At 43.1% G+C, this 288,358-nt stretch overlaps 2 protein-coding genes and 2 long non-coding RNA genes across 11 annotated transcripts; 2 read left to right on the top strand and 2 right to left on the bottom strand.

The window, feature by feature from the left end:
• Positions 1 to 30,299: 30,299 nt before the first annotated feature.
• Positions 30,300 to 184,211, top strand: CLNK (cytokine dependent hematopoietic cell linker). Of its 6 annotated transcripts, XM_070506223.1 has the most exons (20): positions 30,300 to 30,566; positions 35,950 to 36,110; positions 43,846 to 43,898; positions 102,174 to 102,245; positions 111,647 to 111,675; positions 120,675 to 120,712; positions 124,637 to 124,778; positions 126,015 to 126,121; positions 131,347 to 131,392; positions 146,054 to 146,079; positions 146,305 to 146,324; positions 147,409 to 147,519; positions 154,275 to 154,302; positions 158,005 to 158,023; positions 159,917 to 159,998; positions 161,781 to 161,821; positions 167,523 to 167,656; positions 168,676 to 168,753; positions 173,177 to 173,332; positions 179,608 to 184,211. In XM_070506223.1, the coding sequence occupies exons 3-20, from the start codon at positions 43,888 to 43,890 to the stop codon at positions 179,752 to 179,754; spliced, it is 1,287 nt and encodes a 428-aa protein (XP_070362324.1). In that variant the 5' UTR covers positions 30,300 to 30,566; positions 35,950 to 36,110; positions 43,846 to 43,887; the 3' UTR covers positions 179,755 to 184,211. The 6 variants fall into 6 exon arrangements, with proteins under 6 accessions (XP_070362324.1, XP_070362327.1, XP_070362326.1 ...); XM_070506226.1 differs by lacking the exon at positions 111,647 to 111,675; XM_070506222.1 differs by lacking the exon at positions 35,950 to 36,110 and having other exon boundaries at positions 30,301 to 30,566.
• LOC123284798 (uncharacterized) lies at positions 182,292 to 208,528 on the bottom strand. Its single transcript, XR_006526168.2, has 2 exons — positions 208,393 to 208,528; positions 182,292 to 208,188 (listed from the first exon to the last, which is right to left on the bottom strand). It is a non-coding gene; the product is annotated as an uncharacterized lncRNA (long non-coding RNA).
• ZNF518B (zinc finger protein 518B) lies at positions 208,182 to 225,777 on the top strand. Of its 3 annotated transcripts, XM_070506221.1 has the most exons (4): positions 208,680 to 208,783; positions 209,096 to 209,281; positions 210,450 to 211,437; positions 219,185 to 225,777. In XM_070506221.1, exon 4 carries the CDS (start codon positions 219,383 to 219,385, stop codon positions 222,626 to 222,628), a length of 3,246 nt encoding a protein of 1,081 aa, XP_070362322.1. In that variant the 5' UTR covers positions 208,680 to 208,783; positions 209,096 to 209,281; positions 210,450 to 211,437; positions 219,185 to 219,382; the 3' UTR covers positions 222,629 to 225,777. The 3 variants fall into 3 exon arrangements, with proteins under 3 accessions (XP_044623756.1, XP_070362322.1, XP_044623754.1); XM_044767819.2 differs by lacking the exon at positions 210,450 to 211,437; XM_044767821.2 differs by lacking the exons at positions 209,096 to 209,281; positions 210,450 to 211,437 and having other exon boundaries at positions 208,182 to 208,783.
• Positions 225,778 to 252,504: 26,727 nt separating this feature from the next.
• Positions 252,505 to 269,252, bottom strand: LOC123284799 (uncharacterized). Its single transcript, XR_011502357.1, has 3 exons — positions 269,114 to 269,252; positions 267,254 to 267,324; positions 252,505 to 253,015 (listed from the first exon to the last, which is right to left on the bottom strand). It is a non-coding gene; the product is annotated as an uncharacterized lncRNA (long non-coding RNA).
• Between the last annotated feature and the right edge of the window lie 19,106 nt (positions 269,253 to 288,358).

Below are 288,358 nucleotides of genomic sequence, written 5' to 3' on the forward strand. Positions count from 1 at the left end.
TGTATTGCCATTTTCATTCAATTCAATGTATTTTTTAAATTTCCCTTGAGATGTCTCCATGGATTATTCAGAAATGTGTTGTATAGTTTTCAAGGATTTGGAGATTTTCCTGTTATCTTTGTTAGTGATTTCCAGTTGACCCACATTGGTCCCAAAACATACACTATGTGATTTAAAATCTTTTAAATTTGTTGAGGTTTGTTTCATGGCCCAGGATGTGCTCCATCTTGATATATGTTGCACAGGCACTTGAAATGAATGTGATTCTGCTACTGTTGGGTGAGGTGTTCTATGAATATTGATTAGATCCTTTTAATCAATGGTGTTGTCAAGTTCTTTTATATCCTTGATGATTTTCTGTCTGGTTGTCCTATTAATTGCTGAGAGAGGGGTGTTGAAGTTTCCAACTATTATTGTGGATTTGCCTATTTCTCCTTTCAGTTCTATCAATTTTTGGTTCACATATTTTGAAGTTCTGTTTTTTGGTACACAGACACACACACATTCAGGATTTCTATATCTTCCTGATGAGTTGGCCCTTTTATCATACAATGTTCCTTTCTGTCTGGTAATTTCCTTTTCTCTGAAGTCTTCTTTATCTGATATTAATATTGTCCTTTGATTACTATTTGCAAATTAATTAAAATTACAAGACTAATATATTTTTCCATCCCTTTGCTTTCAATCTGCCTATAGCATTGTATTTGAAGTAAGTTTCTTGTAGACAGCATACAATGGAGCCATGTTTTTTAATCCACTCTGCCAATATCTGTCCAGATTAAACATAAATCCAATCATTTACATTTAGTGTAATTCTTTATAGATTAGGGCTTTAAAGTACCATTTTATTTTTTTGTTTTCTATTCGTTCTCTCTCTTTGCGCTTCTATCTTTTTTTTCCTAGCTTCTTGTGAGTTAAGCAATTTTTTAGAATTACATTTTGATTTCTCTGTACTGTATTTGAGTATTATCTTTTTGAATAGCTTTTCCAGTGGTGTGAACATTATATATACAAAACTTACCCTAGTCTACTGGTGTTATTTCACCAATTCAAGTAAAGCGTAAAAGCCTTACCCTCCTTTACATCTGTCAACACTCCCTCCTTTATAGTTGTCTTAAATATTTCTTCCACGTAATACCCTCAAGGTCCATCCGTATTGTCACAAATGGCAAGATTTCAACTCTTCTTATGGCTGATTAGTATTCTATTGTATGTATATACATCTACCTATCTCACATATTCTTTGTCCATTCATCTAGTGGTGGGCACTTAGATTGTTTCCAAGTCTTGTCTTGTTAATTACTGCCGTTCTGACGGACGTGAGGTGATATCTCATTGCACTTTTGATTTGTATTTCCCTAATAATTAGCAATGTTGAACATCTTTTTATGTGCCTGTTGGCCATCTGTATATCTTCTTTGGATAAATGTCTTTTCAGATTCTTTGCCCATTTTTTAATTGGCTTGGTTTTTTTGTTGTGAGTTACACATAAAATAAGTCAGATAGAAAAAGCCAAATACCATATGATTTCACTCTTAAGTAGAAGGTAAAAATAACAACAACAAACAAACAGATAGATATAGAGATTAGATTGGTGGTTACCAGAGGGTAGGTGGGAAGTGGGGAGGGTGAAAGGAATAAAAGGACACACATGCGGTGACAGAGACTAATGTCCCTGGGTGGTGAACATGATGTAGTCTACACAGAACTGAAATATAATGAGGTACCCTGAAATTTATAAAATGTTATAAACCAATGTTACTCCAATAAAAAATAAATAAGGAAATGGAAAAAATAATAAACTTTAAAATTTAAAAAGAAATTTCCTCTATATACCTTTAGAACCACAGTGCTGTGATTTTTACCTCAACCATCAAACATAATGCAGAAGGCTCAAAAGGAGGAGGAAAGTCTACTTTGTTTCTTCCTATTTTAGGATACTGTGTTCTTTTCTCCTTCCTTGTATTTCAAGTTTTCTTCTTTTAACATTTCCTTTCTGTTTAGAGAATTTCTTTTAGCCATTTGTTAGAGTATGAAAGCTAGCGACAAATTCTCTCTGCTTTTCTTCATCACAGGATGTCTTGATTTCCCCTTCATTCCTGAAGGTTATTTTTACTACATATGCATAGCATTCTGGCTTCATAATTCTTTTCATTTTTTTTTTCAGTACTTAAAAAATGCTGTGCCACTTCCTTCTGGTCTCCATGATTTCTCATGAGAAATCCACTGCTATTTAGACTGTTTTTCCCCTATAAGTAAGGTAATAAGTAATTTCTCCCTTGCTACTTTCAAGATATTTTCTTTGTCTTTAGTTTTCAAAAGATTGACTATGATGTGTCTTGATATGCATTTCTTTGGGTTTATCCTGTTTGGAATTCACTCATCTTCTTGTATATATAGATTTATGTTTCTTACAAAATTAGGAAGTTGTTAGTAATTATTTCTTTGAGTATTTTTTGAACCCCACCTTCTTACTCCTCTCTTTCTGGGACTCCCATGACACAAAGGTTAGATCTTTTATTATCATCCCACAGGTCTCTGGGTATCCCTTTGTATGCTTGTTTCAGCCTATTTTCTCTTTGTTGTTCAGACTGGGTGATTTCTAATGCTCTACCTCCAGTTCATCAATTCTTTCCTCTTCTCCTTCCATTCTGCTATTGAGCCCATCCATTCAGTTTTTTATTATGGTTATTATATTTTCACTCCTAAAATTTCCCTTTAGTTCTTCCTTATATCTTCCATTTCTTTGCTGAGACTTTGCGTTTCTTTGTTAAGATTCTTATTTTTTCATTTGTTTCAAGCATGTTCTTAATCGCTCATTGAAGCATCTTTGTGATGGCTCTTTAAAATCTTTGTCAGATAATGCTAATATCTCTGTCATCGCTGTTGACATCTATTGGTTGTCTTTTTCTCATCCACCGGAACTTTCTGGTTCTTCGTCTGATGAGTGATTTTCAATTGAAACTTTACATTCTGCATATTATAAGACTCTGGATCTTACTAAAACCTGATGTTTTAACTGACTTCCTCTGACACCACTCTGACAAGGGAAAGAGAGATGCTACCTCATTACTCCCAGGGGTAATATGCGTGTAGAAGTCTAGATTCTCCATGTAACCTCCACGATACCAAATGGGAGATGCTCTTTGTTATCGCCAGATTGGAGTGGGAATTCTCCTCCCCACCATGCCTTACTCATACCTCCCTGTTTGAGAGAGGTAGCAGTACCTCATTACTACTCCCACTGGGCCTCCTCTGACACCCCCCAGTGTGGGAAAGAGACGTCTCATTACTGCCCAGCGAGGTTGGAAGTCCAGGCACCCCACATGGTCTCCACAGGTACTGTGATGGGGAGAGGGCTCATAACTGCCTGGCAGGGATGAAAGTTGTAGCTTGCTACTTGGCCTCCTCTGACACCACTCCCACAGGGGGCTGGGGCCTCTTGTTACACATGGGAGGGTAGAAGTCTAGGCTCCCCACTCAGCCTTTGCTGGTATGCGTGGGTCAGTTCTCCTTTGGTGTTTGGCTACAGTAAAGAGGCTATTTTCTAGAAGTTTTCTGTCCTGCTAGCCTGTCCCTTCCTTGTTTATCTGGGTAGAGAGAGTAGGCTTTTGTTGAGTCTTATTTTGTCTGTGCCTGTCAGCATTTCTGGGTTTCTGGCTTCTTCAGCGAGACACATGAAACAGAAAGAAAACTCAAGGAACTCAACACTTTATTGTTCTTTGGGTCTAGAGGTCCCTAGCCAGTCTGATATCTTCTCTCCACATTGCAGAATCTCTTTATGCTTTACTTACTATCATTTCTAGGGTTTTTACTGGACTTAGTGGAAAGAATAGGTCAAAATACATCTCAATCTACCCAGAAGTCTCGAGGTGTCCCTCATGGTTCTCCTTTAGAAATATTAAATTGCTCACATACTTGGCCTTAACTAGACATTTATATATTTCTTATTAACCTATTTACTTGACTTTACCAGAATTCTAAACCTCAAAACCAACAAAAAGTGAAAAAAAGGGGGAAAAACAAAGTCCTAGAAATTTTCCTGAGCCAGGAGAGTGTTAATGTTGCCACTTATAAAGAAAAAACCTCTTGAGAATTAATTCAGATAGAAACTGCTTATTTTTTATTTAATATTGCTGAAACCTCAATTCTACAGCATTCACTCAGAAATCCCAATTTTAAAAATAATCTTGCCTGCTCAACTTTTGGTTAGATATCGTTAAAAACTTCCCTACCTTTTCAAACAGTTGAGACACAGGAAAAGTATTCACCTCTTCTTGATGACTCAGATCCTACTTCTAAGCTGCTGGAGCAGCTTTGCTTTCTCTCCACCAGGCAACTGCCAGCTCTTAAAGCACTTCTTGGCAGCTGCCATTCCTGCATCCCTAGCCTGCTCATAACGTTCTGGGGGATGTGGAGATGAGATAACCATTTCTGACAGAGTTGTGAGTAGAGTAAGAGTCAAATGCTCGAGCTGAGGACACAAGTTCTATCATGCAACAAGTGAGGAATTTGACTCACAGGGGTTTCGATAATAATTTTAGTGCCACTAAAGTAACGGAAACAATTCAGCATTTTTAGCTATACTCTGGGTGGCTGAAGTTGCCAAACAAGTAGAAGCTAAAATTAAAAAAAAAAAAGGAAAGAAAAGGAGGAAGAAAGAAGAGAAAAAGAAAGAAAGAAAGAAAGTGTTATTTTGACAACCGTGGGTATACTGTTATCTTGCTGAAAATAAATTTCTGGAGTGTTGTTATGAACCAGATAGTACACTGAGTCCATTACAAATACTATTATTTTGAATATGTCCTACTTTGCAGAGTCATGGTAAAGAATATTATCCACATTTTTAAAATGAGAGCATTGGGGCTGGGAAGTTAAGTGAATTGCCTGAGGTCACACACATTGCAAGCAAAGTAGATGGATTAAACCCAGTTCTGCTCTTATCGTTTCCACTATGATGGTGTGGGGGTAGGGGGACACACAAAATCTAGTTAAGCACACAGCCAGTAAATCCCATGCTAAATGTAACATGGCTATGGAAAAGAGCTTCTCAGACTCTAATGGGCATACAGATTCCAGTTCAGTTGGTCTCAGAGAGGGGCTTATGGTTTCGTATTTCTAGTAAGGTCCCAGATTTTTCTGATATTGCTGGTCCACCTACTACATTTTAAATAGTAAGGCTCCAAAAGATCCACTACAATAATACGTAAAGGGCAAAAATATGGATTTGGTCTTTATTTGAAGGTATTTCAGGCAATTCATTGGTTTTTTTTCCCCTGGAAGAAATGCAACGTAGTCTTAAAAATTGCATGGCTGCTTCATTACTGATACTGAAACCAAATGGTAATGTTGACTTAAGGCAAAGAAAAATATCTCAGGGCACCTAAATGAATTAAAAAGACAATGTCTGAATATAAAAAGGAAAACTAATCCCTTACCTATTACCAGTAGTTTTCAATATTCTTTAGCTGCATTGACCGTAATTCCTAAATCAAAAGTCAGAATATACGATTTGACGGTTTAACAAGAGATTAAAAAGTGAAATTAGGATTTTGTTAATTAGAGTGACTTTTCCATTGAGATCTGGAATATCTCACTGTTAAATTCATGGAATAAACATGAAAATAAAACAAATATACACACACACAACACACACAACCATGAACACGTTATCTAAAATACTTTAGATTAAAAGAGATCTAAGGACCCAAGGATGCTTATATGCGAGCTGCTGTCCTGCTTTTTGAAGCTGCGATTTATATAAATCAAACAGTAACCCTCTGCATATCCATCTAAAAGAAAATATTGAGCCATTTGAACAACATATACCTAAATATGTTCCAAATAATTCTATTTTCCATGGTCCTGCCTCTAGTCTCTCCTAAGTAACACAAAATATTCCAGTCAGTTTGTCACAAGCACAATCTTGCTTTACTATTTAAAAAGTACATTTCCATTTCAAAAGCAAAATTTCAACCTTGACTTAAAGTCTCACCTCCTTCTCCCTTCCCCTCCACCCTTGTGGGGGAGCCTACAGTCAAGGAAGGGGGCTCTAGTTGGCTTTTGCTCCTTCCCCTCCCTAGCACTTTCTCCTGCCACACTCCCCAGGTTTGGAGCACATAGAGGATTCTAAAAGGAGAGGATGACAGGAGAGTTCTTTCTCAGCCAATTATGTCGTGAGCTGGTGATCTGGATTAGGCAGTTGTAAGAAGAGCCGTAAAATATCCAAAAGAGTGTCAACCTCAGAGACCCCTCTCACCTCTGCCCGTATTGTTAGTGGTCTCTCCCTGCAGCTCTCTAATGTGAAAGATGCCTTCATTTTCCTCCAGTCCTTCTACCTCCTCTACCTTCTCTTGGCAGAGACCTTTCAACCCTGCAGGCGCCATCTTGGTTAGGAGCTAAGATGACTCCCCACCAGCTCTCTCTTCTCATGATACTCATTTTGTCAGTGGAAAAAACTCACTCACAGAGAAACTCTGGGGAACAGGATATCCAGCACAGCCAACACCCCCTCCTACCTCATCCCCAGTTGATCCATGTGCAGCTGATTGGCTCATCTCTTACTCTTTAGATTTGTCAGAGAAGACTCAGATTCCAGAACGCTGTGACCAGCCCCCCCCAGGCTTGAGGTGAGGAGCAGGCATCTCCTCTCTTCCCTCTTTGTGAGGGGTACGGGTCTCACAATGCAGCACTGCATTTTCCAAAAACAGATATTCAAAAAATTATCTTTACTGTCCATTATGCTACCCTTTTGATACCCTGGATGTGGTGAAACATCTAACCAGCTCTTGATGTCTACTTTGAACTTCCTGTATACGACCTAGCACCTCCTTTGAAACTCGACATCCATTGTCTCCTGGTGCCTCGGCCAACATTCTGTTAACTATGCTAATGGGCCTCCAGAATCCTCAGGAGTACTTCTGAAATTTCTCCCAACTTCAAATCTTCTTCTCATGAGACAGATCACAGGACTAGTGTGGAACACTTCTTGTAAATACTTCAGTAGAAAACAAAAAGACTTGGTGAAGAAAATAGGAGCAGTATATATTTCCAAGTCTCTCTTTTCTAGTATTCCGTGAGACATTTTGCTTTATGCATTAATATATACTTTTTATATTTCAAAATGATTTGACAGCTATTCTCTACGAGAGAATGTCCTGTGACACAGCACTATTAGGCTAGAAAGCCTTCTGAAAGAATAAAATCTCTGAGTCTGAGAGCACTTGTATTTGTGAAGAGGAACTGATGGTTCTCACACTTGTGGGGGATGCCAGGTCCTGCACTGCGTTAAAGCAGCAGAGTGATGCCCTCGCTGGCCCTAAAACTCAAACGTCAGTGCCCCGAAGCAGTTAAGAGCAAGAATCCGTCATGTTCCGGACATAGGTTTAGTCACCAGTTCATACCTTTAGCGAGAGAAAAGAACATTGCCCACAAGTTGCTAATCTGTTAGATTGATCTACAGACTTTCCTCTTTGCTGAGGCACTATTACCTTCACACCTTGAGTGGGAAACCACCCCGAGACCAAGTCAGACCTGTGGGCAATAAATATCACTCCTCTTAGACTAAGAGTCAAAGACCTCGAGCCCAGGAGGAAACATTCTTAGAGCATCTGGTTTCACATTCAAAACGAGTAGGATCTCCTACCCGTCTGTTCTATGATGCTCTCTCGTCAAATCATTCATTTGGCTTTTATAGAGCAGGTTACATGTGAAGAAGATCACACACAAAATTAACAAGACAGGCCCCAAGCTTGAGGAGGTGACAGTGTAACAAGAGACACAGACATAGCCAAAGGTAGCAGCACACTGCTGCAGCCGACTTTGAGGTGGAACATATCGCAGCTCCATTTCTAAAGATGCAGTGACTTCCTCAGTTAAGATCCTTCGCCGCCAGAGCAACAGTGTCCTTGACCGTAAAACGGGGACAAGGAGTCATGAGAATGAAATGAGTTAATACTTTCAAATTAGCTAGGACAGTGTCCAGCATGCAATCAGTGCCTGACAAACATTAGCTCTTATTATTAGAAAGACTATGATAGGGAACACATGCCAAAAAACACTCTGGAAAGGCTGGTGTCCTTCCATTTCTTCATGAGTCTTTCTTTAGCCCACTTTCTTTCCCTCTACACTTTAGTTATGACCAGCTTCACTTTTGCCCTCCTCCTAGGAAGCTGGATGGCCACCCCAGCTCTGGCCATTCTCTCTGACTCCTATCCCTCCCGTCACTCACCACACTCAGACCAATGAGCACAGAGAACCAACCACTCTCAACACCTCACTCCTCTGCTCAGAAATCCAAGGGGCGTGTTACTGCCCAGAGACTAGATCTGTACAATTCCCAGAGAGAGGGAATCTGGGCAGCTCCCTTTTGCTTGTTACCTTGGTATACTATTAATAGAGCCTCTTTCCCCTTTTAGAAGTGTTCCAGTCTGGATAATAAATCAAGTGGTTGTCATATCAGTTATCAATAATGCTGCATAATAGACAAACCCCAAATCCAGTGCCTTAATAAGTTTTTATTGAGCTCGTGACTTTGAGGGCTGGTTGGGCACTTCTTCAAGTCTGGTCTAGACTCAACTAATCTGAGCTGGGTTCCTGCCCACATCTGTGACGTCAGCAGGAGTGTCGGCTGATGACTGGCTAATCTAGGATGGCCTCACATGTCTGCAGTTGTCAGCTGAGATGATGGGGCTACTGGTCCCTGTGTCTCTCATCTTCCACATTCTAGGCTGGTATTGTTTACTTAGTGGATTTTATGGACTAATTGTGTTCCCCCAAAATTCCTATGTTGAATCCTTACCCCCCGTTGTGATAGTTTTAGGAGGTGGAGCTTTGGGGAGGTTCTTAGGTTTAGACAAGGTCATGAGGATGGGGCCCCTATGATGGGATGTCCTTATAAGAAGAACAGAAGGCCAGAGTGCTGTCTCTCTCCCCACCATGTGAGGACATGTACCCCATCTGCAAGCCAGGAAGAGAGCCCTTGCTAGGAACTAAATCAGGCAGCAGCTTGATCTTGCACTTCCTAGCCTCCACAACTTGGAGGAATAAATGCCTGTTGCTTAAGCCACTTTGTCTTTGGTACAGACAATAGGTTACTTGGCAGAGTTCCAAGAAAGTTAAGAAAACTATGAATGGTTTCTTGAGGCCTGAGCTGGAAATCGGCATAGCATCACTTCCATCACATTCTATCAGCCAGAACAAGTTACGAGGCAGTGCAGAATCAAGGGGTGGGGAAATAGATTTCATCCCTTGATGGGAAGAGCTGGGAAATCATACTCCTCCCTACAGGGAGGAAGGAGAATTATGGCCATTTTTTCTGTCAATCTAGCAATGTCACCAAACTCAAAGAACCAGAAATAGGAGTTTTAGAGTCAGAAAGATCCAAGTTTGAAATTAGCTGTGAGGTCTCAGGAAAATGACTTAATCTCCCTAAGACTCTATTTCTTTACCCATAAAAAAGGGCTAGTAATTACACCAACATCTCATGGCATTCTAATGATTAAACAAGAAAATTCCCATAAGTATGGAGCCTGGATCTATTTAGCTGTTGGGTATTACAGTAGGTACTCAGTAAACTTCAGCTTTATAGATATTCTATGTAAAGTGCCTTCCAATGAAAAAATGTTTTAGTCTTTCAAGTGCTATATTTTATAAACAGGGATACCGAGTCAGTATAAGAGCAAGCCTCCAAGTCCTGGGTCCTGTCTGATACCATGCCACTATCCACGATTAATGGAATCTTACTAATATGAAGCTTACTTACTAAAACCATTGAGTAAGTATCCTTGCTTAAGTAGAGTACTTTAATGCTGCTTTGTCTGTTCATCCAAATTAATCTGTTAAGCCAGGCTTTCAATAGACCTGTCCATTTTATAGAAAAACCCTGGAAAGACAGCTTTACAACATAATCATAGAAGTGTCTCTATGGGATTTTGCAGTCCCAAGTAAAACCTTGGTCTCTCTTCTTTAACAGCCTGTCCTCCTTCTGTGACGCTGTAAAGAGTATGAACGGATGCTCTTGAATCTCTTTTAACAAACTTAAAATGTCCTCCAATATCCTGCATAAACCACATGCTGCCTTACCTACTCCTGGCCTTCCTGCACATAGCCACCAACATGATCATCCCAAATCAAAAATCTGACCATGTCAGGCCCAACCTTCCTGGGCTCTCAACGGCCTATGGCATAAAAAACAAGCATAGTCCTTCATGATCTGGCCTCTGCCCACCTCTATGCTCAGCAATGCCCCCACTGCCCCACCACGTGCTTATTTTAAGTTTGTTCTCTGTATACGCTATCTACACACACTGGTTAAGAGCATGGCTGCATGTGAATTCCAGCTCTGCCGCTAACTAGAATGTGACCTTGGACAAGTTACTTATTTTTCTGCATTTAGGTTCCTCACCTATAGAGTAGGAAAAATAGTAGTGTCTAAAATAAAGAGTTGAGAAAATTAAATAATTAGTAGGTATAACACACTTAGAATAGCGTCTGGAAATAAATATTATTTTAGCTATTCCTACTATTATCCAATATAATCATCATGAAATGATGCAGAATCATATTTCTACTTTTGGATGCAAAAACCTGGTGCACAGAAAGATTAAATAACAACATTAGCTAACAGAGATGGGATCTGAGCCCTGATGTCTCTGAAATCGGCATGGAATGCTGTCCACTCTGCCAGGCCTCCTCCTGCCCCCTCATCAGAGGGAACTGCCTACTCTGTTGTGAAAGAGCCAAGGCATCTCTCACCTCTGTTCCATTGCCTGGAAACCCTGCATCCCACCTCGGTCCAGCGAAGGCCTACTCTGCCTTCAGCATTCAGCACAAGTATCATTTCATCCCTGGGAGACTTCCAACCCTCTCCAAGTGGCTCAGGTGACTGCCTTGGTCTAAGCATGCCCTGCACTTTCCGCTGTCACAATCCATGCTGCGCTTTATCGCCGTTGCTTCTCTACCTCTATGCCGTGACATGCTTGAGGGTGGCAACCAGGACTTATTTACTCCCCTATCCCCTAAACAAATGAGTGCATAAGTGAACCTTAGTCGTGTCCTGTGGAAGCCTATGATCCCTGGCACTAGAAGGAGTAGCTGAGAGAACTCACGTAGGAAAAGGAGACACATGGTGCCTTGGCCTGGTCAATGGCCAAATGGGTAACCTCCAGTTTCTTTACCCACACAAAAGTGATAATAAAACACCACTTGTATGCATTTAAGGATTTGAAGGGGAGATCAAATGAGGAAAATGAATGGGACAGCCCATGACATCCATGGGAGATATTCACAAATGACATATGTTCTCTTCTCCCCCTCATGTCCTTACAGCTAATACCAGACTCAATATTTTCAGATATGCCCCAAGAGGACTTGAAATTAAGTCTGTCCCTTGTCCAGTAAAACCCTAGTGTTTGTGTTGGCATCTCTGTGCATACTCCAGGGAGCCCTGGCATGTGGTCATTGACTGGGAACTTCTGTGTGGAATCACCTCAACACAGAAACAAATATTGGGACTGTTTCTAAGTTTCCTCCAATGGACCCCCTTAGCCTTGAATTTACAGTAACAGAAGCACAGCCCGTGGGAGGACCCTGAAGGTCCAAGAGTCCAGACTCTACATGACTCCGTCTGTAGAGGATCCAACTGAGAAGCAGAAGTGGGGTGACTTGGGGCTGGCCCCGTGGCAGAGTGGTTAAGTTCACGCGCTCTGCTGCCAGTGGCCCACTGTTTCATTGGTTCGGATCTGGAGCGCGGACATGGCACTGCTCATCAAGCCACGCTGAGGCAGCGTCCCACATGCCACAACTAGAAGGACCCACAATGAAGAATATACAACTATGTACTTGGGGAGCTTTTGAGAGAAAAAGGAAAAAATAAAATCTTTAAAAAAAAAAAAAAGAAAGAAAAAAAGGAGTGGGGTGACTTGCCCAAAGACACACTTGGCCTGGAATGCTGAGATTCTAAGACATGTGGGGTTTCCATTATACATGTCTCCCACTTTCTTTCCTTTTAGAGGGTAATGTCTGGAATATCTTTGTAAATATTCAAGTGTGTTACCCCAGCTAGAGAATAGAGCAAGACATTAACACAGACCCACACTGTACTTGCTTCCTCTCCTTCCCACAATCATTCTGTCTCCAGACAAAGCTGCTGATTCACAGCTAAAGAAACAGGGAACCATCAAATGACCTGTCAGAATCACACAGCTCGTGAACAGTGATGCTGAAACCGGAGCCCATGGCTTCTGAACTAGTCCAGTGCCTTGTACTTTTCATGTGCCCCTCACTCAATGTAAACAGCACATTGGATTTTGTGCAACAGTGCCTATGGAAAGCTGAAAAATAGCCCCTGACAAGATGTTCATGTCCTAATTCCCAGAGCCCATCAACATGTTATGTCACATGGCAGGGGGAACTAAGGTTGCACATGAAAGTAAAGTTGCTGATCAATGGACCTTAAAATTAGGAGATTACCCTGGATTATCGGGATGTGCCCAATGAATGACAAGAGTCCTTAAATGTGGAAGAGGGAGACAAGAGAGAGGCTCAGAGTGATGCGACCTGAGAAAGACTTGAACCCACACTGCTGCATTTGAAGATGCAGGAGGTGGCCACAAGCCATGGAACGTGGGCAGCCTCTGGAAGCCAAAAAGGCAAGGAAATGGATTCTCCCACAGAGCCTCTGGAAGGGCCATAGCCCTGCCCACACCTGAATTTTTGCCCACTGAGACCCATTTTGGACTTCTGACCTCCAGAACTATCAGATAAAAAAATTGCATTAAGTTTTTGGCAATTTGTTACAACAGCAAATAGAAAAGTAGTACAGTGTGTAAGTGCAACTAGCATTTCCCAAGGTCACTCCAACGGGAAGGACAAATGGGTACCATCAGTATGAACGTGTGTTTTGTTCATTCTTTCTCTCCACTTGCTGGAGAAGGAACTTCAGCCTCCGGACTCCATTCCTTCTACCTTGTTGCTCCTGGTAGTTCCCCAGGAGTGTTTTACATAAGCATATATGTAAATGATCATCACGAGGCCCAAATTCTTCTTGTTCTCCTCTAGCCCTTTACTGATGCCTACTCCGAAGGCTACCCATGGCTTCTCTGCCCTATGAAGTCACTTCCCTTGCACCCACTCCCTGTACTTGGGCCACACCACCCTGGCCTCTCTGCACTTAGATGTCACACTGACCACATTGGTCCCACCAAGACATTGGAGCCCCTGATGCACCCAAGGGAAATTTGTTCCCTCGAGTCTTCCATCCACTAGAGTCCAGCCCCTCCTCCCTAAGCCTCTCATCCAACTCCCCATGGGCTCATGTCCAAGAACAAATCTGCACAGCAAATACCATCTGATTTAAGATGCCCTGCTTTCTGACTCCAGCAACATTTGCGTAGATCAAGCGTCTATGCCAGGCTCCACTCCATCTGGCTGCGTTTACTGGGAGTTCCCTCCATTCTCATGGGACTAAGAGGTCTCAAATCCAGATGGACATGTTTAGGGCTGAATTTACGAAAAGTAAGAAAATCAGCGGGGACCGAGTCTGCTTTGGTTTATATGTCCCGCAAACCTACTCTGTGCTTGGCATTTTACCAGACACTTTATAAAATTGTGTCATTTATTTTTCCCAGTTCAGGGAGCTGAGCTTCAGAGAGTTAACTCTCCCCCAACCCCACAACCAGGAAGCATCGTGCCTAGAATGTCGAGCACAGGGAGCCTCGACCCTATGGATACAGAGGCTCCGCCTGTACCAGCTGCCCTGGGCAGAGATGTCATATCCTGGAACAAGGGGCGGGTATGCTGTCCTAACAGCTGCACCCTGCCCAGCCTGGGGGGGGCAGACACAGATCCCCTCCAGCATATGGTGGATCAAGGTGCAGGGAGGGAGGGGACTGAAGGCAGTGGCACCCCCAGCGGCTCAGGGTAGGCAGCTGACATCAGCCGGTAATAAAAGAATTTATTTTTAAAACTGCATGAAGAAAAATTAAACTTGCAGTTCATCATTTTGTATAAAAACAAATCAGGAGTGAAAATGTACATGGTTCCAAGTTATTTTATTCTGAATTTATTTTAAATGCCAATGACAACAGAATAGCTCTTTTAGGTGAGTCATTTTACAAAACAGAAAACATGATTTCCTGAAATGGCATTTTACAGAAGCTTAAAGGAAACCACTATCTGACATGAGAAAGATGGATGCAGCTAATTCTGTCCACTTGGGGGTCTCTCTCTCTTCTCTAGCTAACTCCGCGTTCCTCCTGCAAATCTCATTGAAGCTGTGACTTCCTCAGAGAGGTCTTCTCTGGCCACTCCTCATTTTAAATGGATCCCCCCATTATAGGTGCTCAGAGAACACTGCACTAGCTCTTCATGGCACTTCCTGAAATTGTACTAGTTATTCTGTAGGTTTCATGCGCCAGGCGCTTAGAACACATTGAAGTGCAGACCCAGACGTGACCCTGCTCAGTTGGAGCTTTCAGTCTAATAGGGGGAGTGAGAGAGCTTCTGTGTCTCTCTCAATCAATTATACTAAGAAATGCAGAATTCCTGAAAACAATGCCCTTGAGGCAAGAGCTATGAGAGGACTTAGCAGGGGCTATGGGCAAATCATTCTTAGACATTAAACAAACACCTGAGTGTAAGTCTCTCCTACAAGTCTGTTTTGTTCACTCTGTGTATGGCCCCCATCCGTTGACCCCGTGTTGGGCACATATTAGGTGCTCAATAAATGATTATTGAAACACTTAATGAAGTGGAAAGCAGCCCACTTCTGACATATGGGCTAGTGGAGTAGCTAATGCCGGTGGCTGTGGATTCAAAGCTGAACCCAACAGGTCTAAAAGATAAACCTTTGGACTATTATCACTAACAATCTCGCAAAGCACGTGGCAACTCTCATCCTTGAGGTGATTCCAAATCTGATGGATCATTTTCAGGCTTCAACTTAATTGCTCTCTGGGATGGGTTGGGTCCTGTTGACATGACCTCCTTGAAGAAACGCACCTGACGTGACATGCGCTTCTGCTGGTGTTCTTCATCTCTGGGCAGTCCTTCTTACAGTCTCTTTTGGCCTGTTTCTAAGATGCTGGTTCTCCTCAGGCTCCTCTCTCTATTCTGCTCAAGACCCACAGGTATCAAGTGAGAAGAAAACGCTCAGCTGCTCGTCTAGATGAGGGTTCAATTTATTATTTTGCTTAACAAGCACATGTACAGCAATGACTAAGTTCTAGGTGCTATTCTAGGTGTTTTATAAATAATAATTCATTGAGGGCTAATAACTTCCACAACTTAGGAGTGAGGTCTGGCTAGAAGCAGAATTCCACTCTCATATCTAAGAAATGGTGGTGCCAGGAAGTGGTGTTGAGAGGACTTTGGCCACCCACAAGCTCCTCCAAACCTCCTTCCTTGAAAAATAGTCAATTGTCCCTATCACTATTCTATAAACACAGCTGTAAGAAGACCCTAGTCACCACTTCCATCCAGATTGGTGCCTCTCAGCCCCTCTCTCCAGATGCCGATCCCCACTGTAGTCATCCACCACGTGCACATATCATCCCAGGCCCATCTCCCAAGTGCCTCCAGCACCAAACATCCAAAATAGGACTATCTTCCTCCTCCCTGCTGCCTCTTCTGTGCTCCTGTGGAGCCATCTAACCTGGCCTCCGTTCTTGGCATCTCCCGCTTCTTCACCTGCATGGCCCATCAATTCTAAATCTACTTCTTGTAGGTTTCCCAGGCCATCTTGGTCTCTCTGCTCTTCCTGCCTGCACCATCATTCTGTCCTCACAATCTGGACAATTGTGAAAGTCTCCCCACTTGTCTCTTTGCTTTGGGGGCCACTCTCTCTTCTCTAACTACAGATCTTCTTCCTCATACCTCCTCAAAATGGCCGCATGGAAATGGAAATGGAAATGGGGTCACACCACTCCACTATGTAAAATTCTTCAATGGATTTTTGCTGTCTTCAGAATAAAGCAGGGAAGTCTTTACCTGGAAAGGACAAGATAAATACATTGACATGTCTAGCCTCACCTCTTGGCACTTGTGTCTTCACACCTGTGTGCCACAGGCATCCCAAGCTGCAGGTCTCCGTCCCTGCCTTGCCTTCTGGGTCCTCTTTGCCTCTGAATAGGCAGCTCTCTCTGCATGGAATGTTCTTCCCACTTCCTCTGACTGGTTAACCACTTCTTCTCCCACTAGCTGGATGGTGTTGGATAGCAGCTAAGTGTATGGACTATGAAGCCAGTCTGCCTGGATTCAAATTTCAGCTCACATACCTACAGGGTGACCTCATGTTACTCCCCTTTCCATGCCTTAGTTCTCCCATTTACAGAACGGGGATGATAGTAACCTACTTCACAGAGTTATTGTAAGGACCAAACGAGCTAATGTAGGTAAAGCCCTTATTACAGTGACCCATGGCAAGTACAGTGTGAGTTTGTATTTTGATCAACTCCTGCTTATTACCAGGTTCACTCCCAGACCCCTTATACACATCTCTCTTTTTTCATTCACCAAACAACCTCTCTGTTTATGTTTAGTTTCTCACCTCACAGTGAGTTCCTTGAGAGGAGGGACTAGGTTTCCTTCACCCTTCCCACGTCGAGCACAGAACACAGCAAGGATCAGGACTTCAGCGAAGATTTGCACTGGCAGCAAATAATGCTGGTTTTCAGCTGTGTTCGAACACTCACAACTGGGTACAGAGGGATGAGGACACGCACATTTAATATAGAACTTTCAACCACACTGAATAGGAGAGAGGCAAGGGAGGGAAGATTTTCAAGGAGAGGATTTTGGTTTACGTCCAGAGGCAATAGATTCAACCAAGCCTGAAATAGACAATGTCTGCTTAGAAAATCTGTAGCAGGATTTTAAGCATTTCCTTGTCAAAGTATTGACAAAGAAATGAAAGAAATGTATCTTCCTCAAGGCCAGAAATGTTGGATGGTGATAGCCCCCTGGACATCTTTATAGAAGAAATGGAAGAATTAATTGAGGGCTTAGAGAAATTTTGAGTCGACAATGTTTGAGAGCTGGTAAAACATTTTAGAGGCACAGAAGGTGATCATCAAGTTAAAATCATCACAATTTGCTGAAGTTTTTTAAGCAGTAAAAGAGTTGGAGGATTTAATTTCTAAACACAAAGCCTCTGTGTAATCGTATATATATCATTGTATATATGTGTCATAATGGTTTTTGCATATTCCTATTTGCCATTGTTTGCATAAAACCACGTTTCTTATGACGGACATAGAGAGATTTGTGTGTAGTTTTCCCCACCCATGCTGTTGGCTTCCCAACTCATGTAAGAACCTAAGTTCTTTTAAGAGCCAACTGTCCTGAATGAGGGATGGAACACATGGCTTGGAGTCAGAAGGTCTGACCTCCAACACCACCACTGCATTCAAGCTGCATGATCAACAACTCACCTCGTTTCTCCAAGTCTCAAGGTTCCTTACCTGTAAAATTAAAAATAGGACCTACTCGCAAGCTGAGTTCTGATGTTTGAATGAGGTAATGAGTGTTAAGTTTTCGGAGACTGTGAAGCACTGTGAATGTATAATAGGAACCCATCTGAGTGTCTCATGCAAAATACTGGATAATTCCAGGGTCTCTGTAAAGTCACCACAGACATTTATTTAGCTTTGGAGTTAAATAGGCTTGGGTTCCTTTTCAGGCTGCACCTACTAGCTATTTTTTTTAACCACATGACATTCAGTTTCCTGCAGAATAATCATAACAATGTCCTAGCACTTACTGAATATTTATGATGTTGCATGCATTGAGTGGACTATCTCATTTAATCGTCATTGCAATATTCACTTTCTTTCTAGTCCGCACCTTTGCCCCATCTCATGCTTTAAATTCCATAAGTAGACATTCTTCCCTTTGCCAAACTGGTTTCTTCTCTAATCCCTATTGAAATGTAAATACTTTATACATGAGTGTATTAGTCAGGATTCTCCAGAGAAACATGTACATATTTAGAGGGGGGAAGAGAGAGATTGAGACCCCAAAGGATTGGCTCCAGTGATCACAGAAGCTGTCAGCAAGAGGGAGAGCCCCGGGAGAGTGAATGTGTAGCTGCAGTCTGAGCTCAAAGGCCTGAGAACCGGGCGAGCAGATGGTGTGAGCTCCAGTTTAAAAGCTAGCAGGCTTGAGACCCAAGAAGAGCCAATGTTTCAGTCCTAGTCCAAAGTTCCGGAAAAGACCAATGTCCCAGCTGCAACAGTCAGGCAGGCAGAGTTCCCTCTTCCTCAGCCTTCTTGTTCTAGTCAGGACTTCAAATTAGATAAGGCCTACCCATCTTCGGGAGGGCAATCTGCTTTACCCACCACCTGAGCTAACATTCCACTGTCGTTCAGCTCTGGTAAGGGTTTTAATTCTGAGTAAAAATCTACCTCCTTCAGCTTCTGCCTCCACAGCCCTTCTTATACCACAGAAATCAACACAAAACAATCAACCCTTCCATAGATGTATGTCCTGTTCCTGTCTTCTGGGTCCAGTTTGATGATCATGATGGTAAAAATGATGATGATACTTAATTATAACTTTTTTAAATTCCTATTACATGCCATGACCCTTTTATAATTAGCCTTATTTTATTCGCACAACCCACAAAAGCTGAAACAAAGTCTCCATTTTCCAAACGTGTAGACCAAAATTTAGACATGGTGAACAGTTTGCTCAATGTTCCCAAGATACTGAAACCAAGTTGGGTTTTGAAACCATTTCTGTGTGATCCTCTAAGTCCATTCTCCACCTACCACATCAGGTAGCTTTGCCAAAAAGGAGCCAGCAGAGAGAAAATTAACTGCAAATTTATCCTGTACACACCCAGTGGCCGTGCTAACTACGTGAAGAATGCGCTTGAGAATGAGAAGCCATTCTTGTTAGACCCTTGAAGTTGCAGAGTTAATTATTTTGGGGAAAGGAGGCAATAATTATTTTCTCCTTCACAAGTTCATTCATTGCTGTAACTTTGTTTTCACTGCACTTGTACTTGCGTATACCACCAGTAGCTTCTTTTGCTCACCAAGAGAGATGATGAACTGAAATTTCTCAGCTACTCCAACACTAACTCTGCAGGGACCTTCCTAATCAAGTCAACTGTGCAGACTTTTATAAAACTGTCTTAGCTGTCAAGGAGTCTCTACCTGCTCAGGCATCCATGTCCCCAGACTTCAGGTGTTAAGTGAACCATGCTAAAGCTCAGCAATTCCTCATGGGGGACTTTGGGTGGGAGCAGGCGTGGGGCCAATGTCAGTGAGATTACTGCCCTGAATTTCTGTGGTGGCTTCTAGTGATTCCAGGTACATAACTGACTTTTCTTGAATGGGCTTTAAGATTTCTTTTGCAATCATATGTGTCTGGAATAAACCACCTGTGGCAGGAAATATGTCATAGGTTGAGGGATGATAGGTGGGTTTGCAAGTCATAGGTAGAGATTTCTCAGTTGTTCCAGGCAAATAGGATGGCAAGTGTTGATCACACACCCTGCCCTGCTTCCTCAGTTCACCCTAGACTAGAGCACTGGTTCTCAGACTGCAATGTGCATGAGAATCACCAGGAGAGCTTGTTTAGAATGTACAGCCCTACATCTGAAACCCAGAGATTCTAATCATAGGTCTGGCATTGAAAATCTGCATTTTCAACAAGTGTCCCAGTGATCCAGAGAAAACACTGTACTCCAATTATAGAGGAAACTTGTCTGAACCTGGTTCCCCAGAAAACAGAGCTTAAGGCATTAATGGTCAACTACTTTACTAGAAAATTTGTCCCTAGGGAAGCTGGAATGAAGGCAAATGGTAATGTGGCAGGTTAGGAGGAAGTGTCAATATGAAGAGATGACGCTGAGCTGGTTGAGCATTTTGTATCGTCCCCAAGTCATTGTTCCATCTCACAGTCTCATGGTGCTCTCATCCTAAGATCTTCTCAAGCCACTGTGTCCTGGACAGTCCCTTTGGTGTGATGGAAGGGAAGAGTTTATCTGCCAGCTTATATTTCCCACTGTACTTCCAGTTGTTTTCTGCATGGGCCCAAGTGAGTCTTGCAGCATCTCATGCTTCAGCAGCGACTGGAGCGCTCAGGGTTGGAGACAAGAGACTCAAGGTGTGGATATCAGCCTGGGTGCTGGCAGAGTGTGAAGTAGATGTGGAGTAGACGCAGCAAGGGGCTGACAAAGCTCATGTAGACTGTGACTCTAGCCGAGCTGGGTCCTGACGGATGGCCAAGAGGACCTGTGGCGACACAAAAACCATCCGATATTGACTTCTTTTTTACTCCATCTACTTGGAGAAGAAACTTTGCGGACAAGAACAAAATGGAGTCCTCAAAGACAAATCATAGGGACTGAACTCCCTGTGGGCTGATGAATGAAACTCGGAGCTGGAAACTCCTGTCTTCTCTCTTCCCCACATTCGCCTGTTTTGGAAGATGGACTGGAGAACGACACGCCTGGAAAACTGACCTGGACCAGACCGGGAAGGAGAAGGAAGCAAGCCTTAAGGATGTGACCTGGGGGAGAGGGCTTTATTCCACCTTCTTGTCACTCACCTCTGTCATGATAAGATCCTGACAGCCCTGCAGGGCCAGCATGGGCATAAAGAGAAGCAGGCACAGAGCAGGCAATGGAGTTTAGTCTAGGAGGAAAAGGGGAGTGCTGAAGGGCTTCCGCGTTAGTCAGGCATGAGTTAGGTCAAGTCCAGACTCAGCTACTTTCTGGTTTTGTGACATTTAAACTCTCAGACTTCAATCTCCTTCCTTTTAAATGGAGATAATGCCCACCCTGAGAAATAGTGGCAGTGCTGACACGAGATACTACATGCACAGTACCTGGGACTCAGCCAGTGTGAGTGCCCTCCTTCCTTACCCACTGGCCTAAGGTGTAGTCTAAAGGTGTCGATACAAGCCGAAGACCTACACTTGGTCCAACCTGGTAGGATAAAAATTAAATAGAACTTAGAAATCTTGTATGAGTCAGCAAAAAAGTGGAGTGCATTTGACTGTGCTTATGCCGTTGGTGCTTATGCTGCTCAAAAGGCTGACATGGCAATTGAAGGGTCCTGGGGGATGATTCAGGTATGGGTCCTAGGAATGGTTCCCCCACCTCTACCACAACCAATAGCAAAAGTTGAGGAAGCTGGGGCACCATGTCCAGAAGACAGGGCAGACTTTGTGTTGAAAGGCCTACAATATTTGAATTCATTATCTCAAGTGCTATTTAAACAGAAATCACAGCTGCTATTCATAGGATCTCTGACCATCAGTGCTTCAAGATGGTTGAAAGCTATGGTCTCCCCCTGGCTATCATATTTGCATTCCTAAAAAAACTCAGATGATTTATTTAAAAATTACATTATAAAAACATTGTTTCAATGAGGATAAAAGGGTGTTTGGAACTAGAGATTTGTGGACATTCATACTCACACTGTGGAAATTGTTTTTCTACAGGACTTTCCAAAATAAGTGTGTTTCCAAGTTATAAATGTATGGCTCCTTTCCTAAGGCTTCACTAACAAGTACCACAAACTAGGTAGCTTACAAGAGACATGTATTCTCTCACAGTTCTGGGGGCCAGAAGTCCTAATCAAGAAGTCAGCAGTCCATACTCCCTCCAAAGCTTCTAGAGAAGGGTCCTTCCTTGACTCGTCCAGCTTCTGGTAGCCCGGGCGTTCCTTGGCTGTGGCAGCAGAGTGCTAACCTCTGCCTCCATCTTCATGTGGCCCCCTTCTCCCTGTGCATCTCTGTGTCTTCACATGGTGTTCTCCCTTCTGGTGTCTCTCTTCTTCTTTTGAGAACACCATTCATATCGGACTGGTCACCACCCTAATGACCTCATCTTAACTTGATTATGTCTGCAAAGACCCTGTTTCCAAATGAGCTCGCATTCTGCTGTTCTGGCGGCTAAGACCTCATCATATCTTTTTGGAGGACGTAGTTCCACCCATAACAGACTCTAAAACCAAAACATCACTGAACAAATCCAGTCTTTAATTACACCTAACTTTTGCCCCTGAGTCTTTTCTCCCATCAACACCATCAGAATCACGTTGCTTTTTACACATGCTCATCTCATTTACACCCATTGTTAAGATACACCAGGTTCCAGGAGAGCCAAATAAAGCAGCAGTCTCACAAGCCCAACAGCTTCCCCGACAGCCCAGAATTGGGGCTGCTTCCCATCTGAAATTCTGCTAGATACCCAACAGGCCTGTATTGAAAATCCCGTCCTCTAATTAATCGATTAGAATACCCTCAATCCATAATGGGCAATCTCTCAGTACAGGAGGTCATGCCTTCATCTGAGACCTAATATTAAAAATATTTAATTTTAATATTCCAATTATTTGGCATAAACTGAGAAATCTATTTAACCCTTTAATTTCTCTTTTCCGTCTGCAAATCTATAAAGCTGAGCAAGTGCTGTTCCAGGTACTGGGAACAGAGCATAAACAAGATAGATAAGTCCAAGCCTCATGGAGGTTGTATCATTCTATTAATATTCATTAAGTTCGTACTATGTGCCCCTGCGTGTTCTACATGGCAGACTTCAAGAGGGACAACTCCCCCCCTCCCAGTGGAGTGTGTGTTTCAAGAATTTTTCCTTCTTCTCTCCTTAAAATGCTTTAGAATTCTTTCCTCCACATTTTGCATTTTTATAACCTTCTTCTTAGGATCCTAGTTGTTATGGACTGAATGTTTGTGTCTTCTCAAAATTTATATGTTGAAATCCTACCCCAAACTGTGATAGTATTTATGGGTGGGGCTTTGGGGAGGCAATTAGCATTTCATGAGGTCATGAACCGTCCCAAGTGGATTAACGCCCTTATAAGAACTCACGAGGGAGCTTGTTTCCTCTCTCTGTTCTCCACCCTGCAAGGACACGACGGGAAGTTGTCAGTCTGCAACCTGGAAGAGGGCCCTCACCAGAACCTAGCCTGATCTCAGACTTCCAGCCTCCGGGACTGTGGGAAACATCTCTGCTTTGATCGGCCTCCCAGTCTGTGGTGCTTTGTTAGAGCAGCCTGAGCTGACGCGGACACTAGTCTTCTCAGGGCTGTGGTAAAATCTCTTTTATACAATAAAAGGTATCTTTATCTTTTATACAATAAAAGATTTTCAATGTGTGATCATTAAGGAGCCATGATCCTACCACCTCAGAAAACCCCAGAGTCACAGAAGGTTCCCATTACGGGGACAGCAGCATGGACCGTGTGAAGAACTCCAGCCTTACGATCCGAGTCACAGGACCGCCAACTTTACTACTTCTGTGAACTCAGTCCTGACTTTAAGCTTCACTGTGCCTCCGTTTCCTCTTTTGAAAGATGGAAAAACTACTGGCTAGGACAAGGGGCCTGAAGGTTAGAGATCCAACTTTGTCGTTGCTCAATGGTTACCAGCTATGGAATCCAGACAAGACTTGTAATTTAACTTCTTTGAGTCTCAAAAATCATGCTGAGCGGCAGGCACTTTATAGACGACAATCCAAATGAGGAAAGGCAAAGTTCAGGCAGAGTCTGAACATTGTGTTTATTCTCCTTATACCAGCTATTATTATTCATATCTGCCGTAAAGGGAAGAGAGTAATTTTGGTTTTCTTCTCCTTCCTCCTAGGAAAGAAAATATTAAAAAGAGGAAAAGAGAATGAAAGAGAGAGATCACAAACCCAGTCCCTACTAAAAAGCCAAAGGTCCAGCTCCATTTCAGGTGTTAAGCTTGGCTTCCTTCCTCTCATCCTCTGAGTCCTGCCTAGCCACTCTCTGCCCCACACGTTGTTAATCACCTGTGCTAAAGGAGGCCTATGGGTCCCTCAACGGTGTTCGTGCTGCTTTCTTTTTTCTTAATCCTATTCTCACTTCAACACCTGAATTCAACCAATGTGATGACAGATGGTGTGGGGCCCTTTGCCCTGCCAATTTAGCGACCCTGGCGATGGTTCAGCCTCTGAGTGGCAAGGGAGTGATTTTGCTCACTTGGTTTAAAAATACCACAGTGTTTTTAACCTCCGAGAAAAGTGTTTGGCAAACTACCCATAGCAGATTTTTCTGTGTATATAGATGATGTCACATCTCCAGCCAGTTTTGTCTAAATAAGGCTTTGCTCAAAATGAATGGCTAGCTATGGCTGCCATTTAAATGTAGAATTGGGAGCCATAGCTGTGCTGGTCTGGAAAGAGATTTGGGTAAAAGGCTAAAACTTGGGCCGCTGTCTTGGTTCTTTCCCCAACTTACCATGGTAGTTGGTCACTTCTCCTCGGAAGGACTCTACTTCCTCATTTGAAAATGACAGGTTTAGTCTACAGTCAATTCAGTTCAACTATTGGCTGGATGATACAGGATGGGTTCTTGGTCTTGCAATGGATTCCAAGATGAGAAACAACTACAGCCACCCGCAAGGAATTTATAATTTATTAAGACATAAATACCCCCAAAGTTCATCTCTACCTCAGGAAACTCTCCTGGGGTTCCTTCTACTTAGAAATCTCTTCTCTCCAGAGTTACACCTGACTGGGTCCTTTTCATCACTCAGGCCCCAGCTCTGAATAAATACCACCCCTGCTGATTTTCAACCCAAGACCACCTGATATAAAGAAAGCCCACCCCACACGTCCCAGGCACTCTCTGTCCTATTATCCTGTATCATCCCTTCATTACACAGTACTTTCTCTTACGTATTTCTCTATCACTGGGATTTTACTACGTACGGTAGCCTCTGCCACTTCCTGTTCCCATGGCCTTGGTAGGACAAAGGCCACTAATGTTCTGGAGTCTGCAGGGTGCCACAGCTGGGAGGAGACATATGGAGATGGTGGGGACGAATGCATCTATCACCAGTGTGGTGAGAACTTGGTGACTGAGACTCTGCTTTTTCAAATGGGTAATAGCAATAATGATACCAACATGGGAGCATCATTGCAATGATTAAATTATGCGTTTAAGCAAAGTGCCTAGAACCACGCCTAGCATATATGGAGGTCTTAATTAATGTTTGCCCAACGAGGCCTTTCTGGGGAAAGCAGGGTGAACTGAGCAAGGAATTGGTATTTAATGGATATTCGCTAATTGATAAACCACCTATCGTTTCTGTGAATAAAGAATTAGAGAAGTCCAGGGAATATGAGCAGAGATTTTAAGGAAAATTTCTGCATTTGCTTATCACACTCACCACTGTGATTTCCAAAGAACTTAAATGGCTACAACAAAACTCAGCTAGGAAATAAATCCAAAGGTTGGGAAGCTTGTTATGCTCAGAATGGCTCTTCGCCTCTGACCTGTGAGCTCTTACGCTGAGCCCTGGATCTACCTATCTTAGGGTCTGCCTTCTTGTAGGATGTGTTAAGGTGCTTGGACAAGGAAGTGGGGGATACCCGAAGACCCCTTATGGAAAGAATGGAATTCTATGGGAACAACCCCATCTGCTATAGTTCCCCAGACGTGACCGGATGGGTTTGAATGTCAACTCTGTGTATTTATGGAGATTTTCCCCAAGAGCTCCTTCTTAGAAGTCATGAAAATTTTCCAAATGGTAGGGTAGACCCAGGTGATATTGAGCACATCTGAAATCTGGCTGAGGACATGACAAGCTCATGCCTGGATTCCCCTTTCAAAAGTGCTAGTGTGATGAGAAAGAGGGACCACAGCTAATCGGAGGAGGCTCATAACGTGTTTCCTGAAGGAGAGAGGATATGAGCTGAGAAGGGAAAAGCAATTAGCGTGAGGTGAGCCCCTCTCAGGGGCCTGGAGTCAAATTGCCTGAAGCACTGATAAAAACAGGTGCTAAACTATAATAAATCAGAAAGGCTGGTGTTAATTAACCCAGGCCTCCACACAGGAGCTCTCATATAATTTGTAAAAAATACATGGATTTTGATCCACTGCAGGAGACAGTACCCTCAACTAGGAACTGAGGAAAGAAACCATACACCTACCGTGATGGTGTTGAACACTTGTATTTGGGAAGTGAATGTGTGTGTAAACTGAATGGCGTAACCCCAGGGCTTGACAGCATCCTGAGACCAGCAATGTGACAGGAACCTGAACTTGGAAGTCACCACGGCCTGAAAGGATGAAACAAAATACTACACAGTATTGAAATACTGGCCCAGGATCAGTGATTATTTTTATCACCTAAATTATTTTTTTGCGAAAAAATTGAAAAAGAAAACTGAGGAGAGAGCAAGAACATTAGGAAAGTGACAAGGCTAGGTCAGGCTTTGCTAGGTCAGGCTTTGCCGTCTTTTTATTTTTCCTCCAACACATGGCCTTGGCTTTAGTGAGAAGTTAATCAGGAATCAAATTGGTTTCTGCATAGAATGTTTATTCATCAGAAATCAGTTTCTCTGGGGAAAACTGGGTGATGGGTCCTCCACAGGATCTCTCTATACTGTTTTAGCAATTTCTTGTGAGTCTTTAATTATTCTAAAACTAAAAGTTTAAAAATAATAAAATATTTTTTAAAGTATAGGTAAAAATTCGGTTTCTCCTCACATGCACTCAATTCAGAGAAGGTGAAAAAATATTTGAACATCTGTCGGAATGGGTTCCAAGCTGTTGACATGTAGTTATGCCTGTATCTTCTTATCGACCTGTATATGCAAGATAATTTTATCATTTCACACACTGAAAAATGCTATGAGGTTAGTAGTGTCACACTCCTCTTTAAAGGTGAGAAACGAGAGAATCAGTTCAGTTAGATAACTTGCTGAAATGCATTCAGTACGTGGGGCGAGGAGGCATGTGAACTAAGCCAGTGTAATTCCGACAACCTTGCACTCCTACCCCCCAGCAGGGCCTACAAGAGCCAATAAAAATCTGCCCTCCCTTCATCCCGGGAACCGTGATCTTACCTGAACATAATTGAGCCTTAAAATCCTGTTTTTTGTTTTTTTCCTGTAATTCTTCCACATGATCTGCCCAACGGCTTCACGCCCAAGTAGACTAGCCGCAAGTGAAAACTCGGCAAACTCACTATGTCAAGTGTTGACGCGGAGATGTCCTGTTCAGACCCACAAGCAACACAGCATACATCTCACATCCTTTATTCGCAGATGTGGTAGGCCAATTATCCAGCAGTTAGTGTTTCTGGTGGTCCCATATTATGTTTTAATGTCACTGTGAGAGGGCGCCACGGAAAACCAAGGGAGCCGATGTTAATTAGATGCCAGACACAGGACTAGACACTTTGTAGAAGGTAAGTAATTTAATCCTCACAGTCACTCCTTAAAGTTACGATTCTCATCCCCATTTTACATATAAGACTCAGAATGGGCAAGTCCTTTGCCTAAAGCCAGGTGGCCTTTCAGTAATACATCTGGATAATTTTGACCCGGCTTTCGAAACCCAAACTCCTTTGAATTTTCCCAATACCCTCTAGTATGACTCAGGGTCCACGGACCTAATAAAGTATACAGGTGGGGGATGGAGTGTGGTAGGCAAGAGATAAGAACTCAGGAAGCAATTGACACAAAATGAATTGTCACCCAAATAGAAAATTAACATGAGGGATTCCTCAGACTGTGGAATGTGGGACAGGCAGCAAGAAAGAGGGAGACATGGGTGGAATGTGTGGGTGGCTGGGGTCAGATTGAGAAAGAATACAGCCCATCTCTCTGGCTGCTTCTGTGTCAGGCTTTCCCCTGTTCTCTCCACATTTCTGTCACCTATCACTTTTTTGGGTTCCTGCAGTGAGTGATACTGGCTCTTCCGCCCAGGCAGTTAGACATGCTGCCTTTACTCTCTTCTCCCTTCTCAACTTACTTACATTCTTCCTTCCTCCCTTCCTCTCCCTCTTCCTTTTCTCTTCTTTTGGTCTAGCAAATTCCAATTCATCATAAAAGTCTCAGCTTTCATAAGACCCCCGCTCCCAAAGGATGTTTTCCCTGAGTAAAATATGCTTGCCTCTCGTCTACTTGTGGGTCCCCTTTGTTTCCGTCTCAGAGTATACAACATCCTGGTTATTATCTCCTATTCAATGTCTCTCTACTCCATTCGATTCTAACCTCCATGAGGATAAGGATAACATTTTTCTTGTCCACCTCTGTATTCCCACATCTAGGCCAGTGCCTGGCAAATAGCATGTAGGGGAGGTCAATAACTGTTTGATAAATGAATGAATGTCTGATCAGGTCCTGTTCATTGCATTTATCACAAATTGTAGTTTTGTAGGTGTCTGTGAAGTCCATTCATTTATTTTCTCCTCCTCTAGACTGTAAGCTCCATGGGGACAAGGAATAGGTAAGTCTTTCACCTACTCGAATCTTTAGCACCTAATAGAGTGTTTGGTACATTACAAACATTCAATAGATAATGAATGAATGAATGATGTTCCAGGAAAAAAAGCTATAAACATCACCTATATTATTAACCACATTCTCACCACACCAAAATATTTTCAATTCTTCTTTGGTAAAAAGCAGGGATTTTCATAACATCAGACTTGGGTTCCCATTGCAGTCCAGTCACTAACTAGATGCCAGCATGGTATTAAATTATTTGCCAATGAAGGCCACAATAATTCTCTTTGCTGTATCCATCCCTTGAATGATCTTCTCTCATATTCACTCTGGACTTAGCCTTGTGATTTGCTCTGGCTAATGGGACCATAGCAAACAGGATTCAAACAGAGACTTAGAAAAGGCTTGCCCAGTGGGGCTTCCCTCTCTTGCTGCACTTACAGCCCTGAGCCCATCACGTGTATGAGGCCTCACCAGCCAGCTGGATGATGAGAATCCAAGTGGAGGTGAACTGAGGCAACTGGCTGACTTCCTGCCAACAAATGGACACATGAATGTGACAGTGCTAGATCATCCAGCTGCCTGCCAAACCACCAGCAGAGACCAGATGATGAGTTCCTGTCGTGGGCTGAATTGTGCCCCACCCTCACTGCCCAAATTCACATGTTCAAGTCCTAACGTCCGGTGCCTCAGAATGTGACCTTATCTGAAGATAGGGTCTTTAAAGAGGGAATTAAGGTGAAGTGAGGTCATTAGGGTGGGCCCTAATCTTATGTGAACTGGTGACCTCATAAGAAGGGGAAATGTGGACACAGACACAGGGAGAATGTTGTGCAAAGATGACAACGTCCATCTACAAGCCAACGAGAGAGACCTGGAACAGACCCTTCCCTCACAGCCCTCAGAAGGAACCAACCCTGCCAACACCTTGGTTCAGACTTCTAACCTCCAAAACTGTGAGAAAATAAATTTCCATTGTTTTAGCCACACACTTCGTGGAACTTGGTTCTGGCAGTCCAGGAAGCTAACACTGATCCAGCTGGAAAGAACCAGCCAAGCGACCCACACAACAGCAAGCTAAACAAACTGGTTATTGTTTTAAGCCCATGATGCAACAAAAGCTAATTGATAAAGTGGGTAAATTACTTGAATTTCTCTAGGCTTTAGTTTTCGCAATTTCAAAATGAGTTTAAACGTATTTTCATCACACGGTTATCTGAAAGATTTCATAGGAGTTTTCACAATTTCAAAGTGGGTTTAAACATATTTTCATCACTTGATTATCTGCAAGATTTCGTAGGACAATGCCTGCAAATTGCTCAGCACAGTACCTGGCACATAACCAACATTTAAGGAGCACTTCTTTTAGTGTTACCTTTGGAGGGTATGTCAAGTCAAACCTGAGGTATTTACCCAAGCAAATATAAACTTCTACCTTTGAGTGTATTTCAAGTGATGTTGAGGTTTATCATGGAATTCAACATCAATTTTCATAAAACTAGGAGTGTCAAGTGGCGAGTGCCTGAAGAGGACAGCAGACACTTGCGAGGACTTGCTGCCAGCTTAAATGAACCAGGATTGAGGCGGAGAGAAATTAAAATGTACTGAGCCCCTAATGCGTGCCCCAAACCTTGCTACACGTCTTTATTTACATTCTTTTTTCACTCTTTGGAATATCTCTATAAATGTTATTACCCCTCAATAATAGACATGGAAACTAGTTGAGAAATAAACTACAATTTGCCCAAGATCGCATGACTAATCATTAATATAGCAAGAATAAGATCCAGGTGTTTCTCATCCCAGATCCCATGTTCTCTCCATAACACCTGAGGGATTTGGTCCATGTGTCTCGGGTGGTCTCAGGAAACCACTGACAACATCAAGTCACAAGTGCTTGGTGTGCATGTGAAACAAGACTAGCAAAAGCCATAGGCTCAAATGTTGCTCAGCAATCTGTTTTAGTGTGTTCTCGTAGTTGCGAAGTGTGGCATAAGGACACTGTGTGACTTTAAGGACACTCCCTTTGGGTTCGGAGCCCTCAGCCTCTTACAGCTTCGTTTATTGCATGCATTTCAACTCACGAAGAGGAAGTCCCGCCAGCACAAGGTCATACCACCTTAGGTCTGTGGCTGCATTTCACAGGAAACCAAACCTAAAACAGACCTAGGAGGAGCTTTCTGCTAAAAGACACTGCTCAGCATTGAGAATAATTCGACCCGCTACCTTACGGATTACCAGCTCCTGGCGCTCCCCGCGATGCCGACACAGCCCCCCATGCAGGAGACCGACATCTCAGCACAGGGCCTTTTGAGGTCCCCACGCTGTTCAGGTAAACTAAGTAGGCCAGCTCCATCTGAGTGGTCATCTCACTGTCCTAAATGATCAGTAGGAAAGAGCTGATACCAAGCAAAAAAGGTTTTTCTAACGTGGACTATTGGGCCTTCTGTAAAGCGTCAAACAGCGTAAAGAAAGTCAGCTCCCTTAACTCAGTTTTTAAAGATCCCTTCATTCTGCTGGAGGAAAGAATCAAGATACCTACCCATAAAAAATTAAAAGACTAAATGTTTTCAATCTTCTCTTCCTGAAGCTGGGACTCCCTGACTGTTTGCTACTGAAATCCAAAGGCCAGGCCAGGCCAGGCCAGTTGCTGGCTTCTTTGGCTGACCTTCATAAGGACAGCTCCGTAGAAAGGCAGCCTCAATTCAAAGTAGGCCGTTGAATGTAGAAGTTAAATCCTGCAGCCCCTGTGGATATATATTTTTTAAATTTTCTAATTTCAAATGGTTTTCTTTCTGCTTTGGTGTGACTTTGGAATCTTGCAGAACGTCCTTCCACTCACAGGATGAGGAGCCTGAGAGTGAGTAAAGTTGGCATAAAATGATTACCCTCTAAGGGCACCAGGAGGCATCTCTGCAGGTTTTTCTTGGAAAGAACAAACAGAAAATAAATTGGAGTGAGACAGATGAGAGTATAAGTGTGATCAAAGTCTCTATACTTTGAAAGATACTGATGTGGCTGAACTTTACCAATACTGATTTTACTACTTTGTGCCGATGTTACTTACCTGATTAGCCTCTTTGTCTATGTAGTGGAATGGCCTCTCAATGATGCTGTTCCTTTGGATTCCCAGGGGCCACTCAAACCACAGGAAATGGTTATTTCAAAAATCAGGGGGGCTGGCCCTGTGGCCCAGTGGTTAAGTTTACGCGCTCTGTTTCGGCGGACCAGGCTTTCGCTGGTTCGGATCCTGGATGTGGACGTGGTGCCACTCATCAAGCTATGCTGAGGCAGCGTCCCACATAGCAGAACTAGAAGGACCTACAACTAAAATATACAACTAAGTACTAAGTAAGCCTTTGGGGAGGAGAAGGAAAAGAAAAGGATTGGCAATAGATGTTAGCTCAGGGCCAATCTTTAAAAAAAGAAAAAAAATCAGGAAGACAATGGTAGGTCAGGCTAATTGGAGGTCTACCAGAGCAAAGAGAAAGCTTCAGAAATCCTCTGAGAAACTTAAGATAAAATTTGCCCTGGATAGGCAGGAGGGGCAACTGGCATCCATTTAACTCCCATCTCTTGCTGGGCAGTCTATATGCATTAACTCACTTAATCCTTATATCCAACTTTGAGAGTTAGGCATTACTTTCCTCTGTTTACAGATGAAGAGCTTGAGTGGTCCAAGTAAATGTTCAAGGTTGTCCAGTCACTAAAGTCAGTAACTCAAAACTACACTGATTTGCCCCTGAGCTAACTGGTAGGAATGGTGGCCAGCGTTCCTTGTCGGCTTCATAGAGTTCGTCTTGAATCCATTCCTGGAGTAGTCTTTGACACCAGCTATCTTAAGAGTGATATGCCTCTTTCTTCTCTCCAAAGGGCCCTCTCAGATGACTCCAGGAACAAGACCATTTTAAAACCGAAGGTCATAGTGCTGGCCTTAACACCAGGGGACTCTGTTTCTAGCTCACTTTGCCATGAGTCAAGTGCTGTCTTGGAAAAGCTATAGGATTTAACATCTGACCAAGTTGGTCAGGATCAAAACTCTGCTGCTTGGACCAGGCGTGTTACTTTATCCCCACTGGTCCTCAATTCCTGCATCTTTACAATGGAGCAAGATCACATAACACTTGTATTGACAACTATTTAGCCTCAGTAATATGATATTTATATTAAATGAAATATGGTACATACTTAACGCTTAGTATGTACTCAATAAATGTGGCTCTTTCTCCATTACTCTCCTTTCCTCACCCCAGATCAGCTCTGGCCTTATCCCTAAAAGATGTCCACAATCATCATGGAATTTATTAATAGAGATAAATTTATGAATATCTTATTTTAATAATCTCATTGGAGAATAGTAATATACCCCAGTTGCATAGCTTTGTACAATCTGCAGAGCTTTCAGACACATTTTCTCATTTAATGATCTTAATAACTTAATGAAGTAGGCAGGGCAATATTAGGCCATTTAACAGATGTTGAAAGTGAGGCTCAGAGAAGTTGATGAGGATGGAAAGCATAGTGAGACAGAAAGACAGGAGGCTTTGAGATCAGTCAAAACTGAACATAAACGTAGCGTGTAACTTAATTATGTGTCTTTGGGTAAGTAGCTTAACCTCTCTGAGCTTTGGCTAGCTATTGGCATTTTGTAACTTGAAACTGGGTAGAATAAATACATTTTGTGGGTTGCTATGAGGATGAGAGCGAATATACATACAGAGTCTGACACAGAAGAGACATTCAGGAAATGGATAAAGGGCAGCCGTGCAGTGTTGTTACCAAAGTCACATGGAGAGTGGCAGAGCTAAATCTAGAAGTATCCTTTGGTGAATACCACTACATAAAGCAATTATATCCACCCTCAGAAGCAATTGCTAAGATCTACCAAGACCTGAGTTCTAGAGAGTTCCTCCAGGCTATTGACGACATGTCCTAGCATGAGAAAGATAGAATGTTTGAAGGGATTAAATTATTAAACAGAAATAAGTACTGAGTCTAAATTAGACTTAAGATTTTTAACAGACTGAGCCAAAATTTCTAGTGATTTTGCAAAGTAGGTTATCAATAAGACTGAGAAACGTCACGTTAAATAGGTCAGTTATCAGTAAGCTAACAAAGAAAAATAACCTTGAAAAACAGAGTTGTGGAAAAAAGCATTATGGGATTTTTTGTGGTTTTTGTTTATTTTTGTTACCCTTGTGGACCAAATACTTTGGGATATCGTCATGATTGTTCAGCTTACTTTTAATCATGTCCTCTAAATAGTAATGACTTATAGATTGCCATTTGAGTGCCTGCTATATGTGGACAATAAATACTGATTGCTTCTCTTTCTTTTTTAGTAAGTATACCTATTCTTACTCTATAGAAGAGGATACCGAGGTTCAGAGAGACTCCATACCTTCTCCATTTCATATAGTGGATAAGAAAGAAAGTCAGAAATGGGACCCAGGTCTACCTGAATCCCAGGCTCCTTCTCTCTGCCTTGTGCTCCATCGGTGCCCTGCTGGATATGTTCAGGGTCATGATCACAGCATTGCTTTCTTTCAAGCTAACCAACACCATCTTAGGACCTCCTAGATATACTACGAGCCATAGAAAAACATGTGTGTGAATTTTTATTATGATTATTCCATTGGTGTTGCTAACTGCAACACAATTTCCCAAACACCTAAGATGAGCCAAAAGGTCCAGACACAGCATGGGAATTCAATATCCACGTGCTTTAGGGCACAGCCTTTCATTGCAGTGGGTTCCCTATTGGATTTAGTGTGAGATAAAGATGAGGAGTGGCTAATAGCCCAGGCCCAAACTCTGAGAGGGTTGAAGCTTTGTGGAGGCCCTAAGGACCTGCATTTGGTCATCAGCTTTGCAGAGGCAGAAGGCTAATTTCATCCAAGGCCCTCAGAGTTGCTAGGGCTTAAGGGGTTATCTCACTCTGGCATTCTGGCCCATACATCCATCTTCTGTGACTTTGTTCGATTATTAAGAATGTACTCAAGTTGTAAGTTCCCTCACAGGAGGCAATCTGCACAGGAAAACAAGTTACTGTCAGAAGGTAGGTTGGTGAGCACAAAGTCAGAGTTCTTGCAATGCTGGATTCACCAAGCTATTGATGGTCCAACGTCTTGATAGGCACCTGAGAGCCAGTCTGCCTCATGAGTACCTATGAATATTCATAAGTCAGGTCACCCTGGGCAAGTCTAGGCATCTCCTGACCAGCTCCATCTCTCGGAGCATTCTCCACACTCTCCTTACCCAAACTCCAACTCTGAAGCTCTTTCTACTACACTGCTCCATCCACTCTTTGAGAAATAGATAATCTGGGTTGAATTCAGACTAATAGTTCCCAGCAGTATGATTTTAGGCAAGTTATTTAGCCTCTCAGAGCTCAGGTTATCCTTTATAAAATGGAATTGCAATACCTACCTTCTGGATTTGTGGCAAGACATGAAATACAATGTGTATAAATTACATATTGTAGTGCCTAGCAATTATTAAGTGCAAAGTAAATGATAGTGGCAATATAATCATTTGTAGCATAATTATCATGAGTTTATTTTATGTTCAGACAAACTGTCATTAAATTCCTTGGCCTTTTCTCCATTTTTAAGAATTTTGATCTAAATAAGTCCTATTTTAAGATGATTTCCACAGAAAGCTAATTTCTTCATTTTCCTATTTGTTTTAATCATTCATCTATCAAAGCCTTGGTAGTATCTTACAACTTCCCAAGTGTACTGATCCTCTGAAAACATTAAGATTTAATGAAAAAATGATAAAAATTCCTTTAGAACTCTTCCCTTGGCAATTTCAAATCCTCAGGGTCCTTCATGGTATTGATACACAGAAATTGCTCAATAATTACCTGTTGAGCTATCTCGCATAACAGTTCGTAGTTTACAAAATTCTTTCACTTCCACGATCCCATTTGGTCTTTAAAACCATCCTCTGAGCAAAGGAGGATGAGTGTGTGTGTATCCCCATTTTTTAGAATAGTGATACTGAGTCTCAAGTTATAAAATTCGCTGTACAGTTCAGCATACCTGGCCTTAGAGACCTGCCTCACCTCTTGCTGGGTGACTGATCCCAGATGAAAAAGAGGGACAAAGCAAGAATCAATGGTGTGGAAGAAGTTCAATTCAGGAATTAAGTTCTAAATGCACTTGTAGTTACAAACGAGGAGATGATCTCATCTGAGTCCATACTGTGCATTTGTTCGGTAGACAGATTTGGCTCGAGAGGACTCTCACTGAACAAATGACAGAATTGTTCAATATTGAAAAATCTGGGTCATTTGGATTGTTGCCGTACAATGGAATCTAAATTAAACAAGATGTCCTACATAGGGTTCTGGCATTCAGTTAATGGTATCATTATTATCGTTATGATTATTATAAATTACATTACTTTTAGCCCAGTCTTGATTAGATTATTTTAGTGCTCCTTCTTTGGATTTTAAGTTTCTCTCAAACTTCTTTAAGGCCCTTCTTATCAATAACAGCTCCTCAGAAAATCATCAGCATACAGCAAGTGCTTACTAAATGACTGTTTTAAGAACAACAGTGCTTTCACACTGGTCTTAAGATGTCCATGGGGGAGGTAGGGCTGGCCAGACCTGTCTTCACACCAGGGTCAGCCTGTAAGTTGTAAGATATGTATATATAGCAATCCCTGAATCTTGGTTTATTTTCTTATATCTTTTTTTTCCCTAGAATTTCCCTTCGGTACTGCCCCAATGCATTAATCCTTCAATGGAAAGTCCATCACAGTTGGGGATGTTCTGATTCATCTGGGCCTGGCAGGACCTGACCCTAACCAGTCTGATCCTGCCATCATTTATGAGAGCTAAAGGGAAACAGGGCAAGGAGAACAGGTAAACCTTCCAAAAAAATAAGGAAACATCTAATTAGGCTCTTGATAATCTACTTTTTTTTGCTACAGTTTCATTTTATCTGCATAGTAAAATAAGTTTAATGATAAGAGAGCAGAAAGAGGGAAGATTAGAGACAGGAGGAAGAGGAGGTGAAGGAAGGAAAGAGGACAGAAGGAGGGAAGGAATATGAGAAAAGAAAGAGTGAATGAGAAAAAGAGAAGATCAAGAAAGATGCTCTTTACCACAAAATGGAAAAAAAGGGGAGAGAAAAAACCTTACCACTGAAGGAAGGAGTCCTTTCTGCAGAAGAGAAAAGGAGTTGGCTTCTGAATACAAAAAGCAGGAGGATTAATAAATTCCAAAACTACCCATTGCATCAGTTCATTAAGGGTGTTTTCAAGAACATTTAAATAAAAAATGGATGCACATGCACGTTGCCTTGAGACACTTCAGGGAAGTTACTTGTTACCAAGACAGTTGCAAAATCTTTTTTAAAAATATGCCCATACTTAACAGCAGAAAAACTAGGAGAGCAGACTCCCTTATTCCTCAAAAAAAAATCTATAATAACAATCTATTTGACTTCAAATGCCCCTATTCATTGGAAATCCAATAAAATTAAATGTTACATTTAATTAAATTTAGCTGATTGCCCTGACCAGGGTATAGAATTACAAATCAAATCAGCATACATCTTCCTCTAAGTAGGAGCATCTCTAAATTGTAGCTTTCTCATTTTTGATAGGAAAACAGAGAAAAATTGCATATAATTGTGCATCTGAGAAATTTTGGTTTTAACATGTTTACTCAAAGTTCATGCGTGTGCTTGCACACGTACACACAGACACACACACACACACACACCCCAGCCCCCGCTTCCCCAAATGTACACACACCACTTCCTTCCTCATCTGCTAATAGCATTCCTCATTTTGGATGTGTGGGACGTGACTGTGGAGAGAATCAGATGTATGTTGTACGCATCGTATATTCGGTCCTTTTCTGGTGTTCCTGTTTTAATGAGAAAAAGCAGCAAGCCTTAATTTAGACCCGCTCTGCCAGCCCTGACCCAGTTTTAGCAATGCAGCTACATCTCACCTTCCTGACTGGTCCTAATATTTTCTGCCGGAATTCCTAGTTGCCTTCTGGTCCTTTCCTAGATCTTTTCAGGTACATTGTCATTATTAGAATGACGTTTCTTAAATTTTAAAATAAACAGAGGCTAGTATTTTTATAAGCTTTATCTTCGAGGACTAAGTGTGAAAGGTTTGAGAGCAAAAACACTTCTTTACTGTAAAAGCATTGTTTTCCCTTCATGAAATATTAATTTTGCATCAGGTGAAATGTAGCAGAAATATTTATGATAAAATGTCTCTTCACAAGCTCGGTTTGGTAGCACTGGTGAATTCCCTGCGGAGAACAAGAGTTCTCCAGGATAACAAGGAAATGTGATGTGTTGCTTTACATATTTCCAGTTGTTTAAACTGCTTATGATACCATAAGGGTATTAATTATTTTCGGATTAAGATCCACACCAAAATCCAATCTATTTATAAAACAAGCCTTTCCTCCCTAACACAGTCCCTGACACCCCAGGGGGGTTCCACGCTCAGAAGCAGCCATTCTGGTTTGAATGTCCAAATCTGAGTATGTTGTTTGGAAATCTTAAGCATGCGCTCATCTATAAAGCCTTGTTTTCTTTTGTTTGGTTTTCTGAAATAGTCCTGTGTTTGAAACATCAAGTCCAGTATCTTGACACAGAGCTTTTCAACCCACAAAGTAGTTAGAGACCTAATCAAATATAATCACTGGGACCATCACTTCCAAAACTGTAGGATTATTTGGCCAAAATGGATGGTTGGAGCAGCAACCTCTTTATTCTCAGGACCCCAGCAATGCTGTGCGCCCCTCTGGCACAGCCCTCTTTATATCGTGAGGGGAGGGAAATGAGCCTTACAGGGAGGCAACATAAGATAGAGCAGTGTTTCTCAAACTGGGGTTCATTTTGGACCCCCAAGGAACTCTAGCCTCTTAGGGGGGGGTCTGTAAATCCCATGAGAACTCTACTACTGAAAGGAAAGCATAGATTTCTAAGCCAAAATAAATTAATTACAAGCGTATTCTGGCTCTTTTGCCTATGCTTTAGAGCCTAGCATACAGTCAGATAATTTTAGTGCCCAGGTTGGCATTTATGGTTCTATTTGCATTGGCGTCTAATGTTTACCACAGTCGGCATTTTCCCTTGTTGGAGAAATAAACAGGCATCATGAAAAGAGCTGGCCTCTCCCTGTGGCCTCCCCGAGGACCCAGGGTCTCCTCCTGCCTGGTCTCCCGCTGACCGTAGGCCCTGCGAACAGAGCTCAGTCTCCTCTTGGGACCCCGGAGTGCTCCTGCCAGCATCCCCACGGCAGCGCCAACTCTGGACAGATTAGTGCCGTTTGCACCAGGTGCCCTGCTGTGACTGACAGATGGCGCCTGAGCGTCACTTCCCTTTGACAGCAAAAGCGGTGCTCAGGCTTTATTTCTGTGGCTAACTAAGAAGAGAAGCTGAAAGAAATGCCCCGGTTCCTATAGAAAGTGAGTGTACAAAACACGATGAGATTTTCCCTATGGCTGGGTTGCTGCAGCCCCTCGAGGTCCCTGAGTCAAAGCCAGAGGAGCACTGGTATTTATAGCCACATTTTAATCTCACTCCATCACGATCGTTTACAGCACCCCGGAGAACACAGATTCGCGCTCTGAGAGCAGGGCCTTGCTGGGTGGCCTCTAATTCCTCTCTCTGGATGGTGCCCAGCACATAGTAGGCCTTCATTAAATGTTTGCAGGATATGTGAACCAATTCCACCTCATACGACAGTCGTGTGAGCCTGGACTTTACTTACTCGTTTTCTGTAGGCAAGATCCAACAGAGAAATCACTGCTCGCTGAGATTCGAAGCCTCTCTCACTCTCATCTATGTCATAAACGTTTGGATGTGGTGGATTTTTCCTAAATGTTTCACTGCAAATTAACTCAGAAATAACTAAACATATGGAGGATTCTTTATGAGCAGCGGCAGTTCCTGTATTTCCGTTTAGGGCAAATTTGGGACAGCAGGGTGAACGAAAGTGTGATTGTTTGATCCTTTCTCAGAGAACGAGAAGATGTCAGTGAGTGGAGCTGGGCAGACAGAGATGAGCGTGGACTGGTGCTCTCAGGTCCCCTTCCTCCTGTCTCACAGCCCATCAGAGTACATGCAGCGTTGAAAAACTATCAAGACCTGGGCTCCACCCAGAAACAACTGAACCAAGCCTTCTGGGGTGTCAGTCCTTTTTAAAGCTCTCCAGGTAATTCTAAAGGGCAGACAGGTGTGAGAATCCACGCCTGCCCCACTGCTGGTCACTCACCGCAGATAAGTGCTTCTCATTTCTGGAGACTAAAACCTAACAGTGATAAAGGGCGTTTAATTAAAGTTCAAGTTAATGTTCATCACTATTTCTCCATGTCTTAGATACCCTATGTTCTCATCTAATCCACAGCAGAGCCTTGCAGAAAGCTGCTGTGTTACCCTCATTTTACAGATAAGCAAACTGAGGCTCAGGACAGGTAGACAGCTGTCCCAACACTAACTAAAAAGTGTCAAGGCCAATGGTTTGCAATATCAGATTATTATAGATGGGATGGAGAGCAGGTTACTAAATGTCTGCAAATGTCCATTTGGTTGTGTATAAAATCAGAATGAGGGGCTGGCCCAGTGGCGCAGTGGTTAAGTTCACGTGCTCTGCTTTGGCAGCCCAGAATTCTCTGGTTCAGATCCCAGGCATGGACCTACCCACCAATTATCAAGCCATGCTGTGGCAGCGTCCCACATATAAAGTAGAGGAAGATGGGCACAGATGTTAGCTCAGGGCCAATCTTCTTCGGCAAAAAGAGGAGGGTTGGTGGCAGATGTTAGCTCAGGGCTAATCTTCCTCAAAAAAAAATAAAATAGTGGGGCCGGCTCCGTGGCTGAGTGGTTAAGTTCGCGTGCTCCACTGCGGCGGCCCAGGGTTCGGATCCTGGGCACGGACATGGCACCGCTCATCAGGCCACGTTGAGGCAGCGTCCCATATCCCACAACTAGAAGGACCTGCAACTAAGATATACAACTGTGTACAGGGGTGGGTTTGGGGAGATAAAGCAGAAAAAAATATATATATAAAAAAATGAAAAAATAAAGTAAAAGCAGAATGAAATATGGATCATATTCAGTTACTGTGGCAGCGACAGGGGAGACATGGCAGGTGTTTGATGTCCATTCTATTCTTTTTGAAAATACACGTCAGGAAGGGAGGGGCCCTGTCTTTCTCTAGCACATTGGCTTCATAACCCTATGGATGTGAAATTCTTCCTGTCTGACTCACCATGGCTCGTGCTCGCCACATCCTTTACAAAATGACTAAGATCAGATAAGACTGTGGCGCTCTCACAAGGGTCATCAACATTCTGAGTAGGGCAAAGCGATGCTGGCCTTGTAGAGTGCCATCCATTCTGTCATGCTGATGACACCACTTGGCTGATTCAGACGCCAAGGTGGGTCACTAAGCCCCCAAATTTTGCTTTTTAAATTCCAGAAAAGTTTGGGCTGTCTTCATGACATTTTAAAATTCCTTTCGTACAATAGATTGCTCACGTCTCTCCAAAGCCAATAGTAAAATATCTTTGTGAACTTTTATTAAGATTTTAATATACAAACCTAATAAGTGTTGATGTTACAAATCAAATAACTTACAAAGGTTTACATATAAGGCAAAAGTTAAGGATTCCTCGCAGGCCCCTCCCGCCCCTCCCTGTTGTCCTCTGTGTTAGCGCTATGGAGGGAGTTCTATTAGGGAAGACAATAAAGTGTAAGAAACATAATAACAGATTTCTCAACTTTTTGAAACCACTTTTTGTCATCAAATATGGATGAATTGTAGTTTTTTAAATAGTACTTTTTAATGAAATCTTTGAGCTGGAAGAGATGTATTGGGCCCAACCTGCTCGTTTTTCAGGCGAAAAAATTGAAGCCCAGAATGTCCCAGTGTTCTGTTCAATGCTGCACAGTCTACCATGGGAGCAGGCCTGAAAGGCAGCTTCCCTGACCACCTCCCCAGGCCTCGGATCCAAGGCTTACTGCCTTGGAGGGGACAGCCCTGCACCTTGTGAGCCCTTCACCCCGTCTGTAAGAGCTAGCCGCGGGCCAGGAGCATATGGAGCCCTCCATAACGATCAACTTATTTTATCCCCTGTCAGCGCTCCTTCAGCACTGCCGGTTAATGCACTCAGAGGAATGAAGCGATTGTATAAGCAAGATATTTAAGTGGTAGATGCTCTCAAAGTGGGGAAGGGCAATACAAATTTGTCCTGCATGACCATAATCAAGTAATTTAATTCCTTTAAATATTGATATAATCTAAAACTCAGTGTCGATAACCCTAGATACCCAAACATAACATGACTGATGTTAAAGCAACTTGCAAACCTTACACTGTTATGCAAGTAATTGTATATTCATATTTCCATAACATTTTATAGTTTGCAAGACATTTTCAGATGCATCAGCTTATTTCACACTTAAAACAATACAGTAAAAGAAAGATAAGGACATCATTATTTATAAATGAGGAGAGATGAAGTGCTCCCACAATGTCACACAGCTAGTTAATGACAGCACTGGAACTGAACGGAGTCCCTCAATTTCCAGTCCAAGAATCTCCCAGCATTTGATGTGCATTGTTTGTATTATATTGACGAATATATTTGAGTTCTCTTCCCCACCACTATGGAAGAGACAACTTCCAAAGAGGCCATGAACTAGACACTTCACACAGCATCCAGAGAGGACTATCGGTGAACGAGAGCCTAATAGCCACCTCCCCTTTCCCTGCTGTCATTCACTGACCTAGAAGCATCAGATGGAGGATGTGGCTGTGGGGTAATACACGTGGCGTCTGAGGACCTGGAGTCAGTCCTAGTTCTTTAGTCACTTTCCTGCAGTTACTGGTCCAAGAGCACACAGCTCAAGTCCAAATCTCTTCTTTTCTCATGCGTGATACTTGATAGTCTTGAAAACTTAAAAAATTCATTTTCACATATGACCAACATCAAGCTGCTGACCTCTGTGGTCCCACCAGGCTGTACAAAGCCTCTCGGGCACACTATGCAATCTAACATCTTCACACCTTTGCACCTAGCACTCCACCTGCCCAGAACACCTTTCCTAATTCTAAGCCCAGAAGACACAGACTTATTCTGCAAGACCCAGCTCAAGTATTCTCTCCTTTATGAAGATTCCCCTGGCTCTCCAAGGCAGAACTTGGATTTGTTTTGTTTTGTTTCTTATGCATCTGTTTTTACAAAGCCCTTTGATAACAGCCGTCATAGTGGGATGCAGAATCTGTATCATACTGAGCTTTAGGAGTGCCTTGAGGGCAGGGGCTGTGTCTTATTGGCCACAATAGTTGTACCAAGTAAGTTTTCAGTAAATGGCAGTTGGATAGATGGGTGGATGAATGGATGGACAGATGGATGGCAGAATGATCTAGAAGTGCCTAAAGCTCAGTGGGGTGCAGTTTAGTGACTGGCTAGGAAATGGAATTTTTGAGTCCTGTGGATCTGGGCTCTTATTGCAGATAAGGGATCTTGGGCACATGATTTAACCTTCCTGAGCCTAGTTCTCTCTAACAGTGAAATCCGCTCTCTAACCTGTTACACTCAACCGGGAGCCCCAGGAGGCCGATGGATGGAAACCATGTCAGTGGCTCCTCAGCCTTGGCTCCTTGTTGAGTTTGTCCAGTAGGAGAAAGCAGCAGGAGATTCAGGGCAGGAGGAACGTGAGATGGGGATTTTCACCACCCACCCCCCGCCACCACAGCTCCCTCCCTGCAGGTCCCTCAACTGGGAGCCACAGTTCTCTCTCCATTGGCCCTGTCTCTGGGTCCCAGTGACCTCTGGCCTCCCTGACCCCTCCAGGCCCAGGCACGGTCACAGCACCCCCAGGTCCTCCACTGTTCTTTGTGAATTCCCTCCACTCTGTCCACGCCTTTTAAGTGGTCTCTTTATTAAACTCAAATTACCCAATTTGAGGGGACCCCTGTTTCTTGCTGGAACCCCAAGTGATACTGTGAGTAATATGCTTTATCCCTCCCAGGGCCTTTGTGTAGATTAAATGCAATCGTTGATGGAAAGCCCCTATTAAATGCTCCCAGGGTCTCCACTGCTAATTTGTGTGGTAAATTGGGCTAATGATCTCTCCTACGTGGGTGAATACAAGCCACAAATAAAATGCTGTGTCCTATGTGAAGCGGTATATAAATGTAACTCCCAATAAATATTTCATGGCAAAGTCACACTTTGAAAGGAGAAGCATGCCTTCTCCTGCGCATGCGTGAACGCCCCTGAGCAGAGCCAGCAAGCCTGGGCTAACGTGCCCCGGGTGCCCAGGGGAAGCGCACAATTGCACACCAGGGAAAACCGGGCTCAGGATATGTTTGCTGAGCTCCTCAGGGCAGATGGGATGAATGCTGACAGAAAGAGGACAGCATATCAGGGGAAAGTCCCCTCCCCCACTCTGCTCCAGAAATAAACCAATTATTGACCTGGATTGATTCTCTTTCCGTCATTTCCTCTGAGCCGGCACCGGTATCCTATTTTAACAAGAAACGACAGTAGCATGTTCACCAGAATTAAAACATGATGTGAAGGCCCAGTAACGAGTTTGCTTTTGTTTCCACAGGCTGAGTTGAAGATCCCTCTTATTTGCCGGGAGCCAAGAACTATGAACAGGCAGTAAGTACCTCAACGCCCCTGTGAGCTCAAATCTCCCATCTGCTAGTGGGAACAGGAGTCAGATCCTGGCATATGAACTAAGGAATGATGCCAATGTGCCCCCCAACGGGGAGGGCATGTCCAGTTTCAAGGCCGAGCCTGAGAGGCCGGGGTTGAGGGTATGCGCGTCAGTGTTCAGAGAATGCCTTTTCCAGTAACAGTGGGTTTTTGTGGACAGGCCACTTGTTCTCGCCCAGGATGGGTGTGTGGTTGGGGCAGGGGCGAGATACCCCAGCACCAGAATGCCAGACGGGCACCCGGAAATACCATCCATCCCTCCACACCCTGGTGTGTGAAGGCAGATCTAAAAGAGCAATGGTTCACACACTTGTTCCCACACCGAGAACCTGGAACTCAACTTTCTCTTTGTGGAGCACCTAGCATGGGTCGTGTGGTCCCTTTAGGATATCCACATGTGTATCTGGTTCAGCAAAAAATCTATCCCGCTCCTGATGTCTATTAACACAGTAAAATGATAGCAGGCCTCCAAGTGTAAGAAATATTTATAGTGAAAAAAGAGACCTTTAAATTGAGAAAATTTGGTGTACTAATTTTAAAATCAATCTACTCGTCTATTTATTTGCTTTGTTTTGCCAATTGGCAAGATAGCACTGTTATTCTCCTCTGTGGGAAATGAGAAGCAGGGGGATGGTGGGAGAAAGAACATGGGTTTCTGAGTCAGGCAGACTGTGTGGAGATCCCTTGCTCCATCAGTTTACAGCTGTATAATATTTTGGAAGTTGCCTAACCCTCTGGATATTTGAGAAGTACTTCACCCTCCCTCTAGAAAGCAGGATCTCGCTTGGGGCCTGCCTGGTTTCTGGGTGGATCTCTGGTCCTGGAGAGAACCTGGAGGACAGCACAGGGTAACCGGGTTACACTTGCATCTCACAGGTGGGCCCTGGGTACAGGGCTGCTGTCCAGAGTGACATGGAGGCAGCAGCCCCAGCATCACGGCTACCCACAGATGCCCACGGGTGTCAAGGTGGGCCGACCTGACACAGAGCCAGGCCCACGGGATGGGGAAGCTGGAGCTGGTGCTTTTCCTCTTGCCACGAGAAGTGGAGCCAAAGCTCCCTGGTGCACTGTTCACAGATGGGCTGCTCTCCTGACCCGGAACCTAACTTAGGGAGCATGTCCTCCATGCGAGGTGCTCAGACACGCTTCTCTTTGATCCTACAGTGGGGTTGGACGGCAGGCACCATGAACTTCTCTGAGCATCAACTTCCTTGTCTAAGTGACTTGTCTGAGGTAGCACAGAGAGTGATGACAGAGCTGAGGCTGGAATGCAAGTCTGTCTGACTCCAAATCCAGTGCTCCTTCTGTTTATCCCACCACTGCAGGAAACTGGGGAAGGCACAAGCTGGGGAGGTAAGGCAAGTGTAGTTTAGAGAGCTGGCTGATCTGGGGTCACACAACAAGAGGGTGAATTCTCAGACCCACAGTTATGATCGGCGATGAATGTGGCAGACAGCCGCCTCATTATAAGATAATCAAATAAGTGGTGTGTGGTGTTTGAATCAACAGCAGGGCAGGTGCATTTGTCTCCAAGGGCTGCCAGAATAATGACCACAACTGCGTGGTCCAGACAACCAATAATGTATTCTGTCACAGTTCTGGGGGTTAGAAGTCCCAAATCAAGTGTGGGTTGGTCTGTGCCCTCTTCTAAGGCTCCAGGGGAGAATCCTTCCTTACCTCCTCCAGCTGCTGGTGGCTCCAGGAGTCCCCAGGCTCATGGCTGCGTCCCTCCATCTCTGCCTCCATCTTCACATGGCCTTCTGCTCTGTGCCTGTGCCTTCTCTTCTTCTGCCTGTCTCAAATCTCCCTTGTCTTTTTCTTTTTTTTTTTTGAGGAAGATTAGCCCTGAGCTAACTACTGCCAGTCCTCCTCCTTTTGCTGAGGAAGCCTGGCCCTGAGCTAACATTCGTGCCCATCTTCCTCTACTTTATATGTGGGACGCCTGCTACAGCATGGTGTGCCAAGCGGTACCATCTCCGCACCCGGGATCTGAACCGGCGAACCCCAGGCCGCCGAAAAGCGGAACATGCGCACTTAACCACTGCACCACGGGGCTGGCCCCTCACTTGCCTTTTTCTTATGAGGACATTTGTCATTGGATTTAGGACCCACATGCATAATCCAGGATGATTTCATCTCAAGATCCTTAACTTAATTACATGTGCAAAGACTCTTTTTCCGAATAGAGTCACATTCACCACTGCCAGGGATTTGGATGGGGACATATTTTAGGGCCACCATTCAACCCCCTATGGCAGGCTTTATTTTCAGACCCCCATCCCTCTTTGGGGGCAATGCAGGGTTACTTTGACAATCCCAGCGATATTTGCTGTGAGCTTCCATCTGGCTTTGTGGTTGACAGTCCTGACCTTCATCCCTGCTTTAATTTCTGTCTGTGATCCCACCCTGTGCCAAAGGTCCCCCCTATAAAGAGGAGGATATGTCCCTTCTGGGGACTTCACTACCTTTGGTTTTCACCAGACAGTTGGCAATTGCTTCTCATCAAGTTTTCCAAAGGATAGCTTTGTGATTTCAGCCTTAGAGTCATGTCAGATAAGAAGCTGCCAATACATAGCCTAGAGAACAGACCAAATCATCATAACTTCATAAACGTTGGTTTCCTCCTCTCAGGATGCTGCATCAGAATCTGTACTTTCACAAGATCCCCCGTTGATCTAGCCACATTAAAGTTTGAGAAGCACTGGACTAGAACAGTGGTTCTCAGCACTGGCTCCTTTCTGGAATATTCAAGAAGTATCTACAATATTCGCCAAGATATGACTGGGAGAAGGCAGCCACATGTCAGACATTGCGTGAGTGTAGTTTGGAAATTTATGACCCTCCTTCACACACACACACGCTCAAACACACACACACAGAGGGTTTTGTTCTGCTATGCCTTCAGGGGAGCACTCCTTCCTTTGTGAAAATCATTAACCCAGTTAATTCAAACCAGTAGATTTTAAACCTGACTGAGCATTAGAATCATCAAGGAGGCTCTCAACAAAAAGCCATTTCAGTGTCCTTCCCCAGACCAGAGAAATCAGAACACCTGGACAATGGAACTTTCTTTTAACACACAACTGAGTCTAGTCTGCAGCTGGGGCTGCAAAATGCTGATTTGAGGTGTCTTACAATTCTATAACCTGGCATTCCTTACAGTTTTATAACCTGGAATTCTAAATGGCCTTTGTAATGACAGCTAATTTCTTACTATCTCCCATCGGGCACCTTTACAATGAATGAATGAATAAACACAAATGAACGATCAGAGATAGATTATACATACACACATATGTGCACATATATGTATACATATCTACATATATGCATATATGTGTATACACGCAATATAAGTATACGCACAAGTATTGCCTATAAATGCATCAGTTCAGTCAAAAGCATGTACTGAGTATACACTGCTGGGCACTGGACTAGGTGCCTCCCTCATAAAGATGAATAAGATTCAGTCCCTGCCCTCAAAGAACGTTAGCCATAAGTTAAGCAAATCATTTTAGTATTGTGTAGAAAGTGATGGGAGAGTTCCACAAATGCGAAGGAGTCCGGATGTCATGATTCTAAATTGCTCTGAAGTGAGCAGGCTATTTCACATTCACTTTTTTTGCAACAAATCTTTCAGCTTTCCTATCAATAAAAATAGTACCTAAGGGTTGCTTCCTCAGAGCCCATTGGTGCTGTCAGAGAGATGTGAGCAGACCTGCCCGCTGCCCCATTACGCCATCAGGGCGGGATAAAGGGGTCTTAGGGTTGGTTTCCAGTATCTCTTCATCATTCTGCAAAGAACTGAAAAGAACTTTGTGCTGCGGTTCTGAGTGCTTGGGAAGAGACAGAGGCCACTAGAGTGACTGCTTTGAGCCCCTTTCCAGCAAGCAGACGCCCTGCACCCGGCCAGGCCGCTTTGGGAACTCGAGAGGAAGATGCTCTTGAACATCCCGGATTGGGCACTGTCGGGAGAGCAAGCGCCCCCAAAGTATCCACTTTGTAACAACAATGATATTACATATTATTCAGTACAAGCACAATATTCCTGTTCTAAAACCCAAAATATTCTGAATTCCTAGCCCTAAGGAATTTGGATAAAGAATGGTGGACCTATATTTTATCCAGTGGTTTATTTTATCTTGACCTTGGTGTTGAACATTTCCATTGTTACTGTAAAGTTTTATGAGGCAGTTTTATGGCCAAGATTAAACTTGATACTTTATGCTCTCGGAGTATTAGAGTAGGCTGTGTCACCATGGTCCCCAGCATGCAGTACTGTGTGTCCTGTCACATGTAACACAATTATACTGTGATGGTGTCTTATTACAGAGGCACCCAGGGTCAATCAAATTATCTGACAATAACCTGGTATTGCTTCTCTTGCATCAGGGAACTTGGCTTTCATGTTTGTTTATTTGGGGAAGAATTTTAATGATAAACAAAATAGATTTTAATGATAAATAGAGTTTTAGAGCTAGAGAAAATCTTAGAGGTTGGAATTCAAGCTTCCACACATGGTTGTAAACCCCATAGCAATAGCCTTGTGAGATCAAATCGAGACTCTTCTTGAATACTCTTAGGATAAAGAGCTCACCACCTTCTGAGACAGGGAGTTTAGAAAGTGTCAGAAAGTTCCTCTGTGTATTGACATCAACAAGGCCAGCTTCAAGTCAATGTTAATCGTTGACCTCATTGCTTAGCAAAATAACCACACTCTCCTGCAATACTTTTCTCACTTGAATTCACTGTCTAGTTAGAGAATGAAAGGGTAAAGTGAGTAAAAAATTGTTGACCGTCTCCTATAGGACAGTCACTGTGCTAGTCATTTTTGCATGTTGATCTGTGTTTGGCTGTCTGGCTACTGAGCACTAAAACACCCTTCCCATGTTGTCACATGAGACCCACCCCCCAGCTTGGGATAAAAGTTTTCCCAAATTCAGGGTCCAGAGTTAAAGCCACATCTCTCTGACTCCAAAATCCATGATCTTTGTGCCATATTGAACTGCTTCACAATGATTAAGAACATCATCTTGCGTATTTCTCATCAGGGACACATCACGCAACTGAATGAGTGTTTTGCTTATTAGAGGAATATTATCTCTTTGAAAGCTTGTATGCTAAAGTCCACTCAGTCACTAGCTGGGGGTGGATATCAGCTCTTCTCAAAAGGGCCCAGCTCAATGGCTGATACACGGGAGATGCCCAATAAACGATGTTTCCCCTTATATGTACGCATGATAAAACTCACTGTAACTTCAGGTCATTATTTTCCTTCATGATATATGTGAACAAGCCCTGCCTTCAGTCTCAGGGAGCAACTTCATTTTGATTTGCAGGAATTGATAAGTGTAAATTCCACCGAATCTTGGGTAAACGAGAAGCAGCAATTTTGGCGTCCTGAGATCAGAGTCTTGCACCCAGCAGAGTAGCCAGCATGGGCTGCCTTCCTAGTTACCCAGAAGTAATTACGAACCAACATTTGGGCCAACCAGACCTGTCCACTAGTGCTATCAGTCACATAGCTAGGATTCCTCTTCGTGGTTGGCTGGTAATTAAAAAGCTGCAAGCTGTGAGAGAGCATGGCTGAGATACAGGGTGAGAGTTTGCCAGAGGTTGTAGACATGGCCAGCGAGAACTTTGCAGGAGCAGCAGGTGTGGTTGGCCTGAGATTCATGAAGATGGGTGGTGATGGAAGAACAGGGGATTTTCAGGTAGCCTTCCTTCTCTCTTAATGGCAACATTGCCAGCTGGTGATGGAGCTAGCTGACTTCACTTGCTTTCAGCCACGTGGGAAACATTCAGCTGAACAAACTTAGTCTCCTGCCAACTATCCACAAGGTTGAACTTCTCATGATTATGGTCTTTAAAAATGTCACAAAGAATAAGGGAAACTGTGACTTACTTTAATATTTGAGTTTATTCCTATCACACAAATAATGTAAACTTATTGTAGAAAATTTGAAAATACAAAAAATATATATGTAAAGAAATACTGCCACTAATCAAACCACTGAAAAGTGGTCAAAATTATTGAATATTTTTCCTTTTAGTCTTTCTTATACAATTAGGCATCCTATTTTGTCTTTTAACATTAATATATCATAAGTATTTTCCAATGTTATTAAAGTCATTTTTATAGCAATGCAATGTCCCATCAACTTAGGCATCTCATATTTTATATTCTTCCACTGCTAGAAAACGACACAACTCATGAACTAATTTGACAAGCTCTATTAATATATCCCTGTCCAAATGTTAAGATTTTGTGTTTTATTACCTGTTAATAAGCAAAACCAGCCACTCCAGGGAGTCTTATGAGCCAGACCAATGTTTGGAGACCCTGACCCACAATAGCAGTCTATAATGATCACATAGCATTGCTTACATAAATGTGCAGAGAAAGCGGAAGTGAGGCCCAGCATGTGTGGTTGGATACTCTGTGAAGGCCAAACCACCAGTCACTTGCATATTCTATCTAACATATACCCAACATTTCCCCACAGATAAGATAAAGGAAGAGAAGAAAGTTGACTGCATAAAAACCTTTGGTCATATCCAAATGCACATGAACCCCAAAAGGTGAAAAGATTTCCAAAAGTTTTGGATGGATATGATTTGGGGCCAATATTAGGAAGTCCTGGGAAATGTGCCCATTGGAAAGAGAAAAAAGGATTTCCTGGAGGCCTGGCTCCCTAGAATTTCAAAATTCCTGGTGAAGAAAGACAAAGTCATAAGCAAGAGCAAGGGAGTTTTGATCACAGGCTAAATATCAAGTAGAAAATTATGAGTGTCTCCTGCTTGGTTCTCCATTCTTTCCTTCCATTCTTCTCTATTACTTGGGGATGGGGAGGAGATTAAAATATATATTTTAAGAGCTTAAAAATAATTCTGTTGAGTTAATCCAAAAAAGGAGATATTAAAGTCAAACATTTATTTAGCTCCCATGGTGAGGAGACCAAATACTTCAGTGATGCAGAGGGTGGGCTCTGATGTGATCTGATGGGAATATCAGCTCTGCCACTCACCAGCTGTGACATTTTAGGCAATTATTTAGCCTCTCTGAGCCTCATTTTCTTTATGTATTAGATGGAAATAGTAACTATTTCGAAGGATTGCTGAGAAGATTAAGTGACAATGTATGCAGTGGGTTTAGCAAACTATCTGGCACCCAGGGAACATTCCATAGATGTTGTAGCACACTGTATTTTCCAAAGATGGCCAGAATATCTCCCATCCCACACGCCTTAGTGCAGTGTGACCGGGACCCTCCCCATTCAGAGGAGTATTTGCTTCTCTACCTCCTTTAACTTGCCTGCGCCTCTGACAGTATTGACCAAGAGACTGTGACAGAAAGATCACTGTGCCGAGTCTGGGCACAGGATTTAACAGCCAGACAACTCTGCTTCCTGCCTTTGGAATCCAGCTATGATGGCCATGCTGTGAGAAGCCCAGGCCATGTGGAGACGCCCGGGGGCGACAGCCTCATGGAGAGACAGGGAGGCTGAGGCATGTCAGGCATCTGACAGGAGAGTTAAGAAGCCGTCTTGGGGGGCTGGCCCCGTGGCCGAGCGGTTAAGTTCGCGCGCTCCGCTGCAGGCGGCCCAGTGTTTCGTTGGTTCGAATCCTGGGCGCGGACATGACACTGCTCATCAAACCACGCTGAGGCAGCGTCCCACATGCCACAACTAGAAGGACCCACAACAAAGAATATACAACTATGTACAGGGGGGCTTTGGGGAGAAAAAGGAAAGAATAAAATCTTTAAAAAAAAAAAAAGAAAAAAGAAGCCGTCTTGGGCACTCAGCCCAGTCCAGCCTTGAGATAACCAGCTGAATGCAACAGCTTGACAGACCCGAAGAGGAACCCATCCGGCTGAGAAGCAGAAGAGATAAAAATAAGTCATTGTTTCAAAGCCACGGCTTTGGACTGGCGTGTTATGCAGCAAGAGATGACTAGACAGATATTGTCTGCTATTTTTATCATCATCGCAATTATTACTTCATGCAGGACCCTTTGCTGTTAGATGTTCAGGATACAATTTAGAGATTTGTGTGGCTTGATATCTCACTTTGAAGAATATTCATTCTGGATGAGAATGGCGGTAAACAACTAATTGTGGGTGAGTGGGGGGCTAGTAAGGTGTCCTTTGTTCCAAGTGTGTGCAAAGTGCTGAGGGGACACAGAGGAGTGAGGGGTTATTCTGTTTGGGAGCAAATCTTGGGGCGAGGTGTGGTGGTACTAGAAGAGACATCTTTACAGACGAGGTGACAGCGAGCTGAGCTGGGGGAACGATGGGATGTTACTGGGCAGCAAATGGAGGAGAGAGCAGAGAGAGACTTTCTTAAGAAGTCACAGCAGCTGGGAAAGCTCGACTAGGATTTAACATAAAGGGTAACATTAAATTGACTGAGAAACTGAATTATGTTGCTTAAAAACTGATTCTAAGTAATTGGACAGAGAATTTCTTGACTGCATATGATGGATAGTAGAATTCTATTTCCCATATGTCTTTATCGGTGGGGAAAAGAAATCGTGATCTGTAATCAGAAGGAGGATCAAGGCCTGAATTTGAGTTGCAATGTTGAAAATCCCATTTGGGCAGGATGGGTTTTGCTCCCCTGCCATGTTGCCTTTTGGATAGGCTGCAATTAGAGGAGTTTGCGCTGCCATTTGTTGCCATTGTCGTTTGAACAAAAATTCTTTGAATAATAGAATTCTACATCCAGGTCAGCTTCTGTGGACTTTTCTAAGGATTCTATCAGCAGAGATCCAGGAAATTTTATGAGGAAGGAACATGAAATCTTTCTCTGCCATCTTCAGCAAGGTTTCATTCTCTTCCTTTATTTTCTTCAGTTGCTTTGAATATTGATTAGAAACAAAAGAATAGCCATAAGCTATGCATAAGCTATAAAGAACAATAAAACAGTTCAGATATGTGCACTCATTCCCCATTTTTAAACCATATCATTATTTTTGAAGTTTCATTCACCCTTCTCTGATCACAGCTCCTCACCCCCCACAGGGAACAACTGCCCTGAATTTTGTGTTAATCATTCACTTTATTTTTAATTTTATCATGTATGTTTGTATCATTAAAAATAATTTGTTTAATTTGCTTGTTTTTGAACTTTAAGCCAAAAGAATCATACTACAGGGGATATTTTGTGCCCAGAATACCTGGTTTTTAACAACTGGTTCTACCAGACATGAGCTGTGAGATCTTTAGCAAGTTAGTAAACTTCCCTGGAAAACGGAAACACTAATAGTGCTGACTTCATAGCTTTCTTCTGAAGACTAAATAAGCTTATTTGTATAACTCATTTAAAACAGTGCCTGGAATATAGGGTGGGCTATATACGTGTGAGCTATTATTGTTCTACAGTCTGTTTTATGACTGCCCCAATTTACATTCCAAAGATGCTCCATGTAGTGGAGGGCCATGATCCCTTCAATTTCATGGCTATATAATATTTCCTTATGTGCATACACTACTATTTATTTATCCATTGTCCAGTCAATAGACCTGTGGGTTGTTTTCCAGATTTTGCTCATACCACTGCTACTAAGAACTTAGTCGCACTAATCTCTATCCAAAACCTAACAGGCTCACTAAACTTCCTGCTAATTCAATACTGAAACCAATCCAGTTTGTGTCTTGGAGCATATATTCAAGAGTCTCTTTATACAGAGGTATATTCTCAGGACTGAAGTCTCTGGGGCACAGAGCATGCGTACCTCCAACTTCACTAGACAAAATGTCACAGTTTCCAAAGTCACCAGGCCATTTTACACTCCCACGAGTGTGTGTAAGTGACCCAGTTGCTTCATGACCTCATCAACCCTCCATCAGGCAGTTTTAATTTTTACCACACTGGCAGGTGGTTTTAATTTACCCTTGTTGACCTCACATGTGGTTAAGCATCTTTTCAGACACTTACTAGCCATTATCTCCCTCTCATCTGCACACAGTGCTTGTTCAAATCTTCTTTTCATTTTTCTGTCTGGCTTTTTGTCTTTTGCATATTGATTTGTATGAGCTTTTATTTATTCTGTACTCTTTTCCCAGTTTTTGACTTGAGTTTTCCTTCTCTTTTGATGTTTTCTTTTGGTGACCATAATTTTGAGGCAGTTGAGCATAGCAAACTTTTCTTTCTGATTTGTTGATTTTGTGTATTGTTTAAAGAAACTTTCCTTACCCTGAGATCATTAAGATAGCTTCCTATATTGAAGTCCAACATCATAAAATTTGCCTCTCACTTTTAGGCCCTTAATCTTCCTTGAGTTGATTAATTTGTGTATGGTGTGAAGTATGGGGGATCATTGTTTTATTCATACAGATAAACAATTTACTCAGCAGCATATATTAAAAAGTCTCTCCCTTCTGCACTGATCTGCAACGCCAGCTCAGTCATACACCAAGTTTCCTTATGCGGGTGGATCTTTTTCTGGGCTTTCTCTTCTGTGCCATGATTAAAGTATCTACCCCATGTTAATTACACAAGTCCTAATTATTATAACTTTATAGTAATTCATGGTATCGGGGAATTTACATCATCCAGCTTGTACTTCATCAATGAATTGGCTTTTGAATGTTTACTCTTTAATGTAAACATGAGGATCACTTTGTCAATACACACACACACACACACACACACAACCTTTTGGGATTTTGATTGGAACTACTTTGAATCTATAGATAACTTTGAAAAGAAATGGTATCTTTATGATACTGAGTTTTCTAGTTCATGAACATGTTATATATCTTCAGGAAGAGAGAAAAAACTTCAACATAATTCTATAATGTTTTATAATTTTCTTCCTGAAGGACTGAAACCTAATATCTTTTGAGAGAATTGTTTCTAGGCACTTTACATATTTTAATGATAGTGTAAATGTTAAGATATCAAAACTTCATAGTTTTGTGTTTGTTGGTGCATATGCTTTTATAAATGTTGTATACAGTACGCTTGCTAAATGTTTCATCAATTCTAATCTTTGTCCATTTATTCTTTCGGGTTTGCCTTGTGGATGATATCATCTGTAAATAACTGAATTTTATTTCTTCTTTTCCATTTTTTATGCTTTTTTTTCTTGTCTGGCAGCACTGCTTAGGGCCTCCAAAACAATGATAAATTAACATGGTGACAGTGAGCATCCTTGCTCTTAAAGGGAATGCTTTCGATGCTTCAGCACAAATCATGAGGTTTCTTTCACATTTTGGTAGGCTTCCAATAATCAAGTTAAAGACTAGGCTACCAAGAGTCTTTTTTTTTTTTTAATTACAAGTAAGTATTAACTTTAATCAATTTTTTTTATTTATTGAGATGACTATATATTTTTCCTTCCCCTTCTGTTAATGTAATGATTTATGTTAATGAAGTTTCTAATGTTAAACAAAACTTGAACTTCTAGGTTAAATACAACTTGGTCATAACATATTAATTTTTGGTGCAGTGGTATATTGGTGCAATGAGTCATTAGTGAGTTTCAGTGAGATGCTCTATCATTTTCCTTCCTCCTGCTCTCCTTGCTGGACATTGGCTTCAGGTTTGTGCTAAACTCATCAAATGAGTTAGAGTGTATTTCCCAGTTTTCTGTTCTCAACAAGAGATTGTGTAATGGGGAATCATCTTCTTCTTTACTGAAAAACTGTCTTGAATTGGTATTTCCTTGGAAGAAGATTTTCAATTATTGATTCAATATCATTGTTGATTATAAAAAGATATTTAGTTTTACTATTCCTTCAAGAGTAATTTTTGCTGTTATATTTTTTCTAAGTATTTGTTTATTCACTAATATTCTCTTGTCATTTTAACCTCTGTTGTGCCTATAGTTATGTCTCCTTTTACATTTCTAATTTTGTCCTGTGGTGTCTTCCCTTTTATTCTTGATCAAGCTTACCGAAGATTATCAATTTCATTAGTCTTCTCAATTGTGAATTCATTTCATGTTTAGCGACTTCTGCTCTTATCTTCATTATTTCTGTCTATGTTCTTGGCCTTTTGCTTTTGTTGTGTCTCTGATCTACCAAGTTAGTGCTTTAATAATTAAATTTTAGCTTTTCTCCCTTTTTAATAAAAATATTTCAGTTATGTATTTCTACATTATTATTCAAATTTAAATACTTTTATTCCCATTATCATTTCTTCTTTGATTCACGAGTTGATGATTTCCAGATAAATTTGAATTTTTTAATAATCTTTTTGTCAGTGATTTCTAACCTAATTGCATGGTATTCACAGAAAATCATCTATATGACATTATTTTGTGAAATTTTTTGAGAAGTTGTTATGTGTTCAAATATAGGGCAGTTTTTTGCAATGTTCCCTGTGTGCTTAAAAAAAAGGTATATACTACCATGATTGAATGAAGTGTTTTAGAAATATCCAAAAGAATGATTTTGTTAATTATGTTGTTTAAATCTTCTTTTTCTAATGGATCTTTTGTCTTTTTATCTTATCAGTTATGAAGACTAAGTGTTAAAAATATTTCATATGATTGTGAATTTGTCTTTTTCCTAATAATTATTGTAAATACATATGTTATTAGGAACACAGAATTTTCAAATTATACTTCTTCGTGAACTAATTCTTTCATTGTTATGTAATGACCCTCTTAGGAAAAACACTTTTTCAAAGAAATTTATTCTGTCTGGTATTAATATAACCAGGCCAGATTTCTTTTAGTTAGTATTTTAATAGTATATCTTTTACATTATTTTATATTCAAATTTTCCTATCCTTAAGTTTTAGATGTGTCTCTTATAAAAAGTATATAGCTGGATTGTGAAATTTTTAATCCAGTAAAATAAAATTGTCTTTTAACTAAAGAATTTACTCCATTTACAATTATTGTAATTACTGAAATATTTAAATTTATCTCTACAGTTTATTTTGTATTTCCTATTTTACCCTCCTTTTTTATTTCCTTTTTTTTGTTTTTTTCTTTTGGTATCCTGTTTTCCTTCTTTCGGTTCGATGTGTGTGTGCATGCACAGGCACATGTGTGTATGTGCGTGTGTGTACGTATTTTTTTCTAACTCCCTTTTACCTCTTCTAGTTTGTTAGTTATACCTTCTTTTTTTTTTATTTTCGGGATATCCCTTTTTTTTTTGAGGAAGATTAGCGCTGAGCTAACATCTGCTGCCAATCCTACTCTTTTTGCTGAGGAAGGCTGGCTCTGAGCTAACATTCACGCCCATCTTCCTGTACTTTATATGTGGGACGCCTGCCACAGCATGGCTTGCCAAGCAGTGCGTAGGTCTGCACCCGGGATCCGAACCAGCGAACCCAAAACCGCTGAAGCGGAATGTGCGAACTTAACTGCTGCACCACCTGGCCGGCCCCAGAATTTCCCAAATTTTTAATATCTAATTAAATTATCAATCTCTAAGGTTATTTACCTACTTTTAGAACAATACATGGACCTTTCAGTACATTATTTCTGATGACTCATTCACAATTTATATACTACCACTGTGACGTATTTTAATTTTGTGTCATTTGTTAACCCCTTAATACTTTATTATTTTAAACAGTCAATGTTTTTGAATATTTACTCAAATATTTAAAATAATCTTTGGTCATCTTTTCTTTTACTATCTCAAACTCTACACTGAAGATCACTTTCTTTCAGTATGAAGAAAACATTTTGAAATTTTCTTTAGTGCAGAGGTCTTTTGTAGGAAAATACATTTTAGTGCCAAAAAAAGTCTTTATTTTGCCCTCATTTTAAAAATGACATCTTCATTGGACATACTATTTCAGGTTAACAGTCATTTTCTCTCCAAACCATAAAGTTATTTTTACCCTTTTGCCAAACACTGCTGTTATTGAAAAGTCGATTATCAATATAATTGCCATTTTTTAAGGTAATAGTTATTTTCCTTCTGCATGCACTTTGCTTTTGGTTTTCTGCAGTTTCACTATAATATGTCTAGGTGTGAATTTTTTAATTTATCCTGCTTTGGATCCATTGCAAATGCTGATTCTCTATTATGATGCTTTTCACCATTTTTGAACACCCTAAATCATTATCTCTCAGATAATTTTTTTGTGCTGCTCTCTTTCTCCTATCTTTCTGGAATTCTTATTAAACCTATATGAGACCTTCACCTTCCATCTGTCATATCTCAGGCTCTCTTTATAGTTTCCTTTTCTTTATTCTATCCTGAATTCTGAATGATATATTTTAAAGATCTATCCTTCAGTTGATGAATTAATTAATTCTCTTTAGCTATGTCTAAATTGTATTAAATCCATAAAGTAATTATTTTCCCAAATCCACCTGATCATTTTTATAATATTTCTCTTTTACTTTCTCATACTAACCCCCTTCCTTATTTAAACATAATGTACACACTTAGTTTATATACTTCGCCTGATAACTTTAACATCTAAGGACTGAGCAGCTGATCTTGATGTTATTGTTTCTTCCATTTCTTAATTTCCTGCTTTGTTATCTCAAGGGTTTTCTAATTTTGTCTGTGTGCTCATTTTTCTTAGACATTAATCTGCAGGAATTCTTTGAGGTCTGAGTTGAACGTGGGCTCCTACAAAGAGGATTTGGGTTTGCTTTTGTCAGATGCCTAAAGGAACTACAAAAACAGGACTTATTTACACTAAATTCTCAGGTTGAAAGTTTTTAGACAATCTGGGCTGAAAACCCATGGGTATTTATGGATTCTCCGAGTAAAAAATTCACTCTGCACCAATGTTTGAGAATGTGGAAGGTAGGCTTATATCCAGTTCACTCTTACACTGAGACTGTGGCCATTTAGAGTCCAGATATATATGGGGATGGGGTCTCCTACTATACTCTCCACAGTGGAATATCTGAGCTATAGTTCAAGCCCACCGTGCTCTGTGAGGCCATGAAAATCACAGACCATTTTCCCCTGTTTTAGCAATACCACCAAAGAGAAAGCCAGCTTCAGTGCTCTGCTTCCCTCTCTGGGTTCTCACCTTTATTTGAATTTTGGGCTTTCTCTGAGCAGTCCTTATTTTTGCCAGCAGTTGATGGCATAATAAATTACTTTATTTTTTGAACTGTTTTCCATGAAATCTTCAGTTAAGGTGTCTAATTCATTATGCTGGAAGAAATAAAAGACATTTTTTCCCTATGGAATTCAATTTTTTAAAATTATATTTCAATAAAATTGCAGTTAAAAATAGAAGAAAAGAGGATTTCATGTTTTTTATTTAATCAGTGATGCTCTTATTTTTATATAAAGAAAAAATTATGCATCCCTGGGATTGGTGTGTTCTTTACTCAATATGATTCACCGAAGTTTTGCAAATGCCTATTCAATGAATGTGAACTAAGCTCTTCCTACATGCCAGACTTTGTGCTATTCATCTTTGTATACATTACCTCATTAGATTTAATCTTCAGAGATAAATGATTTGAGGGCTACCCTATACATTAAAAGGGGGAAACAGTATCAGGCAGCAGCCTGGGTTAAGCTATTGTTTGTTATGTGCCTAGCAGTATTAATAGGTCTATATATGTACTACCAATTAATCTTTATATCCATGAATGAGCAAACAAATAAAAAACACATCAATAAATCTAAAATAGATGAACAGCCATATATGCTGCTATGGAATGACTGTGGGGTCTGGGCTCTAACATGTGACCATGCCAGTTATTAAAACTAGAAGACTGGATTAGTAATGTCGTCTCTCTGTGCCACAGTTTCCTGGATCAGTACAAGATAATAATCCTCCACTTCAGGAATGAAAAAAGGGATTAAATGAGTAATGCACATAAGAAAACACCAGTGTTAGATTTCTCCTCCCTCTTAAACAATCAAGTTGTCTTTGATAACTTATCAGCTGTGTGACCTTGAACAGGTTGCTGGACCTATGTGTGCCTCAGTTTCTTCATCCATACGATGTAGATAATAATAATGCTGATCTCATTAAATCGTGCTGACTACTAAATGACTGAATATATGTAGAATGCTTAGAACATTATCTTGAACATAGTAATCCTTCATAGATTTTAGCAATTCTCAGTTATTATCTCAATTTAAGAGAGATTGTAAAAGGTACTAGCCTTTTTAATACAAGAAATAAGACTTTTGTAAAAAACTTTTCCTTGATTGTAAAATAGGAACATATTCATGTAAAATACAAAAATAAATCAGAAAGGTACAGAAAAAAAGTGAAAGCATTCCAAAATGACACACGTGTTAAAGATCACTGTATCACTTTTGGTACAGAAAATTCTAGAAGGGTATACACTAAAATGTTAGCAGTGATTTCTTCATGTGGGACCAGAGTGATTTTTAACTTTACGTGGGTACGTAATGTTGATACAGATAAATATAGACATAAATATAGGCATATTCAAACTATGCATCTGTAGACATATCTAATTGTCTCTTTATAATGCAGTTATTGAAATAGGCAACATTAGCAGTGTATAAATTAAGACTTTAGTTGATTCAAACCTTTATTCTCTTCTTCATTCATCCATATGTTAATTCAATCTGACATCTATTCGTTTGTGCATCCACTCATCTATTTATTTCCTATATGCGAGGCCTTGTGCTGGCTGCTAGGGACGACTAGATGGAGACTTATCAGCCCCAAACTTAATCCAGTGGAGCAATGGACCAGCAAACAAGGAGTTTCTAAGCAAGGAGATTTACTAAGTGCCAATAGAAAGTGAAGGTAATGCAGGAGCACAGAAGTAAGGGTGCCTACATCTACCCAGGTAGGAGGGGCAGGTGGAGACTTATGTGAGAATCACAATGTTGAAGACAAGTAGGACTTTGCCAGGAATACATGGAAGGAAAATTCCTTCCTAGCATGAGAATTCTTCGTGACATCTGGAAAACATGCTTCCTTCTATGACAGTGAAGGCCGCTGGTTCTGTCCTCCCAGGAAAACCAGACCTCCCTTGTTTGAGTGATGAAAGTAAGGACTTTAGCTGGGTTGTTAAATGGGTTGTTAGTAGATTAAACCAAGCTGCTTTGTTTTCTCAAGCTTTGGGCCCAAGGTCTAGGAGACTAGAACAAGGGCCAGCCCTTGACTCAGAGCCAGAAAGCCTGAGCCTCATCTTCTCTCTGCCACTCACAAGCTTTTTAAACCCAGTGTCGACACGAATAATCCGTAACCAGTCTATAAATCCAGATTGAGGTGAGTTTATTATGAGCCAGATCTGAGGATCAGATAGCCTGGGAGAGTCATTTCACAAAGGAATGGAGCACTCCAAAGAAATGGTGGCGTACAGAGTGGTTATATCCATCAAAGAGCATGTATCATATATGATTGGAATGTCCCTTTTACAACAGTCATGAGATTGCCTAGCTCACACAGTGATTCACACAGCAATTGATGAACGTGGCAGCTAGCAGGTCTGTGGTCTCCAGCTGGGAGGTCACAGCAGGTCAACAATCAATCCCCAGCCTAGGGAGAGATGTGTATCCTTAGGAAATGCCAATGTGGGGGAAGTTACATCTTTCTTTACCTTAAAGGGCATTGTTCTTGTCTTTGGGACATAGTAAATACTTAAAGGAGATATACAATGCATGCTCAACAGCCACGTCAGGCACTTTTAGAAAAACAAGGTCAGGCTGAATTAGTTTTACACCAAATGGCTTCCTCATATACTCCAATATATCCTATTGCTTGCCATTTATTTATCACCAGGCAGCACCTTCCTTATGAATCTTGGACTCCCTTGTCTAAAAAAAGGAAGATAATAGCACCCATTTTCTCCACCATGTTTCATACGCCAGATGCTTGAAAGGGCAGCATGTTTGGTCATGAAGATAGATGACTGTGGCTGCTGTGAAAAGAGATTAAACCTTGAAATCAACCAAACCACAGTCCCAATCTTTCCTCCATCACTTGTTAGATTAGGGTTACATGATATAATGTGTATAAAATACACGGGAGATGCCTAGCATCAAGTGCCTCTTAATTGTTACTTCTTTGAACTTGGAGTCATAAGATAGTAACAGCTCCAGCATTTAGTGACATTTGAGACTCAGACAAATGGCCCAGTTTCCTCATCTATAAAGCAGAGATGTCTCATAAGATTACACGCCTATGATGTCACTCGAGGTAATATGTGGGAAAGTCTTAATCAGTTCAGCAGGACCAAATAGATGGGATGTCTCATTACAAAGTAATTTTCACGATGAGATGTATTGCTGAGAACATCAGTATCAAGGTGAAGAGCTGTCCTGTAACACCAGGATGCAAGTGAGATACCAAACACGATGAGGTCCAGAGAGCAGTCACAGCAGAACAAGTGGATTCAGCACATTGGATGTAGTGGAATGAATACTGAGTTAGAATCTGGAAGCCCAGTTTCAGTCCAAAATCTGACCTACACTGGCCTTTTGAGGATCAGAGGAGGAGTGTCTCTGGGCTTTCGGGCAGCTAACATGTCTGTTTTCATCATTTTTGCATCACTGTCACCTAGAATAGTGTCTCTTATGGGTCAGCTGAATGCATAACTGAAGCATTTTTTTGTAGTTTACTTCTCCCTCTGGGAAGTTGTAAGTATAAGACCTATCTCTCAGAATTACTGAGTTGGACAAGAAAGGCCTCACCTAGCACATAGTAGGTGCCGGACATAAAGTACTTCTCTCCAGCACTGCCCATGAGAGGCTTACCTCTGCATTGCAGGTGGATTTAATATGGCCTTTTCCATCAGTCCCACCAGAGAGCTCAGTCATATGTCTATAACTAAGTGCCCTTCCCACTGCTAATAACACTCAAGATCCAAAGGGGACAGATGTCGGGCTATTTTCAGCCCTAAAAAATTTCAAATTCGTAATCCACCAGCTCAGATGCCTCATATACTAATCAGATGGGAGAAAAAAGCAGAGGACTTGGAAGTTTCCCCAACAAGCCTGAGATTGTAACTGCAGTTTCTAAGTCCTCACTTTTCACCAAAGAGTCACAGAAGGAAATGGTTGAGGAAAGAAATGATCTCTTAATGGACAGCAAATTTTTGATGGTAACTTCTGGGCCAGCCTAGGATAAGCTGTGTCTACTATGCATCCCCAGAGCCTGAATCCACCCAGTAAGTGCTGATGAAGTAAGACCTAGACCCTACCCCAAGGAGCTCACTGTCTATGGGAAGCCTGGGAGGTACACAAATGACAGTACTGCCTAGGGACCAGTGGGATCCAGTATATACAATGTTCAGTGATGGCAACAAAAAGAGTGTGGAAAAATCTGCCTAAGGAAGGGAAGGTCCAGGAAGGCTGCCTAGAGAATATTTTCTTCGGTGTAGTCTTGACAAGAATCTTAGTTCAGCAATTTCTTCATATTGCCAATTCCACAGCCTTGGAAATAATGCTGGGATCAACTAGTTCCCGTAGAAACATCTGCATAAGTCAATCCTCATGGGCAATAAACAGTTAGAAATAATAGTTTGAATGCTGGCTGCTTGAGGTATTGTGAGTCATACAGTTTCATTTGCCCATGAAAATGCTCAAAGTTTCACATACAAGAAAAAGGAAGAAGCAGGTAAGAGGAGGCCACCTGCCTCCATCACACTAGCATGGCTCGGGGGAGTTAGGCCTTCTCAACCTTGATCACAGTAGTGTGGCTGGATAGTCATGCTCCCTGCCAAGAAGCACACAGCTTGGTGGCCGACTTCTGTCTCCTCCACTTCTGTCTTCCATAAGCCAGATTCATCAACAGTGAGGAATTTCTGCCTGACAAAATAGATTTGCTTGGACACATCTGCTCCAAAGCTGATAACATGTCCTGGAAACCCATCATTGGACCATTTCACTTTGCACTTCAAGTCTTGGGTCTATTTTCTGAGCTGACACATAAGTGACATAAACTGTCTTTTCTAAAGCTCTCTAAGTTTAAAGATAAACCTTAACCTTGCAAAGTTAAGCCTCTAATTCACTTTCAGTTGTGTTTTGTTTAAAAGAAGCCTTAAAGTTGTCAGAAATGCAATTAGAATTTGAAAATTTCGAAATGAATATCCATACATGCAACGATCATGTGTGTGTGTGCATGTGTGTACACGTGTGCTATTTTTTAAGCGCCCAATATGTCCCTGCTACATACATCGTGTCATCAGATCACCCTAAGGACTAAATGTATTATTGTCTCCAAAGTTGGACGGTTAAGTATGCAAATTCAAGTCTGGCTGACTTAGGCACTTGTGTCACTTCTGTTTAATTGTGCTGATTTATAAGGTTCTTGCCCTCAGAAAGGAGAGGAACTGATACTTGAAGAGGCATGTGGAATCTTAGAACAATAGAGTTAAAACTTCCCTTAAAGCACATTTATTCACTTTGCAAGCATCTAGTGAACTCTCTATTATAGGCGGGGCACTAACTAGACACTGGGGACAGTGACAGGAACACATTGTCAATCATCGCTGCAGTTGTGTCTCAAACCACATCATTAGCTGTTAGAGGCAACAAATGCTGTGAGAGAAGACAGCACAGGATGCTTGGTATCATGGAGAAGGCCACCTCCCTCTGGCTGCAGCAGGAGCCCAGAGAGGAGCGGGATCAGGGAAGGTCCTTTGGAGGAAGTTTCTTGTTTCACTATTCATCCCACTCCCTTTCGTGGCCCAAGGTCTTGCAGCACTAGTCACAATAGCCAAGACGTGGAAACAACCTAAACGTCCATTGATGGGTAAATGGATAAAGAAAATGTGGTCTGTACATACAGGAGAATATTACTCAGCCTTGAAGAAGAAGGAAATTTTGCACTTTACAACAACATGAACAAAACTTGAGGACCTTATGCTAAGTGAGATAGGCCAGTCACAGAAAGGCTGCGTGATTCCACTTCTAGGAAGTGTCTAAAGTAGTCAAATTCCTAGAATCAGAGTCGAATGCTGGTTGCCAGGGGCTGGGGGGAGAGGGAAATGGGGAGTCACTAATCAATGCACATAAAGTTTCAGTTGAGCAAGACAAGTAAGTTCTAGACATGTGCTGTCCAGCATTGCACCTATGGTCAACTATACTGTGTTATGCACTTAAAAGTTTAAGAACCTAGACCTCATGTTCTTACCACAATCAAATGGTTTTTAAAAAAAGATTTAATTCAGGCATCGCAGGCAGAGGAAACAGTATGTACAAACGCAGGGAGGGAGGGCAGCTACTTAGGCATCAGCTGGCGTCTTCTAACCCTGGAGAGCCAGCAGGGCTTGGCATGAGCACCTTTTTCATGCTTTGTAGAAGCTTAAAGCCCTATCTAAGAATTTTACAAATCCCAGCATAAGTCTTTTCTCAGAGCTCTCTCTGGTTCAGAGTGGAGAACAAGAAATAAGAAGCAGCAGGAAAATCTAACTCCATTTAGCATTGTGCTGAGCCACTTTGGAGCCAGTGGGAAAAGGAAAATTAGAAATACTGATTCTGTCTTTATTTTGAAATTTGATGCTTAATTTTGAGTTTTTTTAAATATTGCATTAAAACTATATTCACTTTGATTACTGAGTTTTTTTGGTGCCCCCTTAAATTTTGTTCCCGATGTGAATGCCGCACCTGCCTCACCCTGGTCTCCATTCTGAGTCTCCACTACATTCTGGGCTGCAGAGTAGACCGCCGGAGCTCAAACCTGGGCTCTGCCTCCTGCTAGCAGGGAGACCTTAGACAAATGGTTAAATCTCATTGTGCCTCAGTTTCCTCATCTGTAAAATGAAGACAATAACAACCTCCTGTCATTGAGCTGTGAGGTTTAACTGAGTTAATGCATGGAACGCGGGAGAAGCTGACACCTGGAAAGCACAGTGTTGAGTTAATATGAGGGGCACATAAACAAATGTGAGCGATTTTCATCCTGAGACTCTCAGCTCCTCTTTCGTTCCCACTTCTCATCATAGCCATGACCAAGACGAGCCTGGCGTGTGAAGAAAAGCTCGCGCCTGAAGATTTATGAGTAAAAGAGAATGCAAACATCATACTCTACACCACACACAACTTAGCGCTCATAATAGACATCCATTCTTGGGGCCACTTTTTCCGGGGTGCCCACCTCTCATGTTGCTCAGCTTCCTCGCATCATCCTGGCTCCTCCCTCTGCCCTCCCCTGGGTAGCCTTCTCACTCTCTTGCTCCTATGTTGCCCAAATTCATCTCTACATTATGTAGAACACTTTGACCATCTCAAGTCCCCTTTCCCAACTGCTTTGGAAAACCTGGAGCTGATTTGTCAAGTTAGGAATACGCAGATCATGACTGCTGAATGAGAAGACACAAGCCACCCACATGGGGTCAGCTGGTAGCTCCCTTGGCATCCGAGCTTCTACTTTGAGGAAGTGAAAACCCTGGGGGTCCATGTGATTGAAGGCACAGTTTCACTACACTCACATAAAGGAAGTAAAATGACAAGGTTTATTAGGTACAGATCCCAGAAGGGGAGTGCAATGAGCCAGGGGAAGGGTAGTCCTCCATCCCAGGTCAGGAGCAAGCAGGAGATAGAGAGCAGGGTAGCAAGCATCTATTACTTATAAGGTGGTTGGGACAGAAATCAGTAATTTTTCATGGGCTCGACTCTAAGTGGCTATTTTAAAAGGAGCCCCTAGAAAAGCAGGGCGGGAACTTGTGGAGGGCATCCCATGCTCAGGTCCTTACCTAAACATCCAGGCCTTGTATGTGAGTGGGTTGTCACACTGTAAAATGCCTCAAAGTGGCTTGTCTCTCATCACTCAAACCCAGTTTCAGGCCTGCTATACGTAGCCAAGCTCATTGAGGCCGACAACAGAAAAAAAGGATTGTCATGTACCATAATCTAGGGAACTATGGTTATAAATGACACAAGAGTATCAGAGACCTGAGGACTACAAGATATTTGGTGCATTGATGCCCAGAGATGTCATCATGGAATTTCCCCCTGGGATATTTGGACAGTGCTTTGTCACACAGAGAGTTTACAATTGTATTGTTACTGTGAATGTTATGACCTGATTTTGAACTCTGGTTGGGGGCGCATTAGAAAGTAGAGGACTTTTGAGGTTGTAGGAATACTTTGAGGTGTGTAGCCCCTACACCTCCGCCCTATGACTACCCTCTATTATTAGGTGCCTGCGTGTGGCAGTGTGTCCTTTCCTAGTGTGTTCTCTTTTGTCACTTCAGCAGCTGTCCTCATGGCAGCAGGAAAATCTGAGATGGCAGGAATAGGTAAAAGAAAGAAAATCAGTCACTACAGGCCACCACAGGAGGGGCTCTTTCTAACTTCTGCATGGTAGGCACCATGAGGGCAAGGACTCCATCTCTCTGGGTCACTGCCGTACCCTCAGTATACAGCACCGACCCTGGCACAGAGGAGGCATTCAGTGGCATTTGGTGATGGGGTTATTGCGAGAGCAATTGATTCAAGACGAAGGGAACCCAAAGATGGAATCTCATGACTGTGAAGTCATTTGAGCTCCTCCCTCGGCAGCCATCCCAGGCAGGAGAAAATGTGAAGAGGCATTTGCCTCTTTCAGGAGGAGCCATTCTTCTCCAGGTGACATGAGTTAGAAATACAATTGGCAAAGAAGACCATGAGGCAAGGGTCACATAATCGCCAAGATCCAGAAAATTTACTTCTTAAATGGACCAGCCAATTTTAAGCATTATGTCTGTCTGTCTGCCTGCCTGCCTACGTGTGTGTGTGTGCACGCATATAGCCTGTTTTGTGATAGATAGGTCATCAGTCATCCAACAATACAGATCTAGCATATACATACTAAAATAAAATTTTTTAAATCATGACTTATAGCTTTGCAGCACTGAACATTTTAAATGTCCTTCAGTGTCCCCTGTTTTACTTAGCCTACCCAGGAGCTCTGTGTGAATATCAGGGCAAACATAATTATTCTCATTTTAGAGTTGAGGCAACTGAGGTTAAAGAAATTAGGCGACCTTCCCAGAGCCACCCAGATATTAACTGACGGTGCAGCCCAGTGAGATAGGTTGGGTCTTGGTTTTTGCTTTATTTTATCTACTTTTCCCTTTCTGCTAAATAGATGGGAAATTGAAGCTCAAAGATTCCATGATGTACCCAAGTTCATACAGGTCCCACTGGTGGCAGTACCAGGACTCAGGCTAGCAAAGTCAAATGACCTGGTACTCCTTTCCAATATCCATGCTGTCTGTCTTCCCCCTTTTCATTCTTGCCTCCCTGCCTCTGTCCTGGTAGCCCGTTCTCCCTGGAATGACCTCCCCTTCCCAACTGGTTCACCTTTAGGATGTAAACCAAATGGCTCTCCAACAAAAATGTGTCCCTTATTCTTTCAGGCCTCACTGAACATCCTCTCTGTACCTGTTCAGCCTCACTTTGCATTTGCTCATTTTGCCTCTGCATCTCAATCAGAAGCTCCCTGGGGGCAAGTGCAATGTCTTGGCCATCTCTACATGTTGCAGAGCAACTCTGGGACGTATGCCAGGTACACGGCAGGAGGCACTGGACATGAGGTCAGAATGCATATGGCCATGCCAGCTGAAAATGGTAAAGGGCTGTACCCATGCCAGATTTGTTTATTTATTTTTACTCTTATTTACCTTGCCTTTTTTTTTCCAAAATTGTTTCGTATGCATTGGTTACTATAGTTGTATTCTTGAGAATGCCAAATTAATGGATGATGTATTTGAAGGATGCACTTCTGTCATTCATTCCTTCGTTCGTTTATTCATTCATTCGGACGAAGAGGTCTGACAGTTGTCTACAAGCAGCACGCCCAGCAGCTGTACAGCACAGCATCAACTGAGGAGAGTCTTGGCATAGTCTGGACTCTATCCCCAGGGCAATGCAGGAATCCACTGGAGTGAGGACGGACTTGCAGTTTACCTTCCACTCCATGTAGATTCTAGTTTCCTGCTGAAGTCATGCTGAACCCTTAGCGCAGACCCAGACTGAATCCATGACCCAGAATTTTGGAACCACCTGGCTCTCTCTTCCTCCCCTGAATCTTCTGCTCCAACCAGCCTAACTTCGGTAATACCACTGCAATTACCATGCCTCCATGCCAGTCCCCCCCACCCAGGGGCCTGTTAAACCCCGCTCAGTGAGCCCGCCCCTCCCCCACAACAGCAAAGCTCCCAGAATCCCACCCTTGCTGTCCTTCAGGAGGCCAATTCCTCTCTATTTAGACGTCTAAGTCAGACTTGAAAGTGCAATCTTATTCCTCTACAGCTTTAAGACACCCAAGGCAAAAATCATCCGTTCTGATCTAATACTTGATTTTTTTTTACGTGAAAAATGGCCCTGACATGCTCAGAGATTGGAGGGGTAGGCAAGCTTCCAGAGGCAGCTGCCTTGAGCCCCTCTTGGCTGTGGCTTCACTTCCAGCTGTAGCAAAGGTCTGCCTCTGAAGCTTGAAGCACAGGCTGCTGGGCGAGCACTTCCCGCTGGCTTCAAGCATCTGCTTTTCATCTGCCTATAAGTAGGTTTCACGTTGCTGTTTATAGTTCTTGCTACAAGGACAGTTCTTGGGCGGGGACGGAGAAGCCCTCAGTGCTTGGGAGAAGGCAGAAGCGCGATGATGGAAGAGTAAGAACAATAGTAACAGCTCATACTGCACAGCCCTGCATAGTCGGCTTCTTAAGTCTCCTGATATGAACTAAGAGCCCAGCAATGGGATCCCTATTCTACTCAGGGAGTGGAAACAAAGAATGTTCATGCAGCTTGTTTAAGGTTGCACAGCGGTTAGCAAGAGAGGAAAAATTATGATACACGAGGGGTGTGCTTGCATGCGTGTGCGGGTATAGCAGAGAGAGACAGAGACAAAGAAACAGAGAGAGACCTTTAAGACTTCAAAAATTTTAGTCCAGCCCCTTGCCCAATGCAACAATGCCCTTGAAAAACCTCCTTGGCAGAGCTTCCAGAAGCCAAAAGCTTACTCATTGCCTTTCAAGTTAGACTACACTGTTGTTGGCTCTAGTGACTGAGGAAAAATAATCCATTAAGCTGAAAATAGGAGGTAGTGTATGTACTGAAACAGATCCCAGACTTCAGACATTGGGCAATTCTGGAGTTGAGTCTCAGTTATTCCACTTTATATGTGACATGGGAGAAGAATTTAACATTGCTGCTCCTCAAATGCTTCGCTTGTGGAGTCATAACAATGTCCTTCGTGAGGGGAGATGTGTAAGGCAGCTAGAATGCTGCCATCCGATCGGACTTTCCGCAGTACTGGAAATGATCTACATCTGGACCAGCCAATATGGTAGCATCTGCCACGTGTGGTAGCATCTGCCACATGGGGATGTTGAGAATTTAAAATGCGACTGACGAACTGAATTTTTATTTTTTTATTTTTAATTAATTTTAATTTAAATTTAAGTGGCCACATGAGCATGTGGCTGCTGTTTTGGACGGTGCAGATATAGAAGCTACAAATTCACGGTCTCATGTGTTCTCTGTGACAACTTTGTGAATTGTACGATGCAGAAAGCCTTTTCTCATTTTGTTGATGAAGAAACTGAGTCTCAGAGGAGATCCTGCTAAGATCTCATAGGGGTATCTCACACCATGAGCTGGCTCCTAAACTAGGGACCTACAGGGGGCTATAGGCAGCCCACACGCCCCCAGCCCAGCAGGGCACATGCAAGCCCTAAGGCGAGTCAGGCACTGCCTGAGCAGAGAAAGTGCTTGCACAAGGAGGCGAAGCCACTGACAAAGTGTTATTCATTGTGTCCGTGCTAAGCCATTCTGTCCAAACCATTTCCCATCTCCAACAGAAGAGGGCTGGCTTGGTAAAAGGTTCAGAGGCAATCAGTCAGTTTCACACAGCCTCACTCAGCAAGGCAAGAAAGCCTCTGCGCTTTGCCTTGGCCAGAAATGTCTCTAACTCACCAGATCAAGAGTATTCTTGAAATTCCTTCAATACAATGGGTTTTGGCCTTGACATATACCAGCATTTCTGGGGGTGGGGAAAGGCACCTATGACGGGCTGAATTATGTCCCTCTTCCAAATTCATATGTTGAAGCCTAACCTCCAGCACCTCAGAATGTCACTGCATTTGGAGATAAGATCTTTAAAGAGGTAATTAAGGTAAAATGAGGTCATTAGTGGACCCTAATCCAATATGACTGGTGTTCTTATAAAAACGGGAAATTTGGACACACAGGTACAGAGGGAAGACCATGCAAAGACACAGGGAGAGGAAGACAGCCGTGTACAAGCCCAGGAAAGAGACCTCAGAAGAAAGAACCCTGTCAACACTTTGATCTCAGACTTCTGGCCTGCAAACCGTGAGGAAATAAATTTCTACTGTCTAAGCCACTCAGTCTGTGGTTCTCTGTTAGAGCAGTCCAAGCCAACGAATACAGCACTTATCTGATAAATCTGCCCGCGTGATTCTAGCAAGTAGCACAGGCAGACAGCCCCAGCTTTAATTCACCAAGGAATGGCAGTCATTAACACCACCAATGTCAACAGCAAGAATGATAAAAATAAGTTAAAGCATTATAGCTTTGTACAATGAATATGCCACTTTCACCAAGTCATTGTGTGGATTAATCCTTCTTCCCAATTTACGGATGAGCAACTGGAACCTCGGGCAGGAGTTTGTTCAAGTTCCCAGAGTCTGTAGTTAGTAAAGCCAGATCACACCCGCTAGCTCCTGGACTCCTCAGTCCTGAAGTCCATTTCATCATATTACCCGCTTTTCATCAAAACCACCTCTGAGCAAGGTGACCACATGACCCAACGTGCCCAAAACAGTCGCAGTTGGCACTGTTTTCCCAGAGTAATTATGAATAGCGCCCCCTTTCACTCTCCAAAACACCTGGATTTATACAATTCATTACAATGTCACCCTACAGATAAGCCACACTTAGTAGTAAAAGGTTGGCCGGGTGGTTATAAATCCTCCGGAGAATGAAGCCGCTATCAGTATGGCCGGGGAACATCATTATGCAAGCAGTGGTCTCACATTTTGGGGTGCAAACAGGCTGGATGACGAGCGGCAGTGCAGAGAACAAGGTGCCCTCGACCCCTCAGCTCAGGAGGCCGGTGCCTTGATGCGACTCTGCCAGTGGCCTGCCATGGGAGCTGAGGTAAAAAGAGGGAATTGATCCCTGAGCTCATGCCAGCTTTAATTCTCTGGTTAATTTGATAAGTGCTTAGGACATTTAAGGGCCTGTGGATGGGAGTGGGCAGTAAAAGCAGAATGATTGACGTGTTTCAGGGTCTTTTGGAAAGGTAGGACATATGTGTAATTCTGATGTTTTGCCCCCAAATGTCTGAGATATGTATTTGCTAGTTTGTCACAGTAACAAATAAACCCCAGAAAGATCAGTTGCTACCACATCGAGGTTTGGAACTTTGTTCACAGAAAGCTTGTGCGTCCAGTGGTTCTCTGAGGCGGATCCCCTCCATGCAGTGGTTCAGGGATTCAGCCTCACACCCTGTAGGTTCAGCATCTGGAGCAGGTAGCTGAGACTAGGTGCTGATGGTCTATTTTCCTTTTATTCGCACCCCGCTGTCCAGAACAGTTGCATGGTCCCACCTAACAGCAAAGTTACCTGATAAACCCCTCTCTTCAAAATTCAGTCCCAATCTAACAGTTCGTGGCCTGCAGTCTCCTGCTTGTACGCTCAAGCTCCAGATACACCCCCCAACTCACGCTAGGGAAGCTGTCGCCATGCCTTGGTATGCTGTTTTCCCCTTCTGCCTACCCTCCTCCACTCCTCTCTACCCAACACCTCTCAGGGCCCATGGTCCATTGAGGTGGCATACGCTCATATCAGTGTCCTAGTCCTGCTGTAACAAATTACCACAAATTTGGATGGCTTAAAGCAGCAGAAATTTATTCCCTCACAGTTCTAGAGGCCAGACATCTGAAATCAAGGTTGTTGGAAGGGACATGCTCTGTCTCCTAGCTTCTAGTCGTTGCTGGAAATTCTTGGCATTTCTTGACTTGTACCCACATCCCTCCCATCTCTGCCTCCATCATTACACGGCCGTCCTCCCTCTATGTGTCTGTGTCTTCACATAGTGTTCTCCTCTCTGTGTGTCTGTCTCTGTGTCTCTTCTCTTCTTATAAGGACACCAGGTGTATTGCCTTAAGGGCTCACCCAACTCCAGTATTAACTCAGCTTACATCTTAATTTATATTTGCAAAGAGTCTATTTCCAAATAAGGTCACATTCAGGGGCACTAGGGGTTGGGACTTCAACATATCTTTTTGGAGGACACAATTTAACCCCCATCGCTGCTTGAGAAGTCTCCCCAGATGCCCTTGAGCAGAATCCATCCCTCTGACCTCTGTGTTCTCATGGATCACATGTCATACACCATAAATATGGCATTTGTTCCAGTGTGGAAGTGTTTGCACACCTCTCGTTCCCACTTTGTACACAGGGGCAATGTCTTACGTACCTCTTGCATCTCTCTAGTAGCATCTTACAATGTCTGAGGCCGTCCAGAGCAGCCTAGTCCAGAAGAAAGAGCATGGGATCTGGAGACAAGTCGTCCTTTGAACACCAATCCTGCCACCTCCTAGTCATGTGATTTGGGCAAGGTATTGAACCCATAAGATTTTCAGTTTCTTCATTTTTAAGAGGGGAATAATAACCCAGCCGAACGAGCTTAAGCCTCAAAAGGAATTTATTCTTCCCTGAAGACCACCCAATTCGACTGTACCTTTTACCAGAGTTCCTTCCAGCAATGAGGTTCTCGGATCCTCCCTCATCTCTACTGGCTTTCACTACTCTGAATGAACCTGAAGGGAAAAGTCAAATTGTTCTCCCGAGCTCTGCACAGGAAGCAAGCAAAAAAGCTTCAGAACGCTGAGCAGTGACAGGTATTTCAAAATACCAAAGCTTGACTGAGAAGCTGAAACACAGAGGTGCCGCCAAGGAGCAGTGGGCAACTGAAAGTACTTAAAGTAATTAGCGCTGAAAAAGCACAGTCTTTCGGTGAGCCACGTAAGCCCAGTAGGCAGAATTGGGGCTGCAGCGTGATTCTCTCTTCCTTTAGATCAAATGTGGAGAGGTAGAAAGCGTGAAGCTGGAGTTGCAGGAGAGATGACAGGCAAACGCAGTAAATAGAGCTAATTAACTTCAGCTTCATTCCCCAGGTTACAAAGGGCTGAGCAAGCTGCCCGGGAGACAGCGGGGTCTCTGGGTCTGCCTGCTGACCTGGGATAACTTGTACGACAGCTCCCAAAGCAACCGCCCGGCTGTTTCCTTTTATATCTGAGGCATCCTGTGGGCCACTTTTTCAGGACAAATATTCAGTCTTCCTCCCTCAGTCTCTCGTCAGTGTCCCCTCTTTTCTCAGAGGGCTCCCCTGAAGGCCCCTGTGGCTTCCATCCTCCTTCTCTGGCACCTTCAAGAAGCAAGTGCTGGTTACGGAGAGGGAGTGCCATCCCATGATGAAGGGCAGGGCTCAGGGCGAGACCTCAGCCTGGACCCAACTCTACTTGTGTGACCTTGGAAGGTGGCTTAACCGCTCTAGGTCTCATTTTCCTCGTCTGTAAAATGGGAGTTCTAATCCTAACCTCACTTGTTGTCCTGAGTATCAATGGGAAGATGTAAGCCCAACTGATAGCTACCATGTTTGTGTGTCAGAGCACCCAACATCATTTAATCTCTCCCATTACAACCACCCTCGAAGGGCTGACACAGGGAGCAAATGAAGTACTGTATGTGAGGGCGCATAACAATGGCTAGCACTTCATACATTGTGATGGCTCATCCTATTGCCATTACATGGAATGGATTCTGTCTGCTTCTTGTATGTGCATATTGTTGTCCACTTACATTCCTGCTATTCAGTATAGTGTATAACAGTTATAAAAGCACAGAGTAGAAAAATGACAGAATTCTTGGTCTTTGGAGAACTTGCAGATATCCAAGAAGGCAGCATGGTCCAGAAGAAAGAGCATTAGTTTTAGGGTCAGATATTCCTGGGTTAGGCATGCCATCTCCATCAAATTGCTTATCTCATTTCCCTCAAGTGCAAACCGTGATCACAATCGAACATCCCATAGAGAGAATGAGAATCGGATAAGAGGATGTGGATGGAGTGTTAACACATCACCTGGCAGTCAGTGAGTGCTCTGTGAACACGAGCATTCATCAGATCCTCTGAGAAAGGCACAGCCCACTAACACATATGATGAGGATGGAACCATAATTAACAGCCCAAAGATAACACTCTCGATCTGAGAGAACGTGTGTGCCTCAACTTAAGAACTTTTGAGGGCCAGGCCAATGGCCAAGTGGTTAGGTTCACACATTCCACTTTGGTGGCCTGGGGTTCACATGTTTGGATCCTGGGCATGGACCTACACACTGCTCATCAAGCCACACTGTGGCGGCACCCCATGTAGAAGAACTAGAATGACCTACAATTAGGATATACAACTGTGTACTGGGGCTTTGGGGAGGAAAAAAGAAAGAAAGAAAGAAAAAGAGGAAGATTGGCAACAGATGTTAGCACAGGGCCAATCTTCCTCACCAAAAATCATAAAAAAAAGAATTTTTGACTTAGCTCTAATTCTGTAAATGAACAGAAGTTCCAGGTTAAAAACGCTTCTCTTGTCAGTGGCCTAGCCATATTTGCTTATTTGGGCCTAAGTTTGAGGTATTTTAAAAATATTAACTAGTTCATGATAGGTGATGCAAAAGTAATGATAGTGCTGAAAGTGGTGGAAATAAAAATGGAGAATTTTTATGTGAAAAGTGAATAAAAATGATGAACGTCGCATGGCTTATGTGGCATGACTCCTTCAAAAGTAGGAGCGTTCTAGAAGACAAACAGTGAATCTGTTGTTTTTGAAAAGTGCAGCCAATGTGCACCGACAGATTTATCAAGAGAAGAGGAAGGTGACTGTCAGACCCTGAGCTAGACTCAGAGACACCGGATGCACAAGGAGAGCAGCTCCCTGCCCTTGTGGGGCTACAATAAGGTGGAAGAAACAAATATTCCATAAATAGCCACATGAAAGTCAGCTGTGCTAAGTGGAAGCTGTCTGTTGCGATATGTATGAAATGCTATGCACATCGCCAGGGCAAAATTAGAAGTCTCCATCTTCTTTTATGTTCCTTTGCACTGAGCCCTGATAAGGGCTAAGGCTATTGTCTGCCCACTTCGTGGACTCGATGGACCGGGAGACCAGCAAAGATGAAGGTGGGCATGGTGGAGGTCAGATGGAGAGAAGGGAACAGATCCAAGAAGCAGTTAGGAGGGAAAATCTCCATGATTGGTGATGGCTTGGGCTAGGGATGTTGGATGGTCAAGGATGACTCCTGGATTCCTCTGTTGCACAAATGGATGGAAGAAGGTGCCATTTGCAGAACAAAGGGAGCCTGAGGAGATGGCGAGTCAAAAGATAAGAGTTACATTTTGGATATTTTCATTTTTTGATTCTTGTCAGGCATCCAGTTGGAGACATCAGGTGGCCACCCTATACAAAGGCTGTCCATGCCTTCAGCCACCATTCAATATTGCAACTCAATTTGTGAATCAGGTGACATTACTGAGCCCTCTATTCAGAAAAAGAGGCTAGGGTTTCAAATAAAAAGACCTCAGAAGCAGACACATTTGAATCCTAACTCTATTGTCCACCAGCTATGTGAGGCCTGAAGGACAACTGGGAAAACCCTTTTGCTGTTTGAGCTTCACTAAAAAGTAGAAATAATTCCTCTGTCACAGTGTGGCTTTGAGAATGAAAGGAGATAGAAAACTTTCCAATTGCCAGACACCCTACTGGCACTATTTCCCCTTCCGCTTTCCCATTTCCCTTCCTCTCCTCTAACGCTCTGTTCTTTGGTGACAGGGCTGGAGTGAATTCATATTAGACATGTAATTAAAGATCACAGAAACTGTCATGTAGTGTCAACAAATCTTTGTTTTACCCCAAGGATTTGACTATTTCAGAGAGATAAATCTGTATCTGGCTAGATCTACCTGGATAGAAATACAGATGATATAGACATAGATACATAGATATAGATACACACACCTAGAAATGTAGATATTCCTCTGTAAGTGTGCTCATCTTATTTTCAGACAACACAATGATCTGAAAAATTTCTGGTTCCCTGTAATTGTGATCTTTCCTCTCCAGCCATTTCATTTCCTTTTTCTTCATCTGAGCATCTGAGGGAGAGGCAGTAGCTATCTCCTCCCCCACCTGTCGCTGGTGTCCAGCCTTCCGCTTCACCCACTGCTGCCCATCCTAAAAGAGAACACAATTAAACGACTTCCTACAGAAGGCAGCCGGAGTGTTCGGCTCTTATGAGAGGAGACGCGTACCTTAGGCAGCTTGGAAATGCTTTTCAATCAATATGCTCCGGCCAGGGGTCACGCAGATGGTACTTAGCTCCTGTAGAGTTCTTCAGAAGCTGACCTCATCATGTTGACCCAAAGACAACTAGACACCAGGAGGAGCAGGAGGGAGGCGGAGGCCGGGAAGAGAAGGCTTTCATGATGCTATGTTGGGAAATGAGAGTGGATCAGGAAACGCTGATTCGCTAAAGTGGCTCTGGCATTTGGCACCATAGATGCCGTGTGGTAGATGGTAGAAAGCATCTTCTTTTGTGTGCTCCTCTATACTTTCTATAAATATCTTCATTACAGACAGCCTTTATTCACTTGTCTATCCATTTATTCATTCGTTCGTTCAGCAAATGTTCATGAAGATAAATGTGCGTGGAGATAAACATCGCCCTCAATTCTGCTTTCCTATTTTAAGGGGCTGCCTACGATGGCATACACAGAACAATAGTGCCTGCCTGGCTTGTGGGAGATACCCCATAAATAATAATTTTTTGGTGTAATTACTAAAGAAGTATATGGATTTATGAATGAATAAAAGGATGAATAAATAAATGAATGAATGAATGAGAAGGTGGGGTGCTCAGCCCAGCCTATGAGAATGTGTGGGTAGGGAATAGGAACGAGGTGTAGTGGGGGAAAGGAAGATAAACCTTCCCACTCCTGCTGTGTTGCTAGAATTAATTTTTACTCCTTCCTTCCTTCCTAGAGTTCACAGTCTATTTGGAGAGAGTGTCTCCGTAATTTCTGAATCCACAACACAGAGCACAGGCCCAGAGTGAGAAGGGAGGGACATACTTGGTTAAGCAGATGTGGGTTGGAATCCCAGCTCTGCCACGTGCCATCTGTGAGAGCTTGAACCGGTCCCTGGAGCTCCAGCGTCTCCATTTTCCCCTCCGTACAACGAGGGTCATGAGATCCTCTCTCTGCTTATCTCACAGAATGGTCACAGAGTCCAAATGGGGACAAATATGTGTCACAGTAAGTCGTCAACCACCCAGCACTATATAAAGGCAAACTCATCTGAAAGGCATCAGCGGGCCCAGGAGCAAAATGAACGGGAAACAAACCCAATTCAGCTCAGATGTACAACATTTAATCAGTTTCCTCAAGGCTGAGGAGTTTTCATAGAAAAGATCCCCATGGGGCCGGCCCGGTGGCGCAGCAGTTAACTGCACACATTCCGCTTTGGCGGCCCGGGGTTCGCCGGTTCAGATCCCAGGTGTGGACATGGCACTGCTTGGCAAGCTGTGCTGTGGTAGGCGTCCCACATATACAGTAGAGGAAGATGAGCATGAATGTTAGCTCAGGACCAGCCTTCCTCAGCAAAAAGAGGAGGATTGGCAGCAGTTAGCTCAGGGCTAATCTTCCTCAAACCAAAAAAAAAAAGAAAAGAACCCCATCCTGGAGTGGCAGCGAAGTGAGGCTGTTCTCTGGAGCATTCCTTCATTATTGTCAGTCTTTCAGCATTGCTGCCTCCCCAGCACTCAGAGGTCTTGTGGTGCAGTGGTTCCCAAACACCATGCATGGACTGGGCTTGGCTGGCAGCATCAGAAGCACCGAGATTTTCTACTTGCAATGTTTTTCTGAACTATTTCTGAAACGTTGAAAAACATAGGTTCCTGGCCCTCCCTCATGGAGGCTCTAATTCTGAAAGCCTTGAGAGAGGCTGAGACTGTCTGGTTATAAGAGGCCTTCCCCATGTGCAGCCGGGGTGGGAGCCACTGCCCCCTCACCACCACGCTGCCTGACCCCCACGAGCTCTGCCGTTGGGAAGATGTGGGGCCTGTGAGAAACTGGCCTAGAGACAGGGGCTGGGGGTATTCTCACGGGTAAAGGTGAAAACTCCCTGAGCTTGGCTGAGACTCTAAATCCTGAGTTGAGGTTTCCTGGGTCTGGGCATCCCCTCTCCCAGCCCTGAGAGATATTAGGGCCTCCTCACCCCTGCTGGGTCTATGTCCGCTTCCGTTTCCTGGGACAGATGAAACGTCAGGGGGCCCCCCAAGTGAACACTCCATTGCCTGGCATCTCAGATCGCTGATGTGTTTGGGGAAGGTGAGCCCGCCTCTTCCTTAAAGCCCAGGCCAGGTTAGCAGTGGTTAGTAATAACCGCCAGTTAATTGAGCACGGCCCCTCGCACAAGCCTGTGAGGGAGGCAGCCACGATTGTCTTCACTCAAGGATGAGGAGACAGGGCCAAGACCACACAGTTTGTCCCAGGGAGTGAGGAGTTGAGCCCACCTCCACCCGCCTCCAAAGTCCCCCTGCCCCTCAAGGTTGCATCCACTGCTCCATTCTGCAATGTCCCGGGCATCTTCCTGGGGGCTGTCCTATCCTGGCAAGCAACGGCGAACAGACCCTGCCTCTTAGGAGATTCGTATTAATTCAGAGAGAAAAAAAGGTAAATAATTTCATAATTAAATATTTTCAAAGCACTGTAAGTCCAGGGGTGACTTACGAGAGCGGGCATAGATGTCGTCTGCGTTGGGGTGTAGCCTTGAGTTCAAATCTGAAGGACAGTTGGAAAACTAAGCAAAGAGTGGAAAAAAATAAACTTCCCCTCTGAGGGAACTGCATGGAGAAAGACCTTGAATGGTTGAAGGGTTAAGGCCTTTCTAAGGAAACGAAAGGTCAGTGTGGCCCGAGTTCCAGAGCAAGATTGGGCTAAACCTAGGAAGGCCATCAACGACCATGTAGGTCCGTGTACTCTTTCTCTGAGAGCAAGAGGAAGACACCGAAAGTTTTCACCCATGGGATTAACATAAACAAATATAGGCTTGAAAAGTTTCTGTGGGCTTCCTTCTGGAAACAGATTGGAGGGGGACAAGAAAGAGGGGGTGTGGGAACGCCAGCCAAGAGGCTGTTATCCAAGTGAGAGACAGCGGGCTGCTTAAATCCATCTCATTGTCTGGAAAACCTTATGCCGCACGTCAGTTTCTCTAGAAGCAGGGCCTGAGATGGGGGTTCTTGTGTGAGCGACTCAGGACGGGAGTGCTGGTGGGGGCGCCCTGCAGGGGAGGGAGGAAACCGGGAGGGGAAGGAGAGTTCTGGGGCAGCCTGGCCTGACAGCACAGGAGCTGTGGAGCATGAGTTGTGTCACAGAGGTCGTTCAGCCTAGAGGCAAGGGACCGGGTCAGTTAGTGGCTCAGGATGCTCGTGGGGGTGGGAGTGGGGAACCCAACGTTTCAGGCTTCACCAGCCCAGGTGGCTCCTGTAGTCAAAGGCAGTCCTCGCAAAAAGGGTGCTGATGTGCGCTGTTAGCAGTCACCCTCCAGAGGCAAGAGGAGGGATGTGCTGGCCCAGCAAAGAGGATCCAGTGGAGGAACAACAGCATCTGCTGTAACTCCTACCTGGACCCAAGTGGTAATGTTGTGTGAATAAATGAATCAATATAATACTAAACGTTACTAAATGTCAAACTATGTAGGTATTATTAAATAGGTAACTATGCAGAAAGTTTACCTCGTTAACGACTTTTCCTCCAAAAGCCAGGGCACAGGGAGGAAGGGCCAGGTGAGAAGAGACGGGTTTTCGGGCTGGCCCAGTGGCTGAGTGGTTGAGTTTGCGTGCTCCGCTTTGGTGGCCCAGGGTTTGCATCCTGGGCGCGGACATGGCACCGCTCGTTAAGCCATGTTGAGGCAGCGTCCCACATGCCACAACTAGAAGGACCCATGACTAAAATATACAGCTATGTACTGGGGGGATTGGGGAAAAAAAAAAAAAGAGAAGGATTCTCATCCCGGAACACCAGGTGCTCGCAGGGCCTCGGCGGCAAGGCTGGGCTTAGAGGCGGCTGTGACAAGCTTCCTGTGCTCCTTCAAGGAGGGGACTGTGCTCCGGTGCCTTGGGCCCCTCCCAGCTCGACAGTCCTGTCGCTGCTCCCGGCCCCTACCGTAGAAGTCAGTTCCCACTGATAAAACAAACCCATTCTCCATGGATATCAACCTTCCCGCCAACAACTTTGAGGGTAAAAAACAGTTTAAGCCCTTGAAGAGGAAGGAAAAGCTGTCCTGGACACATCTCTGACACCTCCGCTTATGTGGTAGCAGGTTGGGTGACGTTTGCCCAGCAGGAGTAGATGAGAATTCGTGAGAATTGGGTTCGAGTGCTCGTTCTACGGGAGAAATGTGGCTCAAAGCTCTCCCAGTGGTGCAGGTGAGGAAACTGAGGCACAGATAGGCCAAGCACCCTGCTCAAAAAATACATGGGTAGGAGTGGCAGAACCAGGACTGGAGCCAGCTGTGTCGTGAAAGCACACGCCTGGAACCATGAATTTGGGAAATTGTTAAAATACGGTATAAGAGCCATAGTCTGCAGTGTTATGCATGCATCAAAATGGTTGTACGGAGGCATATTTAATTAAGCACATATTTATTCATTTAAAAAATTATCATTTATTTGTGTGTGCTATAAACCAGAATACGTCGATTTGTATGGCATGATTTTTATTGTCTTGTTTTTCCTCGTATTCACTTTCTACAACGTCCATGTAATTACAATGACATATAAATATAAATTTGAAAACCAAATTTTAAAAAAGGAAAGGGGAGGGAGTATAGGGAGGGACTGACTCGCCATGTGTCGAGGAGGAACAAGAGGCCTCTGTGTGAATAAAATAAAGACCATTCAAGAGAATGGGAGGAAGTGAAGATGGGCTTTCCAGGTCAGTGAAGCAAAAAGAGTGAGAAGGAGAGAATGAACGAGAGGCAGGAAATTTATATCCCAAACCTACGCCCCTTGGAGATAAAAAAACACACACACACACACACACACACACAAATTAACCAGACCATTGCCCTGAGAGGAATGCTCATTTTATAGACATAGAAATTAAGAGCTGGGGCTCGAGGCAACTTCCTCAAGACTCTGCAGGGAAGGAGGCGGAGCTGGCCTGAGAGGACCCAAGACTGCCCGTGCCAAAGGTGTGAGCTCCGGGGCTGAAAGCCCTGCGTGTGAAGCCAGCACCGCTACTCACCAGCCAGAAGGAACGGACGAGTCCAGGACGTCCCCCCAAATTCAGTCGCTACAGTTGGAAAACAAGAATCATCATTCCTGTGCCCAAATACTTTCAGGAAGTTTAATAAATGAGCAGCTGAAATGAATGTGCCTGGTACAGAGTAGGTCACAGATGTCGGCTTCCCTCCCTGAGTTAGATGGTCCCTTCCGCCCCCAGACTGGAAGCATCTCCCCTACACCATGTTAGCCCTCAGCTATGTCATGGGAGTTTAAACGGTGACAGACCTGGTCCAGGGTCAACAAAAGGAGAAGGCTTGGTTTGGCTGCCTCTCTGTCTCTGTCTGTCCCTCTGTCTGTCTCTCTCCCCCTGATGCACAAGCACAAGTGCACACGCACAGACACACACACACCCTTAGTACAACGAATGCCCGATGCTATTCATTTCCAAAGTGCATAAGTGATCTCACTGGGTCTCAAGGGAACAGCCAATTGGAAGAAGAGAGATGAGCCCAGCAGAGCCAAGCTCTGTGTAGAAGCAGCGAGAAAAGCAAACACAAACTGTTACAATAACCTCAGAGTGGTGTGAGCCTGTCAGATTCGCCTCCACGCCCTCCCTTTATACGCAGAACACCTCCCTCCAGTGGAGGACAGCTCTGCTTTCAATTATGCTGGTCAGTGTTTCCCAGTAATAGCAATCCTCAGATCCTGTCAGGCACCCCAGGGCCTGGGGGATCGCTCTGTGAAAAGTCTTGGGTGGTTTTACGGCTCCACAGGCGGGAGATCTTCATGTCAAAGGCATCTTGGAGCGTGATGCCGCTGTGTACTTGGTGAGCCTGAGGCTTTGGGGATGAAAGACTCGTACACATGCACAATATTATGATGGTTATTATTCTACTGCCCAGTAAAACTTCTGCAACTCATTCTTCTTGGAAACTACCGAGAAAGACATCGCAGACTATTCGCCCTGTAATCACTGAGGTGGAAACAAGGCAGACTTGAGTCTTGGCCTGGGCTTGCCCCCAGCTGGGTTGGAGATGTTGGGTTGGTCACTTCCCCTCCATAGGGGGGTTTCCTCAACCCTAACACAAGAAGTTTGGATGGAGTCCCCACTTCCCATGTGTGTTCTTCCAAAGGCTAGTCACCATGATTCTGGAGAAGAATAATATAAACTGTTTCATCACCAAATAATACGGGGAGCAGGACAAACTCTTTTGAGTCCCATGATGCTTATTAATATAGTAAAGGTACTGAGAAGTCCTGCAGAAATTATGCCTGCTGTGACTCATGTCCACTGGGTGAAAAAAAACCACTTGACCTAGGTTGCTTCTCTTCATGGAACATCTATTTTGGAATATGTCTTGAGATTAGGGTCCGGAGTAGTGCTTACCTGTTCCAGCATTTACTGATGTCCCTCCGGCTCTGGTGCTCTGGATCGTTTAAATGATAAAAACCTAAACCACTCAGGCAGTTTACTCTTCCTCCTAGGGGTAAAAAGAGAAAGCGCTCCAGAGCGCTGGGTGGCTGCAATCACCGGGACGTTCACGGGTTCACAGGAATTCGTGTCTTAGGCACGTTTCAACATTCCAAGTTAAACACACACCGCGCCAAGCGTAACATTTCACACGTTTCCTCCCTCTTCACTGTCCACCTTCTCACCCTTTAAGTCTAGCCATTGCCGTCCTGACTTGGGGTTCCACGGTTTTTCAAGGTTTGAGTTCCCCTTCGGCAGCAGCTGGAGTTCCACACCACAGCGTTTCACACGGAATTGGAAGTGCCTGTTCATTTGCCTGTTTCCTCCTCTAACCTGAGAGTCCTTAGAGGTCAGGGCACAATTTTCCTAAGTACGTTATCACTGTGTGCCTGACATTAAAAATAAGAGCATCTAAAATCCGTTGAGTGCTTGTAATGTGTCAGGCCCCGTCTCATTTAGTCCTCTCAAGTATCTGATGAAGTAGACACCCGTGCTACACCTGACTTATAGACGAGGAACCCAAGGCTTAGAAATATGTGCTGACCTTCCTAAGTCCACACAGCTACAAGGTTAGGGGCCGACATTTGAACCCAGGCAATCAGACCCCAGAACTCTTCCTCTGACCACTGTTATAGTGCCCAGAGGCACTGACAAGATGCTGAACAACTATCTATTGAAAGAAGAAATGAGCGAAGCTTTACTGAAGGAACCTGCCTTGAGGCAGCTGCTTCTCTGATTTTGCACTCAATCTTGTAGCTATGTCCAAGTACTAATGTGCTCCGTTAACCCTCTCCAACCCAGATATCTATCTCTAAAACCCCACAGAGGGATTTGTTAAGTCAGGAGCTCATTAAACCAATCAATGAGTTAACTGAGTTACGAAGGATCCATTCTCTAGAGGGAGAACAGTATAGGGTATAGATTTTTTAAACAATATTTTAGCAACCGTATTCAGGTATATGTAATAAAAATCATTGAGTTGTACACTTAAAGTAGGTGAATTTCATAGGATAGATGTTTTTTAATGCATGTGTGCTATAGTTCCCTCCACCAAACCATGGCAAGGGGTTTTGATACCAGATTCATGCTCTTTCTCAATAAAGAACAGGTGGAAACCTCCAGCTGGGGTGGTGGAGACAACTTTGCCATGGTGGGAAAGCCCCCTTCTGCCCCCACCAAGTCAACCAAGGGCTGGGCAGAGACCCTCTTTCACCGGGTCAGCGCCCTCGTGCCTGCATTAGTTAGCAGGGAGCTGTTGCAGCCGGCCACATCTCCTCATGAATTGTAAGCTCTCAGGAGAGGTCAAGATGAACCCAAGAATAAACAAAGTAATATAAATGTCTGGAGAGGACATGGGACCTGAAATCAGGTGACCCAAATCTGCTTTCCACCATCACCCCCTTTTAAGCTGGGTGATCACAAGTCTCAATTTCCTCAACGGTAAAATGGGAATAATACCTATTATAAGCATGGATTCCCGCCTGCTCTGCCCCAACCATGTAGACAGCATTTACCAAAGAAAGGGGTGGAGCTCAAAGATATTTACATATTTCCCACTCCTTGAAATCTTCCAATGCCTAGAATTTAAGGACTCAAATTTCCAAGGTAAAACCTTTTTCTTCTAGTCTCTAAGCAGCTATTGTTCCCAAACCACTTGCTTTTATGACCTAGACTGCAAATACCAAGTCCTATTTTGCCCAGACGAAAGACTGATTTGAGAACCATTTAACGGTGTATATTTTCTTAGCATCGCAATCACAGAAATACCTGGGCTAAATGGCTCAGTGCCAATCCACTGTGAAAAGTTGTGGAGTGTTCAATTACCCTTAGAATTGTTCATCTCTTACCTGCAGAGCCCCAGCGTCTAATCATGGGACAATAGGCTGCAGCTGGGAAATTTCTCACCACACACAAAGGAAGTTCACCGAGAAGCCGTGGGCCCCAAGCCCCACATGGAAAGTGAGCTGTCCTTTGTTTTTCAATACTCAAATCATCTTTTTCTTGGCATTTTGCTCTTAACATCTTCCTGGAGAGGACAGAATAGTAACAAGGAATCTGGCATTGGTTAAGGGAATCTAAGGATAGAACGAATTCAAGAGCTAGAGATTCCAGTGGCTGACGTTTATGAGTCTTAACCGGATATGGCTCACTTCAGACACGTGCCACATTTCTGGCAGCAACTCTATCTAGCAAAGCTTATGCCCTTGACTCAAAGGACCCCAAAATGGAAAGGCTCCAATGACAGCGTTTTCGTATTGAGTTATAGACTCATTCATCCATTCTTTATTCCATAAACATTTAATAAACCTCAATTATCCACTGGTAACCACGTTTGGGGCTAGGATTAGAAGCCAAACGAGATACAGTCCTCACCCTCAAGATTCTCCCTGTCTCAAGAGGTACTGCGACTGTCCTGCCCTCTCCAGGAAGGTGTTTCTTCTTTCTTTCAAGGGACAGATAGGCAAGTAAGCCAGTAGTTACAGTCCGATGTGGCAAATATTATGAGAGAAGTAAGCGCAGAGACCATGAGGTCCAGGAGGCAGGACACCTGGGGCGGGCTGGCAAGATGCAGTGAAGGAGGCAGAGCTGGATGTTGGTTTAAAAGATGAGTAAAAATGAACTGTCTGACGACGTGTGGGGAGCCTTACAGCGCAGGCAGGAGAAACTCTGTGGGTATGAGATGCTCCATACCATGCTGAAGTGCATGGCACCTGCATGGGAAAGTGAAAGGGGACGAACATCGACGTTAGAGAGAGCCCCACTGAGCAGCGCCAGATATGATCAAGGACGATTCTGACAGTTCAGTCAGTGCCTGAGTGAGGAGACTAGGATAGGTGGGTTTCTGGCATCAACGTTAACATATACTCTGGGTACAAAACCCCACTGAAAACAGTAAAGCAATTGGTTCCCCTCATGAAGGCACAGACTCCTAGTAAAATGGTGCCTCTCAGGGGTAGGGGTAGCTCTGGCTACTGCCCAGTTGCCTGGCTTGGGTATGCAGCTTTCCACATCTGGACGTCAAGGCTCTCGTTTCCACAAGGAGGGGTTGTGAGCTCTAAGGTTCTGAGGGAAGAGGGGCGGATGTAAGATGGGATGCACGCCCAGTGCTCTTCCCTTTATCTCGACACGGAATTTCCCACTTGGCCGTGAAGACCAAGAGGGAAGAAGGAGTGTCTAGGCTACAGATGGCTCATGTTCTCGTGTGAAAATAAAGCCAGGGCAGGTTATTCAGGCTTCCTCTTTTCATACCACTTAGAATATTAGTGAATATTCTAGTGAATATTAAGACGGGACTTTGTGGAAAGAATCCTGGGCTTTGAAGCAAACGGGAACAAGTTTGGCTTGCAGCTGCCGCTTGTAGCTATGGGGCAGGGTGCTTCACCCCCTCGAGCCTCAGTGTCTTCATCTGCAATGCGGGGATAAGAACATCAGCCACCCGAGAGCATCACCTGAGACTCTGTATGTAAAGCACACAGCACACTGCCACATTGAACACATTTTTCTTTCTCTGTGTTTTGATTTTGGGGTTTTTTTGTTTGTTTGTTTTTTGAGGATCATAGAGATCTATTCCAAACCAATCATAGAGCTGAACGTCCTCTTTGTTTCATTTTATTTCCTTTCCTTTTCTTTTTTTTTCTTTTCTGGCTACACCACCACCACACCCCAGCCCCCTGCCACCCTCTATGCCTGTGTTTCCTGCAGAAATGAAGCTACTTCTAATAACCAGTTAGTGAGGTCATTGTCACATGGAGAGCGGCTAAGTTGCTCTGAGACGGATGGTAGCTCACAACATTTCATTTTATTTCCAGCAAGGTATTGACCACATCGTTATTACCCACACACAGTCCAAAGACTCCATCTGTCCCCCGTTGATGTCTATTCTGCTTGCTGGCAGCAGCTCAGGAGTCTGACCGGTTTAAAGCACAAAGCTCCTAAAACCAGAGCAAGTAGATTTTCCTAACAGTGATTACTATGCTTCACTCTAATTTAGTGTGAAAAGGCTCTGGCGATTGCTTTCAGAGATAGCTGGGCGTTGTTAGAATGACTTATAGCACTTGGTCCATGGGTGTTCACTTACTGCCAGGTCCAGCGACAGAAGGACTGATGCTTTGCAGAGTTTCAGCTGAGGAGAGAGATGCTGTAGAGCACGGAGCTGCTCACGGCTTTCCTGTGGGCAGGCATAGGGCCCAGGATGTTCCCCAATCATGGAGCAAAGCCAAAGGAGCCTGGCAATATGCAATTCTCTCCTGAACTTTTTTTAAAATATCAATCTATTTAGGCAAACTTTACATGTCATGTAATTCGCCCATTTTAAGTATACAGTTCAAGGATTTTTTTTAGTAAATTTACCAAGTTGTGCAATTATCACCATAAATCAGTTTTCGAACATTGACATCATCCCAATGAGATTTCTCATACCCGTTGACTGTTAATCGCAGTGCCCCGATCCCCACCCTCTGCCTCAGGCAACCACTATCCTACTTTCTGTCTCACTAGATTTGCCTTTTCTGGACCTTTCATGTAAATGGAATCATATAATATGGAGTCACTTGTGCCCGGCTTCTTTCACTTCACACGTTCTTGAGGTTTGTCCAAGTTGTAGCATATGTAATTGTTCATTCTTTTTTATTGCTAAATAGCATTTCATTGTGCGAATATGCCCTATTTTGTCTATCCTGTCACCAAGTGGTGGACATTTAGGTTATTTTCTATTTTGGGCTCTTATGAGTAATAATGCTAAGAACATTCTAGTGCAAGTCTTTGTGTGGTTATAGGTCGTTATTTCTCCTGGTTAGACTCCTAAGTGTGGAATTGCTGAGTCATATGGTGAATTTGTTTTTAAATTTTTAAGAAACTGTCTCTCCAGAATCTTGATTCTTTTGTATAAGCTCATTGACCCTTTCCTTCATGACTAAAATACTAGCGATTCTAACACGAGGAACACACCCTGCTCACCCTTTCTGCCTGTTTGGACCCCTCCTTGCAGCCCAGGATTAAAAACAAAAACCGAAGCTGCTCTTTCTCTCCTGGTAGCACACAGAGCGGAAGAGATGTGAAGGGTTCCAGCCACAAGTGAGCCTGCTGGAAAAGGAATCGAGTCCAGCTTCTCTCTCCCTTTCTCTCTCCTCTGGCAGTATGGATGCAGGGAAAGCAAAACACCTGGGACACATCAGGGCTTCCTGGGAAGTCAAACCTTACTCTTCAAAAGGTTGCCTTGGCTCATGAATGACCAGTCTTTATTTTTAATGCTCTGAGCAAACATTAGCTACTATCTAGTTAGAATTTAATTTACTGGAGAGTTCGGGTACCTACTAAGTGCCTAGTACAGAACGAAAAGACGAAAGTAGAAAAGTAATTTCAAATGAGCAGCCACTCCCTTCAGCAGGTTGCAGTCCCGTCGACGAGAAGCCCCTAACATAATGAATGACTCATCACGTCGTAGTTCATGAGGGTATTTTGGATGTTTTCTCCTCTTTTGCTCACACCAATCCTGTTGGCAAAGATTTTTTTCCTTTGGGGGAAAAGAGAAAAGGATATCTGAACTTGGGTCTGCCCTGGGTTTACGGCTTCTCCAGCTATAAATAGATGCTGGGGAGCTGATCTTGGAGAAGAGTGAAACAAGTGTTGAAGTCAACAGCATGTTAGGGAAAGGATAAAGAGGTCCACTGATTTACAAATACTCAGGGACAGGGATGGGAGGAAGGCAGCATAATTCTATGGGATTTTCTTTCTTTTGTGTTCCTATACTTGAAAGAAGAATAGAATTAACTTTTGCTGGGCGCCCAGCTTCACACCAAATTTGCTAGGGCATTATTATTCTTCCCACTTTGGAGATGAGAAACATGTGGCTCAGAGCAGTAAATCCATGCCCCGGGCCAGAAACCCAGAGTCTAATCAGAGATGTGCCATCCACCAGCTATTTCTGGCGCCTGAGCTGAGCTCCTTCTGCCTTAGGACGCTGTGCGTGGCAATGGTTTAGGGTGAGTGAGCCAGTGATGTTTTCGTAAATTTTAGTAAATGTTTAACAGCTCTCTAGAAAAAAAAATGTATGCATATACATGTACACAAGTTTGTTATACATTTTACTAATATAAAGATATATGGTGTACACTTTACAAATAATAATGAAACATATAGTACTCTTTGTTGATTCTCACAGAATGATTTCGTTAATTTTTGCTGAATTCTCATATTCCCAGGCAACCTACGGTTGCAGTTGATGATGAGTATAGTTCTGACATCCATATTGATTGATATTTTTCCCTTACATTAATGAGTAAAACAGAAGTGAACCAACAAACAAGTAGGCCCGAACTTCACCTGTTCATCAGTGATGTGAGCAATGTCTTTGCTAAATCAAACAACAGTTTTGAATACTGGAAAAATATCTCCTCCATTTTTGTGTTATTCACCATGTTACAGCTACAGACATGAAACGCTCTTAAATTAAATCTGCTTTATAAATGTCCCCTCCATCATTTTCTTAAGTTAGTCTGTCAACAAAGCAATAAATCAAACCCTGACCTGTAGCGTGTGCCAATTTCTGTGTCATAAACACTCCCAACATGGCCACAGTCAATACCAACAAGAGGTCACGAAACACAGAGGTGCGAAGAACGCACAGTAACACATTTCCGCCATACAGATACAGTAGACGTTAATAGCATCTTGGCTGTAGATAATGGCAAAGTGTAGTAAAATAATTAGAAAGTGATGCGTTTTGAGTATTTACGGCCTTTGTTTTTAACATAATTTTTTCAATTATAATTTTATATAATTTAATTTTTAACAACAACCGCATTTAACAACTGGTCTCAAAACTCCGGATATTTTAAAGATCAGCCCTGCTGTGCAGTATGAGCCGGCTCCAGCACAGCACTGATGACCCAGGGCGGCCCCTGCTCACCTTCTCCCACCTCATGCGGGTCTGATGTTGGTCTCCTTTTACTGACTTTCTGTTAAAAGACCTGGGGCTTAGACAGAGAAAGACGAACTCTATATGACTCCACTCATAGGTGGAAGTTAACATATAGACAAGGAGAACTGATCTGTGGTTACCAGGGAAGCGGGGGGGGGGGGGGGGATGGGGGGAGGGCACAAAGGGTGAAGTGGTGTACCCACAACATGACTAACAATAATGTACAGCTGAAATCTCACAAGGTTGTAATCTATCATAATCTTAATAAAAAAAAGAAACAAAACTCCCAAAGTGAGAGATAAAACAAAGTAATGCCCAAGTATTTTCTTTAAAAGACACTGCCAAAAAAAAAAAAAAAAAAGGAAAAGACCTGGGGCTTTCCCTGAACATTAGTTGACCTTGGCAAAGTTATTTGACCCCTATATGTGCTGGGGCAGGTGCACAGAGAACTGCACCGGCCCCCATTCACCCTTCCGATTACTGTCATTACTGCACCCAGAACTAACAGTGACTAGGCGACTTCTCTGATTAGGAGAGTGGGTACTCCTAAGAAGCAATAGGAAGTAACAAGGCTTCGCATGTATTAACCCATTTGATCCTCATGACAGTTCTGAGGAAGTGTTCTTAATGGCTTCATTTTGCGGATGGGGAGAATGAAGCCCGGAGGGATCCAGTCACTTAGCCAAAGTTACAGTGCACGCAGATCCCCTTGTCTCTTGTTACAATGCAGATTCCAGTTCTGTAGGCCCGGGCGGTGCCCGGGATTCTGCATTTCAAAGCAGCTCGCAGGTGGTGCTGCTGGTCCAGGCACCACACTTTGACCAGTGAGGAACCAGACCGCCTCAGCCGACAACCGAACGCTGCCCCTCAGCTGATTCCAAAGCTCAAGCTCTTGACTCCCATGACGGTCAGCCTTCCAGAAAATGAGATCTGTGCCAAACAGGAGTCTCCTGAGGGGGCTCCGGGGGACACAGGGGCATCAGAAATGTCTGCAGAACAGGGGAAGACAATGCAGCTCTGAGACCCTTCGTGGATGAACCTCACACACCCAGGGCACCTGGCTTCTCTGTAACAATAGCGTTTTTCATTATTTGAGCCACTCATCAACGTGCTACATACCATGCATCCAAGACATCTAATAGTCTACAAAACTTTCCTGCCATCACACTGGCCTCTGCAGCCATCTCACCAAGGCATCTGCCAGGGAGAAAACTGAATCACTGAATCCACTGAAGTTTGGGCCGGAAGAACCTCAGCGCTCAACTAATCTGAATTCTCACTTTACAGCTGGAAAAATGAAGGTCTGGGGATGGCAGGCACACCGTGAGGCAGGAGCTGAGTGAAGACCACTAGCCTTGCCCTGTCATTCTCCAGCCAGTGTGGCAATAGCTGCTGATGGCGGTCTGGGCATTCAAGGCACTTGGTCAGCCCCCTGGCTCTCTGCTTCCTCTGGAATCCTAAGCACAACGTGCTCTATGCTCCAGGTGGGACAGAATATCTCCAGCTGGCCAACACAGACAAAGCCAAGTAGTTAGATAAGCAATGAAGACGCAACAGAGGAAAACGTGAAATGTTGGGAAACCTGCCTTTTTAATGGTTTCCAGGGGAACCGGGTATTAAGGAGAGATTATTTCTGTGGGCACAGTTGGGAGAGGTGATGAAGGAGACGGCCACAGTCTCAACCACGGTTACTAGGATTAATCACTCCTCCCCTGGAGCCCCACCACCTGCCGTCCCTGCAGTGCCAGGTCCCAGCTAGCATCAGTTCCTGTCTGGGTTACTGCAATAGCTTCCCCAGAGCTCTCCCTGCTCCTACCTTATTCCCCAGTAATGTGTCTATTCTCCACCCAGCAGTCAGAGAGATCCTACAGAAACAGAATTGATAGCATTGTGTTCCTCTGTCAGAAACCCTGCCATGGCTTCATATTTATTTGGAGCCCAAGTCTAAGGCCTCTCAGTGACTGCCGGCCTCACCCCATCTGCCCTCACTCCCTCTCTCTTGGATCGTCTTCCCAGTCCATCCCCACACTTACTCCTGATCAGCCATGCTGGCCTCGGAGCTCACCTTGACCCAACAGCTTAGCCAAGTTCCTGGCCTCGGGCTTTCTCCCCAGCTGTCCCTGGGCCTGGAGGCACTTCCTGCAGATACCCCACAGCTGATACTGCAGTGCCTTCTCCCTGCTCTGACCCTCTCAGTGAGGCCCACCTTGCCCACCCCGTGCGACAGTCACATCGGCCAGCGCATCTTTCCATTTATTGTGATTGTCAGCCTTCCCCTTCCCAGGGACAGGGATCCTTTTCCATTTTGTCCCATGGGAGGTAGGGATCTCCGTTTGCTCCTTGATGTATCCCAAGCACCGAGAACAATCCCTGGCCCATAGTGTTCACTAAGAGAAAAAATGTATTACTGAATTAACTTTGAGAATGATTTCCAGCCCAAAGATTTATTGAGGATGTATTATATTTTAAGCACTATTCTAAGCATTTTGCCTGCATTATCTCATTTAATTCTCACAATGATCTCAAAATATAGGAAAATCTAAACACCTCCAGTGCCAAATGATACTGTTAAAGAGAAGAGACGATGTGTTATAATGATGAGAGCCAGCCCTGGCTTTCCAGGTTTGATTATCTTTTGATAAGTGCTCTGAAAACCAATGGCGCCAGACGATATGTTAAGATAGTTGTGCTGCAGCTCAGAGCTCATCGAGGTGGGAAAGCAACTGGGTACAAAGGACAACATATAAGCCCTGGGGTAAATCTGGGATCCTGGCCCTCTCCATTTCCATGAAACCCAGCATGATGCACTCAAAAGAAATGGTCTTGGAGTCACACAGCCCTGATATTGAATGCCAGCTTGGGCACTTACAGCTGTGTGGCCACAGGCAATGTACGTGGCCTCTCTGGGCTTCTTTTTCCCCATCTGTAAAGTGTAATGCTGTCAACAGGAATAACTGAGAAAAGTGGTTGACCCATGGTAGTGTCTTAGGTCGATTTGTCCTTTACTCTTAGATTTAGGGACTGATTTCAGACTCACGCTTCTTCCTCAGAACTGTGATGTTGGACAGATTGGTGGGAAAGCTCAGCTCTATCACATCAAACCTACCTTGCTGCGGGTGGGGCCATGTACTCAGGGTTGGGAATGTGGAAATACAGTAAATGTTATTTCTTCACCAAGATGTAGGCAGGTTACTTGAGCTCTCCCAACACTCACTTGCTGAGAGGATAAAATGAGTTGTGTCTGGAACAAGAAAGCTTGCATGAGGTGTTAATCTGAGGACCTTTTCATTGTAGAAATGTTGGGACATTGGGAGAATGTTATTATGCTGCTTTCTCTGCTCACAGACAGACATTGGCGGGACCAGGCCTGTTCAAGGACAGATTAGTTGCTCATGATGGCTGCCACTAGGGTGCAAAGTGGGGGCCATAGAGAAGGAAGTGTGGAGAGCGTCAGGGACCAGACAATGGAGACTGTGTGCCACGTGCAGGACATGGACTATGACCATAGGCAGTGGAAACACCAGATTTTAGAGTGAGGGCCTCGGCTGCAACATGCCGGATGGACTGGGGAAAGTGAGAAATGATGCGCCTGGAGGTGGACAGATTGCTGCAGAGTGGCTCCAGCTTCCCAGAGCAGAGAAGGGGGAACTGAGCCCAGTTGCTGGCACGTTAAGAACCGTCCCCTTTCCCTTCTCGTTTCCCTTCCCTGCCTTGATTTCCCGTCCTTTCTTTGGACCTTCTGGAGCCCGAAAGTGTTGGATCAGGAGATGGAGTAAAGGATATTGTCTTGGGGGCCTCGGTCTCTGGAAGCCCATCCTGCGCTCTAAGCCTGAGGCCCCTCCCCAGTGTTCCTGCAGACACAGAAGAGGGTCGGTCATGTCCCTTTCATTCTTGGGTTTTTATTGGGTGTGTACTAACCAGACGCAAATCAAGTTTTTGTTTTGAGGGTTTGTTAAAAAATACTCATATTGTTTTTTTCATGTTGTTTTCCATCATGCATCCAGAATCTTTCAGGCATGACCATCTATAAATTAAATTCCACTATGAACACATCTATGGACCTATGAAAAGGGTAATTTGCTGTTGTTATTGTATTTGCTTATTACATACATTGATGGCCTATTAGAAACCATGTCCCCAGACAGTGAAAACAAAGAAAAGAAAGGAAAAAGCGTTTGAAAATAGGAGATCTAAGGTTTCTATTTTTCTTGGTTCATTTGTTTCCTTTTGCTGAACCAAAATTTAAACAAAGAAGAAAAGAGGAAAGAGGTTATATAGGGTTTCTTGGAACCTGGACATAAAGGATTCAGGATTTCTTCCTTGTTTTCTAAATTAGATTATCTTTCTTTTGTCCTTCTCTCCTCAAGAAGATTAAAAGGGAAAAGAGGAGAATTTATGCAGAAGGCACAGAAAGAGGCTTAATTAGAAGACAAACATTGGGAACACGGTGGCCAAATGAAAGGGACCTTGAACCCCATACATGGCGCCAGGGCCTGTGCTGGAACCTTCTCTGTCAGCGTCTGGTTAGCGTGGGCAGGTCATCCCACTTCTCTAGGCCCACGTCTTCTCATTTGTAAAATTAACAGTTTCAAGCAAATGATGTCTAACTTTCCATCAGGCCCCACACTCTGAGAATCTTTGAGGCTAAAATTTTGGAAGAAGAAAAAGCTAAATTCAGACACCATCCTCCATTCTGCACCTGCAACCTATAGGCAGAGCTAGTCTATTCCAAAATATCCCAGGTCCATCTTCTGCCTTAATAAACAGGAATTAGTAATCCCCTCAGGAGACTCCTGCCTCCATCTATGGATCTTCTCATGCACCAGTATTTCCTCTGCTGCTATTCCGTGTGAGGGGAATGACAGGAACTCAGAGCTGCCGTGGGAGATGTACACACAAGTGACGACCATTCAGGTGGCAATCCTTGAAAATTGAAGCCTGATCCATTTCAACAGAGAACCCAGAGGCTCTCTCTGAGTCAGGAGAAGCTGGAGGAGTGAGTGCAGCCCGAGTGGCTCCCAGGGGCCTGAAGGAGGTCCAGAGAGGAGCTGCTGCCTGGCCAGGTATAAATCCAATAGGCAGCTAGCAGAGCTAGGTCCAAAGGGAAAAGCAGGTCAGAGCCAGACGGACTGTCCCGAAATCAGATAGGCATTCAAATCAGGAATAAACAAAGGGAGGACGCCATGGAAAAAAGAAAGGCAGAGAGGATGAGCTCCTTGATCACTGGCTTGGTTCCCACTTACGTGGCTGCCAGCTTCATGAGGGTAGGACATTTTGTGTCTTGTCCACTTGTGTCCCCAGTCCTAAGACAATACCCAGCACATAGTAGCTACTCACTAGATAATTGGCTTGAGGATGGCACCAGGGTCTGCTTCCCAATTTCAACTCAGTTCAGTAAAGGACTTGAATGTGAGAGGTCTTTGTCCCCATGACCTTGAGACAGAGCCTTTCTGGAGCAGTCAGAGGATGCAGGAGGCGAGGGGTAGAGTCCAGGATGGGGGTGGGGGCTTAGGAAACATGGCCATCATCTACCAAGGTAGAGAGCAAACTTCATTCTAGCTGAGAGAGGGACATGGGTCATCTACCTAAACACATTTGGGAAAGATGACTGGAAAAGATGGCATCTGTGCTGGGCCCAGAAGAACAAGGAGAATTTGAAGACGTGGAGATGTGGAAAGAGAAGAGGAAGAGAGAAACGAATCATGGGCAGAAGAGACTGCATGAGCAATGAGTATTTCAAAGAGCTCTGTTTCAGCCCAGCAAGAAATTCGGTTTGCCTGGAATGTAGATTTGTAAAACAAAACTGAAGGGTTGAAATGATGGCTGAGACAAAATTATAGGGGATCTTTGAATAGAAAGGGATTGATGTTAAGGAGATCAATTAAGGAGCTCTTGCAGGATTCCAAGTGAAAGATCAATGGGGCTTCCTCAGGAGCCCTATGTGCGGCAGTTCCTGAGGAGATGGAGCATGAGCTGAACATAAGATGAAGAATTCCACCAGGGCTGGGAATGACTAGCACCTGCCTCATAATGCTTGTTGTGAGGATTCGATGGATTAATATGTGGGAAATGCCAAATAATGACCAGTAAGTTGTAAATCTTATGTAAGTTTCAAGCCATTATTATTATCATAATTATAGTGTTATACTCGATTATTATTCATGATCTTGGAGTCAACAATCCAGCTGCATAAATCCTTGAAAGAGAATTATGGCTTAAGAACAATTTGTGTGATTTCTCAGGAGCCTACAAGCTCACTGCGAGTGTATAGAGTGAGAGGCCTCTGGAAAAGGCACAGCTTAATCTGAGAGTTCATTAAGAGAAGCGTAGTTTCACAACAGAAGAAAGGGTGGTGCTCTTTCTGTCAGGTCAGACTGCACCTGCCATATTGGGCATACCTGGGAGTACAGGAAAAGGTAAGAAATTCAAGGGGGAGGACCAGGATGGATGGGAACAGGCATCTCTAACTCTGGAAATATATTGCCCCACCTTACCCTCCACCTCAGAAGTCACCGTGTCATGTCTGGCAGACACCCATTCGTCCTCATTCACCCCTTGGTGGAAGCCTCCCTTAAGTACCCCCTCACTTAAACATGTGGCCCATTTCCTCCTCCTTTTTCCTTCTAGATCATATGTATTTTTTTTTAATCATTGATTGCACCTATTACGTTGCTCTGTTTTGGATTTGGGTCTGATTCATTTTCTGTCCCTTGGGACAAGTTGGAAGTTCTGAGTGTTAGTTTCCGAGGGCTGCCATCACAAATTACCATAAACCGTGTGGTTTACAACAACAGAAACGTATTCTCTCTCAGTTCTGGAGCCCAGGAGTCCGATACCAAAGTGTCAGCGGGACTGTGCTCCCTCCAAAGGCTCTAGGGGACAATCCTTCCTCACCTCCTCCAGCTTTTGGTGGCTCCTGACATTCCTTGGCTTGTGGCAGCATCACTCCATCTCTGCCTCCAGCTTCACATGGGGCTACACACGGCCCTCTCTTCTGTGTTTTGTCCTCTTCTCTTCTCTTTTCTTACGGGAACAGCTGTCATTGGATTTAGGGTCCACGTTAATCCAGGATGATCTCATCTCAAGAGCCTTAGCTTAATTACATTTTCAAAGAAATTGTTTCCAAATAAGGTCACATTCACAGGTTCCACGGAGACATATGTCTTGTAGACACTGTTCCACCCGCTATATATTGATTCAACTACACAGAACTGGCTGAAAAGTAACGAGGACCTGGAAAGGGAAGATTCAGAGGGGATGTAAGAAAGGGAGGGAGCAAGAAAACATGTGAAGGAGGACTAGATATGTTTCGTTAACTGACCACGCAGAAGGTAGTTGCACGGGCTGGCCCCGTGGCCAAGTGGTTAAGTTCGCGCGCTCCACTGCAGGCAGCCCAGTGTTTCGTTGGTTCGAATCCTGGATGCGGACATGGTACTGCTCATCAAACCATGCTGAGGCAGCATCCCACATGCCACAACTAGAAGGACCCACAATGAAGAATATGCAACTGTGTACCAGGGGGCTTTGAGGGAGAAAAAGGAAAAAAATAAAATCTTTAAAAAAAAAAAGAAAAGCGTAGTTGCAGAGGAGAGGAAGGAAATCAAAGATGGCCGAAAGGCGTGGAACCTGAAGTGCGGGGAGGGCAGTCAAGAAGAGAAGCTGGAGTGTGTGGAGTGATGTACTCATTTTCAGCAGAATGTGAGATGATTGCAAGAACAACTAATTGGCTCACTCACTGACACTCTGTGCCTCAGTATCCCCACAAGCCCATGGCATTTCCCACTTTCCTGGGATGTGCTGAGTTCTCTGTATAATAAATTAGCCTGTGTTGCTTCCCTGGTGGGCATTTGACCAGGGTCAATGACATGTAACAGAGCAGGAGTTTAAAAATGTTCATCTGATTTATTTTACTACATGAGTAGGATGGGGCGAGTGGCCCATAGGAAGGACAGCTGGTCCCAAATGTTTGAGGCCTTGTAAAATGATGCGTATCCACTCACACTACCGTAGGCAACAGGACTGTCATCCCCAGGCTCACAGATGCAATGGCCAACTCAGGATTGTTGAGCATCTCCTTCCGAGGTCAGATCTCAATTTAATGCAAAACAACCAATTCTGACCTATCATGATTGACATTCTTTAATAATATTGTCTAGACTGAAACTTTATGATTCTTTCAACATTGTACATTAAAGAAGTGTCTCTCTAAAAAGTGAACCCTCAGGAATGGTTTAAGGCGGAGAGATCTGGTGGGGAGGAAAACTTTGGGGTGGGACGTTTAGGTCTTCCTTGTGATTAGCAAACAAAACTCAAACCAAATAACTGGGGAGGGGGTAGGGAGGAAAGCTCTTCTGCTTCTAACCCTTCTGCTGCACTCTGCTCTTTTTATGCATTTTAAAAACAAGAAGAGTTTAACTACTTACTGTCCAGGTAGACGGCTGTTTATTTGCCAGCTTGTTAATATTTTCCTTAAATAATCCATTCTGGAAGGAAGAGCTCCTCCTCCTCATTCTCCATTCTCCCCCCGCCCATTCTCTTGTGGGTCTTTTAGTTGCTCTCAGAGGAGCCTGGCCCTGAGCATCGGGATGTCACACGCTCTGGCTCTCTGTGCAGCACATTTAACAAGCACATAGCAGGAGATTGGAGACCTGGTATGGCATGCTAGCTGAGCCATCCAACAGCCTGGTCACCTTGAACCAAATCCCCTCCACTCTCTGGGTCCCTGTTTCCTCATCTGTAGCTTGGAGCTGGAAAGGACACCTGCCCATTTACTACTGAGAGTTGTTGCTGTAAAGATGAAAGAGAGCTTGAGTTCAACTCTTCTTAAAGTTAAAAAGGCAAAAGCAGATTTTCTGGAAAGGTCAGAAGTAGCTCCCAGGCTGTTGGGTTCTTGAGGCACCTAGGAAGAGGTTGAGGAAATTCCCAGAATCCTTCCCATCCTCCTAAAATTGGACTGGTTAAAGCCATTTAGGCAATGTTACATGGGCATCAGAGCACAGAAATGCTGCCATAACCCAGAAATGTGCTGAAGCTGAGGGCCTCTTTCTCCGTGCAGAGACAGGTCAGAATTTCCCTGGAATCAGAGATCCAAAGAACTTTTCACAATTGTGTGCTCGGTTCGCTATTGTGTATGAGCCCAGATGGGGAGGCCACTTGTCTATTCACTGTCGATGCATCTACTTATATCCTCCACACATTCCTGAGGTCATGCCCGGGGTCAGTTAGCCAGTGAGCTGGGAGAGAGAACGATGCCTGGACATGCTGCCACTCTCAAGAAGCCCCTACTCCAGGAGAAGGTGACACATGCACAGGCACATACATGGCAGTCTGATAAAACAAGATTGTTTATTTACTCTTGGTAGCCTTTCTCCTCAAAGATGATAAAAGATTCATGAAGCAGACTTCATCTGTCTTCTTTAATGATGTATCCCATTGCCTAACATACAGCCTGGCACAGAATAGGTCCGACATCTATTTGTTGACTAAGTGAATGAATGGATTCATAAACAAATGAATGAATTATAAAACAGAGATATTCCAAAAATACCAAAGGGGTTCAAAGAGGAAGCAGCACAGAAGAACTCATGGGAAACTAATATTCGAACTAGACCTTAAAGAATGGAAAGTATCTTGCCAGATCCAGAGGAGGCAAAAAGAAGAATCTGATCAATGATCTGGGAGCATACAAAAGTATGGACCACGCAGGGGACCATGGATGAGGGAGACAGTGGCAGGAAATGGGGAGACAAACAACAGAAATTGTATTCAAGGCCCCCAGGGCAGGGATCTTGGCTATCAGGGTAAAGAGTTTGAACTGTGTCCTGCAGAAATGGAGAAGTGGTGAGGATTTTCAAGCAGGGAGGTGACTGACAATATTCTGCTAATTAGAAAGGTTGTTCTTGCTGTAGTTTGGTGGCTGGGTTAAGCCCAGGAGGCTGAGAGGCTGATGCTAAAGCCAGGCTGGAGAGAAGGAAAGCAGAACGAAGCACAGCTTATGGGAGTGAAGAGGGAGGCACAGAATGAGAGATATTTGGGGATCAATCGTGAGGATCTGGTCACAAATTAGCAAGATGCCCAGGATGGAGGAGGAGAAAGAAAAGATTCAAAGTGAGTGCCCGGGTTGCTGGTTTGGAAACTCAGAAAGCAATGGAGCCGCTCACTAGCAAAATGGCCTGGATCTGCTGGAGGATAACCAATGAGGAAAGCCCAGAAAATAGTTCAGTGTCCACGTCTAGAACTTAGAAGAGAAGTCAGAGAGCAGATATAGATTTATGAATCAAGTTTTACCCAGATAAAAAAACAAGGTAATAATGAAACGCTTTTGAAATTATGAAATAATGCCATCATCTTTCTAGATGGTCATTTTACAAGTGACAAACTATATCCAAACAACTCATTAAACTCTTTATCCATCGCGTTGCTCTCCATGGGCTAGATGGAGAGAGAGTCTGAAGTCCCCAGGAGGCATTTCTTGGAGCCTTTCATTGGTGTGTACACTCATGTACTCCACTGAAGCCCACTGGGGGCCAGGCACCGCCCAAGGCTCTGGGAACCAAAGCCCCACAACCTCTGCCCTCAGGAGATGGTGGTTTAGCGGGCCTATCAGGTGTGAATACAAGCGCAAACAAAAGACGATGACATTTCAGACAAGCGCTGTGAAGGACCCATCTCAGAGGTTAGAAGGTTTCTCTGAGGAAGTGACACCTGAGCTGAACTCAGAGTGTGTGTTAGTGTGAAGGAGGAGAATTACAGGCATTTGAGAAAAGGGAACAGTACCTGAAAGAGCTCTGGGGAGAGTAGAGAGCGTCCACCGACCAAGAGGAAGCAGGTTTGATCCATGTGGGGAGGACGGAGGGCGGGGAGGTGGGAGGAGCTAACCACGGACCTTGTGGAGGAAAGTATCGTCAGTAAATGTCTGATAGCACTCACGAAATGCCTGCAGAAGAAAAGAAAGCATATTAAACTCGGCTAATTAGATGAACTAGGGATGCATAATAGTGATGGTTTACGATAGTGAATGCCTTTCTGAATTTGAACAAATTAACTCAATTTAAAATAATTGAATCTCTTCATAGAAAATGCCATAGCAAATTGCCTAGATTATATAGGAGTTCAATAAATATTATTTGAATAAGAGTTGCTGTTGCTATGTAACATGCCTTCCTACACCGGATGATGTCTGCTAGTTTGGGGTCAAATTTGACTAACACAGGAAAGGATTAGAACATTCCTTGGCCCATGGACACTGTCCTTGTTGACAGTCTCCCATCAACCATGTGGGGAAGGTATGGTGCTCCTCCTTTTACAGACCAATGTCATGGAGACTCATAGAGCTTAAGGAGGGTCCCGCAGTGACCCTCCTGAGGTGGGAGAGCGGCCCACGTCCTCATCCTGACTGGGGCCTTCTTCCACCCCACGCTAGCATCCCTCGTTACGAAAGCTCTTACATTAAAAAATACTTTAAAGTAATTAGATTACTTTAAACACAGATTTTTCTTAACCCCAATGGAAATGCTAAGAGAGATTTGGAATTGTGAGACCTTAATTACTTAAATCTGACCAGGTAGTTGTTTCTACGAATGAATGCACTTAATTAATTTTTTTCCCCCAGCTTCTTACTATTTCCTGACTATAATCTATTTTCTTTCATCCCAGGGGCAATCGAAGGACAACAAATGAAGGATCCAGTGATCTGAAGTTCCAGAACGTCCCTCTGCCAAAAAATAGGTCAGAATATTTATTTGTTTATTAATAGAGGAGTGAAATTTTTGATTCTGTGGCAAATAAGCTGAGCATCTCTCTCACACACACACACACACACACACACACACAACGTTAGTGGCATAGAATTATACTGCTGTCAGTGATCTTACACTGACATGGTTACATGGAGACCAATGTCCGGAAGGAGAAGGGACCTGATGTGAGTGAACTGCCAGCACGTGCTTGATGAAGCTATAGACTGAGAAACCCCCAGGAGTCCACAGCATTTCAGGCCAGAGCTATTTCCACCACCCAGCCAAGTCTCTAAAGAGCCCAAGAGATAGCCACTGAGAGGGAAGCTTCCATTCCTCAGTGGTGAATGATTTAAAGGATGGATCATGGATGGATCAGGGCGTGAGTCCATGGCCAGGGCTCACAAGCAAGGAGACTAGAGGGTGCCATGTGCCTATATGGTTTCTTATCTTTGTCCTTCAGTTGAGCAAAACATTTGCTGAGCAATTATGGCATTAGGACTTGCACAGGCTACTGAAAATACAGAGATGAAGACAAAGTCCTATCTTTGAGGGGCTCACAGCCAAGTCTGACAGCTCAGAGTGGGGGTAACTGGATGAAATGACTGACCAGAGGCCAAGCCTGAAGTGGAATGCAGCCCTGCCTTTGACCAGCAGTCTGATCCTGGGCTGCACTCTGATGCTCAGGGGGCTCGCGGGTCTCTGGGCGTCCAGCCAGAACCCCCTCGCCACGCCCCGCCCGAGCCGTCTCAGTGCCTCCAGGAAACCAAAGATCCCCACGTGCTAGACCAAGCCTTCATTCCCATGTACTTCAAGTCAAGTCGGTCACCACACATCCATTCCGTTCCTACTGTGTGCCACACACAAGAAGCATTCTTGGAATCCTAAGATTTGCTTGAAGAAATATTTTCCCTAGGCAGAATGCATGAATGCTGTGAAATAGACGACCTGAAATATTTTCAAGACCACGTTAAGCAAAGGAAAATTTGCGGCTGTTCTCAGACTTCTTCACTGTTTACATTAAATACACTTGAATAATGCATTTTAAGTCGGTTTTTCTTATTTCTTGACAATAGCAGGGATGGGAGATGGAAGGGTTAGAAGCCATCCTTCAAATGGAGATGGGCGCAGCAATTACATACATCAAAGTAATATTTGTGGTTACATTTGGAAAAAAAAGAGAGAAGTTATTTTTTCTGAAGTGAATTATTTCAGGATGTGTCATAGCATGCTCAAGATATATTAAAAAGAGCAACAGATGATGTTTCTGCAACCTGTTCCAAACAATTTATAAACCTAAATTAAAAAAAAAATTCCCATATACCTACGAATCTCTGTACCACTGCATATTTTATAAGGAAAGTATTGTATGAATATAAATTAGTATTTGAGATATATAAACCAAATCAAAACGTTTGAAAACTACATGTTTGGGTCTACTATCTTACTTTAATAACATTAAAGCTATGTATTCCTTCTTCACACAAACTACGATTATGAGTGTTTGATGACGGTGACGGTGAGAGGGTGCTGGAGATGAGCAGTGCTGCCAACAGAGGGGGTCTGTTGGGACTGGATTTAAATCGCAGCTGACCTGCTGAGTAGCCGAGTGACCTCCCTCAGACAAGCCCATTTCTGTTTCAGACTTCATGTATTTTAGAAATGGTATTTGAAAAATAATGAGTAGGCTGTCTTGTCCAGTGCTGATCCCTGTACCTAATGCAGTTCCTGTGTTTGGGGACTAAATGCATGACCTCGGTAGGGCCTGGAACATATAGGTTCTCAACAGATAACAAAGACTGACTATCACTGAGTGTTCACCATGTGCTGGGTGCTCTTCTAAGGGCTTAAAGGTAGCATCTCACTGGATTCTAACAACCACACTATTAGCCTCCCTTACTATAGGAGAGGAGGATGCAGGCCGAGGAGATTACTAACCTCCTCAAGGCTGAATAGCCAGTTGTGGTATAGAAACAGTATACATTAATATTATTGCTAATACCCAACAACCCTGGCACTCCATCCACTGCCCTCGCTCCTGCCAGCCCTTAGTAGGGTGGAGGAGTCGGCTCTCCCCACAGGCACAGAGGGCTGGCTCCCCCTACCCACCCCAATTCAAACACACAAGGAGCTTTCAGTGACTTACAGAGTAAAATGCAAAGCTGTGCTGGGGCCCCACCCAGATGATCTTGCCCAGGGGACCATCCACGAGACACTCAGGATCACATCCGCCTCCATTACCCACGACCTGTCTACACCATTGATATGAACGTGTCCTAGAACTTCCCATGGAATTCATCAGGCTAAATGCCAAGTGCCCACGTCTATTCTGTAGCTATTCCCCACGGGGGTAGAAACAGAAACACGTGACTGATGTTTTCCAATTGAGTCCAAGTTCAAAGCAATAGTTGAACACCAAACATGTACCAGACACCACGAAAGGAATTTAATGGCATTTAATCTCATGATAATGCTCTGAGGTTGGTATTATTATTCCCATTTTACAGATGAAGAAAGAGAGCCTGAGAGAGGTTACGTTTCGGTCACAGTCACAGAGCTAGTAACTGGTAATGCTGGATTTAGATTCAGAGTCTAACTTAAATCGAGTGCCATTGCCGGGTTCTAAGTTATCACAACTTTCTTCTGTATCAGTACGTACATGTGAATTTCGTCTTCTGTTCCTATGAGTCTCCAATTTGCTTGTGGAAAGACTGTCCACTGTGAAGAAGGAGCGTGTGCGTCACACTCCTGAAAAGAACGTCCACATCCACAATAACGAAGCCTCATAGTGGTGGTTCTCCAAGTGCGGCCCCTGGACCAGCAGCATCAGCATCACCTGGAAGCTTCTTAGAAATGCCAATTCTCAAGCCCCACCTTAGACCTGCTGAATCAGGAGCTCAAGCATTGGAGCCCAGACACCTTTGTTTAAACAAGCGCACCTGGTGGTGCCCATTCAAGTCTGAGCATCATTACCAGGCGTGCTGATGTAAGAGGCCTCTGTCTCAGAGCTCACTCTGCCCCCGCCCACTCAGTCACGGTAAACAGGGTGGAGGGAAGAAGATATAAGGTAGGGACCAGGTGAGAGAGGGTAGGAGGGAGCTGGGAGAGAATGTTCTCCTCACCTGGGAAAGCTCACTGCACTGGGGACTGGGAAAACCAGAGATGAAGACACAGCCCCTGCCATCCAGATGCTCAGTCTATGGCAGGGGGAAGCAGAAAAAGAATCTATAACAGATAAGACACTTGCCCCAAGCGGTGAGAGAAGCAGACCCAGGCCCCATGGGAGCACTAAGAGAGACTATGGGAGACCCAGAGCTTGCCCAAGTCCACATTCTAGCGAGTCACAGAGCCAGGGTTCTAAGCCAAGTCTTCACACTCCAAGGGCAAGTCTCTTTTTCTTCCCCGTCTTGACAGCGCTGTTATTAACAGTCACTCACACTTCCCACATTCAGAGCCTTCCCAAGTCATTGCCTTACGCACTATCAACTTTTTCCCTTCTGCCACTAGCACCTGCAGCAACAGTTAATTCCAGGGGGACAAGGTGCAGGTGGCTGCAATTTCTCAGGGCCCATGTGGCCAGTCCCCATCCTTCAGGAGGCTGCCGCCCTGTTCTATTCTGTGCACTAGGGGGCCCCCTGCTGGACGTTCCCGGCCAGGCGTGCCTGCGGTCCCAGGAGAGGAGATGGGCAGGCACTACTGCTTGTCTGCTCTTGACCTCTCTGGTTTTGCCCAACCTGTTCTCCCTGGGAATCTGGGGCAGTGAGACATCCACAAGAATCACTCCTGCTCCCTCTGGCCCCCTTACCGTGCAGAAAGTGGAGTGTCCTCCTGAAAAATCTCACAAGCTGAGAGCTTTATGAAGTGACCAAAGTGCTTTCACAGACAATGCATGGGATACAGTGGGGCGTCCCGCCAGCTTTCCTGTGGTTGTCCACAAGGAGCTCCTACATAGTAGATGCTCAATAAACATTACTGAAGGGAGGGGAGGGGAAGGGCAGAAAGGAGAAAGAATAAAGTCAGGACCCGCTCAGATACACTAGGATGCTCTTGTCTTGTGCTATTCGCAGTGCTTGGCACATACTAGAAACTCAAATAGGTGATAAGAGGAACTTTTAACAGAGGAACAAGGATGGAGGAAAGAAGAGACAGAAGACAGAATGCATGGAGGAGAGTCAGAGGGTGGAGGAGATCACAGACTCAGGAGTTGCTCTGTCCACTGGAGCTAAGAGGCGTGGAAACTGTCCTGCTCTGCTGTTCTCAGGCATCTGCCCTACAACTCGTCAAAATGCCAGTGACGTTTGTTCTCATCTTTTAATATTTGTCAGGGGCACAGATAGTTTATATGAAAGGAATTGTAGCTTACAAAACATGCTTTCTGTCCTCAAAGAACTTAAAACCTAGTTGAGGAAAGAAAATTTAAAAACACAAGGAAGGTTTTAGATCTCACAATATGAGATTTAAATAAGAAATTAATAATTACATGCTGTCTTTTAATTATATTAAGTATGTTATTAGAGCAGGAAGGGCCATAGGAGCTCAGAGGAAGGATGGGGGCAGGGCAGGATCCTGAGGAGGTGGAAGCGGGGCCTCCCCGGGTCAAGATGGTCTTGGCAGGGATGAGCTTTTCACAGTTCTGAATGATACCAAACACTTGCAGCATTTTCTCCAGGACCCCTTCAGAGACTTGCATACCCCCAAATATTTTCTTCTGTAAATTAAAAAAAGGAGGGTTCTTGAAACTCATCAAGGATTCCTTTAACAAAGAATGAACACATTTATTCACTTAAGTATGAGCCTTGACCTGATTCCACCTTGGTGTGAATTTCAACTGCTTCAAAATCCTGTGGGATTGGGAGATGTTCCCCAGTCTCAGATCTGTAATGAAAATGTAGATCCTATTGCTGTGGGGATTTACGTGGGACGTGTGCACACATGAGGACAGGTTCCTGCTATGCGCTGCATGCTCTACTGGGCCTTGCTGGGATAGGACAGGCCCGTGAATAGACCCAGACTTGGTCTGCAAGGTGCCTCTAGGCTGTCCTACTCTGAGAATGCCCCTCCCAGCTACGCCTCCCTGTGCGTGTGTGCATGGCATCCATTCACTCATCCATTCGCTCATTCGTGCTCATTCTACAACACTTTTTGTGTACGGGCCATGTTCCAGGCGCCGTATTAGATACCTGGTCTCCCCCTTAGGAGTGGGGGCCTAGTGTAGGAAGTTTGAGAAATCGAGCTGTACTCTGTTCTGTTTATATGAGTGTGCGTTCCACTGGATAGGTGCCAGATGATCAGAGGGGGGCTTTGGTGGACACGTGGGAAGCGAGGAAAACACTCACTGTCAAGGCCCTCACTACCTCTTACTTAGACTCTTATCCCAATCCTTCCCTCTGCAGTCCATCTTATATGCTCCCACAGTACCCTTCTGAGATACAGCTCTGAGCATCCTTTATCCACTGCCTTGCAAAGCTCCACACTGTCTGGAGGTCGACACAGTCCCTCACACTTATCCCTTCAGGTTCCTGCTCCCTAAGTACACTGTACATTTCCAAACCTTAGCTCCCATAGCTCCCTGATGCAAACCCTCCGCCTCGCTGCCAGTGGTGAAGGGGCAGCAGGACGGGCCCTGCCATCAGACAAGTGGGCCGTGAAACATGTCACCAGTGACTCCCCCAAGGGGCTAACCTGGGCTTCAGTCAATCCATCTGCAAAATGAAAGGGCTAGTTCACGGCCCCATTGGGTGCTAACATTCCATAGTAGCCCTAAAATTGAGATAGAGAAACTGTCCACCAAGAATTGCTAGGAAGTTTGGGTGAAATGACTTATGTAAAGTGCACAGTTACCGACATAGTACAGACATTCAAGCCGAGGGAAGAAGAGAATGAATTTAGAACTTTAGATCCTTCTTCATTTCTCTCTAGAGTACATTAAAAATGAATTTAGTAATGCTTAAAAATATCAATTTGTCTTCCAAAAATTAGAGAATTTTATTCTAAAGTAATCTTTTAATTTCAGGGGCAGAATTTAAAATGAGTTGTGGAGCTGAGCCAGTTCATCTTGGAGGTTTGAGAGAGGGAGAGGGCTGGTAGGGTGAAATCACCCCGACTACTACCCAGGGGTTTGGCTGCCATGTGCTAGACCAGCAGCGGGTGCCTGGGGAGATCCAGAGGGGATCCAGAGATCCAGAGAGATCCACTTGAGGGGGCGATGAGAATTAGTCTCCATGCCAGGAGCTTGACCCTGGAGACAGGACCAAGTCCCGTCTCTATGGGACCGGAAGAACACACCATCCAAACTCTGTTCCCGTGGATAAGCAGAATGCAAGTTCTCCCTGCCTGCTTCATCAGGCCTGGTCCTCCCAGGCAGGAAGGGGAGAGGATGAGTTTAATTTAATACCCTTTAAAAATTAAAAATTATTTAATTATTAAGAAGTATTAAAAATTAAAAATAATTGAGAAATCAAAAATCTTTATTTACAATGAGTCTTAAATATTGGGAACCACAGACCTCTGGAGAGCAGCCTTGTTCATTTCGTATTCCGTGAACCCCGCCCCCAGCACAATGCGGACACCTGCCTATACATCCAGAAGTACAGAGGAAGACCCTCTGCCTGCAGGCCCACATGTGGAAGGGAGCAGGGGGTGGGAAGAGCAGAGGGATGGCTGCCAAGCCCTAACACCCTCCAGCTGTGGCCCGTTGGCACGTGGCCATGTTATTGATGCTGTTGCACGAAAGGAAGCCGGGTGCATCCTTGTAATTCCCTGGCGAGAGGCAGCTTGCTAACACATGGGCCTTGCTTGAGCACAGAGAGAACACATCAAATCTCCACGAAGTTTGCTAGCAGCATCTTTCATTAATCACTCCAGCCTGTCAAGCTGCAAAGAGTGTTAACACAGGAGCCTTTTCAGATAGCTCGTCAGCTGCTGGTGTCGAGGCAATATCGGCACTCCAGCCAGATACAACCGTGGAGTGCAGGACGCCTCCCCAGGCCCCGTCCTTCCCAGGCCCTCGGTGTCAGCTTCCAGCCTTCCTCTTCTCCCTCCCGGCTTTGCGGGCTCAGCTGGAATAACAGCACCGTTCCCTGCTTTGCTGACGCTTCCTCTGCTAATTCATTTGGCTTGCATTGACGCACAGAACACCCTGGGGTGCATAATCCCAGAGGATGTGACATATGAATGAGCACCATCGCTTTGGGGCCCGAGGAGAGGCAGAGTGGATCAGATAGGCCACTTTCAGACAGCCTTGACAATTGGGAGGAAGCTCCCAGATGCAGAGAGCAATGAGCTTTAAGTTGCTGCTATGGGCTGGTAAATAATAAGGGATTTAGAGTCAGACAAATCCCGGCTCTGCTAATTGCTTGCTGTGGCACTTCAGGCAAGTCACTTAACTCTTCGAAGCTTTATCTGCACGGCGGGAAAAGCCACCCAACCAGAGTGGAGCCTCCCTCAGGGCCCGAACAGACCCTTGTCCGTTCAGCCCCACTCTTTTTGGATGTCCAAGACCCCAATTCTGCCTCTACAAGTCTGACACTTGGAACAATGAATTGGACATTATTGCCAATGCGCTTTCTAGTGTTAAAGCCTTTGAGTCTAAAAGCCAGGTGAGGACAAGGTCAGGACAGAAGCCTAATCTAAAACCCAAAGCTCTTTCTAGGATCCCGGGGAGAGTGGACCTCCTATTCTGAACCCCAGGGCTCAGGCAGGCCTCCTGCCCACCCTGGCTGTGCTGCCTCCCGCCGCTGGCCTGGCTTGCCACACTCACGTCAAGCTCACTGTACACAGTAACAAAAACATATCATTTCCATTTCGTGTGTCGTGAGTTGCAAGTCTGGGGAGCCTTTCGAGGCCTTAATCAAAGGCCAACATGTCAGGGAAGAGGCCGTGTGTTGAAAGCGTCATCTCAGGCCCCAGATGAACGACCTGCTCCTTCCCGCCTGATTGACTGTTAATTTCTGCAGAATCTCGGGCAACTTGAAAGGGCACCAAGACCAACCACAAGGGTTCCGAGATGCAGCTGCACGATGCTTGCAGAACAGGACTCACTGCTGGCTAGGGGCAAAGGCTGGTGGGGCAGACGGCGAGGAATTGGGGGTCTGACAGGCTGGTCTCAAATCCCTCACGCTCTGTGGGAATGGGCATGTGGTGGGCCCTCCGAATCCCCCATTTCCTCATCTGTAACCTTGGGACAATAATAGCTACCCCACGAGTCATTTTGAGCATGAAAAAGGGCAGAGGGCCAGAGGGTGAGAGGGAAGCTGGACTCCGTGGGCTGCGGTCTCCAGGTTACTATCATCTCCCGGCTCTGCGCCCAGTGTCCCTGCCACCAATGAAGCCTCATAAATATTTACACCCGGCTGTGTTGCGATGCTCAATTAATTGCTCCTGTGACGCACTTTGAGAGCCTCGGAGGAAAGGTGCCGTCCAAGGACCGGGGATTATCAACAGCACAAACAAGTCAGCTGGCAGAAACAGCGTCCTTCAGAGCTTTTCCTCGCCCCAGGGCTTTTCAGATCATTGCCCAAAATCTGGGGGAAAGTGCTTCCAGAAGCACACTGTCCAAGGGCAAACATCGTGGCTCTGCAAAGACCTTGCTGGAAAATGGACAAATACGTGTGCAGATAAAACAGAAAAAATGCAAATGGTCCAAAACCACTTGGAAAAAAAAAATCACTCTGACTAGTCATCAAGGAAGTGAAACAGTTAGAATAAAGAATCGAATCCCAGGGAGGCAAAGTTGTTTGAAAGTATGGATTTAACAGTGGCGACGTACCGCGAGATGGTCACTTCTCACTCTGTGGATTAGAATGTAAATTGACACAACCCATCCGGAAGGCCACTGAGGGATGTGCCGTGGGGGGTTAGAAGACCCACTTTACCTGACCCCTTCACTGCATGTGGTGGAGTCTCTCCGTGGGAATATTCAGCGATTAGATTAAAAACACAAGCATAGATGTGCATCGCAACACTGCTTGCAGTAGTAAAATCCAACAAGAGCCTAAATGCCCCCTCCGAAAATCATACAGCCAATCAATATTGTGGTTTTGAATATTAAAGACATACCAGTGTATTTTTAACACCAGGATCCCGTACATTCTTTTGTCATTTTTGTGCATCTCTATATTTAAATGTAAACATACGTCCTCAAACACACGTGCACATATGTACAGGAGATTCGCCAAAATATTACCTGTGGTGTTATTTTCTTCTACACGCATTTTTCTATTCTCTATATTCTCTCTAATGGGGTGTTACTTTAGGTCTAGAACAATACAAACACTAAAAAGATCCTTCCAGAGGTTGATCTGTGAAACAGCCTTTGAGGACTGCCCACTCCTTGGGGGAGGTCTCTGAGCTGCCTGCAGCTGCCATTCACCTCGATCCTCTTTCCTGCCCTAGGTCACGGCCTCGAGTCAACAGTCCCACAGGTGAGTCAGGGGACCTCAGCCACCCAAGCAGTGGGAATGTCAGTGTGGGTCCGTTAGACTCTTCTTTCCATTCTTTTGCGTTTTTTCTTTGATAAAACTATTGGCCTGTTCAAAATGGCATTCGCTACCTACGGCCTTTCCCTCTGGTTGGTCCCAGTGTGCAGCCTGGTCTGTGACTTCTATAAGCTCCAGAAGCTGGCAGACTGGGTAGGAATCCTGACTCTCCACTTATTAGCTGTGCAGCCTGGGAAGGAGAGCAGATCCCTTTGGGCCTGAGATCCTTCACCTGTAAAATGGGTACAAGTCTGCCTAAGTGCCAGTGTTGTGGCCACTCACTAGTGTTTGTTCAACTAAACTCTATGTAATGGGTTCCCCCCAAAATACGTGTTGAATGGATGAATGGATCAGAAACCACATTTCATGCTCCTCTTGCATCTCTTTTCAGAGACTAGTGTCTGGTACTAGGCACTCAATAGGAGCCCATTAAAGTTTGACTAAAAGTATGTACTATTCATCTTGGAGCATCATTATTTCAAGGAAAGTCCCACAGAATTTCCTAGAAAGCTAGTAGCTAGAAATGATGACTAGAATGAGACAGAAAGAAAGAGGAGAGGAAGTGTGCAAAGAAGTGATAGAATCGTGGAGAGTGAGGTAATCAACAAACGAATTCAAGAGGTTCATGATGGCACGTGTTGTAGTACAGGCCTGCCCTCGGCACGTTCCACACAGCAGTGAGGAGAAGTGGGAGAAAGTAAGATCAAAATCACCAAATGTGAACTTAAATCAGAAACGAGCACCCAGCTCTAATCCCTCTTACACAACATGTTTTTATGAAGCTTCCCTGTCGGGTCCTAACAAGGGTTGCATTCTCTCAAAGCAGATGCTTCCAAATTATGCTGGAGTCTTTGGTCTCAAATATACCCCCCTCCATACGCTTGCCGCCTCTCAGCCCTTCCTACCACCCGCTTAGAGTCCTGGGGGGACTGTAGAAAATTCTAAAGGGGATGTGCCTGAAAATGAAGTTGCCAGTCTGAGGCGGTGGTTGATGAATTATAAACCTGTTCTCCTCTCCCTTCCATCTTGCTCTCCACCTACGTTAAGGCAGAGAAAAAACTGACAGGTGGGCATTCCATTTCATTAGCAACATTTTAGAGACAGAAGCAGGGAAAAGAAAACAAATCAAACCCCTAAAAAAGTCATTTGAGATTCAGTGGCCAAAGCCTGCCCATACACACGCGAATCTCTACCCTGCCAAAAATACCTAGCAGCAAACCACAGCACCCAGCCTGTGGGTGCTTATGAACCACTGCAAGAGTCTATTAAAATAGAACAGGACTGACATAATTAAGGGTGTGCACAACCGTTTACATAAGAGACTGCTCATCACAGTGATATTTATAACAGTCCCAGATACTTTTAAGTGTTTGCAATTTTTTCACCATGGAATTAGTTGAAAGTATGGTGAGGAATCCATATAAGAGAATACTACGTAGTCATTAAAAATGATGATGTTAAAGTATATTTAGTGATACGGATATGTTATAGTATGCTATTTTATGAAAGAACAGGCAAGAAAGCAGTGTGCACACAGTGTGATCATGTATACATGGACCACATCGTGTGTGTGTGTGTCATTTGGCTATAATCAAATATTTATAGTGGTTGTCTTTGTATGGGGACATTATAGTGATTTTTATTCTCTTCTGTTTTGCTTATCGGTGTCTTATAATTTTTCTACAGTAGCATGTATTTTTGTTCACTAAAAGCAATTTACCAAAAAAAAAAAAAAAAGATACTCCAGACCTGGAGAAAACAGACTCACATTCAAACTTGGACAATCTGTCAATACCAACACCTCCTCTGAGGCTGATACATGGAAACCAGTGCCATGTTTTTCCATTGAATAAATATTACTTCCACTGAATAAAGAGTGAAATTGGAGAAGATAGCCCTATTTAGAGACTACTTCTTCTGTCTAAGGTCACCATACACAATAAAAACCCTAATTAAGATATATGTTGGCTGTTTTCAATTAAACAGACGAGAAATTTCATGTTGTCCAGGAACACTTGTTTTGTTTTGATTTTGTTTTTTGGCTTGCTAAGGAAAGTGGTCTTGAAGGTTGCTCTTTCCCACTTTTTAAAGCAAAATTAATACATATTTTAGGACCAGAGGGAGGAAGTGCAGGTATGGAATGTACGAACATCCAATGCCCCCTGCTGGCCATTTCTAGATATTGCAATACCTGCTTTTAGTTTAGCAGAGGCTGGTTGTCCCCAAGACGTTGGGAAATTGGTGGACAGAAACAAACTGAAAAGTTGACAGTGGAATTGCTGGGAAAAGGAGTTCACCCAGTTCTCATAAGCACGAGCCAGGATTTGCCTTTAACAAGGTAATTGCATTCAGGTATTTCTAGGATGGTCTTCAGAGAATCACTGGCTAAAGCAAAAAGAGAAGAAAAAAGGAAACTATCAAGATTGTCCCCACCGAGAAGCTGCTGTCAATTCTCTGAGCAACAACTGTCTCCGAATATTTGAATATTTTAATTTCTGGAGGTCATCCAGAAAATGGGATGGGAGGCAGCTGCCTTAACTATTACCATTCATTCATTCATCCTTCATTCATTCAACCAGTTTGTGGTAGTTCTTAGTGTAACAGATAGTATAACCAGCTTTGAAAACAGATTTTTAAAAAAATGAAAATGAAAGGTCCTGGAGACTGAGCTAGTCTGCGATTCTAACGCCAGCCTTTACAGATGAAGAAATTGAGAACTAGAGAAGAGAAAGGAATTTCCGAGCACCAGCCAGTGAGCACAGTAAGCCTGTTCTCCAGACTCCCCATAAGTGTTTCCCATGTAGCTGCTTCTGTGAGTTCGGACTGTTTGTGACTTGGAATTTCAGCTCATAATCTTTAGGTCAGCAGACCGCGGTTCAGAGAAAAAAACTGACATGGCCAAAACAGTGAGATGAAAGAGCTGATAGATGATAGATAGACTGATACATACACAGATATGTGTGTGTATAGATATAGTCTATATCTGTCTCTATTTCTATCTGTCTCTTTCTCTCTTTCCCTTCCTACTTTCTTCCTTTCCTCCCTCTTCCTTCTCTTCTTTTCAAGTATAAGTGATATAGTCAAGGCTTATTGGGTATCATAATCCTCTACTCAGATAGTGAAAAGGAATGTAAGGAAGTTCATGCCTGCCTTTCCCTACGTTGGATTGACACCATGGATTGACGCCAGACTGAAGATTACTAAAGTTTGGAACCTGACAGGGGAAAGGGTGTGGACTATCCTATTTCTCATCATATTGAGATGAAGGTTAGATTGATGCCCTCTGTCCCCAAAGACCTTCTAGTTCCTAAATGATGAAAATTGAGAAAGGCCACCCAGCATAGATGAAAGAACCCAGGGCTGTAGCTGTGGAGCCCAGAATTTGAATACTGGTTTTCTTATGACTCCGGTGAGACCTAGGAGTGAGAATGAAAGAAAATGGAAAGAAAGCAGCTCGTTTGTGCCAGGCATTCTATAAACTTGTCTAATTTAGCTGTAGGGTACTTATTTTATTACACTCAATGTGTAGATTAGGTAATGAAGCCCAAGAGAAGTCAGTTAATTTGGAAAGAAATCAGTGGACTAGAACTCACGTCCATCACAGTACTTTTGGCCTCAGTGTTTTCATCTTTAAAATTAGGGGTTCAACGTGATGATGGTGGTCACTGAATCCCTGAGCCTCATGGCTGGAAGGGCCCTCAGCTTGAAGAAGCCTTGGGAAGAATCGGCAGGTGCGTGGCAACAGAGTTGAATGTTGAAAAAGGCACATGCTTCGTTTCAAGATGAGTGCTAAATAATGAGCAAGTTCCTAATAGAGATCAGAAAGCAGAGAGTACTAAAGATCTTGACTGAGTGAAAAAGATTTGGTCATAAAGTTGAACTTGAAAAGACATGAAACACAGGACACAGCAATTTGTTAGTGGGCACTGAGCCAGGAAGTTTTTTTTTTTTTTAACTTCCAACAGCTATTTGGGATCGACACTATTATTCCCATTCCGCAAGTTACCGTTAGTTAACCAAGGCTCATACGTGATGGAGCTTGCCTGAGGTCACGAGGCCGGAAAGTGACACGGCTAGGATTTGAACCTAGACATTCTCATTCAGCTGCCATGAAATACACGTTCGCGCCTTTGATTAGAGGCTGTCCTACCTTATTGGAGAACTCCAACGCAGACCTCAAAAAGGAGGAGCTAAAACATTAAAGATTGAAAGACCCTTAGAAAAAGAAATCATGGGGGCTTCAACATGACAGAGGTTTATTTTCTTCTTATGTAAGTCAAGTCCAGAGGTAAGCGGTCCAAGGCTGTTTGGCAGCTCTGCTCCTCCAAGTCCTCAGAGACACTGCTCCTCCTGTCTCGCTCCCTCTCTTGTATTGGCCTCAATCCCATTGCCTAAAATAGCCATATCTGTGCTCCAGGCAGTGTGAGAGAGGAAGGGAAGAAAAAGAAGGAAGAAACGGTGCACAGTTTCTCTTCAGAAAGTTTCCTGGAAATTGTTAGTTGATTTTCCACCTCTTCCTTCTACCAGACTTGGACTCATGGCCACGTGCAGCTGCAAGGAATATTAGGATGTGTTGGAAGTGCTTGCTCAAGGAGGTCATGCCCCCAGCTAACCATCGAGGGTTGTAGCACTGAGAAGAAAGGGAACCTGGATATGGGGAGACACACAGCTGCCTCTGCCTCACAGTACTTAGTGCTCAGTAGTGAGAATCCACTGGCCTCTCGCTTTTGGCCACATATTGATGAGTAAGTCCAGCTGGTAGCCTCCGGAGTTGGAGCCAACCCTAACACTCACCATACCGCTCTCTTCCTCCCCAATCCCTCCAAAACCTTGAGACTGAAATGAAAACAGAAGCTGGTTTTGCTTGGGGAACCTGTCTGGCTTGGGAATGTAATCCTGTGAAAGGCCAGCTAACTGACTTCACTTCCTAGAGAAATAGAAAGTTCTAAAACCCTGCAGCCTTCATGCTTCAACTTCTCTTCTCACACCAGATAAGCATATTCTCTTCTGGGACCCGCTGGGAGTTGTTTCAGCCCATGATTTCCTTTAAATGTGACTACCCCAGGGCAACAGAATTTGGCGGCTTGGCAGCTACACTGTCCCTGTAAAGGTACTGAAAGTGGTGTAGATAAGACACCAGCCTTGAGCCTCCAGGGGCTTAGTTCATAGAAGTGTTTACAAGTAAAGATAGTCTGCGAGTCTCTCTGTCTTACTTTATTTAGCTTACATGGCCCATCTCCCATTGGAAGGGAGCTGGCGCTCCTAAGTCAGTGGTCCTCAGACTTCAGTGTGAACAGATAGCACCATAGGAGCTTGGGTAGAAAGTAATTTGCTTGTGCTGGGGCCCAGGATTTGTTTTTCTGTTTTTTTAGGCACCCAAGATGCAAATGGTCAGGAGATCTTAACTGGATGGCATTGGGCACACGCCTTTGTCATACCTCTGTCGGCATGAGGTGTACAAGTTGATGGCCAAAGACTGGAGTAATTGCTTTCTGCCAGTCAGGAAACCCCCGAGCTTCATATGACACATATTCATCTTCACTTCCATCTTAAAAATAACTTGCAAGGGAATGTTGTCTTTTGTAAAAAGATGCTTCCTTGAGGGGCACGTAGAAGCCAGTTGTTCCCTGGAGCTGTCTGCTGTTAGTGGGTGATGAAGGACCCTCCACAGACACACGTGGGCATGACTTCCAGGATGGTGGTATGAAAATCTACTGTGCAACGACCTTCATCTTTCTAGAAAATGGCTCTCTCTGAGAAGCCAACCTATCCTTCAGGTCCAGAGAGACTCAGAGACCTGGAAGAGTTTGGGGGTGCCACTTTGGTGGGAATCAGGGGCCCAGAAAGAAGGTGTGTCAAGCTCAAGTTCACTCAGCAAGGAAAGAGATCAGATTCTACTTGAAGTTCTATTGCTGGTTCCCATTTCTGGGGTGTTTCCACCACACCCCTCACTATATTTCACAGCTGACTGTTCATTTATTGTGCACTTACCACGCACTGGGTTACAGGAGTGAAAAAGAGCCTGAAATCTCACCCTTGCCTTGGGGGAGGCAGGCACCACAGCCTGTAACTACATAATATATTTATTGGCTTGCTTTGTTCCTACACGCTGCGGAGAAACTAAAAAGGGTGTATTAATCAGGAAAGCTAACATCGATAACGCATAAACTACAAATGTTGGTAGTTTAATGAAATAAAGGTTTATTTCTTGCCCACATCACAATCCAACGAGGACTGAAGGAGGTCTTTTTCCAAACACTCATTCAGGATTCACTCTCCTTTACCCAGAGGCTTCCATTATCCCTCAGGGTCTTGGGGTCCTCTGTCTCTGGCCAGCCACTGAGGCAAAAATGAGAGCATGGAGGGTCAAGTGAGCCAGCTTGGAGTGGAGACTATCACCCCTGCCTGGTCCCAGCAACCATAGTGCCATGCCATGGCTGCCCAGTGCAAGGGATGCTGGGAAATGTATACCAGTCAAGTGCCCGCAGGAAGAGGAAATGGGGTTTCCTGAACACACAGCATTCTCACTGCCATGCCAGGTGCTTGAGGTAGTGAGGACAAGGGCCAGAGAGGCGCTCCTTAAGTTTTACCTGAAATTGATGGTCAGGGATTTTCTCCTGGGGGAAATGACATTTAAGATAGGATTTGATGGAAGAAATGACCCAGGCATGGGCAGAACTGAGGAAAGAACATTCTGGACTGAGGGACAGTGCATGCAAAGTTTCTGAGGTAGAAGGAGAGTCTTGAAAAGATGCTGATGCGGCCAGAGTTCAGAGGTGAGGAGGAAGCTGTAAAGAGATGAGAGCAGAGAGCAGGCAGGAGCCAGGCTGTTCTGGGCTCTGGGGACCACAGAAGGGAATCTGGACTGTACTTTGGGGGCCATGAGTGACATGCACTGATTTACAGTTGTAAAACTAGGCTTTTAAATTACATTTCCAAAACTCTGCATTGTTAATAACACAGATAGGCACTGTGGGAGACAGAGATAAAAGACAATTCTTTCCCTGAAGACGGGCAGTGTACGTACACAACAAAGAAGTAATCAGATGCTGCCTATTTTTATTTCAGTGTTGCCGGGAGCGTGACAGAAAATGAGCGCTCTGACACCTCAGTGATGTTAAAGCAGCCTGGAGTGGTCAGAGGTGGATGCCCCAGGACAGTCTCAAAGGACACTGAGCATTTTGGAAAGCAAAATGGGAGTAGGGGCGGGGGGAAGAGGTGGGGACTCCCGGTGGAGTCAACATAAAGCCCCAGAAGTGGCATGAGGCATATTTGGGGAATCCAGCAGAGTCTCAGGCTGAGATGCTGGCCTTCGGAGAAAGAGGAGGCCTCATGGCTCCTCGTGGGGATGTCAGGATAACGCCCACATTCAATGAGGCCAATCTCCTAAAATGCAATTCTACTGAACCCTGCATTAGACAGTGGAGCTCCTTTCAGAGGGCATGAGAGCCAGAGCAGACCCCAATAATTCTGTGATCATTTGCTCCTTCCAGGCCAGCTGGTCCTTAATGGGTGACCTTATTAATTTAACTCAATTCATGGCAGAGGACAAATTGCTGTTCTGAAAGGAAAGGAAACCTGTGGGTTTCTCTGCTAGGGATCTCAGAAGGGGTGTGGTTGTGCTTGGACATGAAGGTGCCATTAGTGTCAGGGTAGTGTTAGCTATCAGGATGGGCTGGGACTGGTGGCAGGTGCAGACAGGATTCTGCTCCTCCTGGCTTATCATCTCAAAGAGTCAATGCCTCCCCACACAGCGGTCCTGGGAAAACTCCAGCAAGGTGTGTTTCCACTGAGCCAAACTTGCAGAAATTTACACATTACCCTCTACCAAAGACTTAGGCATGCTCACACAAATTCACAGGTATTTATTTCATATTTTGGTATTGTAGGAGAATTCAGGGTGAAAGGACAAAAGTTTAAGAACATGATGAGACTGGACCAAGATGTAGAAGCATCATACCGTGGTCCTCTGCACTACCTGGAGTCAGGCCAGAAATTTGCCCTGAGGTTCTTAGCAGCCAAAGGAGGAGGGAAATATGATCTCTCATAGGACTGGTGTTTTCCATTAAATCAAAACAAACCAATTGCAAAAAAGCATGCAGCTTCTGGTCCTGAGACCTGCTAGAAACTTCTCACATATGTGCTAATAAAGAGACTGCAGTAAGAACATTTTCTACTTATAATGTTCCTCAATGCAAACCAACAGCATGAAGCTATAAGGCAATTTAGGAAAATTAAGTCTCCGAAGAAGCAAAACCCCTGCAGATGACATGAGCAGTTCTTTGGTGGTTTTGCGTGATGTGAGGGCAAAATTTAAAACATCGAACACTGAGCGCACTAGATGACCTCCAGGCAGTCTTTCATAAAACAAGCTCAAATGAGGGAGCTGAGTGTTGAGAACCCGCAACTGAACAATATTCATTCAGCCAACACCTGTCAAATACTCATATGGTCAATATTGGGCCCTGTGCCTGGAGCTAGGGATAAATGAATGAACAGATATGTCGCTTGCTCTCAAAATATTTACAGTCTGTTCGAGGAGACAGATGTATGGACAGACGATTGCAAGTGCAACGTGTGCCAGAAGGGGGACAGGGGAGAGGAAAATAAACCTCTTCATTGGCTGAGATGTCGCTAAGTCATGACTCAGGGCACAATTGATGTGGGGTGGGGTCTTCTAACATTGTTTTTCTCTCGGTGAGAATATTAACCTGCTGTAGAAAGAGCAAGCCTTCTTAGTTGAATTTAATTTTCTTTCCTCTTTTTCTATTGCCCTGTTTTGCAAGAGCAGCAGATAGAATGAGAAGTATGGAAATACGCACTTCATTTTGAACAATTACAGCCAAGAAAAATTAATTGAAATGAGCGCAAGATTTCTGGGGAAAAACAAGGGTTTAGTCTTTTTAATGTTTTGCAGTAACATTTGGGTCTGTTTCTGTTGGCAGGCCAATACCGGACTATTCACGAGCCTCTTCTCCATTGCGTAAGTCTGCCTTACTTGTTTGTCACTCTTGATATTTACAAAGTCAGTGGCTTTTTTCAAGGTACTTGGTGAACTAAAAACAAAATAAAACAGAACAAAACCTTTTCCAAATGGCGTAATTTCCTGGCAGAGAAAAACCACATTTCAATTCTTGGGTATAAAACTGTATTCCAATTCCTCAGCTATACAATGGAGATAAAAATTAACTCACATGGCCATTGTGTGGATTGAATAAGGTGAAAACACCAACACAGGGTGCTGGCAAGTGTGTGATGAGCAAAGCACTTCCTAACACTCATGGTGAAATTTCAAATTGGAACAAACTTTCTGGAAACCAATCTCAAAATATTAACTAGGCAATATAAAAATGTCCATTTTCTTTGGCTCAATAACACTGTAGTCGGGAATTTAAACTAAGGAAGTAACCTAGAATTTGGATTACACACTCATATATATTTTATAATAATATATTTTAAATGGCAACACACTGGGATCATGCGAAATAGAAAAATAGTTGAATATATTATGATATACTCATATCTGAAGCCATTAATAATATTTACAAAGAATTTTAATGACTAAAGAAAATTTAAAATTTATAACATGAACTAAAATGTCTAATATTATAAATAATTTTATTGTTAAATTGCGTCTGTATATAATTTAAAGCTTTAACTAACATATCCATAGATGATCGATAGATACATACATACATACATAGAATCTGCCTGTAAAATCATTAGTTCTTTACTGTTTGAAAGACTTCTTTAAGAATTGAATTAAAGCTATGGATCCTCATCCCAGAACACAACACACACACACACACACACTCACACAATCACGAAATATTTTATAAATTAGGACATTTACAGGTAGAGAATACTGGGCTTTTAGTTACGAACCTCTGAGATTGACAGTAACTAGATAATAGATAGGCTAATAGATAAACAGATGTAACTCATTATATTTAAAGCAAAACTCTGTTTCTTTCTGGAAAGAAATAAACCAAATATTTGTATTCGGTCCTGGGAGCAAGATTCTCAGGGTCTAGAGTAGATTCTCTTCAGACCTGGGGTGGCGGTGCTCTTCTGCCTGTGCTCCCTCTGTGCCCTGCCCCAAGGAAGTCTAGCAAGGCAACTGGATGAAAGATGGGCTCCATCTCCCGTCCCCAGTTATTCCAGCAGGCCCAGGACTTTCCCAGAGAGGCTGCGCTGTGGGGAGTCTTGGAGGTTGCCATAACAGTATATAAATAGGGCCCTTGCAATAAATGTTCGTCTGTCAAATCCCCAAGGAGTCCCAAGCCCCTGCTCCAGCTCAGAACTCACTTCTGTGTGCAGTTCTGGAGAACAGCTCCATCACCTTCCCCCACTTTGCCAGGTCAACTGTGAAACGCCCTGGAGTTCACCTCCCAGCAGCTTTGCTTTGCCCTGGGTACTTGGTTCTGCTGATACTCAGCATCGTCAGCTAGAGGGAGGGGATCTAACATGTCCTGAGCTCCTGTCATGGCAGATGCCTAAGTAGAACCTGTACATACATTTTGCTCAATTAATCTCCGACTACAACCAAACAAGGTAGGTTTAGCCATCTCCAATTTACAGATGGAGCACCTGAGTCAGAGAGGTTAAGTAACCTCCCTAAGGTCATAAAGTGGACCCACAGTTTAGATCTAGGATGAGTGACTCCATCCAGGATCCACGCTGCCCCCAAGCAGGCCAGTCTCACCTGATTTCCCATCGAGGAACCCCCAGTCCAAGCCCTGCTTACCTCCTGAGCCAGATCAAGGGGGAGGGGCTTCACGGCTCTGATGCCCGGTTGCTGGGGACACAGCATCAATGCAACCGTGCAAATGGTCCTACTCCAACTTTGTGTTCAGGGACTTAACCCTTCTCCTTTGGGTCCCCAAGCTCTCACCTTCTACTCTGTTCCTGCTCCTGGGTCACTGTGTTGGTGCTTGGTGCCTTGCACCTGAGCTCCCTGAATTTGATAAACTTACCCTTCATAACTTACTGATCCCTCAGTTCATGTAAGACTCAAGCCTGGCTTTCCCGAGGGAGCTCTTGGGCGGGAATCAAGGGATAGCACATTGAAAGTCAAAATTACTGTCTTCAGGGGGCCCCCTCTCCTTCTTTATGCTGTCCCATGGAGAACACAGACTTAGTGAATAACATTCTGCATCCTGGCTTCAAATGAGCAGAGTTGCTTTGAGCCAAAGTGGAGCACAAAAGGCCTTCCAGATAGGGGATGGCGAGTCCCCCTGTGCTATAGTTTTGCCTGGGAACTGGACTTGTTGGGTGGCTAGTCTTCACCTTTACCAAACTGCTTTGATGGAGTGATGATAGAAAAAGTCACACACTTACAGGCTTGGGGCTGGTAAGTAACTTGCCCAAATACATCAGAAGCTAGAATGCTGCAGAGCTAGAGTTTAAACGCAAGCCTGTCTAATTCCAGGTCCCTCCACTACAGTAAAATCACCTCGTAGATTTTTCTGCTCGTGCAATGAAATAAAGTACAAAAAGCACCCAGCACATATACATATGTAATAAATGCTCGAGGGGCTTTAAGAGCAGGATAGGAAACCATGATGAGTGGCCTTCCCATATCTCCGACTTTCTTTAACAGTAGTTATTATTACAATAATAGTCAATTGTGAAATGTACATGAAAATCTCTTGTAACTGAACCTGTTTTTCATAGCCATAGCCATCTGCAATCTAGCAGAAACTTTAAGACGTTAAAGATTTTCCGAAAATGTATGTTCCACAGTCTTTTCCAGTTGTCAGCCCCTCACAGCCCAACAGTGGAACCGTGAAGCCACCCACATGGCATGGTTGGTGTTCAAAAGAGACAGTACAAAACACAGAGAAGATGTCTCTATCTCCTTCTTTTGAGCTCTTGACACTCCGCTTAGATCCTTCAAAATGCCAGCACTTATTAAACTAAATTACATGGTGGCACTTGGATCCTCTCTCAATCCCAAATGAAGACAAAAACTATTTCTATAAACCAGGGAAGAGGGGAGCATTTTGAGACCCAGGAAGGAAAAAGAATCCCTTGGTGGCTTTGTATGATAGACGAGGGATCTTTCTGTATAGAGATCATCAAGAGTAAGGTCCCTGCTTAAACATAGCACGATGAATGGGTGCAGATTCCAGAATTTCTGTGATGACAATTACATGTATTGTAGGCTAGTACCCAACCCTGCCATTCCCAGTGTTCTGACTCAAAGCTCGTTACTGATATATAGATATACAACTTAAATTCTTATATTGATCATGTGTCCTGACACCTTGCTGAATCGTTCATTAGTTCTAACAATTTTTTAGTGGTTCCTTGGGACTTTCTACATACAAGATCATGTCATCTGCAAATAGATCCTTTTTCTGCTTTTAAGGGCTCATGTGATTGCACTGGGTCCACCCAGGTAATCCAGGATAATCTCCCTATTTTAAAGATAGCTAATTAGTGGTGTTAATTACATCTGCAATATCCCTTCACAGCAGCACTTAGATTATTATTTAATTAAATAACCAAGGATGGGAATATTTGGGGATATCTTTAGAATTCTTTTTTTTTCTGCTTTTTTCTCCCCAAATCCCCCAAGTACACAGCTGTATATTTTAGTTGTGGGTCCTTCTAGTTGTGGCATGTGGGACACCACCTCCGTGTGGCCCCCACAAGCAGTGCCCTGTCTGTGCCCAGGATCAGAACCAGTGAAACCCTGGACTGCTGAACCAGAGCATGTGAACTTAACCACTCAGCCCCTAGAGTTCTACCACATGAATTTAACTGTCCCAGATGCCAGACTCTTAAATCTTTAACCCTCAGCTAAGAGAATCCAGATCACCCCCTAGCTAGCACTGTAGTCTGTAATCTTTATCACCATTATACTTTCCTTTGACTCACTCAAATGCTCCCTTTTGCTTAGGAAAAGAACTTTGCTGCAGTCCTGGATGGAACAAAAGGCCATGATGATGATGACTATGAAGACCCTGAATGTCATGTGGTAGAGGCGTGGCAATCGATGAAAATTTTACCAGCAAGGCCTATAAAGGAATCTGAATATGCAGGTAACATTTTGGACCTAAAATCTGAAAATGCATGCCCATGCTACAATATTGCATAGTAATTAAAGCTGCAGATTCTGAATTAAATAACTCTAGGTTAAAATCCTGCCTCCATGACTTACTAGCTGTATGACCTTGAGCAAGTCTCTAAAAATCACTTTCTCTATCTGAAAATAGGGTTCATAATAACAGAACTAACCCCAGAGAGTTCTTTTGAAGATTACACATACGATGCACGTTGAGTTCTCACCAGAGCGCTTGGTGCAGAGTCAGAGCTCTAGAACTGTTGGCTGTTGTTATCACGATGTTCTTCCTGAGTCCTGAGGATGACTGAGGAGCATGGCAGAGGGTGGACAGGCAGGGAGGTGGTCAACACGGGAAATGTTCAGATGGACTTCTCGTTGTGAGGAGTAGAGTGAAAGGAAGACTTTCTAACTTGGTTGATTCGTTTTGCAAGTGGCCAGCATATGAGTAGCACTAGGAATGCCAGCAAAGCCAAACTTTTTAAGAGTAAGGAAGACCTACTTTCCTGGCCACCTTTGTTTCTTTCTAACTGGGGGGCATGGGGCAGCTTCAGCAATTCTCTGAACCTTAGATGTAGCACACTGCTGTAAGGGAGAACAGGAAGCCTTTGTGATTTCTGAGGGCCTGGCCCACTGAAATGAATCTATAGAAGTTCCTCTGAGGGAATCACTTTGGAAATAACAACGGTATTCCTTTGTTCATTCACTCAACAAGCATTTTCTGAGTATCTACTCTGTGTCAGTTCCGTGTTAGGATTGATCAAGTGACAGAAAGATGAACAAAGCATAATCTGTGTTCTCAGGAGGGTCACAATCTAGAGGAGGAAACAGACAGATTAACAGATAAACGTGATAGACTAGGGTAAGTGTATAAAGCAGAAAGGAGAGCCAGGGGTGGGGTGCAGGTGGGTGGGATATGGGACGATTTTCAAAGGATGTGACAAGGCCCAAGCCTTGAGGATGAGTGGAATTTCCCAGGTGACTGAGGAAATGATGGATGCTCAAGTCCAGACCTTGGCATTTATGTGGATGGACCAAGATGGGTAATTTCTCCTGCTTGAGACTCAGTTTCCTCATCTGCTGAGTGGAAGTAGAACTGCTTGTCTCATACCTACGTTGTGATGAATCAATGAGTTTGTAGATGTGCAAATATTTGGTAAATTGTAAGATGCTGAGTCCACATAAGGTATGACTTTAAATTTTTCTCTTTTCACAGACACACGCTATTTCAAGGGGGTGATGGACACTGCCCTTTCCTCAGAGGCCAAGACCTCTATCCCCACGGAGGGGCAAACCTGGAACATGCGGATGAGGCCAGAAGAAGTGAGTAAAGGCTTGATCCTGCAAACCAAGTATGTGTAAGGTACTTCCAAACAGCCAGGAGCTTCCCCATCTCTCATTCCCGAGGCATCTCATGCCTGATGGGATCATAGTCCTGTGGAATAAGCACCTAGAAGGGAGGACAACTAACACTTGTTGAAGATTTTCTGTGAGCCATGCAACAGGCTAAGGATTTTTACATGCATCTCATCTGATGCTCATCCCGTTCTCCGGAAGCAGAATTTGAACTCAAATCTTTTCGATAATAGTATATCATTTTGCCCAGATTCTAGGTCCAACATTGCCAACTGCTAACTAGGTGGTAATAAGTAAGTCACACAGCCTTCTGAGCTTCTTTGTAACCTCAGCTACAAAACAGGAATAAAAATCCACACCATGCTGACTTCAAAAGGCTGTTTGGAGACTACAAAAGATAATCTTACGAAAATATCTTGTAAATGCAAACGCTCTAACCACACATATAGAATTTTATTTTTAATAACACTTTGCTAATGTTTCATTTTCTTAATTCATAAATGCCTAAAATACAAGTTAATCACCCCTGGGGTTGCAGGGTTCTCAGTCATAATGTTTTGGTGCATTTCATGTCAATATTTTCTATGCAGACATATTTCATGCAAAGGAGTCCCTATCGTATAGTATATGCCTGGCCTTCTTTTCTTCTCATTTTAAGTTCTGGCTATAAAACAATTTCCCATGTGATAGTCAAGCATAGTCTTTACAGGCATATCATACCCTATTATGAGATTTTTAATTATTTTACTTAGCCATTAAGTTGGTAAATATTATGAAATGTCTTTCCTGAAAGATCATTTCAATTTACCCTCTATGGGAATTCAAACCCTCTATCGGAATGTCCACCTCATAGAACTTTCACCAAAACTGGCTATTACTTTATTAATCATATTTTTTAAAGGGATTTCACTGTTTTTTTTAATTTGTACCACATTTATTAGTGAATGTGAATATGCTTTTGAATACTTATAGCACGTCCTTCCTCTTGCATTATCTGTTCACATTGTTTATCTATTTAACTTGATCTTCTGTTAATATTGACAAGAAAGGGAAACTACGAGTTTTACCAAGCAATGTCGTTCACACAGAACATATCCAATAGACACCGGGAGAGCAAGATGAGGATGAAATATTGAACACTTCCTCTTTACACAGGCACCAACTTGAACACTTCAATCTTTCACTCAACAAATTCATTCAAGAAATATGTGTTGAGTGCCTGCCATGGACCAGACGCAATTATGGGCTCTGGCATGCATCGGCAGACAACCAAGGCCCTGTTCTCATGAAACTTGCATACCAGTGGGAGGAGATCAGTAATAAATAGATAATAGATATCTGCTTTGAAAAAATAATCATTAAAGTACAGTAAGGACAGTCGAGGAAAGTTTTTCTGAATAAAGATGAGAATGAATGAATGACATTTAATCCTTAAAATAACATCGCAAGATGAGCATTATAATCCCCATTTTAATAGCTCCAACTTTGTGATCTCTGCCCCTTTGGGCCAGTTACTTACCCTCTCTGAGCCTTTATTGTCTTAGCTACAAAATCTCATGGCTCTTATGATAATACATACAGAGCAACGTGCCTGGCGCAAAGCAATCAGTCAATCGATGACATCTCCTGGAGAACAGGGACCATTTTAGCCCCAGCACAGAGCACAGTGCCTTTATGGAAGAGGTTCTAAGCAGATGTTAGTTAAATAGATGAAAATGACCAAACAAACTCCCAGTCATTTGAGCCGAATCTTGAAATATGAATAGCTGTTTAATAGGAAAAGAGGCCCAGTCTTTCCCCAGTTCAACTTCTGTTCACATGGAACTCTTACAGTCTATCCTTCAAAGTTCTCATGTGAGTATTTGCTACTGTCACCAAGATCCATGACTGGGGCCACCCCACAGGGTCTGTTTGACAGAGGAGAGAACATTTGAGGACTCTCATCACTGTGGCATAGAGCCTATGCAGGGAACAGTAGGAACTTTAGCATGACTGGGCCAGTGGCTGAAGACACAAGTTCTGGTCTGGTTATAAAGGAGCGGAGAATGCTGTCCTGAAAAGTGAGGCTTTCCTTTCCTAGAAATCTCTGACAATCCCTCTTTACATGGAAGTCAGCCTTCATGAGAAGAATTATTTTAAGAAAGATAATTCTCATTTGCTTTTGTAAAACAACTCCGACAGAATTTAAGCTTCCATTCTTGTTCCTTCATATTCTCTTCATATTATTTTTGTAGCTCTCTGTTACAAGCAAATTCCTTCCTTTACCTAGACCACTTTGCAAGTAGGACTATAGTCTCAACATATGAAGTGGAGTGATATGACAGGAGAATAAGGATGTAGGAGGCAGGACACAATTTTGGCCAGGAGGGAAGTTGTCTGAAGAGTTAAATAAGGACTTGGCCTCAATTCAGATTCAGAGGAAGTTTTGCTTTTATAATCAATGTTTGAATAACCAAGTTTTTACAGTAAATAGATTACATTTTTCATTATGACCTCATTCTCAGGAATTAATTCTTATTAGTTATTATTTATGCTGAGATTAAACTATCTGTGAAATGGAGCTTCAATAATCCTTACAGAGGCCAGTTCTTATCTGGACTCTTTAAGTTGGTTACAGCTATCTTAAACCACTAAACCACCACCCGTCTTTCCACTTATTGAGCACTTACTGTATATCAAGCACTGTGCTCAACAACGGGGATAAAAACAAGCCAGTGCCCACAGTGTAACAGAGGAGGCAGTGGCCCAAAAGGCAGTTGGATGTAACAGGAAGTGCTGGGACAGAGGTGAGCCCAGGGTGCACAGAGCATTGGGCTGCATCACTTGGCCCAGCCGGAGGCTTCCAAGAAGCCTTCTGGAGGAAGCCATGTGAAGCAGTCTGACACCTGTAACACATTGTGCTGCAATCAGTGGTTCTCTAGGGGACATTTGGCAATGTCTGGAGACATTTTTGGTTGTCAGGACTGGAGGACTGCTGCTGACATCTAGTGGGAGGAGGACAGGGATGCTGCCAAGCATCCTGCCACATACAGGGCAGCCCCTCACAGCAAGGAATTATCTGGCCCTAGCTCTCAATGGCGCTGAGGTTGAGAAACCTGTGTTATAATTAAGCCTGTGTCATAGTGTGTTATAATATGTTGTAAACTCAGACCCGCATGCATGTCCAAGTCATCCTTTAGAATCCAAGCTCTTACTCCTCTTTGTTCATAAACTAGCATTGATACAGGAATATAATAGATGCTAATAAATATTTGATAGAAAATGGGAGTAGCTCCAGGACAGGGGCAGGAAATATTCCTGGGCCCAGGATTCTGTGCTAATACTATCAGAGGGCACCTATGCTGGGGGAGATGCAATGCAAAGAAATGCTCTCCTGCAAAAGAGCCAACTGAATCCAAATGGATCCAATGTAACTTGGCCACCAAAGGGAAAAAGAACAGGAATACTGAGGAAGCCCCTTCCCTAAGACCCTAAGCATGCAGGCCCACTTAAGACAGAGACAACAGAGAACCTCTCCTGCCCCCATGACCAGGCTAGCAATGGGAGGTGGGCAAGAGCATTAGGAGACACTCCCTCTGTGGGGAAGACACACAGGGAAGGCTGAAAGCTGAGGGTGCACCAAGAGCTTTGAAAACCTTCCAGCACCGCAGCCTCCCCAGGGTAACTCTGGAGGAATTGGAAGCTGATGGTGCAATGAAGGAAGCCATGGCAACAACAAATCCAAACCACACTCAATCCTTAACTAGATTGACCAGCAGAAGAGCCATGCCCTTTCCAGACATAAATACCATAGTTCAATGTTCTGAGGAGGAAAAGAAGTGGACATTGAACATCAGAAAGTAAGAGGTGACAGGAGGCTCAACGACCCTCGCCCACATCCACCTTGGCCACCTCAACTTGGTGCCAATAACGAGTAACACTAAGGCCCTGTATTAGTCAGGGTTCTCTAGAAACATCGGAGATGGTGGATAGATAGAGACATACAGACATAGACACACAAATAAAATAGTGATTTTGGAGGCTCAGTCCCATGATCTGCCATCTGGAAGCTGGAGAGCCAGGAAAGCCAGTGGTGTAAGTTCCAGTCTGAGTCCAAAGGCATGAGAACCAAGAAAGCCAATGATGAAAATCTCGGCTGAGGGCAGAAGACCAACGTCCCAGCTCAGTCAGGCAGAGAGACCGAATTCTTCTTTCCTCTGCCTTTTTATTCTCTTCAGGGCCCCAGGGGATTGGATGATGCCCACCCACATTGGGGAGGGCCATCTGCCTTACTCAGTCTACTGATTCAAATGCTAATCTCATCCAGAAACACCTTCACAGACACACCCAGAAATAATATTTAACCAAACATCTGGGCACCCTGCGACCCTGTCAAGTTGAAACATAAAATTACCCATCACAGACTACACTCCGTGTTGATCTAGGCTTAAAGGCTTTCAAAGGCGAGGGGCATCTTTATGATGTCTCCACTATCTTCTTCACCCTCATGTCTAGCATTGTATAGCCCTACATAGTTCGCAGATGCCCTTAATAATATTAATAATGACAGCTAATAATTATTCAAATTGATTGGTGCCACTCCCTGTTCTAGGCACGTTGCATGGTGTGACTCATGTAATCCTCCCACCTTCATGAGGTACCTTTTCTTACTCCCATTTCACAGATGAGGAAACTGAGGCTCAGAAGGTTAAGTGACTTGCCATGTTCTCTTACAGCATGGGATGGAGGTGAAATCCCAAAGCAGGCATCCACACGAGGCCACACTCTGATCTGCCTGCTTGATAGCTTTCATGTACTTGATCATGTATATTGATTGTCATAATAACTCAATGACATGAATTGACTAAGTATTTTTCCTATTAAAATGATGAAAAATCTAAGACGTAATATGGCAAATCTCTTTCCAAAATTTCACAGCAATAAGCGGTAGGATTGGATCTCAAACCCAAGTATTTTATGCCAAATACCACCTGAGGCCACTACACTTGTCACTGGCACAGCACGACATGTATTTACACATATTTACACATATTGACTAACTGCCAACCATGCACATATGGTGACCTCTGAGAATGATGAGTCCAGGGACTTATGCCTTTATCCTTAGGAATCTAACCATACCAAGTGGCAGGACATTATATGGTATCATAGTGACAATTGAAGAGATAACGGTGCCACATTGTCTTCTACAGGTGGACAGACCCATTTCCAAGGACACCAGAAACCAACACGTTAAAGGTAAAGTCAAGTCAAAAGTTTGAAACATAAGTATATTTCTTTGCTTCGAAGATCCTCTTGCATTTTTCCTTGTGGTCATGGATTTTCTTAAAAAGGTGATCTGTTGAATTATCCTTCACGAAATAACGAATTTTGGAAATACTCTCACGCATCTTATGCCTTTTTATCACCTTACCTTATTGATGAAGGAATTGATTGTGAAAACTCATATTGCATGCTGTGCAATTTCAGAAAAGAATTGTTTTGAAACATATGTATTGCATTAAATCTATTATTAAGTTATTTCTCTAAGCACACCCCCAGTAAAAATCACGAGATAGAAATCTAATTTTAAAACATTGATTAATTAATATGAAAACATATTCTAACGCTTTAGGCAAAGCAACTCAATTTGGAGGTGAAAATACAGGTAGGAAGCTGAAAGGAAATAATCAATTTCAGTAGTGCTGGAAGCACAAATGGCAGACAGCCAAAGAAATTTAATTGGATCGTATACGTTATAGCTTCTCTCATCATTTCCCCCTGCGCCCCGATCTTCTCTTACAATGTCCAATTGGAAAAGATGACAATCCCATGATTTACATTCCCCAATAACTGAAACATATCAAATTCATCTTTTATGAGTCTAATGTCTATAACATAATACCAATATCACATTTTCTTTAATGAGAAAATGTAATAGTTAGGGTCTTAACAGGAACAGATGGAACACCCAAATTAGGAAAATTTAAGGAAGTTTATTTACAAAGGAACTATTCACTAGGTGTGTGGGGTGTAGTGGAAGAACAAGTGATGGTGCGGGAACTGGGACGAACAGCAGTGGCACTGTCACCACCCCTAGGCCCGAGTGGATGAAGGGATAGTTACAGAAAATTAGAAGGAGCACATCACCTTGAGAGAAGAAACGACCACTGGTCAAGCGTCACCACCACCCCAAGTGGATCTCACAGCAGGGGAGCCACGGGAATACATGCTCAGCCTCCCTCTCATCTCCTGCTAGGACTTCCCAATGGCTGAACCCAACCAGAAACAAGAGGGCAGGGCAGCCCATATTGGTCACTGCTGCTTGGTCCCCCAGGATGGAGAGTAGAGTGAAGCAGGGTGGAGAAGGTGGAGGATGGACCTGGAGGGGCAAAGAGAAGATACTCATAACAGGCAGCATGGTGGAAGGAGCAATGAGAGTAGCAAAAACCCTGGCTCTTCCACTCCCTGGCTGTGTGACCTTAGGTAAGACACCAAACTTTTCTGAGTCTTACTTTCCTCCTCTTTAAAATGCAGAATGGGCGGGGCTTTTATGACTATTCAATTCAGTTGCATTAGCAGAGTCAGGAAACAGCAGCCATTTCCTAGTCCACCTGTCCTCTCCATCCTGCACAGCCTGACAGATCCCTCTCTATCTTCCTTCTATACCGCTCCTAAACCACCCCAAAATAGGGGAGATTTCATATAGTGCCTCTTCAGTCCTTAAAAATGGCAATACCTTTGATGTACACAGCACTTGATTCAAAGCTCTCCTCCGTTAACTGACGTATTCAGTCCTTAGAAACACCAGGTGAATTATGTAGAGGAAGTATTTTCATGCGTCTTGACAGAGGGATCCCAGATCGTACCGTAATCATTTGATACACAGTCGCATGCTACATAACAACATTTTGGTCTACAATGGACTGCATACATGACAGTGGTCCCATAAGGCTAGTACCCTGTAGCCTAGGGGTATAGTTGGCTATGCTATCCAGGTTTCTGTAAGTACACTCTATGATGTTCACACAATGACAAAATTGCCTAAAGACCCATTTCTCAGAATGCATCCCCATCATTAAGTGACACATGACTGTATAAATCTTCTAGGTCATAATAGAAATTTCATAGGCATTCATTGAAAAATGAGTCCTGGGGAGAAAGCAATTTTTCCTTGATAGTTCAGTGCAGACTCCACCTTCACTTCTTTGATTGACTATTATTCTGTACATCATTATGCCTTTTTGCCTATAAAGATGGTTCTAATCCCAATTCCCACACTGCCAAGCATTTCTCAGACACCAGTTGGGTGTCCTACAATTCAACCCAATTCTGACACTATCTACCTAGAGATAGCACCAGATTCCACAAGTTAAGGGCTCTCAGTCCTACAAGACTGCCTCCCACCACCACTTCAGAGGCCAGTCACAAGCCCAGGTTGTCACCTGTGCTTCTGACCAACCGGCCATAGAAGAGGTTCCAACGACCTTTTCCCTAGGTACAGTTAATTTGCTAGAGCAGCTTACAGAACTCAAGAACATTTTATTTATTAGATTACCAGTTTATTATAAAAGGATACAACCCAGGAACAGCCAGATGGAAGAGAAGCATGGCGCAAGGTGTGGGGAAAGGGCACAGAGCTTCGGTGCTTCCTTAATCTTCCGGTGTTCACCAGCCCGGAAGCTCTCTGACCCCTGTCCCTCTAGATCTCTGTGGAGGCTTCATTACACAGGCGTGGTTGATTAAACCATTAGCCAAGGGGGACTGAACTCACTCTCAATACTCTCACCTCTCCCTGGGTGGGGCATGGGGGGACGGGGAGGGGAGGGAAGGATGGAGGACTGAAATTTCCCACCCTCTCATCACAGGGTTGGCTCCACCAGAACCAGCCCCATCCTCAGGAGTGGACCAAAAGTCACCTGCTTAACATAACAAAAGATACTTTTATAGCTCTCATCACTTAGGAAATTCCAAGGGATTTAGGAGCTCTGGGTCAGAAATAGGGACAAAGACCAAATATATATTTCTTATTATAAATCACAATGTCACAAGTATCTACCCACATATTTATCTATACTTGGCCACAGCTCACAAAGATATTGGAGTAGTTAACAAAGTTTTGCATAATAAAATAGAAGAAAATAAAATCATTGGGAAAATCTAGATAGACATATGACTAAAATAAAGATAAAATTCAGGAATCTTAGGCACACATCACTACATTCTATTAAAATTAAACAACTGGTTTGCCTCTGAGCTTCCTGGTAGTCTAAGCAAAGAGGAGATCCTGCTTCTTTATGTGATATTAATTGCCCATAACAAAAAAAGCAAACCAGTTCCTCAAGGAGCACAACAAGGACATATCTTTCAGAGTTAAGTTAGTGCTGTCAATTTTATAGGGGAAACATCCCCTATATATGGGTACCTGAGAGATGGTGTACCACAGCTGCAAAAATATGACTTTTTAAAAGTAGACCCCAGTGTAGACCGAGGCCATATACGAAGAGGACCTCAGGGAAAGCAAGGCTTGCAGAAGTTGGAGCTTGTAGGGAATGAGGAAGGTTGTGGGGAAAACTTCTTCAATAAGAGCTATTTTCTTTACATCTTCTCTTCCCACACTTCCATAATTGATGGTTCTCCATTGCCACCCAGAGCTCTGAGTTACTGTGCAGAGAAGGGAGCTGAAAGGGGGGAAATTAGTATGACTACCCCCATTTTTAGGATCAGGCATCTTTCTGGAAAACACTTGAATGATTTATGTGTTTATTACAAAATTCTGTATTTTTGATGCAAACGCATTTTCAGATAATTTATTCATTCTCACAAAATGTCATAGAAAAAACATATCGGTTGGTTCAGTAACGGCAGAATTTTATGGTGATATTTTTCATCAAGTTGAGCAGTTATAGATTTATGTTAATGTATATTTCATGTCATTTTTCTTGTGATCATATTCTGACATTATCTGGAAACTGTCGAATTTCAAGAACCTGTCTTCCCTGAAGCTTGACTTTTTTTTTATTCCTAAAAATGAATAAAAGTTTTATTTGGGGGCAAAGTATATATATAGAATAAATTGTTTGCAATGAATCATTAGCATCAACCACAGATCCAGAGGAAATTATCTTCTTTTCAGATGAGCATACCCATAATATTCAAATACGGTGTGGCTTAGCTTCTTAATGCTGAGAATAAAGGAGGCTAAAATGAATTTCTCTTTGCCTTAGATATGAACCAAGCACAAACTCTAAACCAATTACCTGTGAGGTGACAAGCATACCATATACAAGAATGAATTTATAACGAAATATAATAAACTATCCAAGAAAAGAAAGAGGGAATTATGCATAGGTGACTGAATGTGTATATCCAGAAACACGAGCTTGGTTGAAAAGAAACAAAATAGAATTCCACATAATGCCATCCAAAGACCTTTCTGCTAGTTTGCTTGTAGATGAATTGAGATGCCAAAGAAATTGGAATCAGAGGTGATTTTAGAGTTAATCTGGTTGAACTCCCTCTTTATATGCAAGGAGGCTTAGCAAGAGAAGTGGTGTGCTCAAGGTCACAGAGCCAGCAGACAGCCTAGACCAGCGCCCAGCGTTCTGTCAACTATGGCAATGTTTCCAGGGTTTTACTCTGTTTGCCAGTATCAAAGATTCATCCTGCAAACTCCCTCTTCTGTTCCTTGATAGCCACTCACCAGAACTGTGCAAAGTTTAGCGCCAAAGAAATGAAATGATGGATGACACTGTCCCCTAGTGGCGGAACACAGCAACACAAAACATTGCAAAAATGATGGAATTTGGCATCCTATAGATCATATCCTTAACAAAAATAACATGCTTTATTTAGGCCACAGAGGTGATCAGAAATAAATTTGATTGTTCTCTTACCATTTTAGATGTAAATTTGTTTCAGACACAACCAGTGGCTCAAAGGCAACAGAGGCATTGATGTAATACTCAGTTTGAAGTTAATGTTATGAGTTTTGTAAAATGACTCATTCACGGGATTACAAGATGGTATTTTGTCTCACCACCACTCAGAGAAAGTAATAAGGCTCAGAGAAAAGGAAAGCTGTCTGAGAACTGCTGGATGTAGCAAATGTGTTTTCTGATAGAGAAATATAAAGTAGCCCCAAACAGAGCAGTTAAAAACAGGGGAGTTACAAGGTCATATGACAACTGCTGGGGTAGAAGCTTACTTTGTTTGAAATTAATTTGTGCCAGGGCACTGAGTCACATAAGACATTAGACCACGAGGACCCCTCAGTCTGGCCAGGTCTGTAATAAAGTTGTGGGAACTCAAAAAAGTGCATTCTTAATTCTACCCCGGGAGAGAACTGTGTCTCCCAGGAAGGTTTCCCAGAGAAAGGGGCATTGGACTGAGGTGTGAGACGATGGCCTCAGGGGAACTTAAACACTATTTTTGGTACTCAGAAGCAGCTGAAATATGGTTGTATGAATGTTGGACTGGCGGGCAAGGAGCCGTGTGTTCAAGTGCCGGCATTACTGCTTTCCGACTATGAAATCTGCAATGAGGAACTTAACCTCTCCAACTTCAAGTTTCCATATCTATAAAGTGGAGGAAATAGCACCTACATCATGAGATATTTGTCTGTTTTAAAGGTGATAACGTACACAAAACCTATAGCACAGTTACTGACACATGGTGGACCACGCACAAAGGGATTGAACTGCACAAATGATCCCCAAAATTCTTTCCTCCCTCTTTACCCTCTGTCTCTCTCCCAGCACTGGAATGTCTTCCTGACTTTCTCTGTAGGCTAAAACCATCTCATGCTCTATCTACTTCAGTGTTTAGTGTACAAAATAAATGTTATAGATGGATATAAAAATAACCTAGACTCCTCAATCACAAAGACCAGAGTTTTTGAAACATTGTTTTCCCAAAGCAAACACATAGCACCGTGCTGGGCACGTAGTGAGTGCATAGAAAATATTTATTAAATTAACTCTGAAATTTAGCTTATTTGAATAGTGTCTTAGGTAAGCATTGCTGGGCGTCATAGGTCCACCTAGAGACAAGCCTGTGACCCTCGATCATGCATGCCCATTATGTGGGGGCCTGTGGAGGGACAAGTCAAGAAGCCTAGGTTGCTTCTGGCCCCATCTTTGTCTCTGCTTCTAAATTTAGGCAAATGATATTCCCACGCTGGGCGTTAGTATCCCATCTGTAGAAACATAATAGAACACAGTGGGCTCTAGCATTTTGCGAATCCATGGATATGGTTCATTCATATAAGTCCACCCACCGCTCTGCCCGTGTCATCCCCCCCGAAGTCTTGGTCTTTCACTTCACCCTGCCTGCCCGCCTTTCCTCCATTCCCTAAGACACCCAGGTCAGCAGAAAAGATGTCTCCCCAGGCTTGTTTTGGAAAGATGCTTCTATCCCACACCCATTACTAACCTCAACATGCAGCTGTTCAAGCACATGTTCAAGTAGACGTTGAAGTACATGTCCTAAGAAATCATATTTTCTGACCTCATTTGAGGAGCTGTTAAAGCAGGTAGGTCCTTCCCACATCGCTGGCTTTGCCTAACTTAATCCCACCTCGCTCAACCCAAAGAATGGTTTCAGCAATTTATTGCTGGAATTAATTTCTGAAAGTTTGAACAGACTTGGAGAGGTTTCTTAAACAGGGCTTGTCAAATATACATTAACCACTTGGATCATAATTTGCTTCTTTGGACTCTTCCATAATTAATCATTAGTATATGAAATCCTAATGGTTCACTGTCATACATCATAAAACTCTGAGACATAATAGATACTATGATTGAGGCCAAGTATTATCCAAGTTTTTACAAAGCCTATTTCTCTAACTACGGAACGTTACACTGATGGTCTATTTCTGACAGTATTGATTTCATAGATAAAGGATATTGTATATATTGAACACAAATTGAATGGTAGCTAAGTAAGAAACAAGTGTTATTTTATTTAATCCTAACCGTCCAAAGAACTACATTTCATTATCTACATTTTACAGTCATGGAAACTGAAGCCCAGAACATTTAACTAACTTGCCCAACGTTACACAGTAAGTGATAGAGATGGGATTAGAACCCAACTTGAATGACTTCGAAGGTCCCATTTGTGTTCACGCTCTTATGTCATTGTGCCTTCTACCAAGAAACAAATTCTTGGATCCTACGTATCTTCTTTTTCAACAACGTAAATCACAGATGAAGATAGCAAAGCTCAGAGAAGCCAAACAATTTGTATTAAGTCACTCAGCTTATTAGTAGAAATGCCAAAACCGGATCACTGGTAAAGAGGTAAATGTTTAACAACCAGATCTCTGAAAAAAATATGGAAGAACAAAGTTGGGAGAGTGATGCTACTCGACTTCAAGGCTTACTATAAAGCTACAGTAATCAAGACAGTGTGGTATTGGTAAAAGAACAGACAATAGATCAATGGAACAGAACAGAGAGCCCACATACAGTCAACTGATCTCTGACAAAGAAGCAAAGGTAATACAATGGGGCAAAGATAGTCTTTTCAACAAAGAGTGCTGGAACAACTGGACATCCACATGCAAAAACATAAATCTAGACACAGACCTTACACTCTTTACAAAAATTAACTCAAAATGGATCATAGACCTAAGTGAAAAATCAAAACTATAAAACTCCTAGAAGATAACATAGAAGAGAACCTAGATGACCGTGGGTATGGCGATACCTCTTTTAGATACAACACCAAAGACATGATCCATGAAAGAAATCATTGATAAGCTGGACTCCATTAGAATTAAAAACTCCTGCTCTGTGAAAGACAGTATCAAGAGAATGAGAAGACAACTCACAGACTGGGAGAAAATATTTGCAAAAGACACATCTGATACAGGACTGTTATCCAAAGACCTCAACAAACACCTCACCAAAGAAGGTATATGGTTGGCAAATAAGCATACGAAAAGATGTTCCACATCATATGTCATCAGGAAAATGAGAATTAAAACAGTAATGAGATACCACTACACACCTATTAGAATGCCCAAAATCCAGATACTGACAACAGCAAATGCTGACAAGGATGTGGCACAGTGGGAATGCTCATGCACTGCTGGTGGGAATGCAAAATGGTACAGCCACTTTGGAAGACCGTTTGGCAGTTTCTTACAAAACTAAACATCCTCCTACCATCTGATCCAGCAGTCATACCCCTTGGTATTTACCCAAAAGAGCTGAAAACTTCTATCTACACCAAAACCTGCACACGGATATTTATAGCAGTTTTATTCATAATTGCCAAAACTTGGAAGCAACCAAGATGTCCCTCAATAGGTGAATGAATAAGTAAACCATGATACATTCAGATGGTGGAGCATTATTCAGTGCTAAAAAGAAATGAGCTAGCAAACCATGAAAATACGTGGTTATTAAATGCACATTACTAAGGGAAAGAAGTCAGTCTGAAAAGGCTACACACTGTATGATTCCAACTATATGACACTCTAGAAAAGGCAAAACTATGGGGGCAGTAAAAAGATGAGTGGCTGGGGACCGAGACACATAGGCAGAGCACAGAGGATTTTCAGTGAAAATACTCTGTATAATGTTATAATAGTGGATATATGTCATTATACACATGTCCAAACCCACAGAATGTACACCGCCAAGAGTGAACCCTTACAGAAACTATGGACTTTGGGTCATTAGGATGTGTGAATGTAGGCTCATCCTTGGTAAAAAAGTACCACTCTGGTGAGTGATGTTGTAATAGGGAAGCGATGCTTGTAGGTGGGGGAGGGAGCACGGTTTATAGGAAACCTCTGTACCTTCCTCTCAATTTTGTTGTAAGCCTAAATAGTCTTTATTTTAAAAAAGTAATCACGGCATAGTGGTTAAGTGGCATAGTGGTTAAGTTCAGTATGCTCTGCTTTGGTGGCGTGGGTTTACAGGTTTGGATCTTGGGCATAGACCTACACCCCTTGTCAGCCATGCTGTGGCAGTAACCCACATATAACGTGGAAGAAGACTAGCACAGATGTTAGCTCAGGGCTAATCTTCCTCAGCAAAAATAGAAGAAAGAAAGAAAGTAATTATGCTCACCATAGACATATTAAAGAAAAATGTTGCATCTTAAGAAAAAATGTGTGCATACACATGTATATATGACCATAAATTTTACTGATAAAAGGATGTATAGCATACAATTTAAAAATAATAGTAAAACACACAACCCTCTATCATAAACTCCACATAGACAATTGATTTTCACAGAGTGCTTCGCTGATTTTTTTCTGAAGTTTTTTATCTGTAGCCAAACTATGGCTGCAATTGATATAATGACATGAACAACTTCTTAGCTGAGTCTGTAATAGTTTTCGAATATGAAATTATATTTCCTCAATTTTCCTCTTTTTAAAAAATTTATTTATTATTTTTTTGGTGAGGAAGATTGTCACTGAGCTAACATCCATGCCAATCTTTCTCTATTTTGCATGTGGGATGCCGCCACAGCATGGCTTGACGAATGATGTGTAGGTCTGCACCCAGGATCCAAACCTGCAAACCTCGGGCCGCCGAAGCCAACCACAGAGCTTAACCACTATGCCACTGGGCTGGGCCCCCTAATTTTCCTCTTTTCACAGTGTAATGGCACAATGTACAGACACAACACATTTTTAAATTTAATTTGCTTTATTAACATTTTCTCCATCACTTTCTTAACTTCAGACAAGCAGCAAAACAATAAATCAAAAGATCTGTGCCATTTGCCAGTTTCTATGGTGTAAATACTCTCACTATGGCAGATTTCAAGGTACCAATATGATCAGCAAACACAGAGTTAGGAAGAGATCTCATTTCGTAGTATTTCCATCATTGACGCTATAGAGCTAAATAACTTCAACAGCAAAGATAATAGTAAGATATAGTGGAATAATTAGGAAGTCAGGAGTTTCGAGGATGTATTACCTTTGTTTTTGATATAACTTGTGTACGTTTACACAATTTATTTTTTAATACTGGCTGTGTTTAAAAACTGCACCACAAAATCCCTAAAATATGTAACAACCGGCTCCTGTAAGCTGGTACAAGCTGCTCCCACACGCCACAAACAGATCTTGAGATACTTTCTTCTCCAGGAGGTCTTGCTTTAACGCCACAGAACCCTATGAGGTTGGCAACTTCTTCGTACTTTCACCCTAATAAGTTATGGAGGTAAGAGTCAAACTGGGTCCCACAGATTCCACAGCCATGCTGTGCCCGCCTCACTACATTACCTGCCAAGAGGCAATAATTTTGCAGCGGAAGAGAAATCTATCATGTGGCAGACTGAAGAGCAGATAAGGACGCTCCCTGGGCAGATGGTGCTCATTACACAGATGGCCACCAGATGGCGAGCATGCCAGCCTCCTCCCCGTGAAACTGCTTTCTTGAATTTCAAGATGCGGAAGACCTCAGAGAACTGTTTGGGTCTTCCTGTGTGACAGATAGGGAACTTTTCACAGCATTTGAGAATATTTGTGTACTTCATCAGGAAGGTAAATTGCCACTTTCCCTCTAGTTTTCCATTACACCATAATACTAGTAACAGTGGGTACACATTCAAAGGCCATGTACTTGAAGTGCATTGACTCATTTATTCCAAACAGGAATTCCCAAGAAGTATGAATAACCATTTCTCACTTTTCCGGACGAGAAAACTCATATGTTTCTCAACCAATATGTTTATTTCATAAATATTTATTGAGCATCTGCTATGATCCTGCCTGTAGTAAGTAGCAGAGTCAAGATTGAAACTCAAGAAACTCAGCTCCAAATCTCATCCTCTTCCATTATCTCAAATACCTGAGTTGTTATGACTTTATTAAACAAGGCCCCTTCTGCCCTCCAAAAAAGCTGGCTGGATTTTATCTGAATTATCATCACAGCTGTATGACAGTATGACACCTTACTTTGCCTGTTTGATCCAGTTTTCCCACTTCTGAAGTCCCTAAGTTCCCTCGTGCCTCTTCGTTTGTAGCATTTCAGTTATCTAAGCAATGAATAAGAGAAGCTTCATGGCATAAATTATTGCTAGGAGGTACATTTGATGTAGCTGAAACCCTCAGAGATTTTTGCTGCTGTTGTGTATAACATCATACACAAAATTTTTAGACTGAGGGGGGAGTATTAAATGATGCCAGACAAAATCTCACATTATAATGAAGACACAGGACACATGGACAGTATATCAAAAAAAAATGCATGGTGGGACTGGCCCCATGGCCGGTTGGTTAAGTGCTCGTGTTCCACTTTGGAAGCCCAGGGTTCGCCCATTTGGATCCTGGGCATGGACCTACACACCGCTCATCAAGCCATGCTGTGGTGGCATCCCACATACCAGAGCTAGAATGACCTACAACTAGGATATACAACTATGTACTAGGGCTTTGGGAAGAAGAAAAAAGATGTGTGGTGGTGAAGGCAAAGTTCTTACCACAGCCTATGAGACCCCGTGTGGTCTGGGCACTCCCCACCTCCACCTCTCCAGCTGTACTCCCCATTATGCTCATCCCATCTCAGGGCCTTTGCACTTACTGCTTCCTCTGTCAGGAATTCTGTCGCCCAGGTGATGCGGGGTCGGTGAGCCGAGGAGTCGAAAGAAAGATTTCTTGGACTCTCAAGATCTGGCAGTAGTGCTCTTTTATTTAGAGAATAGAATAGCATGGGGACAGGACCCATGGGCAGGCAGAGCTGGTGTGTGGGGACAGGACCCACGGGCAGTCAGAGCTCCTGCTGCTGCTGCTTCTGCTGCCCCCGCTGACATGGGGACAGGGCCCATGGGCAGGCAGGGCCACTGCTGCTGCCCCCGCTGGCATGGGGACAAGACCCACGGGCAGTCAGAGCTCCTGCTGCTGCCCCGAGTTGAGGGTTAGGGCTAAATTTAAGGCATAGGTATGTGAGTCATCTCTTTACGAAGACAAAGGAAAGAACATGAAAAAAAATTAAAATGGTATCAGTGCAGGTGGGGTCTGGTCGTTGGGTGATCCCATGACTTTTAGACAAGAATCAAATCAGATTAAGTAAAGGTCAGAAGCCACCACCCTAAATCAGTTACATGAGATTGCCAGACAGCAACCAACTTAAGTTCTTGCCTTCCCCATTAAGAGTTTCTAGGGATAAGGTCATCTCTCTTCTTCTTCCTGGTACAGAGAGGGAGGCACCTTTTACAGATAGAGATTTACCTTACAAATGTAAATGTGTCCCAACAAGGGCAAGTTCCATTCCCCAGAGCCTCCTTCCCTGTCCCAGTTTATGGAGAGCAATCAGCCCAAAACAATCCCGATGCCAAAGAGACATATCCTGGGGTGGCCAATTTCAGGTCCCTACAAGGTCATCCCCCTTCCTTCACAAATGCAAATGTCTCTCAAAAGGGCAAGCAAAATTCCAGTCCTCGGAGCCTGCTTCTTACGTGCAGTTTTAAAAGTAACCAGCCTAAAATCCTCATCACAGGTATTCACCTGGTGTGCTCTCTCACTCTCTTCAGGCCTCTGTTCTCATCACCTATCCAGAAAGACCTTCTGGAATCTGCCTTAAAACTCGTAGCCCTGTCTTCCATCTCTCACTCTCCACACCCCTGCTACCTCCCTCATTCCACTTCATTTTTCTCTGTAGCACTTGTCATCACCTGTCATCATATACTTTTGTTCACTTGTTTTCTATCTCTTGCCACTGGACTGTAACTTGCATAGGAATCACAACTTTTTTTTGGTATTATACTCCCCAATACCTACATCAAGAAATATATTAGGGGCTGGCCCAGTGGTGCAGCAGTTAAGTTCGCACGTTCTGCTTCAACGGCCCAGGGTTCGCCGGTTGGATCCTGGGTGTGGACATGGCACTGTTTGGCCAGCCATGCTGTGGTAGGCATCCCACATATAAAGTAGAGGAAGATGGGCACGGATGTTAGCTGAGGGCCAGTCTTCCTCAGCAAAAAGAGGAGGATTGGTGGCAGATGTTAGCTCAAGGCTAATCTTCCTATAAAGAAAAAGAAACATATTAAAAATGAATCCATGCCTGACCCATACTATGTGCTCAGTAGTAAGTCAATGAATATGAGGAAGATAGAGTCCTTTTCTAAACTCACATCACTGAAGCAAACGGGATAGGTCTCTCTGAAACAATCAATGGAATGTTCCTATTGAATCCCAGATACTCAGTCTCTTTATTGGATTTTTTTCCCAGTGATTTGAATTGATCCCCAATAGATGTAGTGGTAGCTAGGGAAAAAAACCTCTTGGAAAGCCAACATTTAGCTTCACAGGGCAAGTCATCAACATGAGCATCAGGGAGCTCCGAAGGGAAAGCCGACAGACAATAAAATGAGGGGAAGTTAATCTTACGTTTTTAAATTTGGTGCCTTAAGAAAGCATCATGTGGCGTAAGCTTTTTGGTAATATCACTGAAACAGCCAAAGATCTAACATTAACTCTATTGTTGCTGTTGTTGAAATACATTCTGGGTCACATTTTGTGTCATTACAATGCCAAGAACATCTACGATTCCTGCTTGCCGTCAGTGTTTGAATTCATGCACGGAAGTCTATCCTGTCTATTTAAAAAGTGTTCTCCAAAAACAAAAACCAAACGCAGAGAATGGTAATTTTGTTCAATGAAGTAGTTATTTTAAACCTGGATGAAACAGTAAAATCATCCAGACCCGTGTGTTGTGTTGTGTTGTTTTGGGCCAGCTGGACCTTTCATCAAAAGAAATCTTAGAGGAGACCCAGTGGGAAGCAGATCAAAGTGGAGGAGCCCAGGGGAGCTCGTCAGAGCATGGTTAAAGCCCATTGATCTAGTCCAACCTCATTGTCTCACAAATGAGGAAGCGACCCACCCAGCCAGCTCTCCCTTGAGGGCTAAATCTCCCATCAGAGGAGATCGAGTGTCATGGCTCCTCCCACAGCCGGACAGAACAGCATTTTTACATTGCACCCATTTTTACAGATAAGTAAACACTGCTTTCTCAAGGGGGCTTTTTCTGACATCCCAGATTAACTTAAGTCTCCTACACGTTCCTTTAATACCTTGCCCTTCTCTCCTTGAAATTCTCATCACCTTTTTAATGTTTTCAATGCGTGACTACCCTCTTCGGTATAAACCATATGGCGACAGGGGCAGTGTCTCTCACCTTCCCCATTGCATCCCCCAGAACCTAGAACGTGGCCTGTAAACAGAACCGTGACCACCTTCAGGGGAAGGATCATGTCATATTTGTCTTTTTATCCCCAGTGCCTGGTACTCTTATGCTTAGCTCAGAGTAGCAGCTCAATCATTGTCTTTGAGTTGAATTGCATTGTGGAAATAAAACTACATAGAAAGTCAGGAAAATCTTTTCCTGGCTTCATTCAGGCTTTTCTAGGGTTGGGTGGTCTCGAGCAATTGTCCTACCTAGTTTGTCTTCCATTTTGTCAACCATAAAACAAAGGAATTGGATTTGGGGGTCTTCAAAAGCCCTTCAATCTAGAAAGTTCTCTGATGCTATTTTCCTCTGCTTGGAAATGTCCAATGAAGGTGTTAGGCAGGAATTTGAATTAATGAGATGACTATTAAAGGATGCTAATTCTAATTAGGAAACAGTGGTTAAGAGGGGACCACAGGCGTCACACTGTTGCAATGCAATCTTCGTTCAATCACTTACTATCTGGGCGACAGGAGGTGAGATGCTTACCTCCCCCCATGCCTCAGTTTCTTCATTACCGAACAAAGGCGAGGTTGAAGGAGATCGCAGAACTAAAGTATTTAGCATGGTGCTGGCTAGCTAATAAGATCTCAACAAATGTTCATCGACATCATCATCTAGATTATGAAAATGGGAATGATTTACATTTAAATATATGTAAAAATAGCTTGATGACACTTTCCATAAACTCACTGCGATACCTCTTATGTTTTAGGAAACAAACCCACAAAGGGAAACAAGGTAAGAAAAGTCATGAAAATGCATTTGTTCCCCACTCTCTGTTTTAGAAGCATAGGACTGTTGACAATGTGAAGATATCACTTGAAAAATATATATCACTTGAAAAATATATCCTAGAAGTTTGGTTGGGATTTGTAATTTCTACTTGTAAACCAAAATATTGTTACCCATTAGCTCTGCTGAAGGAAGAATAAACTGAATTTCTAATTCTCTTTCCTTTTGCAGACTCCGTTACCACCTCCTCGGTAAGACCCTGAAAATAGAATCTTGTTTTGCTATATACTTAAATGATTAGTTTCAGAGTTTGAAAATTTCCAGAATTTGAAAAAGAGAAAAGTGAACATTTGACACTGAAAAACTAAAATGAGCCAGCCAGTGAACAAGATTAAACGAGCATTTAATCATTCATTCACAGTCGTCTATTCAATATACCTTCCCTCATCATCTCTTGACGAAAGCACTGCTTCCCATCCCTTCCTCTTTCTCTCCCTCCTATTAGTACAGAAATCTGCCAGACAGTACTGGCACTGGGAAATGTCTTCAGGAACTTGCCATGTATAAGTATATATTTATATAAGTACACGTATTTCTATATGTAGCACATACGTAAATACAAATATTGTTATATATATACGGACATGGAGGTGAGAGCCACAGACTGATTTCTTAGGCTCTGAGTGAGTCGACCACTCTGCTGTTCTCCGTGGGCCCCTTGAGCGCCTCCATCACAGTACTTATTACCCTTGCTGCTAATCTTCTCATCACTCCTCTCTCTGCCCTCCTAGAGGGGAGCAACTCCAGCCAAGGACTGTGTGTTTTTCCTCTCTGCACTCCAGCATCTACCAAAAGTGCCTAATACACTTTACAGATGAGTGGGTGAGTGAGTGAATAAATGGGCGAGTGAGGCATTCATTGACTTTCAAACATTTTCCTATTTTGGGGGCGATTTAAAAAAACTCAGGTCTTCCGGTCTGGGGTAAATGAAGGCTATCCCCGTATATTTTTTTTCAGGCCTCCTAAAACTCGAACAGGTGGCATTTGAGAAAACTAGGTCACCCTGTAAAAAATTACATCACACTCTTTAGAAAACAGAACCAAACCAAAGAACACGTTGCAGGGAGGTAGGCCTAGGCTGGTTAGGACGGTGACTATTCTGGCATTCGAAGCTGCCTGAAATGGATCGGGCTGCCCTGTGAAGCAGTGAGCATAGGGAAACTAACATTTCCAACCCAGAGCTGGGGCGCTGAGGGCAGGGCTGTGTGAAGGCTGAGTCTGAGGAGCCAACTGCACAGCACACCTTCTCAGGCCCCAGTGTGACTCTTCACACAGGCCGCCCATCACCCTTCCCAAGAAGTACCAGCCCCTGCCCCCCGAGCCGGAGAGCAGCAGGTCAGCCTTCCCTCAGAGGCACACCTTCCCTGAAGCCAAGAGACAGCCCAGGTGAGAGACTCGTTGTCGCTGCTGGTGCAATGACCAGGGAGAGTGCTGGGCAGGGAGGGTGGCAAGGACAACCAAACTGCTCACCTCTCTGAAAGGCTCCCTAGCAGCGTGGGGAGGAGCCAGTTATACATCCAGGGAAATCAGTCTTAGAAACCTGGAGTTTGATTCTTTACAGCAAACACAGCTTCTTTGTAGTAAAATGAGCTATTGAAAGAATGGTTCACTTGAGGTCTGAATTACTTGTTAAAGAAAATGTTAAACGTCTGAACAGATCAGGACTTTTTATGGAAAAACTGAAAGAGGGGTTCAGACTATTCCAGGACTGATAGTGGCCCCCAGCTTCCCATCACTCAGGCTGCAGGAGTATAACGGTGCGTGAAAACCCATTTGTCAAATACACGATTGCCTTTTTGACAAATAAATATTAAAAACCAACCTTCTGGTATTAAGTGCTGATGACAGAGCCCCACCCCCAAAGGGGTGGGGCATTTGACAGCCAGTTCCAATCACAAAACGTGACAAACGCGAATGGGCATATTTTTTCTCCAAGAGAGTTTGAATTTCCCAAATTACCTTATTTTAGAAGTCAGAACAGAGATTAGGGTTTTCCTCTTGTTCCTGCTCAGAATGAATGATGCTTTCTTACTGCAAGCTTGATTCAGCAGGTTGGGGCACCAGGCATGATTTCATTAGTAAGCATTGCTCACCAATACAGAAATTCAAAATATCATGTACATTTTGAGCTTTTATGGAAACCCGTTCATCACTGGTTCTGATGGGGGATGTTAAAAAGCCTGAAATGCCATTTCCCCCTCTTAAGTTTTTGGTGAAAGTCTCTTCGTCTTTTGGCCCTTCACAGCCCCACACAAACATACATCCTCCATGCAGCAGCCCCCTTGTCTCCTCCCTTATGCGATTGCCTCCCTCCTGGGCCCTTCTCAACTGGCGTAGCAGTGTGGGAAGCGGCGGGAGTTCTCAAGTCTCCATGCAAACTGCCCGGTTTGAAATTTAGGTTCTCCTTCTTGTGAACTGGCAGATTTGGGGCAGGGGTTCTCAACTGGGGGTGACTTTCCAGACACTGCTGACTCCCCTGAGGGCACACATTTTTGGTTGTGACAACTTGGGTGGGGGGTATTCTTCTGGCATCTAGTGGGCTGAGGCCAGGGATGCTGCTAAAATCCTGTGGTGCACAGGACAGCCCCCAGCACAAAGAACAATGAGGCTTAAGAGGTCAATCGTGCAAAGGTTGAAAAATTCTCCCTTAAGGCCAATTGCTAACCTTCTCTGAGCCCAAGCTTCTCTCAGCAGTAAAGTGAGGATAATAGTAACACCTACCACCCAAGTCATGGGCTAACATGAGAATTAAATAAGATGACTCCTGTTGAGCGCTTAACAGTGCCAGCCTCGCACATATTTACAACCAACACCTATTGTACTCATTACCTTGAGCTCTTTTCTCCTGGCACCTTTGCCACCCCAAATAATATATATGGATACAAGTCTGTCTTTTCCACCCCAGAAGGAGGGACTCAGTCATTTTGGTATGCATGCCTCCTGGCATGGTGCCTGCCACATGGTAGATGTTTGATAAATATTTTATTTCCCCCTGCAGCTTCCAAAGGGTTCTAGCCAGACTAGGAGTCACCAAATGTGTTCTATCCTGATTTCTTTTTCAAAGAGTGAGAGACTGGGAAGCAACACCAGTAACGGGCCATCAAATCCACAAAGTGGCATCATCAGAACCGGAAATCTAAGACGAAACATCCCTAAAACTCCTGATCAAATAGTCTGTTATGTTCAGAACTGGTCAAAACTCAGAGAAGTAGGAGACAGAAAATAGGACGAAAAAAATATCAAAGGTGATGAGGTTGTTTAGTATGGAGAAAAGAGGATTTCATCTTCTTTCTCTTTCTTCCTGCTGGAAAGAGCAGCATTCTGGGACCCGGGGGAGGTGGGTTTGCCTACCAGCTGAGCCTCTTCTGGCTGTATAATTTCAGAAAGCTCTTCAACAGCTCTGAGTCCTGCTTTCCTTATTTGTAAAAAGAAAATAACCATCCCCATGTGGTAGAATTCTAGCGAGGAGGTATGCAGTTTTTCTCAAGTGCCTGGGATAATATCTGTCACAGTACAGGAAAGAAGAGAGAAAAACACTTAAACAGCATCTCCCATCTGTCCCCAGCAGAATTAGGTACCCATAACCCTATTTTTTCTTGAAATCGAGGCTATATATTGTAGTGCAATGTTTCTCATCCTGGCTTTACATTAAAAGAATTAGGAAACCTTTTTAGAAAGTACTATTCCCGAGTGTCTGTTTTAATTGCTCTGAGACATGGAACCAGGCCTCACTATTTTTTAAAGCTCCTCCAGGTGAATCTACCAGGGCTAAGAACCCAGAGACATCCAGGTTCTAGGAATAGATCTGCCACTAAAGCCTGGAAGATTCTTAGGACTTACCTGTCTGTGCCCAGACTTCTCATGGCTAGAATAATGCCACCGTGACCTCCAGCTGCGTCCCTCTGCAGTCTGCATCTCATGAGTCTCCTGTGCAGCGACCTTACCGGCGTTGGAATCTTAAGAAGTTTGCACTTCCTATCTCTGGGGTCTCTGTAGTTATAGTTTACATTTGTTTAATCATTTTTAGATGTGATGAGAACTGTGCTGGTCTTTTCACTCCAAACACCTCCAGAGGGTAATTACATCTCATCTCATTGAATCTTTCCAGCAGCCCTATAAAGTATGGTTTTTCTAAGGCTTGGAAGGCTAAAGTGCCCAGCCCAGTGGATGGCATATGGTAGGTGCCTGGTAAAACCACTTCCCTACCCATTGGGCCCAGATGGTCACTAAGATTCAGAGAAGTTAGGTGACATGGTCAAAGTTATAGGGTTTGTATGTGACTATTAAAGTGGCAAAAATATGCAAAGCCTGTGCAAGACCCTGGGAATGCCATGAGTTTTGCTTTAGGAAGAGAGCTTTCAAATTCATTTTCAGTTGGTCCCCACATAGGTACTCAGATGGCCAGTACTGATGACACAAGTCACATGTAAACAACCACACGAGGCTAGATTCACTTTCTCTGAAAACAGAAGGAACACTGGAGATCTGAGCCAACGTTCGAAGCACAGCTCCTGCTCCTTTCCTAATAGCTGCTCCGTGGGCCTGGGGAGATGAATTGCCCTCCCTAAGGGGAGGCGGTGATTTACATCTGGCAATCAACTGCATCAATTGAAGGCGCCCGACAGCTGCAGCCCTTGACAATTGGCTGTGCTCACCCGGAATGGTGGCTGTGGTTCCTGCTATTGTGTTTCAGCCCCCGTTTGTCTCCGCCAGCTCTGCCATTCTCTATTTTAGAGCTGAGTCTTGGCTTTACAAAACAATTGCTGAATCAAAGCACTTCAGTTAGGGAAAATGCCACTTAGATCATTCCTTGACAACTCAAAACTAGAAGAAAACTTTGATATTTGGGGGATGTCGTTTGGACATTCTCGACCATTTGTGTAACATTATTATGATTTTTACAATATCCATGTAATATTTTTTGCTCAGCTCATTTTTTTTACTTAAGTAAATTTATTTAAAAGGGAAACATATTATTACCATAAGTAACTGCAACACGACAGTTTCAGACCCAGCTTTGAGCCTGGGGAATTTTCTCTGTTAAAAAGGGAAGAGAAGTAAATGTTTCCTTGTGTTAAGGACGCCCTAACCTCCACCCTGCAACTCTCCTTGACATAATGAGAAAGAGATTAAAAAGGAAGAACTTTCCAACCATTTATCTATTGTTATTTTAATACCATGTGACATGCACCAAATAAAATCATCCGGAGTAATCATAAGAGTGATTGACATTTGCTGACCTCTAGCAACTCACTGGGCCCGTTTTGGAGTCTTTTGGGCACATTAACTCATTTCAACCCACAACAGCTCCGTGAGGAAAGCAGGATTACAATCCCCAATTTACTGATGAGGACACAGAAATGCAGAGAGGCTCTTGAGACACCACATTCCTTTATGCTTCAGCAAACTCAGAGGCCCAAGGCGCTGTGTTCAGCCAAAATATAATTTAAATAAAGGGCCTGATATTTAACTAACAAAATACCTATTTACCTTGTATGGTTTTCCCTTTTCAAGAGGGATGCTGGCACCACATCAGTTCAAGAAGTCTCAGTGGCAAAAATGTATATTGTGATGATTTGGAAAGTGAAAAAAAAAATCTTTATAGATATCGAGAAACCATGATCCTTTAAAAGAAAGTATGGATCACAAACATATACAAATTTGCATTTATGAATGGAAATTATTGATTTTAAAGTGTGAACTTTATCATTATTATTATAGTTTTGCAAGATGTTGCCATTGGGGGAAACCGGGTGAAGGGCACTCGGAATCTCTCTGTAATATTTCTTACAGCTGCATGAGAGCTACAATTATCTCAGAACAGAGAGCTTAATTTAACAAAACTATTAGAAGTGTTCTGCAGGTAGAAGGTGTTCTTTTATTCCAAATAGCTTTCACATATATTATATCATGAGAACCTTAATCAACCCTCTTCATTACTGTCGGGATTTACCCATTTTACAGGTGGGAAAACTAGAGAAAGAATTTCACTTATCGAGAGTGACAGAGCTCATAGATGGCAGAGCAAGGATTCAAATGCAATTCATTTAAAACTAAGCCAAAAACTAAGGGAGGCTGACGAAGGGTTACTTTTATAGTAAAAGGTATTATCCTCAAATGCACACTGAGTACCTATTATGCGCGGAAAGGGATGTGGGAAAACTTGTTCTCTGCAGTCAATCACCATGCTTTACTGGCCTTCTCCAGCAACAGAACCTGGGAAAACTTATGAGTTGAAAGATGCTCTCAGAGAGGCAATGTGGTGCTGTGGGGAGGAGGCCAGAGTCCCCGCCCTTTTCTGCCATTGTGTGACTTTATGCAGGTCTCTCTGTCTTCAGAAATCTCATTTAAGAGATGCCCTTCCCCCCTCCCCCTAAGCCCGAAGCCTTTGTTTCACAGGTGAGGGGAGCAACTGACTTATGGAGTCTTGTCAACATGGGCATTTCAGTGCCAAAAGATGCCTGTTGTGCCCAGAAAGGATTTCCTACAATTACTTTAAAAACCCAATTTTTTAAAGTTACCAATTGCAATGCCTAGCTTCACTGGAACCTCCAATTTCCATCTGTAAAGTTATTGCTGTACTAATAAATCAAGTGATTTTATCTAAACAGAAAGACAGTCACTCTGCTCGTCACATTAGACAGGTTAAGGAATCTCAGACAATAAGCCTTATTGAAAAACTCAGTTAAATCTCCTCAAACATTTGAAATATCTTGATACAGTTCACTTGCTTGATTTTTAAGTATTTCTAATACTAGCAGGCAAGGTCTAAAGTCTTATCAGGCAAAACTTTAACAATTCTTGTAAATCTAATAAGGTAAATGTATAAATATGGAAAAATTTAAGTTCTCAAACAATTCGAACTCTTTACAAACAAGAGTCGAACATAGCTTGGCTCTAGTAACTTAAAGTCACAAGTCTAACATCAATTATACATTTTAAATTGAAGCCACACGGCCAATCTTTCAGTATTCCTAAGATGCCAGAGTCTCTCAAACTTTGAGAACATTGAGATTAGCCTCAATTTAACCCCCAAATAATTAATACTATGGATGTCTGTTCTATTTTATTACTTCTAATCAGATCTCTTTATCTTCTCACTTGCCCCATTAAAAGGGGGAGGCAGGACACAGATGTACTGCCTCAGATGAACTGATGACACAAGTTAAAAAATGTGGCACTTCAGCACACTTGCCTATTGCTTGGAGGTCGGAGACCAGAATACGTCATCAAGCACTATGTGCTCTGGGATCATCTTACCTGATATGGACAGACCTTGATAATCTAGGTCAACAGCTTTCAACTGAGATGGGTGTCGCAGCCTTAATCTTCCGGCATTTCTTCAGTTCTCGTCTTCTCACCAATGCGCCTGTCACCTCCACTCCCTCTGTAGTCTCCTCCTCTGACTTTGACCACATTCTAACCATGGTGTCCACTAGATGCCCAACATTTTAATTTTTATCTCTAGCAATTCTCACAATAACCCTCTAAGATGAATACCCTTGAGGCCATTTTGCAGATGAGAAAAATGAGGTTTAGAGAGGTTAATTTCACTGTCAATATATGCGAAAGGCTTAGAGCTTATTCTGGGACCTGTCCAATGTCCACGTTATCAAATTCCATGCTGAATTCTTTCCCTCTCATTCACTTTCATGTTTTTTTGGTCTCACATCTCCTTTCATGATCAGCATCCTTTCTCTCACACGTGCCTTTCTGGGATCCCACTGTAGCTGACAACTTCATATTTAAAACTCTTTACACTTCCTCAAAGCAAAAAACTAAGGGCTTTAAAATCAAGGCACTAAGAGCAGCTCTGACTGTGCTAACCAAACTTGACACGGAAAACCAAATGTGGGGAGAAATGATGTTATTTAAATTCTCCTAAGATGAGAAGCAAGTTTATTCATGTCCTTTCTGTCACCACCTTTTACATTGGCTCATAACTTCTTCTTTTGCTTAGAAAATTATGAGAAAAATCACCTGGCTTTAGCTTTATAGAACAGTAATAAATATCACCCTGGACTATGGGCTGTTAATCTGGCAATGAAAATGTAATCAAAGGTTTTTAAGGGCTCAGAATGGTTTTATCTTGATCATTATGAATTGTACTTTATGTAACACCATATTTCTTTGCCTTGCAGGCAGATAAGCTTAAAGAACTTAAGCGAGGTAAGCAGCGATTTTGTCCTAGGAAACAAAGAAGGAAATTTTTATGCATTGATGTCTGCAATGACAAGATACTATTTGCTTCACATACTTATCACACTGAATTATCATAATAGCTATGCTCAAAATGTATTATCCCTGTCTCAAAGGTGAGAAAAGTCAAGTAAAACAAGTTAGGGTGGAGATTTTAAACCAATGTCCTATTTTGCCAGCATATTCAGTGTTTACTGGTACAGTGAAGAGAAGAGCATGCCCAGATCCCATGAAAGATATAGTCTCCACTGATGGCTTCCAGGCCCCAGCATTACAGAAATAAAATGGGGGAAATTGTATTATACCTTGCTATTTGTCCTTCACAAGAAAGACAGGACTGCACAGTAGAAGAAACATGAGATACAGAGTCACACAGACTGGGTTTGAATCCTGCTCTGCCACCTACTACTTTCTTGAACTTTGGCAAGTCCCAGTACCCCAAGCCCACCCCCAGTTCTGTTTTCCCAACCATAAAATAGAGATGAGTACACTCAGCTCTGCAAAGTTGTTGTGATAAAGTCAAAGTCAGTTAAAGTAAGCACATAAATGACCAGGTGAGAAGGAGAGGTTCCATAAATGGCCTGGAAGCCAGGTAAGATGCTATCTTAGAGACCCCGTTGGTATTTAGTTCCGTAAGCCCCCAAAGAAGAAATTCCTTAAGAAGATGGTGAGTCCACTAGGACTGATGGAAAGTTTCTGTCCAACAACACGGGTGGCCTCACCTCACTCTCACTGGCCTCCTAGGGATTTGGTTCTTGTCTTAGTAGCTACCTGTGCTCTTCTTTCTAGACTATATGGTTGACTTCTTTTCTTTCTTTTTTCTTTTTTGGCCTTATGAGAATGCTAAAATCAAAAATCACATTTCTAGCTTGTCACTCAAACAAGACATTTATTACCTCTAATCCATAAGACAATGACATCAAGGAGGATAACACACGACTGCTGAATGAGAGGGCCAGCCCTGGTTTCATTCAGGACTTCATCCTGCTCACCCTCTTCTGAGAGTTGTTGGACTGTCCGGGTGCCACCAGGAAGGAGGAAGTTGGGGATGGTATTCTGCTGCTGGGGGAACCCACACGTCTAAAGGGATTCCACCCCTTTCTTCCCATGGGTCGGAGTTATGCATCCCAAGTAGAAGGTGCCTGCCACTCAAGATGACGTACAGTCCATCACTCATTTGTCAGTCTGAAGGAACAATAGGACCCCAATCACAAACAAGCAAGAAGGAAAAGGGGAGGTCAGTCTTAGACAGCAGGGATCATGCAAGACTGTTTATTTTCCTTGCAACTTTGGTTGGCATTCTGCTAGAAGTCAATACCATCTAAAGAACAACAAGGCCCAGTGGAAAAACACATTCTTCCTCCTTATCTTTTGCCAAGACACTTCCTCATTGTTTGTCTGGGCTGAGAGTCAAGGCCATTTCTCCACCAGAGAAGCCCATCTCCTAAGGCAAATGCCATGCTCGTGTGTGTTAACTGCTTGCTCGATTTTATCTTGTGGACCAGAATCCATTCCAGCAGAAATGATGTGCTACCTGCCCCAACTCAAATTCACAGAGTGCTTTACAGTTTTCAAGGAGAGTAGAAACTCATTATCTCATTTAATTCTCCAAAAACCTGAAGAGAAAAAGAGGTGGCAAGACTTGCAGAGTTCCCACAGCTGGCAGAAGATAGGACCAGCCCCAGAAAGCCCAAAGTTAGGGTCTACTCCCCACGTCTATGACTCTCTGACTTAGAAAATTCAGAGACAACTTTAGGCTAAGATAGTGAAAAAAAGAAGAAGGAAGAAAGGAAAGGTGGAAAGGAGAATGGGAGGGTGGAAAATAATAAAGAAGACATTACTATTTAACTTGAATATGTTTATTCTCTAATAACGTTAAGAAACTAGAGAGATTTCACTCCACTTTTCTAATTACATTTGATTTTAAATTCCAAGGCCTCAAGCTAAAAGTTGGCTGGGTCTCAATTAAATAAAACAACTGCTCTGCCAGACGGACGGCTTCTGTGCCGTATTTACAGCCCTGCTCCCCTTCCCTCGGACAAGCCTGAGAACCACAGCCGCATCTGATTGAGCACTTTGAACTGCCAGTTCAAAGTCCTGAGGAAGACTCAGTGGGAAGACTTTCAAACCACTTGTTAGAATGGATGCGTTACCCTTTTTACTTAGCCTAGAGATTTGCCTTGATTTGCTGTCCGCGATAAACTGTATGTCTTCTTTGCAGAACCCTAGGGAATGCCAAGGTCTTTGAAACAAAACGGCTTGTCTGTTGGCTAGGTTCAGACAAGATGTACAATGCATCTCTAAGCTATGTATTGCTAAAGCTTTCTTATCTATGAAGCCAACGTGAGGCACGAGACCTCGGCTCCGGGGCCAGTTCAGCCACAAGATAACTGTTGCAATCTGGGGAAATGTACCACTCTTTAGACCTCGTCTGCAGACCACTGGCTTTAACTTTTCATGGAACTCAGACCCCTTCGAAAATTTGCTGAAAGGTGTAATAAAGCAGAAAAAAATGCACATATTTACAGAGGAAAAAATTCATTTTTAATTTCAGAAGTTTCAAGGACCCCGCTAGGCCATCCAAGGACCTCTTCTGTCTCCCACGTTATGAAGCTGTGGTCTAAATGATACCCAAGGTCCTCCCCGGCTGATGCAATGCATGAAATGGACTTTGGAAAATTACTTGAAGTGAAGTAATCTTACCTTCAACAAATACTTTACCTCTTGTAAGGTATTTTGCTTCTTTAAGAGTAGAGTAGGGCCCAAGGATATGCATCCGATAAGCACATAGATTTTCATGATGAAGGATGATCAGGAATTCTACCACTGCTAAGGAAAGGAAGAGAAAGGAAATGTCTGGGGAGATAAATGGCTGTATTTAAAAAGAATAACGTGAATATTTTCATGCTCATTTTTTAAAATAAAAATTTCAGATCAGGTATAAAGAAAGAAAATTAACCATAGCCTCATCACTTAAACACAATCTCTATTAAGATTTTATCATATTTCTTCAAATCCTTTTTTCTACACACACACACCCACACACACACCTGCACGTAAATATATCATGAACCCAGTTTTATCCTGAACTTTTAATGGAACATTGAGACATACTTATAGAATGGTCTTATTCCATACTCTACATCAGCATTTACAATGCATTTGTAATATTCCAGTAAGTGAGTATAGCACCAATAATTATTTAATGGCTCTCACTATGGGCATGTGGATTGTTTGCAGTGTTTTGACAATATAAGTAATTTTATACTAGACATCTTTGTACATGGAACTTGTCCAGATGTCAGGTTGCTTTCTTAGAAGAAGAGCCTCATCGATGGAATTGCTGGGAGAAGAATAAGAGTGTTTCGAAGGCTCTTGACAGCTGGGGTTAGATTGCTTTCCAACAGAGTCAGCGCAGTTGGTAGTCCCACCAGCAGACCGTATACTCGCCAGTTACATCACACAGAGTATAAAATTTTGATTTTTGCTCAGTCTTTTGGAGAATTATTTGTAGATTTTTTAAAATTCTAAACTAACAAAAATTTTGCCCAAACTCTACTAGCCAACTGCTCTAAAACATACATGTAAATCATATTTTATGTTAAACATAAAATGTAAAATCCTCTATCACCAAGAGTTATTCATTGTTATTATTATTTTTTTTTAATACAGGTCCTTGGAACAGAGAAAGGTAACTGTTTACATTTGTTTTCTTCTCCTAATGTCATTAGGTTAAGTTCTGTTAACAGATTTATAGTGTTGGTCATTTTTTAAAAGGATTGATAGTTTCAGAGCATGAGCTATACGGTCACGTGTGTGTGTGCATGACAAGATCCAGATGGATCCAGGACGTCATAGTCTATTCAAGAGTCCTCCAGTCTAACCTGGTGATTTAAATTAGAGGTAGGCCAGAGGGCTTTCTTCACCCACAGGCTACTGACAAGAGGGAGGCACACCGTTACCCCCTGACACTTTGAAAAGATGTTGCTGACCCACTGCTCCAGAGAAGCTCCTGGTCTCTCCATCTTTGATGTCACCCATACACATGCACATGTGCCCTCATGCATGCATGGATACACACACACACATGCACACTGTTGGTGCCATTGTTGTAGAAGCCTGAAACCCAACACTCACTCACCAGCTGGCAGGATGCTAAGCAGGTAATACCTCCATGCTCATCCTTGAAATACTGTTCACTTTTCACTTAGAATGACAAATTATGTCCAGAGCTGAAGGGCCTGAGCTATGGCCCAAAGAGTTGACACAGGCAGCATAGTTCAACAAAACACCATCGGCTTAGGATTTCAGAGGCCTGCTACCAACTCACTGTGTGATTTTGGCCAAGTTGCATTGCCTTTGTGAATCCCAAGTCTGCTCTTCTTTATGTTGAGGAAGTTAGACTTGAGGGGGGTCTAACTAGGTTTATGGATTCCCAGGGGTCCCCGATGGAGGAGTAGGGGTCTGTTGGAAATTCTAAATAAACTTAAAATCTAAAGGAAGCTGCCCTTTTCCACACTAAAGCTCAACATCCTAACTGAAATGTTCAGATGTTGTTGCATCGAGCGTCAATGATTATCAACACAACAAAGTGACATTGTTCGGCTCATGAGGGGCAGATGCTCTGGGTGACTGTTGATGACATAAAACAATTTGATGGGATGTGTGACTAGGGGACCAGTCACTGACTCCAATCACATTTCAAGTAATCACAGTCCCTCGGTCAAAGCTATCCAGTTTGTGATCAACCTTGGACAGAGCACAAAATAACAACAAAAATTAAGATGTGTCAGTGTCTATATGCTTCCTTAACTTTACTACTCATAACACAACCGGGAGAGTGTTTTATGGGACTTCATATCATAGTATTATTATGTGCCCTTAGTAATTCTGGATGGCTGGTTAAAATCTATCCATGATGAAAAGGAAATAAAAAGTGGTAACGCCAATGGCATATGTAATTACCAAATAACTCCAGGTCATACGTTTGGCAGAACTTTTCAAAACTTGAAGATCAAAGGGGAAAAATTGAGAAAATGCATTCCTGGTGGTAACCAGGTGGGAACTGATGGTCTCCATCAGAATCCTTGGCACTTGCCTGCCTGTCACAGAAGAGATAAGAGAATTCAGGTGTGTGGGGGCCAGGATTGGGCATCCCCATGCCCAACATTGCTCAGAATAGATCTTAGGTTTAACCATTTTATGTTTCTATATAAATTTTCATTTGAACGCAGAATTTAACTTCAGCCCACTTCCACTTCAAGCCCTTCCAACACCAAATACTTTCCAATGTAATATTCTATATTTTGGGAATTTCAATGATGAGTTCCAGATTCAATATTCTTGATAATATTATTGAACATTCAATATTCAGAGCAATTTTTATAGCCTCAGGAAGAAGCCACTCTCAGGAGCCAGGGTTGTCGCATAATACGTGCATTACAGTACAGCTTCTGCCGACGACTAACAGAAACTCCTAATAATAAGAGATTTCTTGGATAAAATTACAGTAGTTCCAGTAGGCTGCTAGTGGTCCCCGATCATTTTCCTTTTTCTGACCAAATTATATGACTTCTTTATGCAGTTCCTCATCACCAGGTGAAGTCCGAATCATTTCACCTGTCTCAAAATCAAAGTACTCAAGAGATTCCTCTTGCCATTGCCAGGTAAGGAACCAGGAATCCCTTGTTGGTCCCAGCCTGGGGTCAGGCCACGTGTTGTCTCAGATAATGACTCACCAAGGCTTCCTGAGAAATGGAAAATCTTTGGCCTTTGATAAAGAAGCCCATGATGAGGCCCAAGGGAAACCTGTGAATCACATTTGTTATTGAAGCTAATAACATTGTTCTTCCCGCACTTTATAAGTGATTGAGTGTTAGAGAAGTCTGGGAGATTTGAAGACTTGAATATTAACTAGATAAGGCTACCTGGAATGAATGCTAATCAGTCTGGGAAGAAAATTTGGCCATCTCTAACTCGTCTCAGTTGATGACCATACAGAAGCTTACAGTTACTTTTGAATAGCACTGTATAGATGGCCAGGGGTTGAAAATGCCATTATCTGACTAAATACTTGCCTGACCAAATTATTGTGACAACTGACATCCCAACTGAAAAGTCGAGGAAGCTAAGGATCATGCTGGTGACTCATTGACCAAGGTCACTGTAAATTAGTGGTAGCTTCCTTAAAACAAAATCCAGGGCCTCCAAAATTAGTTCTTCTAAGGCTCTCATTACTGCAGTCTGGCCAGGAGCTCCAGCCTTGGTTCATAACACTCCACCTGCTTTCCTACTGTCCAATGTCAGTTAACACAGGACATTTGCACCTGCTGTTCCTCTGCCTATGCTGCTTCCTCATATTTCCCTCTCTCTACCCTCTCCCTACTTGAAACTCCTCTTCATCCCTCAGACTCCAGTTTAAAGCCACACTGAATCCAGAATATAGTTCTGACCCATTCCCCAGAGGGAATAAATGAGGCCCAGAGATGCTGAGTCCTTTACCATTGAAGTCAAGTCCAACTGCAAAGCCCAAGCACTTTTCAGTAGCTGCCCATAAAGACTTGATTCTAAAATCGCAGCCCATGGATCCTGACTTTCCCTGGTGGCTACCCAAGGTTGAGATGTTATCTCTTATTTATTCAATAAATATCTACAGGGAGTATACCCTGTTTGTGGCAGAATAGAGCAGTGCATAGGAAGGATCCACTGGAATGAGACTGCCTGGGTTCATCAGTAGCAAACCATGTGATCCTGGGTAATTATATCACTCATCTTTCACAGGGAACTGAGAGCAGAGCCAAGCCTGTTGCAAGTGCCCAGTAAATGCCCGCTCTCATTGCCATTGCCAGGCCTTGTATGTCAAGGGCATGTTCTCCATCCCCCACGCCCTTCCCCTCCCTCACTTGCATATTGTTTTTTGATTGTCTTTTATGATATTTTTTATACTCTCTTTTTCCTTATGAATTTCCTTATAATAATCCACAGTTTTCTCACCTAGCTCACATTTCAAGAAGGAATAAAATAATTTCTATACTCTCCTTCCTTGCCATGGCTGACTCTCCTTCAATCAGTATACAATTTCTATAGAACAGAGCCCCAACCAGCCACATACCATTTTCTATAATGACTGTAGTTACAAGACAAACGTAAATTTGTGGCTTTCAAAAGTAAAGAACTATGGTATGAGCTCATTGAAATGATATGGAAAGAACTTATATAGGTCAGTCAATTTGTTCTATATATAATACCTGTGTATCTTGAGAAAGGGGAGAGAGAACCAGCCTCCTATTGCCTTACAAAACAGATATTCTTCTAGCATATCCAGTAAAATATCAAGAGCTTTGTAAATGTGACTTGGGCCACTATCATTGACCTTACCTCTGAGTGGAATTTTACCCACCATGAGAAATACTAACATTCTTTCAATTCAATTCTAACATTTCCTTTAGCTCTTCATTCATGGTGAGCAACTACAGTATGCAAAACAGAGGTAAGAACACTATACTATGTAAGAGTTATAAAACACACAGGTAAGTCATCACACTGCAATATTCCTGCACTGTGGCTTAGCTTTGTGGACCTCAGAGTCACTGAGCTGATGTGTATAATGTCATTAGCTTGTTTTCATTGATAAATAGCATTCCAGTGTGTTAATATAACAATTTTCATCCATCATTAAATATGATCACTTAGGTGGTTTCCAGTTTTTTCTTCTTACAGACATTATGTTTTGAACCATACTATAGATGTCTTCCCATGTACATAATAATATGATAATTTCTCTTTCTAAGAGGGAAATTGTTGGATTTTAGGATGTGACTTCTTCAATTGTACTAGATGTATTTTCCAAAGGAGACATAGCGTTCAGTTTCACCAAGAGTTTATGAGTCCCCCTTGCTCTCCATCCTCTCCAACAGTTGTTTTTGACAAACTTTTAGTTTTTGCCAATCCATTGGGTGTAAAATAGATTTGTCCTAAGAAAAGTCTATGAAATGGCAAAAATAAAACTGACCTCTCTTACTAATTGATTGTAAGATAAATATCAAAAGGATACCATGTCTGTGAAGATGTCTGAAGCAGCATGTAAATATTACTGTTGGTGATGGATTTTGATATTGTTAGTATCACGACATAGATCTGTCATGTTCTTTTGTCTTTCTTTCTTTATTCCACATGCCTTGGAGATTCTGTGTTCAGTTCTAATCCTGCACTCTCTCTCTGTTGAGTAATTAGAGAGGGTTTAGGGCTGGAGGAAGCAGACACCACGGACAGAGTAGAAAGGCAGAGGGCTCTACTGACCTTTGTCCTAATTCTGCCTCTCTCCCTACAATAGGATCAGCTTGAGCAAGTTAATTTCTGGAGCTTCACCCTCCCCGCATCCATAAAATTCAAATAGTAATGTTAACTCACAGGGTTAATACACACAAACACACACACACACAACACTCTGCTTGACACATAGCAGGCAGCTGACACATTTTGATATCTTTCCTTCTTTTCTGCGTTCCCTTTCCTTCTGCAGGGATTCCCTACCCAAGTGATCCCGTTAGACCAAGAGTTGCCTCTCTTATTTCCATCATGTCTTTATTTCTCATCTGTTCTGTATCTTCTGGGTGTTAGATTGGAAAACCAATCTGGAAAACTCATTTCCGCTGAGGTACACATGGCTAATAAAAGTTTCCTTTATTTAAAGGAAGGGGGCCTGAGGAGGCTGTGATTCGTTAATCCCGTTGGATGAGCTCAATCCCTGGGAATCAGAAAACAAGAACAGTGGTGCTGGAGGCCAGACCTCAGCGTACGAGGATGAAAAGATTTGAGGTGTCCAGGTAGAAGGTGCAGGGACCGACCAGCCTGGAGGGGCATTACTTACGGGGGTTTTGAGAATATATTGGAGGGAGGGGAAGCAGAATCTTAGTTTAAAGAGGAAGCCAGAGTCTTACCTTGAAAGAGAAATAAAAATGAAGAGCAATTAAAGAATGGAGCAGCATTGTCAATGGAACAGATGGCCTTCACAGACATGCGTCTAGTCACGCAACCCAGGGCTGCGAGTAGATCATTTGTAGTGGATCTTGTAGCTTGTTCTCTACTCGTCTCAGAGGAAACCAGCTTGCTTAAAGGAACATGCTGGGATGGACAGGGAACACATTTTGGCCTCCAGCACCTTCAAACACCATTAATTCCTCTTTCTGTCAACAAATATCCACCAAGCACATGGTTTGTACCCAAAATTGGACTGGGTCTAAGAATAGATAATAGGGACAACCTCATCCTTCAACTAGCCAGTGCTTAAGCACCTGCAAAGCTCCTCCATTGACTTACTGAGCAATGTTCACTCTATTGGGTAAAAATTTATTTCTGCATCCCCTCTGCTTGGTGGAAATTAGGTACATAATCCAGGCACTCACAGAGCTCTCAGTCTAGAGCGCTCTCCAAAGCTGATTGGATTAAATTTGAAGGCCTCAGGTGTGTGGGCAGTACTTTTCATGGTGAACAGTGAAATCAACCTCTCTGTCAATGTAGATATTAGCATCTTGATTGCTGATTAACACCTGTTGCCAATATTCCTCTTTTTGCTTGAGGAAGATTGGCCCTGAGCTAACTTCCATGCCAATCTTCCCGTATTTTGTGTGTGGGTCTCTGCCACAGCATGGCTTGATGAGTGGTGTAGGCCCATGCCTGGGATCCAAACCTGCTGACCTGGGCCACCAAAGCAGAGCAAACCAAACTTAACCACTATGCCACTGGGCTGGCCCCAACAAAATTATTTTGATATATTGGAAGAGGATCCAGAAAGTTTGGTTATACTCTAAAATAGTAGTAACATTGCTAAGTTTGGAATTGTGGGTGATTTCTTTTCTTCTTTGTTTTTAGTTTTTGCTCACTATTTTCTTTATCTGCATTTTATAAATATTCTTTAAAATATATAGCTCTTTTTTTAAAAAAAATTATTTTTTAAATTGTATGTGAGGGTAAATTAAAATTTGCTAATAAATATTTATGGATACCTGCTTAAAATAAAATGCTTTTATTATAAGTCACGAAAGAAAGCTCTAGAGCTGTGTTTCTCTAATAATACTAACAACATTGGCAGTAACATTTATTGAGTGGCAAGTATGGGTCAGGCACTGTGCTAAGAGTTTTATATACATAAGAATTTAGAAATGTTAGTAATTATTGATATCAGTATGATTTTACAACTGTTACCTTTTTTATCAGGGGGCCCTGCCTCAAATTTTATTGGCCACCTACACAGTGTCCTCCTCAGTGTTCCTCCACTTACTGGGTCCACCTCTTCATTAATGTGACCCTCCATTCTCCAAGTGGGAAAGTCCTATTTCATGGGGTTATAAAACCCAAATGCAACATGCCATGTAAAGAAAACTTTCAAAAGATCAGCTGCCATTATTTTAGAATGAAATCAATTAAATACTGCAGTGGATTACATGCTCAGAGTTTCATTCATTCATTAAACAAAGATCCAATCGGGACTTCAGGGGAAAATTGTGTGGCCAAGTTGGTTTTTTGTCTGTTTCGTTTTATTTAACTCATTCTCTGAATAGGCTAAATGCTCTTTTTCAAGTAGGACTTTTTAAATATTCAGCAAGGCACTCAGAGTTGAAATGTAATAAATCAGTTGCCACAATATGATGAAAAATTCATAATCGCTGAACACTATTATGTACGCCACACAAACTAAGTGATAGGAAATGCTGATAATGGTTATTTTCTTCTCTCAAGCATGTTCTTATTGTTTCAATCCATGTTGAAAAGATAGTATGGCTATTTCAATAATAAGTCTTACGTGTTGCTTCACTATAATTTAAAATAAAGTTTTTAAAACCATTCTTCCTATATTATGATAGCTCCTTAAGCTTTCTCTTGGTTAGGATTAGCCTTGTATACCATGTTCCATCCTCTCACTGGTGATCTCTCGGTGTCATTACCTTTTAGATGTGTAATTAGCACATAAACCAGTCTGCATCTGATTTTTAAATGCCAGGTTTACACCTTTGATATTTATTGTGATTACTAATATTTTTTGATCCACTTTTATATTATTTTGTGCCTCCTATTGCCCTGCTGTTTTACTGACTTTTTTTTTTCTTTTCTGCCATATATTGGATTCATCTCTCCATGACTCCCCTTTCTCTCTCTCCTTTGGAAGTCATCATTCCAGTTCCATTCTTCTATTGGTTACCTTGAGCATTTTAAATAAAAGCATGCTTGAATTTTAAGACTCTACAGTTCATATCCTTTTCCCAAGCAATACAAAAAACTTAGAATGCTTTTAGTTTGATGGCATGAATTCTGCACTGTGTTTGAATATTAAGCTCTTCTACTCATAAAATAAAATTTTAAAAGGAGAGATATCTTCAGCATCTTTTGCCTATTTTTAAGGTCATAAATTGGTGGGTGAAATTAACTTACTATGATGAATGTAATTTAAACTTTAAGTGATCTGACAGTTTTCTACAACAAACATTTTGACACACATAATTCCCAGTAACAAACATTCTTAGGCTCAATGTTAAAAGCCACAATCCTTGGAACCATCAAAACAGAACTTTCAATATTTCAGGAGTACCCTTTGTTCTTTTTACTAAACCTAGAGAGAAATTCGGCTTTTTGATGATGAGAAGCAGAATAAATATACATATAATCTAAATGTTATGATAAATGGCACGTAAATATTTGCTAATGTTCTATTTCACATTTTGCCTCAAAAATGTACTGTGTCAAAGGTATCCCATTTTTTCAAAGTTCTTGTTAAGCTACTAACCAGGACTATAACTTTGGTTATACATTTTACAGTGAATTAGGACTATATAGCTTATAATTCTTCACACTAACCACCTTTCTTCCATTTTATATGTTATTATTGTCCAGTACTTTATTTTCATATTGTTTTTATGCCCTCAAGGCTTTATGATTTTTTTTACAATTAATTCTTTCCTTAAATTATTACCATATTTATAAATATTTTTGTTTAGTATTCCTCCTAACACCTCACTCCTTCCTTGTGGTTTTAATTTCCTGAAATTCATATTTTATTAGCATTTACTGGAATGATATGCATTAGATACTTAGTTTCATTGAAGAATGTAGAGAAAATACCAGATCAAAACTTGACAAGTGGTAGTATCTTAAAGCTTAGGAACCATGTGAAATCAAAACCCTTTCAATGAATTCTTTTGCATTTGGTCACTTTAAAATTTATTGGTCTATCTCACTCTTTTAAAGAATCTTTTACCCAGGCATGATTTTGTAGCATCATGCATTGGTCACTTGAAAAATAATGATTCATGGAGCTGAGCAGGTCTTTCCAATGTTAACATATTTCAGGATGTAACATTTTTTAAAATCACATTTGTAAGTAACACCCCCAATCTCATCAGAAAATTCTCACTGTGGAGATGCTGTTATGTCAGAGTGGCAGATTCAAGTTTTTCCAAATTCCAATTCATACTTGAAAAGTTTAATTTTATTATTGGCAACAAATACTGTGCCATTTTCCATGAGGTGACAGGCTCACTTTGTTTATTTATAATACAACATCTGCCAAATGCCCAAGTTTGAATAACCATAGTTTGTCTGTCAGTCATTCTTTCAGGTTAAAAAAGTGGTGTTCCATTAAAACAAATGTTGTTCTTTCAAGTTAACAATTTAAAAAAAACATGCCGTTTCCTGAGTTGGGAACGAGCTTGGCTTGTTTAAGAAGCTGAACAAAGTTCACTATGGCCAGACTAGAGTGGACAATGGGGGATGGAGGGAGCGATGGAGGGATGAGTGGATGGGTAGATGGGTGGATGGGTAGATGGATGGATGGATGAATGGAGGGATGGAGAAAGAAGAAGAGAAAGATTATTCAGGGCACTATTGACAGACGTTAAACGTTAGGATTTTCTTCCAGAGGTAAAGGAAATCATGGAAGGATTTTTACCGCGGTGGGTTGGCAAAGTCAGAATTACATTTTTAAAAGACTACTTGGATGCCCTAGAGACAGAGGAAAGGGCAAAAGCTGAAGAAGAGAACAATCCAGAGGAGATTTGTGTCCCGAGGGAGATGGTGTGGTGTAGACCAAAAGGTTGCCACAGACACAAGAAGGAGTAATGGGTTCCAGCTCCTTGTTGGAGGGAGGTGGCCTGAGACAGTAAGGAGATCATATTCAAATGTGCATTTACTTTTCCCAGATCATAAAGAAAGCATGCAGTCCCATTCTCCTCAGAGACGTCAGTCTCCAGGCAGCTCCAGCTCTCAGGAAAATTTGCTATACTATAAAAACACAAGCTGGAGAAAAAAATTCCCCGCAAGGTCTGATGAAAAGGTAAACCAAACACATCTCTGCAACTTCTTTCTAGATGAACTTGACATCTAAATAGAGCTTTATTGAACAACGGCTAAAAGATCATCACAATTGGCTTTAATTTTTTTCCCCTTCTGGTTACATACTATTATATATTACATATTTAATATTTTAAAAAGCATTTTGCTATATAACATTTTATATTGCTCTTTCACCAGAGTTTTAACTCGCATATTTCCAGATTCTCAGTGTGTTTTTTTTAATTAATCCAAAAAATGGTGTTTTATATTTTAGGCTGTTCAATAATCTTTAGAATTAACAGGCATTTGCATACTGCAATTCTTTTTCCGACAGAAGATCCACATATCATATACTCACTTCATTTGAACAGTCCAACACCTTTTACTGAGTACTTATCACATGCCAGACAACATGCTGAGGTTAGGGTCCCGCCCTAGAGGAGACGTACAGAGGGAGGGATGCAAATGGATAATAGATGTATTCTTGTTAATCCTTCATCTATTTCCTGGGCTCAGGAAAAAAACAAGACAGACAAAGTTTCAAATCTCAGTTCCACCGCAAGTGACGTCAGGCATGTGGCATAAAGATGCTCACAATCTCTACCTGTGTTTCGCTCCCCTGCTATTTTTATGATGAGTAGGGCCACATAGCCTTCACAAACAATATACATCCCACCTCAATAAGCTTCACAGCGCAGATGCCGAAAGCATTGATAGATAGAAAGCGTATTATCCATTCCGAGTTTGGCGCCAGGGGGCCTTTCTCAATCGATGGGGAGAAATTTCTGATTACTTTCAATGACAGGCAAACTCTGTCATGCCAATTTCATAATTCCTAAGCTGCAGTTACTTTTTCTGTGTCTATCTCCAGATCCAGGGATAAAATTTTTGTACTGCATATCTACAATAAATCAATTTGTGACTTGGCACTGGTGGAACAAATGTAAATTTTAATTAATTAATTAATAATTAGTACTTCCCTTTGACACTAAGATATTCATCATTTAACCTTTACTGCAGGATGTCCAGCACAACGAATGGTACATTGGAGAGTACAGTCGCCAGGCAGTAGAAGAGGCATTAATGAAGGAGTACCAGGTAATGCCTTCTGTAGAGCCCATCTCATTGCTTCTGTAGCCATCCTATGGTTTCCTGACCATAGGCACGGGACGCAACAAGCAGTGTGCTTTGATGCAATAGTTCCTGCATCGCCCTGTATTTCTCAATGCTGGGAGGTTGTAATTGGAAGGGGGATTTCAAACAGAGTTTTAGATTTGAGACTTGGTTGGGTCGTCTATCTGCTGTGTAACTTTCTCAAGTCCCTGTATATCTTTAAGTGTGGTTTTCTTTATTTGTTAATTGAAAATAATAAAATCAACCCTAAGGAGCTGGTATTTTGGAAATCAAATATAAAAGCTGGGTTATAAATGGAGGTCACGTGGAAGGTGCCCTCCTTCTGCTTTCTTCAAGTTTCATCTCCTTACTAATGGTCTGCCCAAGGTGGAGTTGGGTCTCTATGCCTCACTTCTTCAGGAAAGGAGCAGAGACCATAAATGCTGTAACAGTTAGGATATGATAGGTTATACTATAGTAACAAACAACCCCAAGATCTCAGTTGCTTAGCATAACAAAACTTTATTTCTTGCTTGCACTTCATGTCCAAGGTAGGCTTGGGTAGGGAGACCCAGACTGCTGGAGGCTCCATGTCAATGTGTGTTGACACCAGTCACACACTGGCTCTTAACACTTCACTTCTGCTCACATTTCATTGGCCAGACCTAACTTCAAAGGGGGTGAGGAAGTACAAACGTACCATGTGACCAAAAGGAGAGAAGACCTGGAGTATTTGCGATCGGATCAAATGACTGCTATAACTATGATCACAAATAGGGAATAGATATTAAGCAACTACTCTATGTGCAGAGAACTATCCTAGATTGTTTAGAAGTGACAGAAGGTTTCTCGAGGTCAATGCAACATCAAAACCTATCCTCAACTAAACACTAAATGGTCATGGTTGAATGAGGAAATACAAAACGAGTAAGTTAGTTAATTAGTGGATGGATGAGTAATGACAGGTATCTAATAAAATTTTAATAAAATCTAGCTCTCAGAATTGATGTTATAAAATTAAATGAGATAAATTATATGTAAGTTGCTATAGTAAACAGAACAATGACCCCACACACATGGTGTCCACATCCTAATCTCCAGAGCCTGTGACCGTGTCACCTTACCTGGAAAAAGGAACTTTGCAGGTGTAATTAAGTTAAGAATCTTGAGATGGGGAGATTATCCCGGATTATCTGGGTGGGTTGAATATAGTCACAAGGGTCCTTATAAGAGGGAGGCAGGAATGTCAGAGTCAGAGATGGGGGGCCATGAGTCAGAAGCTGGAAAAGGCAAGGAAACGGATTTTCCTCTAGAACCTCCAGAAGGAACCCAGCCCTGCCGACACCGTGATTTTAGTCCAGTAAGACCCATATCAGAATTCGACCTCCAGAACTGTAAGAGAATCCATTTGTGGGGTTTTTTTGGGTTTTCTTGTTTTTGTTTTTTTAAAGTTTCAGTGCATGGTTGTGTATCCCAGTTGTTAGTTGTGTTCTCTATGAGAGCTGCTGCCACAGTGTCACAACTGACAAACGGGTGGTATGGCTCTACAACCAAGAAACGACCCTGGGCTGTGGCAGTGAGAGCACCAAAACTTAACCACTAGACCACCAGGGCTGGCTCAACACATTTGTGTTTTAATCCACTGAATTCATGGTAATTTGTTATAGCAGCAGTAGGAAATTAACACAGTTGCAAACCAAGTGTCTTGAACGTATAGGTAGAAATAGAAGGATCTCATTTTCCAGATGAGGAAACTGAGGCTAAGTCAGGTTCTGGGTCACAAGGTGGAGAAAGTGGCAGAACCTGTATTCCAGATCAGTGCTCTTTTCACAAAATCACGGCTGCCTTTAGTAGCCATGAAAGCTCTTTACATTCTAGATGGGGACCCACGTGTGGTTAGGTGGTGCCCTGCCTCCAGGACCCTTCTTCCCCTCTCCCTGGGGAATCCCACATGCTAATCTCTGCTGGGTAGAATGGTGGAGCAGTGTGCTGGACTTGTGGAGGCTCAGCTCCAACCTGCGTTCCTCTTCTTGGCTAATAGTACCAAATGGGCCATCATACCCTCTGAGCCTATTTCTCAACCTAAAAACTGCTCTTAGAAGGCCTGCTTCTAGATGCCGATGTGTGCATGGTGCTAGAAGAGCAATGTATAGGTCACGTAATGTCCTTCCAGCAACGTTTGGGCGCTCAGTCAATGCTCCCTCCCCCGACCCCTTCTGTGTGCCTGTTTCTGCCTCCTCCAGAAAAAAACATTGAGAAAACAGAGTCTCAGTTGAATGACTTCATATTTTCCTATTCTGTTTGTCTCAGTTAGCTTCACCAAAATGTGTTTCCCATTTATGAAGGATAATTTAATTTAAATCACAGGATTGCCCAGATTCATTGTGACAAACTCATCGCAGAGTTTAAGATGATAAATCCCAAAATTGGTCACGTATCTTGGCCTCATCTCCCTCTCTATCTTTGGCAATGTTCTGTGCTTGAGTCTTAAGGCTTCAATTGCAGCTGAATATTTTAGGCAGAACAAATTCCAGAAAATCTCTCTATCCCATTTTATGTATTTGGGGGCTGGCATATTTAAAGAGCAAGAATTTGGGCTTGACTTTTAGGTATTCCATTGAGTAGCTGTGACGCTTCGGGGGATTCACTTAAGCTCTTAGATCCTAATTCCCTTACCTGCAAAATGGGGATAAAACACCTCCTCAAATTTTATGTAAATATCAAACGAAATAATGTGTGTAAAGTGCTTGGCATCCTGAGGGCAATTCTCAATAAGCCTCAATCATCATAACGTCTCCATAGTTTTATAGTATTATTTATAGCTTTAATGTATTTATAACATTATTATATAGTATTATAACCATTATTATCTATAATATCTATGTTAGTTATAACATGTATTATATAATAATATAGAATATAATTATATATTAAAATATAGGTATTAAATATAGTCTCTATATAACTGTTATAAATATGAATTATTATATATATCCATCTTTATAATGAATAGATAGGAAGTGCTGCACACTTCTACTTAGGTCTATTCTTTACAGGTCTTACTATCTATTCTTTGGGGATCATTTATAACCATCTATACAATAATCCATGCAAGCACAGTGACAGATTTTTCAGTATTTTTCATCATAAATGAGATGATGTCAGCACAAAACTAACGCTTGTAGGTGTGTTTATGTTCAGGAGGACTGCTCCATTTCTTAGCCTTTTACGACCAGACCTTCATCCTGAGCTATTCCCCAGGGTGTGCCTGATTATTTCTTTTTTAAAATTTTTTATGTATTTTTTATTGAGGAAACATTGTGTAAATTTCAGGTGTACACCAGTATATTTCACCTTCTGTATAGACTACGTCATGTTCACCACCAAAAGTCTAGTTGCCATCCATCACAGTACCCGTGCTCCTTTACCCCTTTGGCCCTCCCCCACTTCCCCGGGGAACCACCTGTCTGTTCTCTGTATCTATGTGTGTGTTTGGTTGCTGTTCCCTGTTGTTTCTGCTTCCATGCAGTTTGCCTATTCAGACCACTTCACATTGTTGAGCTTCTTTTGGACAGCCTCCCTCTCCTCCCTTGGCGTCTGTCACACTGAAGCTTCTGGGTTTCCTTCTGTCTCTCAGACGTCTGCTTAAATTCCTTTTCTGTCTCCTCTTCCTTGCCCTGCACTTGCCTCTACCTCAACCCAGGCCAAATTTTCTCCTCCCTCAGAGTCGCTCCACTCATTTTAATATCAATGACTGTGAAGCCCCGCATCTTTTTTGGGGACCGTAGTCCTATATTGACATCTCCCCACACAAAGACCCAATTTATATGCTAAAAGCCTCTCCTGCTCAAAGCCTGTGATGGCTCTCACTTTTCCTGGAATAATACCTGAGCATCAGGCAGAACAGGATATATGTCAACATTGGCAGATGAAGGGAAGCACACCCAGCAAGGGGGAGGGAGTTACTCCAGGCAGAGGGGGTGGCGTGTGTGAAAGCTGGGAGCCCAAAAACAAGATGGCACCTTTGGGAAATGGTGGCTTGACTGGAGGCAGGATGCAGAGGCCAGAGACTGCAGGAGCGATGAGAGAGAAAACCACAAGACAGGTTGCTGCATTTACCCATGAACGTCATGCAAATGTTGTAGGCATGATGCTGAGTAGAGGATGTTGAAAGACTTGGAAGATGGGGTGTCATGATCTGATTGGTAGACTTCTCAGAACATAACAAGAATCCTCATACATACTGACACTCCTTAAATACTTACTGAATTAAATTGAATAAAGAACTGGTTTGCCAAAAATTAGAGCCATTTGGGAATCTCACACAGGCACGCATCGCTGTTGCCAACATTGTGAGGGTGGGACGCTGGCATTCCTGAGAAGATAATCCTCCTTCCTTTTGCTTCAGGATGGTACTTTCTTGGTCCGAGACTGTTCCACGAAATCCAGGGCAGAGCCCTACGTCTTGGCGGTGTTTTATGGGAACAAAGTCTACAATGTGAAAATCCGCTTCCTGGAGAGGAATCGGCAGTTTGCGCTGGGGACAGGACTCAGAGGAGAGGAGGTGGGCATAACTTCACGGTTTCCCTTTTCCAGGCCAAAGACAACAAGTGAGGGGAAAGTTTGGGGGATGCTAGCCCAGTCATCTCCACATCCCCGTAACTGCAGGACAGGAGAAAAGAGCGCCGCCCTGGAGGTGGAGAATGTCATCTAGTCCTGCCAGGCCTGTCCACAAGCATCCCCGCACACATCTCACACTTCAGCTCGCCGGGCCAGCGGTCTATCCTGACCATTCCATGCACCCTCTGTCCTGCTTTGCCCACTAGAGAAAACTCATTCTGCAAGACGCATCTAAATTCAGCCTCCCAGGAGGCCTCCACCGAACCCCACTTTAATGCCGCATTCCTTCCCTGCCCCAGCGCTTAACTCGCACTGCAGGCATTTCTGACAGCCTCTGTGAGCGTGAGGAATCGGTAGGTTGGTGTCCCCAAGTTGAATGTGAGCTCAATCACAGCATTCAGTGCTATGCTGAGCATGCCCGCCTTCAGTACAGATCTGCTGATAGGCAGCTGGGTAAAGGAATGCATCAGTTAAAGCATTCATTAATAACTGTATGAATAAAGCAGAGAAAAAGGAGATTGATTTTCACTGCATGTGTTGTGCTAGGCCTGGTCTGTCTGCACTATCTCATTTTAATCCTCAACAACTCTTTGACATAGCGATTGTTCTTATCTTAGATATAGGGAAACTGAGGCTCAGAAAATGAAGTAAATGGCTAGAGACACACAGGGAGTGAGAGGGCAGGGAGAGGCTGCTCTTTCAACTCTTCTAGGAAGGAAAGAAGAGAGGAAGGAAGGAAGGGAGGGAGGGAGAGTGGAAGAGAGGGATGGAGAAAGGAAGAAAGGAAGGAAGGAAGGAAAGAGAAGGGAAGAGAAGGGAAGGGAAGAGTAAGGTTCAAGTTCCGACTCACCATTTATTTACCAAGGATGTGAGCTCAGGCCAGTCACTTAACTTCTCTGGGCTTTAGTTTCTTCAAATGTAAATGTAAATGTTCTTTTCAAGTCTAGACTTCTATAACTCAATGATTCTCATTTAGCGTCTCCAGACCTCAATTTTATCTGTTGGTATACATTATGGGCCGAATTGTATCCCCCACCAAATTCGTATGTTGAAGCCCTAACCCCGAGGACCTCAGAATGGGACTGTTTTTGGAGAGAGGGTCTTTAAGAGTCAATTAAGCTAAAATGAGGTCAGTAAGTGGCCCCTAAGGACTGGTGTCCTTATAAAAAGAGATTAGGACACAGACACACACAGACGTGAAGTCACAGCAAAAAGACAGCCATCTACCAGCCAAGAGGAGAGGGCTCTTCTAGAAGAAACCAACCCTGCCGACACCATGATCTCGTACTTCCTGCCTCAAGAACTGTGAGAGAATAAATTTCTGTTGTTTAAGCTCCCTTCACCCCTTCTGTGGTACTTTGCTACAGAGGCCCAAGAAAACTAATATGGTATGAAACTAGAATCTTCACACAAATATCTATTGTTCTTCAATAGATATCAAAATAAGGCATATTGCCAGGGCTGCCAAAATGCTCCAGGAAGGCACGTATGTGAAAATCCTATCAGCAGCTGTGTGAAGATTCCAGCTTAAACCCAGGGCCTGATCCAGAGCCCTTTTCTCAGAATCACACGTGGCTGGAGAGGTGTGCTCTGCACTGGCTGGGTTCCCGAGGGGTCAGTCCACCGGCCTTTGCTACAGCCTGAAAAAGTTTGGGCATAAAGGAGAGCATGAGTGGATATCTAGATTAATATCTAAATCTGCTAAATAGAGCCACATTAAGAAAGTGTTACGGCCAAACTCAAGAGAGAGCAGCCCATTTTTGCTTGTGTAATGAGGATTAGTGAGTTAATGAATGGAAAACAGTGAGAACCCTGCCTGGGAGAATCGAGTCCACAGTAAATGTTAGTTATTCTATTTTCATTATTATGACTGAATCATAATAACTAGGATATAGTTCCCCTCAACCAGATACCTCTTGTTAATGGACTTTCCAGCTCAATTTCCCTTTATCGTACTATATCTGCTTCCGACTTATAGAATTTCTCATTTAAAAAAAAAAGGTTTATACAACTTTCAAGTTCTTGGGATTAAGGATTCCTTTTCCTTAGAGACTACAGAAAATGGAAATCATGTGGCCTAACATGTGCGGGGCCTTCTGTGAGATGCTGTTTAATTTGCTCTCACATTTGTCCTCGCAAAAACTCAGGGAAGGACGCCTTATTAAACTCCTTTTACCAGTGAGGAAACTGAGACCTAAAGAGGTTACAGCTTTTTTTCCCCAACCATGCCATACTCTGGTCTGCTAAGAAAAGAGGAAGCAGTGTCTCTGTGATAACATCCTAATAGCATTTAATCAGATCATCACAGGTTCACTGACTGCCTCGGCAGGTAAATGGTCATCTATGACAGACAGCCCAGAGATTAGACTCTCAGCTTCCAGGTGAGTGGCTCTAATTATCATCGCTGAGGACCCCTTAGGGATTCCAGTGCCTACTTTAAGAAGACCGTAGAGTACCAGCCCTGGCCAGCCAGAGGCACCTGCCACAAATTTCCTCAGCGCTCCACCTGCAGCACGCCTCAACGCTGCACCCGAGGTTTAGACATCACGTTTGTCAACATCTCTGTGACAGCTCGTAGAGGGGAGCAATTTCAACCATCAGACCTTCCCTGGTCCTACAAATGTTTGTGATAAGCTGCTGAAAATTATGATGGATGTTTACTTGAAAAATTAAACTTTAAGGAGTAGGAGACAGAGACAATGAACCCATGGGTTTATTTCTCACTTCTGTCTGCTTCTCTCTCCTCCCTCTGTCTTTTTCTCTCTTTTCTTCTTTCACCCCTATGAGCATACCCAAACAGAGTTATTTACCTTTCTGGCAGTGAAACATTGCCCACAATTGGTATATAGGGCTAACAAAAAGGTTTAAACAAATTTTAAAATCTAACATTAGGATGACATTTTCTGTCCTCCTGAAAAAAAATCGTTTAATACAAAAATAAGAGCTTAATTATAATCTTTTTTACAAGGCTCTTTAGGGTAATATATGGGTTGTGAGCCTATTGCTAGAAGTCAATAATAAGAAATGACAGTATGATTTATTGTTCCTGTTTCGCTTGCTTCCTATGACTTGCTAAAATTACAATTTTATACAAAATGTCACCCTTGTAGATTACCAAAACAATTAACATTGAATTCATTATTTTGGGACCATCCTGAAGAAAACAGGAATAAGAATGTGAAGCAAGCATTTTTCCTCTGAAGATTAACACCAGGAAAGATGATTTCCTTTGGGTAATGTGGGTTAACCAATTTTGTGGAAGAGTTCTGCATGAAAAGTTTTTTCCATAAATCACTTTTTGTTGTGTCAAGTAGGAAGAAAGAGCAAGAAAACTCTGTCCTTAGTTTATAACTGAAAATGACGTATAAAAATTTCCTTTCTTCCTAAAAGCTTACAATGATAGTCTATAAACTTCTCTGGTGACCTCATTGCTCTTTCATCATATTCTTGGCAAACCTAGAAGGAAAAAGGTCCTAATAATGACTGACATTTATTGAGCACTCACTGTGTACTGAACTCTCTTCTAAATGCTGTATATGCATCAACTCAACTAATCCTCACAATGGCCCTCAGAGGTGGGTCCTAATATTACCATCGCTGAGACAGAGAGTGTAAAAAACTTGCCGAAGGTCGCACAGTTAGTGCTTGGAACTCAGGCACTTGATCTCCACAGGCCCTTAACTTATGACTTCAGTAGCAGAAATATTACTTTCCCAGTGACAACAGGGAAGCCACCTTACCATAGCATCAGGTAGCAACCAATAGTCATTGTATACCTGTTAGGGGCGGACAGATCGCTTATCTCATTGAAAACTCTGCCACAGACCCAGTCAAAGGCTCAGGGGGCAAGTGGCCTACAGATTTACTGAGGACGCTTTCAGTGAGAAAAGCAAAAGCCAACTCAAATGAGTTCAGGTGGGAAGGGGGGAGGTTTGTTGACTCAGTCACCAGGAAAGACAGGAAGGGAGCAGACCCAAGACTGGTCCGTGTCAGGAGACCCATGACTCCATGTCTCTTTCTCCAAGATTTTTCCCCCATGTGATGCTTACTTGCTTCACAGGTGGCAGGAAGGAGGCCAGGCCATGGCAGGTGCAGTTTTCTAGCGTTTCAACTGAGCGCTCCCCTGAGGAAAAATTAGTTCCCTCCGAGAAGCCATAGGCAGCCTCCAAGGGAAGCCCCCGGGTGGCCTGGTGAGGTTCTCGAGCCCAAAGGTGATTACCTTCACAGCACATTATCCCTACACGAAATTATGTATTTGTATAAGAAATTATTTTCTGCCTGCCCCCACCAGAAGGTAATCTCCGTGAGGACAGGGACCTTGACAGTCTCCTTCCCTGCTGGGTGTCCCTAAGGCCTGTGAATCCTTCTGTGCTAAGCCGCACTGGGCAGAGGCGGGAGCATTCAACACAAAAGCAGAATCAGAGTCCCCCCTCCCCCCACCGGGACTCCCTTCCTCCAGGCTGTGTCATCTCTACCCTGGTCTGTTGGAGCACCGGGGTCAAAAGCCGTAGGCAAAGTTGCATATAGGAAAAAACAGACTCGAATCCAGAAAAACCAGCCTCCATTCCTGGTCCTGGTCCTCCAGCCACGTGACCTCTGAGCAAGTCAGCCCAGTCCGTGTCTCTGAGCTACGGTTTCCTTAGCCCTTCAGGGAAGGTCATCCTACCCGCCCCGCTCACTTCCCAGGGTTCCTGAGGAGGATCAACATTCTCTCAAGGCGTAGAAGTCAGGTTGTGCAAGCTCTTCCTATTTATCTCCCTATATCCACTTTCAAGAACTCATCCAAGCTCAGCCAATCAGAATGACCGTCTATGCCCACGTGTTCTCAACAGCTGTCTTTGTGCACCTTCTTCCTCTGCTTTCAATATCATTAAGCCCTCCTTGTCCACTTACCTAGAATCACCCAGAATGTATAGCCCATTTCAGGGCTATTATCTTTGACAAAGCATTTGCTGATTCTCCTAAACTTGAAATAATCTCACTTTCCATTAAATCGCCAGAGCACTTTATCCGTACATCTCTAGAAACATAAAAGTGTAATGGTCTGCTGTCACCTCCTTATTTCACAAGAAGCCCAGGGAAGGAAGCTTAAATTGGCTAAGAATGACCCGCAGCCCTGTGGTCGTCACCGTTCTTTCTGCTTATGCCGGAATTCGTTACAACAAGAGGGGTTTACAGGAGGGAGAGTTCACTGCAGGCCTTTCCCACCAATTTACTGAGTGAGGGTCAGGCCTTGACGTCCACATTTTGGGTTGTCACAGTTGGTGTCAAGGTAAGGGAGGGCCACAGATGCTCCAGGTTGACTGCTATGTAATTAACTCAGCTGAACTGCTTACCATAGGAACATGTGGTCCAACAGAGTGCACCTGGACCAGCCTGACCCGGTTCTGGTGAACATTCCACCGGTGGGAAGCTTAGAGAGCTGCCAGAGGGTTCACTTTTGGTCTCCCCAAGTCCCTATGTTCTCCCATGTTACCTTAGAGGTTTTTTTTTTTTTTTTTGAGGAAGATTAGCCCTGAGCTAACATCTGCTGCCAGTCCTCCTCTTTTTGCTGAGGAAGAGTGGCCCTGAGCTAACATCCATGCCCATCTTCCTCTACTTTATATGTGGGATGCCTACCACAGCATGGCTTGCCAAACGGTGCCATGTCTGCACCCAGGATCTGAACTGGTGAACCCCAGGCTGCCGAAGCAGAACTGTGCACTTAACCGCTGTGCCACTGGCCAGCCCCTATCTTATCATTCTTATCACTCATCCTTCTAGAGTTTGTTTGCCACATCCATTTTTTTTAAAAAATCACTTTCTGACACATCTTTATAATCCAAAAAATTTTATTTTATTCTATTTGTTTTTAAAGATTGGCACCTGAGCTAACATCTGTTGCAATCTTTTTTCTTTTTTCTTCTCCCCAAAGCCCCCCAGTACATAGTTGTATATTCTGGTTGTAGGTCCTTCTAGTTCTGCTGTGTGGGATGCCACCTCAGCATGGCTTGATGAGTTGTGCTAGGTCCACACCCAGGATTTGAACTGGCAAAACCCTGGGCCACCAAAGTGGAGCGTGGGAACTTAACCAGTCAGCCACCGGGCGGGCCTCCAAAGAATTTAAATAAGTTAACTTCTTCTCTAAGTAAAACAAAGCATCTTAGGCTACACTTTTTAACCTACAGACACAAAAGATAGATATCTAAATTTTCATTAACTTTCTTTTCTGTGTTTCAGAAGTTTGATTCGGTGGAAGACATCATTGAACACTACAAGCATTTTCCTATTATATTAATTGATGGGAAAGATAAAACTGGGGTCCACAGGGAACAGTGCTACCTGACTCGGCCACTGCCTCTCAACAGACTCTTCTCACCTTGGTAGCCTGGCCTGTGTTTATCTTCAGTTCAGTGCATCCAACGCCTCTATCGTTTTTCATTTATTTCAAAAGATTATTTTCTGTGGCTTTAAGGGATTTCTTCTTTGGCTTCACAGAAAAGAAAAACATTCTATAATGGAAATTAGAAAATCAATCACGAGTTTAAAAGCTCAAACCACAGAAGAGATATTTATAAGACGCAAAAATTAAAACTAACTTTTAAAAAGTATCTTCTAAAGAAAAAACTATAAACATGGTCATTACGTTCATGTTACTGACCAGCAAGAGAGGTTACAAGAAGCTATTGCTTAAATGTCTGCAGTTAGCACACAAGAAGTCTAGGTGAGATTCCCAAATCTACGCTCTTTAAAGAACCCAGCGCTGCCTTTTCTTTATTTCAGGACTGTTTGGACTTGTGAATTTCCATCGTCTACGTGATTCCTTATGCTAAGGATGTTGGTGAATGTTAGCTCTATTTGTCATCCTGGAAACTTAATTATAGGAAAGGGATATGCTGTGGAAAACAAGAACACTTGTAAATATCACTTTAAAGACAGAAATCAGAAATGCTTTGACTATGGTGTGAAACGGCCAATGGACCAGTCTCTAGCAGACTGTTTAGAGCTGCTTTAAAAAAAAGTGGAATTAGCAGATTCATAGTAGGGAGTAAGCTTAAGTCTGAGCGAAAGTACAATGTTTTTTTTTAAATTCTACCTGTGGACTTCCATTCAAAGGAAGAGAAGAATGTTCCTCTAATTAGTGTTAATATCTTGCAGGAACATTCCACATGTCACAATATTGTCCCCTCTCAAGGCTACGAGGATCTCATTTTATTCCTATTTTACAATACAGATGAGGAAACTGAGGCTCAAAGAGGTTACTGATCTTAATCTAAGAAGAGAGCCCAGATTTTTTCTGTTTTGCCTGGCTCCATTCAAGCACATCTTCCCAAGTACATTCCCTATGGGATTTTACAATCAAACTGAAAAGCTAAATTAAAAAGAAAGAGAGAAAGAAACAATTTGAAAATACAGATTTACCCACATTGAAATAGATAAATAAATAAACTCTTATAGTGGGGTAAACTTAAAAAAAAAGAATTCTGTTCGAAATTAATGTATATAATGACTTCAAATGTTACCAAAGCCTAGGTGTGAAATTTACGGAGTATTTATGTAATTGTAGATTTAATGCAGCAGTAAAACCAACAGAATAGGAAGGTAAGAGATATCAATGAAAACAATACCAACGATGCCCAGTGTTTCTCTAAAAAAGCAGACAATGAGCACTCTGATTGGAGCTGTTGGCGTCTACCCACCAGCTCACCAACTGCCCAGGTTCTCTCCTTTCACAAGGGCAATGTGAAGTAATACCTCTAAGTTAGACCAAGAGATTTGATGCAGAAGCTGCTTGTAAAGCTGGAACTCTTGATCGCCAGCTGAGCCTGTCTTAGAGTGCAGCTGCACAGAATAACATACAAACCACACACAAGAGTGTTTGGATTGGAGCTTGGCTACCGAGGAGCAGACTGCTCAGAGCTGAAGGTACTGTGGTTGCTGGTCACTCTCAACCGGACTTCAGCAAAACCAGGCCAGTGTGGAAACAGACTCTGCAGAGAGGTCACAGGTGCGTGTGCAGGAAGAATCTGACCTTCATCCTCAAAAGCTATTGGGAGATTACAGATCATTCCGATTTGCTTATTCCCTGGGGCTGTGCTACTCAATGCTATGTTCTCAAGAAATGTTCCTGAGTCTCCTCAAGCATTGCTGTTGTTAAAGTAAATGAGCATTAGGTGTTAGCATCTGATGAGGTCTATGTTTCCAAAAATATGTTATCACCTCTTGTTCACAAATGCACGATATGATGCTAAGAGGAAAAAGAAGTAGAAATCGACCATCTTATAATAAAACACCCACAACATTTATACATATGAAAATCTCTGGAAAGAAATAAAAAATTCAAAATATTGACAGGGATTGCTTTAGATGATTGGGATTTGAGAGACCATGTTAGTTATGTCTTCTGGAACTCAGATGCCAAGACAGGAGTTAGAAGTGCAAACATTTATTGGAGGCAACGCCTGAGAAAGATAAAGGGGAGAAGGAACAGCAGTAGACAGGGAGAGCCTTCAGGCTGGGATGTAGGGCTGACGCCTATAAGAGGAAAGAGGGAAGAAGGGAGGAATGAGTAGGAAAAGCACAGTCTGAGAGGCAGTTCTGCGAGAGTCTTGGCCAGCCCATTGGTAATATCCAGAGCAAAGATTGCCCATAGAGGAGAGAGTACCATAGTGGGCAGAAGTGGCCAGGTCTTAGTACATCACCATGCTAAGCCATTACCGGAGACTGCCCAGGGAAAACACAGCCTTCAAATGCCATGGGAGATCTAGAAGGCGCTGCAGCTGAGGCTGTCAGATGATTTATTGATCAGCAGGTTCTTCTTTCAAGGGAGATGCAAATGGCCCACCTCCATGCCTGCCATAGTGACGTTCTGGTTTTCAGTGTTGATTATAATAAGGACATTTTGCTTGTAATAGACTACTAAAGAATAAGGATGTATAAATTTTAATTGTACTTGATTCTTACAACAGTTCTGTAAAGAAGGCATGGAAGGTATTCTTAAATCATTTTATAATTGAGGAAACTATGTTTTCTTGGCAAAAATCTTACAGTGACATAGTCGTGGCTGAAAACAAGCTCTTCACACACAACTCTCCTATCCAGGGTCTAGCTGCTTATTGGCTCTGAAATTGAAAGCTCAATGATTTGGCCTTGGCATGCCCAAATTCCAGAGGGTTTTAATCCCTCTTCAACTATTATTTCATTTTTAGTTCGAAAGTGTCACTTGATACCCAGCCTCAGTAAAGCAGTGGAATTTTAGCTTTATCTGATTATAGCATCTATACATTCAAGATATTTCTTTTTGACTAAGTAATTCCCATTCTGGATCAGTTTATGTCTTCTTCCTCTCTAGTAATACCTGATGCACTTATTTGTGCACTGCATATGAATTCGCTGCTAGGCGCTCTTGTAAATGTTGGAATTATAGTGAATTTAGTGGGAGAAACAGACAACAGGTATATAATAAGATAATCTAAGTTGGTTTCCCATTACTTTGTTGTGTTTCCATTTTAATACTTATCACTGAGTGCTTGTGAGTGAGGCCAACATTAGATATTTTGATGAAGCTTATCTGAGATGGCTTTAAAAAGTTTTGAACCAAAAAATTTTAAATTTTTCCAAATTTACTCAATGGAAAATTCTCCCTCTTGGGTATATGGCGGGGGTGGGGGTGTTGTGTTTGAGTAGCCACATCATAGCTGAAATTGAATATTCTGTTCTAATTACTATAGAAGAATCCAAATTTTCCCCATTGTCAAATTTAGCCCATTGCCGTGTGTGTACACATACACACATTTTTTATAGGATGATCCATATTGTATATGATTAGCATTATATTTGTTATCTATTTTTTTATCCTGAGTAACATTTGTTCTAGCTAAGCATATTTACATTTTTTTGAACATTCATGATTTACAGCTGTGCTAACTTAAATGAAAGCAAATATGTAATTAAATGCCATAATATCTCTGTAATTGAGTATTAAATAAAGAAACTTAAAATATAGTTAAATTTTGTTTGTTTCATGCCCTACTATCCCTAAAGCCCTTTTGAAATCATATTCAGGGTAAATTTATGATAAAATTTCTAGATCAATTTTTGACATATGAGCACTAGCCTATGCTAGGTTTGAGGGATAAAGATGAAAAAGACACAATTCCTGTGACTGAAGGCTAAAAGCCTGGCAGGCAAAGTACACATGTAATTAAAATCACGCAATTCAGAAACATAGATTCGGTAATTCTCTCCCTTGTCCCACCGTTGCGTTGGCAGACAGAAATGGATGCACTGGGGAGGGGACAGTCAGGGAAGGCTGCCCAGGGGAGATGTTCAAGCAGAATTGAGGAAGCCTCTAGAATGCAAGCTTTAGAATTACAGACACTTCGTCCGTCTATTTTTGAGCATTCTTATCTTTAGGGCACTATTCTAGACCATTCTAGTCACTAGGGAAGCAGCAATTTACCTACCGCGTGGGTAAGTGAACACAATAGAGGTGGCATCCACGGGGAAAGGACAATGCTTTAGTAAGTGTCCTGGGGAGATTGGCTCACCATATGGGAGAAAAATGCAATTATGTCTCTACTTCAAGTCATATTTAAAAACAAATTCTCCATGGTGCAAATAGCTAAAAGTGAAAAGCAAACTTTAAATTGAGTCTTGCATTTTCTTCTAATAATTCTTTTGTCTGTGGGATAGGGAAACAGTTCTTAAACAAAATGAAAACATAAATCATAAAGGGAAAGATTGATAGGTTCATTACACTAAAACTTAAAATGTTTGCAAAAGTTAGACAAAGTCAAAAGGGCTTTAAACAGCCTAATATAAGAATGAGCTAAGGATATAAATAAGCAAAAAATGAAAAAAACAAAAGCCAACTCTTTGCCTTGTGAGTTAAGATGTCCAGGCTTGCTATCATAACTGGACAGTGGTGGAATTGACACAAGGATGCCAACAGACACTGTCATGGAATGGACCTGTCTTTAAGGACAAATGACATGAAGCCTAATGGAGCAGACCAGGAGATGGAAGTATGGCTTCTCTGGTCCCCAACCCCACAGTGCTGGACAACAGACCCACATCGAGGGAGATTTGAGCCAGAATGCTTAAAGAGAGGCCAGGAGAGTGGGCAACCTCCATGGGAATGGCAAGTGAGCTCCCTGTCTGCCCACTAGATGAAAGGAAAAGGGACAAATGGATCCTAAACCCTTCCTCTGTGCTTACTGAGAGACTTGCTGAAACAAAGAGCAATCACCCAGGAGCCTCCCCAGCATGCTCAGGCTTCATGCTTATCTGACGTCTACAAAGCTACGTCTACAACCATAGCCAAGAAATGCCAATTAAATAACAATTGTATAGCACTTTTCACCCATCAGCGTGGTCAAAATTAAAGATTCAGATAGTATCAAAAGCTGACGAGGACGCAAAGAAATAAAAATTCTCAATTGCTAGTTGAAGCATTGCAGGGTAGGTACCTGACAATTAGCATTTTCGTTGTAATGTAAGTGCCTGACTTTGAGCTTTTGATTGCAGAGGCATCCATTTCAAAGACATCCTCTTGAGTAAACACGTTGCCAGCTACACAACTAGACGAAGAGCCAGGCCGCCCCACCCAGGAAGTTCGGCTCTGGTGACCTAGTTAACTGACCTCCTGAGTGACCCCGGTTTTCCCTTCCTGTGCTTTAATTCCCATTCTTGTTGTAAATTCACCAAGAGCAAACCAGCAAATTCCTAGGCACCCCACCCTTGACCTCAGTAAAGGCAGATCCCCAGGCCCCCACACTCACTCTCTCTCTTTTCTTTCAACCTTCCTGTGTGGCCTTGGACTTGTGAATAATAAGCCTTGTTTCTTTCAAAGTTCCCTGATGGTTGTTGCTGAGGTGTGTCTTACTACCATAATAAGAGCCACAAGGGCCAGTCCAGCCTCAACACTGGCTCCAGTCATGGAAATGTATGTGGGAGCTCGCACAAGTGCGGGCCCAGGTGAGTCCCCACAACCATTCCTAGTCAATACCATCACTATCAACAGGCTGAGACTGACAAAAGCAAACATGATTCAGAACAGCACTTTGGAAAGCAATTTCACAGTATTTAGTAAAATTCTGAATGTACACTCTCACTACAGTAAGACTTCCAATGAAAATATGGCTAAATATGAACTTATCTTTGATCCCGTTGGAAACTCCACTACATTGACAATAAAGGAATTGAAAAGGCAAGAACATAAGATAAAGGGAATGGAAAAAAATATGGCAGAAGAAGAGAGGTGCCCACAAAATTTTGGATGAGGGAAATTAAATGGACAAAGAGTAACTGAGTAAATAGAGAAAGCTAAATGTAAGCCTGCTAGGAGGAAATTCAACAGGAAACAAGCGGTTCCCATTACAAAAATCTGGAAAGGCTCAGAAATTGGAGTCACAAGTTACCCTTAAGGACTGGGTGAAAAGAAGACTCATGGATGGTCACTATAAGAATCAGTTATAACCAGCATCCCTCCCGTAGGAATCACAGGCTACTATCCCTTCCTTACCCAGGTGGTCATCAGAGAACACATCTCCAGAAAATATTTAGAATTAAGCATATAAGGTACTGCTGAAAATGAGAAATATGTGCTATGCCAAAAATTAGGGTTTAACTGAAAATTTCATTCCAAATTTATAGAACTCCAATGCCTCTTAAACACTTGGTTCCCAGGAGGAGCAGACAGAATCATCACCCGAAACTGACAGAAGAGAGTAATTCTGCTACAAATACTGACATGTGCTGGTTCCCAACAAAAGAGCAGATCCCCACTCTATCACTCTACAGTGAAGACCCACCCATGCACACACAGGTTCCAGCTAGTATTTTTGTGCCTCATTCTTAAATATGAACAGTCAAGATCTTAGAGAAGAGCTTCTAAAATGAAAGGCGTTAAACGAAACCTATAAACCAGAAAAAGAAAAAACACAAGAGAGAGATACGATGTGGAATGGAGAAGAAAATTACAAAGAGAAATATAGTTAATCTGATAAGAGAGGTAAGACATTGAATCCATGAAATATGAATAGAATGGTAATTAGATAAATAAGTATTCAGAAGTAAAATTGAAAGCACTAAAAGGAAAACAGACAAAACCACAATGATAGTTGGAAATTTTAATACACATCTCTCAGAAATTGATAGAGTAAACAAGCAAAAATGAATAAAGCTATAGAAAATTTTAACACCACCATCGACCAACTAGACCTAATTGTCATTTATAGACTACTTCACAAAACAAATATAGAATATACATCTTTTTCTATTCCACACAGAACATTCACTAAGAAGGACCATCTTCTGCGACCTAAAACAAGTTTCAATAAATTTTAAAGGACTGCAAAAATATAAGTTGTATTCTCTTAGCCAAAAAAAGGAGAATTAAAATAGAAATGAATAACAATAAGATACCTAGAAAAATCTCCAACTATATAGAAATTAAGCAACACATTGCTAAACTACTCATGATCAAAGAAGGAAACACAAGAAAAATCAAAAATTTTTCAAAATCAATGACAATGAAACACAAAATACCAAAATTGGAGGATATAGCTATCTTTCAAATATAATGATTTAATATAAGCATTTATACCTTAAAAGCCTTAAATGCTTATATTAGAAAAGAAAGATCCATAATCAAGTACCTGTTTCCACTTTAAGCTATAAAGAAAGCATAAATTAAGCCCAAAGTAAGTAGAAAGAAATAATAAAAAGCAGAAATCAAGGAAACAAACAAACAAACAAAAAAAAAAACAAAGAAAAGCAACAAAGACAAAAATTGGTTTTTTTTAAAGATTAAGAAAATTAATAAACAGCTAAAGTAATCAAAAACATAAGCAAAAGAAAACACAAATTACTAATAAGGAATAAAAGAAGGGACAACACAACAGATCCCACAGACATTGAAAGGACATTAAAGGGATATCAGAAGCACCTTTATTCCAGTGAAGTTGAAAAATTCAACTCCACAGATACAAGACTAACACAAGAAGAAAGAGAAAATCTGAATAACACTTCACATTAAAAGAAATTAGAAACTTTCCCACAAAGAAAGCTCTCAACTATGATGGATCCTCTCAAACATTTTAAGAAGTAATAATAGTAAACGTATAAACTTTTTCAGAAAATAGAAAAGAGGGAACACTTTCCAACTCTTGTCATAAGACTGGTATAAACCCAATCATAAGTAAATAAAGAAACAAGTAAACCTAACACAGACAATACAAAGAAAGAAAATTATAGATTAATATGCTTCGCAAGCATAGGTACACAAATCCTTAACAAAACATTAGCAAATCAGTTGGGAAAAAAGATGCTGACCTAAGTAACTTGAGAGCTGAGTGCAGACTGCAAGACTAAAGACAAAAGGAACTGCAGATTGGCACCATACTCCAGCTGGTAAAGTTATTTCTCATGCACGTAACTGTATACATGCATCCTGCATACATGCAAATTGGAATAGAACAAATAAGTAAATGAATGGCAGGTGGTGGGAGCTAGGCTTCTCCCTGTTAGAGTGGGAGATTGATAAAGTCAGAATGAGCCATGTAACACCGCCTTAGAGCTGGAGACATCAGTAGGAATTCATGTTTTGCTTAATATAGATACATATGGATAAATATAGAAAAAATTACAGATATATGTGTGTATACATGTTACTATACACACACACAGTTGCAAGCTCTGCTCACTGAGAGGGCCTAGAGGCAATGACACCCCAGTAGCAACTAGCACACCCAGTGCCCAGATCTTGATTTCTAATATTCTCCAATAAAGAGAACCAGAGCTCCCAGGAGAAATGGCTGATTGTCAGGCTGGGACAGGGAACATATATGATGAGCCTGTAGCATTTTGTAGTGCCAGAAAGGAAGGACGTGCTCAAAAACAACTGCACAATGATGGGGGTATGTCAAAGGGACACAGGAGCCAAGTGAAAGAATTCCCAATGTGACAGTTTGAGCAACAAAACAAATAACATAGCATTAGATTACAGTCAAATCTATAAAATAAATATCCATGAGTCCACATTGATATAAATAGATGATGAACAATAGACAAATGTCACACACAGAAGCATTCCAAGTAATTTATGTAGATACTCCACCCTCAGGGAGGTGGACGATAACTCTCCACCTTTTAAGAGTAGGCTATGCATAGTGACTTCCTTCCAAAGAGGAGAGCATGGAAAGAGCGGGAAAGTGTGTGACTTTACATTGGAAGAAGCTGACAAACTGCCTCGGCCAGATGATTAAGCTTAACAACTGTCAGTGATAAATCCTGTTGACAGTATGTGCCCTTGATATGACGTGATGAGAATGGCACTTTACCTCTGTGGTCTTCCTCCCAAAATCCCATAATCACAGTCTAATGATGAAGAAAATATCAGACAAACCTGAGAACATTCTACAAAATACCTAACACTCCTCAAAACTGTCAAGGTCATCAAAAGCAAAGGAAGTCTGAAAAACTGTCATAATCTAGAGGAGTCTAAGACTCATGACAAATAAATGCAATAAGGAATCCTGGATGGAACGCAGGGACAGAAAAATTACAACAGGTGAAAACTAAAGAAATCCAAATGGAGTATAGAGTTTAGTTAATCATAATGAAGCAATATTGGTTCATTAATTGTAACAAATATATTTGCAAGATGTAAATAATGGAAGTTCTTGGCAATAAGAGAAATTGGGAGTGGAGTATAGGGGAATTCTCTGTACTATTTTTGCAACTTTTCTGTAAATCTGAAGCTAGTCTAAAACAAAAAAAAATTAATTTAAAAAAAGTAACTAGTGGGGCTGGCCCCGTGGCCGAGTGGTTAAGTTTGCACGCTCCACTTTGGCAGCCCAGAGTTTCACCTGTTCGGACCCTGGTCGCAGACATGGCACTGCTCATCAGACCACGTTGAGGTGGCGTCCCACATGCCACAACTAGGAGGACCCACAACTGAAAATACACAACTATGTGCTGGGGGGATTTGGGGAGAAAAAAAGCAGAAAAAAAAAAGACAATTGGCAATAGTTGTTAGCTCAGGTGCCAATCTTTAGAAAAATAAAAAGAATCTTCACAAAAAAAAATAACTAGTGACACAGATTGACTGAATGGATAAAAAATAGATCCACTTATATGCAGTCTAGAAGAGACTCATTTTAGATCTAAGAACACACATAGGTAAAAAGCAAAAAGTTAGAAAAAGATATTTCATGCAATCAGGAATCCAAAGGGATTGGAGTGGTCAGACTTACATCAGACAAAGCAGATTTTAAGATAAAAACTGTCACAAGAGACAGAGAAGGAATTAAATAATGATAAAAGTGTCAATTCACCATGAAGATATAACAATTATAAATATGTATGCATCTAACATTAGAGCTCCCTAATATATGAAGCAAACATTGACAGAACTGAAGGGAGAAATAGACAGCAGCACAGAAATCGTAGGACACTTTAATACTCCATTTTCAGTTATGGATAGAACAACCAGACAGATCAGTAAGGAAACAGAGAACTTGAAGAGCACTGTAGACCAACTGGACCCAAAAGACATATACAGAACACTCCACCCAACCACAACAGAATACCCATTCTTCTCCAGCAAACATGCAACATTCTCCAAGATAGACCACATGTTAGGCCACAAAACAAGTTTAACAAAGTTAAGAAGATTGAGATCATACAAAATATCTTCTCCAACCACAATGGAATGAAACTAAAAATCAATAGCGGAGAGGAAACAGAAAAATCCACAAGAAGGTGGAAATTAAACAACTTATTCTTAAACAAACAGTAAGTCAAAGAAAAGTCACAAAGAAATTTAGAAAATATCTGGAGACAAATGAAAACAAAACACAACATACCAAAATATATGGGATGCAGCAGAAGCAGTACTAAAAGGGAAGTTTATAGCAATAGCAATTACATTAAAAAAGAAGAAAGATCTCAATCAGTAATCTAACTTTATACCTTAAGGTACTAGAAAGAGAAAAAACTAAACTAAAAGTTAGCAGAGGAAGATAATATCAAGAGAACCAGAAGACAAGCCACAGACTGGGAGAAACTCTGCAAAACACACATCTGGAAAGGACTATTATCCAAAATATAAAAAGAACTCTTAAAACTCAACAATAAGAAAACAAACAATCCAATTAAAAAATGGGCCAAAGACCTTAACAGATACCTCACCAAAGAAAATATACAGATGACAACTAAGCATATGAAAAGATGCTCCACATCATATATCATCAGGGGCAAGCACATTTAAACAATAATGAGATACCTCGACACACCTATTAGAATGGCCAAAATCCAGAATAATGATAACACGAAATGCAGACAAGCATGTGGAGCAACAGGAATTCTGATACATTGTTGATGGGAATGCAAAATGGTACAGTCACTTTGGAAGACAGTGTGCCAGTTTCTTAAAAAACTAAATATACTCTTGCCATATGATCCAGCAATCACATTCCTTGGTATTCAGCCAAAGGAGTTAAAAACATATGTCCACACAAAAATCTGCACATGGATGTTTATAGCAGTTTTATTCATAACTGCCAAAACTTGGCAGCAACCAAGATGTCCATCAGTATGTAAATGGATAAATAAACTGTGGTGCATCTAGACAATGGAATCCTATTCGGTGCTAAAAAGAAATGAGCTATCAAGTCATGAAAATACATGGAGGAAACTTAAACGCATATGACCAAGTGAAAGAAGCCAATCTGAAAAGGCTACAGACTGTATGATTCCAACTGTATGGTATTCTGAAAAAGGCAAAACATGGAGACAAAAAAAAGATGAGTGGTTGGGGGGAGGAGGAGGAAGAGGGAGATGAGGCAGTGAAAATATTTTGTATCCACCACCCAGAGGATTTTTAGGGCAGTGAAAATATTTTGTATAATATTATAATCATGAATAAATGTCATTATACACTTGTCCAAACCCATAGAATGTACAACACAAAGAGTGAACCCTAAGGTAAACCATGGACTTTGGGTGATTATGACGTGTAAGTGTGGGTTCATCCTTGGTAGAAAATGTACCACCGTAGTGAGAGATGCTCATAATAGGGAAGGCTATGCATGTATCGGGGAGGGGGTATACGGGAAATCTCTGTATTTTCCTCTCAATTTTAAAGTCTTAAACAAAAACATCAAAAAATTTAGCAGAAGAAAGGAAACAAAAAAGATTAGAGGAAAGAGAAACAAAATAGAGAATAGAAAAACAAAAGAAAAAAAAATCAACGAAGAAATTGACAAACTCTTAGCAAAATTAACTAAGAAAAAGACAGAGAAGTTTCAAATAACTAAAATTAGAAATGAAAGAGGGAATATTACAACTGATGCCACAGAAATAAAAGGAATTCTAAGAGACTACCATGAATAATTATACAACAACAAATTGGATAACCTAGAATAAGAGGATAAATTCCTAGAAACATACGACACACCAAGATTGAATCATGAAGAAATTTTTAAAAATCTGAACAGACCTCTAAATAGTAAGGAAATTGAAGCGGTAATCAAAAACATCTCAACAAAGAAAAGCCCGGGATCGCATGTCTTCACTGGAGAGTTCCTAATATTTAAAGAATAATTAACACCATTATTCCTAAACTTTTCCAAAGAATCAAAGAGGTGGGCACACTTCCAAATTCATCTAGGAGGTCAGCATTGCTCTGATATCAAAACCAGATAAAGACACAACAAAGAAAGAAAACTATGGACCAGTATCCATGATGAATATTGATGTAAAAATCCTAAACAAAATACTAGCTAACTGAATTCAACAGCACATTAAGAGGATCATACACCATGAGCAAGTGGGATTCATACTTGGAATGTGAGGATTGTTCAACATATGAAAATCAGTAAATGTAATATACCACATTAACAGAATGAAAGGTAAAACCCACTTGATCATTTCAAATGATGCGTAAAAAGCTTTTGATAAAATTCAATACTTTTTCATGATAAAAACACTCAACAAACCAGAAATAGATGGAAACTGACTCAACATGTTAAAAGCCATCTATGAAAAGCCCACAGTTAACATTGTACCCAACTGTGAAAGACTGAAACTTTTCCTCTAAGATCAGGAACAAAGCAAGGATGCCCACTCTTGCCACTATTATTCAACATAGTACTGGAACTCCTAGATGGAGCATCATCCAAACTGGAAGGGAAGAAGTACATTACCTCTGTGTTCAGATGACATGATCTTATATGTAGAAAACACTAAAGAACCCACTAAAAAAATGTTAAAACTAATAAACAATTTCAGCAAACTTGCAGGATACAAAATCAACATGTAAAAATCAGTTGTGTTTCTATACACTAACAATGAAAACTTCAAAAAGGAAATTAAGAAAACAATCCTATTTACAATAGTGTCAAAAAGAATAAAATATGTAGGAAAAAACCTAACCAAGGAGGTGAAATACTTGTATGCTGAAAACTACAAAATATTGCTGAAAGAAGTCAAAGATGATACAAATAAATGGAAAGGCATCCTGTGTTCATGGATTAGAAGACTTAATATTGTTAAAAGGTCCATACTACCGAAAGTGATCTACAGATTCAATGCCACCCCTATCAAAATCCTAATGGCATTTTTTGCAGAAACAGAAAAAAATTCTAAAATTCATATGGAATCTCAAGGAATTCCAAATAGTCCAAATCATCTTGAAAAAGAAGAACAAAGTTGGAGGTCCCACACTTCCTGGTTTCAAAACATCTTATAAAGCAACAGTAATTAAGACAGTAGGGGACTGACTTAAAAACAGACCAATGGAACAGAATAGAGGGCCCAGAAATAAAGCCTTGCATATGTGATCAAATGATCTTTGACAAGGGTGCCAAGACGAAACACACTGGAGGAAAGACAATCTCTTCTACATACAGTGTTTAGAAAACTGGATATCTTTATGCAAAAGAATGAATTTGGACCCTTAACTTAGACCACATACAAAAATTAACTCAAAATGGATTATAGAGCTAAACATAAGATCTAAAACTATAAAACTCCTGAAAGAAAACATAGGAAAAGCTTCAAGACATTGGATTTGTAACAATTTCTTGGATATGACACCAAAAGCACAGGCAACAAAAGCAAAAATAGACAAATGGGACTACATCAAACTTAAATACTTCTGTGCGGCAAAGGAGAGAATCAACAGGGTGAAAAGGCAACCTATAGACAGGAAAAAACCAAATAACCCGATTTAAGAGATTGGACAAAGGACTGGAATAGATACTTCTCCAAAGAAGATAGACAAATGGCCCACAAGCATATGAAAAGATGCTCAACATCAGGGAGATGCAAATAGAAACCTCACACCATTAGTATGCTCGCTATCCAAAAAAAAAAAAAGAAAAGAACAAGTGCTGGAGAGGATGTGGAGACGCTGGAACCCTGCGCACTGTTGATGGGAATGTAAAACGGTTCAACTGCGATGGAAAACAGAATGGAGTTTCCTCAAAAAACTAAAAATAGAACTACCATATGATCCAGCAATCCCACTTCTTGGTATATATCCAAAAGAACTGAAAACAAGATCTTGAAAAGATATTTGCACATCCATGTTCATTATAGCATTATTCACAATAGCCAAGAAATGAAAGCAACCTAAATGTCCATTGGCAAATGAATGGATAAAGAAACTGTGATCTATCAATACAAAGGAATATTATTCAGCTTTAAAAAGGAAGGAAATTCTGTCATACTACACAACATGGATGACCCTCGAGAACATTACGCTAAGTGAAATAAACCAGACGTAAAACACAAACACAGTATGATTCCACTTGTAGGAAGTATCTAAAGTAGTCAAATAAAGAAACAGAAAGTAGAATATGATTACCAAGGGCCAAGGGGGAGGAGGAAACAGGGAGTTGTCCGATGGGTATAGAGTTTCAGTTTTTCAAGATGGAAAAGGTCTCAAGATCTGTTGCACAAATATGTACAAATAGTTAACACCACTGTCCTGTACACTTAAAAATGGTTACGATGATAAATTTTATGCTTTGTGCTTTTTACCACAGTAAAAAAAATGAAAATAAGCAATTGACAAAATGTACATATGTGTGTAGGGGTGTGTGTGTGTATCCAGCATATACATATAAGGTGAGTATCTCACAAACAAGTAGGATTTATCCCAGGAATGCTATGTTTGTTTAACATTTGAAAGTCAATGTAATTCGGCACATTAACAAACTAAATGAGAAAATTTATTTGGTCATCTCAATAAATGCAGAAAAAGCATTTGAAAATAATTTACCACTAATTCATAACAAAACTACTACAAAGTAGGAATCAAAGGAAATTTACTAGGATAATCTGATCTTTGTGTTATCTCAAATATGTTCACCTTAAAATCAGGACGAGGCCAAGATGTTTGCTCTCACCGCTTCTACTCACCATTGTTCTAGAGGTCCTAGGTAGTGCAGTAAAGCAACAAAAAAATAACAAATAGGAGGCATAAAGATAGGACAGGAGGAAGTAAAACTGTCTTCATTCAAAGATGACATGACTGTGTATGTAAAAAAATCCTAAGAACTCTGTAAAACTATTAAAATAATAAAATTTAGCAAAGTCAATATAAAAATACTGTATTTCTATGCCTCAGAAACTATCAATTGGAAAATAATTTTTAATTCTATTTTGAATATCATTAATACATTTAGGAATAAATGAAATGGAAAAAAATGTACAATATCTCTACACTAAAAAGTAGAATCATTGCGAAGAGAAATTAAAGAAGATCTAAATAAACGGAGAGAGGGGTCACGTTCATGACTGGAAGACTCTGTATTATTAACATGTCACTTCTCTCCATATTTATCTAAAAATCCTAGCAGAGTTCTCTAGAAACCGAAAAGGTGATTTTAAAATTTATATGAAATTGCAAAGGATGTAAGTCTAGCCAAAATAATCTAGAAAACAAAGAAAAAAGTTGAAGGACTTATAGTACTTGATTTCAAGACTTATTACAGCAAAGCTACAGTAACTAGAGCAGTGGTATTAACATGAAGATGAATAAATAAGTCAGTTGAATGGAGTCCACAATCCACAAATAGTTTCACACATTATAGTCAATTGATTTTTGGCAAAAGCACCAAAGTTATTCAATCAAAAAAAAAAAAGAGCTCTTCCCATAAATGGAGGTGGAAAAACTAGATATCCACATGGACAAAAAAAAATTAGGTCAATTTCGCACCATATAAAACAAAGCAAAAACACAGAAGTGGATCATAGATAAAAATGCAAAAGCTAAAACTACAGAACTTCTAGAAGAAAACAGGAGTGCACCTTTCAACCTTGGGTAGGCAATGATTTCTTTGTTATGACACCAAAAGTAAATAATTGTAAAGGAAAAACTTGATAAATTGGATTTCATCAAAAGTAAAACTTTCTGCTCTTCAAAAGAGACTATTAAGAAAATAATAGGCAAGCCCCAGATTGAGAGAAAATATTGTATACATATTTGATATATATTTCCTATCTAGAAAATATAGAGAACTCCTGCAAATCAATTATAAACAGACTTGAATAAACACTTCACAAAATAAGATTACAAATGGCCAGAAAACATACGAAAAGATGCTCCACATTATTAGTCATGAGAGAAATGAAAACAGTTGAATAGAGAAAGGAGATGATGAAGAAGGAAGATGACTTGTTTTCCATCATAAACTTTTTAGTACTATTTGACTTTACAAAATGAGGTGTGTATGTGTGTGTAACTTTTTACAGCAAACATTAAATTTTACAAAGGAGCATGTCCTGTGAAGCCACTCTGTCAGTCTAGTCCTTGTAGGAAACAGAATTTATCCCAAATGTTCAAATAAAGTGCCCTTTATGAAGAGACTTTGGAGAGCAATAGGCAGGGTGAAAGAAACAATGGGTGGTGAGAGACACCGAAACCAGCAATAGTGGGAACCTGTTCCCTTGCTTAGGGCTGAGGGACGAGGAGAGGAAAGAGAGGTGCTGGAGCCCAGTCAGAGCTGGAGCAGGGGAGGGGGCCTGCCCAGAGGGAGCTGCAGTCATGGAGGGACAGACCTACTGCCAGACATATGGCATTGAAACAAAGAGGAAGCTAGGGAAAACTACCCAGACCCCTCCTTTCTGCCCTCTAATCTACTGCCAGAGCCTCCCATTGGCCAAACCCAACGGGAAGGCAATAAGAGTGTAGTTTACAGGGATCAGCATCCCAGGACAGAGCAGTCAAATAAACAGTGGACAACAGATTAGAGAGAGCAAATGCAGAATAACCAGCAAACCCACCCATTCTACTTGTGTTTTTAGAATCCCCCTTGAGAATCCCTTGCACACTTGCAATGAAATGTGCACAAAGATGTTCTCTTTAGCACTGTCTATATCAGCAAAACATTATGTTCCCTTGGCAGAAAACTATATAGTCATCAAGAGGAAAGAGCTAGATTATATATTTCAACATCAATGGGTATCAACAACAAATGTATAATACTACCTCAGTAAATTTTGAGAGGACATAAAATAATACCATATACTGTTCATGGGTACATGTGAAAAGTACATAAAAAGTATGAATCACGGATTGTGTGTGTATGACATGGAATTAAGGGAATGAGACCGGGAAGAGCAAACAACAATTATAAACTACATTTCAAGAACCCTAATATGTGCCAAGTACCATTTTAAGCACTTCAGATATACTGTTTTCTTAAATCTTTTCAACAAGACTGTCGGTTAGTGGCCATTATAATCCCTAATTTTTAGAAGATGAAAATGAAGCACAGAAAACACAATAACTTTTTAAGTTCCCTCATTCAACCTCTCCTCTATTCCAAAAATATTGAGTTCCATTCTGTGCCAGGCACTGTCCTAGGCACTAAGATAACAGCAGGGACAAAACCACGTCCTCCTCCAGCTCACAGTGTAGGGGTGGGAGAAAGATAACAGATGTAAATTATAAAGTCTAGAAATTACAAATTATCAAGTCTGTTGGAGGAAATTAAGTGCCATGGAGAAGTGAATAAGGGAAGGAAGATAGTGAGTGCTGGACTGTTGGCAATTTTCAATAGGGTAGCCAGGGAAGGCTCGGCTGAAGGCGTTTTGGAATAGAAACATGAAGGTGAAGACATGGATTTCGGAGGCAAGGGCGGCCCCGGCAGAGGGAAGGCCTGTGACAGGCATGCAGCTAGCAAGTTCACGGAATAGACAAGAGACCAGTCTTTCCCTCCTTCTCTCTCTGTCACAGACACACACTTGCACACATACACAGTCCGGAGGCCCCCTTTCTCTTCTCTCCTTTTTCTTTCTCTATAGCACTTACGCATTTTCCACAGTGACCAACCCATCCCAGTTCACCCTGGACTTGCACTGAAAGTTCTGTGTCTTGAGAAACATCTTGTCGTCCACCAAAGTGTCCCAAGTGTCTCTATCAGTTCCTGGCACATAGTAGGCACTCAACAGATATTTGATGGAAGAAGGAACGAATAGCCGAGAGGGAGAGTAACAGGAGTGAAGTCAGAATGGTGACAAGATCTGGATCATGTAGAACCTTGTTGCCATTGAAAAGACTGGCTTTGGGTGGAAGAAGGATCACTCTGGCTGCTGAGCTGAGAATAAACTGGAGAGGGATGAGGGCAGAAGTAAGGAAAGCAGTTAGAAGGCCATTGAAATAACCCAAGAAGTGACAAGTGACATTGCTGCCTCAGGCCAGGATGCAGCAATGGAGGGGAGAAGTGGTCACCCATTTTGAAGGTGAGGAGATCTGGTAAGAGAGGAGCTTAGAAAGGTTTTCTGAAAGATGGAGCCAGGATTCAATGCAGGGAGTCTGAGGGCAGCGCCAGCGCAGGTGCTTAAGCCCAGCAGTGTGCTGAGGGATAAAGGTGCTGGGGTGCACCCAGGAAGCCGTGTAGCTTAAACTGAAGCTGAGCGCTGTTCTCTGGCAGTTCTGGCCACTGTGACTGACAGAGAGCTCTGTTGAATTAGGAGGCACCCTTCAGAGAGCATCCCTTGCTGATGTGCACCTCTTGGAGAACAGAATCTGGATGGATTCACTCCCCATGGCGTCCCTCCTGCTCCAGCAGTCCCCTTTGCCTGACAGTCACTTCCTAAGAATGCTAGGAAGTGCAAGCCACCATGATGATGGTGGGGCCCTTGCCAAGTCATTTAGGGGATGCTCCATCAAATCAGCCCAATTCTATACCCCTTAGAACCAGCACAGAAGGAAAAAAATTACATTTCCTATGGGGAATAAATGTCAAAAAATATCTAAGACAACTCTGGTGGAAAAAAATAGTGGGGAGCAGGTGAGGAGGCAATCTTGCCTCACCAGATTTTTTAAAAAATAAAGCCACTGTAATAAAACATACTAGAAATTCACAAATAGGAAACTCAAGATGTGATAAAGGTGGTATTACAAGTCAGTGGGAAAAAGGTGGTTTACTGAAATAAAGATTGCCAGAACAACAAGTGCCTCCCTGTCAAACGGGAGGGAAAGGTAGATCCCTCCTCTGACCTACATGAGAATTTACATTCTCCGTGAGAATTAAATATTTAAAGATAAAAATATATAACAATGACTATTTTGAAAAAATTTATGAAAATATTTGTAGGCCTTTGGTATTTGTGGCAGTGGTGTGTGTGTTTGGGGGGATTTCTTAAGCAAGACAGGACACTCAAAAAGAAAAAAACAAAAGGAAATGAAGAAACATTTGACTATGAAAATATTTAAAATATGACAAAAAAGACAATCAGCAAAGTCAAAAAGCAAAGAATAGCCAAAAAATCTTTGAAGCACAAACGTCAGACATAAGATTCCTATATATACTACTACAATAACTCCCCTAAATTGATAAGGACAAATAGTCCAATTGAAAAATAGTCAAAGGATAAAAATAGCCATTTTATAAAAGGGGAAATCCTGATACTCACAGACACATGAAAAGGAGCTCAACTTTACTTATCAGGGAAATGCCAATTAAAGGAACAATGAGCTACACGTTACACCCAGTCCTAGTTGGGGGGTGAGGCGACGGAAAGCAGGAGGTTCCATAAATTGTTCACAACAATGGGCACTACAACTATTTGGAAATTAATCTGGCAAGCTCTGTTAAAATTAAAAATACATGTATCTTTCTGTTCACCAATTCCAGTTCTGGAAATGTATCCTATAGAATTAAAAGCAAAATAATTCACTATGTTTTAAAAAATCAGATATCATGTTTGGGTTTGAGAATAAAATTTGTATAAAATATAGATCAAAATGCAAAGTATATTGTTCAGCACTGGAAATACAGTTTTCATGACTGGATATTCAGAATTCTTGGATTTTTTTACTTAAAATTAACTGGCTTCTTATCTATAATGTTCACTCTTTTATTTATAAATGATAAGAGGATAAGATTTTCAGACTGGTATTTGCAAGCACTTCTCTGCAAATAACACATTCCCAGTATAGGTAGTCTTTAGTTCCAACAAACGTAAAGCCAAATTGGATAAAATCATAATTTGTTAGTGCTGTCAAGCAGCTTCTGACTCCTAGTGACCCTGTGGACAGCAGAGTGGAACCTTGCCAGGTCTTTTTGCGCCATCCTCTCACCTTCGGGTGCTGTATCAGATAATGCTCCTCTGCTATTCATAGACTTTTCATGGCCAATTTTTTCGGCAGTGGGTGGCCAGGTCCTTCTTCCTAGTCTGTCGTAGTCTGGAAGCTCCACTGAAACCTGTCCATCACCAGTGACCCTGCTAGTATTTGAAATACCAATGGCCTAGCTTTCAGCATGACAGCAACATGGAGCCACCATGTATGACAACTGACAAGACGGTTGGCGTGGTTCCCTGACCGGAAACAAACCCCAGACTGCAGCCGTGAGAGCCCCAAATCCTAACCACTAGACCACCAGGGCTGGCTAAAATTATAATATCGGATATAATTTTCTCTTCTTTGTTTTTAATTACTTGAGGAATCTTGATATACCTATGAATGTGGATCATATACCTGCAACTCTGGTCTCTGGGAAAGCTCATCTTGAGGCTTGAAAATGCTGAAAAATTATAATTTTTTGGCTCCCACTTTGTTGCATTTCAACATCAGCATTCTCTTTGCCTTCTCATTTTGTCTATTAGTCATTAGGGTATTCATTGAATAATATACAATTATGAAGAAATAGTTCAAAACTTCCCGGTGATCATCATCCTTCCGGGGACCAATGTTCAGCTGAGTGAACGCCAGCTGAATGCCTGACTCTGAACATGCTCGTCTGACCGTCACAATCCATGACACGCATGCAGAGCTCTCAAAGCTATTTCAAAGGAGCGAGAAGAGAAGGTACATCACCCTTTACTCTGAGATACCAAAACAAAAATGCTGAGAGCGTCTCCCTTGTAGAAGGAGAGGCAACGGGCCTCGCTTTATATCTGGGGATTTTATAAGGGTTTGAGGTGGGAAGAGAAAGATTACTTCTATTTCTTCCATAGACTTCTCACTCTGAGTTGTTGTTTCTGCTGAATTATTTGAATTTGTAGATCATCCAACACATACTGTTCATTTCTCATATCATGTTAGCCCATCCCCATCCTTTACTTTCTCAAACGACACTGGTATTAGGTTTTGCTGTGACGGGAAATCCAAAATAGCAGTTCATTTCCCTCCTAAGTAAATTAAGTCAGGGGTAAACAGTGGATGGTAAACAGGGGTAGAGTAGCCTATGATTATCAGGGACCCAAATTCCTTCTACCTTGTTATTCCACCATCCTCAGCAAGTTATATTCACTTCACGCTCCATAATGGCTGTTCTAGCTCCAGCCGTTGCCTCTTCCTCGCTTTATTCAAGCCAGCAGAATGAGGAAAGGGGCAAACAACTGTACACGCCTTCCCCGAAGGACACTTTTGGACATTGTGAATACTCCAGTTCTACTTACTTCCCATTACTAGAACTTAGTGACATGATCACACCTAGCTACAAGCAAGACTTGAAAGTTCAGTCTTTCTTTCTGAGCAGCAAGAAATTGGAGGAGGGTTATTACCACGTGAAAAGGGGGAAAGAGATTTGGGTGAACAACTAGAATACTCTGCTACCACTGTAAACTGATCGTAAGTGCTGGTGGGCTATCAACGTTTCAGAGTGCTCCTAAGAAAAGGAGCCTGAAAAAGGCCGCATGCCCAGCTAAAGGGAGGCTTCTTTTTTTTTTTTTTTTTTTTAAAGATTTTATTTTTTCCTTTTTCTCCCCAAAGCCCCCCGGTACATAGTTGTGCATTCTTCGTTGTGGGTTCCTCCAGTTGTGGCATGTGGGACGCTGCCTCAGCGTGGTCTGACGAGCAGTGCCATGTCCGCGCCCAGGATTCGAACCGACGAAACACTGGGCCGCCTGCAGCGGAGCGCGCGAACTTAACCACTCGGCCACGGGGCCAGCCCCTAAAAGGAGGCTTCTTTTAAGGAAGAAGGGGAGAGCAGACATTGGGAGAGACCTGGCAGCTTCCGACATCACCATGAACACTAAGTTGTGTCTATCAGACTTCTCCTAAAGAGTCAGGGTGCAGCGAGTGTTGACATGCAACAGAGAGAGACGTTTATTGTAGAGCCCGTTCTTAAACATCTGTGACCACCCACCTCCTGGGCCTTGGTCACAGGACAGCTTCACCTCAGCCTGAATTCTGCAGCCATCACCTCTTCTAGCTTCTCTGACCTTTTCTCTCAAGTCCTCAGAACCTCCAATTCCTGGAAGCTACACTGTTCTGCATGAGGAGTCCTCTCTCCTTTAGATATGGAAAGTGAGGTCCCAAGGCAAGGTCTGGAATTTTGTTTTCCTTAACAAAACCAGTTTCTCCTCAGGAAGATTTTTCGTGCCAACATGTCCATCCCACTTAACTTGTTTGCTAAATAAATGAATGGTCCAAATTTTTCTTTACACAGTTCCTGGATGAATTGGAAAGATAAATTCTGGGGGCTATAATTCCTATACCAGCAACATAAGATATACTTGCCAAATAGTCACTGATTCAATCAATTGTGCCAGCCATCATGGGAGGGAGGGGCTCAGTATACAAAGGTGAGCACAATAAAAATAATCTTTGTTCTCGTGGATCTTACCATCTAGTAGTATGCAGCACCATCCAGAGTTAGTGAAGAGAGAATGGATGGACCTCAAAAGACCTGTCACCAATACATTTCCTAGACATATAGCAAGAATGTTGGGCTACACCCAAGAACAGGAAAAGAACTCCACGCTGAATATTTAGGTAAGCTCAGCCTTCCCAGAGTTTTGTCATTCATGATGCATGTGGACTAGAAGAGAGACTGCAAGAAGGAATAATAACAACCATGATAAACGCTGTAATTGTCTGGGAAATATGTCCAGTTCTCCACGGCACTTGGTAGGATAGCACTCCTCTGTCTCTTGCAGTTAGGTGTGGTCACGCGACTTCGTGGCCAATTAAACGTGAGCAGAAGTCATTTGCCACTTCTGGCTGGGAGTTTCAGCGTCAGTGCTCAGGGAAGCCACGCTCTCCTTCTCCCTGCCTTGGCAACTGGCAGCACATCAGCTGGTGGCTGCTTTGTCAGCCTGGCTTCTGGACTAAAGACGTCAAGCAGCCGACTCCTCAGCCAATCCGTGATGGACAGATAGTGCAAGAGAAAAATAAACCTCGGTGTTTCTTAAGCCACTGAGATTTGGGGGTTGTTTATGACTACAGTGTAACCAGCCCCTCCTCACTGATGCAATAGCTAAACTGTCTATGGCTCTCAGTATGAGCGGCGTGTTAGGTCTTCCACAAAAGTCAACTCATCTCATTCTCATATCAAGCAGATACTGTTATTATCCCCATAATTTTCCCAGATGAGACAATTTAGAGATGAAAGAGTAGATGAATAGTTAAGTGTCAATATTCAGACCTAGGGATTCCAAGTCTGCTTTCACGCCCTCCTCACCCAAACCACAGTTTTTTTCCTGAATTAATAAATGATAACTCAACTAATATGGAGCCTACTAAGTGCCAGGCCCTCTGCCTCAGGCCCCGGGAATATAAGCGTGAACAAGACAGACGATAACTTATTTCCTAGTGGAGGAGCATGAAAAGACCCAAGTAAACAAATAACAATTTCAGTTCATTTGAAAGAACATAAAACACAGGGATGTGATAGAGTGAGGGGAGTGACACCATGTGAGAGGAAACTGTGAAGGCCTCTGAGAAGGTGGTTTTTGAGTTGAAACGAGAAAGATGAGAGACGTCCCAGGCAGAGGGAACACGTGCAACGGTCTTCTGACAGGAGACGCCAGGAGCATCAGCGGCGCAGAGGGAGCCAGTGCGGCAGAGAGCGCAGGAGTGCGGAGGAGCAGGTAAGACAGGCAGTGTAGGGCTGCAGGGTCCTGCAAGGACTCTTCAGCTGGGGAGTGACTCGATCTCATTTGCTTTGTGGAAGGAGCACTCTGGATGCTGCAGAATGGATGAGTGACACAAACGAGTGGAAACAGGGAGGTGAGACAGGAGGCTACTAAAGCAGCCTACAGCCATCTACAGAGAAGGACCAGGTCTTCTCCCACCCCTATCGCTTTGAACCTGCACGCGTCTGCTGCATGTGGCTAGAACGCAGCCGGAGCCGCAAGCGACCACCCTCTGAGTTTGACTACGCCCCACCCGGGACTCCGCTACCCTATTCCTCGAATCGGGCCGCTGGGATGCCCTGTCCAAGTGCTATGAATGTTTCTAAACGCTCCTCTCTCTTTCCGTACCCATTCCCGCCCTCGGGAACCGACGTGGGGGACCGACCCCTGTCCCCACCAAGCTTGTCTAGCCCTCGTCTAGGCAAAAGACGCTGGTGGTTCAGACCAGCTTGGCCCTGGAAGCCGGGGCTGTTCTGTGCCTGGCACTGTGCTCTATCCTGGCGCGTCAACCACGAACAAAACAGCCAGGACACGTGTCCCGGTGGGACTTACAGCCTAGAGGCGGTGGCACACATTTATTTGCAAGTCTAACGAAATGTGAAGGATGAGAGGGCTGCAAATCATCAGGAATGACTTTGACCCCAACCTTCGCGATCCTTCAGGGCAACATTTGCATTTGGTTAAATGCAACCTTTGCAAATGTTGGTCGGTCGGGAGAGCGCAGAAGGCCAGCGCCCAGCCCTCTCTAGCGCTGCGAGTGCAGCCGCCGCCGCCGCTCCTGCTCCTGCGGTATAAGAGAAATGAAAGCAAAGCAGCACATCGCGATTCTCGCAGGAGCGGGGTCGGCGGGAGGGCGGGCCGTGGGCCGGGGCGCCCAGGCTGCAGCAGGGACGGCCAGGATGGAGCGGGACGGCCCGGCTGCGCTCCCTCCCGCCGGCACGCCGGGTAGAGCTCTACACGCGGGGAGCCGGGAGAGCCGGCCGCGCAGCGACGCCACAGGCCGCCGGTGGTACTGCAGCGCGCTGCGTCCCCGGGCGGGGCCGGGACCCGCGTCCAGGCGGCCTCCCCTGGCTCTACCGGCCGCGCATGCCCAGTGCGCTGATCGCGGCTCCCAGCCGGCCGCGCCGCGCCGTCCCGCAGCTCCCGGCGGCCGAGTAGGGCGTGCGCAGCCTGGAATGCGGGGCAAGGAGGCAGCGGCGCCGGGAGGCACGGGGCTGCTGGGACCCGAGCCTAGCCTCAGGCGCGCTCCTCCCTTCCACAACCTCCAGAAAAGATTGCCCCAGTTACTCCCTTTTAACAGTTGAGAAAAGCTTTCAGAGACCAGCAGTAACTTGCCCAAGGTCACACAGCTGGAAGAGACGAGTAATGGGATCAGAATTCGACTCTACAGCCTCGGCTCCCCGCCCCCCAGGACTGGGAGGAGACCTGAATTTGAGTATTAGGGCTGTCATATATAACCTAGGGGACCCTGGGCAAAGAGCCCTTTATCCCTCTTTCACAGGTGAGCAAACTAAGGCTCAAAGAAGTTACTAGAAATTTTTGAAATGTTTTAAACAACAAAAAAAGCCATTTCCTTGGGTCTCTTCATGCACAATCTTTAAGTGCCTGAGATTTACATGTCTTTGCGTCCCGACCCCCACCCCAGCTGCCCTAGTGGTCAAGATTCCAGTCTCTCTGCAGTGGCCAGGCTCTGTCAGGTCACGAAACCACACCTCCCATCTGTCGGTTGTCCTACTGTGGCGGCTGCATATTGCTGTGATGCTGAAAGCTATGCCACCGGGATTTCAAATATCAGCAGGGTTCCCCACGGTGGACAGGTTTCAGCTGAGCTTCCAGAGTAAGACAGACTAGCAAGAAGGACCTGGCCACCCATTTCCAGAAAAATTGTTCACGAAAACCCTATGAACAGCAGCAGAGCATCATCTGCTCCAGCGTGGGAAGGTGAGAGGATGGCATGAAAATACTGGGCAGGGCTGGCTCTGCTGTACTCAGGGTTGCTAGGAGTCCCCCCCCCCGCGCCCCACCCCCCAACCTCGAAGGTCCTGACCTGGCTGTTAAAGACCTGGCTGGCTCATCTTCAAAGTCCCCTTCACTGAGCTTTTCAGATCATCTTTTCTCTTGCTTTGCACTCCCTTCCACACCACACAACCCAGTCTTATTTTCTCCCTGGTCTCCAGAAAACCCGAATATTAATTCTGTATTCCTTTAATTGTTTGAGGTCTACAAACCCCAACTAAATGAATGCTCCCTGAGAGCAGAGCCTTATCTGGTTCCTCACTCTATCCTCAGAACCCAGCCTGTGCCCGCACTAAATAGGCACTTAATAAATGTTTGTTGAGTGAACAAGTGATTGAATGAAAGTCAGCTCCAGCCCTTACTTAGACTCAATGACCAGTTTTGTTCACATGTCTTCCCTCCTCTCTATGTTAGGCAGCCATATCTAGGAGCTTGTATTAGTCTCTTAGGGCTGTTGTAACAAGCAAATTTATTGTCTCACAGTTCTGGAGGCTAGACGTCTGAAATGAAGGTGTCAGCAGGGCCGTGCTCCTCGGAAACCTATGGGGGAGGATTCGTTCTTGCTTTTTCCAGCTTCTGATGGCCCCAGGTGTTCGCTCATCCCGTGGCTGGTGGCACCCTTTGTCTTCACGTGGCCCTTTTCTCCCTGTGTCTCTGTCTTCACACGGCATTCTCCTCTCCGAATCTCTTCTGCTCTTCTTTTAAGGACACCGATCAGACTGGACTAGGGCCCCCAATGACCTCATCTTAACTACATCTGCAAAGACCCTATTTTAAAATAAGGTCTCATTCGCAGGTGTGAACTCGCATTCACATTCACTGGGGATCAGGGCTTTAACGTACCTTTGAGGGGACAGAATTCAACCTATAACAGAGGTGATCCACGGAACAGAAACAGGTTTTAGGCAACCTAGGCTGGAGATGGGGCAGGACACGTGAAGGCAGCTGTAAGTGCAGGAGACGCGCACTGGCTGCTCATCCACAAACGACGTTTCAGGGTGAGCTCTCCCGGCACCAAAAGGCTTGTAGGGGACAACACTTCAACTTCAAGAGTTTCTACAGCAGTCGTTTCTATCCCCACTTGGCCTTTTTCCAGGCTGTAAACACCCCATTTCCAGGCCCTCCGAGAAGCACCTTATCTCACTGCATTTGGGCTCCTGAGAAGTATAAAACTTCAGGGGCTATTGTGAGCCTTGCCCTGCTTTCCCTTGTTTGACATCTGGCTTGTGAGGTAGGTCCTATTATTCACGGAATTTTACGTGAGAAACTAAGCTTCAGACAGGCTAGAGAGCAAGCTCGCAGCTTCTTCATTCCAGATGCGAGATTTATAACCAGCTCCAACTCTAGAGACATTTCCAGGAAACCCAGAGGTACAGTTTCATCAGCTCTATATGACTCAAGAGGGCAGAACTGTGATGCATGAGTGGAAGTTACAAGGAGAGACAACAATTTGGGCTAAATTTCAGGGAAAACAATCTCTAATACTTAGACTTCTGATTCTCCAATACTTAGAATTAATGTTCTTTTCTGACTCGGCTCCTTTTGCCACTAGAGGTTTGCAGGCAGTGGCCGGTCTAGATTCTCCATGCCCTTCGCAAGCTCACTCTACTCTTAAGGGGGACTTTGAACTCTCTGCTCTATTCTCATATGAACTCTTCACACGCAAATGTGTTTTTCTGAGAAGAGGGGCACTAACTTCTCTGAGCCTGGGAGATGGAAGACCAGGCGGCTCCCTTATCAGCAAGGAGGTGGAGTATGGCAGCACACAGCAGGGGGAAGAACCCGCTGATGGTGGCACATCTCTGGGTTAGCATTCTCTCTGCCCAGCTCTTGCTGTTCAGCGGTGGAGATTTCTGCCCCGCTGCTGGTCCTGTGGCTGACACTGTCTTCCCGAACGCCACTTCTCCGTGTTGAAGAATTGCACCAGCCCTGCGTCTCCCCCCTGCATCTGGCCAATATCCATGCACCGTGACCTCTGGCCTCCAACAGGAAGGTGTTGGAAACCAGCCTTATTCCTTCCGGAGCTTTGAAATAAACTTTCGGCTGTTATTCCTGGAGCAACTGCGCTTCCCGGGGACGCTCCACCCTGCCACGATCTGCCCGAACTAGGGAGCAATTTTATTTTGTAGGGAGCAGCGACTGAGTCACCGATTATGCCGACTCTAGCAGTCCGCTGCCCTTCTTTCCTCAGTCTATTCTAGATTCATCTTCTTTCTGGAAGGTCAGAAGTGCGCATGTGGGTGGGGGGGTGGCGAGAGGTTCCCAGAAAGTGCCATTGGAGTCCAAGCAGCAGGAAAAAACGCTGGCAATTACACGAGCTCACATCGTCTCCAGACTCTCCCACAGTCATCGTCTCGTTCGACCCTCACAACCACCTAAGTGACGGATGAGTTTCTGGGCTTCAGGTCTCATCTTCCCCACCTTTAGGAATGAAAGCACTGAGACTCAGAGAGGTCAGGGGACTTCCTCGCCCAAGGTCCCGTCGCTAGGATGGACAGGCGTGAGGAGAGGCGGGACCAGAACCCGGGACTTCAAGGCCATCTCTCACGCACTGCGGCTCTCAAAAGAGGAAAAATTTGGAGGCTGCAGCCCTGAGCTCTTTTTCTCGGGCCTTCACGCACTCACCCGCTACTGCAACGTCAAGCTCCACGAGGGCAGAGGGCAAATGCGCCCTCCGCTCGGCCCGGGCAGGGCACCTAGCGGGCGCCCCCGAACGCTCCGCTGGGCCGGCCCTGGAAGCCGACTGGGCTCTCCTGGCGCAGGGAGGCGCCCGGGGCTGGCGGGCAGCGAGGCTGAGCGCGGAGGTCGGGCGCCGCGGACGGGAACCGGCACCGCGGCGCGGCGGGGGAGGGCGCCGCCTTAGGGACCCGGGCGCCGGCCGCGCTCCAGCCGCGTCGCCCTGCGCAGGCGCGGCGCCGGCTCCGCCCCCGAGTAGGGACCTACCGCGGGCGCGGCGGCGGCGGCGGCCTGCGGCGGGCGGTGCGGCGCCGCTTCCCGGGACCGGACCGCCGGGCCGGTGAGTGGCTGAGCAGGAGGGCGCGGGGCAGGCGGGGCCGGGCGCGGGGTGCCGCGCCGGGCGGGCGGGTCGGGTGTACGGCCCGCGGCCCCGCGTGCCCGAGCCGCCGGCCGGCGTCGTGACGAGCAGGCCCCGGGCGAGCCGGCCGCGGACTGGGCGCGGGAGAGGGGTGACGGGCGGGGGGGGGGGGGGGGGGGGGTGGCCTGCGGGGCGGGGGCGGCGGGCCGCGGGGCGGGGGAGCCCAGACCCCGGGGGCGGCGGGGCAGGTCCGGGCGCCCGCCAGCCCGCCTTTGTGCCGCCGCGACCCCGCAGCCTCGCCCCGAACGCGCCGGCGGGACCCTCGGCGGGGCCTCGGGGCTGCGGAGCCGCCGGCCCGGCCTCCTCTGCCCGCCCCCGGCGTTTTAAATGATGCATCTCCTGGGAGGATTTCTACCGGTCGGCTCCGAGCAGGAAGTGTCGTCAGGAGGCCATTTTTAAAGCCTCCTGCGGGCCTCGGAGGTAAGCGTTGACGTGGTCTGATTGTCAGTAGTTAGAAGAAACCCCCGCGGTCCCTCGAGGGACCAGGTCGCCATCCCATTGTGCCCGCGTCTTCCCTTCCCAGCACCCACGCTGTTAGATGTGGACTCGCCTCGGATGATGTGTACCATCGGTGTGAGTGTGCCAACAATAAACTTGAAAACCAGACTGGCATTGTCTTTCCTTGGGGGTCTGGGAGCGTGTGTCCAGCGATGGGCTTGTCCGTCGAGGACCTGTGCATCTTTTCCTGGGGAGGGGAGATGTTGAAGGTTTGCCTTGTTCCAAATGCTGATGTCACTTTTTGTGGGACTTCCCTATCTCAGCCTGCCCTTTTATCTTGTCGCCTTGGGGTTGTTGGGCAGTTTAAGGCTTGGGAAACAACGCAGGTTGCAAAAGAATGACTATTTCTGAACCAGAAAGGGAAAGCTGAAGGAGAGAATGAAAGAAAACATTTAAGTCCCTCTGTGTACGTTGGGTATTTAATGTATCCCATTAAGATACCCCTGACTTTAAAAACTGGGGTAATGAACAATTTATCAACCTAACATTGAAGAATAAAAAGTAAAATACTGAGCACTTGTCCTTCTTAAAAATAAAAATCTACACAGCTGAACTGTAATGTTGTGTTAGAACCCTTAAACATTATCCTATAAATTTAGAACTGAAGTCACCAAGAGTAAGACAAACCGCTGTCTCCAGGAGCTTGCAGTACTTTCCCATAGAAGAGCAGAGAGAGAAAAAAGGAATGTATCTCTTTATCTCTGTCTGAGTCTTGTATGCAAAGTTCAACCCAGCCTGTGATGTGTGTACACAAATGGTTGTTTAGAAACCAATGTCATATAGTCTTTGAGTAGAATGTTTCTGCTTTTAAAATTGTACATCAATGTTATCTTAACCTACAATGCATTTATTAGAGTTATTTTTTATCTTGGATCCAATATATTCTTGAAAAATAACACTTGTATGTATCCAGTTTTGTCATGCTGATAACATTCATTCCAAGTGCATTTTGAAAACAGACAAAGGAGGACGTTATTTATATTGGGCCTCCTTCCTGATGTATTATACCAAACTAATGTAGATTTTTAAATATGCAATAGCAATTTTTGAAAAACTACATTTCTCATACTCTATTTGCTTTTTACGTAAGGGGATCTGGGCCAGTTTTTGTGCAAGAGGAAGAACAAAGAACATTTTTATTATTGTCTCCATGAAGGCTGGCATTTCTTTCATTCATTGACTCATTCATTCAACTAATATGTATTGAGTGCCTTCTGTGGCCAAGCCCTCTGCTGTTGACTGTGATAAACAAGGTCCTCACCACTGAGATTTTCCCAGTCTTGATTGTTCTCCAGCTGCCTTGCACAGACTGCATTTTCTTTGTTCACGTATGCAAACTCAGCCAACTGCCATTTCCAAGATCCATCCTTGGAGTGAAAGTGTCTGGAGACCATTTACTCCAGACATTCTCATCATGGGGTGGGGGGTGAGGAGGCGTCAGAATCACCTGGGAAGGATTTTAAACCACGTGCCTGAACCCACCCCAGGAAAAGGGCATTCTGAGTCATTAGGTCACCTGAGTCCTGGGAAACCTTTTTTTCCTTTTTAAGCTCCCTATGTGCTTTTGCCACACACTCCTGCTTGAGAAGCACTTTTGGGGCTTATTCCTCTTATTTTCTAGAAGAAAAGGGCCTGGAGAAACCAAGGAGGGTTACACAGGCCCAGGACTTAAACCCAAGTCTGGCTTCTGTTGCAGGGCGCTGTGTGTGGTGCCTTGCCGCCTCCCCAGGTTCTGATTGTAGAAGCCTACACCAGGGCCTGACGTTGAGACCGGATGGGACTTGGGGCCTGAGAAAAGAAGGCCTGGAAGAGAAGGAAGAGCCCATGGGACTTGCCATGTTTTTGACTCCCATCTGCAGCTCGACGGCTCCAGACAGGAAGTAAGAACAGTGCCCAAGTGGCAGCAGATGCTGACTGTGACTTCAGTTCACAGCCTCGCACAGTGGGCTGGCAGAAAATAGAATTTAGATGAGACACCAGCTGACCAGCCCTGTGACCTTGGAAAAGCCACATAACTTCTCCAGATCTGTTATCTTACCAGAAGCAGATAACGAAGATGTCCTTTGAGGAGTCTCGAGGTAATGTATGAATCTGCTTCTGCAGGCCCCCCTTCCACCTGACTTGGGCCACAGTGCTCCAGAATTGAGCTAGCTCACTGGCTAGCCACCAAGAATGTCCTGAGCAGACATTTACTGCCTTGCTGAAACCACCCATTTACTTCTCTGCATCTCCTATTCCCCTCCTTAAAGACGGCAGCCCACAGCAGGTGTGGGGTGAAACAGCCCTGGCTCTGCTCCTCGTTCTCACACCGCGCCGGGCCAGGCACTCCTCCAGGAACGTTAAGTTTCCCAGAATCTGCGAAGTTACACACTTTACACTTACACAGAGAGCATCAGTGATGATATTTCCAAGGTCAAATGGCTAAGCAAAGGCAGGACTCAGAGTCCCCTTGCCTAATCACCCCATTACAGTCCAAGGCAGTGGCCTTGCCCCACCTCCCAGCACCCGAGGGTGAGTTAGGTATTTTAAAGGATTGCACAAGAATGTTGGTACTGTTCTTGAGTTTCTGCACGCTGTGCACCTGTAACGTCAGGTGGTACTCAACATTGGCTGCGTGTTAGAATCACCTAGGACGCTTTCAAAACTCCTGACTCTCCCTCTCTCTCCCTCTCTCTCCCTCTCTCTCCCTCTCTCTCCCTCTCTCTCCCTCTCTCTCCCTCTCTCTCTCTCTCTCTCTCTCTCTCTCTCTCTCTCTCACACACACACACACACTGGGGCCCAGACATCATTACTTCTAAAGCTGCCCAGGTAATTTTGGTGTGCAGTAGGGTGACCAACCATCCCAGGAACCTTTTTAAAAAATAAGTTAAAAGTCCTGGGCATATGACAAGTTGATCACCCTAATGCAGGCAAAGTTAAGAATCACCAGTTTAGTGTGACATAATTTCTTCTGTGTTTGATTATACTTTCTATTAAACTCAATCTATTTCTTCTACAAAATGTTAGTTTTTCTTTAATGCAAAAAAAGAGAAATACAAAAATTTATGTGTCCTTCATTTGTATCACCTTTAAAGACCTGAAGTCACTAGCTGTGCTTAATAACAGAATTTTGTAATACTGCTTGTAATACTACCTACTTTTTACCTTGTATGTTTTTTAACACTAACAAGAGCATATTTGCCAATTAACATTTTTTTCCCCACATGCAGAACTATAAGTTTTAGACTGGAAGAACTCTAGCACTGGTCATAGTCTTTTCTCTTGAAAGGTTTTCTCTCAAGCTGTTAAAAAACATCCTGTATAAGAACTTCCTTGTTTTCTGCCGTAGTCTCAATTGACGTGCTCAACAGCCTCAAGTATCCCAAAATAACTCCTTTGCAGCCAGGGGGTGAGGAAGAACAGCCTTGCCTCCAGCCCTGGAACTTGTGCTGCCTTGGACCTTTATCTCATCCGGCTCTTTGTTAAGCTAAGAGTTTCTGCTTCTCTGGAGATTACGGGACTCTTCCACATATGAAAGAGTCTTACAAAAATACTTCGACTCATTTCTTGACGAAACATGTACTGTTTGCCAAGCACAAGGTCACTGCTATCTGCATATACCTTTTCCTCACATCAGCCATGTAAATTAGGCATTATTCTCATTTTACAAATGAGAAAACTCAGGCTCAGAGAGGTGAACAAGTCCAGAATCACACAGCTATTAAGTCAAAACCCTGGGTTTTGAACCTTGTTCACGATGTCCCAAAGTCGTTGCTCTTTTGACTCTGTTACACTTTTCACCTGGAAAGCAGAGGAATCAAAACAGGGCTCTCTTGTCCAGCCTTCTTGCCCCATCCTCTGCCCCACGTGATCCACTTGGACTCAGAAGGAAATGTAGGATCCCAGAGGTCGGACATCTTTCAACAACATGTGGAAGTATTTTTTTTTGTCATTAAGATGGCCATCAGTTTGCAATTTGGTCCTTTCTAAGTGCAAAGTAGTTTGGCAAAAAGAAAATAATACTTAATTGATGTTTTTCCTTGTTTAGATCTATTTACCATTCAGTTCAATTCTGATTCTTTGTAATAAATGGTCTGAAAACGTTCTTGCCAAGTGAGGCAACAGTTTCTTGCTAAATACCATCCTGCTGGGGAAATATTAGCAGTTTACGTACCTAATGTTGGACTTTTTTTCTGATCAGGTATTACGTGTTTACATGCTGCTAGGCACTTTGGGGTAGAATGTTTTAAAATTTGGGTTACTGGTAAACATTTGTTAGACTAGCCTTTGCCAGGGCTAAATAGACAAAAAGAACAGAGACAGTTTTTGAGTGCCTGTGCCACCGGGCAAACTGCTCTGCGTACATTTTCTAGGTTGCTTCTCCTGATTACCCTCTAAGTTTGATGATATTAAAGCCTGATTCCTCTCCTGTCAGTGAATAGAGAGAAATCACTTGCCTAAGGACCCAAGAAATAAGGGACAGAATGGGAGTTTGGACTGCACACCTTCCAGCTCCATTCCCATTGCTCTTCATGGCTACAGCAGCTCCAGCCCTGTTCTTGCAGTGGATGTGGTAGAAGCCACAATGAAAGGGCTTCTGGAAAGAGCTTCCTAAATGTGCTTCTCTGTCCAACAAGGATGCAGTCAGTCAGCTAACACTGACTGAGTTTGGGGGCCTCTCTCCTGAGCAGGACAGCGTGTGATCCATGCAGCAGGCATGTGATGAGTTAGCCAGCCTTTTCTTACTTTTCACACTCACGTCTGGCCTGGAAACACCTTCATCTGCTACCTGCTACAGGGATATTTCACAGTTGAGCTGGGCTTGCAGAAGAAAAGGTAGTTCAGGAACCAGCCTGTACATAAACCTAAGGTGTACGAGGACTCTTGTAGATGAAGCATCTTTTCCATGGTGATTATAAGCACCTGTCCGCCACTTGGCCAGTTAGTCTAAGTGGATGGTGTTGCCCCAGAGGTAAATTATCTTTTAGGCTGTACAACCAAGCAAGTATAACTAAAATTTTAACAATGAGATTCAGTGTGTATTCTGGGAGCAATTGCCAGGCAGCTAAGAAGGCTTCGTTTTAGCCTCTGACTATTTATGTGATTGGCATCATTTCTTCTGTTTTCTTCTTTAAAAAATGGAAAATATTTTAACACCTTGATGTGTGAATAACTTATCTAAGCACTTCTAGTCACATTTTCACATTTAATCCTCATGACTACCCTGTGTGGTAGGTGCTATTACTGTCTCTATTTTACAGTTGAAGGATGGGACAGTTGCCCCAGGTCACATACCTGGAAAGTGACAGGACTGGGAATTAAAACCTGTAATCTTATTCCAGAACCCATAGTTTTAAACGCTATTTTACCACTGATTTCTTTTCTAATTCTGTTGAACATTTGACATTTCCAGTATTTGGAAGTCAAATGCTTCCTCTTTATAAGGACTTAGGCAATCCTTCATGGTTTTTCTAGCCCTCAATGTCACTGAACTGGTTTTTAACAAACTCAGTATTTTTTCCCCTATTTCTCCATAATAAATCTTTAAGAAACTAGGGCAGGTAAGCTCAAAGACAAAAGAAAAGCTGCCAGCAGCAAATGCTGTGCTTCCCCAGGGAAAGGTGTGACAGCCTAGGGGAGCACATTTGAACATACTGTGCCGCTTCTCTTCCGCGTGTCGGCCGTCGTCTTTGGCTGCTGCTATAGGTGATTCTGCATTAGGAAGCTCACTATATGCTGTTGAAAAGCAGGCAACTTAATATTAAATGGCCATCTTATTTATTGTATGAAAAGTTAATAATACTAAATATTTTCTGTGTTTTTGAGAACGCTCCTAAGTCATCTAAAACTGTGTTTCTAGTCCTAGGAGGTTGAATGCAGAGGTTTTGTAACAGGTCTTGCAAGTGTGGAAGGCAGGTGAACACCGACGCCGATGTTAGTGACTCACTGAGTGCCTCTCAGCGTCAGGCACATGCACAGCCCTCATCTTCAGTGTTTTTATATAATCGTTGGTCATCAGTCCACTGGGGAGTAATTTGCCAAGAGGGCCCAGCTTCTTCGGTGGTTGTACCTGAATGTGAGCCAGATAGAGGAAGGCACCTAGAAGGAACAGGGGCTCAGGAGCCTGTTGCTCAGGTGTGCCTCCTGCGGCCTCAGGCGTTGTCCCCCTGTGAATACCAGTGTCATGTTACCGTGTCCATTTATCTCTTTTTTGGGGTGTTACATCTGAAATCTTTTCCCCCAGCACTAGCCACACAAGTTGCAGAGGCCAAAGAGAACTTTGCTTGTTTTAAAGAAGCCTGACATCTTTTCACCTGGACTGAGGGAAGTGCCAATGTAAAAACATTTCATTATTTTGAGGAGGGTTTAGAAGCCAAGATCCTTTCCAACAGGCAGCGTAATTCAGTCATGGCCTAGATGTCTTGCCCCCCCGTTAAATTGTATTTTCTAATCACAGGCTCACGTTTATACGGGCAGTTGCTCCTCTGGATTCTTAATTCAGATAACTGCTGGGATGGTTCTGAGGAGCACCTCCCGGAGGCCCCTGCGTTCCTCAGGCCCTGTGGCTGGCTTGGTTAATTCTTTAGGGACTTTCCTCCATCAGCATACTCTCCACTTCTTGCTAGTGTACATGATCTTATTGTCCAGTCTCTTAGATTTCAAGTCTTTAGTTTTAGGAGAAATGACACCACCAAGTTTTAAAAGGACTTAGAGAGAAAATGGCAAAACTGCCTCCTGTGATCTTTTGAAGAATCCTGGAGGCTGGGAAAGGTGCCTGAAAACTGAAAATGCACAAATGGAGTCCTGGTTTGGTTGATTCTTCAAATAGAGAACTCTTGTCACATGATTCATTTGAGAATTTCTTAGGATTAATGTGTAAGGTCTTATGTTGAAAGAGTTGGTAAGCAAGTTGTGCCAGGCAAGTAAGTTACTTTCTTCTTTTCTTTCCTCTCCTCTCTTTCTGTCTTCTTTCTTTCTCTCTTTCTTTCTCCCTCTCTACCTCCCTCCCTTCCTTCCTTCCCTTTCTTTTCTTTTTTTTTTTTCTTTTTTTCCCCTCCTCTTTTTCTTCTTCTCCCCTGCCCCTTTCTCTCCCTCTAACTAGTAGGAGTATGAGGTTGTTAGATGAGACCAGAGATGTATAGATTGACTGGTTTAGAAATCTTTTGAATAGAATGAGAACTAAGAACTAGATGAGAGAAGAGGTTTGCAGATGAATGACTGCTGTATCAAGAGAAGTTGTTTGTAGCTCCAGAGTCAGGATATAAGAAAGAAAATTACGAGGAGGCTAGTTTCAGTTGCGTGTAAGGGTAAATTCTTGACAGTGAGGACTATGTGAAAATAAAATGAGCTGCCTAGAGAGAGAGGCAATGTTCTGTTTATGGCATTATTACAGCACCAATTGTATGATCAACTGGTGAAGATGTTTTAAAGGATGTAAATGTTTCTGGAAGTTTCAGCCAAGGATTTCTCATACTGGCTTTTCATCAGAATTACATGGAGTGCCTTTACAAACCGCAAATGTCTCTTTCCCGTCCCTCTTCCCACCGAGATCTGGCTTCACTCGCTTTGGGATGAAACTCCGGAATGTCTGTGTTAGCTGTGATTCTGATGCTTCTCTGGATTTGGGAACCACTGAACCAGATCCCTTTGCAGCCCCTTCTCAGCCTCTGCGTTCTTTGGGCCAGTGGTTTGCTTGGGTTCCGGTTGCAGCCACTGCTTCCTCTCTCTTAACGGGATGAGAATGTTGATGAGAGTAGCATTCTTAGATGATAAAAAGTCTGATTTCAGGGATCGGCTCTGTCAGACTGGGCCTAGAAATCATCTAGATGAGCAAGCAGACGCAAACGGCTGGCTTGCTTGAGGTCATTTGATTAGTAGCAGAAGTTCTGAGCGTCACTTCTGTCTCCCTTCACTGAAGCCAGTTTACGAGTCTGGAAAATAAAGTGTGCATCAACTTCTACTGGCGACTCCTCTGAAAGTCCTACCTGTTGTACATACCAGGAGTGCAGTGGAAAATACAAGTCCTTGTCTTTGCCCTTGCCTGTTTGCCAGTACGAGGCATTCACATGTCCTGTCCTGTTTGCAGTTTCCTTGCAGAGGTACGTCTTTGAACATTGAGGGCATAGCGCCTTGCAACTCCCCAGGCCTTTGCCAGCTTGATGTCTAAGTGTCACATATATGCTTAAGGTAGGGCAAGTCTGATTGAGTCTCTTGCTGCCGCCAGGGCTTGATCGCATGCTGGGAACTGCTTTTGAAAGGAAGCAGCAAAATAGGGAAAGACAACACTGCAAAAGAAAATAAAGCTGGGTATCAAATATGGTATGTTCTTACGGTGCTTTCCGAAAATGCTTTTAACAGACGGGTTTTATGCTAGATCTGAATATGCAGTAATTGTTTCTCTCGACCCTGCAGAGACCTTCTGCTCCCCCCGATCAGCCTTTCAGACTGACTTTGCGCGGCTCCTGGCCTGTTGCAGTGTGCAGGAGGCAGCTGCGGATTCTCCTCACTGCTGCCCACCGTTGGGCACACACTTGCCCCGTGCGCCTGTGTGCCTCTTGACACTTAGAGAAGCACTTGAAAACTTCAAAAGTGTTCTCTTACGCTCCTTAATGTTTCAGCCACGGTCGTCGCACTGTGGGAGAGGTTGGAGAAGTGTCCTTGATTCTGACTGCCAGATGGAAAAATGGCGGCTCAAAAGGGTTAAGTGGTTTTTTAAGGTCATAAAAGAAAGGCTTTTAGCAGATCCCAAACTAGAATCATTTTTGTTTGGCCTCTAGTTCTGTGTATTCTGAAAATAGAACATGATTTAAAGATAATTATCGATTTTTGTATAAAAATTAGTCACTGTGTTTATTCATATCATGGTATTGCTCTGGAAAACATTTGCACCTGTGCTGCCACCATCTCGCTGGGTCTCCTGCCGCCATCACTTCACCCTCACAGGTGCCGTCCTCGCAGCAGCTGGAGGCTGGTGTTGCCGCGAGCCCCTTGCTGTTCCTCTTGTGCTGAGGCCAGCTTCCCACAGACCTTCGCCCCCTCCCTGCTCAAGCACCCTCTCCCAGAAGCCTCAGTGCCTGTTCCCTGGCTGCGCCAGGGCTCTGCTCAAATGTCAGCTGATGGGGAGGCCTTTCTTGACGATCCACACCTCCGTGCCCCGACCTTCCAGCCTCATCACAGATATACACCCTAGTGCCCCTCTTTATACCCCATGAGGGGGTAGAGCAAACCAGAGACTGATTTGCTTCTGGTCCCTGCCCTGCAGGACTTAGACCAGTGCCGGCACATGGTAGATGCTTAATAAGATGTTGAAGGAGTAAGGATTTGTCTGCCTAGTGTCGTCAGTAAATTATTGGCTGCTTACCACTTGTGAAAGCAGGTGGAGCGTTTGCGGTGAGTTCGATCCAGGCAGATAATCAGCTGCAATGTAGAAGCATTGGACACCTGAGCCGAAGCCCTGGCTCCACCACTTGATAACTTGCATTTAGAAGCGGATAGCAACCTCCTCTACACGGCTTTAGAGAGGTCAATGTGAAGTTATACCTGGGAAACTGCTAGGATGCTCCCAGTGACACTTGAAAATAACTTTTCACTGACGGAAAGCTGCTCTGAATGACTGCCGTGATCTCCTCGCCTGTGTTTATGTTTGATCCAAAGCAATGAGTTTCAGGAGACTGAGTCTGAAGATTAGGCTTGTTATGTATTACTATCAAGTTGTGTCTAAGATAAGTCGAGATTTAGCATAAAATTCCCAAGGTCATTGAAATGTAGAGTACGTTTGGAGACAGCTTAGCTAAACCTTAAGTTCACCTATTAATCATGCTCTATGATTTCTTTTTTCCCCTTTAGTGTTGCCTGGAATATCAGAGAATTGGAAACAACTATATTTTGGGATTATGTACCTACTCTGGTGGCATATAAGAAAAGATAATTGTCTGCTCCCAGGAAGTAGCTGCTTCTCTCCTAATCACAAAGTATATTGAAGGATGCCTCCTAAGGATCGTATCATATGAAATCTTTCTGCATTTCAATGGACTCTTCTTAGAAATGCAAATAAAGAAGATGAAGGATATTGGACAGCAATTATATACTCCACAAGTGAATGATGGACCTAATTCCTTGACCATGTCACCCAAACAACCTAATGCTAACAGAGCAACTCGACCAGATAGACAGGAAGCTCAGACTCTTTTGTATCAAGGCTCAGAGGCAGAGGCTGCCATGATGACCATTGCTACATGTGTAAAATGCAAAAGTGTTCACAAAATCCCTCTTCAGGATTTGAAAAAGGGTACTGGGCAAAGCCAGAAGGAAGACAGATACGTTTGCTTCAAATGCAACCTGGGCGTGGCTCCTCCCCAATTTCATTTTGTGAACAGTAATCCCAGTGCTGCCCATGTAGGAAATAAAACTGAAACCATCGCCAGTTCCGTCAGTAACAAATTTAAGGTAAGGAACTTTAAGCCAGGCAAATACTATTGTGATAAATGTCGATTTTCCACCAAGGACCCTCTGCAGTACAAAAAGCACACGCTTCAACATGAGGAGATTAAGTTCATCTGTTCTCACTGCAGCTACATTTCCTACACAAAAGGAGAGTTTCAGAGGCACTTGGTGAAACATACAGGCATATTCCCCTATCAGTGTGAGTACTGTGACTACGGTGCTATTAGAAATGATTATATTGTCAAACACAGGAAGAGAGTACACGAGAGGGCTGGCGGAAAACGGCCACCCAGAACTGTGGCCAAGCTGGAGCCCAAGAGAATCAGCACATCCAAACAAAACCCAGAGCTCGGAAAAGCTTCCCACCCAAGGACTACCTTCCAAAATAAGTTGTCAGATCAACTCTCAAGGTTCTCCCTCCACGCAAACAGAGACAAAATGCACAACATCATGTTGTTACCTGAATCAAGGGAATACCAAAAAGATGTGGTGTGTGTTCCAAATAAAGCGCCCCTGTCGGAGCCAAACGAAGTCAGTCTGTTTGAGAACAGGAGTGTGGAGGTGGAAGTGTTGTCCCCCTCGCAGGAGCCCGTACAGCCAGGAATGCCACTGACAGTTGTGGCCCCAGCGGAGCTTGTCGTCCCTGCAAACTGTTTAGCCCAGCTGATAGATGTGAAAGTTGTCAATGGAACACAGCAGCTCGTCCTGAAGCTCTTTCCTCTGGAAGAAAATAATTGCCTTGAACCTGGTGGGCCCGATGGAGGTAACTCTGAGCATATGACTAAAAAGGGTCCAAATGAACGGGAGAAAATGGTTTCTGTGGAACAAACAAAGTCACTAATGATTGAGGGGAGTGTCGGAAAACTTGCAGGCATTGATAATCTTCAATCATCGGCTCAGAAGCAACTTAAAAATGTGAAATGGGTAAGCTCTTATGACTTCTTCATGTCAAATTCTGGTGTGCACAACTATGGAGAGTCCCTTCTCAGCTCTAAGACTGTGGAGAATTTGCAGAAAAAAAGTAACATGTATCCACATAGAACTCCGCTTCCTTCTCTTGCCTTAAAAGGTCATTCTCCATCATCTGTAGCAAAAAACAGTGTTTTATGTGGTCTTGGAACTGCACCAAACCCGTTTCCATACAAAGCTGCAGTTTCTTTTACCGAAGATGGAAGAAATGTGCACAGTGACTCACAGCATCTATTTCCTCCTGCTGCATCGCCTGCAGCCATTTCTTTCTCTGGAGAAAAGAATTTATTGCCCATGAGTAAAACTGACTTGGAATCTAGAAGCGAGATCAGTATTCCTGTAAAAATGGTTCCGTCTAATAGGAGGTTGAAAGACAGCCAGACAGAGGAACAGAAGGCAGTTTCAAACATAGGCCAGCTGTCCTCTCCACATAAAAGTGAGTATTTACACATAAACATAACAGGAGAAGACAGAACCAGGTCTCAACAGCCTGGGGATAAACCTTTGGAACTAAAGAATTCTGAAAGGACTAATGACTCTTTTGAAGGCCCAATCATCTCTTCAGTATTTTCTCTGAGCTCTGGATCTGAAAATGTCCCTGAGGGCGTTAAGTGGAATAGTTCAACATCCAAAATAAAGTCAATTGAACTCTTGCGCAGAAAGATAGCTCAGTTAATTGAATCCTGTGGCAAGCCTTCATCTTTGGCTGCAAATAGTATGCATCGTCGTTCTGCAGGGCAGACATCAAAGGTAACTTCGAAAGCTAACCCTGAAGATATTCAAGACATTAATGTGTCATTTAGTGGCACTGACTATTCCACAGACACTCTCCAAAAACCTCAGAATGACTGTGGCCTTAATGGACAACTTGCTCATCAGCAAATATATCCACAGTTTGTAGAAGGCAGCAATGGGGAAACTGAAAGCAGAGTAGCCAGGAAGGCTCACGTTGCTACTCCAGTCCTGATCCCCAAAGGGGCTGTCTTGAGGGTTCTTAATTCCTCAGAGGATGCCCACATCATCGAGGCTACCTGTGAAGGACCTGTCAGCATCCCCTGCAGTAAGACACAGTTAACAAAACCTCTTCCGTTCTGCCCAGTGAAACAGACACACTCAGACTTACAGCCTTTGACAAGTGAAAGTGGGCCAATTGACATGTCCCAAAATCTTGACACATCTGTTCGGCCTAAACCAAGAAAAGAGAGTGCTACTTGCAGCACCACCCCTAGAAAACTCGGCCCCCTGCACAGACCACCAGGAAGCAGTGAATTGAGCAAGCACGGGAAACTGCTTTCCAGAAGTCTTCCTATAAGTAAAAATAAAACCAAACAAGTAAACTCATCCAAGAAGAGAAGCAAAATTCAGGCTGATCCCAGCCGCTGTCTCAAGGATCCTTCCATTTTTCAGGTGGCAAGACAACTTCGACTGATAGCAGCCAAACCAGACCAGTTGATTAAATGCCCCCGGCGGAACCAGCCTGTCATTGTGTTAAACCACCCTGACGTTGACTCGCCGGAAGTGACCAATGTGATGAAGGTAATAAACAAGTACAAAGGCAACGTCCTCAAAGTTGTCTTGTCTGAGAGGACTAGGTGTCAGTTAGGCATCAGACGGCATCATGTTCGGCTGACCTACCAGAACGCGGAGGAAGCCAGTCAAATAAAAAGGCAAATGATGTTGAAAATGAAACTTAAAAAAGTTCATAGAAACAACTACCAGGTGGTGGATTCGTTGCCCGACGACTCGGCACAGTGTATATTTAAGTGCTGGTTCTGCGGACGGCTGTATGAAGACCAGGAAGAGTGGATGAGCCACGGCCAGCGGCATTTGATAGAAGCCACTAGAGACTGGGATGTTCTTTCCTCCAAGGGCAAATAAGTTAAAAATTGGTCTTCGAAGCAAATTGTTTTTCTTACTTTTAGTTAATTCTGGTTTGGATTTTTTTTTTCCTCCCTGACTTAATAGGAGAAACACAGGTTGTAGGAACAGGAGGATCGCTAATCCCTCAGACCCCTTGAAGGAGTGTTGAGAGCCGGGAGTCTTGACCTGAGAGACATCACTGGACTTGGAAGGTCTTCGAAGCTCCTGACATAGTGCGCACAAATTGATGTACATGCATTTTCCTGGAGGGAAGAGGTGAAACTTTCAACAGATTTCTAGTAGGATCTGAGACTTTTCTTCGTTTAGCACCCTTTTTGTGAGTAGATACAAGTCTTTTCTGTTCCATGCAGAGGGCCAAGTTTAGAGAGTTTGACACATGCTCTTCGTATAGGAAAATACTACTGAAGGAGTGAACCCATGTCTTGGTGTGCACATCCACTTTTTTTGTTTGTTTTGCATTAACATGTCACCTGAATGTTTGGTACCTAATGGAAATTATATTTTCTACCTTATTAGTTAACTTAAATTTGGGGATGGAGAAGTGGCCATTCTCTTGGATCCCTCGCTCACTCTGAGACTCCCACGCGTCATCTAGAGTTGTGCGGTGGTCGGCCGTCATAGAGAATGATTCCAAGGCTTTGCCTGAACGCACTGCCTCAGGTACAGCAGGTGTTAAGGGAAGAAAGAAAACATTTTCGAGCTTTTGCTTTCTTTTTAAACATCTTGATTTATGACAACTGGGGAGGGAATGTGCCTTTTTGCAAAAAAGAGGCGGTCACAGAGGCAAAATAGATAAAATTGAGTCTCCTGTTTGCCCTTAGCACCCTCGCAAATATGAAGTAAGTAACCAGTTTCCAGTGTGAACAAACAGGCTTCTCACAACAGACAGAAACCTTAGGAAGGCAGTTCAAGGGGAGACTGCGAAGGAAGTGGGGCATCGGCGTGCCAGCCGTCCTCACTGGGAGCCGCCCTCGCCCCTCTGGGCCCGGACGCTGCTCCCAGGCCTGCTGAGCAGGCCCTCCTGCTCCGTGCCCTGCCTCTGCTCCCGCCCTGACCCTTTGTGCCCTTGAGGCCCCTTAGGTGTTCCCTCATGAAAATACTAAAACCAGAGACAGAATCAACAAAGTGGGGACATCCTCCATCTCTGTTTAGGGTACAGGAACCCTGTCCCAGGGCTTCCTTGACGGTAGCCCTCAGCCCCTAAGTCCTCGGCCCGCCGAGCTCCCCGGTTGCCCGCCTTCCCTAGGCTGCCCCTCGGGGGATGCTCCCGCTCCCCTGCGCCAGCGGCCGTCGGGGCTGCTGCTGCTCCGCGGCGCCTTCGGGCGCGGGAGGGCGAGCGGTCCCCGCGCCGGGCGCTGGGGGAGAGGCCCGGCCTCGGCTCCCGCGCAGCCCGGCGCCCCGCCTGCAGGCCGCGATGGCGCAGCCACGGGCGCCCGGCTTCCTCTCTGGAAGGCTGCGCCTCCCTTGGGGAGGTGATTAGTGCGCGAAGGAAGCTGGGGGCTGTCACGCTGGAAACAGACGGCAGCGCGATTTCTATTGTGTAGGGGAGTCCGTTGGAGACTTCCTGATTTTCTTGCCCACCGTGGCAAAGTCTTAGGTTATCCTCTGATAGGTGGGATCCTAATTCTTCTTCGTAGTTGGTTCTCATTACAGATAATCAACATTTGTTATATGTAATTCCATACATGATCGTTAAGTTGATTAATTGGTTAATTTTTATTGAAATTTAAAACTTGGATTTTTTTATGTGTATATATGTGTATGTACACATAAATATTTTTTACCATATGAAAACTGCAGTAGTCAATTTTCTGATTTCCTATTTTATACGTGGGCTGGAAAAATATAAAACTTTTTATATTCTAGAAAGAAATTATTTTGAAAGTACATTTTTATAATGGTCTGGTCTCATTTTTAGCAAATGAAAGCACAGTAAGTGATGGGTCTCATTTATATGAACAAATGGAGTAGAAACCCTGTGGATCGTTTCATTACGTATTCAGTCCCAGTGCGTTTCTGGTTGGTGCTTTTGGGAAATGGACCTTGGGTACCACTTCACTACGTAAAGGAGAGCCTTCTCAAGTTGTATCCCTGTGTAGATTTTACCCCTCCAGCATGAAGGAAGGCTCCTAAGATGTTGAGAAGAGGAGAAGAAAAGGCTGTGATTTTTATTTTTTTCTCCTCCTATACCTCACTGCTTAGTAGCTTCTTTCCTGAAAGGGTAGACCATGACCTTTCAGGGAAGATGACCACGAATCAGGCCAGAGTGTTAAGTGTCAATGTGAAATATTTACACTTTGCAGCCTCAACTATTTTTCAAGTATTACCTAAAACTCAGCTTGTGTACTTGGATGGAGCTAAATTTTGTGAGTAGAAAATGTAGCTCAGCTTTTGGAGATTTTCAGAACTACAGTACTTTTTAAGGAATTAAGAGGGCTCCTGAAAGTTGTAAAAAAATGAAAAAGCAAAAAGTGACTGTCTCCCCTATATAAAGGACTTTAAAAATGGCCTGTTAACATGTAGATGAATGTCGTAAAGTGAGCATGTCATTTCTAACAAGACTGGAGAAGGTGGGGCAGAGCCGTGTTGAGTATTGGTGAACTCCTTACTTTGTGAAGGACCTCTACTCACAAGAATTTACTAATAGGACTTCTAAAATCATTTTAAACTTATTCTTTAAAGTAGATTTTCTTTCGGGGATCAGAAATGAGATGATCTTGATATGACAGAGTGAAAATTTTTTTTAAATCACTCAAAGTATACTCTACTCTAATAGATTATATTTTACTCAAATTTTTATCCCCAGCCCCAAACCTTTTGTGAGCCCCTGTAATGGGCCAAGTGCTGTTTGTTGAAGTAAGCTGAACACAGTGTTAACCCTCACAGGCTCCGTCCGTCTTGCTTTAGGACGTACCTTGTAAGCCATCCCAGACAAGGAAGACGTGATGCTGCTCGGCCTTTGGAAGAACTTTTGAATCTGTAAATCAGTATGAGCAGAAAACAAAACATTGCGTAACGTGTTTTAAGCATTATTCTAAGTCCTGCGTTAACAGTTTGTGAGTCTGCTGCTCTGGTTTTGAAACACGTTTGTACATAGATATAGAAGTTGGCGTACATTTTGTTAAATAAAGCAACTGTAAAATGTTCTCTGCCCTTTGATTTCAAATGTTAAGCAAGGCGGCTGTGTATTACCCAGCCTATCTTGCGTAATGCGTTTCTGAGCCACATGAAGGCTTCCTTCTGCACAACACGGGGGCTTTGAATTCCACAGTGTGTGCGGAGTCAGGTGCACTGCTGGTCAAGCACGTGCACCCTGAAACGAGGCCAAGTTACCTTGTTTTGCTTTGGCGTCAATTCACAGGAGGTGCTAGTCTGGGCATCAGTGGCAGTTCACACCATGGTCAGTGGCCTCATCAGAGAATGTATGTGGGCACTCAACCTGCCACCCGTGCCTGGCCTCTCCTCCAGGAGAGGGGCTTGGGGGAAGACCCCACACAATTGTTGAGCCTCCACATGAGTGTAGTTGCACTGTCGATGTCCTCTGGGCAAATATAATAGATCCTTTGCATCTGATTCCACGCATATTCGAGAGGAAGTACGAGGGTATTTGAAGAGGGGGCTTAATTCCCTCATCTCATTCCCAGTGTCCAAGGAGTCAAAAAGGGAAAAGAATTGGGCTTGAGACGAATATTGGCAGACCCTGAGAAAAACAAAGAATGGGATGTGAATTGCTTAAATTCAGCAATTTGGCTGATCATTATCTGAGTTGGAATGAGTCATTATCCTCTAATCCTATAGGTCGCGTCTAACACATTGTCACCTTTGGTTATTTCGTGGAAGCCTGAAGGGGGGTTTGTCTGAGGCAGGGACTGCCAGGGGGGCTTCAGAGAGGGGACTTGGGCAGAAACTGACTTCAAGGCCATTAAGTTAGGAAGTGGCCATCACTAATCCACATTTAGTAAGAAAACTGAAGCTCAGAAAGATGCGTGACACCTCATTCGCCAGGTCCACATGAAGACGAGGGGAGTAATGTGTCGGACAGTGTTTTGGCCGGAAGCACCGCCCTCTGCCCTCGTGTCTGTAAAGCTCTTTGCTTTGCAGTATGGGAGCCTTCTCCTGCCACAGGTTACACGCAGCATGAACTGCCTCCTTGAGGTCACAGCGCGTATCAGACGTGTCACTTGAGATGAGGTATCCCGCTGGGGAGTTTGGACTTAGTCTAGAGCAGTCCTGTTCAATAGAGAGTCTGAACCATGGAAGTAAGCGTAACTTCCTAATAGCCACATTTAAAAGAGTCGAAGGAACAGGTGAAACTAAATATGTTTTATTTGACCCAACTCATCTAAAATATTTAACATTTTCAATCAAATTAAAATTTGAGGTTTTGTGTATATAAACACACACATACGTATATACTTGTTTAAAAATAAAGTCTTCAGAAATCTGATATATATTTTAAAGTTACAGCGTGTTTCAATTTGGATGCTAAATTTTCAGTTATAGTGAGATGCCATCCTGCCAAAACACCTAAGTTGTGTTTAACAGATTTTACACTGCTTTGGTTTTTTAATTTAAATAAAATTAAAAATTTGGTTCTCCAGTCACCATAGCCACATTTCAAGTACCCATTACTCATATGTGACTGGTGTTTACCGTATTGAACAGCACAGGGCAAGGGAAAAATATCATATTGTGAATAACAGCTGACTTGTCTCAGCAACTTGATGGGAAGAACCGGATTTTATTTGTCTCCGTGTCTCTAAGCTGGGCTAGGCGAGGTCTCACTAACACATTAGGGAATGCCAATTCTGTGCCAGATTCTGCATCAGTGCCCAGCAGTTCTGTTCCCAGGTCTATACCTTAGAGAAATTGCTGCACATGTGGCTTTTTTAGGTTATTTATCTTTCATTTTGCAACCCTAGTTGGTCAACCAAATGTTTGTTTCTCCTTCACACTTCCTGTCCGCAGTCTGTCAGGGACCTAGTCTGATGGAGGGACCCATCTTGTAGCTGCACCATCGGAACCCCTTGGGCTTCTCCATCACTGGGACAGGAACAGAGGCAGAGGAGAGGAGCTTGCACAGGTGGCAAATAACACACAGCACTGCCACTCACCAACCATTGTCCAGAGGTGGTCACGCAACCTCCCAGAGGGGCTCTGTAGCCCCACTGTGTGCGGAAGGAAAGAAAGCCTGTTGACCACTAATGATGTCTAAACACACTGGATCGCAGGGTGAGCACCCGAGGGCTACAAATGGCCATCGCCAAGGAAAGCAACTTGCCAATCTGATGGTTGTGACATGGTAACAGTCTGCTGAGAGTTGGTGAAGATAGGGAGAAACAGGAAGTGCAACATACCATTTGGCCATACCTGGACTTGAAGCAATGTATTGCATTCGTTTGCATTCCCTGATTCCTGGTGAGTCAGTGGACTTCTGCAAGTGTGTGTTGGACATTTTAATTTTCTGTGTATGGCCTGCTGGTACTCTGTCCATTTTACTATAGAAATATTTATTTTAAACTTTCTAAAGAAAATATAAACACTTACTTAAATATCCATAAAGAAAAAAAATTTCTTTTAGGTTTGGTGCTTCCTGTGCTTTATTGTAGAAGTCTTTCCCTACCTTGAGATCAAAAAGATAGTCTTTTCTATTAAATTTAATATTAAAAATAAACTTCCATACAACAGTGAACAGCGTAATAAAATACAAGCTGTCTGTTCAAAAGGATCTGGGTCCAAACTTTTTTTAATGAAAAATCAGATTCACATGCTCACAAAAGTTTGGTTTGAGGTGAATTACTCAGTTGTGCTAACACTCATTACTGGGGCGTCCATGCTTTTCTCCCTGTGTGTAACACGACCTCCGTGGATCCAGCCTCCATGTTTATATGGATCTTGGCTGGGTCTCTGGGTGCTGCATTTCACTGTTTATTGTGATTCTGCTTCAGAATTCCTTCTAACAGGACAGTTGACCATTGAGAGAGGCATATATACAAAGTGGGGAGACTTTCCCTAGCAGATATTATAAAACTGTAGTAACGGTCTTGGCTATTCTTGGCTCTTAGCTCTTCCACATGCATTTTACAATCAGCTTGTCAACCCCTGCTGAGAGTTTGATTGGAAGAGCATTGAACTTATAGATGCATTTGAATAAAACTGGCATCAATGGGGACACATTATTACCTTTTAGTCTGGTAATTGGTTTGAAAATGTAATAGAAATAAAGTTGTGCCGGACCAGTAATGTTTTATTATTCATTCCTTTTATTTTGGGGAAACAATCTCATTCATGGTAACAATAAAAATAATAGGTTGCATAATCAATTAAAACCATGAAGAAGGAAGAAAGAGAATTTTAGGTCATATCATTTGCAAATAAGACAGTTCACCAAAATTGCCAGTACACATTCAATATTTCATCTTATTTTATTTTATCTATTTTTATTCAAGTAACATTAGATTATAACATTATGTAACTTTCAGATGTACAGCGTAATATATTTCGAATTCTGTGTAGATTACATCATGTTCACCACCCAAAGACTGATTACAATCCATCACCACACACGTGAGCCTAATCACCCCTTTTGCCCTCCCCCCTCCTCCCTTCTCCTCTGGTAACCACCAATCCAATCTCTGTTGCTATGTGTTTGTTTGTCATGTTTTTATCCTCTACTTTTGAGTGAGATCATATGGTATTTGACTTTCTCCTTCTGACTTATTTCACTCAGCATGATACCCTCAAAGTCCACACATGTTGTCACAAATGGCCAGATTTCATCATTTCTCATGGTTGAGTAGGATTCCATTGTGTATATATACCACATCTTCTTATCCATTCGTCCTTTGATGGGCACCTAGCTTGCTTCCACGTCTTGGCTATTGTGAATAATGCTGCAATGAACATAGGGGTGCATGTATCTTTATGCATTTGTGTTTTCAAGTTCTTTGGATAAATACCCAGCAGTAGAATAGCTGGATCATATGTAGGTCTATTCTTAATTTTCTGAGGAAACTCCAAACTGCTTTCCATAGTGGCTGCACCAGTTTGCACTCCCACCAGCAGTGTATGAGGGTTCCCTTCTCTCCACACCCTCTCCAACACTTGTTGTTTCCTGTCTTGTTAATTATAGCCATTCTGACTGGAGTGAGGTGATATCTCATTGTAGTTTTGATTTGCATTTCCCTGATAGTTAGTGATCTTAAACATCTTTTCACATGCCTGTTGGCCATCTGTATATCTTCTTTGGAGAAATCTCTGTTCAGCTCTTTTGCCCATTTTTTAATTGGGTTGTTGGTTTTTTTGTTGTTGAGACGTATGAATTGTTTGTATATTTTGGATATTAACTGCTTACCTGATGTATGGTTTGCAAATATGTTCTCCCAACTGTTAGGTTGTCTTTTCGTCTTGTTGATGGTTTCATTTGCTGTGCAGAAGCTTTTTAGTTTGATGTAGTCCCATTTGTTTATTTTTTCTTTTGTTTCCCTTTCCTGGTCAGACATCATGTTGAAAATATGCTGCTGAGACCCGTGTCAAACAGCGTATGCCTATATTTTCTTCTAGAAGTTTCATGGTTTCAGGTCTTACATTCAAGTCTTTAATCCATTCTGAGTTGATTTTTGTGCATGGTGTAAGATAATGGTCTACTTTCATTCTTTTGTAATGTGGCTGTCCAGTTTTCCCAACACCATTTATTGAAGAGACTCTCCTTTCTCCATCGTATGCTCTTGGCTGCCTTGTTGAATATTAGTTGTCTATATATGTGTGGGTTTATTTCTGGGCTCTCAATTCTGTTCCATTGATCTGTGTGTCTGTTTTTGTGCCAGTTCCATGCTGTTTTGGTTACTATGGCTTTGTAGTATAATTTGAAATCGGGGAGTGTGATGCCTCCAGCTTTGTTCTTTTTCCTCAGGATTCCTTTGGCTATTTGGGGTCTTATGTTGTTCCACATAAATTTTAGGATTCTTTGTTCTATTTCTGTGAAAAATGTTGATGGAGCTTTGATAGGGATTGCGTTGAATCTGTAGATTGCTTTGGGACGTATGGACATTTTAACGATGTTAATTCTTCCAATCCAAGAGCATGGAATATCTTTCCATTTCTTTGTGTCTTCTTCAGTTTCTTTCAACAATGTTTTATAGTTTCTGTGTACAGATCTTTCACCTGTTTGGTTAAGTTTATTCCTAGGTATTTTATTCTTATTGTTGCAATTGTAAACGGGATTGTATTCTTAATTTCTCTTTCTGCTACTTCATTGTTAGTGTATAGAAACACAACTGATTTTTGTATGTTGATTTTGTATTCTGCAGCTTGATTGTATTCATTTATTGTTTCTAAAAGTTTTTTAGTGGATTTTTTAGGGTTTTCTATATATAAAATCGTGTCATCTGCAAGTAGTGACAGTTTCGCTTCCTTTTCCACAAATTCAATATTTTAAAAAGCAATTGAATTCCTATACATCAACAATGGAAATAATAGCTCTACTAAGAATGCTCCTATCATCTCTTCTATTTAGCAGTTTAAGAAAAGTCCCAACCAATGTAATATTAAAAACAAAAATGGTGGGGCTGGCCCAGTGGTGCAGCAGTTAAGTTTGCATGTTCCACTTCAGCGGCCCAAGGTTCTCTGGTTCAGATCCTGGGTGAGGACCTATGCACTGCTTATCAAGCCATGCTGTGGCAGGCATCCCACATATAACGTAGAGGAAGATGGGCACAGTTGTTAGCTCAGGGTCAGTCTTCCTCAGCAAAAAGAGGAGGATTGGCAGCAGATGTTAGCTCAGGGCTAATCTTCCTCAAAAAAAAAAAAGAAAGAAAGGAAGACAAACAAAAAAATGGGCATCCTTGTATTTTCTATGTAAGCAAAAGATTAGAGCTGAAAAGAAATTAATATTGGAAAAAACAAAATGTTCCTTAGTGTTTCACCATTTCATTTAAGCATAATTTTTTGCCATAGGTTTTTGGAAGATTCATTTTATCAGCTTAAGGCAATTCCCTAATATCCATAGTTGCTTAGAGTTTTCCATAACTACATTTATTAAATTTATAACATATTTGAGTTATTTTTTCTTTTAAAGTCTTAATGTAGTGTATTACTTGAATAAATTTTTCTCATATTAAATCTTCCTTACATTCCTAGGATAAACCTTACTTTGTCATGACCTGGTTATATGTATATGCTGCTGAGGTTACAGATCTAATATTAGAATCTTTATGTGAGTGATATTGGTCCGTAATTGCCTCTTTCAGTACCGTCCTTATACCTTTTTATTACAAGATATACTACTCTCATAGAATGGTTTGCACCACTTCCCTTATTTCTCCATTTGATGCAAATTGTTTCAGAGAGTAGACATCAGCTGGTCCTTCAAGTTAAGCCACCTCACCAGTTGAAACATCTTGGATGGGCATCTTTAGCAGAGGAAGAGAAGCATGGATGGTGGGAGTGGGAGGCTGGAACGTCTCAAATACTGATTTGATTTCCATAATGATCATATTTTTCCAGGTTTTCTATTTCTTATTAAGTCAATTGTGCTACTCTATTCTGTTCAATTCCATGTGCCTACAAACATAAACAATAGTCATGTCCTTTTGATGTTTACATGCAAGTAGGATGTTGCATCTTATATTATTTTGTGGGACACACAGTCCACATGCCATTGTGTGCAAAAACAACATCCCCAGCCATTGACTGAGTGGACAGAGGACATAGAGGCAATCAACCGCCCACGTGTGCGTTCATAATGTCCTAAACATCAGATTTCACTCAGTTCATGAGCGCAGCCCATAAAACCTCTAAAAGCGTGGCGTTCCTCCTCCCCGCCATGCTTGAAGACAGGCCTCGGTATGGAGAAAGGACAGACCTAGAAAGCGAATGGTGCTTGTCAGAGAATGAACCTTGACCGAGTAGCAGAGGACGGTCACTGAGTCGCCATTGTTAAGCTTCCATGTCTTTAGGTATTTCTCAGGGCCCCAGGCATTCATTTTCCATAGCCCTGGTGCCTACCTTATCTGGGCTCAACCCATTGGCCGTGCTGTGGCATGCCTAGTCTAGGATAGGCTCACTTTTAGGGCGCCTAGGCTCCCAGAAAAGCCCAGTATACACAGAGTTGTCTGATTGCAACACCGAGTCCATGCTAGTAATAATGATCTGATCACAAAACTCAAGTCGTAGTGGTTTGAATTCAGCAATGACTTATGTATCCTTGTGTGAAGGACACTGCAGGTTGGGCAGCATTCCCGTTACCCTTACCTTGGGGGCCATCTGTTTCAAATGCAAGAGTACAAAATAGAGAAGAGAGGGATGGAGGGGAAGAGAGGGCTGGCTCTTAATCGGCTCAGCTAGGAGGTGACATATGCCATGTCCCCAGCGGTCCATTGGCTGGAATTAGTTCAACAGCTTCAACTAACTGCAAAAAAGATTAGGAAATGTGGGGGAGCACATGGAATATTTGGTAAGCAGCAACTTGCCACAAAACTGTGTGACTTTGAGCGAGTAACTCACCCTCTCTGTGCCTCAATGCATATAGCATTCGCTCTGGTTTTGCAGCCAAAACTAACATATTTTATATCTTGCAGGATTATTATGAGAATTCAAGCACCCAGCGTGGTGTCTCAGATACTAAGTGTTTAATTCAATAAGTATTTATTTACTAATCTATTAAACATCTTTTCTGGGGCAGACATACTCGATCTTGATATAGCAGTGAATGTAATAGCAAGATCCTTGCCCTCACATTGCCTGGAACTTTCTACTCAAGTGTAGTCCTTGGATCAGCAGCATTGATATCACCTGATGTCTTGTAAGAACTGTAGCATCTCTGGTCCCACCTCTGGTCTCCTGAATCAGAATCTGCAAGTCGCTGAGTGACGTGCATACATATGACAGTTTGAGAAGCAATGGCCTAAACACTGCTCCTTCGTTTCTCCCTTCATCTGGCTAATTCTTTGTTTTCTTTCTCAAGAACACCTGCTCTGGTTTGCCATCGACCCCACCCCCATTCGAGGTTAGGGATCAGATGTTGCCATGGCATTGCCATTGCTCTTAGAAAATGAAGGGGAAAAATGTGCTCATGGGCCGGTGGGGGGAGGGCAGACTTTCCGTTATCAGAGAAAGCAGCGTGTGCAGAGCCATAGGCCACAATTAATGGTAATATGAACCCGGGTGCAGGGTAGGGAGGGGCAGGCAGAAAGGAAGACAATGAGGAATCGAGAAGAGTGTCCTCAGGCTGGACAAGAGGGGCCTGAGTCACAGAAAGAAATCCAGGCTTGAAAAGAAGTGAGCCAAGATGCTGTGTGGTCCAATCGCTTAAGAGCTTGCTCGGGACTCGCCTCCTGAAAGCTGAACGCCTGCTTGTGGTGGCTGTCATTTCATGGTCAGTTTACAAGATAAACTGCCCTGGGCCTGAGGGCGGGACTCCTCAGGGCCTCGTGCGTAGTCAGCTTGTGATTTAAACTCTAAAGTTTGAGAAACACTGGTTTGCTGTGCATCCAAATCACAAAGGAGCTCATGGAAATACAGATTCCGATTCCGTAGGTCTGAGGATGCCGATGCTGCCGTTCCAGGGACCACGCTTTGAAATCTTCAAGTTCTCTTTTATGGAAACAGAGCTAGGAACAGCTGTCGGATAAAGCCCTTTAGAGCCTTGCGATTGAAACATTCCTACTTATTTCCATGAACTGACTCAAAAAGCAATTGTATGCTTCACTTTTCAGTTGACCCTTTTGTGCACAATACATCCAACCATGAATTCCTTGATCTTGTCTCGAAGACTAAAGGACAAATAGTACGTCAGATTGTGGAGTAGCCGGCTCTCTGGCATGTCAGCCACTCAGACAAGGCTGATCCTGAGATATGTGACCTCACTCCTCCAAATCCTCCCCTCCAAGGTCATCCCTGAGGGTTTGGGTCCTGGACGCTCCTAATAGGGTATTTTGAACCAAGGACGTGCATCACCTAGGGGTTTTGAATAGCAATTTATAATGAGCTCCTAGAACCAGATGTCGTGTGGTGGACCTCTGGAGATCCCTAAGCTGGTCTCATGGTTTTAAAAATCACTAGGGAATCCGGGCAGGTGCTTCAGGACCAAGCAGGTGGCACTCGAGTCCTTACCCCACTTCCCACACTCTAGCCAGAGCCCGTCCTCCTTGTTGTCATTGTTGCTGTTCTTAATTCATCTCCACACTTTCTCCAGAAACGAAAGCAATCCAACCCTTTGGAAAACTAAATGAATCTTTCCCCTTTGTTTAGACATCATAAACCTGGCAAGTCACTTCATTTCTTCTAGCCTGAATGTTATACAAATCCCTGTCTTTTAAAAGGGTTGTATATCGTATGTAGAGGGAAAAGAGAGTTCTTCTTTCCAGGCTTTATTCATTTTGGTAGAAATTTCACTAAGAAATCCATAAAAGGAAATTGTGATTTAGAGCTCAGAGGTTTCGCAAATAAAATGAAAGATCATTGTTGGCAGTTATATTTGCCAGTAATTCACACAAGTGTTCTCTAACCCTGGAAGTTCTCTGTGTGTTCAAATATAGTTAGAACTGAGATTGGAAGGAAAGCTAAAAATAATAAAAAGCTTAGCCATAATAAATATTTTAATAGAACATTTATTTTAAGAGCAAAGTACATTTTTAACCTGTAGAATGTGGGGGTTGAGGGGCCAGCCTGCGGCATAGTGGTGGGCTTCCCACTCTGCTTGGTGGCCTGGGGTTTGCCGGTTCGGGTCCTGGGCGTTGACCTGCACGCCACTCCTCAGGCCATGCTGTGGCGGCATCCCACAGAGCAGAACTAGAAGGACTTAAAACCAGGATATATAAGTACGTTCTGGGGCTTTGGGGAGAAAAATAAAGTGTGTGGTTGGACTAGATCATAATAACAGTGCTATTTCTTATTATTACCATCATCAGGTAGAGCTAGAAGGGACCTTCTTTCAGCACATCTCAACCACATTCTCAAAGGAGCTTCCCTCTGTGTCACCCAGATTAGGCAGACACGCTCCGGTTTGTTTTCACTGCACAGCTGGACAGCTGCTGGCTTCACAGCCAGGAGCGCACAGGACACACCCCTCTGCAGGGAGGCAGGTACCAATGACCAGAGAACTCAAGAGGCGCTGACCCCTCTCCCAGGTGCTTTATTCCTTCTCCCAAACTCACTAATTGCACAAGTCATTCCTTTCCCGGGGGCAGGCGGGCATGGGGTGGGCACAGGGAAGAGCATGCCCCAGCGCTGTTCTAGTGGGAGACACTCCATGGCAATGTGAGGGTCCCACTGTGCTGGACACGTTTTGTTTGCCCCTTCCCCACCCTGCTTTGTGCCCAGAGAGGCAGAACTCTATGGCCTGAAGTAACTGGGCTCCCTTCCCCTCTGGCTTCCTTGGGGTTGCAGGACGAAGGGGTTGGGGCATATATTCCTGCTGCTCGCCATTGCCAAGGCCCCTTTAGAAATGCCTGTTTCTCCACCGGAGGCCACAGCCAGGGCAGAACTAGTTGTGTGGGGTAGAAGTTTATACAGAGTTTGGACTCTCCTTAAGAAATACAAAATTAGGTATAAAATGAATCTCTGTTTAGAATGAAAAGAGAGATCACAACTTTCAAAATTAAAAATATCTTACAAATCACACAAATTTCACAAAATCAATACACACCTAAATAAAACCTTTTCTGTATATTTTATCTACCTTCTCTTTATTATCATGAAAAGTTTCATCAACTTTGCAATATTTTCAATAGATAAAACAGAAGAATAATTCAGCTTTTTTTTAGCTGCTTGAACACTGTCATCACTGCTTTATTAACATGCCAAACTTTTTTTTATGGGAATATAGCAAAATATAATTTTTTTCTGATCAGAGAATATTTCTGTTTTGACGAGGGGGTCAATGCTAACTAAACTCTCTGCTTACGACTTTACACATCTGTTGGCTGGAAGAATTTTGCCCAGACTAGCTTCTGGCTTTGTACATTTCAAATTCCTTCTTTCTCCTTCACTACCCACATAATTCTGGTGGCTGGGTCACACGACACATTTGTATGGCAATATGGTCATCTTGCGACTTCGATTCACAATATTTGGGCAAGTCGTCACAGATGGTGCCCGGACTTCTCCTGGAGGCCATTCCCACATGGCAATGCTGACAGTAACTGTCCATGGAAGTGACTGGGTTTGGGGAGATACACTTATGCAATTCACAAATGAAACCTATCCCCAACGCAACAGCTCCTTAGCTGCATTCAAAATACTCCAAAACCACCCAACAGGAGGGAAACGGGGTGAAGGCAAAGTCCGAGGAGGAAGAGACAGATCTTATCCAATTGTGGGTCAAAAATCTCACTTTTTGAGAAGTTTACAAAAACATGTGACCACGTGAACACATTGCTAGATACACTCTCAAGGGCCTCGGAAGGGCCTCAGGGAAGTGAGTGCTCCTAACGCGTCCGTTGGTTAGAGGCCCTCCTACGGCTGCACTTCTCTGAGCTCTGGGGTCACCTCCTGCGCTTGTCCTCTAGTCAAGTCTCCTTGCGCGCACTTAAACATGCCGTCCACTTCCGGCCGGGATCCACTCTGAGGCACACCCCAGACCCGCCCAACAATGATAGTGACAGAGGAACATGGATCAGGTCTCTAATGTTCCAGTCACTGCCCTGAGAACTTGACCAGTGTTGACTCATTGATCCTCATACCAACCCAAGAAAGTACTGCAAATCCTGTCACGACTTGAGCCTCGCCAGCCACTTAGTAGTTTTGTGACTTTGAGGCATAGGCTGTTCAGACATGACTGGCTCCCTTGCAGGTAAAATCAGGATGACTCTTATCTAACTGCGAGTGTGGAGAGCACGATTAACTCGGGTGAGTGTGCAAAGCACGGATCATAGTGACTCAAGGTAGGTAAGGAAATAGACCCAGAAAGGAACTGAGGAACAGCAACCAAAGTGTGGGAGGGAAACCAGGAGAGAGATGATGTCATGGACAAAGGGAGAAGAATGAGTGTGGGCGCTGTGAGAAATAGCTCCAAGGGAGCAAGTGTCTCTAAATCCAATGAACAGATTTCAATATTCACTCACTCGCTAATCAATTCAAGCCTACTTATTCAGTGCCTGCAGTGTCCCAAGGTCCCAAGCGTTGCTGAACACCGTGAAGGAGAGAGGAAAAGTCCATGCCCTCAGGGAGCTTGCATCCTGCTGGTGGAGATAGGCAATAAATGCTTTTATTAGCTTATTAATTTGTCTTTCCCATAGCAGATCTCCGCCTGAAGTTAGAACAAACAACGTTTGCAGAGTGACCAGGGAGGAGACGGGGAATGATTTTAAGTATGTTGTTCAGGGAGGGCCTCTTGGAAGAGGTGACATTTAAGCAGAGATCTGTAGAAAAAAGCAAGTGAATGAGGTACACAAATACCCAGAGGGATGCCATTCCCAATATGGGAAGCAGAAAGGACGGGACTCTGAGGTTGGTTCTCCCCACGATGAACAAATTTCCCGGGCACGTGGCAAAACTCTAGAAGTCGCTGTTTCACTAGCTATAAAAGGGGGATAGTAGATGTATCACAAAGATTATGGCTTGTGAACTGAGTGACCTGAGCAAGTGGCTCAGCTGGGCTGTGAAGGATGACCCCTTGTCTCCTTTCTGGTACACCAGCCCCTCTCCCCAAGAGTCCCAGGTCTTCGTCCTCCCCCACCTCCTCTGGTTCCAGGGAGGATCCAGAAACGTGCCTTCTGGGGTTTCCTTTTTGACAAAAAGAAAAATTTCACCACGAGGACAAACCCTGCTGCGGACACTAGTGCTGTAACGCCGTACTCCGTGGAGTTCTCTTTAATTAACGTGGTTCAGGGGAGCTAACGACGGATCCAGGTCCTGCAGCTAAGCATTCCCCCTTACACAGCTTCATCTGCAACCTCTGTGCTGCGTTAATTGAGTGAGTCACTATCATTACATGGGTTGTTAGTGAGGCTGCTTTTGTGCCCACAGGGAACCAAGTTGGAGGCAATTATGTTCTCCTTTTAGTTTACCCATCGCTATGGGTTTCCTCCCCCTTCTCACATCAGTTATGTGACTTTCACAAGTCCTTCCTCACGCTCCCTCTCCAGTATCCCATCTGTAGTGGGGAGGGGCTGGATCAATTGGTCTCCAAGATCCTTGATACAGTTTAATTTCTCTTTTACTTGATGTTTACACTTCATAATTTCATTAGCTTTTATTTTCCAAATGTGCTTCCATTATGTGATTTGGGGACCACTTCTCAATTCTCTTGGTATCATGTTTTTGTTCATGTTTAAATTTACAGTGAAAAGGGAATTTGGAAGCACCCAAGTCGTTTGTAATTATTATTCTCAAAGCATTAAGGGCGATGGTAAATAAAACCACTCTGCATTTATCCCTCTCACAGCTCATTAGGCATTTCCAACTCATTAAATTAAAATGTGTTGCTACTCTTTCCCTTTTCCTCATTATCCAGGCCTAGACCCATCCTGTGAATCTACGGCCACACAAGGACTGATACTGAGCCCTGGTCTGGTCCCGTAGCACCTGGTCCAGGCACACTGGTGAGTGGCAGAGGCTCTGCAAAAGGGACAGTGACAGCTGCAAATCTGTGACAGAAGGGAGTTGGTGATTCACTTATTCTTTCAACAGACAGTATTTATCCATTCTTTCCCCAAAGGGGACTCCTTTGCCTTCGTTTATTTTTTATGGATGGTTAGAGTCCTTAGGAGCAGACACTGATGTGCACACCTGTGCAAGGTCCAGAGAAAGCCATCTGAGAGAGGATCGCCCACGTGTAGGTCAGATACTGGAGAGGGGGCCCCCACAGGGCGCCGAGAGAGAGACCCACGCTCTCCTCCCCTCCGGCTGAGTGGAGGGATGCAGAAACAGTTTTCACCAGGAATGAGAAGGAAGTGCTGAGAGGATGTGAGGACTGAAATGAATTCTAACAAAGGGCAGAATTTGGGGAGAATATTCTAGATAGAAGGAACAGTATGAAAAATGCCCAGTGGTAGAAAAGTGATTAAATGTTTGGAAAACAGACAGTATTCTACTTGGCTGTTATGGGGTGGGTTTATTCTTTCAGCAAAGATTTCCTGTGGATCAACATTATTTTAAAGTGTATGCATTTATTTCCAGATCTTAATGTCAGATCATTTGAGACAAGAATCCCTGATGCAATGAGGACGTTGATAGTCAAGTATGTTTCAGACTAACTGCTTTCTCAACTGCCAGGAAGGAATTAAAACCATCCCTAGGGGCAGCCGGCTCTCAACGTAGCTTTCATTACAACGTGGTTGGAGATACGCTAACATTAGATATATCAGCCTCCTTCCTTCATCTCTAGCCCGCAAAATACTTTTCCTCACTCGTTCTTCTCCATGAATACAGGACCCGTGGATTAAGGGAGAATTAGCTCAAAAACAAAACCAAATAGTTAAGCTCTTGGAGAAAGTTGTTCAGTCGTGGGATTCAGTTAGGGTGGTCCAAGCATCACTCCTCGGGTGCCCCTATGAGCCGCGAACTCCAGAACACATATGAGCATGAGGAGAAAGAGTTCCAGGAAGTGGGCTGGGTACACGAATGCCGTTCGTTTAACTTCATTCTCCTCTGGGTAAGAGCTCACAAGCCAACCTGGGAACTGGGTTTCCGGCGTCTCCTGTGCTGGCTTTGTTCTTCACAGTTTGCCTTCAGCAAACGATGGAGGGATCAAGAATCCTCCTCCACAAGAATCCGAATATCCTGTGAGTCTCTCTGAAAGCCGTCTTTGCATTTACCCCAGTCCCTTTCTTCTCATGAATCTCAGGGAAGTCCCTCTGTATGCTGGACAGGGGGATGACTGGGGATACAGATGGCTCCACATAAAAAGGGCTACGGCGAGACCAGGGGGCTTGAATTGCTGTGTGTGGAGAGTGGAAGAGAGGAGGGCTTGAGGAGAAGACGGCTGACATTGAGAGAGAATTTGAGAGGAAAGCATAGAAAGACTTAAAGGGAGTCTGTGTGAAGTTTGTCACATCACTTAGGTTGTAAACCTCTTCCCTCCTAACCACAAACATGTCCAGCAAATTATCAGTTCTTACGCATGCAGTCTGGAGTTGAGGCAGCCCCTGTGAGGCGCTGAAGTACTGAGTCTTGCTTTAAAGAAATAGTAGGGCCCCAAGAGACTGCTCATAAGGACAAAGAATTATTTTTTAGTCTCTCAGCATGGACTAAATTACTAGCTGCTCTCGGTTGGGGTAAAGCGTCATCCTGGATCCTGAACCAAAGAGGGCTCAAACCCAGGTACAAGAAGCGTTGGTTAGGTTGCTTGTGGTTCTGGAAAGGCATGAATTCAGATCAAACGACCTTATTCACGACTGGCGCCTGGAGTGAACAACACCGAAGACTTCTGTCTCCAACCTCTTCCTCACTCTCCCAGGTCAGGACCTTGGGTCTCTCATCTGGGCGACCGCAAGCAGCAACCACCCACCTGGTTCCTCTCCTGCAGGCCTGTATATTCTCCCAAACCCACCAGTACTACCTTCAGAACGCAACAAGAGCGCCCCTTCCCTCAGTCCTGCCCCTTGAGAGCCTCAAATATCATAAACACACAATTCATTTAAATGAATTTCTCTCAAGAACACCTGGGAACCTCAGCTGGGATCAGAGCTGGCAGAGCGCAGCCCGTAACTAAACAACCATCCTCACGACCAACACCAGCCAGGCCCAGGAAAGCACTTCTCGTCTCCTGCTTGGTGTTCTAAGAACAAAACATGACTGTGGGCTGTCTGCTTCAGAGGCTCCTTAAGAGGGTGTGGACAATTTGAGCTGTGGACGTGCTTAGATACGAGAAAATACCTTGTCAAATCCTTCTGCTCAGAAAGCACGGATGCAATAAATTCTCTCATGACAAACAACCAGTTCCTAGTATTGTAGAACATCCATTTTATTGCTTTTCATTATGCTTGTGGTCCCAGAGGTAGTCACAAATTACCGTGGTATTTATAGTTACACATGGTGTCTGAGAAACGCTTCTCAACATGATACAATTCATTTTGCTCCTATATTTTTGTATATGTGGGTCTAGATGTAATGTGTATGAAGCATGGTACCAATTCTGTGCTTTGGAGACTGAATGGATGTTGGCTGTTAGATTTTCAGTTAGTTTTAGTTTTTATACAAAAAGTTAATGTCATTCAATTATATTTTTAAATTAAATATATATCTGCATTTAAATAACTTAGTTAAAAGTTTATATTCATATTTTTATTTGCCATTTAATTTTTATATAAAATATTAATATTTTTTAACTTTGAAAAATGTGTGAAAAATTATTTTTTAGGTTTTTAAAAATATGTTTAGGTCATTTCTGTCAATAGAATACAAACTATGTAAAAGCCATAATTATAAAAATGTAACTAGTGATTTAGCTGCATTGAAGGCAAAATAGATAGTATGGCATGTTACTTAATCATTTATAAGTCATGTATATGTTTATTTTATTACACATCTGAACATTGCCAGCCCGTCAGCAGACACAGAGACATGCATAATTAAATGTGGTTATCTTTGATATTTTGCTGGCATTCAGTCATATAAAGTGATAACTTTTCACATGTTTTTTATTCTCTTGTCATGAGAATCTACTTGTCAAAGTTCAGGGGTAGAACACATGAATCAAGCTAGCAAATTATTAAGTAAAAGATTTTTTATATTCTTGCACACATGTATCTGAGCCTCCAATTGCCTTTTTTTTTGCTGAGGAAGACTGGCCCTGAGCTAACATCTGTGCCCATCTTCCTCTGTTTTTTAATATGTGGGATGCCTGCCACAGCATGGCTTGATAAGCAGTCTGTATGTGCACGTCCAGGGTCCAGACCAGCAAACCCCAGGCTGCCACAGCAGAGCACACGAACTTAATTGCTACGTTACGGGTCCGGCCCCTCCAGTTGGCTTCTGTACAGGGACTTGAAAGAAGCTGGGGCAGGTCTGTCACCCTCCATGTGACCTGGAGCCTCCTTGGCCTGCGGTGGACACGTAACCTACATCTAGTTCACTCAGTGGTCAAGTTCTTCGCCTAAAGATAAGTTTGCTTGAACCGTAATCCCCTTTGAGTGCTTTTGCTTCTATTTGACTTACTGCTCTTTCATAGTTGGCAGCACAAAATGAAAATAATCAGGCATTTAAAAAATTAAACGTAAATGCATTTCAGATATTTCATACGACGATTACGTGTGTGGTGTGTTTGTGCATGTGTCAGTTTCTTAGGGCTGCTGTAACAAAGTACCGCAAACGGAGCATCCTAGAACAGCAGAAATACATTCTCTCACGGTGCTGGGAACTAACAATCCCAAATCAGGAAGTTGGCAGGGCCCCACTCTGCAAAGGCCCTAGGGAAGAATCCCACCTGCCTTTCTACTTCTCGTGGTTGCCAGCAATCTTCAGTGTCACCTGGCTTGTAGCTTCACGACTTCCATCTCTGTCTCAGTCTTCACATGGCCTTCTGCCCTGTGTCTTTGTGTCCAAATTTCCCTCTTCTCTTAGGGACACCAGTGATACCGGATTTAGGGCCCACCCTAATCCAGCATGGCCTCGTCTTAACTTAATTATATCTACAGAGACCCTATTAATGATAAAGTCTGGTTCATAGGTTCCCGGGCTTAGGACTTGAACAAAGCTTTTGGGGAACACAATTCAACCCGCAACACACATGTTGCGCACAGGGTGTAGTTTCTCTGGTATCTATTTTTGAAACTTTTAGTTATAATCTGGCCTTTAAAACAAACAGTTTTCGATGAGCTGAGAAAAATGAAAGGTAAATCATTGGAGGTCATTTATCCTTCAATAGGAAGTCTCAGTATTATTAAGGTTTCTTCATATAGGTCCTGTACATTTCTTAGGCTTATTCCTATGTGTTTAATGTTTTATCCTGGTACTCGAAATGTGATCTTTTCTTCCACTATATTTTAACTATTTCTTATTTGCATATCTTTTTTTTGAACTCTACTAATTTCTGTAAAGTCGCAACTAGTCACATTTCTAAGGTCAGTATTGGTAGATGACGTGGCTGATCCCAAGAAAATCCATGGACAATTAGTATAAAGATTTAGAAATAATTATGGCAAATAATTTTACCAAGTTCTTTCTTGTTTGTATTCTTATTTTCTTCTCCCTGTTTAATCCTTTTCCTGGTACATTCAGAACAATATTAAACAGTACTAGCGACAGTATCAGTTTACTTTCAATGTTTCACTCTCAACCAGGCTGGTGGCTTTGGCCTGAGAAATACCCTGAATAGGAACAAACTGATGGTTACTGTATGCTGTAATCTCCTATACTTCCTTATGACTATGGGTCTACAGGTGAGTATACTGTGCTATACCATTGATACGGGTTTTTCCTCCTGTATTGCACTCTCAATTATTGAACCTTTATAATGAACTTTAATCTACTAGCTAATAATTACTTTCCAGGAATGGTTGCTGAATAATTTTCAAATGGCTTTTCCACATTAGGAGGATCAGATGCTTTTTTTGCCTTGGGACTATTAACGAAGTGAATCATTGAATCTTGCATCCCGTTTAATCAATCCATTATCGATCCCACTATTACACCTAACAAAATACAGTCTATATGTGTGGTCACAGTGGGCCTTCTAATATTTCACATTGTTTTAAAGACCTGCCACCCAAAGCATTTTTCCTTAAAATTAATAGCAAACATGTCATTTCATCCCTACAGAGTTCAGTAGGCATCTCTTTAAAAACTGGACATTTTCTTACATAAATAAGAATATTATTATTACCTAACAAAATTATAAATAACTCCTTGGTATTTATATAAATAACTAGTCTACATTCAAATATCCTCAAATAGTCTCAAAACATATTGTTCAAATTAAGATCTAAACAAAGTCCTTACATGACATTTAGTTGTTATTTCCTTGGCTACCTGACTGGTCCCCACCTTTGGCTCTGAATACGATTCTGAACAGCATGAGCAGGAACGAACTCGGGGCAGCTGGTCCAGGGCTAACTTCACATGACTTACACGGAGCCTGCAGGAATGCTGTCGGCCCCACATGAATTATAGTTGTCTTTTAAGATTAAAGAAAAGGCCTGCAGATTTGGCTAAGAAACAGTAAAACAGGGAAATCCATCAATGTCTAGTTGGCCACATGGGAAAGATTTGCCGATTTGGAAGGGAGCCTTAACCAGAGCTCCCCTCCTCTCCCATAATCTGCCTCAGCCGCACTTTGCCAAGGCAATGGCTGCACGTGCCTGGGACACGTTAACGTCAGCCATAGAGCATCACAGAGTTCCTGCTTACTAAGTCCTAATCAAATAAAGACTGATCAAATAAAAACAGCTGTTCGCTTGGGAGCACTAGAGAAATAAACTCTCCATCCCACCAACTGCTATTGTAGTAAAACTCTGAGTTCTCACGCCCTAGCTAAACCAAAGCCTTGACCTTGCTCCTTAACTTTATTCCCAGCCACCAGAATTTGCATCTCAAAGTCCCTGGCCATTGGATCAAGATATTAGTATTAATTGGCCTTTCTAAAACCCTTTTATCCACTCCAAAATTTGGAGTCAACCGAGAGACGACACATAAATCAGACAGCGTTAAATATGTTAACTTCATTGCTGACACAACTAGAATGGAGAATGTAGTTCATGTGTGTGGTCATGATGGGCCTCCTGATGTTTAACACTGGCATAGAGACCTGATGCCCAGTCACTGACCCTATTGGATGAAGACAGTCTTCTCTTGCAGGACCAGTCTGCCCCTGTAAGTGCCCCACAAGAGGAAGCAGGAGAGAGCTGCATCCTGTGGGCAAGGTGAATCCAGACGAGAATGAGCATCAGGGTGGTCAGCCAAGCCTAAACACGACAGGACTGCCTCTCTCCCTCCTCCAGGCAAGAGTGAAGGCCGTGGGAAGAGAGCTGGAGGTGTTGCTCCTCTGCTTCTTGGGGTAGAGCGGAAAGTCCCTTCCACATGTGAAAATGTGAGGAATGAAAGTAAGGATGACCGGACATCCTTTGTAGGGGAAACACTTAAAATCCGAAAGGGGAACTATCAGGAACATTGTAGGACCAGTCCTTCCAGTTACTAGGTGTGCAAAAAGCATGAGGTGCTCCTGGGTGCCAGCGCTCTGCTAGGCGTTATGTATACTGTCTATAACTTTCTCCGCCCTGCAGCCCTTATGGGAAATAGATACTAACACTGACTAGCTGGGTGACCCTGGGAAGGTTATTTAACCTGCCTGAGTCCTGGTTTCTTCATCTATAAAAGAGATAGACAGACATTCAAACTGATTTCCAAACCCACTGCTTTTGTCATTACAAAACCAAGCTCCTTTCAGAACTCCAATTCATGAAAGAAACTACACTCACAAGCCTCTTTCCCTGGGCATTCTAGTGCCAGCTCAGTAACTCCTAGACGTTGTAGTAATTACCATCCATTACACTGTGTGGACCATCCATTCATGGAGGGTTGGGGGGTGGGGGGCAGAGAGGTTGGCAGGAACCAGTCGTTAACATTCCCCTAGACTTGCTTTTCTGCAGAAAGCTTTAGAATTTTTGGCTGGGCCTGGTAAACGTGCTGTAATAAAAGGAGATGTTGATTCAATTTTCACAATCCATCATTCCAAGGCCATTGAACAACAAGAAAAAAGCTGCTTTTGTTGGAAGGAAAAGAGAATGTCAAGTTATTTCTATTCATTCGTATTCACAAGCCCTGTCTCTCCCAATATGTCACCCGTCGAGCCTAACAGGATAGAAGCAGACAAGCATAATAGCTCTAAATTATGTGTATTGGGAAAACAAACGGAAAAAGCAAGTGAAAGGATCCAAGGAAATTAATACGGTTGTTGCTCAGTTTTCATGCTGTCTGTCAGAGGCTGAGCTGGAAGATAAGTAACATTTCTATTCAACTCAGTCCAAAAATTGTTAGGAACTGGAGAGGCCAAGATGAAGACACCATGTCAGGCCTCAAGGAGCTCAGATGAGAAGGTGAGTCTGATGATATAGCACAGTAAGAGCAACGATAGACATGGTCCCAGGTAACTCAGAAGCAGCCTTGCCCGGACCCCCCAGCCCAGGGGTCTTGGAGAGCCTTCTGAAAGAGATGTTATCTGAGCTGAACCAAAGATTGAGCAGGAGTGAGCCAAGCAAAGGGAGTAATGGGACAAACTCAGCACTGAGAAAATTCTAGACAGAGGAAATAATGTCTAACACCTGCCAAATCTTATTGCCTTCCAGTGCCATCTACCTGCTTTTCACAAAATCTCTTTGAACTCTGTGATCTTGTGATTTATAATAAATATGTATTTGGTCTTCATCCTGTCTCCCGCACAGAGCTCCTAAAATACTTGGAATGTCCTAAGGGATGAGAGCAATCAAGGTTTTTGTTGTTTTGTTATGTTCTTAAGGTGACTTTGGACCTCACCTAAAGATGAGGGCTAGTTGCCAGTGGAATTAATCATGTGATTAGATGGTTAGAACTTTCAGTCCCACCCTTGACCTCTGGGGAAGGGAGAGCAGTTGGAGATTGAGTTCAACTGCCAATCAATCATGCCTAGGTAATGAAATCTCCATAAAAACCCAAAAGGATGGGGTTCAGAAAGCTTCCGAGTTGGTAAACACACGGAGATTTGGGGAGAGTGGTTCACCTGGAGAAAGCATGAAAGCTCCACGTCCTTTCCTCAAGTCTTGCCCTAAACATCTCCTCCATCTGCCTATTCCTGAGTTATATCTTTTTATAATAAACCAATAGTCTAGTAAGTAAAATGTTTCTCTGAGTTCTGTGAGCCACTCTAGCAAATTAATTGAACCCGAAGAAGGAGTCATTGGAACCTCAAATCTATAGCTGGTCAGTCAGAAGCATGATTGACAACCTGGGCTTGCAACTGGTATCTGAGGTGGGACTTGTCTTGTAGGACTGAGCCCGTAACCTGTGGAATCTGATGCTTTCTCCAGGTAGATCGTGTCAGAATCGAGACACCCAGCTGGAGTCCGGAGACATTGTTGGTGTGGAAACAACCCCCCTCCCACCACACACACATGTTGGAATTGGGTCCAGAACCTTTAAATTCTTATGGCAACGTGCTCATGAAACAGCTAATATTAGCATCCTTATTTTTCAAATGAGACAACTGAGGTTAGAGAATATAAGTATCTTGCCCAAGTAGTAGTCAATACACACGATACAAGGATTCAAACTCAGGTCAGTATCATTCCAGAGCCTAATTTTTAATGGAGACAAACTATACTGCCTTTGCAACATGATGAGCAAAGGCAAAGAGGTGGGTTACAGCATACTGTCCACGGGTAACTACAAAGAGTACTGTTTCTGGATGGTAACATGGGACACAGAGAACAGTTAAACATTACATGGACAATTTTATGTACCATGAGAAGTGGATGTTATCCTGGGGTAAATGATCTCAAAGGGTTTTAAGCAGAGAAATGCCGCAGTAAGATGTGATTTACATAAATACATTCTATTTGGTCCCACCACAGTAATGTGAAAAAAACAGAGAAAAAGACTAGTTAGGAAACTCTAATGGTAATCCAGAGAGAACGTGGTGGGTCTCTAAAGTAGGTGGTGGAGTGGAGATGGAGAAAAGTGGGATGACTGGAGAAATAGTGGAGAGGTAAGCACAACAGGACTAGTTGATCTAATGGCCATAATGATGATGAAGCAGGAGTAGTCAAGATGATTCCAGGTCTCGGGTTGGAATGACTGGGTGGATGTTGGTGTCTCCAACTGAAACAAGAACACAGGGAGAAGAACTGTTTGGGAGGAGGAGCCAACATGTTGGGTCTCTATGGCTTGAGACTATGAGTCTAGTCTAATGCAATGGAATCCTAATTACATAAGCTATTTCCCATTTTTACGTAAGCTAGTTTGAATTGGTTTTGAAATGTCTCATGGTTATACCTGCTACAGCTGGATTCAGGGATTCAACCAAAGTTACAAGTAATCTTTCTTTTGGTCTCTCAGATCAAATTTCCTCTGTCAGCTCACTCTTGGGCTCATTCTTTATGGTGGTGATAATGTTGACAACTCCAGGCTGTAATGTCCACTTATCATCATAGCTGAAGGTGCCCCTTGTTTTTTAACAACCATGTCAGCTCCTGGAAAGGAACTCTAAACAGCTCTCACTGGGGTCACATGTCTGCTCCTGGAAAATCACTGAGTGGAGGGGAGGAGAAACTTTGAACAGTGATTGGTGCATTACATGTCCTTTCCTCTGGTGGGAGGAAGTAGGGTCAGGGAAATCTCTCAAAGGAAAAGGAGTCCCATTACGAAAAGAGGAGCTTTGTCTCATGGACAGGCCGAAGCAACAGAAATCCATGCCATGGGAAAATATCCATGCCGGGGTTGGTTATGGGACTGTGGAATACGGAGGGAGAGGTCAAGGTTGGGGTAGACGTGGAGGTCATCAGCAACACATGTAGTTAAAACCCAAGGAAAGCATAGGTATTAAGACAACTATTAGGTAAAGGATGAAAGAAGCCAGGGCACATCACCCCTTAGGATAGGAAGGGGAGGAGGAGCGCAAACTAGAGAGAACACAGAGGAGGGGGATTACGTGCTGAGGAATGGATGAGCATCGTCTCACTGAGTTTAATTCTCACTACAGTGCTATGAGGAAGGTAGAAGGATTTTTTCCACTTTAGGAGAGGAAGAATTTAAATCTTATCTATTTGTCTTGCCCATGGCCCAACACAAGCCTGACAAGTTGTGGAGCTGGAACTGGAAGCTTCAGTTATGAGGCTCCAAACTCTGTTCTACTAGAAGGCGTCCTGAGAGTCCCCACTGAGGACCAGACATGTACACTGTTCCAGATGTTTTCTCCTCCCATCTGGGAGGATTAAACTTTTAAACACATGCTTTCTTCTTGGCGGTAAATAATGCCTTTGCTCCACAAACAAAAAAACAAATTAAAAACAGTTTTGACCACTCTTGCTTCAGAAGTCATACTTACACAAACATTCACAATCTGTCCTTGATTAAGTGGGTCTGTTACAGACTCCAGGAAACCTAGAAATGTAGAATATGTGAGCTAAGAAGATCATTAGAGGGGCTCGCCCAGTGGCCATGTGGTTGTCGGCGTCTCCACTTTAGTGGCCCAGGGTGTCGCCGGTTCAGATCTTGGGCGTGGACACGGCACCGCTCATCAAGCCCAGTGAGGCAGCATCCCACACAGCACAACCAGAGGCACTCACAACTAGAATATACAGCTATGTACTGGGGGGCTTTGGGGAGAAGACGAAGAAGAAAAAAAAGAAAAGATTGGCAACAGATGTTAGCTCAGGTGCCAATCTGGAAAAAAAATTTTTTTAAAAAAAGATCATTAGAAATTACCCTGCAAGGGAACCAGTGATGGATTCCAGTGGGATCTAGAAACACTTGGAATTGAATACAGAATTATGTTTGTACATAATGGGCTTCTCTTCTGGGAAGAGGATCGCTAACTTCCTTTGGATTTTCAAATAAGTATAAGAACCCAAATATCCTAAATTTGCAGACGTGGAAATTGGTCAAGACCCCATGGGTCTCAATGTCACACCATGAGGCTTCAGTAGAATCAGGCCTCTTGATTTCCAAAGCATGACACCTTCATGAAACCTCTGCCTGTAAGAATACTGTCAGTGTCTGAAAGAAAGGCCCTGGCCCTGACATCACCTATAGATTTTGTGGCCATCAAGGGTTTCTCTTGCAAAGTCATTCTTTGAAAAAAGAAATTTTTACTAAACTGTCATGTATAAGCACAGGGAGAGTTAGGTGTGGGCTTGACTATTTCAAGGATGGGGACTGCACGGAAAGGCCGGCACTGTTGCCTTTCCAGCTCCTACCCCTTGAGCATGAGGAGGAGGGGGTGGGGGAGGCCTTCACATGGGAAGCCATGTCAGCTGAGGCACGAAGAGGAGAACGAGTGCAGGAAGAGCCTTGGTTCATGCTATGGTCTGAATATCTGTGTCCCCTCTGAATTCCTATGTTGAAATTCTAATCCCCAAGGTGATGGTATTAAGAGGTGGGGCCTTTGGCAGGTGCTTAGGTCATGAGGGTGGAGCCCCACGATGGGATCAGTGCCCTGAGTGAAGGACCCCACAGAGCTACCTCACCTCTTCCACTACATGAGGACACAGCAAGAAGTCTGCTCCCCAGAAGAGAGCCCTCACCCGACCATGCTGCCATCCTGACCTCAGACTTCCTGCCTCCAGGGCTCTGAGACATTTATGCTGTACCAGGTACCTTTGTTTTCTTTTCCTCTTTTTCCCCCATTTAGAAATGGCCCCTGAATACAGAGTTCAGAAGGAAGATTATTTTGTATTTCTCTCAGTTAACGTTTGATCCAGGACAGAAACAATTCACTGTGGCAGCATGGATATTTGGGGACTCCATTTTGACATTTATGTAGTTAAACTTGAGCTTCTGTGCTATAGTTGAGAAGCTGAGCAATAATCATTACTTTCACAGAATGAAACCAATACCCAGTGTCATGAAATATATTACTAATAGTTCTGCTAATTTAACAGCAAACGTTTATCATGCACTTACCACGTTCCAGGAACAGATCTAAGGCAGATGTACTCACTGGCTCTTGCTATCGAAAATCTAAGGCAGATGTACTCACTGGCTCTTGCTATCGAAACTCTAAAGTAGGGACCAATAATACACCCACTGCACAGGTGAGGACACCGAAGCAGAGAGCAGATGAATATCTTGTACGAGAGCACATAAATAGTAAGAGATGGTGCCGGTCCTCCAATCTAGCCAGGCTGTCTCTGGAGCCTGTGCACGCTCTTAACTTCTGCACTGTATGCTTGAGTATTACAGACTGGGAGTTAGAGACCGTGACACGTGCTCCAAGACCAGCTGTGCGTTTACTGTATGACTTTGAGTAGGCAAGTCTTGAGCAAATTGAAAATGTAAGTTTTCATCATTCTCTTTTGAGGATGAGAACGTTCTAGTATCTGGGCACAGGCCTGTCTTTCCTGTATGAAGATGAGGCTACTGGAACACCATCGCAACAAGCCTGAATTGTTTTTTCTGTCACGTTCACTAAACCTTCCTGAAAAAGCACTCATAATGCATTCAAATCACCTCTTATATGTTTTCAGGACAATGACATCCAAACCACTTTATGTACGTCTCTTGGGGAAAATGGTCTCCTTTTTCATGTTTGACATCATTTGTTCCTTCAGATTCTTCTGATGGCAAGGGAAGGCACCTTTGGAAGTGGAATGCTTGTGACTTTCAGCCAAATTTACTAGGTTGTAAAACATATCTTGACTAGTCTAGTGAAGTTGCTGCAGTTTCCATATAGACCTAGGTCAAGTTCAATCGAGCTTAGATTTGGGAAAGCTCTGGATAAGCATTTAACAGTTTCTGGAATAACAGCGTTAAGGGGTCCTTACGCATTCATCTGACTTGTATTCCCTTAAAGTCACTACCATAAACCTTTTACCTTAGAAGTTTGCTTACCACCCAGCACTGAATAAGCCACATCTTTACTCTCTTGACGTTGGCAAATAGACGAATATGGATTAGTCAAGGAGCACTGGGTGTGCTTTTCCTCACCTCAGCCTTTCAGGAATAGGACGACACTATTAGGGGTCATGCTGAGAAGTGCTGACGCTTGCTCAGGTTAGGGTCTATCACTTGGTCCCTGGGCTGTCTCAGAAGCCTGCTGTTGATACCGTTATTGTTTCAAACTGTTCCTGCCTCCAGTCTTCCTCCTCCTTCTCTGTACTGTGGTCAAAATCATCTCTCTAAAGTGCCCCTCCCACAGTCCACTGCTGGGTCCCACTGGGTCAAGTCCTGGCTCCTGAGTGTGACCCACCAGATCCTTGTGTCATGGCCTTGCATCCTCACAAAATCTCACCTTTTAGCAATTTTTTAGAGCTCTTTATTTTGATATAACTTCAAAATTGCAGAAACATTGCAGTAGTATAAAGGATTCCATATAGCTTTTACCCAGATTTACAAATTGTTTACATTTTTACTGTTTTCTCTGTAAGTATATATATTTATGTACACACATACATATATAAACACATGGGGGTACACACATACACATTTTTCCTAAACTATTGGAGAATAAGTTGGAGACATCAAAGTCCTTTAGCCCTAAGCATGCCCATATGTATTTCCTAAGAACAGCAACATTCTCTTACATAACAGTACAGTGATCAAATTCAGAAAATTTAATACTGCCATTATCTAATTCATAGCCCACACTCAAAGTTCCATCAGTTTTCTTCATATCTATTATAGCTCCACCCCCCATCCCAGCGCAGGATCCAATACAGGCCACATGTTGCATGTTGTCATATCTTTAATCTGGAATAGCTCCTCATCGTTCCTTTGATGTTTTTGAAGAATAACAGTCTCTTTTTCTTGGTAGAATATCTGTCAAAGTAAAAAAAAAAAAAGTTAAGTCTGTCTGAGGTTTTTTCATGGTTCAGGTTACGCACAGCAGGAATGCCCAAAAGTGTTGTCGTGTCCTCCTCAGTGCCTCTCACCAGAAGCACGTGATACTGGGAATGTTAACTCTGAGCAATTGGTTAGAAGGGGCCTGTCAGATTTTAAAGTTACTATTTTTCCTTTTGGAAGCAATAGGCAATTTGTGGGGAGGCACTTTGAGACTCTGTAAATGTCTCATCAGACTTCCATCCACTCGTGCTAGTAGCCATTGCTGATTTAACGCCATTGTTTCTTCTATATTACTTGTTATTCTATCATAAACAAGAGCTTTCCCTATTTATATATTTACTCAATATTTGTATATGTATAGATTCATGGAATCCTTTTTTAATGTTTATAATTCATTCCTGTTATCATTTATCTTGCCATTCACATTTTCCCAGAGTTGGCTAGACAGAACTTCTTCTTTAAGCTGGCCTATGTATCCTTTTGATATGTCCCTATCATTCTTTGCGCACTTTGTTACTTTCTGGCACAAGATGTTCCAGGTTCGTCAGACAACTTTTAGTTGAGAATGATATATATAGGCACTAGGTGTACTCAGTGCTACGCGTGGGTCATTAATTGTAGGCCCTCGGAGCAGATAGAGCAAATACACACACACACACATATAGACACATACACAAAGAGAACCACTGTCCTAGGACAGAGGGAGCAAACTTCTTAACGGGCCAGCTTGGTGGCCATAAGTTCTCCGCCATTGTGGCACAAAGCAACGATGGACAATACATAAACAATCATAACTAAGTTCAAATAAAACTTTAGAAAAACAGGCCACAGGTCATAATTTGCTGACCCTTGCTCTAGAACCATAATATATCCCAGCCATGTGGCCTGTGTGGCCACTGTGGCAGCAGCTTAATCTGCTGCAGATTGCTTTCTTGTTCTTGGCCCCACTCAAAACTGGTAGCCTGGAGTCAACCCAGTAGTGGGTTGGAGCAATATTCCCAAGCATGGTGTATGGTCTTTTCAAATCCAGAAGACCTACCTAGTACTGGCCCTTTTGATTCATGGAAGAAAGTGTGTACAAGATGCAATAACCCCTATGACTCTAAAAACTTCACCAATATAGTGGGGATTTCTCCCACTCACTGGTGCAAATATGCCTTAGCAGGGCTTCCATGGGGCTGGCCGTTTTCTCCTTTCCAGGTCAGATTACCACAATGTCATCAATATAGTGGATTGGCATGCTTTATTATTCCCTTCCTTCTACTAACATTGGGCTTAGTCTGTTCTTTTTCAGTTCCCTGAGGTGTAAACCGGTTTGAGATCTTTCACTTTCCTTAATGTAGACATTTATCATGTAAACTTCCCTCTTAGAACTGCTTTTGCTGCATCCCATAAGTTTTGGTATGTTGTTTCTATTTTCACTTGTCACTAGATACTTTTTAAAAATTTGGCTCATTGGTTATTCAGGAGTGTGTTGTTTAATTTCCACATGTTTGTGAATTTTCCAATTTTCCTTCTGTTATTGATTTCTAGTTTCATACCATGTGGTTAGAAAAGATACTTGGTATAGTTCAATTTTCTTAAATTTGATAAGACTTGTTTCATAGCCCAACATATGATTTATCCTGGGGAATGTTCCATGTGTGCTTAAGTATCTCTATTCCGCTGTTGGATGGAATACTCTGTTTATGTCTGTTATGTGGATTTGATCTAGAGTGTTATTTAAGTCTGCTGTTTCCTTATTGATTTTTTGTCTGGATGACCTATCCATTGTTGAAAGTGGGCTATTGAAATCCCCTGGTATTGTATTTTATTGTCTATTTCTCCTTCAGTTCTGTTAATATTGGCTTAATATATTTAGGTACTCCACTATGGGGTGCATACATATTCACAATTATTAAATCCTCTTGAATTGACCCCTTTACCTTTATATAATGACCTTCTTTATCTCTTGTCTAAGTACAGCCATCCCTGCTCTCTTTTGGTTACCATTTGCATGGAAAATCTTTTTCTATCCCCTCACTTTCAGCTTGTATGTGTCCTTAAGGTGAATCTTTTATAGACAGCATATTGTTGGATCCTGTTTAATCCGTTTTTTAAGCCACTCATTGTGTTGGAGAATTTAATCCATTTACATTGATAGTAATTATTGATAGGTAAGGACTTAGTATTGCCATTTTGTTGTTTTCTTACTGTTCTGTAATTCCTTTCTTCCTCTGTGATTTCTTGAATTTTTTCGCCATGATGTGCTTTGACCCCTTTTTCTTAATCTTTTGTATATTTATTAGATGTTTCCATTTAATCTTTATATCAACTCCATAAGGTGGGAACTATTAGTATTCCCGTGTTATATATGAGGAAATAGGCATAGAAGCTAAGTATGTTCAAGTTTACAAGGCTAACGAATGACAGAACTAGAATATAAATCCGTGGGATCTTGCCCCAGGTTTTAAGTGCTACATGAACTACTGGAAACTAAACCTACCTGGTGGGGAGAGGTAGCTATTACTATAATTACTGAGTCCTCTCCATGTTAAATTCTATGCAAATGTGGAGGAATCTAGCAACACAGTCGCTTGTTATCTTTGGCTTCTTTGCCTCAAAACTGTGTCTTCATGGAATATGCACCTTAGGATTCCTAGATTTAGCAAATAAAAATTAAAATGCCCAGTTAAACTTGAATTTCAGGTAAACAATGACTACTTTTTTGGTATAAATATATCCCATACCCTGTTTCGAACATATGCTACAAAAAAGTAGTTGTTCATCTGAAATTCAAATTTAACCGGACATCCTGTATTTTATCTGGCAACCCTACCTTAGCTCTACCCAGTAGGTATACCACAAAAGGTTACTTGATGGTTTTCCTACTGAACATAACCATATATCTGATAAGGAGTGAATACTCAAAATATATAAGGAACTCATACAATTCAACATCAAAAAAAAACACCCAAACAATCTAATTAAAAATGGACAGAGAAACTAAATAGAAATTTTTCCAAGGAAGACATCACTAGTCATCAGGGAAACGCAAATCAAAGCCACAATGAGTTATCACTCATACCTGTTGGAATGGCTATCATCAAAAAGACAAGAAATGTCGGCAAGGATGTGGAGAAAAGGAAACTCCTGTGCACTGTCGGGGGGAATGTAAATTGGTACAGCCACTATGGAAAACAGTAGGGAGGTTCCTCAAAAAATTAAAAATACAACTATCATATCATCCAGCAATCCTACATTTGGGAATAAATACAAGGGAAATAAAATCAGTAACTTGAAGGGGCTGGCCCCGTGGCCGAGTGGTTAAGTTCGCGCGCTCCGCTGCAGGCGGCCCAGTGTTTCGTTAGTTCGAATCCTGGGTGTGGACATGGCACTGCTCATCAGACCACGCTGAGGCAGCGTCCCACATGCCACAACTAGAAGAACCCACAACGAAGAACACACAACTATGTACCGGGGGGCTTTGGGGAGAAAAAGGAAAAAATAAAATCTTAAAAAAAAAAATCAGTAACTTGAAGAGATATCTGCATCCCCATGTTCATCGCAGCGCCATTTACAATAGTCAAGATAAAGAAACAACCTAAGTATATATCGAGATGAATGGATAAATAAAATGTAGTGCATATATGTAAATTTGAATATTACTTAGCCATAAAAAGGAAGTCCTGCTGTTTGCAACAACATGGATGAACCTGGAGAACATTATGTTACGTGAAATAAGGCTGAGTAGCGTACACCATATAATACTATATTCTTGAAACTTGCTAACAAAGTATATCTTAAGAGTTCTCATCACAAACAGAAAAGGTAACTGTGAGGTAATGTGTTAATTCACTTGATCACAGTAATCATTTCACAATATACAGGTCTATTACATCATGTCATTTACCTTAAAAAACCCATTACATTGTACAACCTAAATATATAGAATTTTTATTTGTCAATCATACCTCAATAAAGCCGGGGAATTTTTTAAATATGGAATAAGTTAATACATGTGACACATGTGGATCGATGCCTGGTGCATAGTAAAGTCTCAAAAAATGGTAGCTCTTACTATTATTACTGTGGTTCTCACTGTGTTTACACTCTTTCACTTGACTTATTTCACTTCCTTGCCTCAAGTCTCTCTGGGAGAATGGGACTAATGTGGAGTTCATTCTAAAGGTGCTGGTGAGTTTTTAATTAACTTCTTTTATTTCTCCCCAGTCTGAACTGTAAAAGTACAACAGCTAATATTTGCTAAATGCTTACTGTGACAGGTGCTGTGCTAAAAACAGTCCATGAGTTGTTGGATTAGTGAAATAACCTAAAAGGTTACTACCTTTATTATCCCAACCTTATACGTGAGGGACCCCAGACTCAGCACACGGCTGGGGAGTGGCCAAGCTCAGGAGCAACCCCAGCCCAGTCTTTCCCCCAAGGTTGAGCCGCCAACTACTGTCCTGCCTTCCCAGGGCTTCTCATTGCTTCTCCTCGCGTCATCCCTCCCTTTCACCTTAAAGTCTATTCAAATCCTACCTGCCCTCTACCGTTTACTTCTACCCTTTCAAATAAGTCTTAGCAGCCTATGCAAGGCTATTTTGACCTGTTCTTTGATATCCTGAGAAATGAGGTTAGAGAGACAAGAAATGAAGAAAACTGTTTTGTTATTTTAAAGGACTTTCCTTCCTGGAATTCAATCCCTGCTATTTCCTGCACTTACACACCAGATGGCAGTGTTCAATTAGTAAAAGAAAAATCCTTGGCTACAGACCTGTCGTAAGGGATAAAGGCATTAAACTAATTCTCATTTGCTCTTGGAGCCCTCAGAGCTTGCTGGAGGGACTTTGTAAACTATCAACATTTGTAAGTCGTGCTGCTGCTATATGGTGATAGCAATTCCGAGAGCTAGTGGAAATGTGGACCAATGCTCCATTAGTGACAAGGAAACACATCCAGGGCAAGTACAGATGGAAAGTCATGGAGTCTACAAGTGGCTGGCCCAGGTCTTCTGCCTCACTCTTCACCATTCATAGCATTGTATTTTTGTGAACTGAAAGAATATTAAAGAATTTTTTCTTTCCAATCTTCCTCTCAGACAAGAAACCTTTCTTGCCCATTGACCCACATTCCTGGCTCAGCCTCCCCCACTCCCACTATCTGTTGTGTTGTTATAGTGTCTCAAAATAACTGTTCTGAAGGCTGTCTGATGACCATAGGTAGACTCAAGGAGAAGGGACAAACCAAGCAAAACTAGACAGAAGTCAAGTTCTATGATACTAGTTTTTTTTCCAGAGTTATTTTTGAGAGTCTGATGGCTTCCTTTATGCAATGGGTTCTATTTTATCTATTGGCCTGTTAGCTGTTTTTTTGCAGTTTTAAATTGTTGCTCCAGGAGTTACAATATTCACCCTTGATTTTTCACACTCTACTTAGATTTGATATTGTGCCACTTCACAAAATGTGTAAAAATCTTGTAAACGTGTATGTCCGTTTATCCAGCATCATCCTTTTTGCTACATTTGTATGTACTACCATCAACATATATCTAAGACGAAGGTGTAATTTTTGCCTTAAACAGTCCTATGTAATTTAAGGCAATTAAGAAGAACAATAGTCTTGAATGTTTACCCAAGTATTTACCATTTCCGGTGATACTCATCATTCCTTCCTGAAGATTCCAGTTTTCCTCTGGCTTTATTTGTCTTCAACTTGAAGAATTTACTTTAGCATTCTTGTACTGTGTGAATACTGACAAATTCTCTTAATTTTCTTTTACCCAACAATGTCTTTATTTCATTTTCATCCTTGAAGGACAATTTTGCTTGATACGGCATTTTAGGGGGATAGTTGTTTCTTTCAAGTATCTAACAAGTCGGTTGATAGCTAGACTTTTGGAGAGCAGTGAAAGCTTTCCCCTGTCTCTTGGTCTCTATAGTTTCTGATGAGAAGTTGGTGATAATTTGAATCATTGTTCCTATATGTATTGAACATTTTTCTCTGTATGCTTGTAAAGTTCTTTTTATCTTTGGGGTTCAGTAGTCTGAGAAGTGCATCATGGTTTTCACGTGTTTATCCTACTGAGGGTTTGATCTTCTTAGAGCTGTACTTTTATGTCTTTCCTCAAATTTGAAGATTTTTTTAAAGATTGACACCTGAGCTAACAACTGTTACCAATATTGGGTTTTTTTTCTGCTTTTTCTCCCCGAACCCCCCCAGTACATAGTTGTATATTTTAGTTGTGGGTCCTTCTAGTTGTAGCATGCAGGATGCTGCCTCAGAATGGCCTGACGAGCAGTGCCATGTCCACGCCCAGGATCCAAACCAGCAAAACCCTGGACCACCGAAGCAGAGTGCGCAAACTTAACCACTCAGCCATGGGGCCGGCCCCTAAATTTGAAGTTTTTGACCATTATTTCTTCAAATATTTTTCTGCCCAATTCTCTCTTCTTTGCTTCTAGGATTACAATTACCTGTATGTTGTCTCTTTTGATATTGTCCCACAAGTTCCTAAGGCTCTTCATTTTCTCCAATATTTTTTTCCCTGTTTTTCAAACTGCGTAACTTCTATTGCTCTTTCTTAGAACCTAAGTTATCAACTCTTGTTGTTTATACTGAGTTGTCTTTTCTCTGGAAGCTTTACAATGGATTTGGTCCAAAGTTAAAAACCGTGACCCCCTGACCCTAGGCCATTATTCTGCTGACGATAGCCGTTTCCACAGACCTCAGTGACTAATCTCAGAAGAAAACTGAAACAAACAATAAAAAAAACCCAAACAAAATCAATACATGCCAGCAGCTATTCACAAACTTACAGATGCATTCTCAAGGAGACCACAATCTACAGCAGATTCCAAATTACTGATTCTCTCAAGTGTTCCCTTCTCCACTGAGCAGTGAAGGGGGAAATTTGGATTCAATAAAATCTAGTATACTAACCCTCAATTTCAGTTGTCTCTTTCCCTAACTCACTTTCTGCTTTCATAACGCAGGTGAAAACTCTCTCTTTTAAAGTTTGTCCTCTTCCTGCATGTCTACAAAAGAGAATTAGAAGTATAGACTAAGTTCCATGAAGACCCGGTGATGGAGGTGAGAGAGACAAGATCTTTATACTCCGCGGTATCTTTGGTTTCTCTGTTAACATCAGAGTGGTGGGTCTGGACTGCTCCCTGGACTGATGACCTCAGAGGAGCGACTGGTTATATTAGTCAGGGTTCTCCAGAGAACAGAACCAATAGGATAAATGTAGATACATATGAGAGGAGACTTTTATTATAGGAATTGGCTCACATGGTTATAGAGGCCAAGAGGTGCCACTATCTGCTGTCTGTAAGCTGGAGAATCAGGAAAGTGGGTGGTGTAATTCAGTCCGAGTCTGAAAGCCTGAGAACTAGGAGAGCTGAGAGTGTAAGTCCCAGGCTGAGTCAAAGGCCCCCAAACCAAGGGTGCTGGTGTCCAAGGACAGGAGAAGATGGATGTCCCAGCTCACACAAAAAGCAAATTAGCTGTTCCTCCACCTTGTGCTCTATTCAGGCCTTCCATGGGATTGGGTGATACCCACCCATGTTAGCGAGGGTGCTCTTCTTTACTCAGTCTGCTAATTCAAATGCGAATCTCTTTCAAAGACACCTTCACAGACAAACCCAGGAATAATGTTTGACTAGCTATCTGGGCATCCCTCAGCCCGGTCAAGATGACACATAAAATTAACCATCACACTGGTCCTTTCTGGATTTTTGGAAGACTTGTTTCTAGAATGTATGGTTCCAGAAATCTTCCTTTTGTTTGAAAGCCCCTCTTACTAGGGATGCTCTACTTCTTATCAAGCCTCAATCAGTCTGCTTTCCCTTCCAGAATGTCTGTGCCCCATCATAGCAGCTCACAGTCATGGAAAGAGAGCATTTTCTAAGGTCATCAATTTGCTGCCTCTATCTAGCCATCATTCAAAATTATATTCGAATTGGCTGCATGAGGTGTTTCTTCCAGGGTTTATAGCCTTTTCTAGATCTCTCATGAAAGTGAGTCACTTCCAATAATGCTACTTCTACGTCCCTGATCAACCCAGAGCAGTGACCCTCCCCTGCCTGTGAGTCCACGCATAGCTTTACTTCAGGCCACTTCTCTCTTTCAAGTCATTGACCAGGTGCACAACCTAAATCTCTGCCCACTGTCCTGCAGGGGCCACCTCTGAGCGAGGCTGCAGTGCAGCAACGGTCCATTTTCCATTTGCACCCACATACCATACCAACCTTTCCAAACCTGAGCTTTTCTTCCTCCATTAGCTAGTCATAGGGAACTCCCCTAAATCAGGCAATAGGTCTAAACTGAGGGAGCTTACTTGTACCCTCTGGACCTGTTTGAGACCAATTCCATGTGTGTCATTTTATTTGCTGTTGGATAGGCCTGCCCAACCTTTTGACTTAGTGAGTCTGACGGTGCCCATTATGGTCAATTTGGACCATGTGGTTGGGACTAACAAGACTCTTGCCCTTTCTGCATGAGAATTTGGTTAAATCTCTAGCTTGATAAGGTTAATACTCTGATAAAGTGATGTATCAATGATGTTACTAGGCAACATTACTTATGGTAAAAATGACCCCTGATTGGTAAATCAAATCTGGACTTTGAGATACTATAAATTCCTGATGGAGACACCATATTTTGGGTTTCCCTGCCTATAGGGGCTCTTGTAACTGCATGTCCTTTGTGGGAACTCTGGAAACTCTACCAGTGGTGTTATTACAAAAGATCTGGGCTCCTGTGTAGAATAAGGCTTTTAAGCCAAAGTAGTTCCCATGCTTATTCAATATGGATCCGGCTCCTTGAACCTGATTTGTTCCGGGAGGCTACATGGGCAGCTCTGCGAACTATTAGAAGGAATTATACTGGAAATGGAACTCCTGATGCTGCCCTACTGGCAAGCTGTGATCTCTGTCCCATAGCCTTCTGAGTCAATGCGAGTCTTATGAGTCTGAACATTTGGTCAAATCAGACCCCCTGGTGGATGTGGCAGGTTATATGGTCACTTCACCCTCTGATCTATATAATTGGAAGAATAACACTGTCTTACCAAGATGATCCTAAAAAGATGGAAAATCTTTTCACCTCTGTTTTTGCTACTCATCATCCTAACTGGGCTAACATACAGGCCCTTATGAATACCTTCCTCACTGTGGAGGAACATAGGCTGGTATTAGAGAAGGCCCGCCAAGAAGCCAAAAGTCTCCATGAATTATAACCAAACAATCCAATCGGGACCCTAGCAGCACAGGCCATCCTTGGAACAGAACCAGGATGGGTTCCCAATGACCCAAGAGACCTGCAAAGTTAAACCATTACAAAGAATGTTTAATAATGGGACTTCACAAAGGGATCCCAAAGCTGAAAAGTTTAAACAAGATCCAGGGAGTATAGCAAGGACCAAAAGAAATCCATCTACTTTCCCTGAAAGGATTTTTGAGGCCTTCAGACAATATCCTGATATTGATCTGGAACACCCAGATAACACGAGATTGGTCAATATGACCTTTATTACTCAGAGTGCCCCAGATATAAGAAAAAAAAGCTACAAAGATTGGAAGGGGGACTGGGGATTCCAATGTCTCACTTGGTCAGGATTGCCTTTAAAGTGTTCAACAGCCCAGATTAAATTCAGGAAAAGCAGAAGCAACAGGTCATGAGATAATAAGCTTCTCTGCTCACCACAGGCTCAGCTATGACCAGTCAAGACCCAACAAGATGTCTGCAGGAAAAAACAAACGACCGTGGGTAAGACCCCCAGGATGCCCACAACCCAGCCGAAAAGGCCATCCATCTGTTGGGCCACAACAATGTGCCTTTTATAGACGGGAAGGACACTAGAAATGGGAGTGCCCTAACCTTCCTAGCAAGGAAGAAAAGGGACTTACCTCAAAGCCTCCGCCAGATGCCGCAACTCACTGCTAGCGACCATTAGCTCCATTGACATTTCCCGCAAGGAACCCTGGGTAATAGTAACACTGGGGAAAAATGTAGACTTCCTAACTTACTCTGTACACCAGGCAGGATCCCCTCTCCCCAAGACCACATTCATTACTGGCGTATCTGGGGAAGGCTCTCATAAACATTTTCTACACCCGCTTGAACGTCACAGAAGAAAAACAAGTTTAAAGCACCACTTTCTGTATATGGCTAAGGGCCCTATTCCCTTGTTGGGGTGAGATCTACTAACAAAGTTAAATGCCTGAGAGACTTTCTCAGCAGAAAAAAGGAGACATTGAAGTCCTCCCAGATCAAACCTGTGCCCTCCAAGCTGTGCTATTACAACTGGGAGACAAACCTCAACCAGAAGTCCCTAAAGAAGTTCTACGAAAGGTAAGAGCGGATCTTGGGGCTGACCAGAGGCCAGGAAGAGCCAAGGCGGCTGACCAGTAACAGTAAAACTTCGTCCAGATGCCAAACTCCCAATTTAAGGCAATATCCTTTAAAGAGACGTATAAAGGTAGGAATAAAGCCTCTGATAACCACTTTTCTTAAACACGAATTAATCTGACCTTGTCAGTCTCCACATAACACTCCCATCCTGCAGGTACAAAAACCCAGGACTGGAGAGTATCATTTTGTACAAGACTGGAGAGTCATCGACCAAATTGTAAAGGATATACATTCGGTGGTGCCAAATCCTTACACTTTGCTTACAACTCTATCTGGAGACTTCTGCTGGTTTACAGTTCTGGGCTTAAAAGATGACTTTTACTACATACTCCTAAGTCCAGAGTCTCGAAACTGTTTGCCTTCGAATGGCACATTCCAGAGACTAACATAAGACAACAATATTGCTGAATGATACTTCCACGAGGATTGAAGAATGCCGCCACCTTCAGGGAAGCCTTAGCCAAGGACTTAAGGGACCTCCAATTAAATAAGGGAGTTTCCCTCCAACATGTGGATGGCATACTAATTACTAATAAAAGTAAGGAACCTTCAGACCAAAATACCAGCCTCACTTTAAACTTTCTGGCAGACCGGGAATATAAAGTCTCCAAGAAAAAGGCACAAATTTCCCACCCAGCCGCAAAATATCTAGAATTTGAGTTATCAAAAGGACAAGGAAACTTATTGCCAGATGGAAGGAAAACATTAGCTAGGGTGGCTGTACCCATTCACCTGAAGACAATCGCCAAAATATACCACAAAACCAACTTAACTTGGGATAAGGTCTTGCCAGCTGCCCTTCTTAGGGTGAGAGTAGCCCCTAGAAGCAGGCTCCAATTGAGCCCTTATGAAACATTACACGGGAGACCCTTCCTTAAGACTAAGTATTATTACAGTCTTAATAATGATCATACTGTAAAAAGAAATTTGACACTATAAAATGCGCGCAGTCTCTAGGTGTTACTCTGTCTACTGTACATAAATACGCTCTAGTCAGTTAATGTTTCCCACAGATGTTCCCCTCACTGCATAAGCCCAGGAGGCTGGGTCCTCCCCAAAACTAAGAAAAATAACACCTGAGGATCAACTGCACCTAAGAGGAATAGACGCTCTCAAGTCCTTCTGGTTACTCATTCTTCAGTTAATCTAAGGGAGGTAAACCTTGGAGACACCACTCACGAGTAAAGATAGTACCCATTTCTAGCCAGGACTCCCCTTGTCCCCTTTATTATCCCCAAACAGCTCACGCCCTTCACAGACAAGAAACAGAGGGATCAAATTGTCCAAACACTGGGTGGCTATGGAGGACCATGGCTGACTTCTCCACCCAAACACATTCTTGTGAACCTCTGATTGATCTTAAGTTACTTTTCAGAAAAAGCAAAAAACTGAAAAGGCTCCGGGTTCTCCAGATGAATGAAAAACTGTTCCTGTCTCTAAGACCAGCCTCTGCTGATCAGACTGGGAGGCCAGAAGCAGAGGACAACCAAAGGAGACAGCTTATCTGAGATAGCGGACCAGGCCTGTATTGACGCCACCTAATCTTTGCCTTGTTCCCAGACACGCTATTCTGCATTACTTAATTAACCATGCCTGCCTCCTTGATTCAATCCCAGAAGAGATTATTCAGGAACTTTGGCTCCTTTCTTGGGTATGATTCCTTAATGACTCGTTCCCTCACTGGGGGGACCCCTCTCACTGACACGTCGATGCCTGACTCCTTTTGGGACATTGTCTCCCATCTTCTCCTCCCTGCAATTGCTCTAACTTCTTATTCCTACAAGTCAGTTGCCTCCTCCCAAAAGGACAGAGCCTGTTAGTTCGAGTCCAGACTACAAGATGTTCCCTGTTTTTCTTTGCTGTGTTCTTTTGTTTGCCCTACGTTGCAGAGATAATTCCTTAATAAGAATTTCAAAGGATCTTTCAAAACAAGGAAACTTAACTGACCATTGGATTTGCCACCCCATGCCCTACTAGGCACATGATCTAGTGACCCGTTAGCACGTCCAGTGACAATTTTCTCAGACGTTCCTTTCTGCTCATATAATAGAACCAAAAAACAAGAAATAGGATACTGGGTCCAGCTAACACACACTGATGCTAAAGTTCCTTGTTTTAACTTAACCTATAAGGTCAAGTTTAACAGGACTATATCAGAAGTACTTCACAAGGTCACAGAGGAAAGGAGATTCTAGCTTCCTTCAGAAGCTCAAAGGAGAAAAAAGGACCCCACTTGGACTTAAGTGATGACAGTTTATCTGACCCCTGGCTAAATGACAGCAGACAACTAATTGTCAGCAATACTTATAACAACACGTGTGCCTGTGCTGGCTTTGGTTTGCTTGTGGAGGAGATCCATGGGCATATGGTTGTTCACACAGATGGCTTATGGATAGACAATGTTTGCTAGCTTACCTAGTCACCCCTTTCTCGATCCAAAAGTCCACTGACACTCAACACTGGACTAGTTTCTCAAAGCTTTTCTCCAGGACTACAAAGTCCATATTAGATAGTGATTCAATCTGGAGAGTTCTAGACAAGTATTTGCCCAGCAGACTACCAGACTCCACCAGGTATTTCTGTGGATGAACCTTTATACCTTGGTGTGGAGTTGTTGCCCGTGAACGCACGATTAGAAGTCTCTTACCTTAAGAATGAGAGTGAGGCAGGTCAAGCCGTAGCTGCCCATCAGATAGCACTAGATTCTTTAGCCAAAGTAAGTAGTGTTAGACAACAGAATTGCTCTAGACTACATTCTAGCTGAAGAAAGAGGTGTTTGTAGCTAACATATCACGTGGTGTCTACATTAACACTTCCTTAGAAGTAGAGACTCATCTAGATAGAATTAGACAACAGGCAACTTGGCTTTAACAAGTGTCACCACAAGAATTTGGGTTCAATCTCTTAATATTTTCTCATGGATCCCATTGGGAATAAGGTTCATATCTGAGGGACTAGTTAAACTAGGTATCATTTTGTGCTTATGATTTATATTCCTTTTTGTCAAACTCTGTTTTTGCTGTATGTCTCGTATTCTTAAACCCACACCCCCAACGAATATGATGACCATTCAACATAAAGGCCCAGACCCCGGGACCCTGAATATTTGCAATTAAATGCAGAACAATTTCATTCCGCAAACCCAGATCTGCACCCCTAATCAGCAGGAAGCAGTTAGAGCAGTTGTCACCATATTCCCCTCAAGACTGAGGGATATACAACACAAATGGGGGGGATTTGTAACTGCAGGAGACCAGTTTAACCTGGCCCTACTTGGGCATAACAGGATGTCTAGCTGTTTTGCAGATACAGCAGAACCACAGTTACAGGTCATGTCACCTGGGCCTGCATAGAGAAAGAAAACCTTAACTTAACCTCAAGTAGTCAGGACCAACGTTCCCTCCCCATGGAACCAGGAAGACCGGAACGTGACCAGAACCTGAACGGCAGAGGCTTTTCAGAAGTGAGGGGTCCATCGTCCAGGAAGATCCAGCGCTGAACTCCATCTTTCCATATCTTACCGTAAATGGCCAAGTTTAAAGCCCTCCAATCAAAACCTGCTCCACCAGCATTTCTGCATACCAGCCTGTACCCCCTGACCCTGGAAATTTCATGTCAAATCTTGGATCAGGGAGACAGATTTGAGCCTTGCTGCCTGTCTCCCTGCTGGTTGACCTCACAATAGCGCTTTTTCTTTTCTCAAAAGCCGGTACTATGGTATTGGCTTCTATGCAACAGGGCCATATTTGCAATTCTGTTCTGTTATTTTAAAAAAGAGAGGGAGGCATGGTTTGGGAAACAGAGGTGCTATAGTACCTGAGGGGCTGTTAACCATTTCCTTTTCCAGCGATGAAGAGAGTCTTCCAGAGGCTTAGGGGTCCGTCCACCTGTGGGAAAAGCACAGTGCTTAGACACGAGTGGAAATTCTCATTAAAATTTTTTAAGACTGTTTCAAAATACAGAAATATAGAGGAAGTTAATATAACAGACTACCATGCACTCATCACTCATTTAATAATTGGATATTTTGCTATCTTTAAATTTTTGTAAGATATAAGATATATTTGTAAGGTATTCCCTTCCCTCATCTGTGTGCCCCACCCCAGTCAGGGTTAAACACTATTGTGAAGTTATGTTAAGAATAAAATTTACGCGACCGCTGTTCCATTTCATAATACTACTTTAAATTTCAAGCTTCTCACATCCCTTTTTGCCCTCTTGGTGTGAGTTAATGGAATTATTTAGAAATTCCCTAAACCCCTTCTCTTTCTGAAGTTTCTGTGTGAGAAAAAGGAAGATCTAATCTAGGCTTACCCTCCTTAGCTCCCCTGCTGAGCTACCAAATAAAGAACAAAGATATGCAAATGTCATTAGACCCAGTGTTAGTGATCCTGAAAGACTTGTAAGGAACTCTTCTACTCATGATTTAGAGACTTTTAAGATTTAGAGGCAAAAGGAATCAAAATAACATTTTAATTCAAGTTCACATAACATAGAACCCATTAAAACCATTTGATCATTGAAATTGTTCTGCAAATTTGGGGTTTGACAGCTTTCTCCTGATTCTATCACAGTGTGAAATGAAAAACATTGTGTTTGAATTTCGATTTTATTCCACATAAAACTTTGAGTTTTTTTAAACAAAAGACTACTACACTAAGTGGAATGCTTATAAATCTTAATACTTGCTTCATAAGTCGGGTAATTATTACTTCTATTAACATTTTAAATTATAGAGATGTTCAATTTAGTGTAATTAACAAAACTAGTATAAACATACTATAGAACATATAGCAAGGAAAATTCATACTATATTGCAAACTGATGCGGGCTCGGTGAGCCGAGGAGTTACTCCAAGTCTGGCAGTAGTGCTCCTTTATTCAGAGAATAGCATACAGTAGCATGGTGACAGGACCCCTGGGCAGTGAAGAGCTGCAAACGTGGGCTGAGGCTAGGGCTAAATTTAAGGTATAGGTATGAGTTCTCTCTTTACAAGACAAAGGAAAGATTTTGTAAAAAAAAGTCATTAAAATGGTATCAGTGCGCGTGGGGTCTGGTTATTGGGTGGTCCTATAACTTTGGATAGGAATCAGATCGAATCAGGTCAGGACGTCCTGTGCTTCCTGGAGGATATCAGTATGTAGGGCAGGACACCTTGGGCTTCTCTCCCTGGGGCAGCCTTGATCCGCATAACAAACTATATTCCATGTATCTCAAAACTTTGATAGGATAGTGTTATACTTCCCTGACAAATTCTTGACATGAACGGAGATATTAACATTTACTAAAATGCCTAATTGACTTTGGTAATGCAGACTACTACAATACTCGAGTTATTAAATTTGTTTTCTGGAGTTTTCTAAAGACATAATTCAGAGAAAGAGGAAATAATGTTCATAGCCACTATACTATTTTCATGTGTTTTTGCGTATCTTATCCACATATCTGTTCATGACACAAGATGATTAAAATCAGTGTATTATAAACACTGACTTACGACCACATGCACGCATGTGTGTGTTCACATTACATCAAGGTACGTTAAAGTTAACAGTTAAGGAAAATGGTCCTCTCCAATGGAGAGCACAGGGCTGGTAAATCAGAGAAGAGCAATTAGGCTTGGTAAATATCCTCCCCTGGAACAGTGGAGGCTTTGGCATTCTCTCTCACACATACCGATTTTTTCTTTTGGAGGCTAAATCACGAACTAAGAAACCAACGGGGTACCAAGAGGAAAGGCAGCACTCAGATTCAGCAAGCAGTGCCTGATTTACCTGCATCGGAGAAGGAAAGGAATTCAGTTGAGCTGGTAGCAAACCCATCCCTGAGAGGAGCGGAGGGGTGGGAGTGAGCCTTCAGCCACATGTACCACCACTATAGGGAAGATGTGGTGGAAACAGATGCTGCCCAAAGCCTGGAACCGTCAGAGGCAGAATTAACACACACGACTGTGTGACAAAAATATCGCAGGATCTGGTAGAACTCGGGGGAGGGAGACTTATGGGCCATAGAAGCCCAGAGAAAATGAGGGGGTAGGATCCTGCTTGCCCGATCTACTCCTGTTAAAGGAGCATGTAGCAAACACCCAAAGTATAAGAACCCAAGCAAAACCTACTCTAGGATAATGCGGAAGAAAGCTTTAAAAAAATTTTATCCAACGGGGCCTGGGATGGAAGCAGCGTCACGGCGGAGCTGGCTGTGGCTGCTCGCGATCTGGGTGTGTACATCTCTTTGTACTCAGCATTCAGCGATATCACGTGGGTAGCTTTAAATCAGCCAGAGGGGGAGAACTCACACCATGGAAACTGGCAAATGCTACAAATCAGAACTTTTCTTCCCTGGACAACTGCATTTATCAGCACACCAGTGGGTGAAAAGTCTTGGGATTTTTATAAATTTCTGATATAAGCCAGAATTTTTCTTAGGAAGCAAAGTGCTCTATCAATTTGATAACTTGACAATTTAAAAAAAAGAATATTTTCATGAAAGTAGGATTACATAAATTATTTAATTTGGGGGGGGGGGTGGGTTCCAAAACCTGGGAATAAATGATTTTTAAAGAGATCCAATAAAAGAGAATCAGATAATACAGATATTTGGCAGTGTAACATCATGAATATTGAGTACAGGATTATGACTTTCTATGGGCCCAATGTTGGGACTGGAATCTCTCAATTAGTATCTTTAAGTCAATGACACTAAGATGACTTCTGTCAAAGACCCATTTACTAGAATGCTGTCACTGTGTTCTAACAAATTGCCCCTAGCCATGACCCACTGAAGCGGACTTTTCATGAACAATTGTTTAAACCTGCACATCTGCTGTCTACAGCAACCTATGGGATTGTATATATGCAAGAGCCAAGCCTCTCCATTTCCTTCTGCTTTAGATGACCCAGTGCAGAGTGACTGACAGCATCTTGGAAAAGACGTGACTTCCTTAGTGGTCAGTGTTGAGAAGGCAATGCCCCTGGACTTGTTTGCCTTGCTGTTTTCTCACTAATTGTCATGCATCACTTAACAGGGCTACATTCTGATCAGGTGCTTTTGTCATTGTGCAAACATCTTAAAAAGTGTACCTTCACAAACCTAGATGGTATAGCCTATTGCCGCCAGCCTACAAACCTGTACAGCATACTGTACTGAATACTGCAGGCAACTGTGACAATGCTATTTGCGTGTCTAAGCATATCTAAACACAGAAAAGCTACAGTAGAAACATGGGCTACGTCGACAAAAATAATCCATATCCAATCTATAAATGAAAATTTGGGTGAGTTTATTCTGAGCTTAAATCTGAGGATTATAACCCCGGAGAGTCTTTCCACAAAGGAACAGAGCACTCCAAAGAGGTGGGGGGGTGGGGTATACAGGGTCGTTATATACCCTCAAAGAGGATGTTTCACATATGATTGGAATGTCCCTTTTACAATAGTCGCGAGACTACTCTGTCGGCACAGTGATTGATGGAAATAGCAGGTAGGTCTTCTGTCTCGGTGAACACAGCAGGGTGGCAGTCTGTTGTCTCCAGCTGAGTGGTCACAGGTGAGCTGGGAGGTGAGTGCAGCAATCAGTTCCTAGCCTAAGGAAAAATGCTAATGTCGGGGGGAAGTTGCATCTTTATCTCAAGGGCCTTTGTTCTGGCCACAGGAAATGTCTAAGCAGATATACAATGCGTGCTCAATAGCCAGTCAGGCCCTTTTGGAGGAAAAAAAAGAAGTCAGGCCGAATTAGGTTTATACCAAATGGCTTCCTCATATACTCCAATATATCCTATTGCTTGCCATTTTTATTTGTCAGGCTAAGAGGTAAAAAGTGGAACACCTGTATAGGGCACCTACCCTGAATGGAGCTCGCAGAACTGGAAGTTGCCCTGGGTAGGGAGTGAGTGAGTGGTGACTGAAGGCCTGGGACATTATTGTACAATACTGTGGGCTTTATACTACCTTAGGCTTTAGAACACTGGACAATTAGGCTACACTAAATTGATCAAAAATATTTAATAAATCAACAGCTTACCATAACTTTATAAATTTAACTTTTGGACTCTTGTAATAACACAGCTTAAAACACAGACACGTTGTACAGTTGTACAAATACACTTGATATCCTTATTTCATAAGCTTTCTGGTTTTAAGATTCTTCTTAGTTTTTAACAAAAAAAGTTTAAAAAGTAAGACACGAACATACACATTAGCCTACACATGGCCAGGATCATCAGTATCACTGTCTTCTACCTCCATATTTGTCCCACTGGAAGGTCTTCAGGGGCAATCACATGCATGGAGCTGTCACATCCTGTGACAACGCCTTCTTCTAGAATACCTCCTGAGGGACTTCCCCGAGGCTCTTCTTGAGGAGGTGTCACTCTTTTCAGAAATATGTCCGTGGTGGTTTTCTTGGTTTCTTTTTTTCACCATAGATTTATCAGCAGATAAAGGAGATTTTAAAGTCTACAAAAGCTACTGCTAGACCCTTCACTGTGAATTTTCTTAGGCCTTCTTTTTCCTTTTCCTGCAGCTTCCTTTTCTCTTGCCTCTTCAGCTATGCGTTCTTGTTCCAGTTCCAATAACTCTTCATTAGTCAGATCCTCAGGAACCACCTGTAGGGGCTCCTCAGTGTTATCCTCATCCACACCCGGGTTAAAGCTGTTTGCCATCTCAACCACAGCCTTTTTTGCACCCTCCTCATCCTTGGCAAATCCTTTGAGAATCTCTTGAGTGTCTTATTCCAGATGCATTCAGGCACTCCTTGGTGACATCACCTCAAGCCCAAGCAAGGTTCTTGATGCAGTCATAGCTGTGGTAATCCTTCCAGAACTGCATCAGTGTCTTCTCAGTGTTTTCCTCAGTTTCAGCAATAGACTGGGCAAAGGTCCTCCTGAGGTCATAGGCCTTAAAAGCCGCTATAACTCCTTGATCCAGGCATTGGGTCAAAAGGTGGTATTTGGAGGGAGAAACATCACTTTGATATTGGGATGAAGATCACCAATAAAAGGATGTCTTGGAGCTTTATCAGCAATAAGCAAAATCTTGAAACGTATGTTACTCTCCAAACAGTACTTTTCCATTCCCCTGGCATAGCAATTCAGAAGGTCATCTTGTAAGAAGAGCTGAGTCATCCATGACTTCTTAACTGCTCCTATAGTCCACTGGCAGTGTATGCTTGCTGATATGCTTGAAGGCCTTGGGGTTCTCACTGTGCCAAATTACAAAGGGTTCCAAATTGTAGCCTGCAACATTGCCCTCAAGCAAAACCATTATCCTGTCCTTAAAAGGCTTGAAACATGGCGTTGACTTGGCCTCCTTATGGATGAAAGTCCTTTGAGTCATCCGTTTCCAGAACAGGGAGGTTTTATTCATACTGAATATTTGCTCTGGCAAGTAATTTTCCTCCATAATCAGCTTTTGTAGAGTTTCCAAAAATTCTTCGGCTGCCTTCACATCAGCACTCGCAGACTCACCACTCACTTTCACATTAGGTAATGAATAACGATTTTTGAATTATTTAAATGATGACAGCCAGCAGTAAATTCAACATCACAGTTGGGTCCAGCCTTTTCTTTCAACAGCACAAACTTTGTGCTTTGCCATGACTGTCATGGTGCTGAGGGACATTTTTCTGTGTCTGGTCTTCAATCCAGATCATTAGAATTTTCTCCATGTCTGATATAGGCCCTTCTTGAATTTATTAGTCTCGTTGCCTTCAATGAAGCAGATCCCTTGACAGCTTCTGTCACTTTGTTCCTGTTCTTCAAGATTGTAGCTATGGTGGAATGGGACATGCCTGACAGGCAAACAACAACCATCACTGATTTTCCACCTTCATAGTCCTTAATCACTTTTAATTTCATTTCCTGGTCAGTCACTGGATGTGGCCTCTTACTTGCAATGTTGGCAGTGAATTTTGTATGCTTAGGGGCTATGAAGAACTAAACAAGATTAACTCAAGCACAGGGGAAAATGATACCAGTAAGAGATGCAGTAAACATGAGCCGTATGAGGCTGCTGCCGGCGTTAGCACAGCATATTGTTTAAAACACTCTAAAACAATAATAAATACTATAGTACATCAAACACATAAGTCAGTAAAAGTCCTTTATTATCATTATCAAGTGTTATGTACTCTACATAATTGTATGTGATGTACTTTAATACAACTGGAAGTGCAGTAGGCTTTTTCACACCAGCAGCACCAGAAACATGTGAGTAATGCATTGTGCTACGACGTTGCTATGGCTATGATGTCATTAGGTAATAGAAATTGTTCAGCTCCATAATAATCTGATGGGACCACCACCATATATGTGGTTTGTTGTTGACCAAAGCATTGTTACGTGGCACGGGATTGTACCTAAGTCAGGCCAAACTAGGATAATCTCCCTATTGGTTTAAACTCACCTGATATGGGAACTTAAATACATTTGAAAAATCCATCACCTTTGCTAAACAAGGTAATCTAATTATGATCATGACATCAGAGAGCAGAGATCCTGGGGCCGTCTTAGAATTTTGCATACAACACCAACTGTTCCCTGACAATATCATCTTTACTTAGCCATGACAGTGGTGAATATCACACCTCGTGCTACCTAGGGGAAAAAGAACTGGGGCAATATATGGGGTATAAGAAGATGGTAAATAAGAAGGCCACCTGAGACAGTACATTGAGGCAGACAGAGACTTGGAAATGACCCGACTGATTGAACCACCACACTCCCAAAGAAATCCTGTCAGCAGAGCCAAAGTGTGCCATCTGCACTGCACATCTTTAGGTCCTGGAATTTTTGATGCTTATGACCCCAATGTGCCCAAGTCTTCTGGTATCTGGAGGGGCTGATGCCTCTATTTGGAATTCATCGATTCTCCACCTCACGATGGCCAGCAAACTGGGGATCTCTGGACCTTGCTGGGTTCTCCATTTTCTGAGACATAGATAGGTTCGTGCAACCCTACACCTTCCCCAGGAAAGATAATCCCAGCATCCTAGGGAGGATCTCTTCCCCAGTGCACACCTGAGAGGAGCAAGCACTAATCTTCAGTATGGCTTCTGATCCAGCTCTGCAAATCCCGACAATGTCTGTGATTAACAGAATGACATACCCAAACAACTTTAATGGGTAGATTTTAATGTAAACAGACTAGAGCCCAGGGATTTATCTTTTCTTATTAGAAAAAAAGTTTTCCCTTCTTTATTCAATGCCCGCATTTTGCCTTCTCTTAGAATGCCTCTACACACTAATTTCTCTATCAGACAACCATCAGGTGATTTGGGATCAACTGCAGAAACCAGACATTTTTCCCTGGCTCCCACCTTGCCTTCAGGCTGAGCTTAGGTCAATAAAAGCACCAGAACCAAAGTCAATACAACTTAAGATTTCCTGTTTCCCATGTTTCTCTTTCAATACTCATGCAGATTATCTACTGTGACATTTCTGTGGGTTCCTAGCCTCTAGATGGCCCTAAGTATCATGAGAACGTCATCAAGCAGAGAATTTTCCTGCTTCACACTCCCTTATTTCTCCTTTACCCACTTACCTGAACAAGCAGAGTCAGGGCTGGTTCCATTCAAGGGGACACACCTGTATCAATATCTTGAGATAATCATATTAGTAGCTTAACATAAGACCCTCAGGGCAGGGGGGAGAATGCGTTCTTTGTCAAAGGTAGGATCTACCAGTGGGTCAGTCCATATCACTTGGACATCCTGGGTCCTGAATCTTAGCTCTTTACCATCCCAAAGAGATCCCATGGCAGAGAAGGCTTAACACCTGTGACCCAGTAGCCATGGGTGTGCATGTCTTGGGAAGAAGATCTATTTGACCCAGACCCACAAAAATACTGCCCACGTAATCAACATTCACTGAGAATTGTCTACGTTGGAGCATGCATCTCTTCCAGGGCAGCTGTGTAAGTAAGACAACTCTCCTGGACCATCCCAAACATGCAGAGAAGGATGGACTCCACTTTTGAAATGTATGAACAAGAATATTAGGTAGACAAAAGATCAAAATTTTATCCAGCAAGTGCTCAGGTGGTGAGCATCTATCCCTACTTCCCACCCCCCACCACCACCCACACACACACACAGACCTGTGGACAGAAGTCAAAGCTTTAGAAGGACACCTCTTTGAACATCAGCGCAGGGTTAGTCAGGCCATGCCCCTAGGTCAGGCTCTGCCAAGATTTGCAAATAAGTAGTGGAAAAACATCTCAGTCTCCCTTCTGAGGCAAACATGGGACTTTCAAAAGGGAAAACAAGATGATGTCATTTCATATAATGGGAGCTGAAGGCGAAGGTGGAATGTCAGAGAACAGATTATGATATTTTGAAAAGATTGTAAATTGTTCAAAGACAATGTTTTCCAGCAAGCAAATAGGCAATGCAACCTCCATTCCCTGTATGGGCAAGACAAAAGTCTCTCCCAGATACAGCTGTTTCTTTCCTAACCCTGAGCTGCCTTCAATTCCAGCTTACAACTGGTGTCTGAAAGCCACACAATTGGAATACGTGATCATGAGTAGGTGTTTTGGAAGGACCAACATGGACATAATACGGTACATGTTTTTCCACTCTGTAGGTTACAAACACCCTACTCCACACCTCCAGGACCATTTTCTCCCATCAAATGTAGCTCAGGGCTGTGAATAGGAAGCACCTCTTTGCTACAATGGCCCAGCCCAGTGGACACCTCTTAGAAGATGCACCAGCAAGAACCCTCAAGGACAATCTTCCGCTTTTGCTCTGCCCATTCCTACAGGGGTTGAGTCTCATCTTCAGTGAGTAATAGGGATAATGGGGCAGGATGGGAGGCCTCTTCCTTTAAAAGGGCATGATCCCAGTTGACTCATGAAGAACTCAGGTGCTCCAGTAAGATAAGTTACAGGAATACAAGCTCCTCTGTGGTCCCTCCATCAGAGCAGCTATGATACTTCCATGAAAGTAAGTTGGTGGGAGGGGAGGTGTCAAAAATCTATAGACAAGGGAGAACTCTAGGGACAAACAACTTTCAGCAAGCAAGGACAATCTAAAGTCTTAGAATTCCCCAGGTCCTATTCAGTGGAAATTCCTAACCAGAGAGGAGAAACATTGCAAAGGACCTTGCATAACAAAGAACAGGAAGGATGCAAAAATAAAGAGCAGGAGAGGTGAGGAAGGGCAGCTACATCAAAACAACAAGGATAAATTCGGGGAGCGCTAGTGCCAACTGCTCCTTGTATGAGCAGTTCAGGGTGAGATGGGTCTTCCTGCAACTGTCCAATGAGGGAAAGAGGAAACTCTCACTGCCTGAAAGATGGTGCTTTGAATTGTTGGTAAGTAGAAAACACAAGGACATCCTATGTCACACTCCACACAAGAAGAAAACCTCTATCTGATGGCACATCCCATGTAGTCTAAGGGGATAAAATCCTGAGGGCCAACGGATGGGCCCAGGGGTTTCTCCAGCACAAGTGATATCATCTCACTGCTCCAACAGACACACTCCCCCTGGGCACATGGTCCCCAGATGCTCAGTTCTGGAGAAACAGTCAACACCAGCCCTGTCTTCTCAATAGCTAACAGGAAGGGGCTCCCCAACACTGAACTCCCCCCCGGATCGTGATGATCAGGACTGTGTGCTGTGCAGAGATGACTCAAAACTGCTCTTATCTATGTTAAGTTTTATCATCTTTAAATGATGCAGCCATTTCTTCTATTTCTTCTGGGTGGTTCCCACGGTCATTCACAGACTTCTTTGTGTCAGGTCATAGAGCCTCAGTTGCCCAGCAGAAGCATTTCAGGAGACCATCCCTAGGGATGTGGCTTCATGATGACTCGAGGGTCTGGAAGTGAGCCCCTGCTCTTACCTTCCTGCTGTCACCTGCAGCCTCCATGCCAGCTTTGCACAGAGGAGTAGGACTCCTGTCTTCCACTGCCAGAGATTTCAGAGACACAAAGGTGATTATGCATTGTATTAATTTTGACTCCACCACCTCCTTCAGCCTATGCAAAGGAAGAATCAACTTCCGTTCTGACAGTGCACTGGTCTAAACATCACAGTGACCAGTCACCAGCAACAGAATCCAGGAACTAGGGATTAGTCATGAGGAAGAGGAACTAGCCTGAGTAAACCTAGACTTGACAAGCATCCATCCTTGGACATTGAAGTTTGAGATGCAAGGAAAGGTCAGCAAATAAATGACAAAAACATCACCTGGAACCAGTTGATGGCAATGATAGGAGCATACCCAGATGAGACATTATCATAAAAGCCCCTAAGAAAAAAGACAATCTCTTTATTAAATTCTATACTCTCAGGAAGGAAGAGAAATTCAGAACAGATATGAGGAGCCAATTTTAAATCCAGATATTTTCATGGTGCAAATCAAATACCCCCAGAGGAGCCCTGTCCAGGACAAAAAAAAAAAAAAAACCCTCTTCAGGTGTGGTCTGGACACAGAGTTCCCCAGGCTCACATAAGTCTCATCCCTGAGGACCAAGTGGGCTTTTAAATACACTGGGGGCTCCTCAAACTTTACTGCCAGAGATGTGATGGGAGTGATTCTGCTCAGAGACAGCCAGTGAAAGCGTGCTTTACACTAGCTTGTGGGTCAGCAGAGCGGCCCAGAGAAATGGAACCCTTGTCACCATGCACCATCAAAGCAAGTCTGCCTGACAGTCTGAAAATTATCTATTTCCTCCCATGGCACCCATCCTCCAGGAACTCAGAAGCATATCACCAAGCACAACCAGGCGGGAAGGCACAAGCATAGCACAAATGCCAACCCTACGCAAAGGAAGAATCAATTTCCATTCTGACAGTGCACTGGTATAATATGACACTCACTTTTACTTCACAGAGGGTGGCACCATGGTGACTGGAACAGTTATAGAATTCTGCTCCGTGTTTCCAGACTGAGCCCTGGCTGCCTAGAGCAGAAAGTGCTGCTGCTGACCAAGATCAGCACTGCCTTCACAATGCCTGAGTCAATCACGTTGCTGATGGTGCCAAAGGCATCAAGAAAAACTTAGGGGTGTCTGGCTGCAGCCTTCCTGCATTCGACCTGCACTTCCTGTGTGTACTGTCCAGCAGGCACACACGACACATTGCAGACAGCATTCCATCCACTTAGCATGTTGATTTACATTCTATTAATAGATTAATTAAAGGAACAATTAATAGAATAGATCTCCATTCTATGGGTGGACCACACTTCAACAGGGTGGAGATCTGATACATGTTTGGGGATAATCTTGTCCCCCCAAAATATATTTTTGGATAGAATAACCAAAACCAATGGAAACAAGCCCACAGATGAGAGAAGGCTGTCACCCTGAAGGTACCACCACATTAAGATACTGAAACCATGGCCCACGAAGGCATTGGGGGATGATCTCCTGGGCAGTGTGAAGGGCCAGAGATCTGAGAGTTCAAGGTGTGCAAACCTTGGGGGAAGACCTGAGTGACCCAAGCTGCAGTAAGGAAAATCTGGCATATGAGGTACATCTAATTTATGTCCTGAAATGATCCATTCTCATCTGGGTTTTTTTGGCATAAAATAACGATTTTCAGAGAGGCAAATCATCCTTTAAATACAACGAAGTTAATGATTGTTATCTTTGCCACCCAAAACGTATACAGGCAGGCTTTGCAGAAGGCAGAGGTAGGGATAAGTCTGGATGGGATCTAGGGGCTGCGTAAAGACACGCTTTCCAGGAGAGGGAAAAAGTCTCCATCACAGGAAGATGCATGCGGCTGCACTACTTCAGCAGGAAGTGAACCTGTCCCTCTTCTGCTAAAAGGGGAATCCAGGAGGTTCGCCTTCCTTCTGGAAAGACAGGCTGCTTTACGCCACACCCTCACCTTCCTGGCCCCCTTGTTCCACAGGGGTTCCTTTGAGGACAGAGGTAACTATAAACAACGTGGCAGACAGTGGATAAATGACCAGACTCTTGTCACTCAGCAGAGTGAATTCTGAGATACATTCCACATGGATCCTCAGAGGGTCCCCAGGGGGACTGAGCCCCATCACCTCTATAGGTGACCAGCTCAACAATACCCAATTCAGTGGGGCTGTTCCCAACACCTCATCTCTGGTTCACCACTCCCTTCCCTAAGCTCCCTGGGATCACTGCCAAATCAAGTACCAAAAAAATAGACAGTTAAAGGGACCACGGAAGAAGTTCATGTCCAAATCCTCAGACTCTTGAACATGTCTTGTTAAATGGCAAGAGGGAATTAAGGTGGATGGAATTAAGGTTGCTAATCAGCTGACCTTAAATTAAGGAGATTATCTACGTAGGCACCATGTAGTAACAAGGGTGATTAAAGTGACAAAGTAGAAGAGGGATTCAGAAGTGGAGGTGAGAGTCAAAGAGATTTCAGGATGCAAGGTCACCGTTGAAAGGATAAAGAATTCCTGACTCTGAAGACCAAGAAAAAGCCCAAGACAGGGAATGCAGGAGGCCTCCAGAAGGTGGATAGGGCAGGAAAGCTGTCTTCTAGAAAACCAGAAGGAACAACTCTGTAAACACCTGATTTTATCCAAGTGACACCCATTTCAAACTCTGCCCCCCAAAACTGAAAGCTAAAATAAATTCTGATTTAAGCAGAAACTATATTTCAAAACATAAGATTCATAAGTATTCTTTCCCTGGCAGCAATGATCAAGAACATAGTGACAAAAAGAATATGTCTTCTTAGTATCTCAACCTGTCATATTGAAAGAATATTATAACCAGTGTTCATTTAATTTAAACTTCAAAGGTAGAGCCGTAAATGACTCCGAACACTTATATTACTAAAACTACCCCAGAAACAATAGAAGTTATCTAGATTTCCTATGAAAGGAACTAAATATATATTTGTAATCTTCCCACAAAGTATTCTCTGGGCTCAAGACTTCCTTCGTGGATTCTACCATGGGTTCAGAGAAATGTACTAACCATACACAAACTGTTCCCTTGAAATGAAAATGCCTGAAAATTTTCCAAAAGGGTGCTCTCCCTTGATGACCAAGGGGAGTGACTAAGATGCTGGTCACGTTCTCAACTTCTCCAGCAAGTCTTCTGAGAACCAGCTCTGCACCTTGTCTGTCATCCCCCAGGGCAGCCATTCTAAAGGCTCCCTGGATCACTGCCCCCAAAACATCAGCAAATACAAACCCGAAGGGACTAAGCCCAGGAAAGCAAGGCCAGCAGTTGTTTGCACATCGCAGAAGGTAGCGCTGCCTCACACTTTGTCCCATAAGCCTGGCAGGCCCAGGATTTCGACTCCCAGGTGATGAGATTGACTTAGAATCCCACTCCTTGGGTGGAGGAAATTGAGCCCTTCCTGCCCAGAGGAGAAGTGGTGGTGTTGATCACGGTCAGCACTGGTGTTGATACAATTGACACTGATGACACATCAGCTCCCAGGAACCAGAGAGGATGCCTTCTCCTCTCTGGAGTCTACAAGGTAGAAAGAGAAAACATTTCTTAGGTTCTCAAACTTGGATCCTGCACATAAGGGTTGGAGTCTCATACCAGCCCCTCTAAACCTGACAAGGCAGCTGTTCTCTGTCTAACCATAAGAGAAGGGTTTGGTTTTAGGTCTCTCTACATATAGGTTCCCCAGTCCTGAGGGAAGTGAATGTCAGAGGCGGGTTGGGGAATGGCATCACAGTGCCTGTCAGGAGTGGCCTTCAGTTCACCATGGACTCACGTCTGCCACTGGGCTGCTGAGAAGTTTGTGGCTCCAGGCTGTGGAATTCTCCCGCATGCTGGGGCAACTAGAATGAATGATAATGTTAATGTGAAACTTGAAGCGCCTCTCAGGACAGAGCTGCTCTGTGGAAGCTGAGCGGTGACCAGCTCAAGATCCCACAGGATGCTCCATCAGCCACGTGGCTGCAAGGAGTTACCTGGCTCTTATGAGATTCAACCTGTGTTACCAGTTACAAAAGAAACAGGGTATTTTAGTCCATATTACTGAAGTATCTTTTATATCTACAATGATGTATCTGATTCTGTTGGGAATTCCTCAATATATCGGATCATATTTACTGGCCTGTTTTCAGGACCTGGACAATAGGCCCTCAGCCCAACTGGACAGTCACAAACCAAAGACATCACACAGTGGGCTACTGTCCAGGCAGACTCACTGCTTATGCAGATGTACAGCCACAGCAACCAGAATCACAGCTGAAAGTGCCCATCCCTCTGGGGACATAACTTTATGCCCTGAATGCAGTACATATGGGAGAAACTCGGATCTGGCTACATATATCCTCTGGAGTGAGGGAGACCCCAGTGGGCTTGGCTCCATGACAGTCTTGACTCAGCCAATCTAGGAGGAACCCTGAGTCTGAAATGAGGCCCCCAGCCCTTGAACATCAGAGGAAAAGAATGCCTATATTCCGCGTTATTAAGAACAGTTTTAATAATCTCTTATGTTTCCACACTCTGTGTAATTACAGGGGAAAAAATAGAGGGTAGTAAGGAAAAGGAACAGAATATTTTCAATTCAGTCCCTCAGACACCCCTTTCTCAGTGTCCCCACCCCACCCCGCCAGAGCAGAGAGGAGGAGATAGACTTTGAGGTCCAGGTTTCCTCCATGGTTCTTGACTAGTGTTCAAACACCTATGGACCCACATTCTCAGAGTACCACCCCCAGTGGAAAAAGGATCCCACGTGTCAAAGAGGCCATCACTTGAAGCTTCCACCCCTTTAAGATACTGAACTTAGAAGCATGAAAGTGAACACTGGAGGCGGGATTGCATGGCAGTGCAATGAAGCCCAGAGATCTGAGACCCCAGTGTGCCAGCCTTGGGGGCAAGCCCAGAGTGGCCCATCCCCCAGTACACACTGCCTATGTAATCAACACCCTGTGTCTGGGGATAATTGAGAGCTAAAATCTTGTTCACAGTGTTCAGAAGTTGAGAAACCTCACACGAATCATGTCAAATGACATGGAGGGAAGGACCCCAGTCCTGACACACAAGAAAAAAGTATCAGGCACACAATTAAAGGACATCTTAGGCTGTGACACGGGGGGATTGGCAGGAGAAGTTCACACAAAACCTTCGTAGACACCAGTGGGAAAGTCCAAGCCAAGTAAGCTTGGGAGGGTTTGACTTGGTCCATCAGCACAGCCTCAAAACCACTGTGACCAGGGGTTCAACATCGAAATGCTTGTCGTTCTGACTTCACTGCATATACACTTCACTCTTGCTTCTGATTCAGTCCTGGAGTTTCAGAGGAGAAGGCAGCATTTCCCAGGCCCTCAGGCCAGGCTTCATTAGAAATCATGGGACTAAATAAAGATAAATGGCAGAGGATGAAATTTAAATTCTTCCCTCCACAGAAAAAGCATAAATTGATCATATTCAAGAGAGAAGGAGATAGTCCTTAGAATCTTAAGAACTGAAAAGGATCACTTACCAAACTAAAAGGTAATAAGAGAGTATTTGTCAGATCACGTTCTTCCCTAAGTGACAGGAATATAATGAATCGTGTACCATTCAAATGCAGTAACTGACGTTAAATTATTCATAAAGGAATGGAGATCTAAAGCCTCAGTGTCTGTTCCGTTGCAACGTAGGAAAGGAACATTGCAGATTTCTCCCACAGAATCTTTCTTCAAAACTCATTACATTCATGTCAGATTGAATTTTAGATAACACAACACAGTGTTATATTCTTGATAGAAAGAATTATATTTGGAAAGACAAAGTAAAACCACTCAGATTCCAAGGAAAGCAAATTCATCTCCAGTAATCAGAATTCTAAGGAATGATTCCGGCAGACATTACTGAGAGGCAGTGATGGGACAAGGCACTAAATGGGATTAGGGGCCTATAAATTTTTCTTGAGAGGAAAAAGACACCATCACAAGAAGATGAATGTCAGAGACACAAACTATGGAATAGTTACAACCCTGCTGCAGTGGGACTGGTCTGACCCTTTCCTGCTGAATGGTACCCAGGCAGTTTGGCATTTTTCTGGAATGAGTGGCAAGTGTGGTAGAGGCTGGTGTGCTCCATGACACATCCTCTGGCTTCTTGTTTCAGCACAAAACAGCAGTGAGGGTATTTTAGTTGAAAGGAGACAGTAAAACTTAATCACAGGAAAGAAACAAGACAAATCTCTCTTGCCTTTCTTGGCAAGCATGGAGTCCTCACTCCTGGATGTGTCAGGCAAACTCTGAGCCACTTCCCATTCCACCTGCATGGGTAGTGTCATTCTAGGTGATAGCAGAATGGGTGCTCTGTAGGGACAGACACATTCAATGATAAGTGCCCGAGCTGCATGTTAAAGACAATCTTCTACCTCTGAGACCATCTGCTCCCTTCAAATGCAGCTCAGGGCCATGAATGGGAGAGCAGATGTTTGCTGGGATGTCTCAGTCAAGTGGACACCTCATAGAAATGCACCAGCAAGAGCACTCGGGACCCACTCCTCTGCGTTTGTGCTGCCATTCATAGAAGGGGTCACTGTCGTCAGTAAGGAGGACACTGGAAGAGGGAGGAGAGACCACCTCTTTTTAAAGGGAACAGTCTTGAAGATCAGGTACCACTTTGCTCAGCTCCATGATCAGTCCTTATTTACCTGACCTCAGCTAACTGAGGACAGCAGGGACTTCATACACATTGTCTCGTGAGGAACCCACGTGACCCTGTAAGTTATAGGACTCATCGTCCTTACCATGTGGCTCTCCATAAGTCAGCTAGATGTACACTCATTCGCTCCATCAGGCAGCAGAGGGAAGCTTAGAAAAAGGAAGCTCAAGCAGAAATCCACTACACCCCTCTCATCCCTCCTTGCAGAGGTTTGTTGTTGTTTTTAAATAAAGATTTCACTCTAAACCAGTCCGCTAGGACTTCAGGGTAAGGAATACATCCCTCGTGTCCAGTTTGGTAGGGATTGCTGGATACATATGTGAGAGGAAACAGGCCTCTTCACCAGTACTGTCTTCTGCAGAGATACAATTTACTCTGTCCTATCTACGTTTTTTTCCTTCTGAGTGGGTGGTGATCATAAGCTCTCTCTTATGAGGAAGAATTCTAGAAACAGCTCTTCATGGTCCACAACCTAGACAAACAAAATTCTCCATATCCTACTTGAGGGAACCTCACAAGACAGCAGTAACAATGCCAAGGTGATATCAATAATAGAGAACAGCCACATCAAAATGGAAAGGAAAATAAATGTTTGTCATTAGTGCCAACCTCTTATCGTATGAGTCATTGAGGTCAGCGTGATGTACATCTTAAAGAGAAAAAAATACTCAAGACCAATTAGAGAGTAATGCTCTGAAAATGGTGGTAGCAGAAACTAACCCATCATGAGTAATTTTTTAAACTATGAGCGTCACTTGTAATTGAGGAAACGTAGCAGAAGATGGACAAGATTAAAATCCCGAGATCTCATATGTGGGCCCAGAGGATTATCCAGGACCAGGAGACGTCATCTTGCTTACCTAAGCCAAGGGAGGATTAGCTTTCCATCTTGTGTTTCAAAATATAAAGTTGCTCAGTCTTCTGTCTCAACTGGTAGAGTCAAGGAGCAAGGTCATGAAGGTCACATCACTTACCGTTATGCCTCAGAACCCCAGAGTAGGAAGAATGTAGTTATGGACCTAGCTAAGGGGGAAAGCAGGGAAATCAACTTCATGCAGTTGACTCTGAGGACTCACAGGCCCGTGTTAGGGAAGTCATGGGCATACGGGCCCGTCTGCAGGGCCCTTCTCAAGTCAGCTACCCCACAGCCTTCTCCTGGACCAGGCAGCACAGGGCAGATAACTTAACTACAGGAGGCCAAAGCAGAAGTCCACGGGGAACAAAAGACCACGTACTTGTCAGATGCCGGGGCAAGGCATAGAACCTGAATTTCTTGTTCACTGTGTGACATTATGCTTACGTAGAGCAGGAAATGGGCCTCCTCACAGACGTCTTTTTGAAGGGTCTTTTTTGACTTCTCATCTACCTTATATTCATCAGGGTGGGGGAAGTGGAGGCAGAATGGTCATCATATCCTCTTCTCTCCAACAAAGGAGAGATCCAAGAATTAATCACCAACCAGGAACTAAAAGCGTATATTTCTCCATTTCCTATTTTGAGGAGACAACAGTGATGTCACCAAGGTACTTTCAAGAATGAAGAGCAGATAAATGGAAAGACGACAAGGAAGAGCAGGTCTATGAACTTGACAAGGAAAAACTATGTAGCGGTTGAGGCCCAGTCAAGGGCACCCGGTGCAGTTCTGCTCAGACACGGGAGGGCAGCTCCACCCAGCTGACTCGGCACGGCGTCAACAGCTCAGGAAACCCTGGAGGAGGTGAGGCTGAGAAAGGCTTTAGCGAAGGTGTTTTGTCTGTAGCTGTATAACAGGATTGCCACCAATGTAGTGGCTAAAACCAATGCCCCTTTACTATACCAAAGTTTCTGTAGCTCAGATATCTGGGCACAGCTTAACCGGGATCTCCTCTGGGTCTCACAAGAGGCAAACGAAGGTGATACCTGAGCTACATTCCATCTAGAGGATGAACTAGCCAAGATATCACTTCCAAGTTTGCTCAGTTGGTAGAACTCATTTCCTTGTGACAGTCACCTCAGTCTAAGCCAGAAAAGGAGAGCGAGTCTCAGTAGATATTGGAGTCTCTTCGGTCAGGAGGACCTAAAATCTCTTTAAAGGACTTCTAAATTAAACCAGGACCACCCAGGATAATCTCCCTTTTGAATACAAACTCACCTGATTTAAGATCTCAATTACATCTGGAAAACCCCTCACCCTTGCCATACAAGGTAATTTAATTGTGGTCCTAACAGCCCAGAATGGAAACCCTGGTGTCATCTTAGAATTCTGCATGCAATACCAAGATTGCCCTGTTAATACTATCTTTACTTTGCCATGATAATGGTGAAAACCACACTTTCTGCTATCTAAGGGAGACCAGCTGAGGCAAGATGTGGGGTATAGAAAGGTGGTGACTTCAAAGGACATCTGACAAAGTAAATTGAGGCAGAAAAACTTAGAGGTGACCCAGGTGATTGAACTATTGCATTCTCAAAAAAAGTGTTTGTCAGCAGGCCAAAGTGTGCCCATCTGGGCTGCACAGGCTTACAGCTGTAGAGCACTGAAAGATGTATTCAGCCAGCCCATAGACCCAGGTCGGGCTGCCTGGAGAAACTGGCATTAACTCTCAACCTTGACAGGCCGGTAATTCAAGCATTACTGCATCAAATGGAGAAAGCAGTGGCAAAAAATTGAGCAACGGCCATAGTCAAAAGGACCAACCAGATCAATTCAGTGGTGGAGGAGGAAGTTCCCTTATATAGAACTGCTTCCAACATTCACCACTGAGTCCTGGAATTTCCAATGCCTATGATCCTGCTATGCCCACATCATCTGGTATCTGCCCAGGCTGATGCCTCTAATTTGGAAATCATCATGGGATTCTCCACCTCAGGATGACCAGCAGATGTTTCTGGGGTTCTCTGGATCTTGTAGGGTCTTCATTTTCTGAGACAGATCACTTTGTGAAACCTTACTTTCCCCAGGGAAGATGGCCCAAGCATCCCAGGTAGGATCTCTTCCCCAGTATCCCACCTGATAGGAGCAGGCACCAATCTTCAGTATGTATTCTGATACAGCTCTTCAAATCTTGATGAAGCACTGTCATCAAAAGAATGACAATTCTGAACATCTTCAATGTGTACTTCTTAAGTCTAAACAGAACAGAGCTCAGGGAATTACGTTTTACTATAAGAAAAACTTTTCCCACCTCACCGCCTACTCCACACACAGACTTCTGGACAGAAGTCAAAACAATGCCATTTTGGAAAGACTCCCCTTAGAGCATCAGCACAGGGGCCAGTCAGACCAAACCACTAGGTTAGGCTCTGCCAAGATTCGTGTATAGAGAAAGTGTCAGTCTCTCCCCTGACTTGACCATGGAGTTTCAAATGAAAGAACAGGATGGCCTCATTAGAAACAATGGGAGCCGAAAAAAAAGGTAGCATGTCAGAGGACAAACTACAACCTTTCCTTTCAAAATAACACAGATTATTCAAATACGAATTAGTTTCAGCAAGACAACAAGGCAATGCAACCTCCATTCCCTGTATGGGCAAGCTGAAACCCTCTCTCCCTGATCAGGCTGTCTTTCCTCCTAACACTAAGCTGCCTTCAATATCGTCTTGTATGCTTTTCAGATACCAATTCCCATCTCAAGACACATGAAAATGAGTGTTTGGAGGGACCAAGATGGACAACTACTGTATGTTTCCCTGATCTGGAGGTTACAAGCACCCTTCTCCACCTCCAGGAACATCTCCCATCAAATGTAGCTGAGGGCCATGAATAGGAAGCCTCTTTGCTGGGGTGTCCTAGCCCAGTGGACGTCTCTTAGAAAATGCACCTGAAACAATGCTCAAGGAACATTTCTCTGTTTTTGCTCTGCCATTCCTAGGGGGTTGGCGCTTAGCCTCACAGACAGCTACAAGGATAATGGAAAGAAGAGAGGAAGCCACCTCTTTTAAAAGCTCATAATCGCAAAGGTCAGATGTCATTTCTTCTCTCACCAAATGGTCAGTAGTATGTAGTTATGTGACAGGAGTTAATTGAAGTAAACCAGGTAAATCGTCTTACTCAAGTTGCCTCATGAGACAAGTTACAGGAACACAAGCTCCTTCTCTGTGGACCCTCCTCAGGGCAGCTACCTGTAAGAACTTCTCCTGAATCAGGCAGCACACAGATTAGCAAAAAAGGCTTTCAAAGCAGAAATCAAAATGAGAAAAAGCCACATACCACCATCTCATCTTCCAGACATGCCTAACATTTGTCCTTTCAAAGATAGTCTCCTAAGATTTAGGAGAAGGGGTGTAAGGCCCAAGCCCCCATCAGTGGAGGAGAGTAGAGCTTGAGGGAAGGAGAAAGCAAGTCTCTCTACCAGCACTACC

The sequence above is a fragment of the Equus asinus genome, chromosome 3 (genome assembly GCF_041296235.1).
Source record: "Equus asinus isolate D_3611 breed Donkey chromosome 3, EquAss-T2T_v2, whole genome shotgun sequence".
NCBI lineage: Eukaryota > Metazoa > Chordata > Mammalia > Perissodactyla > Equidae > Equus > Equus asinus.

Excerpts from the sequence above, each read along its gene's own strand:
- CLNK (XM_070506223.1), top strand. Across the intron at positions 124,779-126,014 it reads AAAGGAATCTGAATATGCAG|ACACACGCTATTTCAAGGGG; the intron begins GTAACATTTTGG and ends CTCTTTTCACAG. Across the intron at positions 147,520-154,274 it reads GAAGCCAAGAGACAGCCCAG|GCAGATAAGCTTAAAGAACT; the intron begins GTGAGAGACTCG and ends TTTGCCTTGCAG.
- ZNF518B (XM_044767821.2), top strand. The coding sequence starts at position 219,383 with ATGCAAATAAAGAAGATGAAGGATATTGGACAGCAATTATATACTCCA.